The sequence below is a fragment of the Chrysemys picta genome, chromosome 1, assembly GCF_011386835.1.
Source record: "Chrysemys picta bellii isolate R12L10 chromosome 1, ASM1138683v2, whole genome shotgun sequence".
NCBI classification, from domain to species: domain Eukaryota; kingdom Metazoa; phylum Chordata; order Testudines; family Emydidae; genus Chrysemys; species Chrysemys picta.
Window position 1 is genome coordinate 182,705,142 of NC_088791.1, and position 288,358 is coordinate 182,993,499.

General features: G+C 41.2%; 1 long non-coding RNA gene across 2 annotated transcripts; it reads right to left on the reverse strand.

Moving 5' to 3' along the window:
- Positions 1-87,892: 87,892 nt before the first annotated feature.
- On the reverse strand, positions 87,893-207,784 carry LOC135983910 (uncharacterized). 2 transcript variants are annotated; one of them, XR_010601738.1, is made up of 4 exons: positions 207,715-207,778; positions 172,839-173,014; positions 172,605-172,680; positions 169,740-170,169 (listed from the first exon to the last, which is right to left on the reverse strand). It is a non-coding gene; the product is annotated as an uncharacterized LOC135983910 (long non-coding RNA). The 2 variants fall into 2 exon arrangements; XR_010601739.1 differs by lacking the exons at positions 169,740-170,169; positions 172,605-172,680; positions 172,839-173,014 and adding exons at positions 87,893-88,504; positions 100,552-100,795 and having other exon boundaries at positions 207,715-207,784.
- Between the last annotated feature and the right edge of the window lie 80,574 nt (positions 207,785-288,358).

Genomic DNA, 288,358 nt, shown 5'->3' on the forward strand with positions numbered 1-288,358 from the left:
CACCACACTTCTATTTCTTTTCATTATTTTATCTAAACCCAATAGAGAAGCGGAGAAATTAAAAGACCTGCCTGGCCTAATTCAACCCTTGCAGGGCCAGTATGGGGAATACACCCCATCACAGGCTTGTACATCCCATCACACACCTTCCCTGTCAGGCTAGAACCCAGGAGTAGGTCTTCTTCCTGCTGTCCTCCTCCATCTCAAGGAAAAAAGTTAACAGATGTGTGCACCATTCCTGGGCAATGGAGCACCTAGAATTCATAGTGTTTCAGGGAAAGGTATCACCTCACAATTCAGGCATTAGTGTCTTTTACAGAGTTTAGCCAGTGGAGAAGCCTGTAGTCCATAATAAGCAGGAAGGAGTATCCTAACAGATAATAACGTAGGGTCTCTATGGCCATGTCACAGGTCACACTACTCACTACTGGTCTGTTGCCTTCTCCTGGTCACTCTGGGGATTAGTTTGCATACCGTTGATCTGTCTCTGCCTCTGGTCTGACGTCCCTCTCTCAGCTCAGTAACAGCAGCATATTCTTTCTGACTCAGCCCTCTGGCTAGGTCAGTCAGTGTTTCCCCCTTCCAGGGTAGCAAAGTCCCTTCTCCCTAGCAGTCCTTGTCAGTCTTCCCTCTCACTGCCCTATGGTGCCACTCCCACAGTGGCACACAGCTAAGCCTGCTTTCCGTTAGTTCCCTGGTCCATCCTCCAGGTGCAGCCTGTGGAGTTAATTGGCCTGCCTGGCCATCTTAACCCCTTAAAATCCTGTGTAGGGTGGACAGAGGAATAGCTTCCAGCTCAAATACAGTATTGGGTGTTCCTCACCTTCTACACTGCCCTGAGACCCACTTCTGAGGCATCTGTCTGCAGGATAAATTATTTTGAAAAAGTGGGGTGAAAGAGAACAGGCCCCTGAGTTAGCCAGTCCTTCAAAGTCAAGAAGGCTTTTTCACATGCCTCATCCATTGCACCTTCTTGAGTCAGGTCCTTTTTACAAGGTCCATAAGGGGAGCAGGGAGCTACAGCAGCGAAGCCAGGCACAAAATGCCAATAATAGCTAGCCAGACTGAAGAAATGCCACACCTGCATCTTGGTTGCAGGGACTGGGCAATCAGTCAGCATCTGGACTTTATCCACCAGTGGGGGTGCAGTCAGCCCCACCCAACAGTGTACCCAAAGTATGTCACTTCTCTGTGTTCCAGGAGGCACTTGTCCAGGTTTGTGGAAAACCTTACCTTCTTGTGGACTTGAACAACTGTGGTGATGTGATGTAGGTGGGCCTCCCAGCTGCTACTATAGATAAATGTGTCATCAGTCTAGGTGGCCGTGTACTGGTCGTGGGGTGGCAGAACCTTGTCCATTAGCTGCTGAAAGGCTACAGCCTCTCCTTGTAGGCCAAAGACAATCGTCACAAGTTGATAGAGGCCAAAGGGCATTGGGAAGGCCCTCTTCTCCCGGAACGCCTCATCAGGGGGATTTGTCAGTAACCTTTTCTTAAGTCCAGCATGGAGATATACTCAGCACTCCTCAGTATCTCTTATAGTTCATCCACCCAGGGCATTGGGTATCATCAAAACATGATATCACACTGATCTTACTGAAGTCTATACTGAACCAGGTCGAGAAGTCAGTGTTTGTAACTAGTATAATAGGACTCCTCCACTAACTTTGGGACTCACTTTGGGTCAGCATAGCTTAGAGTTCCTCCCAGACCATTGCCCATATCATCTTTGGCAGAGGCTAATACTTCTTGCATACCTTCTGTCCAGGGGTTGTCGCAATGTGGTGCTGGGTTAGGTGTATCCTCCCCAGAAGTGCAGAGAACACCACAGGGAAGACCTGATCCCACTGGCACAGGTATTAATTCCTGTGATAGCACAGCTTGAGGCCCCAGCATGGGTTATGGGGATTATGCGGTAATCAGGAGGCCTTACTGAGTCTTAAAGGCCATCAGGAGGTTGACATGGTAAATCTGCCTTTCCTTCAATCTCATGGGTTGACAGATCTTATAGTTGATCAATCCTATCTTCCTGACCATTTTGAATGGGCCCTGCCACCAAGCCAATAGTTTAGACTTGGAGGTCGGAAGTACCAACAACTCCCTGTCTCCTGGCTCAAAAGTTTACAACCTGGTCCTACTGGGATCCAGGAAGTGGGCGGACGGAAGCCTGCCCACTGCTAAAGGACCTCCCCCCAGCCTAAGGGGAGGATCCACAGGACCTGGAAGCCAAATGATTCCGGGGGACAACTAATGAGATAACGGGGACAGGAGTGAGGTCAAAGGGTCAAATGAAGGGAACCTGATTGGGACACCACGCAGAGAACCCCGGACAGCGCCCACTGCTCCTCAAAGGCGTCAAGGGAGTTGTTCAAAGGAACTCTGCCCGGACAGAAGATCGGAAATATGTCCCACAGTCACAGGAGACCCCATTGGCCAACCTCCTCTCCCTGGTTTTATAGATGGCCATTTTAGCTAGGGCAAAGAGGAGGTTGACCAGGAGGTCCCATGACTTTGTGGGGCCACGGATAGGGAGTGCATAGATAAGAAGGTGAGGGGAAAAGTGCAACCAAAAACGTAAGAGGATGTTTAAGAGGAGCCCGAAGAGGGGTTGCACTCCAGGTAAACATGTGTCAGGGTCTCCCTAACGCCGCAGAAGTGGCAGGTGTCTGGGACGGGGGTGAATCACGCCCATGCTCACAGCTCTGCGAAGGAGCTGACAACTGATATCTCCGGCGGGCCTCGGGACCAAGGTGGAATATAGGCTGGCCCACCGGGGTTCCTCACCCTCCAGAGGTGGCAGAAGGTCCCGCCACTTTGTGTCAGGGTGGGACATGAGAGTGAGGAAGTGAAGGGTGTGGAGCACGAGCATGTATAGATGTTTTCTCGGCGCGGTCTGGAAATGAACTGGCTGCAAATCATGCAGCCGGCTCACGGTGAAGGGGTGGGTGTCGGATCCACGGGGCAGAGGCCTGATGAAAAAGTCCAGAGGGCCTGGGGGGGGGAGGACATGCCCTCTCACAGGACCCAGTCGAGGTAGGCTCGAGCAGCGGGCGGTAAAGCGGCCCTCACCTCCTGAAGTACATGCCGGGGAGTACGAGTTCTGGAGAGCCCCATGAGCTGAGCAAGTGTCAGGGAATCCAGCCAGTCTCCCCAGTCGTAGTCCAAGAGGTCTCCGACTCTGGTAACTTCTGCCAGGACCAACCTCTGGCGCACTGAGGGGGACTCCACCACCTGCACACGGAGCTGGGAGTTGTGTAGCAGGGGCTCCGCAAGGAGATCTGCCCCCTCGGTGGCCGCCATGGACCTGGTTGCTGAGAACAGTTTCCGGGTCCAGAAGAGGTCCTGGTAGAAGACCGGCAGCCTGGAGAGGTCTCGTGGAAGACCTCTCGGACGGAAATAAAGGAGCTGCCGGTCATATCGGAGCCCTTGGAAGCGGCGCAGGAAGGCGTGCACCAGTACTCTCCAGGCCCCCTGGTTGTAGGCATGATCCTGTGTTTGCTGGGCTTTCAATGTTTTTTTTCTGGGTGAAGCCCCCTAGCATTTTCTATCTCTCACATAATTGGAGTACATATGGCATTGAGTCCACAACCCAGAACTCCTGTTCTTCCCAGGCTTCTTGAAGGAGATCCCAAATCCCCACTAGACTGTATCCCATATAGATGCTCAAAGGGCAAGAATCCAGTGGAGGCTTAGGGGACCTCCTGTATTGCCAACAGTAACAATGGTAATAGATGGTCCCAGTGCTGGGGAGTGAACAAACTTTATCAACATGGCCTTCTGGGTCCCATTGAATGGTAGACAGAGATCTTGATGGTCTTAATCCTTGGCAATTTCTACAGCTCCTGCATCAGTTTAGATGAGAGGTTGGACGCCCCATTCCACCAATATTTCTTTTGGTATTCTGACCCTCACAAATAACAACATGAGTTCATTCGCTATGATAGGTGCATAGAGGTACTAATATGTGACCGTCCCTCGGCACATTCTTCTCAAGGGGACCCACTAGGTCCATCCTATTTGTCCCACCTATGGGAACAGAATCAGGGGGGCTTCTGGCATCTTTGTGAGCCCTGCTGGCTGGCATTCAGGGCATGTGGCACAGAAGTTGTGGACCTCTTTGTGTATGCCTGGCCAGAAAAACTTGCGGGCCATTCTCTCCAACATCTTTTCCCTCCCCAAGTGCCATGCACTGACTGGGTGAGGTTGAGAAGCCTCTGGTGGGACTTTCTGGGCACCAGTACCAGTTGCCATACCTCTCAAATTTGGAGGTCTTTTGTCACCCAGTAGAGCCGCTCATTCTGGAGCTTCAAGTAGAGCCACTGTTCTGACTATTGGGGTTTGCCCTCCTCCATAACTGGAGTCCTCTCTAGTCAAGCTCTGTAGGATCTTCCTCTCTCACTGTTGTTGACCCCTGTGGCTGAAATGCCTGCCCAGTAATGAGGTCTTGTCCCAGCTACATGGGGCCTCAGCAACTTATCCGTGGGAGCCTGCAATATATAGCTGCTCTCCTGCTCTGTCCACCCAGACTGGACTGAGCTGCTCCCTTTTGAGGTCAACCTTCACTGTGAGCATGCCCAACGGTGGGGATGGCTGGGAGTGGCTTTTGAGCCCAAAGATGCTCCTTAACCCTTACCTCACCAGTGTACACCCCATTAGAAGCTTATACAAGTAAAACAGTACAACCATTAATCTTGTAGCCCAGAAATATCTTTCTAAAACACATCCTAGTCTTATAATTCAGTTGAGTCGACCCAGTTCAGACCTTTTTTTCTGCAGGATGACTGTCTCTAAGCATTGCCAAGGAGATGGCAAGTTCTACAACCAAATATTTCAGTGGCTGAGACCATATAGAAAATGCAAGTTCTGAATCAAAAAATATGGAACCCATTTATTATTTGTATAATGTTTTCCTTATGCATAGCACTTCAAAGAAAGCAAGGAAATAATGCGTTTTAGTTTGGGTTTAACCTACAGAGCCCAGAAACAGAAGATATGTAACAGGTAGGTTTTTTTCTAAGTGGAGTTTGGCTTGGGAATTCTTTTTTAAGCCACCTGAGGTAACAATATAATGGGAAAGAGGCTTGAAGTTTCATTGGGCTTCTCGGGGAAGGAGGGGAGATATTTCAAACATTTCAAAATAATTCCTCAAGGGAGGTATTTTGCATCTCTATCGTTTCCACCAGCTACTGCATATATTGAGCTTTTAAAAAATGTTTTGGTTACAGATACCAATAAGAGAAGTCAGGTCTTATCCTCATGCACATGTACTTGTATATGACTTAACCTTATGAGGCCCCAAATCCTGGCTGAGGCCTCTGGGTACTGCAGATAATAAATAATAATAATAACACACAAATCAAAAACTTTAAATTAAACCTACAGGCCTTGATCACACTAGCTGGCATAGGGCAGTGCAAGCTGTACTTCCTAGTGCCAGTGGGGACAGCTGCATCCCACAAAGGATACACTGCAGGCTGATTCTAGGCAGTGTTTGAGCTGCCACCTTCCCCCACAGGTTCTGCTGTTTGAAGACAGCTTTAAATGGTGGCTGGGGCTCCATAGGATACGTATTCCTAGGTATCTTGAATATACACCCTCCCCAGCAAGCATTGCCCTCTGTTAGGGCTGTCGTGGCCAGCCATAGTCTCCATGGGAGGGTTAGATTTGCAGGTGTCTTGTTGCACTGACAGAATTTTGTCTCTTGCCCATCTGAACAATGCTCCCCACCCTACAGCATCTGCTATATCTCACCATTAGCTTGTATCTCCTCTGTCTGTGCCCTTTGGGGTGGAAGTGCCCTCTGGCTCCCTCCCTCTTCCTGTCCCCTGCTGTGGGATTCCTTAGGGCTGTTTGAAGAAAGGAGGTATCCAACACAGTCGTTGCATTCCCTGAGGGCTCCTATGCTAGGTGAGCAGCTGGGAAGCAGGAGAAACGGCCTTCTGAGCAGACACAAAAGTGACAGGCACCAGCTGGGGAACTGCAGAGCATCTGCATCTAGGTGAGTGCAGGTGAAATCCTAGCTCCAATGAATTCAATGGCAAAATTGTCTTCATTGTGGCAACGATTTCACCCTAAAGCTCCACTTCTACCAGTTGCCGCTGGTTCCAGGAATCTTTTATGACACATGTATTTGGTACTCCTGCCATGTACACCCACATCCCAGCCATCTCATGCTGTAACCTTAGCTGTAGTATTTCCTGGAATCTGAGTGCTAATTATGAAAGCTTAATGTTCACTTCATGTCATTTTGTGTATGGGGTTATTAGGAACATTTCACTGAGCTTATGGAGATTTACTAATAGTATTTTACAGATCAGGAATCCTGAGGCTACAAACATTTAAATCACGTTGATTTCTTGAAAAAAAAGTATGGATGCTGTGTCCTGTGATGACATTATGCTTAACAATATTAGATTCCAATTCTGCAAATACTTATGCAGATTCTTAACTTGAAGACTGTCAGTAGCCCCCACTGAACTCACATGCATAAGTGTTTGTAGGTCAGGGACCTGAGGCCCTGATCAAAAGCACATTGAAGTCAATGGAAAGACTTCCAATCACTTCAGTGTCCTTTGAATCAAATCCTTAATGATCATTTAGCAGTCCTTTATTGTACTGTATAGTCTTTGTTCTCGCTTAATGTATGTGACTTTTTAGTTTGAATCTGTGGTTTATCCATGGCAGACTAGATTCACAAAGAAATTAGGAGTGGTGACAAAGCCTTTGGGAGACCAGAAAATGATTTTGATTCACAAAGCATGAGTTTCAGTGCCCAGGCTCTCTATACAATGGATGGGGAGAGATAGGTGCCTCAGAATGGGATTCATGCAAGCCAGCACACTAGGCAGCTTTCCACCTAAGTTAGCCAAGGACAGGAGCGTATCCTAAGACCCACCCCTCTCATAAAATAGGCACCCAAGGCCAGACTGCAGGAAGGTGCCTTCCTCTCCTTGGGATTCCAACTGCAAATCCTTTTTTGGGGTTAGGCACCTGCACTGTTTTTGCAGGAAGCCAGAGGGGAGTGGGGAGGAGCAGGACCTCTCTCATAATTTTTAGCCCAGTGGTTAGGGTTGTTACCTGGAGGACACCTGGTTCAAGTCTCCCCTCCACTTGAGGGAGAGTAGGTATTTGAAGAGAGATCTGCCACCTCTCAGGTGAGTGATCAATCTACTGGGCGATGGGATAGTGTGATGTTGGGTGCCCTCAGTCTCTCCTGTTGAAGCTGTGGCTAAATAATTTTAAAAAGTCATTGGAGCAGGGGGACTGAGTCCTGTGTCTTCCACCTCCCAGGTGAATCCTCTAACCACCAGGCTACAAAGTCATTCCCATGTTCACTCTCTCTCTCCTGCTTGTGCGTGCCCAATGACTTTTTCATTATTTAATCACAGTGGAACAGCTTCAACAGGAGAGATTAGGGCAAGTGACTGAGAAGTGGCTGAGTCCTGTTCAAATTCCTTCTCCACCTCAGGCAGAGAGGGGACTTGAGCTGGAGTATCCCACATTCCAGGTAAGTACCCTAACCACTGGACTAAAAGTTATGAGGGATGCCCTGTTCCTCACCTATAGGGACCTGACCTGGTAGGTGAGCTCTAAGAATACTTACCAGATGGGGCCCCAGAGGTGAGTTAGGCAGATGAATACATTTCTTTCCCCAGTTCATTCATCTGGGGGAAAGAAATGGGGGGAGGGATAGCTCAGTGGTTTGAGCATTGACCTGCTAAACCCAGGGTTGTGAGTTCAATCCTTGAGGGGGCCACTTAGGGATCTGGGGCAAAATCAGTACTTGGTCCTGCTAGTGAAGGCAGGGGGCTGGACTTGATGACCTTTCAAGGTCCCTTCCAGTTCTAGGAGATGGGATATCTCCATTAATTTAATTTAATTTTAATTTAATTTAATCACCCTGGGGCTTAGGAATCTGGATACCTGGTATGAGATTGCAGTGCACAGGTGGAAACATAGGCACCTAGGGAACTTTTATTGCAAAATATTAGGTGCAGAGTGAGTACCGGCACCTAGCGTGTTTAGTGTCAGCTGAGCTGAAGTTTTGTGAATCCCGAGCAGAGTCTGATTCTGGGATTTAGGCACTTCAAGTGGCAGTTAAGTGCCCAAGCACTTTTGTGAATCTAGCTCAACATGATTTGATTTAGGTAATGTATATTTGCTTTTTTCTGCATATTGCTCGAATATATTACCATTTACTATGTTGTTTTTATTTGAACAAGAATACACCTTAATTTTGTGTAGTAACAAACTAGTTATATTGTAAGCTGTGAATTTAGTTTTCTTACTTACCGTATCAATTCTACCTAAAAGCAACATATTTAAAAATATATCAACCAATAACAATGCTATTACATGTATATTGCAGTAGTGCTCCATCACTAGATTGGCCCCACTGTGCTAAGTGCTGTACAAACATACGATAAATTGAAGTCTCTGTCCCAAAGAGCTTACCAGCTAAAGAAACATTCAAATAATTTTCTAATTAAAAAAATGAAAGCACTGAATCATTATGACTCTTTCATGAAACTATAATTAATTTACATCAGTGTTGATCTGACTTGAGAACAACATTTTTGCCAAAATTTTTCAGTCCTTTTATTTTGACTCAGGCCCTGATCATTCAAACACTTATTCACAAGTTATTATTGTGCTTAACTTTATGCATGCCAGGAGTCTCAAGAGCTGGTGAACATAAAGTCAAGCACAGCCTGAACATAACAGCAATAACAAAAACAAACTTTGAGGTTATCAAATTCAACAGCCAAAGAAAGAAAGATAAATTAGCATGTCCAAATCTTAACTTGACAAAATGTATATTTCAAAGACTGTTTCCCTCATTCCTTTCCCTACACTAGAAGTCTTTAAAAAATATGCTGACCGCCAGGAGTGCATCTGTATTGCCTGAATGCTGTTCTAGGAGTTTTTACAGCATCATTAAAGTGCTTTTAAAGAATAATGTCTGGGGTAAATGACTCAGTTTTCTGAGTGCTTCTTTAATACCTCCTCATGTGCATAGAGAACATCTTGGAATACATTCTGAACAGAAAATGTTTGTGGGTGTGATACAGCAGCTGACTTGTTTTTCCTCAGGAGTTTCACACTGCTTAGATAAGGGGAAAGAGTCTAGTAGCTGAGAGCATCAAGCAAAGGAAGGGACAGTCAAACAGATAGAACTAGCTGGGGATCAGAGAAAGAGTTCCCCACAAATGTAATAGATACATTTTAAACGATCAGCTCCTCAATGCCCAATGGCTTATAGGTGCTTTAACAGAAAAATAACTAACCTAAAACAAACAGACCTATGATATGGTACAGAGATTGAGCCTGAATCTGAATAAGCAGGTAGCTCACTGCTGGCTATGATCACCTACCTGGGTACGGGGAGAGGTATGAAGCAGGCCTGGGAACTGATGGCTCATTCATGCAGAGAGAGGAAAGTCTCTGTAATAGATGTTCTTTGATGGATATTGAAAGAGTATATTACTATTCTCTCTCTCTCTTTCTCATACAAATACACACACGTAATATATCAATTTATCTTAAAGTTTTCTATACCAACTAGTTAGTTTAAACTGTAATTTATACATTCATTTTTCCTAAACTCAGAGTAAATCCTACATTAAAGTGGAATATTAAAAGATATAAATTACGATAACACATAAGGATTCATTATTAATTAACAATAAACAATAACAATTAATAAATTACGTAAGTGCTATGACCAAAAGCTCCAGAAATGTAAAAGCTCCCTACTCCCTTTATTGAAAAGGGAAAAATGTTGGCATGGAGATCTTCATTTCCATAGCCTACCTACACACAATTCCACTAGTGACACTTTTGGGGTCTCCATATCTACACATGAAATTGGATTTTGGGGAATAATGGGCTCTCAGGGATGCTCAAAGGTTGGGGAGAGCTCTTACCTTGTGACAAAGAACTTATTTCCAAGTACCTGGTACTCTGCTCAAGGCTCTCCTCCCATGGGGACTTTGCTGTAAGATAGAACACAGACTGAGGACTTTGTTGCAAGAGACAGTGCAGAGGACAGAAGCAGAGCTGTTGAGTGGGCTCTGGTGAGGTCCCACCTACTAAACACATCAATAAAACTGAGTCACTAAAGTGGGTTAGGTGATGGCACCTCCAGAAAACCAGGCAAGTAACTCTCTAATGACTGGAGACAAATCTATAAAGAGACATTTGGACTACTGCTACTTCCTGAACTAAATTCTGAGTAGGGTTTGGTGGATGGCTGAGGGGTGCAGTTAGAGGACTGTTACCTGTAGGATATTCTCAGTGGTGGATAGGAAGGGAGTTACACACACTACTGACAGAGATACTGAAAGGCAGTTGAGGGTTGTATTCCACTCTGCATATGCATTCTGTTACTGTGTTTCCTCAAGTTTATGACTCTGTTCCCATTCCCCTAATAAAAAATTATCTGTTTGTACACAGTCTTGGAGTGCTTGTGAGTGGGGAAGTTCTGCCTGGTAAGGGTACCCAAGTGTGTTCAGTTTTTCTTAGGTTTCTGGGTGAGAGATAGAGGCAGTTTAGTGATTTGTCAAAAAAGACCATAGATACTTTGAACACAGCATTTTTTGCTGTCACTCGCCATCTGTCAAAAAGGTTGTAATAATAAATAAATAAACAAACAAACAACAACAAAGATTGATATCATGATAGACCTAACAACCACAGTCAGATTGGGCCCATTATGCTAAATGCTGTACAAACATACAATAAATAACTGATCCTACCCTGAAGAATTTACAGTCTATTTTTAATTTACTGCTCTATAGGAACAAGTACCTTGTAGTCAGATTTAAGTAGCCAGCCAGCTGCTGGAGGACTACCTTGAAATAGTCTGTTTACATGAACATTTTTGTTTTTCCTTTGGTTTGTTCCATCCTGTGAACTGAGACCTTCAAAGAAAAGCTTTTATTTCATTTTTTTGAGCAAAGTGCCCCCCTCCACTGGCATGGGACCCTCTCACCCACAGCCCCCCCAAAAAGCAAAGGAGCAAACACAGAAGCAACTTAAAAAAAAACATGACTCAGAATAACAAAAAATGTATCTTACAGTTTTTAAATAATAAGCAGCCAGTGCTGAGCACAGAGGGCAGGTCTCACCCTCCTGGACATAGGCCCTTGAGAAGCAATTTTAATACATTGTGGAATGTGAATGCTTCTCAAGGTTAGTTTATACAGTAATCTCAAGGTCATAAAGTCCTGGAGGACTGCTATGGAGTCTGCATCTGAAAGAAAAAGCAGCACATCCAATCATTTTCAAGAACAGCATCTGACTTCCCCATAAACATTATCCTCCAGCTTCAGCTCCCATTATTATCTTTATTACTTGAGTATAGTAACACCTAACATGTGATAGATGCTTTCCAGACATTTGAGAAGGACCGGTCCCTGCCTAGGGGAGCTCATAATATAAGGAGCACCAAAAAAATTAAATAAATGTCTTCTTGATTGTGTATATAACCAATGCAACTACGGGAAAACTCCATCAACAGAGAGAGTAACCAAGGAGAAACCATGATATGCTAAGATCTTTCCCTGTCCAACCTCCATCTTATAGAAATTGAGCCTCAAACAATTTGTATCCAGTCCACAATTTCAATCCAGACAGTAAAATAACATAACTATGAAACAGAATGATCACTGGTTAACTTTAGTTAAATTATGAGAATCAGTAGCATAGTGGCCACTGATGATTGCATCAAATGGCACTAAAAACAACTGGTGAATAGAACTGGCCGAATAGCTGATGAATAACTATCACTAGTGCCTTGAACTTGTCTGAAAGGAGTAAATGGAACCATTCCAGCACATACTCTTTCACACCAACTAGTCCATGCAGTCTGTTCAGCAAAACGGTAAGTTCAATACAAGATGGAAAGCATTCATTTACTGAAGATGATCCATCTCACATATGCATTATTTCCAATCTATCTGTGCATTGCTATTGTACCAATACACAATTAAGAATAGCATCCTTTCTGTCCCAAAAGAAGACAAGATTTTCCACCCATCTTGCACTTTAGGTGGCTTTTCTTCAATGGGATTATTTTTGGTGATGTTGACAGGCTATTCTGCAATCACTCTTATTTATTTATTTAGTCTTCTGTACATAGCCATTAAAAAGGAAAGTCTTGCACAGAGGAAAGTTTTGTATTTCCTTGCACTGAATCCAGAAAGTAAAAGACAAGACTCTCCTTATTCCAGGTGGTAGGGAATACCACAGCAGACAGGTTTCCACCACAAACTGCTGGCCCCCACCACCAGTCTCCAATAGTTCCACCTGAGAGCCACAATGCTTTTTGTCGACCAATTGAAAAACAGTAAGAAAGAGACTGGTGGCTTCTGAGATGAGTAAATCCTACCCATTTCGGACTTCTGATATTAGAACCAGGATTTTAGAATGGATCCAGCATTGGATATGAATCTGGTACCAAGTACAGTGTTTTGGCATGGTGTGCTTTCATCTATATCAGAGATTTTAGAGACACCATGGCATCCATCGCCACAGAACATGAACACCAACCAAAAGGTAAAAATCCTCTCACCTTTCAATGCACCTAACGTTGCTCAGAAATTAATTTCTTGATCACATTGTCCAAAAAACAACAGTTTGATATTTGGATATGAAAATGTTCTTAAGATCAATTTCTCAAGCTGAGGCACATTTCAATTGAGTTGCTAGTCTACCTTCCCCCTGTGAGACTTCAATGATAATTTCCCTCCAATGGGAACATGCCTCATGAAGAGCTTTGTCAAGAACCCATAGGTCTTATGCACAAGCTGAAGACTTAACTTCCCCTCTCTACCCTTCTTGTATATACTGTCAAATTCTGCAAGGACATACCAGAGGATGTTTGGGCCTCTCACACTGCCTATAAAGATGAGAGACTGGTTCTAATACCATTAATTTCTCAACAAAAAGGAATCAAAAAAACTTTTGAGCCCAATTTGGGATATATATAGAGATGATAAACTGACAGTTCATTAAACTGAATAGGTCCATTGGGAAGTTCTTTGTCATGCCTATAGTAGAAACAAATGTTTCTTCCATATCTCTGCAAGATATGCTCAGCACCTGAAATTTGATTGTCTTTAGAAAACTGTTGTCTTTAAAACCGGGTCCTTCTGCACCTGTGATCCAGTCTCCTTTCTTGCTGCTTGGCTTCTTTGATTTAAGGCCTAAATATTGGTGAACTCTGAGAACACCTAGAATGGACAAGTTTGTCTATGCATGAAGTATACATTCAGAAACTATAATGATGAAGGTAGTAAAAGGTCAAGATTTTCTAAAGTGACTAGTGGTTTTGGGTGCCTAAATCTTGTGAGCCTAAGTTGAGACATCTTAAAAGGGACTTCTTGTCTGAAAGTGTGAGTAGCCATTCGCTGAAAAAAGATCATGTTGTGTTAAGATGTCTCAAGTTTGGGGACCCATAAATTGAGGTACGTGAAATCATTAGTCACTTTGAAAATATTAGATTTATGCTTAGAGAGTGTTTGTGCTGAGAAGACCATCTACTGTAGCTTTCTTCCTGACCATCCACCTTCCTATCTTTCCATATACTTAATAGATTTTAAGGCTAGAAGGGACCATTATCATCATGTAGTTGACCTCCTTCATACACAGGCCACAGAATTTCACTCCATAATTTCTGCATCAAACTCTTGACTTCTGGATGAGCTAGAGTATGTATTTGAGAAACACATGTAATCCTGATTTGAGTACTTCAGGTGACAGAGAATCCACCATAACACTAGATAAATTAGTCCAAAGTTTAATTACTCTCACTGTTAAAAATGAGTGCTTTATTTCTAGTATTTCTAGGCTCAGTCTCCGGTCACTAGACCTTGTTATGGCTTTGCAAGTTAGATTAAAGTGCACTCCACTATCAGAATTCATCTCTCCATCTATTTACCGACCATAAACATGTCACCTCTGAACCTTCTTTTGGATAAGGAAAATCGATTGAATTTCTTTAGTTTATAAAATAATAAATATTGAAAATACATTGTATTTGTGGTATATAGTGCATTCCATCTGAAAATTAGAAATTATTTTACAAAAATAGATAGTTCATTCAATCACAGTATCTCCTGGAGTTCTTCTGCCTGCAAGAGCCTTTCAAAGTCAAACCAACTTGAAACTTAGATCTCACCTGATGTCTAAATGCACCTGGCGATGATCTGACCACAGCACTAGCATAATCCTAAAGCTTCCCAAATTCAAAGTGATACAACATCAAGTCATCTATAAAGTGATTTGTATAAACTCTTTGTTTTGTCTGAACTGAAGATTGTAATTCTTAGGTGTGCCCTATCTTGTTCCTGATGGTATTGATCCTGATGCTTTGTGACAGTCTCTCAGAGGACAGTCTTGTCTTGTTTTGTGTTTCCTGTGAGAGTAATTCAGCTTGTATGCTGAAGTACAGTGCGGCAGTATTATGGAGTGTTAAATAATGAAGAAATTGAGACTGAGTTTTATGGTAACCTTAACAGAAGCAATAGCTTGCCTTTTGTGTACTCACTGTAATTAATTTGACAAATTAACAGATGCTCTGTTATCCATAACATGTCTGAGAAACAAACAGGATTTGTCATCTATATAACAGGTGAAATCCTGCAGAAGCCACAATCTCAGAGGTTTCAAGTGCAGAGGTGAAAACCACTTAACCACATGGGTGAGATGAAGATCATGCTGTAATGAAAATATCTAGAGAACCTTAGAGCAAGATATAGGTAAAATAAGTCATGAGAATCTAGGTGCTGAAAGATAATGGTATTTTAATAAAGAACATTTCAGACACAGAACATCCCCATGTTGTCAAAATCTGAAAAATACAGCTAAATGTAGGTGCTGAGTGCATGAAATGTAAGTGCTTATATTTCAGCTTGTCACAGAAAGTAAAATCCTCTGTTTAATTAGAAAAAAATGTCATTGCATTTCAAGCAGTTTCCCTTATGTATCTAGAATAATTTTTTAATTTAAAACTCTTCCTATTTTCTTATCCCTAGTTTGTTTGTTTTTTGGGGGGGGGAGGTTGAGAAAGTGACATTTATTAATTATTAATTATTATTATATTTTACTACAAAGAAGAGGCTAATGTTTAATCCTTCTAATTGGAAGCAGCTAGCTGGTCTGTGTTGGACTGTACTGGGAAGCTTTGTCACTTGGGACTGCATTTATGAATCATTCATTTTACCAGGTCTATTAATTTCATTACAGCAGCAACACATCCCAGGGGATTGAGACTCAATCCTCCTTCTGTCTCTTTGCATCATAAGAAAATCTAAAGAAGCAGCTGAAAATGGCCCTTCTCTTTATCACATACTGGCACATTTCAGAAGAGCAGATTAGTTATACATGGAGATTAAAAATGCATTTTTTATCACACACAGGGATAAAAAGATTAATACAACTGCAAATAAACAAAACAAAAAAAGAGTCTACCAAGAAGGCAACCAATCTGGAGTTGTGAAATCACAACTGACTCTTGAGTTTTGCAAAACAATTATTCACTGCTTCTCCATCAGAAAGCCATTTCAAGATGAAAAATATGATAATGAATTAGGCTAATATAGCAGCAAAAAGAGCTATAAAAAGGACTCAAGAAATACAACCACAAAGGCGTTGCTATGACTAACAGTGGCAATGGTATTTACATTGCTTTTATGTTTTAAGACTCAAGTTCATTTAAAAAAAAATCTATGTACATGTCTTTCATCTGTGTGCCCACAAATATATATTATGATACTACAGCAGCACCTGCAATGTGCCTATTTGACTAAACTCTAACAGAGGTCACCAAAAAGATCATTAGTTCTTCTTGGTTAAAAAAATAGCAACAGTTGACAAAAATATTAATTTTCTCCATAAGGTGGCCTGCAATTTAGAGGAACAACGGTCATTCAGTTCTATTCATTAGGTTTGATTAGGTCCACCTCTGATAGAAAAGGATGCTATTTCTGAGATATCTAAAGACAGGAAAAAGGCAGTTCTGGTCAATGCTGTTATTTGAGTGTCCAGGAGCACCAACAAGTCCAGAAAGACCTGATAGAATTTACACTGTTTAACAATGGAAAGATAAATGTCTTCAATGGGAGGTGAGGCCAAAGCTCCAGTTAGGTTCTCTATTGAATACTTTCTTCTTCTCATCAACATCTGGACTGAGCTCAGACCAGCTGGACATCTGACTGTATTGGGGGAAGTGGTCATCATATTGTTGGCACTGAAACCTTAGCATTTCACATTGGCCCTAAAAATCTAACATAAACCAAAAGGAAAAGTGGTTTTGCCTTAAGTAATTAACTAGGAAAAAGGCAAAATGAGGTACAAAAGAGCTCCCATTAACCTAAACAAATATGTTGAGAACTTAAGAGAGCAGTACTATGTGCTGTATTTCTATAGTTAAAGCTGATACAATATACATTCCCCTCTACATGGCTCTATTAGGTTGTCTCTGACAAGTTATGAGAGAAAGATGTACTTATGTCTCGTCATTATGGGATTTGCCTCATACTAAAACCTCAAAACTGTGACAATAACTGGCATTTCTTTAACAATTTGCTAATACTTAATGTTGTCCTGGCTCTGGCAAGATGGTTTCTGCATGAATATCTTTGATTGAGAGCTTCCCAATGGGAAACACATGGAATGGGTCAGGCAGGAAGGAAGAGATGGCTCAAGATGGCACCTAACAGCTTCCACTTAAGGGTTAATGCCAGAGCTATTAGTGCTGACAACTCAGAGAGGAAAGGAAGGAAGATGCAGTGGATAGGGCACTTTCCTGGGACTTAAGAAACGTGAGTTCAATTTTATGCTCTGCCACAGACTTCTTGTGTGACTGTGGGTAAATCAGTTAATCTCTCTTTGCCTCAATTTCTCACCCATAAAATGGAGATAATATAAACTCTGTACCTCACAAGGATGTTCTGTGGATAAATACATTAAAGAATGTGAGGTGTTCATATACTATGCTGATGGGAGCCATAAGACTACTTCAGGTAGATAGATTCTGGCTTGGTCCCCACTAGGAAGCCTACAGAACTGGTTTGACCAGGAGGGGCCAATGCCAGTCAACACTTGGAGAAGCTACCTGGAAAACAAAGACCATTGGCAGAGTTTCACGGGATACCTCTTGGAGTGCAGGAAGGATCCAGATTTACCACACTCCGACACAAGAAACCCTGGGGGTATTTGAAGAAGCTAAGCCTGTCTGGGTTAACATTACAGGATGATAAAACCTTTGCTAAGATAGACATGTCTACATTTTATTTTGTTTTTTAAATCCCTTTTCTCTAATACTTTATTTCAAGAAGTCTATTGGTCACTACTATTAATGGTCACAAGTTCCCAAAGGGAACAAATGACGCGCCCCAAATCCAGTCAGACCTGCAGGGTGATAAGCAATTGTTACATATGGAGGTATCTGGATCTCTGTCTAAGAGTGGACAAATTGCTAGATTCCACCCTTAGACAGTTAAAGGAAGGAGGCTCAGTCCTTAGGTTGGTGCACTGACCCGAAAGTGGGCGGTGGCACAGCTAGTCCCATAACTATGACAGCCATAGCTAAAATAATAAAATCTGAATGTCTTAAATTTAAACACCTAAAATTATATCTAATCATCTATTAAATGAGCTTTGGTTTTAAGAAATATTTAGCAACCACAGCTCCTGTTGACATCCGTGAGAGTTGAGAGTGCTCAGCCTTTCTGGAAATCAAACATTTTTTTATTTAAATGCCTAAACATGGATATGAATGCCCACGTCTGAAATTTACATTTGATCTTAGTCCTGTTCTCTTACTCCTCACGTCAGCAGGAAACATACTCAGCCTGTGTGGACATAGGTGTGCATCACATCTTGTGATCTCTTTAGTTTCTTAAAGGGACATTACCAGCTTAAAATTATGGACCTAATTCTCTACTGCCTTGCATGTGGTATAGTCATTGACGCTTGTGTAGATGGAATGCAAAGTAAATGCAAGAACCACCAAATCAGACTGGTAATCAGTGGAGAATCAGGCCACATACATTTTTGCAAACGTACTTTCTTAACTTTCTTACTAACACCACTTATGTCTTTATTCTTCACTAATTATACTGTTTATTTTTTTGCAATTCACTTATTTCGGCCCATGAAAATTCCTAACCAGTTTGAGCCCTTATGCAGTGACATGGTGCTGTCATGTTGCCAACATGGGGTTACAAAATGGGTTGCAAACACTGTAAGGGAATGTTTATTTCACTTTTTTACTTTTACTGGGTTTTGTTTTTAATTGCAGATTGTTTATTTGTTAGTTTTTGTTATATACCTGAGTCTAATTTTGGGCTAAATTGAATCTGACATTGTCCTTTTAAGGAACAGGGGCAAGCGTCAGAGACAGTGCAGAAAGATATAAAGCATATTTCCTTTCCCCAACCAAGCCCTCTTTATTTCAGAAGAGGTTCATTATTCTGTAGGGTAGATAGTGTTTCTACTGCTGCCTCCATCAAGGATCCATGGTGAGAGAAAAGAGCTTTACTGATGGGAGCCTTTCTTGGGAGCCTGCTGAATTAGCACATTATCCACCTGTCCTGGCTATTCCCCATTTTCAGCCAATAGCTCCCACTACTGGCTCTGTGCTGTCTACTTACAACCCCTCCTACTATAAGTGAGAGTATAATCACTCTCCACAACCTCAGCAGGATGCTGGTCAGCATAAGCAAATGTATATTAGATGTCAGAAATGGATCTTTGGCCTCAGTACAGTTGGGATCCTGAAGTTTTGTCTCTTTCTATTATCTGAATAAATGGTGGTAGGAAGATAAAGAAATGGGCGGGAGAGGGGAAACAAGGGCTCCTTTGGCTACAGTTGAGATGGGAAAAACTCTAGTGCCCCTGGAAAATCTCTGCTGCCTCTTATATCTTCATGCACTTCTGTCCTCAGCTAGATGATCTGTATAATTTAAAAATATAGACGTACACACTGGATCTTGAAACCGTTGAGAATTATTTTATATGTGTAAAGAGCACAGAACTATAGTCATAAAAATCCAAGTAAAATGAAGCGTTCTCCAAGTCTAGTACCTTGTCTAAATATATTTCATTCAATATAGTTCATCAGACTTACCGGTATGAAACTTGTTCACATTACAAAGGTCAAATACAAGAATGGCATCAAACTCTAGTGCTCCTCAGTTTTTGTCTACCAATACCATTTACTCAGGGTGTCAGAAATAAACAACACACCTCATTTCCTTGATAGTATGTGGAAGCTTTGGAAAAGAAACAAATAATAAGTGACAAACCATGAAAGAGAAAGACCTGGAATAAGGGCAAGAAATCACACCGTGAGAAAAAAGATTCACACATACACTTAACACAAGCACTCTCTCTAGGTTATCATGGTTGCGTTGTTTTATTAGTGTTATTAAAGAGAGAAGTAATGTGTCTAGATAAAGCAAAGCACTGGGGTATACTTTCATCACACTACATGGGGATGAGTTTCAGTGGCTTGAACTCTGGAGTTTTGTTTTTATGTTCTTTTTATATAATATATTTCACACATCAGACAGCTTAGCAGCTTAGCATGGAATACATTTACAGAAAGGGCAAAGATCAGACATTTTAGGGTTGCTCAGGGCTGATCCCCATATTTTTAATGGCAATTTGATGCAATGATTGAAAGACCATTTATTTTTAATTATATTATTGGATTCTGAAATTATGCTCTGCAGATTGGATGATCTTGCAGAGATTTTCAAACATGATATTGCAAATTGTGCAGTAAGGCATGCTATTTAATTCCCTCATTAGGGTGCAACAACTCTTTTCAGATAAATTAAGAACTGTCTCAAACTTACTTCCAACTAAAACACAGGCCAACCTAAACTTGTTTTCAAGGTTCAACAGAATTTGGTTAGAGGCCACTTGCATCAATAATATATAAAATTCAAGCAGTTTTAGCTTAATGTGCTGGATGCCCAAAACAAACCAAGGGAAAAGACACATTCAGCACATTAGGGCCCTGACCTTGCAGACACATCTGCACATGCTTAATTTAAAGCCCCTGAATAGTCCCATTGACTACAATGGGATTACTTATATCAGGGATCGGCAACCTTCAGTCCGCGGCCCGCCAGGGTAGGCCCCCTGGCAGGCCAGGACGGTTTGTTTACCTGCCACTTACCCTGGCAGGCCGCAGGCCAAAGGTTGCCGATCCCTGACTTATATACTTAAAATTGTGCATGTGCAGAAGTGCTGGCAGAATTGGGGGCTAAGAGTTCATTATTATCATTGACAAGGCACACAAGGAGAAAAGAATGGTGCAGGAGAGTTTCCCTGCAACCTGAGCTTATGGTAGTATCCTGTTATGGGGCATAAGAGCAGACTGTCTGCTATGCCTATGTAATGCTCTAGGACATACGCTATTTCCTGTGGGGTGTAGTTTGTTGTAAAAGAGATATAACTAGGTACAAGCTGCCAAGCACACATACCAGCAAGCATGGATCCCAGAGATCAGCGTGTTTATTGTTATTCTTCCCCCAAGTAAGAGCAAATGTACAGTATACAATGGCAGTATGCTGAGGGTTATTTTGTCTTATGAGTGCAGATTGTCTTATGTTGCCTGTATGGCCAGCTACCCCTCTCTATATGCAAGTGAGAAAACATCTGTTGTTCAAAGAATCTTAGTCTAAGAATATATCCTTACTTTGTTGTTGTTCTTGTTTCCTTTACATACCCCTTCCTTCTCCCACCAAAGATGTGGATAACCGCCTCCTGCTCTGAATCACATTACAGCATTAATGATGTTGTTACATCAAACATTGTTATATCAATCACAGAACTCCTTCAGGAGGACCAAGACCATTTACAAGGCTCAGAGGAAAGCATTTTTTGGTTTGTTAAAGTAGGTTAAAAGCCATCACTGTGCCATTTGGTGTATGATTATTTTAATCTCTTGGCAAAACCCACACACAATAGTAAAAGGAAATATAAATAATGGTTTCATTTTCGAAAACATATTAGCTAGTTTAAAGCAACATTTACAAAGGGATCATGGCATGACCAATGCATTATATGAGATTGATCCTAACGGGGTGATGAGCACCTACCACTGAAGCTAAGCAAGTTGTACATGCTCAGCACCTCTGAGGATCAGGCCATGTAACAGCTGTCTTTGGCTACATCAAATGCTAATTGTTCAGATATATTGGGTCAAATTCCCCCTGGTGCTACAGCCCATAAAAATGGTTCTTAAGCCAGTGGACCGGGCCAGCTAAGGATTCCTCAATGTGAGGAAATCCCTAGGTAGGATAGGGCCACCACAGCAGCACCACCAACCCCCAGCAAACTGATGAACTATGGAGATTCTTGACTACCTGAAAACCCTCTTAGGGATAGAAAATCTGTTGAGCCAAACATACCTCAATGACTGCTAGGAATTTAGGTCATCCACTATACAAAACATGTTTCAGCTGAGCTGGGATTCCATACATTCTCATGCCCACAGGAACTGATGGAATCCACATGCTCACTTAATTCAACATCATTATTATAGACGTGACAATTCTGATACTTTTTTGCATAAGAGATAAAGGACATTACCTCACCCACCTTGTATCTATTAAATGAGAAAATTTGTCTCACTTAGCCAGGCATTTTTTTAATTCTGGGTAGGAGGATGGGTCCATATGCTTGTAGTGATGGGTTTTTCGGTTGCCATGTTATAGTAGGAAAAGCCAGATGTTTTCATTGGCTGCGCTGGCTTTCCAGATAACACCTCCCACTAGGATGACCAGATAGCAAGTGTGAAAAACTGGGACGGGGGTGGGGGCTAATAGGTGCCTATATAAGAAAAAGCCCCAAAAATCAGGACTGTCCCTATAAAATCGGGACATCTAGTCACTCTACCTCCCACTGAAGAGGCCCTCCAGAGTTGCTTCCAAAGCTGATAACTGTTGTAGCTGAATAAAACACTCTTTCACATACTAACAATAACAGAAAATCTGCCCAACAGCTAAGAAATAAACTGTCCAAATTCACAAAAAATACAAACTGGGATAATCCTGAGGTCACATATTAAATGTAAGGACATAGCTATCCATCAGGTCTATCTAAAAAAGGTGGAAAACAATACCAGAGCCTTGAACAATCATGTCATGGAAGAAGCAGATGAAAAGTACAGTGTCGGATGAATTTATGGACCCAGCCACCTACCCAGAATTAAAATTTCCATGTAAGGAAGACAAATTTTCTCACTAGGGGTTGGGTCCATAAATTCAGTAGTGATGGGATTTTTTTTGCAGTAGTAGTAGTACTCCCCCATCACTATCAATTGTTAGTAGGCTAAAGGTGAGCTACAGCTTGCAAGAACCCTCCTGCCAAAGTCAGCTTCATCTGACTGAAGACTATCAACCTGATAGAATTTAGTGAACGTATGCAAGGATGCCCAAGATTGTTGCCCTGCAAAACTGTTCATATAGTACAAAAAGAGGGAAGCAAAATGTCCTGGGATTGGTGGAAGAAGGAAATTAGTTTAGGGAATAAATGGTCTGTTCAGAGTATCATCCTTTCATTATAGGAGGGAAAGAGGGAGAACTGACACAATTTTGAGGGAGGACAGAAAGGACGCCCAACTCTGATACCTCCATGCTGGTGTTAAGGCCATTCGAAAAGAGACCTTAATTGTCGGGAAAAGCTAACTGTAAATACAGTAGGACAATGGAACAGACTGCCTAAGGAGATTGTGAAAGCTCCTTCACCGGAGGTTTTCAAAAGGAGTCTGGATAGCCATATGTTTTGGATGGTGTAGACACAATTCCTGCATCTTGACAGGGGGCTAGACTAGATGACCCTTGCTGCCCCTTCTAACCGTATAGTTCTATGATTCTACAAAATATAGTTGCACTTCAGAGATGGGTTCACAAGTGGGACAGGAGTGCATTTAATATTAGGAAAGGCCCCATGGAATTACCTCGTGAATTAGAGGAAGTCTAATTAGGTCAGTAGCTTTGAGGATTTTTGAGCGTCAGAGACATGTGGTTGATGGGGTCATGTGGGTTGACCCTCGGGTGCCAGAACTGAGAATATAACTGGTGCCTGAGATCTGAATTAGTTGCACTGTAGCCTCAGAGACAGGCCTGCTTGTGAGAATTCTAGGAACAATTTAACCAATGCTGATCCTGCTGTATATCCTCTTGGTGTACATCAGAAAGCAAATCTTCTCTATATTATTGTATACAAAGAATTGGTGGAAAGCTTTTTGGATTTCAGTAGGATTGAGAACATGTCATTGGTATATCTTAGTGTTTTTATTATTATTATTTGTTAAATGTGACCTTTCAGGAACAAGGCAATCAGGTTCATAGCTGCAGAGTTGTGATGGACCAGATGGCCCTATGATAGAAGATGCAGAGTCATAATGTCACTGACATCTCCATGAGGTCTGAAATTCAGGGATGTCTGGGCCAAAACAGTGTGATCAGAATCACTGCAGGTTGTGATCTCCATATCATAGAACCATAGGGATAGAAGGGAACACAAGGGCCGTCTAATCTAACCCCCTGCCAAGATGCAAAATGTGTTGTGTATAAACCATCCCATCCCCATCCCCCAGGGGAATGTTGGAGGTAGACTGCTTACACTTAGCGGCATTCCTGGAAAATGAGTCACATCTGGCCTTAATGGATTTTCTCCCATCTATTCTTAGAGTATCTACTGTCTCCCCTACCATATCTATATGAAAATCTGTAGCCACAAAAGGGAGGCCTAAAGAGAAAAAGCTCAGTAGGAAAAAAAAAAGATTTTGAACAGCAGAAAGAGATTTTTTCTTTTTATCTTGGGCTTTGGATGCAGCTTTTTCTTTTGGTTCCCCTCAAATAATGCTCTCCGAGTACTGGTTTGTTACAAAAAACCTGCCTTACTGAAAGATCTACCTTCCATGCCCATAGCCATACCTGCTGTCTTGCCATCATGTTGGATGCCATCAATCTAGTGGAGGACCTGAACACATCAAGTGAGGTGTCTGAAACTAAAGCAGATATTAGAGACATTCCCTTTAACAAGGATTCTAGCCCCTGGTCATTATTCATTTTATGGGGAGTGTCAGTGAACAGAGACTGAGTATAAGCAAGCACTGCTCTGATGAAAAAAGTAGCCTCAGTTGAGGCTTTAAGAGCTGCTGAGACTGTTCATAGTGTCTACAGAGAACTGATTCCACCCCTCTGTCAGTGAAAACTTTGGTTATGACTTTTTAAACATTTTTTTAGTCAAACACTTTGTCTTCACTGGGTTTACCATTCCACCTTTTCAGCCTTAAGCAGGGTGACCAAGTTGAGAATAGTATCAGAGGGGTAGCCGTGTTAGTCTGAATCTGTAAAAGCAACAGAGGGTCCTGTGGCACCTTTGAGACTAACAGAAGTACTGGGAGCATAAGCTTTCGTGGGTAAGAACCTCACTTCTTCAGATGTCTTGCATCTGAAGAAGTGAGGTTCTTACCCACAAAAGCTTATGCTCCCAGTACTTCTGTTAGTCTCAAAGGTGCCACAGGACCCTCTGTTGCTTTCAAGTTGAGAATGTAAGGGTCAATTTTAAAGCCCCTTCAAAAATATTTTCAGGTATTTTCTGTCTCTTTGACCTCCTCCTCATCCCCTTTTTAATCATTGTTGTCTGAATGCTCAGGGGACATACCCAAGAACGGCAAAAGTGTTACTGAAAATAGACTAAAAAAACTGTGCATAGAGCAATAGTTCCTGGGGATTCTCCAGGATTTCTTTGTTTTATGTCTGTGTTTGTGACTCTTACTTTGTTTAGAGGGAAGACAAGCAGAAGAGAGAGCTGAGGATTCTGAGTCATGAGAGTCAGACATGGACAGCCTGTGCTTTTAAACTGAGGGGATGCTAAAACAGCTGCCAAGAAGTGTAGGAATAGCTCAGTGGTATGAACATTGGCCTGCTAAACCCAGGGTTGTGAGTTCACGCCTTCCGGGGGCCACCTAGGGATCTGGGGCAAAATCAGTACTTGGTCCTGCTAGTGAAAGCAGGGGACTGGACTCGATGACCTTCAAGGTCCCTTTCATTTCTAGGAGATAGGATATCTCTATTAATTTAGAAGGCAGACCCAGAGCCTGTTCTAAAATGTCTGCCTGTGGTGAGTGATATTTTTACTCCAAAATGGCTGCCACAACCCTATTATGATGGGAAGAGAGGGCAAGAGGCAGGTCTGATACATATGGCAATTTCCTGCATTATCCTTGGGAGACCATATTGAATTAAGTTTAAATATATTTGTTGTCCTACGTATCAAACAATTAGTTTATGTATTATTGTGGACAGAATTTTATGTAACCTCTGTAAGGGGAAAATGTTAGGTGATCCCTGGGAACTGTTATGAACGTCAAATAACTGTATTGAACAATGTGCTAGAGAAGAATGGACTTTTAGAACAAAAGTTGTTAAATGGTTTTCCTGGGAAATATCTAAGGGCAGGTGCATGCAAAAACCCAGCCTTTTGAAGCTACTTCCTGAAGAGTGAGCCAGTGTCTTCTGATAACCTGTTACATGAGGCCAAGATCAAAGGCCCAAGCTGTATAAAGGAAAGATGGACATTCATGGTTGTTCTTATTCTGCATTTAAGACAGTTATGAACTTGTAAACATGGGGAAAACCCAGTTCTGTGTTTTGAAGGACTAACACCTATCAGAGCCTTAGATTGGAGTTGGGGTGACTTCTGGTAAGCTTTTTTAGCATGCCTGTAGGTTCTTGTTTTAATATATTTTTTTCTATAATGTTTGCACCTTAAGAATAAATGTGTTTGCTTAGAAAGAATTGTGTAGTGTCTTATAACTGCAGGCTATTATGCGGCTCATAGCCTCTGGAAAGAAAGTAAAGCTACAGATACTAGCCTGTTTTGGCAGTCTGACTTGCTGTGAATATCACAGTGTAGGCAGGGAACTGTGAAGCCTGGAAAAAACCTGGCCAGGAGGGAGAGAGTGGTGGGTCTGCACTCAAAAGAAATGACAGCTCAGTGCTGGGATTTTAGAACTGGTGCTAGAGTTGCCAACTTTCTGATTGCAGAAAACCGAACACCCTTGCCCTGCCCCCCTGTCCTGCCCCTTCCAGTCGGCCTCACCCCTGCTACACCCTTTCTCTGAGGCTCTCACCCTGCTCACTCCACGCCCACTCTCTTCGTCACTTGCTCTCCCTCACCCTTGCTCACTTCCTCATTTTCACTGGTCAGGGGCAGGGGTTTGGGGTGCATAAGGGGGCTATAGGTTGGGGCTAAGGGGTTTGGAGTGCGAGAAGGGGCTCCAGGCTGGGGTCGGGGGGTTGGAGTGTGGGAGGGGGTGAAGGCTCCAGCTGGAGCTGCGGGCTCTGGGTTGGGGCTGGGGATGCGGGATTTGGGGTGCATGAGGGGGTTCAGGGCTGGGGCAGGGGGTTGGAATGCAGCCAGGGTTGAAGTCTTTGAGAGGGAATTTGGGTGCAGGAGGTGGTTCAGGGCTGGGGCAGAGGTTTGGGTTGCAGGACGTGGACTCCAGGAGGGAGTTTGGGCATGGGAGGGAGCTCAGAGCTGGGGCAGGGGATTGGGGTGTGAAAGGATTGCAGGGTTTGGGCTCTGGGCAGCGCTTACCTCAGGTGGCTCCCGGAAGCAATAGCATGTCCCCTCTCTGGCTCCTAGGTGGAGACATGGCCAGGTGGCTCCACGCAATGCCCTGTCCTCAGGCACCGCGGTTCCTGGGCAATGGGAGCTGGGCAGCTGGCACTCAGGCTGCCCCTGAGCCTAGGAGCCAGAGGGGGGATGGCCCCCACTTCCAGGAGCTGCATGGAGCCAGAGAAGGCTGAAAGCCTGCCTTAGCCTTAGCCAACCAGACTTTTAGCAGCCTGATCAGCAGTGCTGACCAGAGCCACCATGACCCCAGTTTGACCGGGTGTTCCAATCAACAAAACCGGATGCCTGACAACCCTAGTTGGTGCCCTTCAGGGACCACAGAAGGGGAATACAGGTGCAGTTTGCCCTGAACTGTACCATCAGGAAACTGATTAATCTGTGCCACAGGCAGTTCTCTGGACCCCTGAAGGGCAGAGAGGGTGTCCTGACTGCAACATGCCCACTGGCAGGGAGACAGGTGTCTTATATATACACAACCCCCCATTATGATGCCTAAGCTGGTAAAAGGGGGGAGGGAAGTTGACTAGGCCCTGGGGTTTTACTCTGCACTGGTTCCACTGACTGGAGCTCCTAGGACATTTGTGGTTTACCCAGCCAGGAGGCCTGGTCTGTGAAGTGGCTTCAGATTGAGGCCTGTGTCCTGGGCCCTTTACTCAGTGCCTTGTCCTACAAGGCCCCTTGTTTGCTTGTTACCGCTGCCGTACTGTGCTGAGGGGCAGGCAGCAGCCTGCTTTCTAACCACTGCAACATCAGGGCTGAAGGACCAAAAGGATCGCTATTGTCCTTTGATATACTCAACCAAGTGTGCTGAGCACATGATACAGACCCTTCTCTTACCCTTTTTAATGCTTTTTCCAGCCATTGTCAGGGCTATCTGAGGGGAGAGCTTGGTAAAAGTCCCCACAATTGCCCAGAGCTCCATGACCCTTTTAATGACCCTCAATAAGCCAGTAACACTGAGCCCTAAAACAGTAGAGATCTGAGGAAAAAAGAACCCAGAAAAGGGGAAAGTAGAAAAAAATAATCAGATTAGGGACAGTCTGCAGAGGACCTGACTCTCAACCTGCAGCACCTTTGGAGGCAGGGACAATTTTGGAGGGGCACTTGAGTGGAAGAAATGATCTGGAGACTCATCCCAGCTAGTCAAAAGTTCTGCCTCTGCATCCTACAGTTTGGAGACTGAAGAATCCCTCATTACTGAATTTATGGACCCATCCCCCAAAGGGAGAATTACAAAATAGGGCAGGGATTACACAAGATATGCATATGTGATTGTACTTATATTATGTATTAGTCTTTTTCTATCACTTAGCTTTAAAGCCCTTCTGATTAACAAACTCTCATTTTATGGTCAATTTTATTATGCAAATTGTCTGCAGAGAACAGTTTTTCAACATTTTTTTTCAGACTACAGCGACACAGTCTATGGTTGAAAATGTGCTTTGTTAGAGGTTACTTGAGTAAGAGGAAGTGGCTTAATAGTACAGAAAAAGGAAAGAGTGCTTAGATGGGACTTAGGCTATGTCTACAGTGCACACCACTGGCAGCAGCATGTAGGATATGTGTAGCTACATCCCACAGTGAAAAGTAGGCTGTCCACATTATGGTGTGCAGCTACACATGTCAGTGAAAGGCTTTGACAGTGGGGAGGCAGCAGGACACTACACTGCTAAAAATAGCAGTATAGACAGGGGAATACTGCTTGAGGATGAAGAAAGGCATGGTGTGTCTTTACTCTACTCGCCTAAGCAGTGCCTCACCATCTACGCTATTTATATCCGTGCTAGGAGGATGTGTAGTATATGTTCTTTATATGACACCATAAGGACTATGAGTGCAGACATACTGCATTCCATCTTTTCAAGTGTGTTCCGTGTTGACAATGCCAGAGCAGACCCAAAACTGAGTGTATATCTCAATGGACATCACTTGAAACACGAACCCCATCCAGTCTACCTCAGAGTATCCCTAGATAGATCTCTCACATATTTTAACCACCAGAGTAAAACTGTGGCAAAGATGAGGAAGCATACTAAACTTTTAAGCATAATTGGCTGGCATGAAAGAAGAAGTGGGACCGCTAAACACTGAGGATAGAGTGGAGGTTAAGGATAATCTAGACATGGCCCAATATCTAAACAAATACTTTGCCTCAGTCTTTAATGAGGCTAATGAGGAGCTTAGGGATAATGGTAGGATGACAAATGGGAATGAGGATATGGAGGTAGATATTACCACATCCGAGGTAGAAGCCAAACTCGAACAGTTTAATGGGACTAAATCAGGGGGCCCAGATAATCTTCATCCAAAAATATTAAAGGAACTTGCACATGAAATTGCAAGCCCATTAGCAAGAATTTTTAATGAATCTGTCAACTCAGGGTTTGTACTGTATAACTGGAGAATTGCTAACATAGTTCCTATTTTTAAGAAAGGGGGAAAAAAATGTGATCCGGATAACTACAGGCCTGTTAGTTTGACATCTATAGTATGCAAGGTCTTGGGGGGAAAATTGAAGGAGAAAGTAGTTAAGGACATTGAGACCAATGGTAATTGGGACAAAATACAACATGGTTTTACAAAAGGTAGATCGTGCCAAACCAACCTGATCTCCTTCTTTGAGAAGGTAACAGATTTTTTAGACAAAGGAAACGCAGTGGATCTAATTTACCTCTTGTTCAGTAAGGCATTTGATATGGTTCCACATGGGGAATTATTAGCTAAATTGGAAAAGATGGGGATCAATGTGAAAATTAAAAGGTGGATAAGGAACTGGTTAAAGGGGAGACTACAATGGGTCATACTGAAAGGTGAACTGTAAGGCTGGAGAGAGTTTACTAATGGAGTTCCACAGGGATTGGTTTTGGGACCAATTTTATTTAATCTTTTTATTACTGACCTTGGCACAAAAAGTGGGAATGTGCTAATAAAGTTTGTGCATGACACAAAGCTGGGAGGTATTGCCAATTAAGAGAAGGACCGGGATATCATACAGGAAGATCTGGATGAACTTGTAAGCTGGAGTAATAGTAACAGGATGAAATTTAATAGTGAAAAGTGCAAGATCATGCATTTAGGGATTAATAACAAGAATTTTTGTTATAAGCTGGGGACGCATCAGTTGAAAGTAACAGAGGAGAAGGACCTCGGAGTATTGGTTGATCACAGGATGACTATGAGCCGCCAATGTGATTTGGCCATGAAAAAAGCTAATGCAGTCTTGGGATGCATCAGGCGAGGTATTTCCAGTAGAGATAAGGAGTTGTTAGTATTATACAAGGCACTGGTGAGACCTCATCTGGAATATTGTGTGAAGTTTTGGTCTCCCATGTTTAAGAAGGATGAATTCAAACTGGAATAGGTACAGAGAAGGACTACTAGGATGATCTGAGGAATGGAAAACCTGTCTTATGAAAGGAGACTCAAAGAGCTTTGCTTGTTTAGCCTAACCAAAAGAAGGCTGAGGGGAGATATGATTGCTCTTTATAAATATATCAGAGGGATAAATACCAGGGAGGGAGAGGAATTATTTAAGTCCAGTACCAATGTGGACACAAGAACAAATGGATATAAACTGGCCATCAGGAAGTTTAGACTTGAAATTAGACAAAGGTTTCTAACCATCAGAGGAGTGAAGTTCTGGAACAGCCTTCCAAGGGGAGCAGTGGGGGCAAAAGACATATCTGGCTTCAAGACAGAGCTTGAGAAGTTCATGGAGGGGATGGTATGATAGGATAGCCTAATTTTGGCAATTAATTGATCTTTGACTATTAGCGGTAAATATGCCCAATGGCCTGTGATGGGATGTTAGATGGTGTGGGATTTGAGTTACTACAGAGAATTCTTTCCTTGGTGTCTGGCTAGTGAGTCTTGCCCACATGCTCAGGGTTTAGCTGATCACCATATTTGGGGTCGGGAAGGAATTTTCCTCCAGGGCAGATTGACAGAGGCCCTGGGGGGGTTTCGCCTTCCTCTGCAGCGTGGGCACCGGTCACTTGCTGGAGGAGTCTCTGTATCTTGAAGTCTTTAAACCACGATTTGAGGACTTCAATAGCTCAGATATAGGTTAGGGGTTTGATACAGGAGTGGGTGGGTGAGATTCTGTGGCCTGCGCTGTGCAGGAGGTCAGACTAGATGATCATAGTGCTCCCTACTGACCTTAAAGTCTATGATATGATTCTATTATATGATTCATGTGGAGCTAACACGTAAGTCTCCGATCATCTGGTTTAGCCCACCGCAGCAGAATACTGTGCTCCATTCTGGTTCCATTCATCTCACGTCAAATTGGTTGACAAAGAACTACACTCAACTATGTGCATTATAATTGGGACAATTAGACCCACACCAGTACAGTGGTTCCCTGTGTTAAGCAGCATCACTCCTCCACACATCTGTTGTGAGGATGCTACAGCCAGAATAGTTGAGAAGATCAGGGCAAACCTGAGCCTACCACTATTCACAGACCTCTTCGACTAACTAAGAACGTGTTTGTCATTGAAGTACCTGTTGTGGACCCACTTGCCCTATCCTGATTTCTCTGAAATGTCAATGTGGCATGAAGAATGGTCTTCAGCTGATGCCAGAAACCAGTCTCCTATAACTGACCTGACAATGTGCGAACCTTACTTTGATGTGCCACGCTGCTCATGGGCTCTTCTGAACTGATTTCAAACGGGCTAGGGTTAATGTGCAGCCAGGATACACTCTTTGGTCCGAGAGGTTCCCACGTGCAGCCGTGGCCAAAGACAGACAATATCACACATTACTGATAGCTGCCTTCTGACAAGATTTCATGGAGTTTTGAAGGCTCTGCACTTTGCTGATGAGGCTGCCGCAGATTGGCTTGGCAAGCTCCACATGTGATAAGAAGAAGTGCAGACATACCCTTACAATACTCAGAGGGGTAGCTGTGTTAGTCTGTATCCGCAAAAACAACGAGGCATCCTTGTGGCACCTTAGAGACTAACAAACATATTTGGGCATAAGCTTTCCTGGGCTATACTTCATGCACCTGATGAAGTGAGTAACAAACCATGAAAGCTTATGCACAAATACATTTGTTAGTCTCTAAGGTGCCACAAGGACTCCTCATTGTTTTTCCTTACAGTACTGTTATAACTTCAGGAGGGATCATGGGAGATTAGAAGGAAAAAGAGTGAGGAAACAGAACAGACAATGAGGAAGGAAGAAGGTGGAGACAGGGGAATGGTAAAGTAGAATTTTGAGATGGGGATGGGAAATACACAACAAAATAGGAGAGGGCCTCTATGGAAAAGTGGTATTATATATAATAAATTGATTTGAGGTACGACAGAGTAACGTGGGCAGAGAGAAAGAAATACATTAAATAGAGATCAGCACATAGGAGAAACCTGACAGGAGAAAATGTCAATGTGATCCATTTCCTACTTTGGAAATATAGTCACCATAGTGATTTGCGTGCCCAAACCATCTCAAAGTCAGGCACACTGCCTGCCTTCTGTCAACATTCCTGAACATGCTTTCTTTGAAGGCTGTACTTTTGAAAATGACATAGCATGTAGCTATGGTATTTTGCTGACACCCAGATGTCACTCCCAGAAATAACACCTTTATGAGGTGGCAATTCAGGGTGTGATGTACTGACATGGCACTCCTCCTGACTTTTACATACTTATGGGTTAATAAAATATGTATTGCCTACCTGGAGACATCAAATGTACTGACTTGTAATTAAGTGCAATACTGGTAGCATTATTGGTCACAAATAAATCTTTTACAAATATACTTTCAATTCAAAGTTCAAAAATTAAGTGAAAGGGGTTTGGTAACTTCAATCCAGTTCCCACTGGCCAACTGTGCACATAAATAAAACCACCACCTCAACTGAGACTAATTAGCACACTGGCAAACAGTGTCAACAGAGTTGCCTGGGACTGAATGGGTAAGAAGACTGAACTACTCTATCACCCCATAGAAGTGGTTCTTCTATGTCAGATTTGGGGCACATTAGTGAGGTGTTGGCGCGTTTACTTTGTTACTCCTCATGATGAACTTAATTTTGAATAAAACAGAGGATTTCAGTCTTCAAGGCTATGAATCCAGCACCTTTCAGGAGAAGTAAACTCACACATATGATTAAACATATTTGTAAGAGATTCCAATTGCAAGCAGAGCAATTGTGACAGTAAATAAAGAGTGAATACATTATGACTACTAAATTACTATCACACATTCTTTAGTAAAGGCCTGCAATTTGATATATGTATTTGCATTTTGTTTCTCTTAATACATTCATAATTATTCTTTTCTATCTTTTCATGTTGTATACAACTTATCCAAAGAATATCTAAATGCAAATACCAGCTTGATTGTCAACATTAAAGTTTTACCTATTTGTAATTCTTTGACAATGCCAGAGAAACAGATTTTCACAGTAAAATGTCCACAATTGTCATTTAACAGTAAATCCTGACAAGCAAAGTGTGACTGTTTTCACACTATCTTGATAGCAATTTTCTTAACAGCTACAATAGCAAACCATTTCCTGGTGCTATTGCATATTATGGGCGCATCTGTTAAAGATGTAGAATGGATGAATACCCAGAGGCCAATTAAGAGGTTAAAATTGCTTTATTTTAAGGAAAACTATCCTTCATACAAGTATGTGAAAACTGACATGACAGACTGAAATGCTTTCAAAGAAGCTATTACATCTGTCAAGTACTGGTAAATACTGTACATATTTATAGACATTTTTGAATTGCAGTTTGTATAAATAGGACGTAGAAACTTTTTAAAATGCAGATTATTGGAGCCATTATGGTTTATCTAGTAAGCACGGTACCTATTTAGGGAGTTTTAAAAACATGAATAATTGACCCTATAGATTATAATGAGGCCTTTATAGTCATTACAATCAACCCTGGAAGTCCATCAAATTTAGCAGATCATTAACATGATAGACTGTGTGGGAGATTGTGGGGACTATTCACATGAATTAATCCTTATGAAGTCTTGTTGAGAAAATGTTCTAATCTATTCCATATTATTAACATGAAAAATGTCTGTTTATTAAAAAGTCATTTTTAGTTAAATGAGCATATAGGAGATTCTCAGCCAAAACCATTAGCTTCCATGTTTTCACTCCTATATCTAGAAATGATCTTTTAAAGTTATTTTGTCAATATCATACCCTCATAGTATTGTATTTCATATGCATCCATATATATACTACGGTGCGATCAACTCCCAGTATGGCCATTTATTGCCCTTATTTAAGGCCCCAGTCTGGAAAAGCCTGAGACACATGCTTTACTCTAACCACATATGCAGTCCCATTGAATCTAAAAGTAATTATATTCTCGTCACTGCCACCTTATAATCTTTTAAATGTATTTATCTCTCTTGTGAGGGAAGCACTATTATCGTCATCAGAGAGAGGAAGAACAGATTCACAGAAACTAAGTGACATGACGGCAGTCACACAGGGAGTCTATGATGGAGCAGGAAATTAAATTCAACGTCTCCTGAATCCCAGTCAAGTGACCTAACTACTGGACCATCTTTCCTACCATTGAGAAAGTTTGTGGAGGAGCAGGGCCTGATCAGCATTTCCAGGATATTGTTGTTACTAGGCTTCCATTATAAACCCAGTACTAATCATTCTCTCAGATGAACTCATTAAACTCTCATTGACTTCAATGGGAGCTAACTATACACATCTGAGCACATACATCAGAACCTACAGAGTTTACTTAGAACTGTATAGGGTCCCCTAAATATATAGCTTTAAGCACTATTAAATCTCATTGGTGATCTCTTAGTCATCGTTATTATTCCATTGTGAAAGCACTCAGTAAAGATGCCGATTCAGGACAACACTTAAGCACATGCTTTAAGCATGTAGTAAAGTAATCTCCTGAATAGATTTGCTTTCAGGAATCAGGACCCACATTGAATAAATTGGAATAAATAAAAGATGGCATGTAGCTTTGCTTAGGAAAACAAAACCAATATTTTGACCAGAAATAATTCAGTACTCTAATATAAATGTTGATCATGTATCACTGGCAGTTTCACAAAGGAGAGCTGCAGGTTTTTGACCAGTACCACTGGGATCTGCATGAATGACTGGGACCTGCATGTTTACTGCTTTTAATTTGTTAGCTAGGATCCAAGAAGGTTTCATGAATTGTGTATATGTGCACATGTGTGTACAAGTTATTTCCTATAAAATAATTTTAAAAGGACAGGTATGTGTGCATATTTGTTCTGCAGTTTCTCTGTGTCTAGGGGTTTATAAATAAATAGGATGACTTTTCACAAGGTATCAAAAACTCCCTCCCATTCTAGTTGTGAGTTTGTATGCAATTAGTACTTCTTGCTCTTTGTCAGATGTTGGCTTTTAAGGAATTTTAATGATTCACTAAACTTTTATAAGAGGAAATATTTTTTATTGTAAAATTTTCTGCTTGCGTTGCTTGTAATTATTTTTATTGATGGTCATTTTTCTTTGTCAAGCCAGATGTGCTGAAAGACCCTAACCCAAATCCTATTAAGTTAATGGAAAGACTCCAATTGCACTAATAGGGTTTCAATCAGTTCTTAAATTTGTGACATTAGACATGTTTTATTTTGTCATTTTAAAAATCAGATATAGAATGAGTAGCATAACCATGTGCTTCCCTGGCCTACAATCTTTAATCTTTGCCACCTTCTGGAGGGACAGAATAAAATGATTATGAATTATGTTTGCTTTCTAGCAAAAATGTAAGTAATAATGATATAGATATGTGTTTATATATATTCAATACAGGAAGCGTCACCATTCATTAATGTGAGGGATGTTAAAAATAATTAACAGATAAGCGTATATGTTTGTAACCTTACAAGCATTTTTTGGTTCACTTGTTGCTATAAAATCAGCTATAGCAGAGTTACTTTAAATCAGGGATTGGCAACCTTTAGCACACGGACTGCCAGGGTAAGCCCCCTGGCGTGCCGGGCTAGTTTGTTTACCTGCCGCATCCGCAGGTTTAGCCAATCGCGGCTCCCACTGGCCGCGGTTCGCCGCTCCAGCCCCATGGGGGCTGGGGGAAGCGGCGCGGGCCAAAGGTTGCCAATCTTTGCTTTAAATGCATGATTCCCCCAACACTTGGTCCCACTAATCTTTGTCCCTTTCTGGAGGTATTATTAAATATCATAATTTTAAATTACATTTGCTTTCTGGACAAATTTCTATCACATTTTAACACACATAAGGGTCTAACAAAAATACTTATTTTTAAAATGTATAGTTATTCATGAGGGAAAAATCTTTGTGGGTTTTAATTAAAGTTTGGATGGATTCTAGACTTTTTAATGTATTTATTTATTTTTCTTGCAAACATTCATTTTTCTTTAACAGTCCCTTTGGTAATGAATATTTTTGGCTTTTCTTGTGATTCTTACCAATGGTTCTTTAGTGTTTCCACATACATTTCTATCTATCAGCCAGTGTACATACATCCAATCCTATTAGCTTTTCTCAGAGGCAGAGAGAGCCCCGTGGTCCATTGCAATGAGTGAAGGCAAGGGCCTGAAAGGTTGTGGCCAAGGGAACAATGGCACAGACTCCCCCCCGCCCCTGCATGCACTATATAACCACCTGCCCTCCTCCCCAAGTTCCATATCCTCCTCACCCAGACACCCAAGAACGCGGGGGTGGAGGCTCTGGGCACCCAGACACTCCACTCCAGAGGATGGTCCAAGCAAGAGAAGGCTGTCATTCAAACAGTTTTTATTTGTAGTGTGGCTACAATAAGCAATGTGGCCTTGTCCTTCCCTCCTCTCCCACCCCACCCCACCGCACCCAGGCTACCTTGTCAGTTATCTCACTTTTTTTTTAATTAATAAAGAAAGAATGAATAGTTTCAAAACAATAGATACTTTATTTCCTTTGCCAGCTGTGATCGAAGGGAGGAGGGTGGTTGGCTTACAGGGAATTAAAATCAACAAAGAGGGCGGGTTTGCATCAAGGACAAATACACATAACTGTCACACCGTAGCCTGGCCAGTCATGAAACTGGTTTTCAAAGCCTCTCTGATGCGCAGGATGGCAACCTGTGCTCTTCTAATCGTCCTGGTGTCTGGCTGCTCAAAATTGGCCGCCAGACAATTTGCCTCAACCTCCCACCCCACCATAAACATCTCCCCCATACTCTCAAAGATATTATGGAGCACACAGCAAGCAGCAATAACAATGGGAATGTTGGTTGGGCTGAGGTCTAACTAGTCACCAAACAGCCCCAGCGAACTTTTAAACGTCCAAAGGCACATTCTACCACCATTCTGCACTTGCTCAGCCTATAGTTGAACTGCTCCTTACTACTGTCCAGGCTGCCTGTGTATGGTTTCATGAGCCATGGGAGGAAGGGGTAGGCTGGGTCCCCAAGAATAACTATTGGCATTTCAACATCCCCAATGGTAATTTTCTGGTCAGGGAAGTAAGTCCCTTCTTGCAGCTGCTTGAACAGCCCAGAGTTCCTAAAGATGCGAGCATCATGCACCTTTCCCGGCCATCCCATGTTGATGTTGGTGAAATGTCCCTTGTGATCCACCAGTGCTTGCAGCACCATTGAGAAATACCCCTTGCAGTTTACATACTGGTTGGCAAGGTGGTCCAGTGCCAAGATAGGGATATGCGTTCCATCTATCGCCCCACCACAGTTAGGGAACCCCATTGCAGCAAAGCCATCCACTATGACCTGCACATTTCCCAGAGTCACTACCCTTGATAACAGAATGTCAGTGATTGCATTGGCTACATGGATCACAGCAGTCCCCACAGTAGATTTGCCCACTCCAAATTGATTCCTGACTGACCGGTAGCAGTCAGGCATTGCAAGCTTCCACAGGGCTAACGCCACTCACTTCTCAACTGTCAGGGCAGCTCTCATCTTGGTATTCCTGTGCTTCAGGGCAGGGGAAAGAAACTCACAAAGTTCAAGGAAAGTGGCCTTTCACATGCGAAAGTTTTGCAGCCACTGTGAATCATCCAATACCTGCAACACTATGCGGTCCCACCAGTCTGTGCTTGTTTGCCTAGCCCAGAATCGGCGTTCCACTGTATCAACCAGCTCCAGTACTGCCATGATGTCCTAATTGCCACAGCCCATGCTTTCAGGAACATCTGTGTCTCATAGACTCATAGACTCTAAGGTCAGAAGGGACCATTATGATCATCTAGTCTGACCTCCTGCATGATGCGGGCCACAAAACCTGACCCACCCACTCCTGGAAGAATTCTCTCCCTTGACTTAGCTTTTGAACTCCCCATATCATTATTTAAAGACTTCTAGTCGCTCAGAATCCTCCAGCAAGCGACCCCTGCCCCATGCTGCAGAGGAAGGCGAAAAACCTCCAGGGCCTCTGCCAATCTACCCTGGAGGAAAATTCCTTCCCGACCCCAAATATGGCAATCAGCTGAACCCCGAGCATGCGGGCAAGATTCTCTAGCCAGACCTTCTGGAAAAGTTCTCTGTAGTAACTTTTAGTATCCCATCATTGACCATTGTTATCGACCTATTGACTAAAATCACTGTATCCCATCAAACCATCCCCTCCATAAACTTATCAAGCTTGATCTTAAAGCCAGAGAGGTCTTTCGCCCCCACTGTTTCCCTCGGAAGGCTGTTCCAAAGCATGTCCCCCACACAATCATCCTTGTGCTAGCGTCTCTTAGCCAGGTTCTGCACATACTGCAGGATAATGTGTGAGGTGTTTACAATGCTCACAACAGCAGCTGTGAGCTGAGCGGGCTCCATGCTTGCCGTGCTATGGCGTCTGCACGGGTAACCCAGGAAACAAGATGCGAAACGATTGTCTGCTGTTGCTTTCACAGAGGGAGGGAACAAGGGAGGGGAGACTGATGACATGTACCCAAAACCACTCGCAACAATGTTTTTGCCCCATCAGGCATTGGGAGCTTAACCCAGAATTCCAATGAGCAGCGGAGACTGCGGGAGCTGTGGGATAGCTACCCACAGTGCACCGCTACGTGAGTCGATGCTAGAGACGGTATTGAGGATGCACTCTGCCGACTTATTGCACTTAGTGGGGACGTACACCATTGACTGAATAAAATCAGTTTCTAAAGTTTGACTTCTATAAAATCAACCTAATTTTGTAGTGTAGACATACCTTGAGTAACCTTGCAATATTACTGCTGGTTAGAGATAGGTGGTAAAATATTTTCCTGTCCTGCAAGAGCTTTCAAGATTTTGAAATCTTTTCCCATTCCAATTGAAAAGTGGAAATCATAAATTTTTATGAACCAATAATCTGGAAAAAAAAATTGGATTGGGTCAATCAAAGCATTTTCTTTCCATAATTTTGAAACATTTGATTTTGATATTAATCTTTCTATTTATTTATATATTTATATTATAAATTAACTAACATTTTGAAGCATAAAAGGCATTTCAAATTCAAAAAACATAATTTTTTGTATAGAAAATGTCAAATCAGGATGTTTTGACAATTTTTAAAACTTTTTCTTCCCCATCAAATCTTTTTTTTTTATTTGGGAGATTCATCAAAACCAGCCCTTTCCTGCAAACAGTTTTGATTTCAATAAATTGACATTTTCTGATGAAAAAAAATTTGGTCGAAAATTTCCCAACAGATCTACTGCTGTTACCCTCTGCCTTCCTTTCAAAACATCTTCATGGTTTGTTACCTCTTGCCCCATTTCTGTGACATAGTATCTCGAATTAGGCTCCAATATTGTAAGGAACTCCATGTGGACAGACACTCCTCAGAGACCCATTGCTTTCAATGAGACTCCATGTCATACAGGGCATCCAGGGCATTGTGAGGTTGGGACCTTAGATTCTAAGCTTTTTGTGGAAGTGAATGTCACCTTACCTGTATTGTGATGCACCCAGCACAACTTTTGGTAATCAAAATGATAACTTTAGATACAATAACAATGTAAACAATCCTAACTTTGAATCTGATTCCTTCCTCTCTCTTGACCATTTCTGAATTGTTTTTTTAAGTTAGTTTTCTTTATAAATTATATATGTGTCCCTCTCTTGGAGAACAGTATGGTAATTTAGAGAAGGCCTCTCTTTGCTCTGAGTTATAGCACTGCATCATACAGTTATGGCTGCATAATTCTGATTTGATTGCTTTTTGCTTTGAAGAGATCAGGGCTTTACTATAGCAATGGCAGCTATCTGTCCCAAATATCAAAATATCATGCCAATTTATAATCTAAACTCTGCAAGGCAAAACATGATACAGTCAAATTTATACAGTCACTTACCATGAGAAATCCCTAGCATCAATGAAAACAAAGACCGATTAAGTCAGTGACACTGCACAAATTCACTCTAGAGAAAGGATACTTTAAAAATTAGGTAAACACAGCAAAATACTGGGAAACCATTCAGGGATGTCAAAATTAAGAACAATGGCTGAGAGCAATTCAGACTCCTGACACTGCTGTGCAATCCGCACACATTGCCTTTATGATTGTGATTCAGATCTATACAAATAAAGAAACGTAGGGTGACATTACCTACGATACTATCTGGACTGCTGAATAGCTTTGTCTCCTTAGTTCTGAAACCTTGGATGCCCTTTATACTGCTTTACTGGTGAACAACCACTCCTGGCCCGTTAACATACAGTCTCCAGCATGTAACTTGCTCCCAGCTATATGGTATTGAGTGCTAGCAACTCACGAATTACACTGCAAAATAACACCAGCAGATACTCTAGTCCCAGACTTTCCCCCAGAAATGTGTGTCTTGGACTGCCCAGCACCTTGCTGAACAATGCAAGCTCATATAAAGTCTGTCATATCATCAATGGAAAATGATATGCACCAGCTTTCTTATCCCAATGGAATTTCCCACACACTTTAATCCAAACACACTGATTGGATAAAACAGTGAAACAAATGTATTAACTACAAAAAGAAAAGAAAGATTTTAAGTGACTTCAAGTACTGAGGCATAAAGGTCAGGATTGGATACAAAGAAAATAAAAAGATAAATTAGGCATTTAGCTTGTATTTTAACAATTTAAGCAAAAAGGAAATTATCTCACCATAAGCTTACAGCAGTCTGTACTAGCTTGCTTCAGCCAGGACTCCCCTACCCCAAGTTTAGTTCTTTAAGAGTTGTTGATGTCATGAGCAGAGATGGAGAGTGAGGTCAAGCATTTTTCTCCACTTTTTATAATTCAATTCCTTGTACTAGAAACATCCTTGCTAAGTCCTGGGGACAAACAGTCTCTTGTGGATGTGAGGTTTGAACTGTCCTTGTGATGAAATGCAAATTACTTGTTCATGCCTTCCCCCACCAGAGAATGGCCACTTAAGCAGATGATAGTTTATTAACACATGGCTGGGGTGCCAGGGTGTTTTTGTCTCTGAAAACTGGTTTGGACCCACTTTTCTATCTTAGAATATGTTACAGCAATGTTACACAGTATAATCTTATAACTTTACATATAATGCTGGTACACTCACTTTACCAGGACAAGAATGTTTAGCAGATTATGAGTTTTCAAATGATACTGTGACGGGTTGGATCACAGAAACCCCCTTGGGAGCTGCCACCAGATGTGCAAAGACTACCCCTGCTTCTGTTTTCCCTCAGGACTCCAGCGCCCTGTCTTGCTGAGCCAGACACTCCTGTTTGGCTCCAGACACAGATCCAGGGTCTGAATCACTTGTCCCAAAGCTGCAAGTTTACCCGAAAACAGCTCACAGTAGTGTGCTTGTCTTTAGCACTCAGATGCCCAACTCCCAATGGGGTCTAAACCCAGATAAATCCGTTTTACCCTGCATAAAGCTTATGCAGGGCAAACTCATAAATTGTTCGCCCTCTATAACACTGATAGAGAGATATGCACAGTTGTTTGATCCCCCAGGTATTAATACATACTCTGAGTAAATTACTAAATAAAAAGTGATTTTATTAAATACAGACAGTAGGATTTAAGTGGTTCAAAGTAGTAACAGACAGAACAAAGTAAGTCACCAAGCAAAATAAAATAAAATGCGCAGATCTATGCCTAATCAAACTGAATACGGATAATTTCCTCACCAGTTCCAGAGTGCTCCCTTTTACAGGCTAAGCTCCTTTTAGCCTGGGTCCAGCAATCACTCACACCCCCTGTAGTTACTGTCCTTTGTTTCAGTCTCCTTCAAGTATCCTGGGGGGGGTGGAGAGGCTCCTTCTTTAGCCAGCTGAAGACAAAATGGAGGGGTCTCCCACAGGTTTAAGTAGACTCTCTCTTGTGGGTGGAGACCTCCCTCCTCTGCAAAGCCCAGCTCCAAGATGGAGTTTTGGAGTCACCTGGGCAAGTCACATGCCCCTGCATGACTCAGTCTTTGCATTGTCCACATGGCATCTTGCATGTCTCCAGGAAGACTTCTCATGTGGATTGGAGCATTCCAAGATGCATTGTTCCCTAAGTGTCTCCTGATCAGGTACTTAACCTGGCAAATTCCTTCCTAAAGAAGCTGACCAAATGCCTCACAAAGCTTACTTAGAAATCAGGCAAGCATACAGCCCATATTCTTAAGCTCGAGTAGAAAATGATATATACGTACAAATAGGATGAATAGATATAGTAGATCACAACCCTTACGGAGATATGTTACATGGCACAGGCAGCATAAAACATATTCCAGTTATGTCATACATACATTTATAAGCACCCCCTCCCCATAAAGCCTTATGGGGTACACTGTCACAGATACCTCAACAAGGCATATTTTGTACACAATTTGTCATAATTCTGTAAAAGTGGTGAACATAATGGTGTAGACCAGGGGTCGGCAACCTCTGGCACACGGCTCGCCAGGGTAAGCACCCCGGTGGGCTGGGCCAGTTCATTTACCTGCTGTGTTGGCATGTTTGGACGATCGCGGCTCCCACTGGCCGTGGTTCGCCGCTCCAGGTCAATGGGGGCAGCAGGAAGCTGCAGCCTGCACATCCCTCATCCTGTGCCACTTCCCGCTGCAGATGGAGCTTTCATCTTGTATGTCTATTTTCCAATGATGCACATATATAATTATCTTGTTAATAGTAATCATCATACCTTTATAGCAAGAAACTAATATACTACTCTGGGCTCAGTACTGTCCTCCTTATTGGGCAAAATTCATCCATGCAGTAACCTCATGGAATTTGGCCTATGCCAATGGAAGTCTTTTTTGCATTTAAGGATCAGTCCCTTTGAAGTTAACAGAAATGGAGTCGGACAGGCATAGTCAGATGCCTACTATTTGGGTATTTTGGTTTTGGTTTTTTTCTTTTTCAGTAACTATTAGTAACAATTTTCCGAGCTGTGAGAGTAAGAAGTTCAAGTTCAACCCAGAGTTCATGAAAACCTATATTTTCACAAATTATTCATAAAAATTAAGGATGACAACGAGCATCTTTTCACTCTTTTTTCTCATTTAATGATATTTTGGGGTACAGTTACTATTGTCATCGTTTGTTAAAATAGCACGGATTATCAGAATCATAATAGGGACTGGGGACTTCAACACTGATTATCTTTTCAGTTGTCAGAAAATTCAGGCTCTTGGACTCATTTTGCTACTTCAAAAATTTATAGACAATAACTCTGGGACCAAAAGGGAAGAACCCCCCAAAACTGTCGCTATCAATTATTTACAGTATTTCTACTCCATTTCCATTAAAAAATCAAGCTAGATACAATGCATTTAGGGGAAAAAAAGGTCTAGAAGATATGAAATAATGAGGCTATAGAAAGTAGAATTTTTTTCTGCGAAAGAACATCACTTTCTAATTAGCATTATGGAAAATATGATTTTTACAGAGTGGATGGAAAATTCATATGCTCCTATTTAATAAAATATATATATATAATTTACATCCTAATTCTGCAAGCACTTATGGAGATGCACAACTTCTGACATTTAAATACTCTCATTTAAGGTTAAGGGGAATAGTTGTGTGCTTCAATTTAAGCATGTGCCCAAGTCTTTGGGGTCATAGTGTCAAACTAAAGATAGCATCAGTAAACTACACTGACCAGATCTCGTGTGTGTGTGTGTGTGTGTATTTAAATACCTACACACATCTAAATTAAGAGAACATTAAAGTTGCATGAATAAGCAGCTGCAGGCTGGAAATTACATACAACTCTAAGTGTGCCCCTGTGTGAATTATATGCTTTAGTACAATTGTTAATTACATGCTTGTATACTTTGTTCAGATAATACAATATGGTCTTGTCTACATGCAAAAATTCTTTCTCTTTGGTTATACGGACATAGTTAAAGTTTTATAACCACTATAGTGTGACACAACTATACTGGTATAATTATGCTTATACTAATGTAGCTTATTGCTATATAGAAGAGAAATAAGCTATCTTGGTACATGGCACTTTTATAGTGGTATAACTGCATTAGCACTAGCACTAGGGGTTGTATAACTATTTCATTTTAAAAAGTCACACTCCTGATCAATATAAGTAAACTATTACAAAAACTGTGTACACCAGATTTATAACATCATACAATTTGTTTATAACCTTAGGCCTCGTCTACACTAAAGAGGTAATTCAATCTAAGTTATGCTTGTTAATTTATGTAGCTTAGATTGATTTACAGTGGTGTCTACACCGTACTACATCATGCTGTGCTCGCCCATCAACATAGCTTCCGCCTCTTGGGGAGGTGGAGTACTGAAGTCGACAGGAGAGTGCTCTCCAATTGACTTATTACATATTCACTAGACCCGCTAAATCGATGCACATTGCATCAATTGAAGCAGCGCCAATTTAGCCAGTAGTGAAGACAAACCCTTAGATACACATGTATTAGCAGGTTTCAGAGTAGCAGCCGTGTTAGTCTGTATCAGCAAAAAGAACAGGAGTACTTGTGGCACCTTAGAGACTAACACATTTATTAGAGCATAAGCTTTCGTGCGCTACTGCCCACTTCTTCGGATGCATATAGAGTGGAACATATATTGAGGAGATATATATACACACATACAGAGAGCATGAACAGGTGGGAGATGTCTTACCAACTCTGAGAGGCCAATTAAGTAAGAGAAAAATTTTTTTTGAAGTGATAATCAAGCTAGCCCAGTACAGACAGTTTGATAAGAAGTGTGAGAGTACTTACAAAGGGAGATAGATTCAATGTTTGTAATGGTTCAGCCATTCCCAGTCCTTATTCAATCCTGAGTTGATTGTATCTATATGCAAACATTTTCATAAATGTATAATTTGCATTCTGGCCCCGCCCTGTCCCAGTTATAAAATCCTAGATCTGTTTTAAAACACCAGAAGTCTAAGGCAAAAAATGAACAAACAACCCTTTATATATTCTAACGTTTATCTTTTATAAAAATAGCACCACGGGCAATTTAGATAACTAAACCTCTGTTGCAATTTCTGACACATTTTTAGTAACTTGAGACACACTGTATGGCTATGTATATGAAATAAACATTTTTCTCCTTTCTTTTGAAAAAAAAAAACAACAACCGTGACTTCAAATGAGTTTAAGTGCGTTTAAAATTTGAGGCTTATTTGTTTTCTGGAATAGGATGTATGAGACTTTTGCAATCAATATAGAACACTACTGGTACATCACAAGAAAACATCAGCCCCATAATAATTAACATGTTGTAGTAGTGTGGTTTTAAGATGCAAAACAGAGAGATTCTACACCTCACCAAAAGGAAATCCATAAGCTCTTTATCTAATCAATGCTTCATTTGAAATATTAATTAATGTAATTTATCATTTGGGAAGTGCAGAGCAATATTACAGGGGAATTACTGAATTAATCTCATGAGAATACTGTTTGTTTTCTTGATCTGATTTATAATAATTAAACCACCTAAAATGTAGATTGAAGCAATGTAAAATATCTAATTTAAACGCACAAAAGCAGAGGAACTTAGAAGATGGAAACTCAGTCCTTTCCCTGTACAGTTTGCTGACGCAGAGAACTGCAACAGCTATGGTTTTGGTTACAGCTGAGTAGTAAACAGCTTTCCTGTCCCACAATTTTTTCTGAGAGATCTAAAAATGTGCCTGTCCCAAATTGTGATGAAAAATCAAAATCTTGAACATTTTCATGAACCAAAAATCTTGGGGGAAAAAAGCCCATTTAGGTTAATTGAAACATTTAATTTCAATAATTTTGAAATGTTTCATTTCAATTTCAACCATTTTCATTTTTTTTATTTTTTTTTCTATCATTATCTTTAATTTTAAAATGAAAAATCATTTCAAAATGAAAACCTGGAATGTTTCATTCTGAAAATGTCAAAGTGAAACATTTCCAAAATTTAAAAACTTTTTTCAAAATTTGTCTAGAATTTTTTTTTTTTAAATTGGCCATTTCATGTGAAAGGTTAAGTTTTGATGAATCAGTATTTTCCAATGAAAACATGTTAGAAAAATTCACTACTAACTCTAATTTCGATCTTTTGTGGTACTGAACACCTGGGCGATTCTGAGCACCTTCAACTCCTGTTGAATTCACTGGGAGTTAAGAGTATGAAGCCTCACCCAAGTGCTCAGAAAATTTAAGGCAATTCAGTAGCATATCCTGGTGGTTTAATAGCACAGTGTTTGGATAGCCAATACATAGGCACAACAGGCCAGCCTTTTTTAAACTCACTGCATGTGACTGTCTATACCAGGGGTCGGCAACCTCTGGCACGCGGCTCGCCAGGGTAAGCACCCTGACTGGCTGGGCCAGTTTGTTTACCTGCCGCATCAGCAGGTTCGGCCGATCGCCAAATATATATATTGCATATGCATATATTGGTTATGCTTGAGAATACCCTTTGAAAATAGTAGCCTTCAGTAATAGGCTAAGGAGGTAAAAGTTCCGTAAAACAGATTTTAATAATTTTACATCTCATGGCTTATGATCATATGTTTTGACACTGCAGAGATACAGTGAGAAAAGTTAGAGCATCAGAGCGCTTCCTCTCCCTGGCTATGAGAATATAAGTCCACTCTAGGTAATCATACCGACCTTCCTTACCCAAAGTTTCCACTTGAACATCTAAAAACTTATTCCCCAAAAAACCCATAGCAGTAATAAAATAATAACAGCAGCTAATAAAAATAATACTGAGCACAATGAGAGAGGATATGGAACATCACAGACCGTGCTAGGCATCACCGCCTCCTGAACTCATTTGACTCGTCCTTATTAAGAGTCCTGTCTGCTTGCTTTAACATAGCACCTCTGAAGATAGCCATAATTTAAAGGGCAGCTTGGTTTCAGTCCCATTGAACAAAAAAGGGACATAATACATCTTAACTAGGAGCAGAAGACTGCAGGAAAATAGTGGCCACCTTGAATGAGGGTCCCTTGGTTGGTATAAATCTGGAGTACTACGTTGATTTCACTAGAATTACTTTAAATTTATACCAATATAACTGAACTGAATTTGATAAAAACAGACATTTTCCTTTACATTGTTGCAAGAACTCGTAAAACCCAAATTGGTTTGCAGGTCATCAGATTACAAGTTTCTCATGCGTTTTTGGTGTTGTCATGAAAAAAAGATTGGTCTTCCTGTGAATTTTCATCAGTCAGCATTAGAACTTCCTCCACCCAGATATCACTCTTCTCTTGATTAACATCTGTCATTGGTGCTCTGCATCCATCACAAGTTTGGGGGATAAGGGTACAAATACATAAAATGTCTTAGGCAGCAGCACTGTGAAAAAATATTTGCACTCCAGATGTGCAATGACATAAATCATCTAATCAGCTCAATCTTAATTAAATAAATCACACAGCAGTCGAAGTAGAAATAAGATTTCATTTGTTTTGTTTTACTCATGAGTTTCTTATTTAGCAAAAGTAGGAACTAGAACAACCACATTAGTTTTTGCTTGTTCCTGAGTTGAGATGTACTGAATTATACCATAATAATACATATATTTAGGTATAACCGTTCAGGAGCAATGTAGAAACCTTATTTCTGCCTCCTTTGTTTTATTTGGTTTATGTTGCTTAACAATTCTAGTCATGTTATTTTTCATTATTTATATATATGAATCAGAAGGCAACATGTTATAGTCTATGTGATCTGTCTTTCATGTGGAACAACATATATGTGGTCAGTCAGAAAAAAAATCAGATCAAGTATATTCACAAATTTACAAACTGTAACAAAATTGGACTGCTTCTTTTCATTCCTGTCTCCCACTTCTATTTTTTGCTGAAGGATCGATTCATGTCATTCCATTTTCTTTTCTTATTCATCATTTTCAGTAGAATGTGATGTATCAAAATGGGAATATCAAGCTAGTGAGTTCTATAAAAGATAAGAGAGCCTGCACTACATATTTTCAATATGCTGTAATATATCGGTCAGCCTATCATGGCTAATCCTACTATGATCCTAAGCAAAAGAAGTAGAATGACCAGCCAAGCAATAGAATGCTGGAAATGTTAAAGATAACAGAGTGATTGTTATATGATTACTTATCTATGGTGTTTCGTCAACAAAATTTATATGGCTTCTAGTGCCAAAAAGCCCCAAACAGAACAGGATGTTTTGTTAAAATTTAATCGAACCGCTTATGTACCTAGAATTCGGGGGGAATTTCAGATTTGCTTGTAAAAATGGTTTCAAAAAGGCACTGAGATAAACCTTTGTAATGCGTGATACTCTCAGAAGATCCAAGTCGAACAACATTTTTAATTAATACAGAAGTTCCTTGAGTGTGACATATCTGAGTATAGTCAGAGACAGAAATGATGGGATTCTTCCGTACATGCTTTCTCACACTAATATAATATCCAAAGTATAGGAGACATTCAATTCTTAATAGTGATGGGAGATCCTCAAACCCCACAGTCAATTCAAAGATTTCAAGACTTTCTGAGGCCCCCTTCCCTGGGTTACAGGTTGGGAAAGAGAGGAGTTTCATGGGAAGGAGAGAGGAGGCCAGGGAGGGAAGGAAACGTGAGCTTGATTCAGTTATAATGTTAGGGAAAGCAGAGGTGATTATATTGGGAGTCAGATTAGGGATATTTATCCAAACTGATCTGAACTAGTACAGGATTTAGGTTCAGTTTGGAGAACAGGTAAAACTTCCAGACAGTTCTTGCATTTTCCAAACTGGTTTGCCTACCCCACATCTTACAAATAATTGTGATGACAAAATTTGTTATGAGAACAGAAAATGCCAGAGTAGTACTACATTATTGCAATTTTGAATTGTGCAATAGTATTAACCTGCTCTTAATACAATCCTAATGTTATCTTCAGGCTCCATATTTTGTATAGAGATAGAAAAGAGACTGTACTTTTTACAGAGAGAGAGAGAGATTATCTAGCCCATGCCATTACTAGACTCTATATAATATGACAGATTGTTCTGTACAATGTTTTCTAGTGCTTTATCATGAAAGTTCAAACCTTTCCTTGTGAGACAAATTGATTCTAATTTCTGTGAATGTATTTGTTATAAATAAGTATATGCCAGAAACTTTGGACAAACTGATCAGCCTATTGCTTCTTTTGTGAACTGTTCACTTTGACACATTTACTATTTATGGTGTGTGATTTGTTGTCAAAGTTACAATGGTATTGTTCCTATTTCTTGATTGGGGGGCTGAAACTTTTGAAACAGGAGAACAATAAATGATGAGTATTGAATGTTGCATGTGAATGGCCTTTTCTGCATGCAAAACTGAGTATTTGTATAGAGAACAGTCATTTCCTAAGTATTTGTATGAAAAAATACCTCTTTGCATGAACATTCATTAGCAGTGAATATTAAGGAACATGAACATGCTCTAAATAAACAGCTGTTCAGAATTGAACCAAATGTTCACTAACTGTATTTTTTGTAGGACTGGTCTTTATGCACGCTTTACCCTTTAGTTATCACTTAGCCAAGCTACACTCACAAAGCTCTTTTAATCCTTCCTCATATTTGTGCTTGCAACTGCCACAAATCAAAATTTTTTTTCCTCCTACAATTCAGTAGGGAATTGGCATAGCTGTATTCCCAAACTGTTTGCCTGTAATTAGCTGAAGCAGTGCAGATCCAAACCACTTCATTCCTCCATCCCCTATGTTAAGAAAAAAGTTCCCAAATGCAACATGACTGACTTACATTACCTGAACTTACTGTCATCTTTTGAAAGTTTGAATTCTCAGTGGGAAATCAAACTCTTGATACCAAAAAGCTGAGGATTAATGTTGTCAAGCTGGTTGCATTACTACATTAATCCACCATGCAGGCTAATATAGCTACATTTAATCTGTTTGAGTGACTTCAGTAATTTAATATAGACAATGACCTTACAAAAGTGAAACCAGCAGGTGAATAACAGGATCGTCCATATAGTAAATTGTGAAAAAGTGACAAAGGAATAGGTAATCAAAATGATAATGGTCCTTTTTTATTGGTGAAATATTTGGTGGTCACAAACAAAGCCAATAAAAATCCGTAAAAGCTTTTTTATGATCTGTGGAGTTCTGTAAGGAGATTAAGTGTCCAAATATTTTGTAAAACTATCTAAAATACTTTAATGCTTCTACCCTAGCAATATATACTAACTGTCCAATATACACAGAGTTGCACATATGTGAGCATCTGCTGTCATCTGATCTCACCAAGCAGAAAAATGATGCAAGGACAGTGTACAGAAATCAATAGCATAAAATTTCAGATAGGACAGGCACGATGGGTTTCCATAAGGTGAATGCCAAAATCTATGTTTATACATGCAGCAATCACTTTCTCATATCCTGGTCAGATATGAGATACAATAGTAGGTGCTTGTAGAAAGCAAGGTCACAGAAATAGTAGATAAACACTTTTAGTAGGTTAGAAAATAGTAATGTCTTGAATTACATACTCTTTAATCTCTAGCTGTCTAATTTAAATTCAACTCATGTTGATAATGACTGTCATTGCCCACAGACACTTGCTTATGGTTTATGTGAAATTTGTTGGTCATATCTTAAGTGGTCAAGTGTCCATCACACCATCAACCAACACCGACACAATCATCAATCAAAGTCATTGGCAATCTCAGCAGAAGAGCCGTGAATAGAATGGACATGTAGACTGATATATATCAGTGCAGTCTGAGCTCCAGAGGTAGTCCTTCCAGAACACAACTATAGCACATTGTAGTGGGGCACATGGGGGCAACACTGACCCTGCTGTATTTCTGCTAAAGATGAACTGAGGCCTTCAGTTTCCAAAGATGCAATCTGGCAACTGTCCCTAAGTACTGATAAATAAATAAATTGCAAAAAGAGGGCTTAATTTATTATTTTCACTTTAATAGATGCAGTTTAGAGTTACCAGGTGTACATCTTGTGTAAAGACCACTGTATACTCTCTGTAATAATGATCAAGGCCTAATAAAGAGCCTGATAAAAGTAAACCATTTTAAAATAAAACAAAACAAAAACCCTATAATATACTTATACTGACAATGCATTGCATAGATTACACAAGAATGACTGACATGTTGCCATCATTGAAATAATTAAAAGAAAAACAATTAGAAGAGTATCTTTGTACAAATCTTGCACTGCTTAAAAATCTGAAAAGTAACTGAAAATGCATCACTTACAATTTGTTTTGCAGGTCTAGTTCAAATTTGTAAAGTTATATGATGGAAACATTTCAACGAGTGCTTCCTTTGATAAAAATATTTATTTAATTAACTTGCTGTGCTTGGTCAATTTTATTGAGAGCAGACAGCTTACTTTCACCTTGTAAATCTAAGTTTGTATATATTGGAATCTCATTTGTTTCAGATAAAAGATAGTAAAGAATAAAACATGTTTAAAAAGCTGGAAATCTTTAGAAAAGTATCAAAAAACAGAGAAATCATGTATTTCTCCTGCTTTAATATTTTTACCTTTTGTGAATAAATGTTTACACACTGAAAATATTTTGTCTTTACTTTATTAAAATACAAGAGGGTGATTTATTACAATTGCTTTTCGATCAGATTTCAGTTCTAGCATTTCAGAATGCCAACTGTCCATAAAACTAATAATTCTTTCTTTCATATATTTACTTGCAGCAGCTTCTGCTAGAATTATTTTAGCCCTTTCCCATAATAAGGAACATTTTCATTTTACCCTTTAAATATCTCTGCAAATTTGCTGCACTTTATCAAAATATTTTTTCATGCCTCTAGATGAATAATCCAGATTTTCATAGAATTATTTTGAATGTCTGTAGTTGCAAAACCCATAAAAAAAAAAGTCTCTTTCAGTCAGCAAAATTCAAGAGGACTTCTTATGTTGTCAGTACAAAATTCAAGTTAGGACTAAGATATAAGTGTTCAGGGCTATGTCAGACTTTTTTTTTTTTTTAATGATTTAGAACATTCTAATTTTCCCTTGTGTTATAAACATTCTCATTCCATAATCTTACACTTTTCTACAAATATTTTGACATTAACAATATATGTTATAAAATGATTGATTCATCAATTCCCTCCTGATGCTATCAAGAAATACTGTTTACTGTCAGTATACTGTAAACATATCATTTCATAAATTCATTATATGTTAACATAATATACTCTTAACAAGTGGACTGTTGTCAGTTCTGTTATGAGTAAATAAAACCTGGGCAAAGCTTTCTCATTAAAAAAAAAGCCCTTGACATTCTGTTAGTATCAGTATAACATTCTTTACAGAAAATGTTTCAAAGTTTTTTGCAAAGCAGATATGCAAAGGTGCACCCTAAAGATAAGTCAATAGTTTTTATTTAACTAAAACTCTTTAGTTCTCAGCACAATCTAGCATTATTAGATTACTGAAATGCTAGGCTTTGATCTTGCAAATTCCCTGCAGTACCTGATCCAATCTGCACTTTCCTTTAACTATAAACAGCCTCATTAAAATACTGACAGTTAAAGAATTCATAAAAATGATTGAGAGGAAAGAAAACCAACTCAACAGATAAGGTGTGGAACTCATTTTAAAGGTACTGTGTATTTGTTGTGATGCTCCTGTGTTCTTTTGTAATTCACTGTGAAAAGTCAACCATCTAAAATGTGAAAATCAGTTTTTTTTCATTAGTTATGGTATGTTTGTATTAAATTATTTTGAACACAGAATAAAAGGATACCTAGTACGGAACTATAGCTCTAAAAACAAGAAGAACAGGAGGACTTGTGGCACCTTAGAGACTAACAAATTTATTAGAGCATAAGCTTTCGTGGACTACAGCCCACTTCTTCGGATGCATATAGAATGGAACATATATTGAGGAGATATATATACACACATACAGAGAGCATAAACAGGTGGGAGTTGTCTTACCACCTCTGAGAGGCCAATTAATTAAGAGAAAAAAAACTTTTGAAGTGATAATCAAGCTAGCCGAGTACAGACAGACAGTTAGATAACAAGTGTGAGAGATTCAATGTTTGTAATGGCTCAACCATTCCCAGTCCTTATTCAAACCGGAGTTGATTGTGTCTAGTTTGCATATCACTGAAAAAATTCCAAAGCTCAGCCTATTTAATCGTGATTACAAGATGCAAAATCCTTTCCATGGTACAAAATGAATGATTATTTACAAACAAACTTTGGCATGTAATTTCATCCTGTACTCCACCCACATTCTAACATTTCAGGCCCAATCCTACTTCCAGTGAAATCAATGGGTCTTTTCCCATTGACAGCAACTGGAGCAATATCAGTCCTCTGCCTGGAAGGTTTTGGTTACCATAATTTGGTTCATTTCAATTCAAAGAGGATCACAAACAAACTGGGACTATTTTTGCCCTCATTTCTGCCTATGCATCTTCATCGATGCCTGGGTACAACTCAGGGCAGATTTGGGGCCATTATTTAAGTCAGTCCCTGAATATAAAGGTTTTCAGATTGAAAGAAAACAAGAAGCAAACAAACTGTAAAAAACACTTTTTATTTAACCTAACAGAGGGCCCAGTCCTACAGCCATTCCACAGAAACCCAGTGGGAGGTCCACATGCGTAGCTGCTGCAGGACTGCTCCCACCCTATGAACAATGCCACTGACATGGCAAGATATGAAGGGATAAAATATGCCTTTGCTCAACTGGGTGGGGTGGGGTATAGTATAGTTATGCTGCTCTAGGAGGAGCTTGAGGAAGGAATTGCATTTTAGGCTTGTCTCCATAGTGTGCAGTTAGCTAATGTACTGTGGATTTACACCTTGGCTTGCCATGCACTAACTCACTGTGAAGACAATCTTTTAAAGATCCCCCTTACTCCTCCATCTGTGCACAGTTCCTTCCTTGCTCCCCACCTTGTTCCTGGGAAGAAATATCTTACTGCAGCTTTTAAATGGAAGCAAGTTATTTCCAGGAGCGCCGCCAGCTTTTCTGCCACCCTAGGCTGCGGAAGGTCCCGCCCCGAAATGCCACCCCCCACAGAAGCGGCGGAAGGTCCTGCCACCGAAATACTGCCATGGTAGCCGCCCCCCAAATTGTAGCGCCCTAGGCGACCGCCTAGATCGCCTAATGGGTTGCACTGGCCCTGGTTATTTCCCTTTTTGCACCAGATCATCTGTAGTGGGTGATGCAGTGGAGGCACCTTTGTCTAGCCCCCCTTTTTTTTTTAGGAGGAGGAAGATTCACCTGCTGCTCTCCATCCTGCATTCCAGCCATGATGCACGGAACATTGACACAACTGCTCAGGGGTGTGTAGGTTTTACTCCTCCTGGTTCCCCTATGTACCTGTCTTAAACTGGACCATGATCTGACATGAAATAAGGTACCTTTCCAGGAAATCTGAAAAGGGATTTAAAAGAAATTCCAATTAAAGAGTCTAGAACTTTTCAGGGAAGGAAAAATGGTAATACGTTCATTTAAGTTCTCTAATTTGCAATCGGTCCTATTCTGCACATAACTTAGGCAAAATGCTATTGAGATCTATATTTAGTACATGCTAAATTACATCTATAATTAATATACATAGAAATTATGAGTAAGATTAAAACGGTCAGTGTTGGTTTGAAGTAGCTAATTTTAACAAACATTTAAAATTACATACTTATTCTGCTTTATTATAAAATTGTTTGCTTTAATACAACGTATCTTGAGGCTCTATTTAGGCAAATCCAATTTTTCCACTTTTTTGTTTTAGAGTTTGTATAGCTTGACAGCCAGAAACCCAAGTCTGATTCAAGAGCAAACTTTTTTTCCTGCATTGCTCCAAAAGAACTTAGATTTTGCAACAACCCGCAGAGCCAGCCCCTCATCGCTGATTTATACAAGTAAGGTGGACCATATGGCCTACTTTACTGACCATACTTCAAGAGAATATCACCCACTATGGACTGGAATGAGAAGCATCAAATTCATTTTCTCATGTGCTATAAGCAGGGCTGGCCCTAGACCAAATGGCACCCCAGGCAAGGAGCATCTTTATCGCTCCCCCCCCCATTTGTTATTTAATATCTTATTTTTTATTGCATTTGTAGCCCATTTCATGATTTGCATGCATGATTTATCCCTATGATATAAGACAATACATTTGCAGGCTAGGATCTATAGATCTGTAGTTATTCAAGCCATATATAAGCAAATTAAAAAAAACTGTTTCCTCTAATCTTATGGAAACCTTTTAATTTTAAGAATAACTGAAATGTACTAATATCAAGAAATCAATCTGTGTGCCAACATTGGGTGGACCAGTATTAAACAGTGTTACAGTAGGTGACAGTCTGAGCTCTGGTCTACACTGGGGGGAGGGGGAAGAGGAAATCGATCTAAGTTACGCAACTTCAGCTACGTGAATAATGTAGTTGAAGTCAACGTACTTAGATCGACTTGCTGTGGTGTCTTCACCATGGTGAGTCGACTGCTGCTGCTCCCCCGTCAACTCTGCTTGCGCCTCTCATGACGCTGGAGTACAGGAGTCGATGGGAGAGGGCTTGGGGGTAAATTTATCGCATCTATACTAGATGCGATAAATCAATCCCCGCTGGATCGATCGCTGCCCGCCGATCCGGCGGGTAGTGTAGACATACCCTCAGAATATTAACTCTAATCCTTTAGTTCAAAAGGTTGCTTTTCTCGCCTTTGCCCTCGTGAACTGAAGCACAGTTTCAGAGAGATCCAAACACTGACCAATGGCATTTTCAAATGATAAAATAGCAAGCAATGTTAGTCTCTCATCGGACATCGTCACTCAAAGATACGTTTTAATGAGCCTGAACTTCAAAATGCTGTTCTCGCCACTCGTTTCTGTGACCGGCAGCATAAGCAGAATCCTCAAAGCTATTCACACATTAGGAAAAGTGTCCTTCAGCTCTGCATCATGAATGAATTGGAGGACTTGGAATGGAGAGTGCTTCCCATGTGGCAAAATGTGATGGATTTTGTCCAGTTTGACATACAGGTCTTTATCATTGACATTTGAACATTCCCCGGGTGTCAGCATCCAGTGAAGGTCTATACAATTGTTCAAAATTGTTTTTCTGTCTGTCAGCTGTTTACTAAGGTCATACAAAACCCCTCAAGTCTTTTCATAGTGCTTCATTTGTTAGAACCTTACTTCAATGGACACTCAAGCAGTGTTAATAAGCAAGCAAAAAACCTCCTCTTGAATTTTTCTTCCAAGCTTCCCATCACTTCATCTCTGCCTTGGTAAACAAACTGTTTCGTCTTCCGATGAATACAAGTTTCCTTGAAGACAGGCTCACCTCCTAAGTTTTCCACCATTTCTTTGGCAATAGTGATGGCATACTCGAATCCATTCTCATCAATGTAGTAGTGGTCGCGAAATCCATCTACTGAGTTTGTAATGCTTTGCTTACAGCATTTACTTGGAATAGGATATCATGCCAAACCACAATTGAGACCAGAAATTTCAAGTCAGTGATCTGGTTTACCAGATTTTTTACCTCATGTCAAATTCTGGCCTCGGCTTTACTCCACTGTGCCAATTCTATCAGACTGTCATTAACTTCAGTCATTTGGTATCTCACCTGCCTTACGCTGTCAGTGTGGCTCTCTCAGCTAATGTCAGCAGCTTCGAAGTCAGATTTGTAACATTGTCTGTGAGGAATTTACACTTGATAATTGATGCTGGAAACAGGACATATATCCTTTGCAGTACTCTGAAGAGAGATACTGAATCTAAAGAAGATGATGCTACATCTGACGCAACCAGGTTGCGGGGATGGCTGCCACAAGGCATGAAGAACTCTCTTGTATTCAGTGCAAGAATCCTTGCCTGGATGCTCCCGTTTCTTCTCTTCATGTTTGTGCCATTATCGTAGCCTTGGCTGCGGCAGTCCTGAAGCTTTATTTTATTTTCATTCAAAACATTCATAAACGGTTCCACTAGACCTTTTCCAATTGAGTTGTCCACAGACTGGAAACAGATAAAGTGTTTCTTTATTTGGATACAGCCATCCTCAGCATCAACAAATCTTACTGTAAATGACATCTTTTCACTGTGACTAATGTCAGTGCACTCCATTATTATGGTGTAGTACTTCACTTTGCTGAGTCACATCAATATGTTATCATGCACTTCCTTGCCATAAGGTCAAACAATTCTTTTTTAATTGTTTTGCTGCAGCAATGGTCCATAGCTTCTTTACAGACTATGCGACATAGTTGCTCATGCATTCTATCTCTGTATTTCCCAAGGAGCTCTACCAAACCAAGGAAATTATCATTATGTTCAGTAAACAACTTACCCAATGAACTGTGTAATTGCGATCAGATACTCGAACACATACCTCCAGTGCTCAGTTTCTACATTAATAATGTGCTGGGTTTCTGCGTCTATGCATTTATTCAACTTGAGCCTGGACTCGATCTCCATCCATTTGGAGGAGGCCATAAAATGGCCGGGTGACTTATGTTGCTTCAGAGAATCAGTTAAGTTATGCCAGTAATTGTACCTGGAAAGCGCAAGCAATAATTAGGCATTCTTGTCAAATATTTTGCAACAAAACTAGAACAATTTGTCAGTTGTAGCCAACGCTGATTCAGCTTCTCACTATTCTTGAACACTCTTTCACAATGTGACTTTGAGAAGTGTTGCTTCTGCTCATTTACTGGAACTGTCTGGCCTATTCAAAATTGTACAATCAATATCAGCAGAGTTTAGGATCACTTGCCATAAAGCAAGATCTGATGTGTCAAATTTGTGCTGTGCAATTTTTCCCACTGCTGTTTCTGTCATCATGCGAGGCTGATTCTTCTTTATTTTTTCTCTCCTTTTCATGTAAACCAGATTTTTCTTTGTCATTACTCTCCTTTTCATGTGAGCCACATTCTTCTTTATCAGCACTCTCCTTTATGCCCCAGGAAAACTGGAAATTCTCCATCACTTTCCTCAAATTTCCATTCTTTATCTTCAGGTAAATCTGCTAATTCCTTAGTACTAGGACTTCCCATCATTTAAATTTTGTGCCTCAATTTTTTCTGCACTGGGACAATCGCTACTGCCTAAAGCCCAGTCTATGTTGTTCTGTTTCAGATATTTTCCCATCACATTTGCCCCTTCCTGCAAATTAGATTGCAATTGAACTTTTTGCTTCCTATCTTGAGTTCCTGAAGGCTTCTTCAAGGCATCTTTTATTTTCTACGGGGAAAAAACAGACAGTATTAGGGAGAGCAAAAGTCTATGTTCCGTTGTCTTAGAAAGTCATCAAACATTACGTGTTAAGCATGGAGAAAGAAGCAACAGTATTTCTTTTATATTGTTGCATAGATAGGGGTTTGATAGATATCTCTGGCATCTCATTGAATATGTCCTTTATTAGTTGCTACTTACACTTTTCACATCTTAAAACACAAGTACAATTTTAGAATTACACAATAAAACAATGTTCACAATATCACAGCTGGGATCTCATTTCACTTTACTTTGTTCTTATATCTCACTGATAGACTGGTGATGCCTAGCCCCTTATATACCCATGAAGGCATGATTGACAAAATTCTAGGAGGTTCAAGGAAAATGTTATCAGAAAGTCTGGAAGGTTCCACGAGATTGTATAAAGGTCCAGAACATTCTAGGAAGTTAGTGAAAAATGAATCCACATACAGAATACCTGAAACATTTTACCTCAAACATTTTATTTCCCTTTTGTTGCTAACAACAAAAACAACACCCCTGAGCCCAGCGCCCGCAGCGGTCACCTGGGTTGCCTGCTTCTAAATCCAACCCTGGCTATAAATAGGCTTTGAAGCCAGGTTTTTAGAGGTGTGAGTGAGAGCGCACTAATCCGCTGCTTCTTCTGATTCCCCAGTTTGGATATTTTTTTCTACCTGACTTACTTGCTTTGTTCACCACCAACATCCTAAATTATTTATAATATTATGTATTATACAGTCCTAGAAAAGGAATGTCACAAAATGATATATAGCAAAATCCCCATCTCACAAAGAGCCAGATTATGATAATCTCTATCAGGTTCAGTAGTATTTTACTACAGATGTAGTCCCATTTACTTCATTCAAGTAGTCTGTGTTGAGTAAGGAACTATTTCAGTGTGAGTAAGCATATTACAGTCTGGTCCAAAATAAACAAACTTAAAAATAAGATGCAAATGATTTGCTTCTATATTTCCATCCTAGCAGCCAGTGTACTAGTGGCAATAGTAGGTGATTTTATTTTCAGACGGATATGTGATTTTTAAATTGAGTTTTCAGAATTGCACTGGATCTTTGCTGCACAATTAGCTTGCACCAATTCATTACAACTCAGCATTATATAAGAGTACAAATGTGAAATAATGTGCTAAACACAAAATACTTCACACTTGTATAAACCCAACTTGCCACTGTTGTATCTGACTTCACGTTGAATCCTAGGTCCCAATTCATCACTTCTCATGGGGAAACTTGTAGGAGGGGGATTTCTGGGAGGAAGTTTCTTCCTTGAGATCCTTCTCTATTGTTCATGAGGAGGGATGTAGTTTGTCTCTTCATTGGCCCATCTCCAAATGTGGCAAAAGCACCAGGATTTGTGGTTCACAAATGTGTTCAGAAAGCCACCTGCATAGAAGCCCTTTGATCCCACACTGGCTCTGATCCCGGCAATCCCTCAGCACCCTGGAAAGGCAGCTCAAATAGGCTTATAATAGCAGGGACTTATCATGACATGGCTCTCCAGGAAATCACCACAGGCCTTGAATGGGGATAGTACATGTTCCCCTCTCTACCCAACTTGCTCACCCACTCCTGTTCTCAGTCTTCCCAGCCTCTGCCGACCTGCCTGAGTGCATTCCCCAAACTGACACAGTTCCCTTGGTAGAGCAATGCTACAGAAGTGGCTGACACAGTCTTCTGAATGAGAGGCGGGCAATCCATGAATGGATGAATCCTCTGTCCTTAATCCCAACATAACCTCCTATAAATACCTGCCAAGCTCCAGCCACACTCAACCAGTCAGAAGGTGTTTCTGCAGTCTCAGGAAAAATGAGGAACATGCTGCATTTGCTTTGCTTCCCTTCCCAAAGTTTCAGACTCCCTTCTACCCCTTTCTAAGTTGTTCAACTCTCCTATATATGTCACAACAGAAGGGATACTAAGTAAGGGCTGCAGGATGCAGTATATCCTATAGACCTTATAGTGTGCACATAAGCTGCATGCTATGAATTTCAGTTTAATATTTGCAGTGATTAGGTATGACCATACAAGGGTTAAAATCAATGGGATTTATTATTATTGATGGTTTGGCTTTGCAAAATTGTAACAAGGGTGTAAGTTCAGAACTAGTTTCCATTTCATCCAAAATTTAGGGGTTCAATAAAAGGATCTAAGTTTGGTTCCATCTTTCATTCTAACATTGTGAACTATTCTTCAAAAGGCTATACTGTAGGCTTTAAGAGTGTATGCTTCCCTCTAAGACTACAGAGCAAAAGTTTGATTTTTAAAAGTGCTGTATTCCAAAGAGAAGACAAATTCTGCAAGATGACTGAACTGACAATCAGACAGAGGACAAAACTCTCAAGTTCAACTCTACAGGATTAGCAGGAAATAATCTCTTCCTTCTCTTGCCTGAGCTATTACTGGGCTTTTTAATTTTTAAGCACATTCAAAGGCATTTAAAACAAACACAGTGTGATACAATTTTATTAACAGCCTTAAGCTTTTGGTTTGTAGCATAAGTTTTGAAATCAAATAATTTCTCATGATGGTGCACTCCAAAACCCTGTGAAGTCAATGGAAAGACTCCCACTGACTTTAATGGGGAGGTGGATCCGGTTCCTAAATATGAGATGGGCATAGGCAGTGCATAATGTGGTTAGAGAAGGCTAAGCCTCCCCAAAACCTCGTGCCATCACAGAGGGTAGGGGGGCAGTGGTGGATTACAGCATGGACCCACAAGGCCCATGCCCCGAGGCCCTTGCCAATTTGGGGCGCCCAGAAAAATCTTCCCCTGCCATGGCGCCAGGGTTGGAGGAGCTCTCCTCCTCTGACGACACCATGGCAGGGGCTGAGAGCTTTTCTGGTTTCAGGGCCACAGGAGTAGGGGGAAGCCAGAAAGAAGCAAGCGGGACACAGCTTCAGAGGGAAGAGGCAGAGTGTGGACTGAATGGAGGTGGGGCCGGGGGGGACATGGCAGAATGGGGGTGGGGCCATCGGTGCAATGGTGGCAGGGCCACGGGGGAAGGGACAGAATGGGGTGGTGCCTCAGTCCCAGCTGAGGGTGAGAGCTGGATCCCAGCCAGTGCTGAGATCTCAGGCCCCCTCTGTGGCTCCGACTGAGCTCTCAGCCCCTTCTCTCCCCAACTGGGGACACGGGGTGGGGGTGGGGGTGAGAGTAATGAGAAGGGTGTGGCCTTGGCTGGAAGAGGTGGGGCAGAGGGCTAGCCTCCTCAAGGGGAAGCTTCACCTGCCACCCATGGAAATGGGATTTGTCTATTGATAAACTTAAATTTTCTATCTACACCATTTTGGAAGTCCCCTTTTCAGTCATAATTACATAAATAAGGTATAACAAAAGAAGCACATTCTTCCAGTTCTGCTGGTAATACACTGCTCCCACTTAAGTATTTAGAAATTTTATTCACTGCAGGTAACATTTTGATATCTAATTAATTTGTTCTTAAGAGCAGGAACATCATAAAGCCTGGCTTCAAAAGACCATGAACCCTATTAGTTAAGCACTTGCTCTTTAAAAAGTGCATATTTTATGACATGAGACTTTTTTAAATTGTTTGCACAAATGCATTTCTCATATGAATTTGGCAAACTGCTCAAAACTGCTGTAGAGAAAGTAGCTCATACACTATACTAACCAGGTTTTCAAAATGTATAATTTCAGAACAAATATCTATTATCCCAATGTAATGTTTGTGATCAAATAGTCTTTGCTATCTAATGATTCATGATATATTGCTCTCATTACATTCTAGTTTTATATTTATTTAATTTTATAAGAATTCTATTAAGTTCATATAAATAATCTTTTAAATCCAGCAGAATGTTGATTTTCAGTTTATTCAACCAGGAGACCACAGGCCACAGAAAATCTTTACCCACTAGAAAACTGCCATGGGAGAAAAGACTATTCAGTTCAAAGATGCCTGAGAAGTGAAGCAATGAGAGGTAGGTTAAAATGTTGTTCCTAATTCACTGGTTTTCCATGTGTATGTGTGGATTTTGTTAAATATCCAATCCAGATAAAGTGAGGTTTTTGTTGTTGCTGCTGTTAATCAGGCAAAAAAGGTAAAGAAACCATCAACTTCAGTACTTCAACAGCAGTTTTGAAGTCCCAGGATTATCAGCAAAAACAACGAGGAGTACTTGTGGCACCTTAGAGACTAACACATTTATTTGGGCATAAGCTTTGGTGGACTAAAACCCACTTCATCAGGTGCATGGAGTGGAAAATAGAGTAGGAAGATATATATACACAATACATGAAAAGATGGGAGTTGCCTTACCAAGTCAAGGTCAGTTCTAATGAGACAATTCAATTCAAACCGTATAAGAACCCAGGTAGTAAAACAGAGGCAACAGAGATGGGAACATACCTGTTTGCTAGATCCAAAGAGTACTGAAGTTTGGGGAACATTCAGATTATTGATCCCAAGCCAAATGTGGCTTGAGCCCATCTCAAGAAGCAAGAAATGACCTTTGAAGGCAGCTAGGTTCCCTAACCTTAGCTCCCACAGAGAAGTTCCTGAACGGAGTGCAGAACTCCAACTGGTGGCACAATCTCTTCCCAACCTACATTATTTTACTTCATTTATCTCTCTCTTTTTTTCTCTCCTTCCATTTCCTACCCATTCTATCCACCACCTTATTTTTGGCACTAGTTGGATTTTTTTTGGGGGGGTGAAAAAATATCTTAATTCAAAATTAAAATGTATTTTTGAAATATTCCTCTCCCAGCTCTGCCCCAAAATCTTGGGGTTTTTTAGGTTTTAAAACTAATAATAAAATAATAAATAATAATAACAATATTGTTGTTGTTATGTACAGTTCTGTTTTCTTAACATAAAATAATAAATAAACAATAAATAATATCATTATTTATTATTATAATTATTATTTACAGTCTGTTTTCTTTTTCCAATGGCAAAATTAAAACAAGGCAAAGAAAGAGGGAGGATTTTTTTAAAAAATGGAATGGGGTTGTTTGCCAAAAAAAAATCAAGAAAATCGTATTTTACTAAATATAGTTAATATTTTTGACTTGCTCCATCACTTTCTGTTTTTATATTATTTCTGTCTACCTTCCAATCTTTTTATGCTCTTTATAGTAACAGAGAAGAAAAATGAAATACAGCATCACCTTTCATATCACCCAACATCCTTTGTTGCTCACTCTTCATTTTACACTGACTTTTCCTCTTGCCTTCCCTCTGTTCCTCTTCCTTCCTAGGTTCTCATTTCTCTGTGTGCTGCTTGTTCTCCTCCATATTCCAGAGTCTGTGTCCCCAGTCTACAATTTTATCTCACTATCTTATATTATAAACTTGATAAAAAATGCTTGTTAAAAAGTAAAGGTTGAAAGTGGAATCCACCTAAAATTGCTCCTCCAACATGACTTTCTTTGCAACATGTTATGAAAAATCCCAAACACTGACTGTCTAGAAATGACTAGTTAAAGGATCTAGCATTTTCTCCACTGCCCTACCACCTTCAATCACTCACTCTCACTGCACCCAATTTAGTCTGCCCACCCAAATTCACCCTTTGCATAATAAAATTTGCAAATATACACAAAGGTCAAAAGAGCATAATATATAGCCTATTAAAGGGATCCATTTCCATTAATGTTGTAGTAATCTGATATTTTCACCTCAGAGTGAGAGTGTGTGTGTGTGAGAGAGAGAATATGATTGATTTTGGTACTTCCTGTATGCAGTTGAGCTAGAAGTACTGTGAAAAGAGCAAATATTTCTTGTTAAGTACTAACCAAGTGTTTGCTACTGTACCAACACAAAATACAGATAGAAAATTCTTTGGGGGAAAGAACTGTTTAAATAAGACAAAGTAAGCAGGAAATCCAGAAGAGGGATTGATAAAGATTGTTTTAAAATGATTATTGGTTTGCTTCCTGTGGACATCATGGGAGAACTAATGGCCAGATCCTGAGCTAATGCAAATCACTGCCAATTGAGTTTGCCCATTAAATTAATCAGTTGGAACTATGCCAGTTTAGAACAACTGAGCATCTGGCCCTGTTTTTTGAGAAGGGATTGGAATGAGGAGTGGTGGACCAGAACAGAGAGAAGAAATATAGAGGGGTAGTATATTAAAAGGTTTGGAGGTGATGTGGGGAGAAATAAACTAATAGAACCAGGGCTGGCTCCAGCATTTCTGCCGCCCCAAGCAAAAAAAAAAAAAAAGCTGAGATTGGCGGCGGCAGTTCAGCGGCAGGTCCTTCGCTCCTAGAAGGAGTGAGGGACCTGCCGCCCCCGAATTGCCGCAGCTGCCGCCCCTCTCCCTTGGCCACCCCAAGCACCTGCTTGTTAAGCTGGTGCCTGGAGCCGGCCCTGAACAGAACATCAAAACTGGTGTGATTCGTTAAGCAGGAAGGAGGGGAATCCGTTCTGACATTTTTTGTTACTGGACAGAACTTGGAAGTTCAGAATCATGCCAATAGAGGAAATAATATTAAAAGTTAGCCACACTTTTGAAAACTTTTACAGTTCTCTTTGAATACTGGAGAAATGTACAGGGAAAAATTGGGGTGAAGAGAGCAATTGATCCAACTGATCCGGTTTGTGCATTGGAATTTAAGTGTGACCAGACAGAAGGTCCTATCTCCCTTCTGAACAGAGTACCAGAAGATGGTCTCACTGGTGGTCATTGCTTCTTCGCACAGTGGACTGTACTCTAAAGAACATTCAATGTCACTTTTAGAAATACACCTCTACCCCAATATAACGCAATCCGTTATAACACGAATTCTGATATAACACAGTAAAGCAGTGCTCCGGGGAGGAGGGGGGGGGGGGTCAGTGACCACCTCTGAAGAGAGATCATCTATGATGAGTGACTACCATAAGTAGTAAGGGTGGTATAGTATGGTATTACCACTTTTACTTCTCCACAGCTGCAGGTGGCGGAGCTGCATTCAGAGCTGGGTACCCAGCCAGCAGCCACCACTCTCCGGCAATACAACTCTGAAGGCAGTGCAGAAGTAAGGATAGTGATACCGTGGCCCCCCCCACAACAGCTTGCAGCCCCCTTTTGAGTTGGGATTCCCAGTTTAAGAAACACTGTGTACTTTTGTATACTGTACTACTGTATTAATAAATCCATCAAGAGATTTTAAATACAGTACACTATTATATTATATCCTCTATGTAATGTTCATTTAAAAAGATGATTAAAATTAAACAGGAAACGTCAGTAACACTAGTAGCCTTTCTATACATCATAAAAGTGCCCATTTGAGGTTATTCAATTAGGGCAGACTACAAAGAATGGGGCAGACAATGGCCAAAGCTGGTGGATAGTCCAATACTTAAATTTAACAAGCCACTACAAAACAGCTTCCACAATATCTTACTGGTTGCACATTAGCCAAAACACAGTTCTCTTATAGCAGGGGTGGGCAAAGTTTTTGGCCCAAGGGCCACATCTGGATATGGAAATTGTATGGTGGGACATGAATGCTCATGAAATTGGGATTGGGGTGTAGGAGGGGATGAGGGGTGAGGAGTCCAGGGTGTAAGAGGGGGCTCTGGGCTGGGGCAGGAGTTTGTGGTGTGTGTGGGGGGGAGGGGGGGAGGGCTCCAGCTGGAGGGGAAGGCTCTGGGGTGGGGCTGGGGATGAGGGGTTTGGGGTGCAGGAAGATGCTCTGGGTTAGGACCGAGAGGTTTGGCGAGTGGGAGGCGATCAGGGCTGGGGCAGGGGGTTGGGGCACAGGAGGGGCTCAAGGGTGCATGTTCAAGGCGGCACTTACCTCAAGCAGCTCCCAGAAGCAGCAGCATGTCTCCACTCCGGCTTTTATGTGGCACTGCCCTGTCTGCAGGCGCCACCCCTGCAACTCCCATCGGTCGTAGTTCCTGTCCAGTGGGATCTGAGGGGGTGGCGTTTGGGGCGGGGGCAATGTGAGGAGCTTCCTGGCTGCCCCTATGCATAGGAGTCGGAAGGGGGACATGCCGCTGCTTCCGGGAGGCGCAAGGAGATTCGGCACGCACCCACAGAGCGGCCCCTGACCCTGCTCCCCAGCTGGAGTGCAGGAGCAAATCACTTATTACAAGTGACAACTTTTGCTAATTCCCATGAGTGGTCACTCAGTCAGCTCTGGGCACAACAGTCTCTGCCTTGGCTCCAGTGAAGCCCATCAACAGCCTCTCTCCAAAATGGAGCCCACCACATGCACGCCCTGCATCCCCTGGAAGAAGAAGTCTCTTTCTCTCTTTCTCTCTCTTCCGCAAGACATCATGGGAGGTGTGGTCTCCAAGGCTGACAGCAGCATTCAGGATCTTCCCAACTGGAACACTCCCAATTAAGTTCAGAGGCCCTTCTACTAAAGGATGCCTACATGTGAGTTAAGGATTAAGAGAGCACTAGGGTCTACATTTTAGGAATAGAAGATTTGGAAGTCCTGGAACTATTCTCTAGTCCAACAGTCACTTAAACATTTTTAAAAATTAAAATAAAATAGTGCTGTGGTAGGAAAGAAAAGTTTTTTTTCAGGACAATGTATTCCACTCAAGTGCAGTTGATGAACAAAGAACTCTACTAAATTGCAGTTTGCACCCTAAATTCATCAGTTGCAAATAAGCAGTGGCACTGTATGTTAGAGACATTTCAAACATTTGCTGTGCAGTTACAGCACAATCAGTTGTTCTTTGGAAAAAACTCTTTGGATGCCTACGTAAGAGGCCACGTCTTCAACTGATTATAAAGAGCCACAATAAGGACGAAAATTGGAGGGCACAATTTTTGTCTACAAAACTGGCAAAGTTCACACAGTATTTCTATCTTATTTGGATGTGTTGATATGGTATCTCGGAGCAGCAGCATATACTCATACCACCTGACCACTTGCATGCCCCCCTTTGCCTGAATTATACATATTCCCATGTAATCTGTGCAGATGGTTGAATAATAGGGACAGTGGGGAAAGCTCCTGGGCCAGTCAGAATATTGATGCGAAACAGTGGCTCTTTTGAGCCAGTTTGGAAGTGGTTAAACAACAATGAAAGATTCTTTAATTTGGTCCTATATGTTGGGCAAACAACCCTTGCTCTTCCCCTGCACCTAAACCTTCATATGGAGAGTGCTAATGTGTCTGCACAGGAGAGCGAGAGAGTGAAGAGAGTGGGGTGGAGGGAATTTATCTCCTCCTAAGCAGCTGTAATATGATGGGTCACAAATCTGGCCCATAACGATCAGATCTCACTCTACCAATCCTCACCTTAACTCAGCTTGAAGTTATTGAATGGATGCACAGTGTTACAGTTTAGAATCTAATTCTCAAGTATCACAACCATAAAGCACACTTTTATAAACTAATTAGCATTACATAATCAAGAGGGAACAGAATTGTACTGTACAGGATGTCTGAATGCTGTTCTAAAATAAGATTGACATTTATGTGACGAGAGGCAGTCTGAGTCTAAATGGCAGAGCTAAAAAACAGCAGTTTAATTTGGTTTTCACAAAGGTAAATAAAAGAAAGGTGTATAGTTTTAAAACTATCATCTCATCCACTTTTTCCATCTCTTTCCCATCCCTCCAGTTTTGTATTGCTGGTATCCTCTCTGCCCTCCTCCTCCTCCCCTCACTGCCCTCTGCTAGCCACATTTCTAATTCCCCTTCCATAACCTGCCCCACCTCTACATAGGTTGAGATTCCCATTTCAGGAATTACTTCAATTCACTAAATCACAAGTTGACATTTGTTATCGTGTACTTTTCCATGAATACTAGGGAGAAAACAAAATTAGAACCTTTTACTTGAATCACCTAAAGTGTGATTTATTTATTTTTTTCAGATCTAATGATCTGATACAAATCACCTCTTGGCTTAAGTCATTCAAAAAAAAATTGCTGAGCAGATTTTGCAAAACTAAATCCCAGTCTCCTTAGCCTGCCTCTACTCTACTCAAAACACACACACATATACACCCCTCTTTATTGACCTATCTAAAGTACTGTTGCCCCTTTTTGACCCAAGTGGCTAGTCGAAGTTTGGGGCTCTGGGGACGATCGAGATGGAAGTAGAAATTGATGGAATCTGTTATTTTCTTGATGTAATCTTGCTTATTTACAAGGAATGTACACAGTCCTGTGTCTCTGAATGCAAGAAGAACAAAGAACAAAAGAAGCAGCTTCATATCTTATAGCCCTGAAGCCAACACCAGACTCAGAAGCACTCTCTCTAGCTTTCTACGGGGTCACACTGTGTTTACAGGCTTCTGCTTGGCTTTCTTGCCTCTCCATCTCTCTCTGTACTTATCTGTTCTCAGGTTTTGTGGGATGTATCTTCCCATGTCATGCCCCCAAAACAATACTCAGCCAAAAGCTCCTGAAGAGGTGCCCCCACTCCTTTTACCTTAGGTGGGGGCTTATGCTTATAGTTATGTTAGTTGAAGGGTGAGTTCATACCTGTCAATCTCAACTGGTTTTTAACTGAATCCATAACAAGGTTTCAAAAAGCTCTTATCAGTACAAACATATACCAAAATAGATCATGTTTTATAATGGTTAGCAGATTATCTGCTACATAATCTTGCAATGTAGCAATGTAGCAATGCTTCCGGTATATAAAAATATCTACATTACAAAGTGTTTTGTTTGTTTACATAAGAACAATCATTACCTTCTCATAACCCTACATATCAGCACATAAGACTCACAATCATCCCTTCCCACTTTTTGGGAGAACACAAAGGAGTTCCATAGCAGAATCTGAACTAATTCAGGCTGTGGCAAAAACTGATAGATCCTCTATCTAGGTTTGCTAGTTCCTTTTATCTTACAGATTCATTATGTTGTAGTGAAGTTTACATGGTTGTCTCTGACTGTGGAATCTCCCAATAACACATTTGCAATTGTTCTAGGACTCTAAATAATACCATGCCAATGTCCAGTGACCATAACTGTATCTATTTCTATATAACCTATTTCTTTCTCTTATTATATACAACTCTACCCCAATATAATGCTGTCCTCGGGAGCCAAAAAATCTTACCGCGTTATAGGTGAAACCGCATGATATTGAACTTGCTTTGATCCACCGGAGTGCGCAGCCTCGCCCCCCTGGAGCGCTGCTTTACCACGTTATATCCGAATTCATGTTATTTTGGGTCACGTTATATCAGGGTAGAGGTGTATATATATACATATATTCTGTAGCCTATTCTATAGTCTATTTCTTTATCTTTTATTTTTTTACCTGACTATTTGAATTCAGATGACTATTTGACTATTTGAGTATACACACACACACACATACACAAATATTTGGTGACATATAAAAATTCAAACAATCTTATCTCTAATAGAACCCCCATGGGCTGGGCAAGAAGATGGGAAGGGAAATAGAAAGACAGATGCATTGTACACCAGATTTTTTCCAACATTAACCAAGATTATTACTATCATCATCTGAACTCAAATAATTCCATAAACAAGCATTTTTTACTCATACAGGAACATGTCATGGAAAGAAAACCAAATTTCATTGTAGTCTGTCCTTAGTGACATATATTATTGTATCATACAAATCAATATCTGCCATTTGTGGACTATTGTAGGCCCTTTTTAATACTGCTGTATTACAACATCAGTAAAGAATTATTATAAAATGGTAAACACTGCAAAAAACCGCTGCAAAATCCTACCTCAGCGCCTCATCGTGGTGCAGCGGTGACCCTGGCCATCTGACAACTATGGTAGCGGGGCATATGCCCTGGTAGGTCTAACCATGCTACAAAGGTGTCAAACTAATCCAATTCAAGGAGGGGGATTGCTCTCTCAGAAAAAAAGAGCATTTTTCCTTCTCCTTAGAGGTTGAAGGCTAGCTAAGCTTGAGGAGGTACGTATGCCTAGCCGCCTAGCCAGTGGGATGGCTTAAAGTTATCGGCTAAAACAACACGAGTAAATGGGTCTTAGTTCCCTGCATGTCATCAAACCATTCTTCGGTGGTGGAGTGAAAATTGAGTGACAAGAGGTTGCTAAAAATGTCAGGTGCTAGGCCAACATGGAAAAGGATAACACTCGCTGTGTGTACTTACAATTGTAGGTCGCTGGCGAGGGAGGAAATGTTAAACCATCTGATAGAGGAGAAAAAAAGGATAAGATGTGATATCCTCGGTATCTGCGAAACCCAACGAAAGAAGGAGTTGGAAGTCAACTGGAAGGATGGAAGCACTGTGAGGCTCGGAAAGGGAAATGGCGCTAGAAACGTTGGAGGAGTTGGATTTATCGTTAGTAAGGATTGGGTTTCAAAAGTCATATCATGCCAGCTAATATCATCACGTATTGGTGTGCTACATCTTCAGATGGAGTCAAAAGCTATCCTCAAGGTCATCCAGGCCTACGCTCCCACAAGTGCAAGTGAGGATGAAGAAGTGGAAGAATTCTACCAAGAGCTCGAAAGAGCCCTCACACAAAAATCCACGTACACTGTCACGATGGGAGATTTCAATGCTAAGGTCGGGGTGAGGGAAAGCTGGCAAAAAGTTCATAGGGAGATACAGCAGCAACAAAAGAAATGAAAGAGGAGAGAGGCTGGTAACAATGGCAGAAATGAAAGAACTGTACGTGGCAAACATCTGGTACAAAAAGAAGATTGCAAAAAGGTGGACGTGGATCACACCAAACGCGAAGAGTAAGAATGAAATCAACTATATTTTAATCAATAAAAAGCACATTGTTCAAGATGTCTCTGTGGTGCAGCCCTTAAACACCGGTAGTGACCATCGCCTGCTTAGAGCGAAGCTAATTTTCGACGAAGTAGTGGAAAAGAAAGTTTTACAGATGGCAAACAGGAAACAGCTCCCAAAGACATTCGATGAAGCAAAGCTGAAGAAAGCGATTTCTGGGTTTGACTGGAGCCAGACGGAAAAGTGTGATGAGGACTATAGTATCTTTGCCGACAAGCTAAGACGTTGCATAAAAGCAACTGAAATTGAAAAGATGAAGAAGGCAAGGGAAGAATCTCGAACGAAACAAAAAGCTTGTTAGAGAAGCGGAGAAATATGCAAAGGAGCTCGGATAACAACCTCGAGTACTCCACTCTGTGCAAGCTTATACGGCAAAAACTGAAGGATGACTTTGAGAACTTCCAGAATGAAAAGCTCCTTAAAACAGCTGAATCATGCAAGAGCCTCAGGACATGCAAGTAGGAATTGGTGCAGTATAGATTGAGCATAACAGCATTGAAGAACAAGGATGGAGAGACAGTAATTGACAGAGCAGGGATGGAGGAGGTCTGCAAGGACTTATATACAGAACTGTTCAAATCAAGAATCAACGTCCCTCTCCCAACGCTCCAAGAGTCAGAAGAGCGCGCTCCCCCCAATAATCGTCAGTGAAGTCTGAAGTGCACTACACCAGATGAAGAAGGGAAAAGCTCCCGGCAAAGATGGAATAACATCAGAAATGATTTCTGCAGGAGGCGAGGCGAAAACTTTGGAAGGCCCTCGCTTTAAGATTCAGTCGATATCTTGAAGAAGGAAAAATACCATCAAGCTGGAAGGAGTAGAATACCATCTTGTTGTACAAGAAGGGGGATCTAGAAAATCTTAAGAACTGTCGCCCTATATGCCTGGTCTCTCATATCTATAAACTCTTTTCAAAGGTGATAACAAACTGAGTCTCCCAGAGTCTGGATGAACAACAGCCGAGAGAGCAGGCAGGATTTCGAAGAAATTTCAGCACGATTGACCATATATTTACGCTTAGCCAGCTTCTAGAAAGAGCGAGGGAATACAAACTCTCGCTGTGCATTGCTTTCGTCAATATGAAAAGGCCTTCGATAGCGTCGAGTTCAACGCAATATTAAAGGCACTTGCAGAGCAGGGCATTAATATGCAGTACATCAGTTTGTTGAAGGAAGCGAATAATCGATGTACAACAGACATTACTGTCCTCGAAAGTACCCTCCGCATCCCAATCGAGAAAGGCGTAAAGCAAGGAGATATGATTTCATCAAAACTATTTACCGCCTGCCTTGAAATGGTTATGAACAAGATCAATTGGAGGAGTGGTGTTAATATAAATGGAGAACGATTACACTGGTCTACAATTTTTGATAAGTCGTCTGCTTCAGAGATAAAATGTGCTATTTATTATGTATTTTGATGTGCTGAATTCAAATATGATAATTAAAACAACTGATTGGCTACTGTTTCTAAGATATTTAAGTTTTTACATTTTATATCTATGTATATTGTGTAGATAGCAGAGTTTTAATCATAAACTGTAAACCTAGGTCTTTTCATGTGTGTTTGGTTGCTTTACATGATAATATTTCACCTGTCCTGTTTATATAACACTTTAAAAATCAGCAAAAGGGTTATATAAATAAAATTTATTATGAAACAAAAGGCAAAAAACTATTAATCGCTCGCCGTGCTCGTCGCTCACTGCTCCACAGTTCGGTGGAAAAAAATCTATATGAGAGTGCAAAAAATGTATCTTTAGGGACATGTTGCAACCAAGGCTTTTGTATGCCTTGAGGAGGTTTTCCACCAACAACCTGTAGTTGTCTGCCTTGTTGTTTCCGAGAAAATTTATTGCCACTAACTGGAAGGCTTTCCATGCTGTCTTTTCCTTGCCACGCAGTGCATGGTCAAATGCATCAGCTCGAAGAAGTTCATGAATCTGAGGACCAACAAAGACACCTTCCTTTATCTTAGCTTCACTTAACCTTGGAAATTTTCCACGGAGGTACTTGAAAGCTGCTTGTGTTTTGTCAATGGCCTTGACAAAGTTCTTCATCAGACCCAGCTTGATGTGTAAGGGTGGTAACAAAATCTTCCTTGATTCAACAAGTGGTGGATGCTGAACACTTTTCCTCCCAGGCTCCAATGACTGTCAGAGTGGCCAATCTATCTTGATGTAGTGGGAATCTCTTGCACGACTATCCCATTCGCAGAGAAAACAGCAGTACTTAGTGTATCCAGTCTGCAGACCAAGCAAGAGAGCAACAACCTTCAAATCGCCACAAAGCTGCCACTGATGTTGGTCATAGTTTATGCACCTCAAAAGTTGTTTCATGTTGTCATAGGTTTCCTTCATATGGACTGCATGACCAACTGGAATTGATGGCAAAACATTGCCATTATGCAGTAAAACAGCTTTAAGACTCGTCTTCGATGAATCAATGAACAGTCTCCACTCATCTGGATCATGAACGATGTTGAGGGCTGCCATCACACCATCGATGTTGTTGCAGGCTACAAGATCACCTTCCATGAAGAAGAATGGGACAAGATCCTTTTGACGGTCACGGAACATGGAAACCCTAACATCACCTGCCAGGAGATTCCACTGCTGTAGTCTGGAGCCCAACAGCTCTGCCTTACTCTTAGGTAGATCCAAATCCCTGACAAGGTCATTCAGTTCACCTTGTGTTATGAAGTGTGGTTCAGAGGAGGAGGATGGGAGAAAATGTGGGTCCTGTGACATTGATGGTTCAGGACCAGAAATTTCATCCTCTTCCTCATCTGACTCAAGTGAGAATGATTCTGGTGCATCAGGAACCGGCAGTCCTTCTCTGCGGGGTACTGGGCGTATAGCTGATGGAATGTTTGGATAATGCACAGTCCACTTTTTCTTCTTTGACACACCTTTCCCAACTGGAGGCACCATGCAGAAGTAACAATTGCTGGTATGATCTGTTGGATCTCTCCAAATCATTGGCACTGCAAAAGGCATAGATTTCCTTTTCCTGTTCAACCACTGGTGACGATTTATTGCACAAGTGTTGCAGCATATGTGTGGGGCCCACCTCTTGTCCTGATCTCCAATTTTGCAGCCAAAATAAAGGTGATAGGCTTTCTTAACCATAGTGGTTATACTGCGCTTTTGTGATGCAAAAGTCACTTCACCACAAACATAGCAGAAGTTATCTGCACTGTTCACACAAGTACGAGGCATCTCTGCTCACTTTGGCTAAACAGAAATGTGTCCCTTTGCAAAATCAAACACTGACAAATAAGAGAGCATGACATTGTCTGATTTCTAGAGCTGATATGGGGCAGTTTGTTCAGCAGAGTGATGTAAGCTTTGTTATGATTGCATCATCCATGACTTCTGGGAATAACATAATGCAATTCATATCATGTATGATGCAATACCAGCTTCAGATTGCATCATTCATTGTTTTGCCTAAAAAGCAAGTACTATCCAAACCTAGTCATAGCTTTATTCATAGATCCAGTCAAAGATGGATTTTAGTCATTTCTGGTTTAAATTGAGATCCCTTCCCTTTATAACTCACTTATCCTCCGCCATTCCCAAGTCAAGGTCGTATATACTGACCCAATAGCATATCTTGAAAACTAGAGCCAATCAACAATTTTAAGCATCATTTTCGTTCTCAGTGACCCAGAATTAGTAAAGTTTGACTACATTTATTTCAGAAGCATTTTGGCTGTAGAGCAGTGTTATCTCATCTCAGATTCGCAGACGACATCGTACTAATTGCCGAAAGCACCAATCAACGCAGAGCATGCTACGAACACTTGACAAGACAAGCAGTCAGGTCAGTCTGAAAATGAAAATACATGCGATCAGACATCTTAAGACAAGCCCGTATAACAGTAACAGGAGAAGAAATTGAAGAAATGGAACAGTACGTATATTTGGGCAAAGAAGTTATTATGCACCAAGACATGAACAGAGAACTCTCACGAAGTATTTGGGCAGGATGGTGTGCATTTAATTCCATCAAGGATGTCCTCAAAGGAAAAATCGACAAGACCACACGTACAAATATCTTCAATTCAACAGTGTTGCCAGCCATGCTGTATGGAAGTGAAACCTCGGCACAGACGAAGAGAGAAGAACAGCGGCTGTTGGTAGCTGAAAGGGCAATGGAACGAGCTATGTTGGGAATTTCCCTTCTGGATCGTATCCCAAATGAAATGATTAGACAACGCAGCAGTGTGAAAGCAGATATAATAAGATACGATGGGCAGGCCACATAGCACAGTTCACAGACAATAGGTGGACCGCAATCATTACTGAGTGGTACCCGCGAGAACAGAAACCCGCGACCACCTGGTCGGCCTCCAAGAAGATGGGAAGATGACATTGTTAAACATTTCAGACGAATATGGAGAAGAAAGGCAAGAATGCGAGAAGAATGGCACAGTCTTAACGACAGCTGAAGACCTATCGATCCAGGTAAACACCCCACATTACAGCTGCAAGTCAAACTGACACTATATGCAAATGTGATATTGGGCTGATACTTTACTACCTGATCATCAGTGATGAGCTGCAAGCAGCTGCCAGAAATAAGATTATATATGATTCCTTCTCTCCTAACATTTATTTCAGTTCCTGAAGCCATCATTTTTGGGTTTTCATCTTGTAAAACTTCACAAGTGAAACAAGAGTCTTCTCCGCTAGTGCCATCTTCAAAAGATCAAAAATCATGAGTCAGACCCCCCCCAAAATCATGAGACTTTTTAAAAAAACGTTTATATTGTACTTTTCACTCTGTCTCTCCATTTTTGAGCTGTCCTTGCCCTGAACTCCTCGTTGTCCATCCCCTGGTGTGTGTGTGTGTGTGTGTACATGCCCATGAGTGAGGGAGAGGGACACACTCACAATTAGTGTTGGCCACTCTTCCAAATTTATTGAATAAGATGATTTTGGGGGTTGGACTAGATGACCTCCTGAGGTCCCTTCCAACCCTGATATTCTATGATTTTGGCCCCCACTACAGTAGCTCTCACCCCCATATCTGCCTGTCCTTTGCCCAGAAATTAATCCTGTCCCGCTCCCAACCTCCAAATCATTCCTGTCCCTCAGCCTACCTTCAGTTCAGCCCACCTAGCCTCACCTCTGCTTTTCCTAGGGCTTTTCACTGCTCTCTGCCCCTTCCCAGGCTGGGTGCTGCAGGTAGAAGGAGCAGGTTCCATCTCCATTGGTCCTAGGAGGGGAGGAGAGAGCAGATCTGACCTGAGCTGCTGGGCTCTCTCTCTTTTCACTTCCCCTTCTCTGAGAATGGCTTCCGATTGCTGAAGGGAAAGAACTTTTCCTTTAGCAACCCTGATTAGTCATCCATCCCAAGAAGGCAGGCAAGTAGGACGGGTAGCCATTCTAAAGGAGTTTTCCCCCAGGCAGGGATAAAGTTTGCTAAAGGGCTTCACACACCATCACCAGACTGGCTCCAGTCCCAGCCAACATCCCATCACTTGCAAAATGTGAAAGTTGGCAACAATCCATCTCTTAAAAAAAAGTGTGATGCAGAATATGTCCAGTGGTCCGCAGCTGGCACTTTTCTGTAGATTAATGTCCCTGCTTGATGTGTAGGGGATGTCTGGTTGATGAAGGTCTTTAAATGAGACATTATGTGATGCCTGCCACCTTGGCTGATACACTAGGGACTGACTTGGGAAACTCCAGAGCTAAAAGCATAAACTGTGGCAGCTTGAGCTAAAAAGCCAGGGCTCCATAGCTTGGTGGAAGTAAAACTTATATACTCTGCAGATCAACACAGAAGGGAACTTGTAACACACACTCACTAGTATTTTACAACCTTTGTGGTCATTAAAAATCCCCTGGCACTTTTCACAATAGTAGCACATCAACCAAATTCCAACTGGGTAATTACATTCCTCTATATTCCTCTTCCTAGCCCTTTCCAGTTTCAACCAGTTAAGCCGTTTTTCACTCTCCCTTCTGAACTTTTGTAAATTATGGCATTTCATGGTTAAATGGCTACTCTGTCCCAATCCAGAGATGAATGTTTTATTGGTGGGTGAAGGATTTCTATGTTCATAGGGCCTAACCCTACTGTGTTTATCAGGCAAATCTCCTGTTAAAGTAAATGAATTTTGTCTGAATAAAAATGGCAGGATTAGAGTATTACAAAGTCAAGTGTTTTTCATTGAAAAGATGCTGACATCAATCACCGTGTATTTTAACCAGGGAACTGCAAATTGTATTCCGAGGATTCAGTGGTGCCTGATTCTGCTATACCAGGGGTTCCAAAACTTGGTTTGTGGCTTGTTCAGGGTAAGCCCCTGGCAGGCCACAAGATGCTTTGTTTACCTGAGCGTCCGCAGGTACAGCCGCTCGCAGCTTCCAGTGGCCGCGGTTCACCGTTCCTGGGCAATGGGAACTGTGGGAAATGGCGGGGACGGGGCCACCACTTCCCGCAGCTCCCAGTGAACAATGTAGCTGGAGTCGACATAGCTTAGGTTAACTTACTATGGTGTCCACACCACGCTGCATGGATGGAAGATGCTCTCCCGTCAACTTCCCTTTACTCTTCTCACTCCAGTGAAGTACGAGAGTTGACGGGGGAGCGATCTGCAGCCGATTTAGCGGGTCTTCACTAGACCTGCTAAATTGACTCCTGGTGCATCCATTGCCGCAGCATCAATCCCCGATAAGTGTAGAAATACCCTGAGACTATTCAGAGCAAGGTATTACTCAGTATGAGTATGGCAGGCAAAATGCGGCCCTAAGCAAGGTAGAATTATTTAGGGGATTATCGATCAAAATCAAACCCCCTTGAATTGCTCCTGTGCTGGAAATAATTTTTCCAATAAATGTAATGTTTACCATGACTCAGCTTCTACACAAGTATTCCTTTATTAGTCAAAAGCCATGTGGTGTTGATTACATTCAAAATATGAATACAAGTATATATACATTTATACGCTATATTCTAGCAACAATACAGTTATAAGCATTGGCCAAATACTCACAAGAGGATCGGGTTTGAGAGACATGTTGCCATCATGGTGTGACTACAGAGGAGGAAGGAACATCTCTGACAACGAAACTCCTAAAAACCTTGCCTTTCATATGCTATAATAAACAAGTGATGTCACTGCTCGTTATCAGACCTTAACTAACACCAGATGAGGCAGTTCACAGCTGTCCTCTAACCTGGTTAAGACAATATTAACAGCTGGGTCCCTCTCTTCAAGGTTTCCTTCTTATCTTATCCTAGCTACTAAACTAAGGATTTCTTTATAATAAATTAAACAAACCTACAATTATTTACTGCACCTGATACCAATTAACCTTTTTTTTTTATTACTTCAACCTAAACCTTACATGAAATAATGCAGGTATTTCAGTGGTCACTACAGATTTAACATAAACAACCCTTCTTTGTCATGATCTCAGTCTTTTTGGTCACACCGTTTGGGCCTGTCCTCTAATATCCAATGTAAGCCTATATTCCTACAACCTGAAAACACAATGGAAGACAGCAGAGAGCAGTAGTACCTACAAAAGAACAGGTGCAGTAGCAGAACATACACAACCTCCTAATGTTGGAGTGGTATCTTGCTGACAGGCAAGACCAGTTTCAAGATGTATCTTTTCTTAAGAATGGAAACTATGTACATGAATAGGAAACAAACCTTCCTATTCTTTTCTGCCTGTAGCCTGTAACTAAGCCAGTTTATTTCTCCATTCCAACATGCAGTGCTTCACTGGAAAAAAATAAAAACAGACTCCGTAACGAGTGTATAGGAAATGTGGCATCTCTGCAATTCCTGGAGGACTTACTATACAATACAGTACTAACCAAAGAAAGCCCCAGTTCAACACAGCCGTTTAATCACTTATTTAAATCTCAGGGGAGTTTAAGTGTGTGCTCGCAAGTGCTTTGCTGAATAAGGATGAAGGTAAGCACATGATTAAGGGTTTTGCTGAATCAGGGCCACATGATTAAGGGTTTTGCTGAATCAGTATTACAGACATAATAGCCTCATCAGAGTTGGCAGTAATCGTCTATTGTTATGAACATGCAGCAGAAGAAGCTGTAGTAGCAAGTATAACAAGAGCCATGCCCGCAGTTGTCACCAAGGATGACATTTTGTGCTCCAACATGTCTAGTTATTCATGGCTCCTCTAACGTGTCACAGAATGAGTCATCAGAGCAAACACATTAGAATAGAATAGAATAGAATAGAAGCAAGATTATTACAGTGGAAAGATATGGTGGGGAGAATGAAAGCTCTAGAAATCTGACATTGCCCATATTAGTATATACAGTAATATTACTTGGTTAATTGAAAAACTCAAGCATGTACTGATGCATATCTAGACTATGAGAACAGATGAGAAGCCACTGTACATTATTTTTTGCCCACCCATAAAGGTGTATATAATTACACAATGGGGTCCTGGCCCAAGACTCAGGCACTTTGATAATACAAATAATGAACGAATGAATAAAATAAATAAATATTGCCAGCGTGAACCCCTTACTCACACTGGTGAACAGTTACTCTCATGAGTAATCCTATTGTCTACAGTGGAACTACTCATATAAATAATTGCTTACCAGCATTAGGAAGAGGTTTGCATGCTAGGCCCCAACACATGAGCAAAAACTATCTAAGTTTTCTAAGCTACACAAATTTTAAACTAAAATCAGAAAGTAAAGGTTATTTTTAAAAGAATAACGACAGTGACAGTGTAATTATATTTAGTAGGGACATATAAACTGTTTTGCAAAACAATACAAGTGGATCTGAAACTTTGCCTGTCTCTTGAAGTAAACAGAACTGAACCCAACCCATCATCGTATTTATGTTTTAGCTTACGAAGAAGTGCTCCATTGCTGCTTCATTCTCTCTTCCTTGCTACACTATTGAATACAAGGTCAGATTTAGAGTGGTGCAAGAGGATCCATCTCCACTGCATTCACTGGGGTTGTATCTACTCACATTTGATTGGAATTGAGACTTTTATGTCAACAATATTAGAACTGATTTAAATGTAGATTGGTGAAAATCAAAAGCATAATTAGGTAAGGAGAGAACCTAAATTTTTTTTTAAAAGGAGGCTTTGTTACAAATCAGAAAAAAAATAGTATTTTAATCTACAGCTCCTGTCTGATCGACTATTAATGAAATTATCTCCTTAAAGGTCAAAATGCTAATTAGGACATTTTCTTTGGCGATAAATCAGAGATGTGTAACATGATTAGATCAGCTTTTTCTAGCATTCAATTATTTCTTTTCTTTCATTTTTAAAATACAAGAGAGGATTCAAAAATATAAACTGACGTTAGTAACATTTAATATTTTTCTTTCTTAGACTAGGTACAAAATTAGCTTAAGAGTTCAGGTTTACATGAATTTATTCAAAGATTAATTTCCATTTAAAATATAATTCGTCAATAAAACAGTAAATGCATAATCACACTAATTAACCAATATTATTTAAGTACTAAAAGGATGCTTACATTACACTTTAATTGACATATATTTCAAATGAATACAACATTTACTAATATCCAATATAAATTAAAATAAATTGTATCTTTCTAAAATACTATGGTCAATGCCTATTAATCTATATACTGTGTACTTGTATGTAATCCATATATAAGTGACAAAATACCTATAATGATACAAGTTTATTTTTAGTTAAATTTTGAACAAAGACACATATCCAGGCATGTAGGAAGTCCTACAAAAAAATACAATGACATAAATCCAGCTATTTACCCTCAAGAAAAATAACCAATCAATGATATCAAACCAAACCCCATCATACACAAATACCAGCTCTTATCTCACTCACCTCCACCACTTCCAACAAACTAAATTAGTGTATCCTCAAGATCAATACATTTGGGCTGTCTCAGAGCAAAGGAGGAGAGAATTCCAAAACTGAGGGCACTCACAGAGAATGCCCCCCTCGGTTGCTTAATTCCTTTTAAAGTGAGGCAGGTGATTTAGCTAGGAAAAAAAACATTCATTTGGGGTCAAACTGAAAATATATTATTTCAGAATTTTTGAAAAATAATTTTGAAAATAAATGTTTTGACTTTTTGGATCCCCCTCCACCACTCAACATGGACAATTCAGTAAAAGTGACATGAATTTGCAACACATTTTTGTGTCACCAAATCTTAGGGTGACCAGACAGCAAGTGTGAAAAATCTGGATGGGGTGGGAAAGTAATTGGCGCCTATTTAAGACACAACTCCAAATATCGGGACTGTCCCTATACAATCGGGACATATGGTCACCCTACAAAATCTGCATTTTTCACTTACAATTTTTGGCCAAATACATTTGTCCAGCAAAGCCATAGAAAACATTATGTGCAGTGCTACATACAACCATTGTTTTATGTGCATAACAGTATCAAACCTGTTAGGTTAGAAAAATATAGCCCAGACTCTACTTACCTTGATAAAAATAAATGGAAACCTTTTAGTGGAATCTCTGCAGCTTACAGTTATAAAATATTTATGGTGTAGTTCTTTGCAATACTTGTACCTAACACCTGGCAAACTTACAACACCAGCACATGCTTTATTGTTTGAGAGCAATTTATACAAACTGCACAATAAGTAGAAAATGGCCACAGTGTTCTGAAAGATGTTTACTGAGGAGATTTATGAATGTCAGAATAGAAATGGTGGTCCAAAAAATGATTGTGATACAAGCAACATACATGAGCCTATGCTGCAGCTGTTGGAGAGAGACCCACTAATCTTCCTTCTCCTTCACCACAGCTATGCATGGATTCTAAGCCTCCTAATCAACTTGGGTTGCTTTCGGTCACCTTCAGGGTCACCTTGATTGGTAGAACTTTTTCTGAATAGTGCACTCTTATATAACTTAATGAAGAAACCAAAGAGGTCAGTTGGTTCCACACACCTCTCTACTCATGAGAATTGGTTGACTTATGTTGCAATTGTCTTCAATGGGCCAGGCTATCGAGCCAGACTTCATGTCCCATAATGCATCGTGACTATGGGTCTCTGTGATGCACTGCATTTTCTCACCAACAGACACAGTGGTGAATTATAGAATATCAGGGTTGGAAGGGACCTCAGGAGGTCATCTAATCCAACCCCCTGCTCAAAGCAGGACCAATTCCCAACTAAATCATCCCAGCCAGGGCTTTGTCAAGCCTGACCTTAAAAACCTCTAAGGAAGGAGATTCCACCATTACCCTAGGTAACCCATTCCAGTGCTTCACCACCCTCCTAGTGAAAACGTTTTTTCCCTAATATCCAACCTAAACCTCCCCCACTGCAACTTGAGATCATTACTCCTTGTTCTGTCATCTGCTACCACTGAGAACAGTCTAGATTCATCCTCTTTGGAACCCCCCTTTCAGGTAGTTGAAAGCAGCTATCAAATCTCCCCTCATTCTTCTCTTCTGCAGACTAAACAATCTTAGTTCCCTCAGCCTCCCCTCATAAGTCATGTGCTCCAGACCCCTAATCATTTTTGTTGCCCTCCGCTGGACTCGTTCCAATTTTTCCACATCCTTCTTGTAGTGTGGGGCCCAAAACTGGACACGGTACTCCAGCAGAGCCCTCACCAATGTCGAATACAGGGGAATGATCACGTCCCTCGATCTGCTAGCAATGCTCCTACTTATAGAGCCCAAAATGCTCTTAGCCTTCTTGGCAACAAGGGCACACTGTCGACTCATATCCAGCTTCTTGTCCACTGTAACACCTAGGTCCTTTTCTGCAGAACTGCTGTCTAGCCACTCGGTCCCTAGTCTGTAGCAGTGCATGGGAGTCTTCCGTCCTAAGTGCAGGACTCTGCACTTGTCCTTGTTGAACCTCATCAGGTTTCTTTTGGCCCAATCCTCTAATCTGTCTAGGTCCCTCTGTATCCTATCCCTACCCTCCAGTGTATCTACCACTCCTCCCAGTTTAGTGTCATCTGCAAACTTGCTGAGAGTGCACTCCATGACATTCTCCAGATCATTAATGAAGGTATTGAACAAAACCGGCCCTAGGACCAGCCCTTGGGGCACTCCGCTTGATATAGGCTGCTAACTAGACACTAGATCACTACCCGTTGAGCCCGACGATCTAGCCAGCTTTCTATCCACCTTATAGTCCATTTATCCAGCCCATACTTCTTTAACATGCTGGCAAAAATACTGTGGGAGACCGTATCAAAAGTCAAGGAATAACACATCCACTGCTTTCCCCTCATCCACAGACCCAGTTATCTCATCATAAAAGGCAATTAGGTTAGTCAGGCATGACTTGCCCTTGGTGAATCCATGCTGACTGTTCCTGATCACTTTCCTCTCCTCTAAGTGCTTCAGAATTGATTCCTTGAGGACCTGCTCCATTATTTTTCCAGGGACTGAGGTGAGGCTGACTGGCCTGTAGTTCCCTGGATCCTCCTTCTTCCCTTTTTTAAAGATGGGCACTACATTAGCCTTTTTCCAGTCATCTGGGACCTCTCCCGATCACCATGAGTTTTCAAAGATAATGGCCAATGGCTCTTGCAATCACATCTGCCAACTCCTTTAGCACCCTCAGAAGCAGCGCATCCGGCCCCAGGGATTTGTGCTCATTCAGCTTTTCTAAATAGTCCCAAACCACTTCTTTCTCCTCAGAGGGCTGGTCACCTCCTCCCCATGCTGTGCTGCCCAGTGCAGTAGTCTGGGAGCTGACCTTGTTTGTGAAGACAGAGGCAAAAAAAGCATTGAGTACATTAGCTTTTTTCCACATCCTCTGTCACTAGGTTGCCTTCCTCATTCAATAAGAGGACCCACACTTTCTTTGACTTTCTTCTTGTTGCTAACATACCTGAAGAAACCCTTCTTGTTATTCTTAACATCTCTTGCTAGCTGCAACTACACGTGTGATTTGGTCTTCCTGATTTCACTCCTGCATGCCTGAGCAATATTTTTATACTCCTTCCTGATCATTTGTCCAATGTTCTACTTCTTGTAATCCAAGAGGTCAACATTTTCCGTGACTTCCGCCCCCCCCCCCACACACACACACACATTTTCTGATAAAGTGTTTTCCTAATGGCAACTTTGGCTGAAATCCACTCCTGTGCAAAGAGCATAAAACCTATGCACCACTTAAACCCACAAAATAGGGTTTAGGTGAGATTAAGTGAGGCATAGACTTTATGCTGGTTCTCTGCACAGGGGTAAATTTCACCCTTTGGGAGCAGAGACCAAGCCTCTTGCTCCTTATCCATGACTGGTAATAATGTTTGTGATGGATTGAATCACAGAAACCCACTTGGGACTGTCACCTGATGTTATGAGACTACCTCTGAGCCAGTTTTCGCTGCCAGTTTGGGCCTCCAGAACCCTCCCTTGTTGAGCCAGACATGCCAGTCTGCTCTAACACAGACCCAGGGTCTGAACCAAGCGCCCCAAAGCTGCAGACTTAACTGAAAACAGCTTAGCAAGTGCTCCTGTCTCTAGTACCCAGACACCCAGATCCAAATGGGATCCAAACCCCAAATAAATCTGTTTTACTCTGTATAAAGCTTATATAGGGTAAACTCATAAACTTTATAACACTGACAGAGAGATATGCACAGCTGTTTGCTCCTCCAGGTATTACTTACTTAATCTGGGTTAATTGATAAGCAAAAGTGATTTTATTAAATATAAAAAGTAGGATTTCAGTGGTTCCAAGTAATAACAGACAGAACAAAGTAAATTACCAAGCAAAATAAAACAAAGCATGCAAGTCTAAGCTTAATACATTCAGAAACTGATTACAGATGAAATCTCACCCCCAGACATGTTCCAATAAACTTATTTCACAGATTGGACTCCTTCCTAGTCTGGGTCCAGCAATCACTCACACTCCTGTAGTTACTGTCCTTTGTTCCAGTTTCTTTCAGGCATCTCTTGGGGGAGGAAAGGCCATCTCTTGAGCCAGCTAAAGACAAAATGGAGAGGCTTCCAGGGCCTTTTATATTCTCTCTCTCTCTCGTGCGCAGAAACCTCTTTGTTCTTCAGGGCAAAGTCATAGCAACAAAATGGAGTTTGTAGCCACCTGGGCAAGTCACATGTCCATGAATTATTCAGGTTTTTTCAGGCCAATGTCATTGTTTACGTGTTAGTTTGAATATTCCCAGGAAAGCTCAGATGTGGACTGGCGTCTCCCAAAGTCCATTGTCAGTTAAGTGTTTCTTGATTGGGCACTTACTGAGAATAGTCCTTTCTCAAGAAGCTGATCAAATGCTTCACTGAGGCTACTTAGAATCAAACACATTGAGATACAAGTACATAGCCAATATTCATAACTTCAAATACAAAAATGATACAAAGCTGGCAAAAAAGCAAGTTTTACTCCTTTTTATTTAGGTAAAAGTACAAACTCATTCTCAATGTTCCTTCTTTATTGGTCTCCCCACATCTTAGCTTTTCTCTCTTCTCCCTGCTGACAATGCCCGTCACAGAAGTAATTTCAAACCTGCTGTGCCAACCATACCACTCCAAATCTCTTCACTAGGTTTCCAGTCTCTCTGTAGCATATATAAGCTTCTTTCCCTCACTTTCAGAGCCCTGAATAACATCCTCATACTATAACAGCTATATACTCATTGCTTCCTATTTTGCCCTTTCACTCCATTTGCTTCTCCATCAAAACCTGAGTTATGAGTTGCATTTTGAAACAGTTAAGTAGTTGGTGATATCACTTTCCTCTAGTAAAGCAGTAATGTAGATCCTTGGTTTGCTCTGAGGCCAAGATTTTCAAAAGTGACTAGCTATTTGAGTGCCTCATCTTTGAATGCCCATCTTTTATGAATTTCAGAGGTGGAGAGCTCCACACTCTGAAAATCAGGTCCATTTCAAGAGTCTCAAGATGGGAAACCAAACATTCAGGCATACACTGTTACTAGTCACTTTTGAAAATTCTTGTCCTTGAAAGAGTGTAAGCATTTCAGGAGAAACACAGAACTTGGAAATCTGATCTAGGCAAGGGAAAAGCCTTTCAGATCACATTTAAGACAATGAGAAATAGGAACAGTAAAACCACAGAAAAGTTATCAATAGTAAGTGTTGGGTATAGTCTGCCACTAGTTGAGTCTTTAAGATCAAAATCTGCTTTAAAATTTTCAACACCCTCTATATTAAGCATTTGTAACAAACCATGTGATCCCATACCTGGCTGTGCCAGACCTCAAAGTGCAGTGGAAGCGCTAGGTTACCACTGTATGAGGGGCAAGGCAGCAGAAAGTCCATATGAAATAATTCTATGCTATATTGCTCAGGGGTCAGGCTGGAAAAAATAGCTGATGGAATTCTGAAACTCCACTCACAGTAGCAGCTAAATGTCATGGGCCAAGAGTAAAAGGTTCACTGGTAAGAGGCAAATTTTGAAGTCTTGCTTAACTGCAGACTGTGTTTCTTTGGCTAGCTAAGTTAAATGTTGCATTTAAAGAGGTCTCTTTTCATTCTACACTTTCTCTTGTGAGATTCTTCCTCTCCTCTCTCTTTTCTTCCTCCTCCTCTTGTTGCTCCCCCCATCTTGTCTCCCTATTCCCCACTCCAATGGGAAGAACTCTGGCAGGAACTCTTTTTATTGCTTTCTCATCACCACCACCACCATAATTTGACCAGTTAAGCAATGATCCCTCCGCTGGCAGCAGTGCATGGAATCACTGCCTGGGGCTTTTATGTCCAGGCTCAGGCAGCTGTAATTTTGAAGTTTCATGCTCCTAGCTCTGGTTGGCCAGTGTTGGTGACAAGGATGAGAAGGGGGTGGAGTAAGATGGTAAAAGTCTTACAGAAGTATGGGTACCGCACATGGGCAAGTACTGTTTCCGAGCCCTGTGTCACTGCTCACTACAGAGCTGAGATTTTGGACAACTTTTGCCGTGGAACTTGTTCTAGAAGACCTGGTCGGACATAGCCAGTGAGTCTGTACATAGTGTGGAGCCACTGGGTTACATTTCCTCACCGGAAAGTGAGACACAGTCATTATACCTTACCATCCACTGAGACAAGTTGCCACAGCTTGTCTGCACAGAACTTATATTTGGATTGGGGAAGGATTCCATGCTCCCCAAAACATTATTATTTCTTCACAAAATCGTTTCACTTGGGCATTCCTTGTGGGATCACAATTTGTCCCTTGATTTCTACAGACCATTTTCTGCCACCCTTACACTAAATAGCAATAATGTCGGTGGATTAACTCGTGGCATAAGGAGTCATAATTCCAGTGTTAACTGCACCTTTGCCCCCTCTATTGTCTTCCCTTTAAGGTCTCAGCCCTCCAACCGTCACCTCACCATATCCTGAGTTTGCAGTCCCCCTGCAATTCATTGTGTTTATCCTAACAGGTCTGATCTTAGTCCAACACCTGTGGTTTGCTTTACATCAAAGACAATGACAGGGTTACTGGTGACCAGCTATCTTTCACAAAGCATGATACATTTATTTTAAGACAAAAGTATTACAGAGAAAATATACAATAAACCAGCAAACAGTCTATCCACATGCTAAACTTACTAGGTGCCACCCATCTTCTATATGGAGATCCTAGCAGGTTCTAGCAGGTTCCAGACTTTCCAACAAGGGTTTACCCCAGGGGTCGGCAACGTTTGGCACGCGGCTAGCCAGGGTAAGCACCCTGGCGGGCCAGGCCAGTTTATTTACCTGCTGACGTGGCAGGTTCAGCCAATCGCGGCCCCCACTGGCCGTGGTTCGCCGTCCCGGGCCAATGGGGGTGGCGAGAAGCGGCGCGGGCGAGGGATGTGCTGGCCGCGGCTTCCCGCCGTCCCCATTGGCCCGGGACGGCGAACTGTGGCCAGTGGGGGCCATGATCAGCCGAACCTGCCGCCTCGGCAGGTAAATAAACTGGCCCAACCCACCAGGGTGCTTACCCTGGTGAGCCGCGTGCCAAACGTTGCGACCCCTGGTTTACCCTCTTGGTTACAACCTCATGTTAGTTCTTGGATCCAGATGGGGGGCATTCAACCAATTCAGGCTGATCTTTCTTTGGGGATTAGCCCTGCTTTGAGCTAGATGACCTCCTGAGGTCCCTTCCAACCCTGATTCTATGATTCTATGATTTGTCTAAGACCTCAGCCAGTCTATGCAATTCTCCCCAGGGCCTGGTACTTCTCTGGAGTTGTTTAACTGATCCAGGATTTGCAATAATTACCCCCCCACACACACTGATTTTAGTTGTTGGGGGAAGTTCAATAACTCTCTCCCAGGGGGCTAGAATACATTATCAGGTCACAAAGACAGAGATAACATTTAAAGATACAAAAGTTTCTGACTAATCCCTGGACCCACAGTGCCTGGCACTTCTCAACATAATAGTCTTTAGAAGTTTCCATGATTCCAAGATCTTGTCAGAAAATGGTCCTATTCCTTTCTGTTAATTTGAGTGGATGGTCCAAAGTAGCATCTCTCAAAATGTAAGTGGATTCCTTGGGGAAGACTCTCCTGGGGAAGAATCAAACAATTTACCTGAAAACGAAACAGAGATTATTCATTTTTTTTAAATTAATGGATATTTTTCATTTAGGATTAAACAGAAGCTGAGCTACCTTTTGTTGGATACTCAATTGATAGGTCTATTTTTATTGGGAATCAATGAACCAGCAACAAAGGAAGAATACCAGGCTGCTTCAGTATGCTACATATAAGCTTAACATATACCAAACTACATACATTTTATTTGCAAACACAATTCTGCTAGAATATTACCCTGAAAAAATCTGTAATAATTTCTCTCTTTAAAAGAGGGGTAGTGATATACAGGGCTAGTCTTATGGGTGGGCGACATGGGCGACTGCCTCGGGTCCCGTGGTTGGGGGGGGCACCATGGTCAAGAGACTGCAGAAGAGCCATGCTGAGACGGGTGGCAGGGAGAGGAAATAAAGGGGGCTGCAGGGCAGGAGCTCACACGTTTCTCCTCTCTACTTTCCCAACAGCATGGCACATGCAGTGCCACCACCACTCCACCTGCAGCTGCTCTGCCTGCTGTGCAGCCACCCCCTGCTTGTGGAGCAGTAATGAAAGGACACCAAAGAAAGATCAGCCAGGGTGCCATTTTCCCTAAGGCTGGCCCTGGTGGTATAGCAGTGAGAGACTGTGTGGTCGAGTGGACAGGGACTTTTGAGATATGGGTTCTAATCAAAACTAGAAGTCATTACAGCTGGGCAAACACTGTGCTAATAATTATCTGTTCGTGTGTATGAGACACAAGAAGAGAGGGAAGATAGCTGAGGTGATCAAAGTTACATGATAAATTATGGAACCATATGAGAAAGCTTATTTATCACATGGCTCTGCAGTTTATTACATGATATCACCATCATCTAGGTACTATACATATTATCTATCTAGGTACTATACATATTATCTATCTGTAAAAATATACAAACACATACATGGCACATCCTTTGCCACTGTAAAGTAAAAAGAGATATGTGCTTGTCCTTGCCCAAACTGGTGAAGGGTACAGTAAGCAAGATAATGTTTGTCTTTTGATAAAGTTTTCATAAGAGGTCGAACTCTCAGAAATGATGATTTTAGAAAAACAAATCTTCTGAAAGTCATAAAGGATTACACTATTTAAAAATGCTTTGCTTTGGCTTAGCCATTAAGATCAAGTCTGTTTGATGTAAACTTAGCATATTTGGGCTGGAACATCTATTCTTATGTTTCGTTTAAAAAAAAATGAATTTCTTTTTAAATTATGTGATGTGTGCTTTAAGATATTACTGTATCATTTTTCCAGCTCTAACTACCCAGTTCTGCAAACACTTACTCAGATAAGTAATCCTTACTGTGTGAGTAGTCCCATTGACTTTAAATTGTTTGCAGTATTGAGCCTACAGCATATGGTATATCATTATTTTGTCCTTTCTGAACTGTTTTTGGCACATAGTGTATCTTTCTCTGGCACATATCAATACATTTCAATGAAGGAAAAGTTATTTGGAGAAACTTTTTGGAGAGCCATCTCATATAATAAAAATTACATGGATAGTTCATGAACAACAAAATACCCAAGCAAAATAAATGTATATGCAAAAAATAACTGACCAGCTCTTAGTAGTGCACTTATTATCAGAATACTATATTATGAAATTAGATATAAAATTATCTAGTCTTCTCCAAATTTTAAATATCTATGGCTGCAGCCTTAAAACCCTTAAAAAGAACTTGGATAAAGAACTTAAGAACTGAATATGGGCTAGGCTCCAACATCAAGTGTTAGTTAGTGACACCCCTTTGACTCTGCGCTGAACCCACATCTGAGGTAAAGGTGGCTGTAGTTTCAACAAAGTGCTGAATGACAACGTTTGTTTGTAATGGGGAGAGAGGTGGTAAGCTAACAGTAGTCTTCATATGTGGATGGGTGTCTCCTATTGTGGTTAGACTGGAAACCTGGCCTTGGACAATTTTTTCTACTGGTTAGTTGTCGAAAGTGGGGTGGGGGGGAATTAAATCCTTTCAGGTTTCAATTCAATGAGGTTGCAACTTCCACTTGAACCAAATTTATTGTATAGGGTCTTCATTCCTGCTATATCTGAGTCAACTAGACCTATAATGAAAATGTAGCTGCAAATTACTTGTTTTTTTGGAGTTTGCTTGGCTCCCTCGACTCAGTTCTGGCAGAGTTCTGAAACCAAACAGTGGCTTTATAAACCTGCCAAATCTGACACACCTTTTATTGACCTCACATACTATGCTAGAATTAATAGCACAACTGTACCACTCATCAGCATGCGGAGAGCCAGTGCAAAGCAAAAGCACAGCTTAAGTTCCATTTACATTGTTATTCTGAAGGTTTAAGTGGTACTTACTGCAGGTGATGGTAAGACTGTGGGCTGACCAGGAACAATCGGTCATTCGGAGCTAATGGAGATAAGCCCTGTCAATAATTTCAGATGTATGACAAATTGTTCATATATGGTACACTGTAGACCAGTGGTTCTCAAAGTCGGTCTGCCGTTTGTTCAGGGAAAGCCCCTGCCGGGCCGGGCTGATTTGTTTACCTGGCATGTCCGCAGATTCGGCCGATTGCGGCTTCCACTGGCCACAGTTCACAACTCCAGGCCACTGGGGGCTGCGGGAAGCTGCGGCCAGCACATCCCTTGGGCCGTGCTGCTTCCCGCAGCCCCCAGTGGCCTGGAGCGGCAAACTGCGGCCAGTGGGAGCCGCAATCGGCCGAATCTGCGGACGCGCCAGGTAAACAAACCAGCCCGGCCTGTCAGACGCTTTCCCTGAATAAGTGGCGGACCAGCTTTGAGAACCACTGCTGTAGACCATGTTTCATTATATAATGCCTGCATCTGTAATTTTCACTCCATGCATCTGAAAAAGTGAGGGTTTTTTACCCACAAAAGCTTATGCCCAAATAAATCTGTTAGTCTTTAAGGTGCCACCAGACTCCTTGTTGTTTTTTGTGGATACAGACTAACACGGCAACCCCCAATACTGTAGTCACTGTGGAGTGTGGCTCAGGTAGTGGCTGGGGGTGCAGTACCAACTGCTGCCATCAGGGCTCTGTTAGAGCTGAAGTTGCTGAAACTCTTGGAGGCTACACCCAGATGGCACTGGGTCTCCTGGCCTTGCAACACAGTTTGAAGCCAGCAGAGGGACGAGGCATGTAGCAGGAATGCTACTTCTCATTCTTATTAGCTTCACAGAAGTAAATTCTAGGGTTCTTTGCACTTGTTCTGTCCAGTTTCCAGCCCCTGGGGACTGGGATCACATGGCTTCCAAGCAGCTTAGAGAAGAGGCATAGGATAGGGAATAATCGTTCCCGTGGACTATTTTCCATTAGTCATGCAGAGGCAGCTTATAGAGCTTTCTCCACATGCTCGCTGCAGCCACAGTCCTTCCTTGCTGTCTCTGTTCCATCTGTCAATAAGTATGGGTATTTGTGAGCTGGGAAAGATGGTGACAGTTGGGGAGTGAAGTATCAGAGGGGTAGCTATGTTAGTCTGGATCTGTAAAAAGCGACAAAGAGTCCTGTGGCACCTTATAGACTAACAGACATATTAGAGCATAAGCTTTCGTGGGTCAATATTCACTTTGTTAGATGCATGTAGTGGAAATGTCCAGAGGCAGGTATAAATATGCAGGCAAGAATCAGTCTAGAGATAACGAGGTTAGTTCAATCAGGGAGGATGAGGCCCTCTTCTAGCAGTTGAGGTATGAACACCAAGGGAGGAGAAACTGCTTTTGTAGTTGGCTAGCCATTCACAGTCTTTGTTTAATCCTGAGCTGATGGTGTCAAATTTGCAAATGAACTGAAGCTCAGCAGTTTCTCTTTGAAGTCTACTTCTGAAGTGTTTTTTTTTTTTTTTTGCTGCGGGATGGCTACCTTTAAATCTGCTATTGTGTGTCCAGGGAGATTGAAGTGTTCTCCTACAGGTTTTTGTATATTACCATTCCTAATATCTGACTTGTGTCCATTTATCCTTTTATGTAGGGACTGTCCAGTTTGGCCGATGTACATAGCAGAGGGGCATTTCTGGCACATGATGGCGTATATTACATTGGTGGGCGTGCCGGTAATGAATTGGTGATGTTGTGGCTGATCTGGTTAGGTCCTGTGATGGTGTCGCTGGTGTAGATATGTGGGCAGAGTTGGCATCGAGGTTTGTTGCATAACCAACCTTCCACACAAATGGACTTTACTAAAATAAGACAAGAGATCTGCATTACACACTTCACCTCTCTACAAAGGAAAAAGGACCAGGAGCTGTCTAAAATCCTACCTGCCACATGGGGCCACAACAATGGTACCCCTAACTCACCCAACAATATCGTCAATTTGTCCAGCTACACAGTCAACCTGGCAGAAGAGTCTGTCCTATCTCGGGGACTCTCTTTTTTCCCCACCACCCCCACAAATATGATACAGTTCTGCAGTGATCTGAAAACCTACTTTCGCCATCTCCAACTCAAAGAATACTTTCCAGATAACAATGAACAGTGCACTGATATACAGATACCCTCCCACCAACATCACAAGAAGAAGAACTCCACATGTTCTCCTCCTCGGGGCTGAAATGACAGTCTGGAACTATACATAGAATGCTTCCGCTGACGTGCACAGGCAGAAATTGTGGAAAAACAACATCTCTTGCCTCATAACCTAAGTCGTGCAGAATGCAATGCCATCCACAGCCTCAGAAACAACCCTGATATTATAATCAAAGAGGCTGATAAAGGAGGTGCTGTTGTCATCATGAACAGGTCTGACTACCAAAAAGAGGCTGCCAAACAACTCTCCAATACCAAATTCTACAGGCCACTCTCCTCAGATCCCACTGAGGAATACACTAAGAAACTGCACCATCTGCTCAGGGCACTCCTTACACTAACACAGGAACAAATCAGCATACCCTTAGAGCCCCGATTGGGATTATTCTATCTACTACCCAAGTTCCACAAACCTGGAAATCCTGGATTCCCCATCATCGCTGGAATTGGCACTCTCACTGAAGAACTGTCCGGATATATGGACTCTCTACTCAGACCCTACGCCACCAGCATTCCCAGCTATCACCGTGACACCACTGATTTCCTGAGAAAACTACAATGCATTGGTGATCTTCCAGAAAATACCATCCTAGCCACTGTGGATGTGGAGGCTCTCTACACAAACATCCCACACACAGGTGGAACACATGCTGTCAGGAACAGTATCCCTGATGATGCCACAGCACAACTGGTTGCTGAGCTCTGTGACTTTATCCTCACACACAATTATTTCAAATGTGGTGACAATATATACCTCCAGACCACTGGCACCACTATGGGCACCTGCATGGCCCCACAATATGCCAACATTTTTGTGGCTGACCTGGAACAACGCTTCCTCAGCTCCCATCCACTCACGCCCCTTCTCTACCTCCACTACATTGATGACATCTTCATCATCTGGACCCATGGGAAGGAGACTCTGGAAGAATTCCACCACAATTTCAACAGCTTCCACCCCACCATCAACCTCAGCCTGGACCAATCTACACGGGAGGTCCACTTCCTAGACACCAAGGTAGAAATAAGTGACGGTCATGTTACCACCAGCCTATAGTGAAAACCAACCGACCGCTATGCCTATCTTCATGCCTCCAGCTTCCATCCCGGACACACCACACAATCCATCGTCTACAGCCAAGCACTGAGGTACAACCGCATTTGCTCCAACCCCTCAGACAGAGACCAACACCTACAAGATCTTCACCAAGCATTCTCAAAACTACGATACCCGCACGAGGAAATAAAGAAACAAATCAACAGAGCCAGACGTGTACCCAGAAGCCTCCTGCTGTAAGACAAGCCCAAGAAAGAAACCAACAGAACTCCACTGGTCATCACCTACAGTCCTCAGCTAAAACTTCTCCAACACATCATCAGTGATCTACAGCCCATCCTGGACAACAATACCTCGCTTTCACAGGCCTTGGGAGGCAGGCCAGTCCTTGCCCACAGACAACTGACAACCTTAAGCATATTCTCACCAGCAACCACACACTGCACCATAGTAACTAACTCAGGAACCAATCCATGCAACATTAGTCATTGTTGTGGCCCCATGTGGCAGGTAGGATTTTAGACAGCTCATGGTCCTTTTTCCTTTGTAGAGAGGTGAAGTGTGTAATGTAGATCTCTTGTCTTATTTTAGTAAAGTTCGTTTGTGTGGATGGTTGGTTATGCAACAAACCTCGATGCCAACTCTGCCCACATATCTACACCAGCGACACCATCACAGGACCTAACCAGATCAGCCACAACATCACCGGTTCATTCACCTGCACGTTCACCAATGTAATATATGCCATCATGTGCCAGAAATGTCCCTCTGCTATGTACATCGGCCAAACTGGACAGTCCCTACATAAAAGGATAAATGGACACAAGTCAGATATTAGGAATGGCAATATAAAAAACCTGTAGGAGAACACTTCAACCTCCCTGGCCACACAATAGCAGATTTAAAGGTAGCCATCCCGCAGCAAAAAAAAAAAAAAAAAAAAAAAAAAAAAAAACACTTCAGAAGTAGACTTCAAAGAGAAACTGCTGAGCTTCAGTTCATTTGCAAATTTGACACCATCAGCTCAGGATTAAACAAAGACTGTGAATGGCTAGCCAACTACAAAAGCAGTTTCTCCTCCCTTGGTATTCATACCTCAACTGCTAGAAGAGGGCCTCATCCTCCCTGATTGAACTAACCTCATTATCTCTAGACTGATTCTTGCCTGCATATTTATACCTGCCTCTGGAAATTTCCACTACATGCATCTGATGAAGTGAGTATTCACCCACGAAAACTTATGTGCCAATATGTCTGTTAGTCTATAAAGTGCCACAGGACTCTTTGTTGCTTTTTGGGGAGTGAAGGGATTTCTGAACCTGAATTGGGGGGAAGTTGAGCCTCCAGGTATTGGGAGGAAGAAGTTTCAGAGCTGAGTAGAGGGATTGTTCTGAGCTATGGAGGGATTAGGTAAGGAATGGAGGAGTTTTTCTGACTAAAGGCATAGTGTGTGTGTGTGTGTGTGTGTGTGTGTGTGTGTGTGTGTGTGTGTGTGTGTGTGTGTGTGTGTGTGTGTGTGTATACACGTGCACAGCAGTTGGAGTGAAGCAGGGCATGGAGCCAGTTGGGAATGAGTGTGTGGAGAAATTATTGGTGTATGTGAAGAATGAGGGAAGGACATTGAAACAGTATGGGGATTATAGGCTAAGGGATCTATTGGAGGGGAAGATGTCAGGACTAGGAGAGAACAGTAAGGAGGTGAAAGAGGGATAAATATTATTTTATTGTGCCCTGTCCTATAAGATGTTTCAGTTTACATTCTGAAAGGTGAAGAGGGCGTGTGAGACAGGAGAATACTCTTTTTTGTATTCCCTTTTTCCACAAAAACATTCCTTATCTCTCCTCCTCCCCCCCCCCAAAAAAAAAACAAAAAACCTATTCTGTGACACTTCCCCTCACATTGATGGTTTTTCAGTTCCACAATATAAGCAACATGGAGAAGAAGAGAGGTGATGTGTGGGTGGGGAGGAGCTTGCTATTTGAAACCTAATCAATTATTTGGAGGCACCAGCCACCTCTAGCAGTCGTGTTCTCTACCCGGATGAATTTTATCCCATATTTCACAAAGAAGAAAAGGATGATTTTTTTAATCCTGTCATCGGTAAATGTGGTTGGTTATTTCAACTTGATTCAACTCCAAATATCAACTCTGACAGCTTCTGCAAACTGGTTTGTTTTTCCTAAAGAATTGCAGAGGCACAGTATCATTTCTTTGTATAGTGGAAAGTCTATTGTAACCTTAATTATGGATGGGTACCACTTGTCTTATTTTGAAGACATAGGAACAGATCTTCAGCTCTCATGAACTGCCAATGTCCATTGACTTAGATGGAGCTATGCCAGTTCACAATAGCTAAGGATGTGGCCCATGCTGTATAGAAAGATAATTGTGATATAATAACAGAACATTATTCAAACAACTGTATTACATTAATCATATCATATATTAGAGTAGCTAATGTATTACAATATCTATGAAAAATGCACTGCCATACATTAAATATGGATTCCCTAGGTTTCCTTTTAATCTTTTACTATTAAGTAAAGTTAATACTAGTGGTATTTCCCTTTTTAACTATAGAGAATGTGTGCTCATACCGGTAATATCTGTTGTGATTACTGAACCTAAAATATTATCCTAAGCTCAGTTGTGAAAAGTATGGGAAAGTTCATAAGTTGTTACAATAACTATGAAAAATAGGTCAAGTTGTTTACAACGATGAACGTTATGGATAGGTGCAGGAAAACCATACAGAGAAACTGTATTAGTTCAAGCAAAACAGGCTACTGACATAAGTCAAGGACTGTGGAGAAATCATATTTTGTAAACAAGAAAATGTGAGAACAAGGTTACCTATGACAAATTTGGCCTTACAGAAAGGAATTTAATTGGTGGACAGAATAATGATGGTAAGATATGACACTGACTTTCACTCATTTGGGAGTCTTTAAAAACAAAACAAAACATTAAAAAAATAAAAAGAATCATTTTCCCCCAGCTCATCCCCCAGTTTGCCAGCACTGCAACTCCTCTCAACTCATCTAAGGGACTTCCTTCGTAAGATGAAGGCCAGCTGGCCTTACTCTTGTTTAAAGAACTTTGTTTTCACCGGTGAGTGCTGAAAGTCATCCCATTATCATGGCATCCAGTCCTCAAGCTCACTAGTTGAGGATATCTAATTACCAGCACTGTAAAATCATGTACGATCCTGTTTTGTATTCCCTTCCATTGCTGTGTTATTTTCTGTTTCACACTCTGTCCTCCTATCTCATCTCACTCTCTTGGTTTTCCATCAAATCTTGAAGTCAACAATACTGCATTCATCCAAATCTGCCTTATCCAAGGAGAAAGGATCCAACCAGATAATGGCTCTGAACAGATAGTAACTAACCATGTTCCAAGCAGCAGGAGTCATGGTCAATTTGCAAGCCAAAGCATCCACTTGTAACTAACCAGCATTCCAGTATTCCAAAGGCATCAACAAAAGCCATATTTCACACACCTTTTCTATCCTGTCTCTCCTCCACCTTTCATCTGTCTCTTAAGGACAGGATAAGTGAATGTTCCTCACATCAGGACTGAGAGTAAAATTAACCTTTTTCCTTTCCATCAAAGAAAGTTTGTTCTAAAAATAAGAGACTCTGATACTTTGACTACAAAAGGAGAGAGACTTTGATACGATCTGAAGTTTGTTTTGCATAATCACTCAACCACAGTTTCAATATAAATGCTTGATTTAATATCTTGTTCTTTTTTGTGTTTAATCAATAAAATTTCAACTTGAATGAATGCTATTGGGTGTTTGCCAAATAACCTAGTAAAACCAAGGCCTCTGATTAAAACTAACCCCAAATCTATCTATCACTGTTTAATGTTGGACAGTGAAAGTTTATAAACACATTTAACTCTTTAGATCCTTGAAATGAATACATCATTTGACCTAATGGTCAAAGGTCTCTTTTTAATGGCACCTACTGTACAATAATCAGGACATTTCCCTAACGGTATAATAATTGGGATTGGGGGGTCAGAAATTCCTGAAATAACTATGCTGTCAATATTGACATGAGGCAACAAGTTTTTACATTGGGAATGCTCCTAAAGATCAGAAGAGGTTTCGCTCTACCATGGCAGTCCCTCTTGCATGCTATTGTGATTTCTGTTTGTCTTTTGGTTTGTAAGACTGGTATGTAAAAATCTCTTATCATAATTGTCCATTCTGGTAACCTACTCAGATTCTTTTGACTGCTGCCAATATTTTTTTCCATTACTTTAGCTGCAAATTCATATGCTCGGTATACAAACGTTCACACAAGTGACAAATATGGTGGTTCCCTTTTATGATTATTAGTTGTGTATCTGGATCTGTCATTATCATTGGGTCTTTCTGGATAGCAGAGCCTACCCAACAAAAGCAAGATGGAGGAGACCCTTTCTAATAGTCACCTAACAACTTATACTTAAAGGGTCATTAAGAGACAATGCCAGAGCTCTAGCCCACTCTCCTGGGCAGCCCCCAAACCAATCTGAACTGTAGGACAGTAGTCAGGACTGGAGGAAAAAAGGAGGGGGGGTGTTTGATGTAAGGACACAGACTATCAAAGAGAGAGAATGAGAGATACACTCAGACACAGGAACCCATGAGAGTATCTGAAGAAGCTAAGCCTTCCTGGCTTGCCATTATGGGACGGTAATACCATGCAGGTTGGCGTTTAAAAATTAAAATCCTTTTTTCTGTAATGTTTTATTCCAGCTGTTAAATAAAATACTTTGTTTTGAGAAGGCTGCTGGTCATTCTATCACTGGTCTCTGGTTCCTGAAGAGAGGAAACAGAGGTGCCCAAAAAAGCCAAACATGCAGGGTGATAAGCAGTTAGCATACATGGGGCAATGAGCGTTTAAGGGTGGAAAAAATTGTAAACTTCACCCAAGACTGGAAAGGGCAAGCGGTCGAACACATAAGGGAGTCTATGTGTGCACTCAGATGGACCTGAAAGGTGGCAGAGATGCATATAGCCCTGAAACCATGACAACAAGAATAAAGGAATTAAAAGAAATGTAAAAACTACAGATTGATTTCACTGGTGCTATGACAATTTACACCAGCTTAGGATCTTCCCTTTACTGCTTCTGCTAGTTTGACAACTGAAATATGGAGCAAGTGCAATGAACTGGTGAAAGAAATCATTGCTGTACCTTGTAGAATGACTGTATGTATACATTAACCCATTACATACATGACTTCATCTCTACACCGTGCTTTTTCTTTTAAATATCAGATGCCCTAGCTTTTAGGGCTTGATGCTACAAGAGGCAAAGTATCATCAACTCCTACTGATTTCAATGAAGCTTGAGGTGCTCAGTTTATTTAAGGAATTAACTAATATAGACAATAATTCTGTTTACCTTTAATAAAAACAAACAAAAAAAATATTTAACTGAGAGCAAACACCGTTTTTTTATAACCCTCTCCCCCCCACCACACAAAGAGTAGATCAAACACTAGGTCTTTTTCATTGTTCTTGATTAAGCAGTAATTTGACAGAATTCATAGTGGGTTTCCCCCATAAATGTGAATTAGTACAGTTCAGTTGTACATGTTTTTCCTGAATGGCTAAAGAAAGTTTTAGGTGTTAGATATTTTCAGCTGTTGCCTTCCTTTAAAGCGATTTCATGTCAAAACTTTTTCTCAATAGATACCATACAAAAAATTATTTGAGTATAGAAAGATATATGAATACTAAGGTGTACAGTAGAGCATAAGACTCTTTCAGGTGAGAAGATGGAATTGAGTGGTGCAAAGATTCCACATCAATTGTTGAGCGAAATAGGCTTAATTCATAGATGCAGAGTAAATTTATGTTCCCTTGCATTTTAAAATAAATTGTCATTTTAAGCAATGCTGCCAACCATCAAAATACCTTTTAGTCAGGCTGACAGACTCATTGCTATAGGAATTGGGGGGGTGGGGGGTGGGAAATAAAAAAATCTATAAACCCCTGGAAACAGATGAATGAACAGCTTGAGACTTGTTTGAAGGTTCAAGCCCTCACTTAAGTTTTTGGAAAGCTGATATTCAAATAAAATATAATGAATGGGAGAAAATGTCAGTTCATATATTGTCAAGCATTCCCTAATTCAAAACTGCATCATATTTTTCTGACAAGCCATGTGGGGCCCTTATACTTATTATAGGCCTGCAAACGAGTGGACACACTCAGTTCATTCGTGTCCCTTGTGTCATATGAGAAAACAGAGGAAGGCAAAAATAGCTTTTTCTTCAGTTTTTGCAATGGCTGTCTTGCAGAAGCTCTGAGAACACTTCATCTGGAACTGTGATATTATAACCAGTTTAGAGCCTCCTGCATTGTGAGAGGTGGTCAGCCTAGAGGAAAAAACAAAATGACAAACAAATCCTTGAAAATATGAACTAGCTTGGATCCAAACAAACCTGTATGTGGAAAGAAGCCAGATGATGTATTCATATCACATGAGGATGTTTATATATTTTTCAGTCCAACCCAAGAGTCCTAAAAGAGTTGGCTGAGATCATCTTTGGCTCACCAATGTTGTTTTATTTTCAATACATCTTGGAACACCAAGGGAATGGAACAGCATTTGTGTTGTGCCAATATTTTAAAAAGGGCAAAAGGAATGACTTGAATACCCATAGGCTGGTTAGCCTAGCATCAACCCTGGGGAAAATAATAGAAAAGAAGAAAAGGATAGGAATATAGTTAATGCCAGTCAACATGGTATTATTGAATATAGGTCCGGTCAGACAAACATGGCATCATTCTTTAATGAAATTACAAATTTGGTTGATAAAAGTAACTGCATAGATGTAATGTACTTTTTTATAAGACATTTGGCTTAGTACCACACACCATTTTGATTAAAAAATAGCAGTGTACAATATCAATAAAACATATGTTAAATGGATTAAGAACTAACTAAGTGAGAGATCTCAAAAAGTAGTTGTCAATGGACAATCTTCATTGAATAGCCATGTTTCTACTGGGATTCCATGGGGATCAGTACTAGACCCAATGCTATTCAACATTTCCTTCAAATATTTGAAGAAAATATAAAATCATTACTCATAAAATTTGCAGATGACACAGATAAGTGGGGTGGTAAATAATGATGAGGACAGGACAGTCATATAGAGTGATCTGAATCACTTGGTAAGATGAGCCCATTAAAAAAAAGGGCTTTTATACTGCCAAGTGCAAAGTAATACATCTAGGAACAAGGAATGCAGGCCATATCTACGGAATGAGGAATTGTATGCAATGACTGAAAAGCAATGACTCTGCAAAGGATTTTTGGGTTATAATGGACAAACAAATCCACATGAGCTCTCAGTGCAATGCGGTAGCCAATATAGCTAATGTGATCATTGAATGTATAAACAGGGGACTAGTGAGTAGGAATAGGGAGGGGATTTTTACCTCTGTATACAGCATTGGTGAGATACACTGCATACAGTGCTGGTTTCCATATTTTAAAGAGGATGATGAAAAAATGGAGAGGGTGAAGAAAAAAACCATGTCACATATTGATACTGGCCCTTTAAGAAAGAACAGGGCCAGTGCACCTGTGCCAGGTCAGCTGACCCTAACTATGCTATAAAGATAAATTATTTGGGGCCTTCTGGGGGAGGCTGGGTGAAGCAATCTGGAAAGTCCATCAGGAAAGGGGCAGAAAGTAGATATGTAGGTCCACTTCAAAAAAGAACTACATTAATGCAAAGTAGCTAACTTTCAGTTTGTACCCACAACATCCACATGGGAGAGTTACAGCACAGCACTTTGGTGCGCACTTCTGTTCACACCCCTGTAGTCTGAACTGAGGGACAGTGTAGGCAAGCCCTTAAATTATATTAATCTAAGACCTGAAGATCAGTTTGAATTTGAACAGGACACCAATTCATAAGTACAAGGAATAGAATATCACACAAAGTCAAGTTTTGACCCTCTAGAGTAAGTATTTTTTTCAATTATATTGACCATACCATATTTATTTTGAAAAGTGCTTGTGTCACTTTCAGAAAGGCATGATGGTTTCTGATGAAAATCTTAAATTGAAGAAGGATTACCTGAGCTGAGCCAGATGATCTAAGTGGTCTGAGTCAGTGGTCATAACACCACAAGTCTTGCTGGTAGATTGATGATTTACTCTTTTTGGAATGTAGAGGTAGAAAAGGAAAACTATCAGAAGTGATTGAAGCAACTGATACATAGGACAAAAGGGCAAAAAATAACCTACTAGGACTGCTTTTCACTCAAACATGTTTCTACAATATCTAGTACTATTTGAAGCAGATGGAAAGAACAGGTTAAGGTTAAAGAAACACAGCTTGAAGCTCAAGGGAGATTAAGGAAGTAAGAGAGAATTCCAAGCCTTGCTTAAGAAGAGGTGGGGAAATGCTACACTGATTTTCACCTTTGAAATCATGGCACTGAACCTGGTTCCTAGAGACTATCATATTGTCTAGAAATGGGCGACAAGGGATGGATCACTTGATAATTACCTGTTCTGTTCATTCCCTCTGGGGCACATGGCATTGGCCACTGTCGGAAGACAGGATACTGGCTAAATGGACCTTTGGTCTGACCCAGAATGGCTGTTCTTATGGTTTTTTTTTTTTTAATGGAGATATCCTATCTCCTAGAACTGGAAGGGACCTTGAAAGGTCATTGAGTCCAGCCCCCTGCCTTCACTAGCAGGACCAAGTACTGATTTTGCCCCAGTTTCCCAAGTGGCCCCCTCAAGGATTGAACTCACAACCCTGGGTTTAGCAGGCCAATGCTCAAACCACTGAGCTATCCCTCCCCCCCCCATGTTCTTAAATGTGAAACCATTAAAATATCTGCATTTACTTCTACTTATTATAGTGGTATTCTTCAGATATTTGTCTAGGTCTAGGTTTGATAAGATTACCTACCATTAAAATATCTGCGTTTACTTCTACTTATTATAGTGTAGGTAATCTTATCAAACCTAGACCTAGACAAATATCTAAAGAATATCAGTCAAGCAGTAGCTAAATAACTAACAACTATTCTGTCACTTATTACTGCTGTGCAACCCCCTTGAAGTCGATGAGATATGACTTCCTGGGATTGCATGGGTGTAACTAATGATAGAATTGGAAAGATTATCATTACATTGTATAATTTCCAAATATCTTAGGCTAGGTCTACACTACGGGGGGGTCAATCTAAGATACGCAACTTCAGCTATGTGACTAGCGTAGCTGAAGTTGCATATTTTAGGTCGACTTACCTGGCTGTGAGGACGGCGGCGAGTCGACCGCTGCAACTCCGCCGTCGACTCCGCTTCTGCCTCTTGCCACGGTGGATTTCCGGAGTCGACGGCAAAGCAATCAGGGATCGATTTTATCGCATCTTCACTAGACGTGATAAGTCGATCCCCAATAGATTGATTGCTACCCGCCGATCCGGCGGGTAGTGAAGATGTGCCCTTAGTGTGTCAGCAAAGCACTATGAAAGAGACATTAATGGGCTTGGCTTATGCTACGGGGTTACTGCAGCATAGCTATGGCACCACAGCTATGCTACTGTAACCCCATAGCGTAGATGTACACTACAGCAATGGAAGAGATTATTTTGTCACTGTAGCCATTTCACCCCTCTGAGCAACGGTCAGTAAGTCAATGGAAGAATGCTTCCATCACCTTCACCACACCTACACCAGATGCTTAGCTTGGCATAGCTGCAGCACTCAAGGTTATGGATTTTTCACACCCTGAACACCATAGGTAGGTTTAATGTACAGACCAGGCCTAAGATTGTTAGCTGTAAACTAGAGAGGGACCTGAGCTGCAAAATTTGGTTCTGGATTCTGAACCACCCAAAACTCTGAATTTTTAATCAGGGTTTATTATTATTACTATCTGTGCTCCAACGACACCCATCTGAGATGGGGTGACCACTGTGTTAGATACTGTCATAAGGCATAAGAAGAAACAGTCCCTGCCCCAAAGAGCTTTCAATATAGTCAGTAGATAAGACAGACAAAATGTACGAGAAATATTACCTCCATTTTACAGAAGAGGAACTAAGGTACAGACAGACTGAATTTGAGAAGTGATGTCTGAACTAAAAGAAAGAAGGCTGGTCTTGTGGTCAAGGCACTGGTATGGAACTCTAAAGGTCTGCATTCAATCTCAGGCTGTGCAACAGACTTCATATTTAATTGTCACAGGGGTTGGCTCTCTCAGCCTACCTGTGGCAAACTCTTGTAAAGGAGAATGAACCAACTCAGACACTCCCCCCTCCTGGTAGTAATAAAATCCCTAGGTGGCTGGTTGGCAGCAAATGAGCCCCGATAAAGGATTAACAGGACTCAGTTGAAGTGGTGGCTCCTAGAGACAGGAAGCTCCCGGGGAGAGGAGTTCTCAGGAGAGCTCACCAGAGCAAGGGAGGTGATAGAAAGAACAGCCTGTCAGGAACTACATACTGCCCCAGAGAAGATTTGCAGTTGACAGATGTCTGCAGACCCATGACTAGGGTTGCCAGTTTTGGTTGGATGTATACCCTGAGGTTTCATCATTCACATGACATAAACTTTAATTAAAGACTAATCTTTAATTTTTTCTGGAGACTCCAGGACAATCCTTGAGGGTTGGCAATCCTATGACTCTGGGAAAGGATTCTCACCAGCTAGTGGAAAGAGGCCTGACACCAACCTGTTGGAGGGATTGGTGGACCATGGTGGGATGAATTTGGCATTGGCACCCTGACAGCAGGATTATCTGGCTATGTAGACTCTCTCCTCAGGCCCTATGCTACCAGCACTCCCAGCTACCTTCGAGACACCACTGATTTCCTGAGGAAACTACAATCCTTTGATGATCTTCCAGAAAACACCATCCTAGCCACTATGGATGTAGAAGCCCTCTACTCCAACATTCCACACAAAGATGGACTACAAGCCATCAGGAATAGCATCCCCGATACCATCATGGCAAACCTGGTGGCTGAATTTTGTGACTTTATCCTCACCCAGAACTATTTCAGATTTGGGGACAATTTATACCTTCAAGTCAGAAGGACTGCTATGTGTACCCTCATGGCCCCTCAATATGCCAACATTTTTATGGCTGACTTAGAACAACGCTTCCTCAGCTTTCCTCCCCTTATGCCCCCACTCTTCTTGCGCTACATTGATGACATCTTCATCATCTGGACCCATGGGAAGGAGGTCCTTGAGGAATTCCACCAAGATTTCAACAATTTCCACCCTACCATCAACCTCAGTCTGCACCAGTCCACACAAGAGGTCCACTTCCTAGACACTACAGTGCTAATAAGTGATGGTGACATAAACACCACCCTATACCGGAAACCTACTGACCGCTTGTCATAGGTTTCACTCCCACTCTGAACTTTAAGGATGGTTAGAAGAGCTGAGAGGCGGTGGGGTGATCCCGTACTGCCACCCAAGCTTTCTGAAGGCTGTCATCTGCTTCCTGCTCAGCCTGGAACTGTTCCCTTGATGCTGGAGACATCAGTTCCTCTTTGGGCTGTGGACTTGGGCTTGGTCCCTCTGGAAGCGATGCAGGTGCTGGGGTTGTTTCCATTGACTGTGAACTGCTCTCCGCTGGTGCACTATGTGGTATGTCAGGCTCTGGCTGAGTCTCTTGGGTAGGATTACCTTCTGCTTTTGCCAGTTCAGGCTCGCTGTCGTCCTCTGGCGTTGGAATCATTGTAAGCGCTGTACTCAGTGCTGGCAATGGTTCTTGTGCTGGTTGCTTTGCCAGGTCCGGTTCTGGGACTGGATTCACTACAGCTATAGCATTCGTGGGTAGAAGATCCAGTTCCATCACCTCTGTCTGGGTCTCTGATAACACAGACGGAGCCCTGGTGGAAGGTTCAGGAATAGGGATAGGTGTGAATGCTTACTTAGCCTGGCTGCGGGTGACCATTCCCACCCTCTTGGCTAGCTTCACATGGTTGGCCAAATCTTCCCCCAGTAGCATGGGGATAGGGTAATTGTCATAGACTGCAAAAGTCCACATTCCTGACCAGCCCTTGTACAGGACAGGCAACTTGGCTGTAGGCAAGGTTAAAGAGTGTGACATGAAGGGTTGAATTGTCACTGGAGCCTCTGGATTGATGAGTTTGGGGTCCACTAGGGATTGATGAATAGTTGACACTTGTGCTTCAGTGTCCCTCCACGCGATAACCTTCTTTCCGCACACTCTCAAGGTTTCCCTTCGCTCCGAGGGTATTTGAGAGGCATCTGGGCCTGGGGATCTTGGGTGTGCTTGTGGTGTAATGAACTGTACTCGGTTGGGGTTCTTGGGACAGTGGGCCTTTATATGTCCCAGTTCATTACATTTAAAACATCGCCCTGCTGAGGTATCACCGGGGCGAGGTGGGTTGCTGAAGACTAGTGTGATGGGACGATAAGGGGTTTGGGTTTTACCTTGGGATGTAGGTGGGGCCTTGGGCTGCCCCCGGTGGTAGGGTGTGGTTTGAGGGTTCCCCTTGTGATCTTCGCTCATACTGCAACCTGGGTTGTTCCTCTCTGCTCCCTCCACCCGTTTTGTGTCGATTTTCCCCACCTCGCTGGCAGCCTGGGACTGCTCGTATTTATCAGTGTAAGAAGCAAGACTTCGAACTGAGTCCATGTTCTTATCCCATAACCACTGTTTAATATGATCCTTGGTCATATTCATGAATTGTTCCTGAGTCATCAAATCAATCATTCCTTCAAAGATAGTTACACTCTGCCGTCGACTCATTTCTTTAACAGATCCTTTATCTGGTATGCATAAGCCATATTACTTAGTCCAAGCCCTCTTTGAAGGGTTCCAAATTTGACTCTGTACGTGTCAGGTGTAACTTGAAATTGCGTTAAAACCAAATCCTTAAATTTACCATAGTCATAAACCTCCCCAATAGGTATTTGGTTGTATACATCCAGAGCTCTTCCAGTCAATTTTGCTACCAATGTGATCATCTTTTGTTCTTCAGGAATGGTATGGAGAGTGCATAGTCTCTCAAAGGTGAGGAAATATTCAGCAATATCACGGGATTCATCATATTGTGGACATAGTCGCTCCCATCCGTGGATTTTTGAAGGAGGATTGTTAGGATTATTTGGTATATTCTGCTGCATCCTTGATAACTCCAGTGCATGCTTCTGGGACTCCCTTTGGATCTCCATAGCCCTGTGGTGGTCAGCCTCTTCCTTGGCCCTTTCTGATTCGATCCTTGCCTTTTCAATTTCGAAAACTCTTTCATGGGCAGTTGCCTCTGCCTCCCTTTTTGCTTTTTCTTCAGCCTCAAATCTGGCCATCTGTCGGTCATGTTCCTTTTTGTTCTCCTCAGCCTGGAATTTGGCTAATTCTAGGTCCTGTTGCATAGTTTTTTCCCCCTTGCCTGACATTTTCCCCCTGGCCTACCTTAGTTATCTTTGTTTGAGAAGGGAAAAAAACAGCTTGTAATTCTTTTGTGAATGTAACTTGAATCTCAGTAAGAAGTAACAAGTAAAACCAGTTTTGTAACTTGTTTGGCAATAGGTTAATTATATTCCAGCTATGCCCAGCTGGATGCCAATTCTCACAGAGCCCTATTAGAAAAACTTTATCTGTTTGCCTTCAGGGTATTTCTCCTTCACTGCTTCCCCAGCATCTCAAAGGAGGGGGGGAAAATCTGGCTTTTTGGTTCCTTTAAAATCTCCCACCACTGCTCACCATGTCATAGGTTTCATCTCCACTCTGAACTTTAGAGTACAGATATGGGGACCTGCATGTGAAGCCCTAAGCTCAATTACCAACTTAGATCTGGTCTTGCTGCCACCACTCCCAAGTTCTAACTCCTTTCCCTGGGTAGTCTTGAGAGACTTCTTCACCAATTTCCTGGTGAACACCGATCCAAACCCTTGGATTTTAACACAAGGAGAATTTAACAATCCCCCCTCCTTTCCCCCACCAATTCCTGGTGAGTCCAGACCCAATCCCCTTGGATCTTAAAAACAGGGAAAAATCAATCAGGTTCTTAAAAAGAAGGCTTTTAATTAAAGAAAAGAAAGGTGAAAGACAAACCTCTGGAAGAGATTAGCATACCAGCTACTCTCACAGACAACAGATTCCAAACACAGAGGATGTTCCCCTGGGCAAAACTTAATTACACAAAGAATAACCAATTTGATTATTCCCCTAATGCACAAGACAAGTTACAAAAAGAAAATAAACAAAACCTATTTATTCCTTTTCTAATACTCACTACTCTGATAAGAGCTGATTCCTTGATCTTTTCCACTCCGGCCAAAATTGAAACTGACCCAGACAAAGGGAACTTCCCTCCTTCCTTTTGAAACATTTTGTCCCCCCATTGGTTCCTCTGGTCAGGTGTCAGCTAGGCTAGGTGAACTTCTTAACCTGTTTATGACATCGCTATACTTATCTACATGCCTCCAGCTTTCATCCAGACCACATCACATGATCCATTGCTGAAAGCCAAGCTCTAAGATACAACTGCATTTGCTCTGAACCCTCAGACAGAAACAAACATCTACAGAATCTCTATCAAGCGTTCTTAAAACTGCAATACCCACCTGCTGAAGTGAAGAAACAGATTGACACAGCCTAAAGAAGTCACCTACTACAAGACAGGCCCAACAAAGAAAGTAACAGAACGCCACTAGGCGTCACCTACAGCCCCCAACTAAAACCTCTCCAGCGCATCATCAAGGATCTACAACCTATCCCAAAGGATGATCCCTCACTCTCACAGACCTTGGGAGACAGGCCACTCCTCACTTACAGACAGCCCCCCAACCTGAAGCAAATACTCATCAGCAACCACACACCACACAACAAAAACACCAACCCAGGAACCAAACCCTGCTACAAACTCCAGAGCCAACTCTGTCCACATATCTATTCAAGGGACATCATCATAGGAGCTAACCACATCAGCCACACCATCCAGCTCATTTACCTTCACATCTACCAATGTGATATATGCCATCATGTGCCAGCAATGCCCCTCTGCCATGTACATTGGCCAAACCGGACAATCTCTATGCAAAAGAATAAATGGACACTAATCTGACATCAGTAATCATAACATTCAAAAACCAGTAGGAGAACACTTCAATCTCTCTGGTCACTCAATAACAGACCTTAAAGTGGCAATTCTTCAACAAAAAAACTTCAAAAACAGACTCCAACGTGAAGCTGCGGAACTGGAATTAATTTGCAAACTAGATACCATCAGATTAGGCCTGAATAAAAACTGGGAGTGGTTGGGTCACTACAAAACCTAACTTAATTTCCCCAATACTAATTTCTCCCTACTGTTACTCACACCTTTTTGTCAACTGTCTGTAATGGGCCACTCTCTTACCACTTTAAAAGTTATTTTTCCTCCTTGGTATCCTGCTGTTAATTGTTTTATCTCGTTAGACTGACCTAACACTTGGTAAAGCAACCCCCATCCTTTCATGTATTTAGACCTGCTCCTGTATCTTTTACTTCATACATTTTTTACTTCATATATCTAGCCCATGAAAGCTTATGCCCAAATAAATCTGTTAGTCTCTAAGGTGCCACAAGAACTCCTCACTTTTTTCCCCCACTCAGTTTCCCAAGAACTGAGTTTGGCTCCAGACTTTGTTACTCGGGTATTTTTATTTGTCATATAGCAACACTATGGTGAGTTGATCAGACTCAAACATAGGGGAGTATGGATGCAGTGTACATCACAGCTCCAAAGTTACACGGAAACCCTTTCCATTTATACACATTAATCTCATTGTATTTATAATACATTGCATTACACATTTTTGGATTTGATTGGTTACTTGCAAGTAGAGCCGGCTCCAGGAACCAGCCGAGCAAGCTGGTGCTTGGGGCGGCAGCTAGTAGGAGGCGGCATTCTGCCCAATCCTAGGGCAGCACGGCCATTTTTTTTGTTGTTGTTCCGTTCCGGCCGCCCTGTAGGGGGCAGCCCACGTCCTTCACTCCCAGCCGACTGGAGCGGTGCGGAGCACTCCCTGCAGGGGCAATGGCGGGAGGGTCCGCATGGCAGCGCCCCGCTGAAGCCCTGGCTGCCCCCCTTTTCTCTCTCCCCCCGCTCCCTCCCCCTTTCCCCGCTAGCCGGGGCATATCTACAGGGCAGGGAGTCCCCCTGCATCCTGGCTCTGGCCACGCCGCACGGTTTTTTGGTTTTGTTTTTTTTTGCTTTGCTGTTCTGGCTGCCGCTTTTTTTTTTTTAATTGCTTGGGGCGGCCAGAAAGCCAGAGCCAGCCCTGTTTGCAGGAACCAATCCCTCTGCAGCATGCTCTGTCCATGCATTGTCCATGCTCTACCTACTATTTATCTCATCTCTACATTCCTAATTTATTTTATCCATGTTTGTCTCATTTGTAGTAAATGGTTCCCTGAGTGTTCTCCCTCCTATCTTTACTGGCTCAGACATTGCCATTTTAGGCTACGGCCATATTTACTCATCTTACTTAGCACAAATGTTCTGTTTTCAGCCTGACAGTTCATGTACCTCCCTAATCCCATCTCCCAAGAATGAGGCCTTACTCATGCCCCCAGTGTTTAATTATTCATCTCAAGCATTGCCTTTGTTGTTCTTTTTTCTATTAGCATTAATTTCATGTACACTATACCTACCTACACAACTATGAAACATTTGGCCAGTAGGGAGTGCTATAGGGCAGGTACACTCTGTGACAGTGACCTTAGACAGGTCACAGTCTCTCAATACTTCAGTTCCTCATCTTAGAGATACTTCCTTTGTCTGCTTACATGGTAAACTCTCTGGGATACATACTGTATATGTGTACAGCACCTAGCACAATGGGGTCCTGGTCTTGGTTGGAGTCTGTAGACACTACTTCAATGCAAATAGCTAATATTAACACAGGTGGACATATGTACAATGGATAAAGACATACTATAAACCAATTGCTGACTGAATTCTAAAATACTGTTATTAAACAGGAAAGCATGAAATATTTATTGCAGTTATATAGCTACAGTGACACACACATTACTTTACACACAATTCTGATACAGGTTCTCTCTATACCTCTGTCTAGTCCAGATGAGACCAAAAGGGTCATACACATCTACACATTTAGTATGAGCACACTATTTTTTCCTGCTACTTTAGGTTCTTCTCCTCTGAAGGCTATGTTTAAAATTATCTTCCTCTTGGTAGAGTGGCAGCTGAACATTAGACTTCTGTGATCTCACAGATCTTGCATGAAATGCTCTTGTACCAAGACACTTCTAGAGTTCCGATCCTCACTCCAAAGATGGATATGTTACTTATGTGATGCCTACACTCAGCCAAACTGGGGAGCAAATGACCCAGTGCTATTGCTAACATAGGATTCATTGGCTCTAGCACAAAAGGGTTATCTCCAGAAGGACTGTCGCAGTCAATTGCCCTTTTAATCTATTAGGATTCTCCCAATACTAGTGAAAACCTAATACTAATTTTTAATGGCCTCTGGAGGCCAAGTTAATTTAAAAATTCATGTTTGCTACTGAACACTTAAACATCATGAGTCTTTTTAGAAAACTTCATATGTTCACAGGGCATTTATTGCAATAATACCCACAATTCCATGTAAAAGATCCAGATGCTAATTCAATTTTCACAGTCAATTACTTACCACTAATTAACTTTTGTATTGACCTCTACTTTCTTAATCTCAGCTAAATTAGTTATATTATATAAAAGCCAATGTGGGGCATTATATAGATAGGGAAAAGATATGGCTAGGACAACAAAATGCCTGAATTTCTTTAAACTATTCCAACAAAATGTTGGCAATGCAACATCCAGACTTGACCAAGAATAACTCCCCTACAAACTTCCATTCATGTAATAGGCATTTGATTTTCATGCTCCATGGAAATACCCTTGAATGTAACTACAGAGACAGAAGGAAACAGCAGGATTTGAACAGTGTACTAATCAATATTCATTGTTTGTTTCTCTTACACATTTGTAAATCCATCTCATAATCTGTAACTTTTTTACTTTTATCCCTTGTTACTTTCAAGGCATTGTTTCCCCTAATAATACAAACACTTTAATAAAAAGCACTGGAGACCTTAAAATGTAAGCTTGTAAAAATACTAGGACCCCTATTGCATTTACTGGCATGAAAAACAAGAAATGGTAAGCCAGCACTTTCTAATTGTTTCTCTTGCTGCTAACTCAGGGACATGGCTCCCACTGTTTAGTCACAGCGGTTCTTTTACATATGTTTGGTGCAAGCAAAGCCAAGAACAAGCAAAATAATCCCAAATATTAGCCCTGGCTATTTTATTATTGAAGAAAGAAAAATAAAACATTTAAATAAAACAGCATAAATGACTGAACACAAATGATAAACTCATTATTTCTATTACTCTCTCTTCTGCATGTTTCTTGGTGGAGAGCTTCTAACCGAGCTGATACCTCTGAGAGCGACTAACCCCCGGGGACACTTTCTTCTTTGCAAATTCAGACCAAAATTGATTTGCCCAAATTGAGAATTCAGTTTTAGTATCACATCGATATTTAAAGTGGTTTATGCATGGGAAAAATACATTTGTTTAGGTTAAGTGAAACCTGTCTAGTTATTAATAATCTAAACAGTTTATAATTGATTAAAATAAGCATTCTTAACTAAATCCTATGAAACTGAAAATATTTAAATTAATTACTTAGAAGAAGCCATTTAGAGACCTCTCTTAATGCAGGCCAATACCAAATATTAAAAATCGTAAATCCAATTAAATCCCACGATTTCTCTGTTTACCTATGGTTAGTCCCTGTCCCCTCTCTAGGAATACATGGTCTAACTGTCTGGTGATTAACAGGGGAAACAGCTAATCATTTAAGTTACAACAGCATTTTCATATCTCAATAAAATCATTACAAGAGTTTAAATCTAATCTCTCGGCAGCATCTTAGTTAACTTTCTCTCACCAATCCATTTTTAAGTTTTGAGAAGGTTGGTGATTTCTTGGGCCTTCTCTGTCTATCTCTGGCTGTTTTCATGTAGAGAGGGACAGGGTGAGTTGTGGTGTGCTTGCTGTCTAAGCAAAGGAGCAGGGTGCGTGGTTGAGGGTGGATGTGCTCACTTAAAAGTCTTTTATACCTTTCTTCCTATTTTCATGAAATTATAGGAAAATACACCTCCTTTAGGCTTGTTTATATTCAAGTTGGTTGCTGTCATTCTTTCACTGGCTCCGTGCCTTGGTGGTCATCTGTAGAAGCATCTTTATCTTATGAAAAATTTCTTTAATTGTTTTTGTTCTTCTAGCAGGAAAGGATCAGAACTTTCAAAACTAGTTTTAACTTTCTTTTTATTCAGCCTATTCTCAGAGATATTCTTTCAATTTTGATAGCATGACAGGAAATGAAATTCAGTTTTCAAGAAGTCCAAACACTAATGTTGTTCTTATACATTTTTTTAGTTCTCAAAAGTTTTTTAAGCTAAAGATTTTTGTAGCCCATAGAGAGCTAGCTTTAGCATTTATTTTATTCAGCAGTAATGCAAAGAACCTACAGGCCTGTATCCTGTAAGACATCGGCTTCAGCAGTCAGGATAAGGCTTGAGGCCTATGAACTTTGGCATAGATAAATGGCCTAAACAGTCACATCTAAGTTTTGGGGAACTGGGAATAGAGTATTTAAGGGGGAAGTCTGTCCATAATACACCAACCAACCACAGGAACATGAGCTAACACCAGATTTTGGATATTTTATGATGGGAACATCTGCAGATGTCTGACCACAAGAGAGCCATAGCAATGAATTGACGTATATGATAATACATTGAGATCATTAATATACCAACCTATAGAAGAAAGACACCTGAACAGTAGTATGAGAAGAAAATACAAATAAGGAAGAGGGGAGAAACCCCTAATGAATATGCATTAAACCTAGTGGCATCAGCATAATATATTATAAAAATTGTATATTGATATAGGGGGAGGAGAGAGAGAGATGTAACCCTTTGGAGGTGCCAGAATGATGAGTGTGACACTCTGCATCCCATATTCATAATAATGGTATGATTATCATGTAATTATGACATAATCATGATGCACCTTGTACAGAATGTGTCATGTGAGGTGTCATTGGAAAAGTTCTGATTTGCTGAATACAGTTATCCAATTTGTATGTCTGTATCATTTTTGTATATGGAGTTATGAATATTGACTATGTATCTGTATTTCTAATACAGGTAGAACCTGGTGACAACCACTAGGCAAGATGCTTCCAGTCTAGACAGCTGATTGTGAAGGGGGCTATTCAAGGTAATGGGCCATTAAGGAAAACAATAGGCCTTAGGAGAAGCTTATCCCACACCTGGGAATGCTTCAGACAGCATATGAATAATGGCTGCTCTGACTCAGCAAGGCATGCAAGGGCATGTGACCAGATCATATGATAGTGAACTCCATTTTGGTACCTGTATTTTTCCACAAACTGGGATGGAAACCTGGCTTGAAACAAAGGGGTTCTCACCAGCTGGAGAGACTATAAAAGATGGAGAGTGACATCATCTCTTAGCATCACTCCCCACACAAGAGAACACCTGAAAACACCTGAGGAACAAAGACTGAACTGGGGGAAGTGCTGGTCCCAGGCTAAAGGGTTTTCTAGCCTGTGTATGGAAACTTGGTGGACTGCTTGAATCATCAGTCAGGGTGATGTATTGCTGATTCAAATCCTATCTAGTATATTAGGCTTAGTTTGCATTTTTGTTTAATTTCCTAGGTGATCTGTTTGCTATCACTTATAATCATTTAAAATTTATCTTTCTGTAGTTAATAAACTTGTTTTATCTTAATCGGTGGATTTTTGAATGAAGTGTCTGGGAAAATCTCAGATCAGTTAACAAGGGCTGGTGTGCATTGTCCTTTCCACATCGAGGGAAGGGAGAACTGGGTAATGAATTCATTCTGGTCAGGTTTTTGGCCAGGGCAGGATGGTACAGCTCTGGGGTCCTAAACTGGGGATATTTTGGCTCTAGATTCTCTATTGTTGGTTCATGCAGTGACCGGCTGCCTGTGTGAATGCTGGTGGGATTGTAGAACCAGGAGCGGTCTGCAGCTTGTCAAAGCAGCACAGTGTGAGGGGGAAGCCAGATTGGTAAATCAGAGAGCTCAGTGGTACCCCAGTTCCAGATTGCACCCCAGCGGGGATTCATCACATTGAGGAAGGTGATGATGATGAGGAAGAAAATGGCTAACATTTCAGGTTGTTCAGCAAGGGATGGTGTGAATATATGATGTTCAAATGTACATTCTGTATTATCTCCATCTACCTTCTGAGTTAGAGTGTCTGTGACTTTGCTAAATGTAGTACTGTAATAAATTATTACAAATACACGAGGATTTGTAAAGTGAGAGTGTTGCAATTGTGCACATTGGAGTTCCCTTCTAAGCAGTAATTTTAATAATACTGAGTCTGATCTTGGCACAAGAACCTGTCAAACTTCAGAGTGATAACTGGGAATTCTTAAGTAATCAGTATAATTAATACACTATTCATAGATTGATCTACACGTTTAGAAAGTTATTTAATTTTAAGTTGTTGATTCTACATGAAAATCTTTGGAAAGCTGATTTTTGTTTTCTTCCTGAGTTGGGTGAGAGTTTGCTTGTGCACTGGCAGTAATAAATTCCCCCTTAATATAAATATTCTATTCTTAAATGGATTCTTACACTAGTTTAGAAAGATGATTAGAGTTCTCATTGGTACTCAAAACATTTTAACATTTACATAGCAATGATATAAGGAGACTTGCATTTAGATAAAATTTGCTAGTATGCATTTCACGCGGCTTTTGTCATTTTAAAATTTAAGACAAAATTTAACACACTTCCAACTACATGTTCTCCTTTAAAGTTTAAGAGCACAAGCAGGTTTTCTTGCAAGAGTGTATGGGTTGGGAAAGCCCACTTTACCAAGATTTATTGCTCTGATAACACACTGTAGAGTCACAATCGTGTAGCTATGGCCCAGCATGCCATGTGTAATTAAAGGGAGACCTCATTTCTTGGAGGATAGCATTAGGGAGGTAAACAGATTAGGCTGAAAACAAAACATTTGTGCTAAATAAGATAAGTAAATAGGTCAGTAGGCTAAAAGACAATGTCTGAGCCACTTAAATAAGAAGGAGAACACTCTGGGAAGCACTTACGAACAATAGCTAAGGTAAGTTGGGAATGTAAAGATGAAGTGAAGAGTAGGTCCAGCATGGACAATGCATGGACAGAGCATGATGCCCAGGGATTGATTCCTGCAAAGTAACCAAACCATTCCAATAATGTGTGATGCAATGTATAGTAAATACAATGTAATGTGTAAATACATATAAAGGAACAAAGTTTCCTGTGTAACTTTGGATGTGTGGTACTCCCTACAACCACCCCCTATATTTGAGTCTGATCCATTCAGCGTCATTTTGATGTATGTCAAATAAAGGAACCTGAGAGACAAAATCTAGAGTTGAACCGAGGTTTTTTGGATCCCAAAGAACTGGACAAGGTGTTCTGGATAAGCAAAGTGGAAAAAGGTCTTGGACGGAGACCCAACAAATCAGACCTCTCCTAAAACATGAATGTTTTACATGGTCTGTCTTCTTGATGCTTGCTTGTCATTGGGAGATGGACGCCGAAACCTTCTGGAATTTCTTTGTTTAACTTTAGTTAGTTATGTTACAAAATGTTAAACATATATATTGTTATATTGCCAAGCATCCTGGCTGCAACATACTTGTAGATACATCTTAACATTCAGTAAAGGTGTAAGCTTTTTGCCAGAAGCTGGGAATGGGAGACAAGGGGTGGATCACTTGATAATTACACTGCTCTACAGCCAAAATGCTTCTGAAATAAATGTAGTCAAACTTTACTAATTCTGGATCTCTGAGAACGAAAATGATGCTTAAAATTGTAGATTGGCTCTAGTTTTCAAGATATGCTATTGGGTCAGTATATACGACCCTTGACTTGGGAATGGCGGAGGATAAGTGAGTTATAAAGGGAAGGGATCTCAATTTAAACCAGAAATGACTAAAATACATCTTTGACTGGATCTATGAATAAATCTATGACTGGGTTTGGACAGTACTTGCTTTTTAGGCAAAACAATGAATGATGCAATCTGAAGCTGGTATTGCGTCATACATAATATGAATTGCATCATGTTATTCCTAGAAGTCATGGATGATGCAATCATAACGAAGCTTACATCACTCTGCTGGTTAAATTGCCCTATATCAGCTCTAGAAATCATACAGTGTTGTGATCTCTTATTTGTCAGTGTTTGATTTTGCAAAGGGACACATTTCTGTTTAGCCAAAGTGAGCAGAGATGCCTTGTACTTGTGTGAACAGTGCAGATAACTTCTGCTATGTTTGTGGTGAAGTGACTTTTGCATCACAAAAGCGCAGTATAACCACTATGGTTAAGAAAGCCTATCACCTTTATTTTGGCTGCAAAATTGGAGTTCAGGACCAGAGGTGGGCCCCCACACATATGCTGCAACACTTGTGCAACAAATCTTTGCCAGTGGTTGAACAGGAAAAGGAAATCTATGCCTTTTGCAGTGCCAATGATTTGGAGAGAGCCAACAGATCATACTAGCAATTGTTACTTCTGCATGGTGCCTCCAGTTGGGAAAGGTGTGTCAAAGAAGAAAAAGTGGACTGTGCATTATCCAAACATTCCATCAGCTATTCGCCCAGTACCCCACGGAGAAGGACTGCCGGTTCCTGATGCACCAGAATCATTCTCACTTGAGTCAGATGAGGAAGAGGAAGAGAATGAAACTTCTGGTCCTGAACCATCAATGTCACAGGACCCACATTTTCTCCCATCCTCCTCCTCTGAACCACACCTCATAACACAAGGTGAACTGAATGACCTTGTCAGGGATTTGGAACTCCCCAAGAGTAAGGCAGAGCTGTTGGGCTCCAGACTACAGCAGGGGAATCTCCTGGCAGGTGATGTTAGGGTTTCCATGTTCCATGACCATCAAAGGGATCTTGTCCCATTCTTCTTCATGGAAGGTGATCTTGTAGCCTGCAACAACATCGATGGTGTGATGGCAGCCCTCAACATTGTTCACGAGCCAGATGAGTGGAGACTGTTCATTGATTCATCGAAGACGAGTCTTAAAGCTGTTTTACTGCATAATGGCAATGTTTTGCCATCAATTCCAGTTGGTCATGCAGTCCATATGAAGGAAACCTATGACAACATGAAACAACTTTTGAGGTGCATAAACTATGACCAACATCAGTGGCAGCTTTGTGGCGATTTGAAGGTTGTTGCTCTCTTGCTTGGTCTGCAGACTGGATACACAAAGTACTGCTGTTTTCTCTGCGAATGGGATAGTCGTGCAAGAGATTCCCACTACATCAAGAAAGATTGGCCACTCCGACAGTCATTGGAGCCTGGGAGGAAAAGTGTTCAGCATCCACCACTTGTTGAATCAAGGAAGATTTTGTTACCACCCTTACATATCAAGCTGGGTCTGATGAAGAACTTTGTCAAGGCCATTGACAAAACACAAGCAGCTTTCAAGTACCTCCGTGGAAAATTTCCAAGGTTAAGTGAAGCTAAGATAAAGGAAGGTGTCTTTGTTGGTCCTCAGATTCATGAACTTCTTCGAGATGATGCATTCGACCATGCACTGCGTGGCAAGGAAAAGACAGCACGGAAAGCCTTCCAGTTAGTGGCAATAAATTTTCTCAGAAACAACAAGGCAGACAACTACAGGTTGTTGGTGGAAAACCTGCTCAAGGCATACAAAAGCCTTGGTTGCAACATGTCACTAAAGATACATTTTTTGCACTCTCATCTAGATTTTTTTCCACCGAACTGCGGAGCAGTGAGCGACGAGCACGGCGAGCGATTTCACCAGGACATTGCAACAATGGAGAAACACTATCAGGGCAAATGGAGCCCATCAGTGCTTGCAGACTATTGCTGGACAGTGACAAGAGATGCTCCATTTAATGAATACAAGAGACAAACCAAGAAGTGCCGAGTAGACGCTGAATAGGACTAAACTATGTACATAATAGTTTTTTGGCTTTTGTTTCATAATACATTTTATTTATATAACCCTTTTGCTGATTTTTAAAGTGTTACATAAACAGGACAGGTGAAATATTATCATGTAAAGCAACCAAACACACATGAAAAGACCTAGGTTTACAATTTATGACTAAAACACTACTATCTACACAATATACATAGACATAAAGTGTAAAAACTTAAATATCTTAGAAACAGTAGCCAATCAGTTGTTTTAATTGTCATATTTGAATTCAGCACATCAAAATACATAATAAATAGCACATCTTATCTCTGAAGCAGACGACTTCTCAAAAACTGTAGACCCGTATTACCTTTTCTGTTCATTCCCTCTGGGCACCTGGCATTGGCCACTGTCGGAACACTGGATAATGGGATAGATGGACCTTTGTTCTGATCCAGTATGGCCGTTCTTATGCAAACAAGTTTGCAATCTCCCCTATAGTGGGGCCACAGATCTAAAATATTTTCTCTGTAAAGTGGTACCTGAGCACTTTCAAAGTTAAAATTAAATAAAGTGTAATATCAGACAAGTAGTAGGGTTTCCTTTCCCTTCTTTACTCAAAAGGAGACAGTGATATTTCTTGCTTTTGTTTTTAAAATGAGTAAGACTAAAATATTAGGAGAAAGCAAGTTTGAAGTGCATTTTGTCTTTGTATGGAAGGTAGTGATGTTATTGGTCTTTCATAGCCCTAGTGGGAAGAAACCGATTCCATAATTTTGTCCCAGCCCCAAAGAAAGTACTGTCTTCTGCATTTATGGCATCAGAATCAGTGCTTTGCTTTGTGGAGTGCATTGGATGGGGAGGAAAGAAGGTTTTAGGCCATCCTATCACCATCTTGATTCCAGGCTATTGCAGGGACTGAAAAGGACTCCAGTGTAAAAATTAAACAACCCAAGATGCTGCTCTATGATATGGCAGCCTCCTATTTGCCACCTGTGGCTTGCAGCACACATCAGGATGGTCACAGCAGCAGGTAGTGAACCTGATCCCTCCCATCCCCTCCACGTTCTCCATGGCACAGCTTGTGGAGCAGTTTATGGCTGCCCAATACAGTGCCTGATCTGGGCAGGACCAGTGCTACCATTAAGGCAAACTAGGCGGTTGCCTATGGCGCCAAGATTTGGGGGCACAAAAAAGCGGTGCCCCCCATTTTTTTTTTACAGTGTTCCTATGCCCCCTCCCTGCGCGCGGTCGCCACTCCACTTCTCCCGCCTCCCAGGGTTGCAGCGCCAATCCGCTGTTTGGCACCGCAAGCCTGGGAGGGGAGGAGAATTAGAGCGGGGGTGGTGTGCTCGGGGAGGAGGCAGAGCAGAGGTGAGCTGGGGTGGGGACCTGCCGCACGGCTCTCCAGGCTGGGGGGATGGGGAGCTGCCGCGGGGGGTGCCTCAGGGCGGGGAGGGGGGGCAGGGAGCTGCCGCAGGGCTCAGGGGCGGGGGGAGCGCAAAACTTCCTTGCACCGGCCCTGGATCTGGGGATATTTCCCCCAAAGCCCTTTGTGGGCAGTGTACAGCCCCTCTATGACATCAGAATGGGGGATATAGGGACTGGAGCACGTGCATAATATCCTTCCCATGATTTTATCCTTGCAATAGTCAATTTCTTTGTTCCTGAGGAGCAGAGTTTGTGGGGAGTAGTTCAAGGTAAGCAGCTCATTGAAGTTGATAAATTTTCTTATACTGTATTTTATGGTTACAGTGAGACTAGTAATATCTGTAGGGATGTGAAATGCTGGGGACCTGTCAAAGATCCATAATTTTGGGTCAGGTGACAACCCCCCTACATTTGACATCTTTCTCAAGGTAGGACAGGTCAGCAATACTTTGCAAAGTTAGTTAAGGAATCTCTGATTATATTTTAAAGTATTAATTTCCCTGGTAAAATCCTTTATTCATTTAAAAATTCTATTTTTAGCTTTGGTTTCACTCTTATAACACAGCTGGATCCAGTAATATAACTTTCAAAAAGTTCAAGACTTAATTGAATATAAAACATTTCACAAATCAATAACAAAGTGATTGGGAACAAAAATTAATGCAACCATTTAATTAAAAGTTATGATGCTTTCAGTGCTTACTATGCTTTCATGTTTATTGATGTTTTGCCAGATCTTTTACACATCTATAATCATCAAGTTAGAAGAATAAGTAAAGAGAGCTCCCCCCCTGCCATTATTCCACTTAAAAAAAAAATCTAGGCTCTATCAACACTAAGCAAAAAGGTGTAGTAACAAGTTGATGGGTTGTGATGCCTTGAACTTGTCTGACACTTCAGGGTTTAAGCCAATCTCTGACTATTACAGATTATGAGGAAACGTCCGAGGGGGTGGGGACAGGGAGGAGAAGGAGGATGGGATTATCCCACATCTGGCTATTGATGAGTATCTTTCACCTTCCTCTGAAATATCTGGTTCTGGCCTCTGTCAGAGACCAGATACTGAGTTAGGTTCAGGTCTGTGGTCCATCTAAGTACCTAAAATAGAATCATAGATCCAGCATAACAATTCCTATTCAAACACTGCTTTTTAAATATTATTTATTAAATGAACAAGCAGTATTAAAATCAATTAAAAATGACATCTACATCCTTTGGTAAATTTCACCACTAGCCTAAAGGGCCTAAGTAGCAGACAGCTAACTGGTGTAGTGAACCCTCCACTGCTGGAAGGAAGGTCAGATATAATAATGGATACAAGGACAGAGGAATTTCTAGTAAGACTTTCTTAATGACAAGATTTGCATATAGATGTCGTATGACATGATCATGGGTTGGATTCTAATATCCATACTTGTGAGAGTCTGTGAAAACACTTGAGGAGTAGATTCATAGGATTTAAAGCTAAAAGGGACCATTATGATCTTCTAGTCTGACCTCCAGCCTTCATCAATCCTGGAGCTTCTGGTTGAGCTATAGCAGAGATTTTGTGGGGGAAAAAATTCAATCTTAATTTAAAGACTTCAAATGATTGAGAAACCATCACATCCCTAGATAGTAAAGTGCTACTCAGTGAGAATAAGAGTATCAGAGCCTGGCCCAATATTAAAGAGGAAGGATACAGAACCTTGCTATTTGTAAGATTATAATTCAAGCTGCACATAAAGGGGTTTCATTGATTATGGACTATGATAAATACAGAGGTGAGATTCCTCAAAGAATAATCAGAATTATTACTAGAAATTAAATATGGATTCCACTTTTAATCATTAGAAAGCTTATAAAAAACATACTCGGGACTGTCACAGGGCGATGACTCATTGGCGCAGCACCTCCTGCTAGTCGTCCAGGGAATTAGTTCACCAGCCTCCAGAGCAACCTCTGAAGGCCAGTGTCTCACCTTGCTGCTGGCCCCGGTGTCCCTCCTGGACCCTGATGCCCCTTCTCTTGGGTTTCTGCCCCCTGCAATACCCCGCAGTCTCGCTGGGACTCCCCTCCCCAGGGAACCCCCAACCTCCTATCCCCACCTTGCCTCAGTCTTTGGCTACTGCCAGTCACCGTCTAGCCCCCATTCACTGGGGCGGACTGCAGTATAATTGCCACTCATCATTGGCAAGGAGGGTTTGTACCTGCTGTCTCTGCCTACCCTGGGGCTGCCCCTCTGCAACCGCAGTACCTTTCTGGCCTTTATCAAGGCCTGCAGCCTGGGGAGTTTCCAGGCTGGAGCTCCCCAGCTCCTCTAGCCTTTCCCCAGCCCTGCTCCATTCAGGTACCCTGTTCAGCTCCCAAGCAGTCAGGCCGCAGCCAGCACATCCATTGCCCACGTTGCTTCTCGCCACCCCCATTGGCCCGGGACGACGAACTGCGGCCAGTGGGGGCCGCGATTGGCTGAACCTGCCACGTCAGCAGGTAAATAAAACTGGCCCGGCCCGCCAGGGTGCTTACCCTGGTGACCCGCATGCCAAATGTTGCCGACCCCTGCTCTACAGCTAGAGAGAGACTCTATCTGAGCTTCAGGCCCACAGCCTTTTATAGGGCCAGCTATGGCCTGATTGGGGCGTGGCCCCAGTTGAGCCTGTTTCCTCAATCAGCCTAGGTTTTTTTCTCTCAGCCCCACCCCTCTCCCAGGGCTGGCTGTAATCCTTTTAAAGCCGGAGCGGGTGACTACCCTGCTATAGGGATATTATCAAGTGGTTGGGGGTCAATGAGAACTTTTTTTAATGCGGGAATTTCTGAGACAATCCATTGTATATATATTACCTAAAATACACAAAATCATTGACTACCCCACCAGGGAGCCCTGTAGTAGACACTCATTCTTCCATACATGTTTTTAGAAAATAACCAATAATCCGGTTATTTTCTAACCAACTGGTTATTTTTAAGACAACTGGGGTATCATTTACCATAGCTTCTCAGTGGACTGTAGTATTACTGATATTCTTGATTAATGTTATTTGTTTACTTTGGGTGTAAGGAGTCTTTATGCCTAACTACTTCATGCTGATGGCATTAATGTGATTAATCTTTTTTAAAAAAATATAATAAGTACTGTGCTACTCCATATCTTGAATACCTAACTTAGTTCATCCAAATGATGCTGAATATAATGATTTCTGGTGTTTATCTTCAGAAAGAGGTACTGCTATGAGCTCCAGCATAGCACTTTCATGTTCTAATCTATTTAGGGATTATTTATAATAGAATTGTTTATCCTATATAATTATGTTTAAAACCTGTGTTTAAATAGTTCCATTATACAGAGGATTGTTTTAATATGGAAATCAGAATTTGATTTTGTGCATGTTGTAGCTGCACTGACTAGTATTATCTCTATAATAGTAGCAAGATAGCATGCGAGTTGGATTATGTGATTCACATGTTGAAATGTCCACATCCTTTATTACATGTGGAAGAGTTCACCAGCCTTTGACTCTAGACATTACTGAACAAACTGTGATTAGGAAGGATGTATAAAATCACCAGTTGTGAGGCATTTTATAGATTCTATTAAAAAAGAAACACCATTGATGGAGAGCTAATATTTTTAGATCAAATAGATGAGATAGAATTAACAGACTTAATCAAAGAGAGGCTTTCTGAATTTTTTATTTGAAAACTTTGTCACCTCCTAGATTGAAAGGTTTTAATTAGAAGGAAAATATTAAATTTATATGATGCCATAGTACTCATTTTATAGCAATAGTCCAATGCAAAATATATTTAACTAGATTCTTGACCTTTCTCAAATCCCCCTTGTGCTGCTCCAGAGACACAAAGCATATTTAAAGTTGTCTGTGAGGCAATGCATCAGTGCAATGACACCCCCTCTGGCCAAGTGTGGCACAACCCCTAGGGCTCACATAGCCTAGTGGGACTGTCAGTCTCTTCCTGGTGCCCGGGATTCTGAAAACCCTTTCTTCACTCCCATGTCCGTCAGGGGCTTAGTAGGGGAACCCAGGCCACTGGATTCCAGCTCCACTGGATTCCAGCTCAGGGCCCTCGAGCTCAATAAACAGGATCAGAATTCTACAACTCTGACAATGCCCTGAGATTCCCCTGGACCGCCGCAGGCTCTAAAGCCTATCGGTCAGTTTGTCACCTCCTGGGCTGTTGTCTTTGGGCAGCTCCTTAGTAGCTTGCTGGCAGGAGCTCTTTTCTCCAGCCTGCTCACTCCTCTGGTAGCCACCCCACCCTCTGCCTCTCAACTCTTTTATCCTCCCAGCTGCTGTTAAGCTTCCAATCAGCAGTGGCTGGCAGTGCCTGTATTAGCCTGTTGGTCACTGGGCCAACATGGGGTACATATACCCCATGACATTGCCTAAAAGCGGAAGCTGAGGATTCTTCTAACATGCTGAGTCATGTAATTGGCGGCAGAACACAAGTTAAATATTAGTGTTATACAAATCCTCATCTATTTAGGATGTTCTTTCAATTAAATATAGGCCAGGATTACATATGCCTCTCTTCATACTGAGATGACTATGCTAGTGAAGCATCATTGATATTACAGTGCAGTGAAAAATAGATAGAGTTCTTAAAACTCGCTGGGAATTAATTTAGTTTAACTTGGTAAAATAAACTCCTTTAATGTGATTTCATCATTCTGCAGCAAATTCAAGAACTCTACTGTGGGTCCTACTCACTGTCACAATCTGTCATTAAAAAAATACTGCCGTTTCAAAATCTTCCCATCTGATCCAACTTACCAAAAATGCTTTAGATTCTGTAACAATTAAGCCCCACTACACATAGAAAACGCAAAGTAAGTCACTCATCACCAAATCAATCTTTAGATTTGTTTTTGAAGAAAAATTATAAGAAACTTGCAAGGATTGTAGAAACATAAATCTGTGGGGAGTTAAATGTAGAAGAGGTTCTTGCCTGAGAAAATTCCTGCTCATAAAACACAAGTGATGTCGACAGCCGCAAGCACATGTTATTAGCTAAATCCAGTAGGTGGATTTGCACATGTAGGGAAAAGCTGTACATTGGTTTACAAGCAGTATTGAAAGAGATGTGAGTGATCAAATGGCCTCCTGCTTTGGTGCAAGAACTGCCCAGGCAAGCTATGTTGTCCTAAAACATAGCAAAGGAGTGTGTGGCTTTCTGGAAAGAGAGAAATGGCTGACCCAAATTCCAGTGTGCAGCTTCTGCTTTGATGGCAGCAAAAGCTGCACTTACCCTATAAGCTCCTTGGGATGGGGATCATCTTTTTGTTACTAGGGTATATAGTGTCTTGCAGTGTGGGGCCGTGATCCCTGATGGGGGCTCCTAGACCAGTACCACACTACAAATAAATAGGTCTCCGGCTCCAAATATCAATCACACTCTGTACTATTACCTCAACTGTACACAGACTTTTGCCAACAGGTCATGATATAGCAGTGTCTATGATAGTGAAGCATCATTGATATTTTGCACTCATTTTGCATGCACAATGCTGCCAACAAAGATTAACACATTTTTATACTGCAATAATATGCATAGCTCTCTAGAGATTTGGTTTGGAGTGTGGCTCTACCTTCCTTTTTGTTACTACATCAGTCTTGCTTAGGACTAAAAAGGCATCACGTATTGATAATGAAATCAAGAGGGATATCTGAAAACTACTATGGACAGTCCACCACTTATCATATATTTATTGGATTGACAGCTATATATATTATCCAGTTCCACTGAAGATAAAGTAAAGGTGACTTTTTATAATTGAAGAACTATATATATATATATATATATATATATATATATATATATATATATATATATATATATAAAGGCAGAAATACTATATTGAGAAAGAGTGGCAAAGGCAAAATGAAAGTAAAAAGTATTGCTGTATAATGTACTGTAAGTGAACCAGACAAAGTAATTTTCTGAGTGAAACAATTACAGTTGCTGAAACTTAAACATATATAATTAAGTGGATAATCAAAAATATTTTCCCCCTTTGTAACACTGTTTCACATGTGACCAATTTTAATGTTAGCATTTATCAATTGCAAAACAATGTTTTTTTTTTTTTAATTTTTGTTTGATCTTGGAAAAAGAGCTTTAGCAAAATTATCCAAAAAGTTGTGACAAAATATGTAAGGTACCAATCTCGCAACTGATGGCATACAGGCAGACTGCAGCAACTCATTGTCAATACATGGTGGCTCATTGAAATTAGTGAGGCTTCCACGCAGTGTCATCACTTCAACCAAGCACAGTCACTCATCATCAAGGAAGGGGAGCTGTCTGAAACTCAGCCTGGGAAAGATCCAAGTGATGAAGTTGTTTTCAGACAACTAGTTCTATGAAGTTCTTGCAGCTACTAGAAGCACAAGTAGATAGTGGCAGCCAGTAGAAATTTTTTGCTGGCTAGGATGCTGCAACCAGTGCTGACCATTATAGACCTGGCTGCTGTGATCCATGCTTTCATAGTCTCTCATATTGCTCCAGCTAGTCCAGAATGCAACCACCAGCATGATAAGTAACACTCACAGGCAGAAACATGTATTTTGGTACTTACTCTGGCTCTTTGTTGAACATCAAGTCCTGTACAAGACCACGGTGCCAATCTTCAAACCCTTCACCAATCAAGACATGAGCTACTTTAGGGACTGCCTTTTCATGACCTTGACAACTGCCATCCTCAGGAGCAGTGGAGCTAACCAAATCTAAAAACTCAGACTCATGGAAGCTGGCAACAAAGGTCTTTCAAAAATAGTCACCAGGCTATGTAACTCTCTTCAAGAGATCAGCATGACCTCAAATCTTGCCACCTGCAGATGAAAGTGCAAGTCCCATCTCTTCATCTTAGCTTTCCCAGAACAGTAGGTAAACATACACAAAAACCTTCATAGCTAAACAGAGCACCTTACCTGCCACAGGGTAGAAAGGAGTGACTGCCAACAAATTACCTGTTTTGGGTTTTTGTAAGGTTCTATGATACCATAGTCCATGAAGGATAGAAACAATAAGACAGAGGGAGGGATAGAAATGATAAGACAGATCTGGCCTCTTGTTTTCAGTTTCTGAATGTACACTAGGACTATTAACAGTTATGTTCTCTGTAAAGGGCAAACAGCACACATCTAGACTTCACAATGAGTGATTTGGACAGTTACCTATTATCAAGCTACCCCACAGACAACCAAGGCATCCTATGTTCTATCTTTAGTCAGACATGATCTCAGATGAAATTAAGAATAGCGGTCATGCACCTGTGATAAGACACATTCCTATTACAAGACTGGGATAATGAGTTCTCATCATCTATGAAAAGCACCATTATCTGGTGACTAAACAGCACATTACCAGTGATATAAAAAATTACCCAAATGAACTCATGCTAATTTAGCCTGAAAAGGTTATTGTCAAGTGTATTTCAGATGGGAAGGCCTTTTAAAGGCTTTTAAAAGGAAACAAATTATATTTGTGAATTCTTACAAAGACCTGCTGCAATAATCTCTAACTAAGCTCTGGATAAAATGAGGCAGATTCTCCATCCTGCCCAAAATCTGCTCATGTGCAGCAGAGAGCTGAAGGCTGCAGGGTGTCACATACCCCACCTTGTCATCAGTTAAAGCTGCAGGGCAATACAATAGTTCCAACTTACATCACCACATTCCTCCAGGATATCATGATACACTCCTGGCACATTTCAGAGTACAACCCAGATCAGTGAGGGGTTATGTTGTCACCACCTGTCCTGCAACCTGGGGTGCCTCACAATTCTTTGCTGTTGTAGCTCCCAACCTGGACCATTCATAAACAGCAAGCAGTTCACACCTTCAGTGTCTGAATATATTTGTAGTCCTGGTCCAGCAACTCTGACCCAAGCAGCCTGTCAGCAACACACAGCCTTGGTTACTAATTGCAGGGTGACCCCAGGGCACTCCTAGTCCCAAATTTTCCCCTCAAAAGTGTGTCCTGCCCTGCCCAGTCCTCCCCTGGATAGTTCAGATATTACATGTCTGTTGCCCCTTTGAGGGCTCAATATCCAACAGCATGCTACTTTAAATGGAGTACCAAACAGCTCAGTTTAAAAAACACAACACTGGATTAGATTAGATTAAAAAATAAAACATGTTTATTTAACTAGATTAATAGATTTTATAGATTTTAAGTCAGTTCAAATACACAGAAATGGCTACAAGAGAAAAAGATACAACTTTTTCTAGTAGCTAAAACTTAAAGTAGACTTGGTTCAAAGTAAAATCCTTACCACATGTTCCCAGCAACATGGCTAACCAAATTTGTATGTCAGGATCCCTACAAAAGTCAAAAGGCTTGTTCCTTTTTCTTCTCCAGGTGAAAGAGATAGGTACCTTGGAGTGTTTTGATCCTCACCTGTATAGTCCAGTCACCCTGCCAAGTGGATTCTTCTGAGGATTACCCCTCAAAGCAAAGTTTATTCAATCAGTAAATAAGACAACATGAAGTCTGGTGGTGAAGGTGGCGCCACATACTTTCTTCTCCCATTTGTATGCTGAAAAGCAGGTTTGCCTTATCTCCAGCTCCTTCCCCCTCTTGCTGACCCAAGTGCCCTGTTTACTACTTATATGTAAACATACATTCCTTTGTTTAGGACAGATCTGTTTCACAACTTTTGCCCAGAAAAGGCTGTGTGGGTTTGAACATGTGCTAACATATTAAAGAATGAATTCATAACTTTACATATAATGTTGCTACATACATTTCTGCAGGATATATTTGATCAGCAAATTATTGGTTTTCAAAAGATACCTCACAAGACACATTTTGTACAATGATTATTAAAATGATGTGTAGGGTGCGAATATAGGGATGCTTTCTCTCACAACTCCCCATAAAGTGGTCACCAAGGGGTTGTCTGAGTTACTCAGGGTATTCTGCGTTGCAGCCATGCTCCACCCCTCCCTTACTTTCTGTTTTAGTAACCATGTGTGTCCCCCCCACACATCCATTTGTATAAAATTGAATAAAGCACCACAGTCACAGCCTGCAGTACTCTAAGTAAAGTGTTAAAGAGACCACTCAGTGCACAAGAAACACAAACTCCCTCTTTCTCCTTACAGCAGAGATGTGAGGGCAGCTGGCCCAGGAGGCAATAATGCATCCTCTGCCAGCTTTCTACCAGTGAAGAATTTCCCTCTGCAAGGGGAATTATCCACTGGCATCTCCACCCACTCTAAAGCCACTTTGTTCTGCATACGAACAGAGTAAAATGGCCTTAGTGGACCTGAGAATCTAGGCTGAGAACTTTAACTTTCCATTATTTGTGATTCTCATAGGACCATATAAGAGTTTTGTTGTTTCAATTTATATTTATTCACCACCAATAAAACCCCCAGTATAGTCACAGGGTCAAATTCTGCCCTTATGTACATGCTTGCAAATCCCATTGTAGCACAACTAGGTTACTGTTTATCAAGCCCTGCACATCCTCCAATGTTTCTTACTGGAAAATATTTCTTTTAAATTAATTTTCCAACTGCTCTATGCATTTTTTTCAACATTTTTTTCCCAATAAAACACCACTTATCACAAGGAAGAAGCTAAGGAGTTGTGTCAGACAAGCTCTGCTCAGCAGCTCCAAACAATTCAGGCAATTAGCAGAGTTCCCCATTATTCTGTGGGCCTGGGGCATGCACTTTAGCATAGCCGCCAGCTTTTGAAATGGGAAACTTGTACTGGTAGTATGCAGATGGCAGAAAGATGAGCTAAGTCTCACTCTGGCTAAGCCAGGGGCTGCTGTGCTGTAGTTTTCTCAATTAGAAGTTGCTGTTACACTACACAGTAGTACTTCTACCTGTCCCAGGTATTTACAAAAATTAAGGAAGATTGGTATGAGGTGCATTGCTGAAAACACACACACACACTACATACCCACAGTGTATAATGAAAGTCCTGTGTCTCAAATGATGCCAATTCTGGTCATTACTAAAATAGGATTGAAAATGAAACTTATTCAGTAAGACAAAACTGTCACAATTCATAATTATTTCTTAGGTGCCAAGAGAGCACTTGATATGTATTGTCCTGTACCAAAAGACATTGTGATGGTCCCAAGGAAGATAAAGGAATACAGAACCCGGACTTCAGAAAAGCAGACTGACTCCCTCAGGGAATTGATGGGCAGGATCCCCTGGGAGAATAACATGATGGGGAAAGGAGTCCAGGAGAGCTGACTGTATTTTAAAGAATCCTTATTGAGGTTGCAGGAACAAACCATCCCGATGTGTAGAAAGAATAGTAAATATGGCAGGCGACCAGCTTGGCTTAACAGTGAAATCCTTGCTGATCGTAAACACAAAAAAGAAGATTACAAGAAGGGAAGATTGGACAAATGACCAGGGAGGAGTATAAAAATATTGCTCAGGCATGCAGGAGTGAAATCAGGAAGGCCAAATCATACTTTGCTAGCAAGAGATGTTTAGAATAACAAGAAGGGTTTCTTCAGGTATGTTAGCAACAAGAAGAAAGTCAAGGAAAGTGTGGGCTCCTTACTGAATGAGGAAGGCAACCTAGTGACAGAGGATGTGGAAAAAAGCTAATGTACTCAATGCTTTTTTTGCCTCTCTCTTCACAAACAAGGTCAGCTCCCAGACTACTGCACTGGGCAGCACAGCATGGGGAGGAGGTGAACAGCCCTCTCTGAAGAAAGAAGTGGTTCAGGACTATTTAGAAAAGTTGGACGAGCACAAGTCCATGGGGCCGGATACGCTGCATCCGAGGGTGCTAAAGGAGTTGGCGGATGTGATTGCAGAGCCATTGACCATTATCTTTGAAAACTCATGGTGATCAGGGGAGGTCCTGGATGACTGGAAAAAGGCTAATATAGTGCCCATCTTTAAAAAAGGGAAGAAGGAAAATCCGGGGAACTACAGGCCATTCAGCCTCACCTCAGTACCTGGAAAAATCATGGAGCAGGCCCTCAAGGAATCAATTCTGAAGCACTTAGAGGAGAGGAAAGTGATCAGGAACAGTCAACATGGATTCACCAAGGGCAAGTCATGCCTGACTAACCTAATTGCCTTCTATGATGAGATAACTGGCTCTGTGGATAAGGGGAAAGCAGTGGAAGTGTTATTCCTTGACTTTAGCAAAGCTTTTGATACGGTCTCCCACAGTATTCTTGACGACATTTTAAAGAAGTATGGGCTGGATGAATGGACTATAAGGTGGATAGAAAGCTGGCTAGATCGTCGGGCTCAATGGATAGTGATCAATGGCTCCATGTCTAGTTAGCAGCTAGTATCAAGCGGAATGCCCCAAGGGTCGGTCCTGGGGCCGGTTTTGTTCAATATCTTCATTAATGATCTGGAGGATGGTGTGGACTGCACCCTCCATAAGTTTGAGGATGACACTAAACTGGGAGGAGTGGTAGATACGCTGGAGGGTAGGGATAGGATACAGAGGGACCTAGACATATTAGATGACTGGGCCAAAAGAAACCCAATGAGGTTCAACAAGGACAAGTGCAGAGTCCTGCACTTAGGACGGAAGAATCCCATGCACTGCTGCAAACTAGGGACTGAATGGCTAGACAGCAGTTCTGCAGAAAAGGACCTAGGTGTTACAGTGGACGAGAAGCTGGATATGAGTTGACAGTGTGCCTTTGTTCCCAAGAATGTTGATGGCATTTTGGGCTGTATAAGTAGAGGCATTACCAGCAGATCGAGGGACGTAATCATTCCCCTCTATTCGACATTGGTGAGGCCTCATCTGGAGTACTGTGTCCAGTTTTGCATCCCACACTACAATAAGGATGTGGAAAAATTGGAAAGAGTCCAGTGGAGGGCAACAAAAATGATTAGAGGGCTGGAGCACATGACTTATGAGGAGAAGCTGAGGGAACTGGGATTGTTTAGTCTGCAGAAAGAAGAATGAGGGGGGATTAAAAAAAAATTAATGGAGATATCCTATCTCCTAGAACTGGAAGGGATCTTGAAAGGTCATTGAGTCCAGCTCCCTGCCTTTACTAGCAGGAGCAAGTACTGATTTTTGCCCCAGATCCCTAAGTGGCCCCCTCAAGGATTGAACTCATAGCCCTGGCTTTAGCAGGCCAATACTCAAACCACTGAGCTCTCCCTGACCCCAAATCCCCCCAGATTTGATAGCTGCTTTCAACTACCTGAAAGGGGGTTCCAAAGAGGATGGATCTAGACTGTTCTCAGTGGTACCAGATGACAGAACAAGGGAGGTTTAGGTTGGATATTAGGAAAAACTTTTTCACTAGGAGGGTGATGAAGCACTGGAATGGATTGCCTGAGGAGGTGGTTGAATCTCCTTCCTTAGAGGTTTTTAAGGTCAGGCTTGACAAAGCCCTGGCTGGGATGATTTAGTTGGGGATTGGTCCTGCTTTGAGCAGGGGTTTGGATTAGATGACCTCCTGAGGTCCCTTACAATCCTGATATTCTATGATTCCATGAAAGGCCCTCTCCCTAAACGGGAAGAAAAAGCAAAAGGAAAAAAAAAAGCCACTTGTCCTTTTTAGGCATCAATTCCATTGACTCTCTAGGTATGAAGAACAGCTGAATTACAAAGAGCAATTCAACACTACTTCCACTGCACAAATTCTCTAACAGTTTGTTTTCATTTTGGCAGGAAGTGTGTACACAGTGTCTGATATAAAGGGGGGCGGGGCCTGGGATTTATTAAGGAATGTTACAAGACTTCACTACACTGAAAGCTTGTTATATTCCATTGAATATCCTTTGAAAGAAAACATACCAAATTCAGATTTGGCCTAATTTCTGTGTTGTTACAACTAGGGTAAATTTTGTCCAATGTTTCCTCCTTGTGGAATCTAGTTCACACATTGTTCACATATCCCCAGTTAGTGAAGTGCTCTGAGTTTGTCCAGTTGCTGTAGGTGCATTTTTGATATATAACTTAATGGCAGCGTAGGTGGAAAGCCATATATTTTGCCACAGAAATTATAAATACAGGATCAAGTCCTGCTCTCTTTACTTCCAGAAGTGAGCTTTTCGTTATCAAAGAAATTACTTTCATGAGTAAGGCAAGAGGATTTGACTGGCATTTAGAGTAGACCCTGCATTCTTTACACATTAGATTTTCCATAATTTTATCTGAGTAAGGACAGAAGGATCAAACCTTTATTAAGATGATTCTGGTTTTCATTTAGCTGCTTTTGCTGTTCAGATGTTTTATGATACCCCCTAAAAATGTCTTTTGCTGTTCACAGCTAAATAATTTAGGGGCACAAGAATTTGTGGTTTCAGAAGAATGTATTCTTTGCAAATATCTGGGAACATCTAATGATCAGATCCCAATTCGCCAAAGACAAATGAAGTGTGTTAGTCACATCTTCAGATACTGCTAAAAATAATTCTGCCAGACTAGAACAAAATGTGCTATCCATTTTCATGAATTATACTAAAACTCATTGATTTTTAAACAAATAATGTATTTTATATTAAAATTGGCAGTTCTGATAGGGGTTGTTTTTATTTGAGAAAACATATTCTGTGCAAGGTTCATAAGACTCACATTTTAGTGATGTACATCCTGTACTTGGCAAAAGCTTTTTCAGTTTCATCATTCCATAGACATCTACCATTCTTCTGTTACCATAAGTAAAATCCTGCCAAAAGTCAATCTTCTGAATTGCTTTTAAATTCACTGTAATGTAAATTTGGACATAACACTTTCTTCTCCCCACCACTACCATCAAAATAGTCGGTCTATATGGAATCTGATTGGCTTCACCTGAAGTCTGGCAGAATTTGAACAGGAAATAAATTGGAAGTGAGATGGATAGGATTTTATCCAGTTACATGATTTTGTGCTCATCAATTGTCCACAAATTGTTTATTTGCTGCTGGAAATTACAGTAGCTGGGCTTGAAGCAGAGTCAGAGTCACAAGTGTCTGATGTCACTTTTTATGTCCAGATAAATAAAGTTATTATACAGAAGAAAAATTATCAAGTGCTTTTGTACTGAAATTACTACTAGCTTACCTTAGGTAACTGACAATCAGAACACTGTCAGAACAGCAACAGATCCAAAATCATGGGCCCCTTTTTCTTAAAAATTCAGAAAAATGGCATTTGCGCTGGTGAATAGGGTAATCATAAGGTTATGAAAAGGCTTATGCCAAATCTTTTTTTATATATTTCCACATTTTAGAATACTAGCTGTTCTAGCAGATGCCTGAGTTCATTGCGATAATAGCCTGGCTTTGCAATTGGATACAGACCCACAGGAAGTTTGAGAGAAGCCATTTTCTCTTTATCTCCTGCATAAAGAAATCTCCCTAAATCCAAACATCCTTTAAACACCAAGGACCAAATTCTTACAATGTTAACTTCATTAAGAGTCCAACTCAAAATCCTTCTGAAATCAATGGAAAGAAACGCATTAACATCTCAAAAATAAGTATGTTTTTACTTCGGGATTTTTGTGAAGTAAGATGCTAAACAAGTTTTAATAAGAGATTTGCCCTGATTTAACAGTGTAGTTATCACCTTGCTCTGTTTCTTCTAGTGCCTTAACAAGTAACATGCCAATGGATAGTCACTAGCATGATGTCTAGAAGAGTTTTAGCAGTTAAAAACGAAGAAAAAAGTGATGGTTAACCAGGAAATATCTTTATTATTATATATCAATATTGTTCATGTCTCTATGTGTTCACGGTTGACTATTTGCTAAGATGTTATTAGCTCAAAAGGGGAACCAAGTAGGAGGAACCAATGGAACAAAATAGGAGAAGCAACACAATTGACTAGATAAGGAGAATTCCAAAAAACTCATCACAAGTCAATAGACATATGATACTAGTCAGCTCTGTGTTCTTGGGGAACCAGGGCACACTATGCAGCCTGTCCGACTCATGAAGGAAACACCCCCTCCCCCCAGCCTCTGATTGAACCAAAACCAATCAGAAGAAAGACTTACAGAAAGCAATGAAAAGGTAGTGGGAGACACCTAGACCCCTCTGGACAAGGGTGACAGGATTAAGGCAACTCCCCTAGCCTCATGTGCATCAAAGGTGGGACAGGGAGGCATCTCCATTAGCATACAGAATGGAGAACAGAGATTCCAAGGCAAGAACCACATTGGACTCTGGAACTAGAAAAGCAGGGAAGCACTGCATGACAGGATCTCTGCTCCAGATGTTAATGAAACTACGCCTGCACACACCCAGCTCAGCAGTTATCAGACCAATCCTAGTAACGAATCCTTAATTGGTATGCAAAATACTGAAGCTGCCTAATTCCATTGTGAGCTCCCTTGAAGGAACTATTGAATGATCAGTTCCTATTGTCTAGCCTAAAGAAAACCCTTGAATCATCAAAAACAACAAGGAGTCTGGTGGCACCTTAAAGACTAACAGATTTATTTGGGCATAAGCTTTCGTGGGTAAAAACCTGAAAAAGTGAGGTTTTTACCCACGAAAGCTTATGCCCAAATAAATCTGTTAGTCTTTAAGGTGCCACCAGCCTCCTTGTTGTTTTTGTAGATACAGACTAACATGGCTACCCCCGATCCTTGAATCATCAGTTTACCCATAAAAAAATCTAGTGTTCTCCCTTGAACCATCGTTGTTTCCCTACCAAAAAAACCTCTACCCAAGCACAAGTAAGTGTTCTGATGCATGGATCTAAACTCTGCATCAGTTCCACTGGGACTCCATCTTCTCCTGACTGATCATGCTGGGAGGTCTGCAGCACTCAGGACCCTGAGCTACCACCATCACCTGGGAATCCCAACCAGTTCAAGCTTCATGGAGTGGTGAGACCCCAGCTCTCTCTCTCTCTCTCTCTCTGTTTTCTGTTCTACCTCAGGTATAACTTTCTAACCCTGACTTGTTTGATAAGGTATAGTTTTCTACATATGACTTTTGTAACCTTTAATAATGTAACTTATGTTGGTTTAGGCTCTCCTTGTGTGGTTATCACTATTATTCAATAAATAACTTTTATGGTTAAGCTGGTTGCTTCCCTCCCTCCCTTTCTGAACTTTACTTTTTTGTGTTTTTGGTTTCCCCATTTACTCTGCAGCAACACTCCTCTTACCTAAGCTAAAGATCCCTGTAACGACCAAACTACTGTGGGGTTTTCTCATCAAGTGGGTTACTACAAACAACTGTAGCGTGAAAGTGGGAATAGGGATGTGCTGAACCTATGACATACGAAGGTGGCAGCTTGGTAGTGCTGCTTGACCCAGTCTGCTGAGTCCAGGGGCATATAAGGGTGGCAGCCCAGAGGTGCTGTTCGACCCAGCCTGCTCAGGCTTACTCAATTCCGGTGTGGTACCTGTGGCATACAAGTGTGGCAGCTTGGAAATACTGCTTGATGCAGCCCACTGAGCCCAGGGACATATAAGGGGTCAGCTTGAGAATGCTGATTGACCCGGTCCACTCAGACTTGCTGTGTGTGTGTGTGCGCGCGCGTGTGCACATCTGATTCTGGGTCTGGGGGAACCCAGCCCTGGGGAACCTAGGTCCTGCAGGATAGCTCCATTGGGAGGGGACTTGAAGAAGAGAGAAGAGCTCCATATGAACACACAAGTGACACAAGCAGTACATTGATCGAATTACAGAACCCTCCCCCACCCAGAAGAGTAACCCTAATAAATGAGCATACCCCAAAGTAACAGGCAAATCTGGTAACACATATTAATAGCTGTGATGAGGGAACTTCTCTGTTGGAACCCTGGTCACATAGCTGTTTTGTCAAGGCTGAGAATGTGAGATCAGAAAAAACGGATCAGTTAAAAGATCCTCCCTGTAGAAAGGGAAGGGGAAAGTTGTCAGCAGCTGCAGGTTAACAGAGAGGCATGGTCTGCAGAAAGCAGGCTACAATTTCCCCCCACCAAGAGAATGGAAGGCACCAAGGCTAAGTCATGTGTTCTGAATTAATTCCATCCCACAGAGAAGTGGAGGCATGGGCCTCTCATTTTAAAAAGGTGCACTGGAAGGACAGGAAAAGGGTGTCAGAAGGTGTAGCCTACTGCAGGACCATGACAACAGTTATCAGAATTTATCAAGAAAGTCCACAAATTATATAGAGAAAATAAATCCATTTAGTTGGAAGAATATTCCCAATTGATTAGTACAAATGGTACATTCTCTACATTAGTCATTTGAGAGCCTCTATTAAAAATATATAAACCTGAACAAATCGCCAAAGGAAATGCATGAAAGTACAGTGCACGATATGGGAACATTAATTTTCATATCTGAAAGCACAGATTTTCTATGCACTGCATTTTTATTAGACATGAACAATATGGTACATTGACTTTGGGAGTAATCTATGCTGCTTACTACAGTTCTTTCTGACCTGAAAGTTTACCCTAAAACATTAGGGCATTATTTATTTTACTTCTTCATGCCCACATGTGTGTGCACGCGCATTCCCCTTCCCTGCCTCACAAACTAATATTAAGAATATGGCTGTCCATATAGTTGGGGCCTTTCGGCACATCCTCTCTAGCTGCTGCACAGATAAATTTTGCAGATTTGAAATTTGTTTTCATTCAAAATCAGAAAGAAAAAAAATTGAAATTTCCCATGAAATTAAGTTTTCAAAAGATTTAATTTGAGGCCAATCAAAACATTTAATTAAAAAAAAAACCATTTAATTCTGAAAACATTTGAATTAAAAAAAAACACATTTAATTCAATTTTGACTTTTGATGTTTAATTCTGACAGTCATTTTGTTTTCTTTTTCTAAATTAAATTTTGTCAAAATGGAAATATTCCCATAGAACATTTCAATTTTGATAAATCACGATTTTCCAACAAAAAATTGTTCCATCAGAAAATTTTCCAAGCACTTTAGTGCCAGCTCTTAATAAACTCTGGTTAGGGCCTTATCACCAAATCTATCTAGATACATATTTGGTCCACCGACATCATCACAGCTTGTAAGCACCTATCAAATACTGAAAAAACACAAACAACAATGTCTCTTGTACTTTCTTCCCAGTTTCATAGAATCATAGAATAGAATCATAGAATATCAGGGTTGGAAGGGACCTCAGGAGATCATCTAGTCCAACCCCCTGCTCAAAGCAGGACCAATCACCAACTAAATCATCCCAGCCAGGGCTCTGTCAAGCCCGACCTTAAAAACCTTTAAGGAAGGAGATTCCACCACCTCCCTAGGAAACCCATTCCAGTGGTTCACCACCCTCCTAGTGAAAAAGTTTTTCCTAATATCCAACCTAAACCTCCCCCACTGCAACTTGAGACCATTACTCCTTGTTCTGTCATCAGGTACCACTGAGAACAGTCTAGATCCATCCTCTTTGGAACCCCCTTTCAGGTAGTTGAAAGCACCTATCAAATCCCCCCTCATTCTTCTCTCCTACAGACTAAACCATCCCAGTTTCCTCAGCCTCTCCTCATAAGTCATGTGCTCCAGCCCCCTAATCATTTTTGTTGCCCTCCGCTGGACTCTTTCCATTTTTTCCATATCCTCCTTGTAGTGTGGGACCGAAAACTGGACAGTACTCCAGATGAGGCCTCACCAATGCCAAATAGGGGGGAATGATCATGTCCCTCGATCTGCTGGCAGTGCTCCTACTTATACAGCCCAAAATGCCGTTAGCCTTCTTGGCAACAAGGGCACACTGTTGACTCATATCCAGCTTCTCGTCCACTGTCACCCCTAGGTCCTTTTCTGCAGAACTGCTGCCTAGTCATTCGGTCCCTAGTCTGTAGCAGTGCATGGGATTCTTCCACCCTAAGTGCAGGACTCTGCACTTGTCCTTGTTGAACCTAATCAGATTTCTTTTGGACCAATCCTCTAATTAGTCTAGGTCCCTCTGTATCCTATCCCTACCCTCCAGCCTATCAACCACTCCTCCCAGTTTAGTGTCATCTGCAAACTTGCTGAGGGTACAGTCCACGCCATCCTCCAGATCATTAATGAAGACACTGAACAAAACCGGCCCCAGGACCGACCCTTGGGGCACTCCGCTTGATACCGGCTGCCAACTAGGCATGGAGCCATTGATCACTACTCGTTGAGCCCAACGATCTAGCCAGCTTTCTATCCACCTTATACTCCATTCATCCAGCCCATACTTCTTTAACTTGCCGGCAAGAATACTGTGGGAGACCGTATCAAAAGCTTTGCTAGAGTCAAGGAATAACACATCCACTGCTTTCACTTCATCCACAGACCCAGTTATCTCATCATAGAAGGCAATTAGGTTAGTCAGCCATGACTTGTCCTTGGTGAATCCATGCTGACTGTTCCTGGTCACTTTCCTCTCCTCTAAGTGCTTCAGAATTGATTCCTTGAGGACCTTCTCCATGATTTTTCCAGGGACTGAGGTGAAGCTGACTGGCCTGTAATTCCCCGGATCCTCCTTATTACCTTTTTTTAAAGATTGGCACTACATTAAACTTTTTCCAGTCATCTGGGGCCTCCCCCGATTGCCATGAGTTTTCAAAGATAATGGCCATTGGCTCTGCAATCACATCCGCCAACTCCTTTAGCACCCTGGGATGCAGCGCATCCGACCCCATGGACTTGTGCTCGTCCAGCTTTTCTAAATAGTCCTGAACCACTTCTTTCTCCACAGAGAGCTGGTTACCTCCTCCCCATGCTGTGCTGCCCAGTGCAGTAGTCTGGGAGCTGACCTTGTTCGTGAAGACAGAAGCAAAAAAAGGATTGATTACATTAGCTTTTTCCACATCCTCTGTCACTAGGTTGCCTCCCTCACAGTAAGGGGCCCACACTTTCCTTGACCTTCTTCTTGTTGATAATATACCTGAAGAAACCATTCTTGTTACTCTTAATATCTCTTGCTAGCTGCAACTCCAAGTGTGATTTGGCCTTCCATGGACCCACTGTGACTGGTGGTGTTTTTTCTGTGGGTGCTTGAGCCCTGGAGCACTCACAGAGTTGGTGCCTATGAATGCACGTGTCATTTGCTTTTGAAGTGTACCTCACACTATGCTGTGTTTTCACATGGGAAGAGGAAATCCAGGTGGGAAACTGAAACAGAGAACATGAGGGTGGACAAAAAACACAGGCCCTGAAGCAAAGGGGGGAGAGAGGCAGAAATTGCTGGGAAAGACTGAACCAGTCGGGCTTACTGAGTAATCACGGTGGGTACAGGTGGGATCTATAACTCAGGGACCCAATCTGGGAGTGGGAGAATCACAAGATTCCACCTCAGGGCAGGTGAAATCAAGAGGCTTGTCACTTGGAGAGATTAGCGAGGGGTCAAGATCCAGCTAACACTGAATGGAGGCAGTATTTATCCTCACAAACCCCCATGAGGAAGGGCAGTGCTATTATCCTCATTGTGCAGAAAGGGAACTGAGGCATAGAGACTAAGTGATATGCCCAGGATCCCACAGGAAGTCTGTGACAAAATAGGAAATTGAAGCCAAGGCTCCAGAGTCCTACACCAGTGCCCTAACCACTGGGTTATCCTTCCTCTCTAAAAAGAGCTGCATTGCTTAGCACAGAGGATTATGAGGAGGAAATGTCAGGAAAAACAATGTGGTTATGAATCTCTGCTAGATTATCTCCCTCCCTTTGAAGGTACCATGGTAATCAATTCACATCTGATTCTTCATGTTGATAGTCTAAACAGATCAAGCTCTTTGAGTCTCTCACAGTAAGGCATTTCTTCAAGTCCTTCAATCATTTGTGGCTTTTCTCTGCACCCTCTTCACTTTTTCCAACATTATTTTTAAAACATGGACCAAAACAGGTTTTGCTGACAATCCTCACTGATGTTGACTGGGGACTTTCTCAGATGGAAGAGCTAGGGGGTACAAAATCCTCTCCCCGAATTGCTTTTTAGGCATTTGAAGAAATTTTGTCGAAAGACTAACTTGGATTGGTTTATATTTTTTGTATGTTTCTTTTGTATGCGAGCACACAACTTATTGAGAGAAAGTCAAGTCAAGGAAGTGGTGTTTTGAAATTAATTCAGAAACTAGTTAGTTCCATGGTCATTCTTATCTCTTGCAAGACTGAGATCCATAGCTCAGATCTAGTTCCTGTGACAGTTTCTCTCATATTGGTTGAGATTCATTTTTTCAGTGAAATACAGTTGTTGTGAGAAGTCCTGGTAGAAGAGGAAAAGATGATTCTCAGGTAGCTACAGAAATTTCCATGGAAGGCTTTGAATACATTGCCAGAGATTTCAGTGAGCCAGTGCAGAGAGTGGGGCACTAGTGCTCTGCCTGCCTCTCTCCACACGAAAAAGAGGAGGGAAAAAATCACTAAATCCATTTAATTAATTAATGGTTAGATTATGCATTATTTTTTTTTTGCATCCCTGAGTAAGGGATTGTGCATAACTTCACTACCTCAGGAGCAGCTCTGGGAGTCACTGTGCCTCAGAGTGAATGACATGGTTGTGATGGTTTCTCCCAAGGTGTCACCAGGAACTGGGATACCACTGAGCCCTCTAACTCGCCAGCCTGGGCTCCCTCTCACACTGCGCCGGTGTGACAAGCTGCAGACCCGCTCCCAGTCCTACACTTCCACCAGCATTCACACAGGTAGGAACACGGCCAGCGGCAGGCTCTACATGCAGGCTCTCTGACCAGCCATTGCATGAACCAACAATAGAGAGGTTACAGCCAAGATAAACCCCAGCTCAACAGGCACGCACTCCAGAACTGTACCCCCGCCTCTCTCTATGCAAAGTCCAGTTCTAAGATGGAGTTTTGGAGTCACATGGGCAAGTCACATTTCCATGCATGACTCAGAACTTACAGGGTAGCAGCCATGGTTCACATGCTTCCTTGAACGTCCTCATGTGGATTGGAGCATTCCAAGATTCATTGTTCCTTAAGTGCTTCTTGATTGGGCACTTAACTTTGCAAATTCCTTTCTAAAGAAGCTGACCAAATGCCTTGCAAAGCTTACTTAGAAATCAAACAAGTATACAGCCAATATTCATAACTTCAAGTACAAAAATGATACATGCATGCAAATAGGAGGAAAGTATTCAGTAGATCATAACCTTTACAGAGATATGTTACATGGCATATGTAGCATAAAACAGATTCCAGTTATGTCATATATACATTCATAAGCATATTTCCATAAAGCCTTGGGGGGGGCACTGTCACAGCTCCTCACTCCTCTGCGTACCAGTCAGGCTTCCCCCCCCCACAACCTTTACTACCTGGGCTCCAAGAGGGGGAGTACTGGGAACATTGGAGAGAGTCTTTGTATTCTCAGATCTTTCCCACAGCAGCCCCTGGCAGCCAGGAGCAGCAATTGCAGAGGAAGTCCTGCTCAGTCCCAGGATGGAGTATGCACAGTTGCTCTGTGGGGATGGTACATATGCAGTCTGGCTGGCACTTAGGTGCTGTGAAGAGATGGAGTATCCTCAATGCAGATGGAACAGTCTGGCAAGGTTTTATTGTGCATATGTAAACTGAGATTTTTCAGAGGCTCTTGACTTGGCTACATTTGATCAGATTTTCACAGGAATGGCGCATCCTTGACAGGACCACTCCTCTGACAAATTTCAAGTTCCTGGTTCAAAGTATAGAGATGCCAGCGTTTCTCAATAAGATGGCTGTACATTTTTTTTAAACAACAAACAAAACAATGTATTTTTCCCTAATCTCATTCTGAGAACTGTCTGAACCATTTTTGCTGAAATTTTAAAAAGAAAAATCATCCTGAGGAACATACCCACTGTGAAAAATTTCAGCCCAAACTATTAAGCGGGGATCGGCAACTTTCGGCCCGCGGCCCGCCAGGGTAAGCCCCCTGCCATGTTTACCTGCCATGTCCACAGGTTCGGCCAATTGCGGCTCCCATTGGCCACGGTTCGCCGCTCCTGGCCAATGGGGGCTGTGGGAAGCGGCGCGGGCCGAGGGATGTGCTGGCCGCCACTTCCCATATGCCCCATTGGCATACAGCGGCGAACCGCAGTCAGTGGGAGCTGCGATCAGCCGAACCTGTGGATGCAGCAGGTAAACAAACTGGTCCAGCCCACCAGGAGGCTTACCGTGGCGGGCCGCGGGCCAAAGGTTGCCGATCCCTGTGTTAGAGTTTGACAATGTTCTAGACAACCAAAAGTAGGGTCTGATAATAGAAAGTGGTGGGCAACCTTTGTTGAATAATAATTTGGAATTACATAAAAGGATTTATTAATTAGTGGCAAATTCCATTTCCAGCATGTATTGTACTGTAATGCTTCACATCCAATTCTGGACTGCTCCCAGCTTTAACAAGTTCACTTTGGTCTTTGTTTCTTTTAAATGAATGTGTTTAAGTAGGGCATGTTTAGAAATCTGTCAGATTTCTAATTATTTATCTGAAAACTCTACTTTTTGAATATACATATGTTTTTAAAATATTGTGAATATCAATATGAAAAAAATCTATGAGCAGTTGGTAGGAAGTGTTAAATTTAAGATCTAAATGGAAAAAAAAATGTTTGCTAGGAAGAGAGAACAGGCTCATCATTAATTCCACACTTATTTCCCTTAACTTCAACTCTAAATATCAATTTTACAAAATGTTTTTGCCTTTTTAATTTTTCAGAACATCATTACATATTAAGAGCTAGGAAATGAGTATTCAAAGACAACCATCATAACAATAATAAATTATCAAATGCTTGGGTTTCTGAAGAACAGCTTTTAAAACGAATGATTATAAGTAGTAGCTCAGCTTTTTCCAAGCCTTGATAATGACATCTGTTTAATGTATCTCCTAAACTTATCTTTTCCTTATGAATGCAAAGTCTGTATTAAAAAAAGAGCAGGAAAAGGCTGCAAATCTTTATGGGCCTGATTCTGCTCTCTGACAAGTGTGTAAATGAGGAGTCACTCCACTGAAATCAACTCTTTACACTAGAGTAAAACTGATGTAAATAAAATTAGATTGAAGTTCTAAGGGCTTTTTAAGTGACTCAGTTAAAGTACATTGCATCTTCTGATTTACAGTATTCATCTATAGGAGAAAAACAGAAATATGTCACCAAGAGATTTCCCAAATCTTTATTGTGTGTGCCAAAATGCAGATTTGTTTTTTGGTTTTTTTTTTAAATGGGGAGGAGAGTCATTTCTTCAGCACAAAATTGCCCTGCTATATGATTACACCTTTCTGCCAATTGCACTCAGCTAGAGTGACACTTCTCAGAAAGCTACATCTTTTTTTTATTTTTAGTACATCACACCAGATCTCATCAATTGCTATCACATGATAAAACAGTAATAGCAGAATTTCCTGATAAATTTCCAATCTCACACTGGATTCAGGAATGACTATTTTGAGTATTCATGTGTTATTGTCAGGTGATTTTTTTGTGTATCAGAAATGTGTTACATCATCACACCTGGATTTCATCTGGTTCTAATATCCTTCAGACATTTCATTTTCACTGTGAGGAATCATCATCATAATTCAGCAAGATGATCACCTACAGCTCGGATGGCCCTATACATCACCAAAAGGAGCCAAGAGAAGGCCCAGAAATACAATGACCTACATTCATAAATTCAATCCAATCATAGGAACATACCAATTGCTATACTGGATCAAGCCCAAGGTACAGTTAGTCCAGTATCCCATCTCTAACGGTAGCCAGAACAAGATGCTTCAGAGGAAGGTGTAAAATCTCTACAGTTAGCAGATGTGGGATAATCTCCCCACCCTCCAATCTCTAATAGTTAGAGATTGGTTTTAACCCTGCAGCACAAGGTTCAATCCCACAAGAATTCATGGAAGAATTGACTGCAATCATGTCCATTGTCTATGATTTTTCCTCCTGCCATTTCATGGTTGTAAAAGAGCAAAGGATGTCTAGGACCCCAATTAACACAGATTGTCAGATCTACTTTCTTGAGGGACACCTTACACCCATCTGAAAGAACTCAATCTGAGCAACACTAAAAAATTGACCACTTAATGCTACAATTGGCATAAACTAACAACCACAGTTTAACTTCCTTTTTCTAAGCAAGCTAATCACGAAATTAACCACACACACACACACACACACACACACACACAAAAGGATGTCACTACTGGTCAGCTGCCACATCATGGATTCTGCTCACTCAGGCTTCAAGCCAAAGCATGATACCAAGACAGCACTTGTTATTCTGGTAAACAACCTCCCTCTGCCCACTGAAAAACTCACATTGGAAGAAAACTCAGCCAACTGTGTGTTTAGCAACACAGGTCAGAATGGATCCAGCACTGTGGCGGCCCTACTCCGACAGTGCACTGAATATAGAGTTTAGCTCAGAGTCTCTATCCCGATAATCAAAATCCTCAACATGGGATTCACTGTAGCTACATTCATGAAAACATTCCATGTTTTCCAAGTTCTATATGCAATGGCAATCCTCCTTTTTTGAGTGCGAAACTTGAGATATTTTAAAGGGACTTGATTTTCTAAAAGAGTGGAGTGCCCTCCCTCTACAGCTTGGGCCCATTTTAAGGAGTCTTGAGTTGGGCTCCCAAAATCAGTAGCCACTTTTGAAAATGTTGGCCGAAAGTTGAATTTATCCTTGGGAAAAACATAGCACACACAAAAGTTGGAGAGTTTCTTTTCCTCTAAGTTGATGGAACTATGTGTACATATTGTACTGTTGCCCTTTTGTGAACTGAGCAGCTAGTGAAAGTGTGAGACTCCAGGAATATTCCAGTCTGGTATTTTCTTTGATGCAGTCTTGAGTATTTACAAGGAATAGCCACTTCCTGCTTCTCTGAATGTATCAAGAGCCAGGAACAAAAGGAAGCAGTTTCTTGGGTCACAGCCACAAGACTCCTTAGCCAGCAAATCCGAAGGTGCGCTCGCAAACTTTTTCCAGGGACACACTGTGCTCACTGGCTTTCTTGGTATTTTGCCTCTGCTTCCCTCTCTGTTCTTGTCTGTTCTCACCTTCTGTCTGTCCTTTCTTCCCTCAAACGCTTTATCTAAAATAATACTCAGAAAAAAGACCCTTCCTCCACACAGTGCAAAACTCCTGGGCAGCCTCTATTAGGCCTTACTTTAGGTATGGCCACTTAATGGTCTCACAACTATCTTAAGTGAAGGGCACATTCACACACACCAATTTCAATGAAGTTTTAACTCAGCCCATAAAAAGGTTCAACCAACACAACTATGTATACCAGCTTTTTGCCCAGCGAGATCTTAATGCCAAAGTGTACAGAGAAAATAATATAATTTAAAGGTAAAATAAAAAAGGAGTTAAACATTTATTTGCAGTATGAAACTATGGTATTAAACAAGTAGTTTTCACAAAAACAACAAGGAGTCTGGTGGCACCTTAAAGACTAACAGATTTATTTGGGCATACGTTTTCGTGGGTAAAAACCTCACTTCTTCGGATGCATAGAGTGAAAGTTACAGATGCAGGCATTATATACTGACACATGGAGAGCAGGGAGTTACTTCGCAAATGGAGAACCAGTGTTGACAGGGCCAATTCAATCAGGGTGGATGTAGTCCACTCCCAATAATGGATGAGGAGGTGTCAATTCCAGGAGAGGAAAAGCTGCTTCTTTAATGAGCCAGCCATTCCCAGTTCCTATTCAAGCCCAGATTAATGGTGTTAAATTTGCAAATGAATTTTAGTTCCGCTGTTTCTCTTTGAAGTCTGTTTCTGAAGTTTTTTTGTTCAATGATTGTGACTTTTAAATCTGTAATAGAATGTCCAGGGAGATTGAAGTGTTCACTTACTGGCTTATGTATGTTACCATTCCTGATGTCCGATTTGTGTCCATTTATTCTTTTGCAGAGGGACTGTCCGGTTTGGCCAATGTACATGGCAGAGGGGCATTGCTGGCACATGATGGCATATATAACATTAGTGGATGTGCAGGTGAATGAGCCCTTGATGGTGTGGCTGATGTGGTTGGGTCCTCTGATGGTGTCGCCAGAGTAGATATGGGGACAGAGTAGGCAACGAGGTTTGCTACAGGGATTGGTTCACGTGTTCTAAATAGTAATCCAAAAGTGTCTGACGTTTCTTCAAACTTTACCTTTTAATAGTACTTTAACAATATAAATATTAAACTTCCTACGCTTGAAGGTGGAGCTTAAGTGGTTCTAACAATGTGTGGAAGAAATAATCCATTATGGGTTTAACTATCAACCTTAGATTTTAAATCTCTTTACTGGGTGAGTTACCTGATTTATGAAAACTATGGAGTAGCATTAGTAAAAATGATAATGTTCTTATTGGTGATTATCTGAGTCAGGTACATCAATCATTAAGACAGTCTGGAGAGAGAGCGCACGCACATGTGCACTCTTAAGAGCAGGTATAATCATGGTCAGAGTGTTTCATGCTATATCATATCTCTCTCCCTCCCTCCATATATGTTATCCTTTTAAGAAAATTGACTCTCACTCAACACAAGCTTTTCTGCTCCCCCTCAGTCCTTAATGTAAAGTAAATGAATACATTAGCTTGGGGAAAAGATAAACTATGGGCTCTTTTCTGAACAATCCACATTGGACTATTAGTCAGTATATTAACAAGGTGGGCCTCTTTTAATAGAATCTTTCTTTTGTTTTCATCATATTATTAAAAGGCAGCCAAAACTAGAACTGGGTAATTTTTCTCATGCATTTTCACCCTCTTCCTGACAATGACTTCTCTGTCAATGGATTGTGAAAGATATTTAGATTATTTTCCAGATCCGCATGGAAGTTTACATACACTATCATTTTTAAACAATGTAGACATGTGTGCACAATGCCCTTTACCATGCACACCTCTGACAATGACCACTAGGTCTAAAGCGGGCAGGTGCAGGAGGCGAGAATGCATGATTGGTCTTATTGTGATGCAGGTGGATTTTTTGTTTGTTTTCCCTTTCCCTTGCAGGCACCTTGGTTTACAGTGTAGGTTACTCCATCTCAGAGTCTGAAGCAATTTTTCTGCACCCTCTGACCTGCTACACAGACAATGAAGCTTCTACAGAATAAGGAACAGCAGTCGCAGAGCAAGGGCATGCACTTTTTACCTCAGAACATCGCTTTGTTTCCTGGGCATGGATAAACTTTGGGAATTGTGCAAATGGTGCATGTGGTTCTCTGCATGCTTGCATAGAATGGATTTAGACTCACTCCATGGAGTGCAGCAAAAGCTAAATGGAAGTATTTTGACACTGACCAGCATCTGTGCATCAGCAGCTGAACAATTGTCTATAAAAGTAGCCCCTAAGTCACTTTTCTTGCAGTTTCCGGCACCAAATGTGCATCTGCATGGTTCTGTAACTAGCAAAGAAAATTATGTTGAAACAGTCTCTGTGATGTCAAACAGCAGCTCAGATTTCAGTGTTGATATCTGAACTCTTTACCAGTGTGTCAGTTAAAACATCAATCATAGGATGAGAAATCTAAGTTGCTATTTTCCAAAGAAGAATTATAGCCATTTAACCCCAAGCACAAAGGGTAGTTAGGAACCCAGTTCCCATTTGTAGTGTTCAGCAATCACTTAGTAATTAAGGTTCTTGCCAGAGACGTGGTTTATTCTGAATCTTGTTCCAATTTGATACATCTGAAAATCCCCCCAAGTGACTGACATGAGTTTCTAGCAGTGCTGGCATTCTTGTATTCCATGGAACACATCATCAGCAGCTGACAACCCATGCTTCACTATTGCCATTCTGTAATTTAACAGTGCTAAATACAGATCAGAGTCTGACTCTACAGACTTTCAGTAGGCGCTTATTAGTCTGACACAATCTTTCACTAACCCATTGGATTGGGGATAACGGAGACTAGAGGTTACATGTCTAAACCTATTCTTCACTGTAAACTACTGAAACTGTGACCTATTGTCAAACATTACTATGCCAGGTATACCTCGTCTAGAAAACATAGATTTACCAGGGATTGGCAACCTTTGGCCGGCGGCCTGCCAGGGTAAGCCCCCTGGTGGGCCGGGCCAGTTTGTTTACCTGCTGCATCCGCAGGTTCACCCGATTGCGGCTCCCACTGGCTGCGGTTCACCGCTCCAGGCCAATGGGGGCTGCGGGAAGCGGTGGCCAGCACATCCCTCGGCTTGCACCGCTTCCTGCAGCCCCCATTGGCCTGAAACGGTGAACCGCGGCCAGTGGGAGCCACAATTGGCCAAACCTGTGGACGTGGCAGGTAAACGAACCAGCCCGGCCCGCCAGGGTGCTTACCCTAGTGGGCCGCGGGCCAAAGGTTGCCGATCCCTGGATTTACTATGCACAATCATCTGCTTAGCTGTATCATCTTCTAGGAAGGGTCTCAGGGAAGTGAAAAGTCCTTGGAGGCATCTGTGGACAACTTAGTTTTGTGCTTACTGTCATAGTACTTCAGGACAATGGTCTCTTAATCAGGGGCGTCGGAACAGGGAGGGCCACTTTTTACCGGCCATAAGGACGAGTGACAGAGAGAGTGGGAGGGAAGAGTCAGTGTGGGAGCGGGGCCTTGGGGGAAGGGATGGTACAGGGGCAGGGCCATGGTGGCTCCCTCACTGTTGAATGCTTCCACCACCCCTGCTCTTAATTAACTATTTCAGTTTCCCAAATTCTTCACTAAAATTTACAACATGTCCATTGGACATCCTTTAACTGTAATGGTGCTGGTTCAGACAGCTAGATTAGGCACAGATTTCTCTACATAATTCACCATTTCAAGGAATTTTTGAATCTCTTCCTTGTCTGTTGAGGCAGGTACACTGGTGATGGTTTCACCCTTCCTGTGATCTATCTATATACCTTTCTGTGTTAAACTTATCTCTCAGATATGTTATTTCCATTGCACATAAGTTTCATTTAGCTTTAACCCAGCAGCTTTGGTTCTTTCCAAAACTCCTTGGAGCCCCTGGTTACGCTCGTCTTGAGCTGGTCGGGGGGAGGGGGGAGTAGAAGTCAAATCTAAACCTTAGTACCCTCTAGACCATCAAACATTTGTTGCATTTTCCAGTGAAACATTTCAGGATCTGAACACAACTCAAATGGCAGTCTACAAATCAAGTGTCTCCCAAAAGAGGTTGTTGAATGTGCACGGTGGTGTGGTCTGTTTTTGTAAGGGCGCCTGCCAGAACTCTACTGATGCTTCAAAAATAGAAAAATATTTGCCATCAGCCATGTCCCAAAAAATGTCTCCCCTATAGGTAGTAGAAAGTGTTCCCTTTTTATAGATTTGATTTTATGGGTCTATACATAAGCAAAGGTTTCCATCTTTTTTTCCTACACTGTCCAAGTTTATCCACTTTGTCAGTTTTTCTACTCACTCACTATGATTCCTAGAGCAATGGGTCTATCTAGCTCCAATTTTAGTCTCTGCCTCAGGGCAAGTTTCCTAGAGAGGTGAATTGTAGGATAGTTGGGCTCTCTCAGTTCTATTCTGCACTGTGATTTTCCCTATCTCCTGAAAGTCATCCTCAAACTCTCTCAGTTGCTTTGGTTCCCTATCCCTCCAGTGAGTGCATCTTCCTGATGGGATGAAGGACTTGACACACTTTTTTAAACACAATAATGGGCACTCTTTCTTTTACAAAATTATTTCTTTTCCAATATTTTTACCCCCTACATTTAGTTCACATGCTTCCTTAGTAGGGATTAACTCACCACTGTAAGCCCTGAGTTTTACCTATTTATTTGCTACCTGTGGCTTTTCTTTTAGTGTTACTAACAGTGTTTCTGGCAACATGTGTACTTGTGCACCTGTGTCCCATTTAAAGGAACAGATGTTCCATTGGCTTTCAGATTGATACTCCATTCACCTTGTGCTGAAATAATATCCATTGCACTAATGAAAAAGTAATCTGAGCTTGTGGTGCTGTCGTCTTCCTCTTTGTCCACACTCTGCTAGTGGTTGCATAGTCTTGCAAAAGGCAGTTCTTATATCTTTTCTCACATACTGGGCATTGTCTTAGCTTGTGCTGGCTGCCACAGCAAGTGCAGCTCCAGGTGCTGTTTTTGCTGGACTCTGACTTTGAGCTCAATAGGCCTTTCTGCCTCAGGTCTCTTCTTGTACTATTTTGGCTTCTCTATCATGTCTCCAGTATGAAAGCACTGTCTATCCTTCTTAGGGTTGCCAATTTTAGGTGGGCGTATTCCTGGAGGTTTCATCACATGACAATCTTTAATTAAAGATTAATCTTAATTCCTGGAGATTCCAGGGCATTCTTGGGGGGTTGGCAACCCTAACCCTCCATAAGCTTCATTCTGGACTGGGTGACTTCCATTACTTGTTCCATAGTGATCTGGGTCATCATCAGGAACTTGCTCCCAAAATTGCAAGACTGGCTGTTCAGCCTCACCTCTGGCTCTGTTACAATCTCTTTTACCATTTCATATTCCTTTTGTACCCGACAATTAAAACAAACATTTTTCAGGAGTCTAATTTTTACATGGAGCGCTGTACTCCTCAAAATTTCTGTAATAGTTTCATAGTTAGCCTCCTCCGCATGAATTAACTTAAAACTATTAAACACATCAAGTGCTTCAAAACCAGCCACTATCCAAAAAAGGCCACCTTACTCTTACTGGCACACATTGCATGAAGTTTCAGAATAAAGCACTGTTTGAACTTCCTCCAGTTATCTTCTACATTTCCAGAGAGTTGCAGCTCTTGGAGCTCTTAACTTCTCTATTCTTCTGCTCGGGGTATTTTTCTCCAGTTCTTCTTGTTCCTGGTGCCATGCAGTGTTCTGTGACCACTCAGTGACTAAGGCGCTTGCAAGAGATCTACTTTATTTAGTATCTGGTTCCACATAGCTGTGCCTAATAACAAGAGCTTCACCTTCCCACCGATATTTTCTTGCTGGAAAGCTCAGCTCTTAAAGGCACAGCCCCCAACACCACAACATTGACTCTCAAAGTGAATTAGGTAATCAAATTCTATTTGTGCCTTTGAAAATGCTTCCCCCATACACTTTTTGTGACTCTACTCCTTAGACTGATGAATCTGACAGTGCCAGACTAGTCTGAGGGAAGAAAAACAATGAGAATGGGGTGAGCAGCATGCTACTATTCCCTACTGCAAATGTACTCCTGCGCAGGGGTGCTGGTCGCTGGAACAATTTGTATAGTGGGGTTGCTAAGAGCTATTGAACCAGTGTTGTGTGAACCCTATATATAGTGGAAACCACTTTAAGCCAGGTGGTGCAGCAGCACCCCCAACACCCATGCTCCTGTGAGCAGCTTGTAGAAATCCAGCAGTCTCTCTTGCGGTCACTAGTACAGCTGACCATAGGAGAAGCCATGCATATCAGGGCTACAGGCTGCAACTCTAACCAGTTTTGAGTATCTGCTCTCACAACATGCATCTTGGGAGCATATAGGCAGTTGAGCATATAAAAAGGTTTTATAGCAAGACTAATGGGGTGGCAGCATTAAAGTACATGGAGGGGAATATAAGAGTCACCCTAGGCTTGGAAGCAAGTCTCTTGCCCCCCAACACACACACATACTGTAATGACTGCCTGTATATGGCTCCAATAAGGACATAGTGAAGAGGGAATCTCTCTTAGGCCCAGAGGAAATTAAGGAGCTTCAGAGGAGACCCTGTAGGTTAACTCAGAGCAGCTAAACTCAGAGAAAGTGTTTAGGTTCAAGTTTTTGAGTTATCGATAAAGCCACACCCTATAAAGGGGGTGATTCTGCAGCTAACTCGACGTCTGAAAGTTCTCATGGACCTGGCATAGGGACTCAGACTGTTTACAAAGATCACCCATTTGGTTTTGTAATTGATATGTCCATTGTGTGGTTCTCTGAAAATGAAAATCATACCCTTTTAGAGACATGGGCAGATTCACTGTTTATATGCCAATGCAGACTCACGGGAGTAGAAACTCCAGCTGGGAAAGCTTGAGGCACGGCAAAGCAGTTGCAGCGTCAGTTGCACTTGGCTGTGAGGAACATTCTAGAGAAGACAGGTACATGTCCAAAAGTTGGTAATGCAGGACACACAGAGGGCAGAACCAGTGGGGGATATAGTAGTTCATAGTAGTGCATTCCCTCTGTAGCCTTTACTGTGGCATTGCTGTGGGTCCCCACTGTAAGTGAAATCTTCTGCTCCACCTGCCCCCCAAAACAAAATTCTATAGAGGATGGTAACAAAACTTTTCTTGCAGAAAATCCCCTATGGGGCACAGAGGGCCTCCATGATGTAGGGATGTATAGCTTTCACCAACCTACAAGCCCTAGGGAAACTAGTCCATCATGTGCAAGAAATGGCTCTGCAGATTGAAAAAGTTCTAAAACTTCCTCTCTGCTATATTCTAATGTAGGTCACCTGAGTAAATCTGGCGACAAGACAAACAGAAAAGCTGGCAACGTGTGAAAAATCCTGTTATACCCTTGCAGGGGTATAAACACCTCAGTTATACCCCAGCAAAGTGGTACGAAACACAGACATTTATACTTGACATTTCTCCCTCCCTTTGCACAGGCATATTTGCAAGGTGCAAGGCAGTGGATAATCAGGCCCCACAGTGTTTGCGAAGTAAGTTCACTATAGCAGATCATTAGACTGACTGAAATGAGTATCTTCTTAATCACTGAATGCAGTATGTTCTTCATTGTGTTGGCTCCTTAATTACATTATACCAAATAACCTCAAAAAGTAACACATGCTATCAGTACCCTGCTAATATACAAATAGGAGCAAGGAATTATTTCCACATAATTTTCAAGTGTTTTGTCCTCTGTTTGTGTGATGCACAAAAAAATATCCCTCTCATCCTCCATTCCCACTTATTGATGGTGCCACACTCTCCCTTCATGAAGACAAAAATCCATCAGCACAGTTAGTAAGAACACTAGAGCACATAGGAGGTGCCAGGAATCTGGAAACTGGTAAGTGAGTATAAAAAGTCCTCTTTGTCGTGCCTCACAGCTGCCAAGATAGGTACTGGTAGGAGAATGGCTATGGAAATGGGATATAATTAATATGGCAGTGACTATATCTTAGGTAAGCATCTGAGTATGCCCAGTGTGAATCACATGGTTCCAGAAGCATGACCCAAACAGTTATGCAGTTGAAATTACCACACCTTCTCTCCTGACAAACCTGACTCCTGAGTATGGACTTTAGTCCAATTTCTCTAAATGTTCCCTAAATCAATTTTTTTTTAAAACAACCCCTAACCCATGGGGTTGGTAATCACAGACCAGCACCATATGTTGTTAGAAGGCAACATTTGCATAGAATTTCTTCCAGTGATCATATAAATGTGTGATTTGAAATGTCACCCTCAAGGTGTAACTATGTACAACCACTGCAAGGCAACAAAGTTCTGAAAATATCTCTCTCACTCACACCCTTCCCTCCACCAGATGCTCGGGGTGGGGGGGAAGACACCATTAGTAATGAAAATAATCACCACAGAGTAAGGAATAAAAAACAAACTCAAGATCAAGAAACAATATGCAAATCTAAATAAACCATCCAAACAAAAACAAATCTCCTGATAGAGATGTCACTATTCTAGCTCAGTTCATTTCATTACAACTATAAACAGGGAGAAAAACTGCACACACAAAGAGAGAGAGATTGAGATTAAAAGAAATACATATTAAAAGCAAGCAACCAAACCTACATCAAAGAAGAAAATTGCCATGCATTGCAGAGAATCTGAAAACTTGTACAACTTAAATAAAGTTGGGGGTGAAGGGAAAAGCAATTCTTCCATTTGGCATTCCATCACAGATGCCAATTTTACTTTTTTTAAAAAAATAATGAAATGAGATGTTCCTAGTGGAAACAGCATATTAAATATCCAAAGACCTCAATAAAAAGCCAACATATTAAAAAACTCCAAATATTTTGAAATATGTTTACTATCTCTTTAAATTGTTAATAAAAATGTACCACTTTTGTTATGTGTGTTTTATTTAAAGCTTGTGTGTGCCAGCCAATTTTGTGGGTACTACTTTACTCTCAATAGCCCTATTTAGTTCAGTGAGACTACTCACAGAGGAAGTTGAGGTTTTCTAAAGTGTAGTGTGTGCTCTTGATAAAAAAAGGGAATTTTCCAGCTGTTATGGTTGTTAATATATATCTTGAAAGCGTGACCCTAGTGTGTAACTGATGAAGTGATTTTTGCCTGAGTTTTCAGAGAGCCTAAAACAATAGCTATGAAACATGTGAACTGCCTCATTTACTTCAATGGGTGGTGAATCAGTTGCCAATTATGATATATTAAAAGTCAACATTGTTAACCATTTCACTGTTCAAAGCAGGTAAAACAGAAGGGTAAGTATTTTGTGAAGATCACACATATACATTAGGAACATAAGTATTACCATATTGGTTAAGGACTGTGGTCTAATCAGTCCAGGAACCTCTCTCAAATGGAAATCTTCTCTTACCCCCTAATAATTAGAGACCAATGCAAGTCTTGATGGAGGAGGTTTTATATTTGCTAGACATTGGAAAATTTAGGACAGAGTCCAGGAACTTAAACTCATAACTCTGCTAGACACTAAAAATCATGGACTGAACAGAGACACTGGATTCATGGCTTATTACAACAATCTGTAACCCACTAACCCCTGGTTCTTGTCCTATGTCTGCAGAACATCCTATGTGCCAGCAATGCCCCTCTGCCATGTACATTGGCCAAACCGGACAGTCTCTCTGCAAAAGAATTAATGGACACAAATCTGACATCAAGAATCATAATACTCAAAAACCAGTGGGAGAACACTTTAACCTGTCTGGTCATTCTATGACAGACCTGTGGGTGGCTATTTTACAACAGAAAAACTTCAAAAACAGACTCCAAGGAGAGACTGCTGAGCTGGAATTGATATGCAAACTAAGGAATAAGGACTGGGAATGGCTGAGCCATTACAAACATTGAATCTACCTCCCCTTGTAAGTATTCCCACACTTCTTATCAACCTGTCTGTACTGGGCTAACTTGATTATCACTTCAAAAGTTTTTTTTCTCTTACTTAATTGGCCTCTCAGAGTTGGTAAGACAACTCCCACCTGTTCATGCTCTCTGTATGTGTGTATATATATCTCCTCAATATATGTTTCACTCTATATGCATCCGAAGAAGTGGGCTGTAGTCCACGAAAGCTTATGCTCTAATAAATTGGTTAGTCTCTAAGGTGCCACAAGTACTCCTGTTCTTTTTATGTCTGCAGAGGCATTAATGGGCCACTCTACCTTGTTCCACCTTACCTTTATCTGTGATGCTCCACATACCTTTCTCAGACCTGACAAAGAGCTTGCTGTGGCTCCAATGCTGGTCTCTCTCACCAACAGAAGTTGGTCCAATAAAAGATATTACCTTGCCCACCCTTTCTAATATCCGGGGACTGACACAAATTCAACTACACTGTGTAAAGGGAACATAGAACACACATGGGAAATAAAAAAGGGTAAGCACCTACAAGACGACAGGCAGTAAGTGATAGACTGATGGCCACATAAATGTTTGCATTCAATATAATATTCTACATACTGCATGGTCTCCACCCAATCATGGAGAAAATGTCAGTGGAAAATGTGAAGAGAGATTTCTGCACAGTGATGTTGGAGGACAAGCCACCAAGTAGGAAATTATTTTCATATTCTTGGGCTGTCATAGTTTCAGCTGGATGGAATTTCTGGATGAAAATTAAAGTGAAAATGACTGAAATGCATCAGTTACACATTTCTGCATCCACATGACAGTAGGAAAGTATCTTGACAGACTGAAGGAAATAGAAATGTCTAAAATAATGACAACTGCCACAAACAAGTCTGCTGTGTATTTTTATGTTTGGAAATGTTGTGCCCAGTCCTACAACCATTAAATCATACTAGGCTCATGTGATAGTCCCATTTACTGGCCAAGTTAAGTGAGGTCTTCCGTAACTAAATGACATTTCTGTTTCTCCATTAGTCAAGCTGAAAGGAGGAAATGGGGGTGGCAGGGCCATTCTTAGGCATACACAGCTGCGTAGGGCACCCGGAAATTTGGGGCACCCTTGGGTCTTAATGTCCATGATCCTGTCTCTTCCTATCCCTGCTCTGACCCTTCCTGCAGGCTCCCACCACAGCTGGCTGCTGCAGTCTGGGCAGTCTTCCTTGGGGGGGTGGGGAGGGGGAGAAATCTAGTACTTAAAAGTGAAAAAGCCTTCCAGACCTATTAGCACAACATTGCAACTGTTAAAGAGCCATTCAAGTGGTAACAAAGCCATTTAAACAGGAATTTGTCAACCCCCAGGTATATACTGTTAGTTTCTGAATTTACCGACAAAAACAGTTGTGCATTACTGTAATATTTACTCAGAACATGTTAGTCTACATGTTAACAACTTCCAACATAATAATACCCCTCATTTTAGCTCTGCCCATCCTCCTAAAACAGTTAAAAATGTTAACACCCTGAGTGACTTGTCCTCCAGAAAGAAGGAAGGGGGGAAGAAGGGGGAAGATAGAACATGTGCACAAAAAGCCCCAGACATGGGGTAGAGAATGGGGACCTTGGTAGAGAAGGAAGGGAGAGAGCAGAGCATAAGCACTGAATTTTGTTTTGCCAGTGAGTTCTTTTGAAGAGGTGTGTGTGTTTGGGGGCAAGGGGACTCCGCCAGTTTTTTTGGGGGGGAACGCTATTTTCAGCATATTTATACACTTCTTTCATATTCTAGTTATTGAATGTGTGTCTATCATTGGTATCTTTACTATTTTAATAATGATTAAATTGTTATGAACTACAGAAATACATTATCATGAATTACAATATATTAAAATCATTGCAATCACCGATGTCTTCACTAACGGTACAGTTTAAAGACATTACGTCTCACTGTAGCTTTTTGGATAACTGTCAGCAATCTTATTTACATCTAGTTCCCTGGTATGGTGTTGATGCATTAAGGTTAAGGACAGCTACATTATTCAGTTGTGTCTGTCCCATTGATGACTGGAGATAATTTTTAAGTCTTCTGAACCTGGAGAAAGAGTTACTCCTGAGGGCATTCTGCACCAAAACATTAAAAAATTCTGCAAATATTTATTTGTCAAATAGATGTGGTGGCTCCAGCATGGCACTGAGGAGCATAAGCCACTGGGGGCTCAGAGGTGGGAGATCACTGTGCAGCTCCCCCTCCCCTTTCCGGGACATGGACTTAGCAGTGAGGCTGCACCCAACCCTGACACAGTGCAAGGAGTGGACCTGCCCCAGAAATACCCCAGGGCCCAGCCCCTCTGTGCCAGGTGCACCAGGTGTGGGCAGGTAGTCTCAGCCATGCAGGATCCAAATGTGGAGGGTCTTAGTGTGGGGGGATACAGATGTGGGTTGAGAGGGTTCTGTTGGGGGCAATCTGGGTGTGGGTGGCTCAGTGGGGAAATCTGGATGCACAGAGGCTTGTTGGGGGGTTCTGGGTGCAATGTTAATGGCACAAAGTAGAAGCCACCAACTGGGTCTTCCCCAGTCCCCCCCCCACCCCTGCCCCACAGTGATTTCGCTTTCTGTTGGCTGCCCTGGGCACACAAAACATACTGCCAGGCAGTGATTTCCCTACACCCCCCCCTGAATTTTCCCAACACCCCCCCAGTTTTGTGAACTAGTTACATGCTAATTTTAGTGACTGTTTGGAAATTTGAATTGAAATTGAAACATTAATACACACTTTAAAAGCATATACAGTGTATGATAAAATACATGTATCTGAAAAAGTATAATAGATTTGAAAAGTATGAACAGACTCAACAGTTGAAAAAGTGAAGAACTCTCTCACCACATTAAAAAAATTTGCATACGTGGCTGATGAATGCACCGATGCAAATGGGCATCAAGTATTAAGTCATTGTGTATGTTATCTTGATGTCAGGGGTAGGCCAGTAGATGCATTTCTAGATGTTCAAGTTATAGAAGACACATTGGCTGCATCTGTGACAACCTACATCTTAGAAGAGTTAAATGCTTGTCAATTGGACCCCAAACAGATGGCTGCTTGTGCATTTGATGGAGCTGCAAACTTCTCTCGAAGACCTGGTAGAGTACAAGCTTTGCTCAGAGAAAAGTGTAACCCTAATCTCTCCTATACACACTGCAGAGGCCATCTACTCCAACTAGCACTAGTACGAGCTGCAGAATCTTCAAAAGACATTAAAAAAGCTATATATTTAATGTCTTCATTATATTCTTTTTTCAGCAAGAGTCCAAAAAGACTGAATATCTTGGAAAATATAGAAGATACACTGGGACTGAAGTTCATATTAGTCCAACAACTGAAAACCCACTGGCTTTCTCATGAGCGATCCTTGGCTGTTGTCTTAAAATTACTCCAGCCGTTATTACTGGCTTTGGAAAGTATCTACCAAGATGGGATGGATCTAAGTAGTGAGACTGGTGGATTACTTTTGCTACTACGTTCAGAGAAGACTATTGCCATTCTCTTTCTTGTAAGTCTACTGTTGAAACCACTTGGGTCACTAAACAATGCCATCCAGGCATCTGCTACAACAGTAGTAGATCTTTGTCCAACAATAGAAGCTACTTTTGGATCAATCAGAGATCTATCAATTGAAAAAGTACTGGAAGAAGCAAAGACTTCAGTCCAGAAGTTGACTAATGAAGGCATTTATATTGAATCCTTAAGTGAAGGAGTGTTTGTTAAGATAACTGAAAAAGTACACAGACTTGATTCTTTAAAATCTACAACAGCGACTTCTAGATTTTACTCAACCTCTCCATAGGTTTTACAGATGACTGTCCTATAAAACACCAACAGTTGAGTGGAGTGAGACACTACCAGCACTGGGGCTGCCATGTGATTAGGACAGAATGGAGAATTTGACTATCATACGACGAATGAATTAAGATTTGCCTTCAACTTCTTTTTTATCATCACTAGTGGCTCAACCCAATCTTTGTGTTCTGTTTCCTGGGATGAAAGAAGTAGGAATTCATCTCTTGCTACTCCCAGTCACAACAGCTACAGTTGAGCGTTCTTTTTCATCATTGAATAGAATTTTGTGTTCTGTAAGAAGTTACCTTCTGTCTGATCATGTGAATGAACTAATGAGCATATCAACTGAAAGAATGGAAATACCGGACACATGAGAAGCCACCAAAGATGAACACTTTGCATTCAAGAAGTTCATTAACAGAGTTGTGCAAAATTATAACAAGAAACCAAGAAGGATGTAGACGTAGTGCTTCATAGAAGGCTTGAGTAGCCAACTTTAATTTGTGTGATGATTTTAAAACGTGAGTTAAATCTAATAAAATGCTCATGAAACATTTTCCAGCTTTTACTATGGTGCCATACAGCCCACTTTCACCCTCACAGTCTCACTCCTCATCGGCCCTGACACCCCCCCAATTTCAATTCCTGGGGAAGCCACTGCTGCCGGGGAGGGTCACATGACCACTCTTGTGGCTTCCCTTTGCTTCCCCATCAGAAAGTATTTTTTCTTCAGGGACGCAAAGAAATCTGCGTGGGACATAAACTCTGTGCATGTGTAGTGGCAGAGAATTCCTCCAGAAGTAATGAGTAAGGCTACATTTTAGTCATGGGTATTTTTTGTAAGAGTCATGGACAGGTCATGGGCAGTAAACAAAAAATTATGGCCCGTGACCTGTCCGTAACTTTTACAATATACCCCTGACTAAAACTTGGGGGGGGGGGGGAGAGGAACACAGCCCTGGGGGTGCCATGGGTACTGGGGGTGGGGAAGCCCGGGGAGGTGCTGAGATGTTGTTTGTGAGGGATGGGGTGGCGGGGCTGGGGCAGGGTCCCTACTGGCTCCTGGGACGTGGCGACCTCCAGCTCCTCACTCCACCTACTGCCTCCACTCTGCCCCAAGCCCCAGTTCTACAGCTCCCATTGGCTGGGAACCAAGGCCAATGGGAGCTGCGGGGGCGGCACCTGCAGGTGGAGGCGGCACATGGAGTTAGGAGCGGAGGGAGGGGAGCCTCTGTCGCCCTTCTAGGGAGCCCCCCCCCCAGGTAAGCATCGCCCCACAACCCAATCCCCAGCCCTAAGCCCCACACACACACACAAACTCCTGCTGGGGGGGGGTAGGAGGGCCTGAGACTGCCCCAGCAGCAGCCAGTGCGACCGGCCCAGGGGCTGCCTGAGCTGCTCCCGGGCCAGACGCACGGGCTGCTACAGAAGTCACAGAGGTCACAGAATCCGTGACTTCTGTGAGAAAACACAGAGCCTTAGTAATGAGGGTTCCATAGTTCAGGATTCTACAGGCACAGTGAGAAGGCTTCTTATAAATTTGCAGTACTCTGGAACACTGCAAATGACTCCAAGTTCTCTTTCTTGATGGGTAACAACGAATTTAGACCCCATCATTTTGTATGTATAGTTGGGATTGTATTTTGCTATGTGCATTATTTTGCATTGAACATTGAATTTCATCTCACACTTTGTTGTCAAGTCACCCAGTTTTAGGAGATCCCTTTGTCACATTGTGCAGTCAGCTTTGGACTTAACTATCTTAAACAATTTTGTATCATCTGTAAATTTTGACACCTCACTCTTTACCCCTTTTTCAAAAACATTTATGAATGTTGAACTGCACTGGTCCCAGTACGGGCCCCTAAGGGACACTACTATTTACTTATCTCCATTCTGAAAATGGACCAGTTATTCCTACCCTTTGTTTCCTATCTTTCACCTGGAGTGCCTGGCAATACTTTCAGGATCACCTAACCATCCTTAATTTAATTTAATGACAAGACTTCTGCTAGCTTAATCACGCTGCCTCTGTTTATAAACAAACTCCCTACCCCAAAGGCAGAAGCTGTTAGCCACACAGAATTTATCACATTCCACACTCAAGCTCTGCCTGGGACTAGGCCAATTTGGGATGGGGGCCAGGAATCACTATGGCTCATGGGTGCTGAGCACCCCTATTTTTTTTCTGTGAGTCCTTGAGCCCTAGAGCACCCATGGAGTTGGCGCCTATGGAGCAGAGCCATTGGAATGAGGGAAGAATGGTATGGGGGACAAAGAACTCACATGATGGAGAAGGAAAGAATGGTAGAGATGAGAGGAAGTGAGGAATGAGAGGGAGCAACCCTTGGAAGTGGGGCATATGGGGGACCATGGAATGTGGTGGAAGGGGGAGCCTGGGTGGGCTGATGGGGCACACAGAGCCCTGCAATTGGGGAGAAATAGGGCATCCCAGGAGGTGTGCGGGATTGCAGGGATATTTTGCATCCCCTGAAATAGGGGGAAATGGGAGGGTGGCATGCAGGGAGAGTGTTTGGAAGGGCAGATGGAATGGAGGAATGCAAGGAGCTCCTGACTGATTCAATTCACTCAATCTGCAGCAGCAGCAGCAACAAAAGCGTGACCATCTTTCAACTGGACAGTCACGTGAGTTAGGACTAATCACATGAGAAAGGGTTGCAGTATCCAGCTATAGTTTGTAAAAATGAAAATAGTGAAACATACGGAATAACAATGTGTTGCAATAACTAATTTTTTTTGAGAGAGGGAGCTGTAACAGTATTGGCAGTGTACTGAAAAAAGAGAGCATTGGATGGACGAAAAGGATCATTCCATGAATATATGTATTCTTATCTCAATACCAGACATGTTATTTCCCATTCACAGTATGAGTCATTTGCACTCTATATACTGGAAACATGGCCAGTTGACCGCTCGCAGAAAAGAAAAAATGTTGGCTACCAATGACTGTTTATTACCTACAACAAAAATGCAGTAACAAAAATGTATTTGTTCACTGTTTAGAAGTTTGTATAAGCACACATTGTCTAATTATTATTTACATAGCATTAATTATGGCTCTTTACTGACAAATAAAGTCCCTGCCCTAATAGTAATACACTAAAGTAAACATTATAACAAATGTGTTTCAGTGTGGATCGACAAAAACAACAACGTTTAAACATGAAACAATTGTACTTAGAACCAAATTCCATCATGGTATGTGGGGGGGGAGCTACCATGGAAGCTGGGTTCAGGCTTCTGAGCACATTACTTCGGCACAGATCCCCAGCATAGTTTTATCCAATGGTGCTACACCTGTTTACACCAGCTACTACTCTAGCTCTTTATTCCTTAAATTCTGCATCTAGATTTAAAAAAAAAAAAAGTATTAAACCAAAGCCTACTTTGAACTACAGAGCTCTGTTAATGTGACACTCATCCCTTTTGCAGGTGCTATAGAAATAATAAATAGTTATAACAGGTTCTATAAGCCTCTCTGAAGAAAGGATGACTAGTTATTCTATTTAGGAAATCAGAATTCCTTGCTTCCCACTGCACTACTACATAACTATTAAGAAGGTTAAACCACTGTCAAAATGTTAGTGACATTAAAAAAATAAAAAGCCTCTTGAGACAGCAAGACCTATTTATAAAAATTCCATATGGTTGCTTGTGCTACATAACTGCACCCTAGTGGCTAGGTTTTGGCAGATTAGCTGAGTTACAGGGTAATCGCTTAGTGAGTCTGAAAGCAAAGTGAGGCTTGCACAGATTACTGTAAACAATGAAATACAGTATGCTTTCCTCTAGGTGTCCACTGTATGTATAACTCCATTAGCATTTACTCGGGTCAAGTATCTGATTAAGAATTATAATGAGATAATTTGCCTATTGCAAATATTGCTTGTTTTGTCTGACATCCATATTATATTTAAAATACAGTACTCTGTTTTACTGCACTGATTTGATTGTTCATGTTTATTGAAAAACTAAAAAGCAACTATTATGACGTAACCCACTTGTCAGTGTGTATTACCTAACTGGCACAGAGATTGACCCAAAGAGGATGGCAGTCTGTTACAGCTCTCACCTTGTAAGCTTAATTCTAACTCAAACTGTACTAACTTCTGCTCTTATTTCTGCAATTCAAAGTGTCAGTCAAGGTGGTGGCCATCACATAAGAAAGTGAATTACCAACTAATATTCAAAGTGGAAAAAGTTTCTTACTTCAATAGCATGGTCCAAATCAAATTCCCTCAGATTAGTATTAAAACCATATTTGACATGATACATTTTCCCATACATATATACCATCAGTTAGAATAATTTCTTTTTGTTCTTTAATCTAAAAGAATGCATAAAAGTCTCCATGAGAGAGAGAGAGAGAGAGAGAGAGAGAGAAAACACACATCTGTTTTCTGGCAGTCTGTATTGGCGTTCAACAAAATGGCTGCTGAATTTTACTCACAGAAAGAGTGCAAGAAGTCTAGATTTGCAGCACAGCAAACACAAAAGGAATCCAGGTTCACAACTACATACTTGACTCTCCCTGCATTGTAAATGCAGGATGAAACTGTTAATACCTAATTTTATCAGCAATTTTAGATCCCTTGCCCGCCTCCTCCCCACACCATGCACACACATGTTGTTTGATTGTTTGCTTTATGGCATTGCTGTGTTTATTAACAGCCATTTGAAAGAGTGAGACCAACATTTTCAGAGGGGAGTGCCTAAAGTTAGGCATCTAAACCCATCATTAGGCATAAATAGATTACCTTAATTCCAGAGGTGCTGAGCTGTGTGTGCTCTGCGCCTCTGGAAATTAAGCCACCTATTTAGTGATTAAATATGGATTTAGGTTTCTAAATGTAGTTATGTTAATAAAATTAAACCTGAAATCATTACCAATTAGGGCACAAATCCCTCTGAGAGCCAGACAGCAGTTTCAAATTTGTGAAGAATCACTCAATCAACAATAAAATATGTCAGTGTTTTATAAAACACATAGATTTCATCAGAATGATTATGGTCATTTGTACTGCAGAAGGGCACAGATCTTGGCTACAAACCCACGTAACCTATTTATTCCCAAAAGCAGTAAGGCTGCTCAAACTCTTAGATGTGAAGTTCTAACACAGAAAGCTGAATGCAGGTGAAGATTTTGAGTAAATGGGTCTACCCACCCCAGTCACTTCTCCATCTAATTAATGAGACTGAAATAGCCTGGATTCCCTTCTGTGCCAGCCTCCAACTGGCAGCTGAATGCAGATAACCAGCTGGTAGAGTTTGTAAGTATGTGATTCTTTTCTATTAGAAAAGTCATTTGTAAAAATGTCTCTTTAAGAGGCTCAAGACATAGAGGTCAGAATTAAAAGCAACAAATTTCCCCTCCCTCATCTTAGTACTGTTAAATTCCAATCCAGTGATCCAATCACAAAATCTTCTGCCACATCTGCATCTGGCAGAGCTACACTAATTTACACCAGAAGAGGATGTGACAGAAATTTTTGTGATTGGAACTTAACAGTACTGAGGCAGGGGACGGGAAAACTGCTGTCTTAATTCTGACTTCTACTCTTAGTTCTGGACCTTTCTGAAGATAGTACTAAGAGAGGAAAGCAGGAAGGGGAAGCTACATCTTTAATTCTGATCTCTACTCTTGTTAGTGAAACAACTGAAATCAAGGTAGTTACTCTGAGGATCTGGCACCCCAGTACTATAATCTCCAATATCAAAACCTCGTTTTAATTAGAATCCCAGTGGGGTAAGCATCCAGCAAAATAGTTTTCACAAAATGGCAAACAGAAAACCTTTAAAAGAACAGGAGTACTTGTGGCAGCTTAGAGACTAACAAATTTATTAGAGCATAAGTTTTCGTGGGCTACAACCCACTTCTTCGGATGCATATAGAGTGAAACATATATTGAGGAGATATATATACACACATACAGAGAGCATGAACAGGTGGGAGTTGTCTTACCAACTCTGAGAGGCCAATTAAGTAGGAGAAAAAAAACTTTTGAAGTGATAATCAAGATAGCTCAGTACAGACAGTCTGAAAAAAGTTTTTTTTCTCCTACTTAATTGGCCTCTCAGAGTTGGTAAGACAACTCCCACCTGTTCATGCTCTCTGTATGTGTGTATATATATCTCCTCAATATATGTTTCACTCTATATGCATCCGAAGAAGTGGGTTGTAGCCCATGAAAGCTTATGCTCTAATAAATTTGTTAGTCCCTAAGGTGCCACAAGTACTGCTGTTCTTTTTGAGGATACAGACTAATACGGCTGCTACTCAGAAAACCTTTACTTGCCTACTTCTAGAGTGGAAATTAATAGGCAGTAGGTTTAAAACTAACAAACAAAAGGAAGAACATCTTTACACAACACATAGTCAACTTGTGAAGGCCAAAACTATAGCTGGGTTAAAAAAAAAAATTAGATAAGTACTTGGAGGTTAGGTCCATCAATGGCTATTAGCCAAGATGCTCAGGGATGCAACCCTATGCTGTTTCCCAAAGCCTCTGACTTGTCAGAAGCCAGGAATAGATGCCAGGGGATAGATCACTTGATAATTGCCTTATTCTGTTCATTCCCTCTGAAGCATCTGGTATTGGCCACTGTCAGAAAACAAGATACTGGGCTAGACAAACTATGGTCTGACCAGTATGGCTGTGTTACGTAAGCCTGGGGCCTAAAAACAGGCTGCAGCTGTATATCAGGCACAGGGGTATTTTCAACTATATTTGTGGCCTTGGTCCACCCCTCAATATTATTTTTTTGGGGGGGAGGGGGAATTTGACAAATGTCAGGTATACAACATAAAAGGCAACACAGGGTCCTGGATCCTGTTGGATCACTCGAAATCAGGAGGCAACGAACAACAATGATTATACTTTACACTTCTAAAGTGCCTTTGCCAAGGATCTCAAAGTGTTTTGCCACACAATATTGCCCCCTCCTACAAGAAAGAATCAGAGCAGGAGGAGAGCTTCTGGGGTTCCACCTACATATGGACTTCGTTACACACTCTTCCATTCATGGTAGGATGTCTCCCATTGAAAAAAAAAAACAGAGAATCAGGCTCTGGAACCTAATGATCTCAGGGAATCCTCCAGAGACAAGACTATGCCATCTGTGTGGTGGCCATGCTCCTACATGCTGCCATTTGACTCCCACCCGGTGCTCCCTCAGTAACTAGCCAATGGAGACTGAAACAGGACGGGGAGCACTCACTGCACAGGCCAAGCAGAAAGGGGACCTGTGGGAGAGTACTGCTTAGCCCAGAGAGATAGAGGGAACTCTTGCTCTACTTTTGGCAGAGAGGGGGAGCTAAGTTTTCTCCCATCCTTGTCATCAGTTCCCTATCAGTATGGCTCTGGAGCTATATTGGTAAGTAGAGCTGGGCTGACAAATGGGTGGGGGTGGGAAGAATAGATGGTGAAAAGGCAACACCTCAAGATATTTTGAAGTTCTTCTCAATCTACGCATTTCAAAAATGAATGTTTTTTTATTCATTCAAAAACTTACATAAATTTTATCAAACATTTTAGATTTTGAACATTTTTGCTAATCCAGTTCTCCCCACACGCTTGCCCCTAGATTCCACACATCCTTCTTTTGCTAGTGAAAAAAAGAAGCCAGGAGAAGGGGGGCGGGGGAAATCAATTAACTTAAACACAGTCTAAATTTTTGGTTTCTCCTTAACATGGAGAGAGGGGGGGGTGGGAGAGGGAGAGAGAGAAAGAAGGGAAAAAACCCCCCGCACATTTGGAAAGAAACAAGACTTTTGTGAAAAATTCTGATTTTGGGGGACCCCCCCCCTCTATTTTTTAAACACTAAAAAGAGTGTTCAAAAATTTCAGCCAGCTCTACTAATAAGGTCTCTCTATATGTCCTGAAATCTTCCATAAGAGGTGTGGAGAGTAAGGGATACTATTCATTATTTGTTTGACTATAGTGCCCAGGATGCCCACTTATAGACCAAGAAACCATTATGCTAGATACAAACACACAACTTAAAGCAGCCCCTTCCCCAAAGTGTGTAAAACAACATGGACAAATGATACTCAGAATTCAATAGAGCCTCACAATGTATCAACTACTGAGCAGATTTCCCAGGGGTTAGGGTGATGATGCTTATTGACCTAAAGCACCTCAACCTGTCTCCTCCTCCTGAATGTCTCCTGAGCTCTTTTGGGTGATGTGGAGAAGGGCGGACAGTACTACGGTGGTGGCACTACCCCTTCTGTGCAGGGTGTAAAAGATCCCAACATGGAGGGTTCTGAGACAAATAACTATGTAAAGGGATCACTTCAGTCACCATTGAAATGCAGACTCCACTAGGAAGAGCTGTAACTCAGCAGCTGTTCACAGAAACAGAAGGTAGCAATTTAGAGGAAGTGAAAAAACACTTTATCCAGCTGAACTGGCACAGGGTATTTAGGGAGACAAAAATGGAGTAACCAATTATCCCTAATTGAATTTGGCCAAGCTACCAAGGGTTAACTAACATCTATACTCTTAGGAGAGGGCCATGAGAGCTTAAATGACTATGTGAGGCATATTTTCCATTTTGTGTGTCATTCAACTGGTGGCATCACCAAGTCCACAGTGCTCCTTAGCACAAGACTGGGGCAATGGTTCAGCAATGATTCAGAGAAGAGTGCCACCTACTGAATCACCAACACCACTTTCTACAGTACTCAGATGTTCCTTGGAATTAGTACTAGTAAGTCCTTTATCCTCACTGAAGACAGCCTCTAAAGGGGACATGAGTACACACAAATCAGCACATTCATTAAACAAATAGCCCCGTTGAGCACACGTCATGGACTCAACATGGCTCCATTATAGTAACATGAGTAGGGCCCTATCAAATTCATGGTTGTGGAAAAAAAATGTGTAATGGATTGTGAAATCGGTTATTGGAGAGGGGGGCAGAGTTGGGGGCTCCCCAGCCTGAGGCTCCTTCCATGTACTGGGCTCCAGCTGCTAATCTCACCCCAGGCTGGAAAGGGATGGAATTTCCTCTTCCCCTGCAAGGGCCACTCCCAGAGCCAGGTCAGATCCACCACTGGGAACCTCCCCCGGCTGCAGGTAGCTCTGCAGCAGCTGGTTGGGAGGCCAGCTCTGAAGGCAGCCACCCTCACATCTGCACTGTTAGCCCCTGACCAGCATGGAGAGGCTGCGGCCCCAACTGTCAGCCCCTGACCCGGGCAGGAGGCTGCTGGGAAAACCCAGTCATATGGTAACCCCTCCCCCCATGCCCTGTGACTCTCACTTTTGCGCTGCTGCTGGCAGTGGCACTGGCTTTAGAGCTCTGCACCCGGCCAGCAGCTGTTGGTTTCCAGCTGCCCAGCTCTGAAGGCAGTGCCCCATATAGCAGCAGTGCAGAAGTAAGGGTGGCAACCCCACAACACCCCTACAATAGTCTTGCAACTCCCCCACCCCCACATCACCCCGTTTGGGATCAGGATCCAATAGGTTACAACAGCATGGAATTTCAGATGTGAACATCTGAAACAGTGAAATTGACCATTTAAAAAATCTTATGACCGTGAAATTGACCAAAATGGTCAGTGAATTTGGTAGGGCCTTAAATATGACTCATGGATCTGAAAATGTGGGTTTATCTTCAGCACAAGTAGTCAGTGTGAAATATTTGACAAAGAAGTCTCAGTTCTGCAGGGACAGAAAGAGAACATTCAAAAGACCTAAATAACATTCCCAGACTCTGAAGTGATTGTATGGAACACTGGAGGTTTTGGTACATTTTATTTTCTGTCACCCCCTGGAGTCGCCTTGTCCTTTACCTTTTTGCTCCGTATTGTGATTTCATTTCACTTATTCTTCTCTTTCCAAAATTCCCACATCACCTTTTCTTCCAAGAGGGGAGAACGGAGGGGGGCGGAGTGGCACTTGCCTATAAATAAAAACTACTCAAGAACTGATAGGTAATTTTCACCTAATTTAAGCAAAATTAATTTACAGAGACTACAGTAGGCCTTTACAGCAGGGCAATGATCAAGATTAAATTAAACAGCCAAAAATATATATATGTCAAGTATGCCTTGAATTCAAACTCTCTGCTGAACAGGAAATATTTTAATATTTTCCCTTCTTTAAAAATTAATGTCAATTTGATTGAAGTGAGACTGGTTGTAGCCAGGTTCCACAAGTGTTATCCAAACCACTCATTCTGTCATTTCCCCTAAATTCTGACCTGTATGACCTCTATTCCCTTCGTAGGCCTCTCACAAGCAGAGAATGTTTTATGAATTGAATTATTTTCCCCAAGGAGAGCTTGTTTGAGAGACCCGCCTGCTCAGGAAGCAAACTGCAATCTGTTACCTTGCCTACTGGAGGATATTCCATTTATCAGTAGGCACAGCTAAGATCAACCAAAGTTGCACACAGCATTGAATTCATTGTCTGTTTGCAATCTGTAGGAAGTGTGACATCCATATCTTCAGCTTGTTATATACCACAGATGAGTAGCTTATCCCTGTGCTTTGAACAGTTGTCTGACTGGCTATCTATCTATATAATGCCAAGGAATAAACAATGACTATTTCCTTCAAAAAAAGCTGGCTCCAGCTGAACAGCTACAAGGACATTCATAGTAGAAAGATCTGACAGAAAAGTTCTCTACTTTAAACTGTAAGCGTCTGATGCCCAGGAAGAATATCGAACAGCTACACAGTGTGTGGAATTTAGTTCTTTTATATCTATGTTATCTACAAACACAAAATTCACTACATATGGAAGCCTCTATTTTGGGGTCTGACTGCGCTGCACTTGAGACAGGACCTAAGTGGTAAGGGCCAAAGGTGGCATTACACCATCTATGCATTCCTCTGATCCTGGGTGTTTCTCTAAATTGTGATCAGTTGAGCATTGGGATACCCTTACTTGTCCTCTGCATTTGGGATTGCCATGTAAAGAGGTGGCATAGGATATAACCAGGGCCGCTCCAGGGTTTTGGCCGCCCCAAGCAGCCAAAACAAAACAACCCCCCCCCCCCCCCAAAAAAACAAAAAAAACAAAAAGCCGCAATCGCAATCTGCGGCGGCAATTCGGCGGGAGGTCCTTCGCTCCCAGGCGGAGTGAGGGACCATCCGCTGAATTGCCGCTGAATACCTGGACGTGCCTCCCCTCTCCGGAGTGGCCGCCCCAAGCACCTGCTTGAGAAGCTGGTGCCTGGAGCCGGCCCTGGATATAACTAGCTATCACAACTCTATCTGAGGATACCCCTAATCCTTAGATAATCAGTTAAATTGGCTTTATAACTCCTTAGCATCAACTGAGTGGTTCAAATGGGCCACTGCATGGCCAAGGACTTGATCACAGTTTTAAAATGAAAAGAGAAATGTAATTTTAATTTTTGTTGGATTTTTCAACTTTTTTTAATTCATTCTTTGAATATGTTAATTTCCCTATTACTTTTTTAATTTGAAACTGGAAAAAGCTGAAGTGTATTTAATACATAGACATACATACATACAGTGGGTAACTGAAAAAGTTCACTCAGTTTTTAAATGTTACTGGTTTCAGCAATATTCCCGATACTTAATGAGGAATATCACTAGACCGAATAATCTCTAGAACTGGAGAAAACTGTTTAAGGGTGCTGATGCTGTAGATACAATAAATATACATAGTATGCATACATTCTGAAAACAAACAAAAAAAATTTAACTGCTAGGTACAGATTCTGAGGTGCATTGATTGCATTGTTAAAGAGTTACAAACGCCCACTCTATGCACACCATTAAATAAGGCAAGAATCTTGTGGGGGGAAAAATAGTATGTGATCATGAAATTAAGGATTGTATCATAATGCATACAAACCAGGGACCACTCTGTTGGCCTAGTAAGTAATATATCTTCGCTTGCATTGCGCTATGATTATCTTTTGCCCTCATCTCAATATAGCAGCCCCTAAATATCTTTTCCTTCTGTGTTAATCTGACCATAAACCTTTATGTTCAGATGACCTCTGATAGGTGAAGCAAGAAGGGAGGAAGCTAGAGTTCCGGTGGCAGAAGTTATGACCAAGCTGATTGTGAACATAGCATAAAGTTTTTTGAAATCGTGTGTTATGTGCAGTATTGGGGACTGTGCCTTGAAGAGCTGAGCTTTTCAGAGGCAGTGTGTGTGTGTGTGTACAGAATAAAGCAAATCTGTTGCAAGAACCTTAAGCACCGAGTGATCACCCTCCACATGGCCATGATAGTTTTCTCATATGGTGGGAACAGTGAAGAACTAAACTGATCTGCATATTCGATAGCTTAGTGAGTCTGGGCTACCTCTGCTCAGATGCAAAGTTGAGTGTTTTCCAATGAGATTGGCACATACCTCAGACAAAACTGAGTCCATTTGGGTCAAATACACCATCATCTCTTTATTGTGGCCAATTCCACTCACTCAGGTGCTGGAGAAAATGGAAAAATGTCAGACTATGATTCACAATTTAGACCAAAATCTTTCATGTTTGGGGAGACCCACCCAGTTTTAGTGGAAATGGTTCATGCTTCACTGAAGGAGAATAGGATGTCAGCAGATCTTAAACAAGTTGTGGTAGGAACTTACTCAGGAAGTCCTCTCCTAGTGCTGCTAATTTTGCCATATAGTGCTTTGAGGTAGCTTGTGCAGCCTTCACTATGTAGATGATATTCTTTAGGTCTCTTTCATCATATCTGCCTGAGTAATCTCTCAGTTTTTGTTGTGTCGATCTGAGGTTCAATCCAAGTGAGACACAGGTGATGCTATAATATAGAGATGGAGATGGGGAGAGGGTATTACCTGCCTTTTTTCATTAAGTTTCACAACATCAAGGTTCTACTGCATTCATGGCTAATATCAGCAATGGTCAAGATTCCCACCCCTCATTTACATTACGCCAGTGTAGGAGATTGTGATGACCCTATCCTTTCCAATATAGATCACATCACAGTGAATGATACCTTTGTCATCACTTCCAGAGTATATAGGGGTATTCATTTGGAAAAACACTAGAAAGGTTCATCTAGCAAAGTTTGTAGCTGCCTGGTTATTTAAGGCTTCTCTACATGGGGCTATCTGGGAAAATTAAATAAAGGAGATTATGACATCTGTTCGCAATAGTCTACAATGGCTTCCAATTCATTTCTGAATGCAATTCAGGGCATTGAACTCAGCCTATAACGCACTCTATGGTTTGGATTCTAGTTACCATAGAGACAAATTCTCTTTCTGTGATGCTATGGAATGTGAAATAGGCTTCAGCATTCATACTAACAGCAACCAGGTTTTAACAGAGAGGGAGCTAACTGAGAATTTTCATTAATTGAGTTCTTGATTCTGGAATTCTCTCCCCACTGGTTTGATAGAGTTTGAATCTGCTGACCTTCACGGTATTGACAAAGGTTTGTGTCTGAAGTAGACTGGTAGGAAAGTTTAAGTTCACTTTGTGAGAGGTTTGACAGAACCCAGAATTACAGCTAGTTGAAAGTCACAATTTCCCTTCTGCTGCAAGTTCTAAACTTGGGGGGAGGTGGAAGAGGGGGCAAGAAGAGGGAGATTCCATTTTGGAATGAAAAAAAGAAATTCTGAAATTGCTCATGGAAGGGAAATTCCAAAAATATTTTCAAAAATTTCAAAGTGAAATTCCCCCTTGGGGCTCCAAGGCTCCTGGCTCCACTGCAGCCCCCAGGGCTTCCAGGCTCCCAACTCCATGGCAGGCTCCCTGTGGCAGACCTGGAAACCTGGACCCAGAAAGATTTCAGGCTCCTGAAACCCTGGGTCCCCAATCCTGAGAAAGTCTTCTGACAGGCTGCCCTGGAAACAGGGACACTGGAATCACTGTGTTCCCAACTTGAATCAAGCTGCTGAGGAGCTGGGTGGGTAAGCTGACAAGAAACCAAGCAGGTTTCTTATGAAGATCTGCTTGGCAGGTAAGTTTTGAAACCTGTCTATGCTCCGTTGGAATATTAATCAAAATCAGCATGCTCCTGCAAAAATGTTTTGATTTCAATTACAGTAATTGGTATTTTCTGACAGAAATGTTCAGTCAGAAAGTTTCTGACCAGCTCTACCCAGAATTTACTGTCATTAGAATTGACCCCAATTAGAGGTTGATAGTGGATCTTCCACCAACTGTTTATACATAACCCTGATAATTAGCAGAGAGATTAAAAATAAAACTAGGAAATCAGCATTAAAGCCTAGCTTGCAAAAAGGAAAGACTTGATTAAATATAGAGAGGTAACAGATTTATAATGAATAGAAGGATATGCTTCTTTATACAACATATAATTATCCTGCAGAACTCACACTATTAATACAAACAAACAAGGGTACAACACATTAATGTATGTGAATAAAAATAGAGTTTTATACTGCCTAGGATAAAGCTAAAAGTTATCAAAGCTCACACTTAAATCAGGAGCTACTTATGAGCAATTTATTACTACAAAAAGGAGATACAATGCCAATCCTGGGGGGGGGGAAGGGAAACAGGAATAATTTTGCTCATGTGAGTAGCCCAATTGACTTAAATGGACCTACTTACATGAGCAGTCCTTGCAGAATTGGGTCCTATTAATAAATAAAATAATAAAAAAATCATTTCTAGCTCAGTCGTAGAATTCAATAGTATTTAATATGATCTATATCAGGAACTCCATCGTATTCCAAACAATCTCAACACAATAAGCCTATTCTTTGTAGATATACTACAAAAAACCTCAAAACCTTAGCCATACTTATCCTTCATTAGAAATCAGCTTCCCATAATATTGGTTATACAGCCACCTCACAAAAATGATTTACTTATATATGTAAAATATATTTTACTAGTATATTAAAATATAGTAATGTAAAAGTTTTCTATTTTCATGTTTAAAACATTGACAGACCTTAAATATATTAACATGTATTGTGCAATGTCATCATTTAATATGAAAAAGCTCCAAGTTGAAAAAGAACAACTTTATACATTATAAATTAGGTGTGCAATAGTTTATATTAAATCTATAATCCTGGGTGAATTCGTTAGTTGATTCCTCCTTCCCTGTTGCACTTTTGGAAGACAGTCTCCTCTGTCCCAACAACAACAAAAAACTTTTGCTTTTTATATAGTTCACCTATATATTTTGCTAAAAGAGTTCTAGCTTTTGCTGGAAGTTTCAATAAAATTCACAAAATAGCATCAAGACTTTTCAAACTGTTGCTCTGAGTTTGCACATCTGTATGAGTATGTAACTTTAAGAGGTGGTGCACATAAAGGTACACTGGTTTAAGTAAAGGTGTGCTTTTCAACCAATTTAGTAATCCCATTATAGTCCACTGTGTGGCTACTCAACCAGTATTGAGGTGTGATTTCTAAAACTAAACTAACATGTATCAAATTAATTGGTCCATTAAGACCCTGCTGGTGCACAGTCTAGGTTCCCTGATATACTTTAACATATAGCACACTAGGGAACCTTTAGTGCACATCAGCAGGGTCTTCGTGGACCAATTAATGTGCAACACCTTAGTGAGCTTTAGAAATCATATCCCCAGAGCATGCACTATCACATCATGTAGGCAAGCCCTATAAGCAGTCTTAAACCATTATAAGTGTGATCACACAGGGATTTGCATCAGTTTCACTAAATCTGTTTTTAAATTAACTTTAGTTAAACTGGAGCAACCTCTGTGTGTAGAAGAGCCCTATGATGATTTAGTGAAAAGTGTTACATTGTTAGATGGAGTTTCATGGCAAAGACAAGGGGAGAAATTTGCACTATACCTGGCTCTAGTCCATAGTATTCATAACTCAATTTCATAAGCATTAAGAATTGGTTGGAAAACAAAACAAAAAATTGACCAGGAGATCCTGAATAGCCCTCTCCTCCTCCTCCCAAGTTTATTCTAAACATGGGAAGGCATGGAGGAGTGCCCTCCTAGACCATATTAGGGCTCCTTAGAGAAACCAATGGCACAGCCAGACACAAAGCTGGATTATGATTGATCAGAAAGTTCAAATCTGCTGCAAAACCTACCTTGACACCTTAATGTGGTGCAGGAGTGACCCTGGCTGTTCGACAGCGATGGTAGCGGAGTGTATTCTCCGGCAGGTCTAACCATGCTATTAAGGTGTCGGACTGTCAGCCCAGCAAGAAGGTTGCTTCCTCCGTGGAGGGGCATATAATCCCTCTTTCTGAGGCTGTAAGCTAGCTAAGTTGAGGAGGTAAACGCGCCACTGACAGCCCAGACAGCGGGTGGCTTAAAATAATGGCTAAAACAACACAGAAAACCAAGTCTCAGTTCTCTGCACGTCCCTTGATCCCCACTCCAGAGGCAGTGATGCATTCGATCGACGAGAGGCTAAAAAGAATCTCAGGTGCCAGGTTGCCAAAAGGAAACCGGACAACTCTCTCAGTGTGCACTTATAACTGCAGAACACTGAGGAGGGAGGAATCGATAAACCATCTCATGGAGGAAAAGGCAAAGACAGCCTGCGATGTGCTGGGTGTTTGCCAAACATGACGAAAAATGGAGATGGAGGTCAGTTGGAGGGATGGAAGCACGGTCATTCTAGGGAAAGGACAAGGCACAAGGACAGTTGGAGTCATCATAAACAAGGAATGGTCTCTGAAAATCATCTCATGCCATTTGAAGTCATCACGTATCGGGGTGCTTTACCTCCGATTTAACCGAAACAGCACCCTCAAAATCATCCAGAGCTACGCTCCCACAAGTGCATGTGAAGGTGATGATGTGGAATAATTCTATCAGGCGCTGGAGGAAACCCTCACTCAGAGTTCCACATATACGATTGCAATGGGAGATTTTAACGCCAAGGTTGGGAGAGGGAGAGAAGGCGAAAAGTTCATAGGAAGGTACGGTATCGGAGAACGAAACACGCGAGAACGACTAGCTATATTGGCAGAGACAAGGAGAATGTTCATTGGTAACACCTGGTTCCAAAAGAAGGCCAACAGAAGATGGACTTGGATCGCACCGAACATGAAGACAAAGAATGAAATCGATTACTTTCTGATCAATAGACGACGCATTGTGCAGGATATTTCAGTAGTACCATCATTTAACATCAGTAGTGATCATTGCCTACTGAGAGCCAGACTCACGTTCACTGTGAAGGTGGAGAAAAAGGTGCTGTGTATGGCGAACAGAAGGCACCAACCAGTAGCTTTCAACGAGGAAATCCTGAAGGAAAACATTTCCAGGGAAGACTGGAGCCTCCTGGATGACTGCGATGACGATTATGAGAACTTCAGCAAGAGACTGGAATGGTGCGTGCAATCAGCTGAGTGTGAAAGACCAAAAAGAGCTAGTGGAAGAATCTCAGAGAATACAAAGACCTTATTGGAGAAGAGGAGGAAAATGAAAAGAAATGGCAGTGATAGGCTTGAGTACTCCCTTTTCTGCAAGCTCATATGAATGAGGCTGAAGGAAGACTTCGAGAATTTTCAAACCGAAAAGCTCCGAAAGGCTGCTGAAGATTGTAAAAGTCTCAAAAAATGCAAACAGGAACTGGCGTTGTACAGGTCATCATTATCGGCTTTGAAGAACAAGGATGGAGAATCAGTAACCTATCGAACAGAGATGGAGGCAATCTGCAGGGATTTCTATACCCAGTTTTTTTGCATTCTGTATAGACATCCCAATGCCATCACTGCAACAAATCGATGAACACATACTCCCGGTTCTCATCAGCGAAGTCCGTCACGCAGTCCATCAAATGAAAGAGGGAAAGGCTCCAGGCAAGGATGGTCTGACAGCAGAAGTGCTTAAGGCGGGAGGTCAGGAATTCTGGAAAGCTCTTGCCCAAAGGTTCAGCCGTTACCTGGAAATCCAGAAGATACCGTCCAGTTGGAAAGAGTCCAATATCATCTTGCTGCATAAGAAAGACGATCGAGAAAATCTAAAGAACTATCGCCCGATCTGCCTGCTTTCGCATGTCTATAAGTTGTTCACCAAAATAACAACAAATTGACTGTCACGAAACCTGGATGAACAGCAACCTAGAGAGTAGGCCGATTTTCAAAGAAATTACAGCACGATAGACCACATCTTCACTCTAAACCAACTACTAGAGCTTTCAAGGGAACAAGTTGCCTTTATGCATTGCCTTTGTGGACTACGAGAAGGCGTTTGATAGCATGGAGACTAACGCTGTTCTTGAAGTTCTTTCAGAACAGGGCATCAGCGCAAAATATATCACATTGTTAAAGGAAGCAAACTCTGGCTGCAGCACGGATATATCGCTGTTCGATACTCCTCTCCGAATCCCCATCGAGAAAGGTGTGAAACAAGGAGATACAGTTTCACCATAATTATTCACAGCATGTCTTGAATAGGTCTTTCGACGAGCAGACCTGAAAGGCAGGATTAATATCAACGGCGAGCGACTAAACTATCTCAGATTTGCAGATGATGTAGTGCTGATAGTTGAAAATACAGTCCAGCTTGAGAGAATGCTTAAAGAACTGAACGCAAAAAGTAGTCAAGTCGGATTAAAAATGAACCAGTCAAAAACGAAATATGAGATTGGACGTTCTGCCAAGAACCCAAATAACTCTTGGAGGAGAGCAGATCCAAGAGGTCGACAAATACGTTTATTTGGGCCAGTAAGTCAACATGCGCCACGATCAAAAAGGCGAACTGTTATGCAGAAAAAAAGTTGGATGGTGCGCATTCAACAACATCAGGGACATCCTCCAAGGATGGATCAGCAAAACAGCTCGTGCAAATCTTTTTAACTCGACCGGGCTTCCAGCGATGCTATATAGCAGCGAAACATGGTCGCTGACGAAGACTGAAGAACATCAACTGTCTGTCACACAGAGGGCAATGGAAAGAACATTTCTGGGCATTTCTCTCTGTGATCACCTCCCCAATGAAATAATTAGGCAGCAGTCTGGAGTCCGAGATGTTGTTGTTGAAAGCAGGCTCAGCAAAATGCAGTGGACGGGACATGTGGCCCGACTCAGTGACAACAGATGGACTGCAGCTATATCTGAGTGTTATCCGTGAGAACTGAAACGGCCACGTGGTCGGCCTCCAAAGAGATGAGATGATTTCTTAACAACGAGATATGGACAAACATGGCGAAGGATGGCCAGAGCGAGAGAAGATTGGAAGACGTGTTGTGATCGGCTCAGTCTTAACTGATGAAGGACCAACAGTCTCCACAGTCTACGCAGAAAGTTCAAAGAGGCCCTGGAACACAGCCAGGGAAATTCCTAGCAAACTCATTCAAAAGGCCACTTGTGACAATATGTATGTGACCACATTCGGTTACCTTGAGATGCTTTAAAAACACAAAGGCTGTCCAACAGCGTTATTCACTAAAATAAGATATCATACCGTGCATCCCAAGGAGTCTTCTTATTTCTTTCACTTCAGTTCGAATACTCTTTCTTTATTCCCCTTCAAGCTAACTTCCCCAGCTGATGAGAAAGTCACTCTACTCACCACTGCTTACACACACACTACTTGCCTCATAGAATAGAAATCATTGTTTACTTACAAAGCTGAAATAGCAAAACCTCTGCACCAGTAAGATAGCTCAACAGCTGACTAAATGCTCACATTTTTTATCTTGATTTTTTGCTTAATGAAAAAAAAAAGATTAAAAAAAACAAAAACAATCAGTGTCTGGCTGGTGATCGGCTTTTCTTCAAATGAGCTATAGGGAAAGAGAAAGCCACCTCTGTTGAGCTGAAGATACTCTGCCCATACTCAAGAGACGTCCGTGTAGGTGTCTGGACTAGATGATCTCTTTGAGGTCCCTTCCAGAAATACATTTCTATGAATAAGAGTTATTTATTGGGGAAAAAATGTATTTTCCCCCTATTTTTATGCCATCAAGTATCCTGAGTATCAGTCAGTGAACTGTTGCTGAGCATTAATACATACAGTTCAGTTCTGCTCTCCCCTTTTACTGTTTCACTGTTGATGAGTTGATGGTTCATTCTACTTCAGATGCTGTAAGGTTTATAATATAGGACTTGCAACATGGGATGGAATCTACAAATTTAAATTATTCCAGTGTTTTAGGATTGTGTATTTAATATAAAAAAATATTTAAAATCTATCAGCCACAAAACCAAGGACTCTCTTTGCACAACTAAAAACTAATGAAGTGTCATAAGAGAAAAAAAATAGTGAACATACTTTCCCTTCAATCAAGTGCTGAGATATACTAATGAAGAGACCCAGGAAAAAGACACACAAGTCTGTCTATCTTCTACTGGAGAGAGTTCAAACAATGAACATCTACCCTTTATAATTAAAATAGTCTAATTTCTTAGAAATTATATATACACACACTATATATAAATCAATCAATCAATCACCAGACATGAAAGCTAAGGCCTGAGAAATGGTTGCAATTCCTCATAAATGTAGTACTTCAGGTACCGTATGATACCTATAGGGATAATTATTAAAATAACTAAAGATTTCTTAACCAAACTTAAGTTAACAATATATTTGCTCTATGATTTGTGGCTAGTAAATAAAGGGTCCCAATCAGCAAGTAAAAGAAGGCCACGAGAATAAGTAGTATTACCTATGGTGTGGGAAGGATGTATGGTTCAAAAAGTAACTAATAAAGTAAAGAGCTACAGTAACAAGACAAAGAAAAATAGTCTTAAAAGAAACGAAGCACAAACCTTCCCACTTTTCTTCTGGGGGAGGAGATAGGGAGGAAAGGCCTTTGGGAAGAAAGGAGGTTGTGAATCTCGCCTGGATTAAGACTGGAAATAAGAGTGAATCGTCTCAAATTGTCTTTTTTAGCTGAAGACAGTAATTGTCAAAGACATAACTTGATTGTTAAAGGGTATAAAAAGCAAACTCTTAAAGATTCCTTGCTAATACCTGCCTGATCATGTTTGAGGCAACCAGTATGCATCTAAGCACCCCCTGGGTTTACCTGGTTTGTAAGTATCATCACTAAATACCCAGTACCTATAAATGTTTTATTACTGTTTGGATATAGTAAATTGCTTATTATTTCAGCTTTATAGGCATGTTTAGAGCAATTGTTTAAATACTATTTGGCTTTTGGATTTAATAAAAAATAATTATGATTAAATGAGTGTCTGGTGGTTTCCCATGTTAATAATTTGAAATATTAATAATTCCAACAGTAGACAATACCAGTTAAGCTTTACCTTTCAAAACTGCAGCGTGCATCTGGAGATTAAAATGGGTAAATTATAAAATTAGTAACACAATCTAACAATTTTATATCAAAACCCCACTTCAGGGACATATGTGCAATATTGGGGAATGCATAATTGGGCCTTAATATATTATGTACAAGAAAATACAGTAAAGTTATATTAAGATTGCAAAGTCAAGCACTAAAAAGTTAGGAAATGCCAGAATTAAGATTCCCTGTACATCCTATTCTGTGCACAGAGGGAAGTCTTTCCTGTTGATTTCAAAGGGCTTGGGATCAGAACATGAATGAGGCAGGGTTTCTGTGGAACAAATGTATGTGGTCCTGTAATTAAAGACAGTATCACATAACACAAGCACAAGGGGCTCAATTACCAGGCTGGGTGCTCAACACTTTCTGAACATACTTTAAACCAAGCCAAACTGGTCATCCAAAGTTAGAGGCACCAAAAATTAAAGCACACTTTTGAATATGTTGGCTAAATCACATTGGATCTATATCAGTATGAATGTGTCGATGCAGTATACAATTTATAATTTCAGCTGGTAAAACGTGAACTTATGACTAATACGGTTTTAGAACTCTGAATAAATTATATATTGAAACTGTTCCTACAGTCTTCATATATATGCAAGTCCAAATGAAGTTCATGTGAGTTTTAAAGATCAGCAGAATAAGATTTGATGGATAGCTAAAACCTGAAATTTCATTTGACATATGTGCCATTGCTTGTATGGGTTACTTTATCTTCAGAGTCAGTGCTTATATTGATTGTAGAGTGTATAAAGCATATATAGGTTCAGAGAAGTAATTGACATTTAATAGCTAGATATTAAATACATAAAGCAAAGGAGAGAATTATATCCGTACCCTGGATAGGCATAATGTAATTCCCAGACTGGATTTTAAAGATTACTTGACCTATAGAAGTCAAATGAAAGAATGTATTTTTTCCTGCAGAAACTGATATTTATACATTTAGAGAGAATAAAACATAATAAACTTAAAGGTTCATTGCATAACCTCCCAAAAGAATCTTTGTCCCTCAAAAATGCAGTGCAACTTGCAAACTGCTATTAACTGCAACTACATCAGTTTTAGGAGACACTTTGTTGCCCAGTGAACTTACCTCTATTATATTCACTGTTTTGCATTATATTCTGCTTTATTATATTCAGCAGTAACGTATGGAACTTACAGGCCTGTATCCTGTAAGACATTGGCTTCAGCAGTTAGCATGAAGCTTTGCCATAAATAAATTTAGGTAACCCATAAGTTTTGGGAAACTGGAATTAGAACGTAAGTGTAAATTTCGTCCATAAAGTGATCAGTCAAACACAGAAATACGAACACCAGATTCTTGAAGGTTTTGGACAGAACATCCAACCGCAAGAGTGCCATGGCAATGAACTGACATATGATAATGGGGTGAAATCAAATATATAACCTATAGAAAAAGGACATCTTAAAATTGGTAAGGGGAGGAAATACAAATAAAGAGGGCATGATAATTTTAGCATTATATATTATAAAAGTGGCATCCCAGGGTGGGGGAAGAGAGAGAGAGATGTAGCCCTTGTGAGGGGACAGAATGATGGCCCACTGGTGAAGATGAGGAAGATAATGGCTAACATTTCAGGTTGTTCTGCAAGGGATGGTGTCAGTATGGATGTTCAGACGTACTTTCTGTATTATCTCTATCTACCTTACTGAGTTAGAGTGTGTGTGACTTTGCTAAATGTATTAGCAAATTATTTATTTGTAAATATAAGAGTTCCTATAGTGTGAGTATTGCACCTGTGTGCATCGGGGTTCCCAACTATATAATAGTTTTAATACTGGACCTCATCTTGGGACAAGAACCTTGTGATGGGTTCCCCCCCAGGGTCCCACCTGGAGCAGGGGTAACACTGATCACCCTGATCCACCAGCCTGGGCTCCCTCTCACATTATTGCTGTGACAAGCTGCAAAGCCCTCCAGCTTACACTTTCACCAGCATGAATACAGTTTGGAAAACACCCAGATGCAGTTACATGCAGGTTCTCTGACTAGCCCCTGCATAGGAAGGCTACAGCTAAGGCAACTCCCAAATTCTCAGGCACACATCCCGTCTGGAGTATAAACCAAAAATTATGCTATCTTGTGCTGCACAGGGAACTGCACAGCATAAGCTCATAAAATTCGCCCCCTCCCTCAATGTGGAGAGGAATATGCAACAGTCTTTGCCCCTGAGTCGTGATTCCCACACACTTCACTTCACTCCAGCTCACTGGTTTAGATAAAGCAAAAACAAGTTTATTAACTAAGCTCAATATACCAAATAGGGTGAGAATCTGCTATTCATATCCAGCCTAAGAGATGATACAAGCATTCTTAAGGGGCAAGCTGCACTTGCTTTAGGCTTGGAATCCCCAGCTATTTCATTCACAGGCTGGAAATCCCCTTTGGCCTGGGTCCAGCACTTCCTCCGGTTCAGTCTTGTTCCTCAGGTGTTTCCAGGAGTCTTCTTGGGTGGGGAGTGAAGAACACCAGATGTCACTCCCTGCCTTATATAGCTTTTGCATATGGCGGGAATCCTTTGTTCTCAAAGCTTGGGCCCCAGACCAGTCTGTGGAAAAATACTGACATCCCAAGATCGAGTCCAGAGACGTGTGGTCTCATCACATGTCCTTGTAGAATCATAGCAGCCATTACTTGGAGGCTGTCTGTAGCATTTTCAGGAAGTCTCCTCATGTGGGAGATAAGCTTTTCCCAACACCTACTGTTTTTTCTCCTAATGGCCCATTGCCCTGAATAGGCGCTTCCCCACCCACTATCTAGACTGAAAGCATCTTGTCTAGTGGACATTACCCAGACGTAACTACATTTGAAATACAGATACATAGTCAATATTCATAACTTCAGATACAAAAATGATATATGCCTACAAATAGGATAATCATATTCAGCAAATCATAACTTTTCCAATGACACCTCACATGACTTATCTTGCATAAAATACATTATAATTATGATATAATTATATCATAATATCACTGGGAAGAATATGGGGTGCAGTGTCAAAAACCTGTCTACCCCTAAAGTGATAAGTGGGAATTCTTATTCATAAGCTATAGATCAGGTTACAACTTTTTAATGCAGTTCCAATGATGATAAGATTACATAAAGAGGGTGACCTTGGAAAGTCAGATTAATGCGTTTAGGGCAGAGATCCTGTCTTCTTTTGTATTCTTCCTCTCTACAGCACCCAATGCATTAATTAGAAACAAGCAAGTAAATATTAATTCTATAATGTTTTTCTTTAATCTAATAGCCAATGTTGCAGTTATATGGTAATGAAAGATATTAACCAAAGGAAAAAATATTGGGATGTGTCAAATCTCACGTCAGAGGGGGAAAAGAAAGTTAGCCTCTCCTCAGGAAACAGACTGAAATGGTACTGAAAAGTATTTTCTTTAGAGAATGCATGCCAGATAGAATATATAGGAATTTGGGTTAGTACATTCAACATAAGTATTTTCAGTGAGTGTTATGGTTTGTGTGCCTGCATGAGTTTGATGATTTTGAGAATTTATTAGTTTATTATGTATGCATGCCTGTCCTATATTTTGTTTTTATCTCATCATGAGAGCTGGAGTCTATAATGTTTCACAGTGACTGGCTGATATCTTAAAAGCAATTGGAGAAAAGAAGCTTATTGTCACTCATGTTAGAGCCAAACACATAGCCAGCAGGCACAGCGAGACTAAAGCGATCAAGAATGACTTAAGAGACATGTTCTTTTATTCACTTCCTGGCACAAGTATGTGATCTTTCTGGAAAGTCTACCTCTGAGTTCCAAAAGAATAAGTGAGAATAATAACTCAACAAGGTAAGATTCCTGGGTACAGTTGTTCAAAGTTTTTTTTGGACATAGCTTATTCACCCAATAAAAATCCAGTTTCAGTCAACCCAGAATTATTCATGAATTCACCATGTGCGTAAGTGTAACCCACACACCTCCTGGGTGTAGTGTTCTGTCCCATCTAGTGGCTGGCTGGCTGGCGGGCGGGGAAAGAGACAGATAGACACACCTTTTAGCTCATGTGGTAGCGGCTCATGTACTAAGCGCCAGAGGTTCCAGGTTCAATCCCCCCTGCCCATCAACAACTGGGGTCTGTCGGCATTACAAGTTGGGGTGCGTACAGGATTTCAACTGGGAAGTCTCTGAAGCTCAGGATGCACTTCCTTAGCTAGAGGAAGTGTGTAACCCACACACCTCCTGGGTGTGGTGTTCTGTCCCATCTAGTGGCACTGAGACCACTGAGAGAGAGAGAGAGAGAGAGAGAGAGAGAGAGTTAAATGAGTCTGCTCGACAGCCCTAGCTAAGAGCCAGTTGGCTTTTAGATCAAACTGTAGAGGCTCATGCACTAAACTCCAGAGGGCCCTAGTTTGATCCTGCCCGTTGACGACTGGGGTCTGGTGGTGTTACACATGTACACACACAAAACACCCTTAGATTCACAAAGGGATTACATACTTTCACAAAATAGCAAAAGAAGCAACTACTGGTAGTGCCCTCCCCCCCTCCTTATAATCTCAAGGCACTCATCTGGGATGTAGGAGATCGACATTTTGGAACAGGGTTTTGAATTTAGCTTTTTAGCTGTGTGCTCTAATCACTGGAATAAATGTTATAAGGAGCCCCTACAACCACAACTCCCTCCTTCATTTTAAGATTCTAGTCTTTAAAATGTTTTGTTTCCAAGCACGTTTAGTTTAAGAAAAAACATTTTAATTGACCCAAAATGGACTTTCTGAAAAAATTCAGATTTGATTAGAGACAAGCTGAACATTTTGTTTTGATTTTTTTGGAACTGCCACCTAACTGAGAATGCAGCATAATTGTATCCATTTCGGTCCCAGGATATTAGAGACACAAGGATGGGGAGGTAATGTTTTTTATTGGATCAACTTCTGTTGGTGAGACAGACAAGCTCTATATGGCTTGAAAGCTTGTCTCTAACCAACAGAAGTTGTTCCAATAAAAGATATTACCTCACCCACCGTATGTCTACCAAACTGAGAAGTCAGTTATTCACCCAGCTCTATTTTTGGCTGAAGAGCGGAATATGGATCTGATTGGTTTCAAGGGGTCCTCTTCTCTTTGTGATCCAGGTCTCAATCCTACAACAGATCACATGGAACTCCTTTGAATTCAATAGGACAATATAAGGGTTCCCGGCTATAATATACTGTAGCATAAGCTCTCTTGCTTTAACCACTAACTGACGATGTTATGAAGAAGCTTCCTGTAAAAAGGATCACCATCACTTCCTCAGTGCCCCCTTGAAGCTCAGTGTGGCTCTGCTGTGGCTGCCTCAGTTTCCCCCCTCAATGAGGTAACAATGAGGGCTCTGAAACATACATCCAAGGAGAAGCCAAAACCCTGCACTTTGCCATAGAGTATCTCCACTGATTAAAGCCTTCTGAAATGATCACTTGTACAATGGTTTAAAGGTCCTTACCTTACGGCCCAGATAAAACTTAAAAGTCCCCAAACAAAAAAAGTCTAAGGTTTCAGCAGCCGCTCCTTCTGTTGTAAAGTCTCAGGCTTCTTCACTGCCTAGGAGCTCTGTAGTCTTTTTCTTGCTTGTTCAGGGTCTCTCCCAAGCCAACTGGCCTGCCTCCCAGTCTTTTGTCTAGCTCAGACTCCCCAAGACTTCCCTTTCTCTTCAGGAGTCCTTCTCCAACTGCGGTCCTCAGACTTTTATCATGTCCAGGTGCTTCCTTGCCTAATTAACTGCCTCCATGTTACTCAATGAGCTAACTACTCCAGCTGAACCTGAGTTGCCTTTTCCCTCTTGTGGCACCTGTCAGAGGTAGGCTGTCTTGGCCCCTTCCTTCAGTGGGCCAGCTACCCCCTGACACTTCCCATATTGACAGACTACTACATAATTATCCCCCCCTGAAGCACTCATCACTGTCAGACATTAGATGGGCCACGTCTGATCCAGTCTTGCAATTACAATGTTCTATGACTTTGTAAACCAAACATTAATACATAATTTCATGTATTGAACAAGTACAGTCTTAGTGCACTGTGAGAAATATTTAAAAGAAAATATTAGCAATTCTTTACAAAAAATGTAAAGGCATAACAGTTACAGGGGGGATTTATGTGATGTTTTGACAATAATTTGAGCTCTGGATATAGAGCAAGTTAGAGTTGCCCAGGGTTTTACATCACTCATGCAGTACACCTGATTTTTGTTTGACAGCTCCTTTTAAGAGCATATAGTTAGCTGCTCATGTTGTTCAATTCAGCTAATTTGGGATGGATTCCTACCTATTTTCTACACTGTGAACATCCCCCCATTTCCTATAGCTGTCAAGTTGCATATGTAAGCAGAGGACTGGTCCCACTATTGTGGGGAACTTTCCTGGCTTACACACTACCCCGGTGAAGTGGGCTAGCGAAAGCATCTGAGTCCTTGCTTCCACTTCCTTTACCCAGAGACCTGCCTGACCTCAAGGGCTCCCCTTCCACTCTCTTGTGTGTCAAAGTCCTCGTAACCCCAACAAGGCTGGGCCCAGGATTCCTGGGGGGGGGGAGGAGGGCTTGACCCCCCCCCAACTTTGTTGTTGTCACTTAGGGCAGGGGCTAGGGTGTCCCCACTCCGGGGTGTTCTCTCTGCACTGGTTGCTTTCCTGCCCCAATGATCATTACATACAATTCAAAGCAAGTACAATTTATTAAACAGTAATGAATTTAAAAAAACATGGAAAAATGTGAAGTTAAAGGAAAACACATAACCCCGCTCTGTGGCATGGGGACGTCACAAACAACATCTCTGGGATGTAAGGGTAGTTCAGTCTGTTCCTCACAAGTCCCAGGCCCTGGCTGTGCTGCCGGGATGCTGCGGGTTGGAGAGGTGCTCTGGCGGTGGCCACACGCTCTCAGGTTCTAGGTGGCAGGACCCTTCTTCCCAGCGTCGCCCCTGCCCAGGTTACGTGCCCCCCCTCCCCAGTCTGGCCTGCAGAGCCTCTTGGCTGGGGGCATCTCCTTGTGCTGCGCCTGCCACCCAGGACCTCCCTCACTCTCCCCAGCTGCTCACCACACCAGGCTCCAGCTCCCCCACTCTGCCTCAGCATGGCTGCTGCTGCTGCTCTGCCTCCAGCTCCCTGGGCTGCTTCTCTGGCTCTGGTTGCTACAGCTCTGCTCCCAGCACAGGTCTGCTCTGTGGGCTGCTTCTGTGACTCTGCTCCCAGCTCTGACCTGCTTCCTGGGCTGCTTTTCTGGCCCATCTGGCTGGCATAGCTCTGTTCCCCAGCTCAGTTTTGGCCCCTGCTCTCTCCTTAGCTCAGCCCCACTCTGTCCGATCCAGTCAATTCCAGCTTACATGGAGGATGGGACCCCCGCCCCTGACCTCCTGACTCCCTGATTAGCCTGCCCGCCCTGTCAATCAGGCTGACCTGGAGCATTGACCTGTCCCCATTGTTCCTGGGGACTGTCACTCTCAGGATCCTGATTTCCCATCGACCATTCCCCTTATTTTTGGTATTGGGAGCTAGCCAACACCCCCACTGACTTTTAGTTAAGTGCCTGTTAGGAGTGGGTAATCTGTTTTATCTAAACAGTAAGTCCTATGCCAACTTTCACCTCATCTTTTGGTGGCAGAAACTCAACCTGCTGCCACTGCCAGCTGTAGTTTACCTTCCAAGAACGCCTGGGGGCCCTGGCCCTTCTGATAAGCTCCTAATATCACACTATCTGGGGTTGCCTAGGCCTGGACACTTCTGAGCAGAAACTTTAGATGTGCAGAATTCAAATGGGGCCGCAAAGTAGTACTAACTCACTTTAGTACTGGTTGCTGATAAAAGCAGTGTGGAGGAAATTAGGGTAGTAGAGCCTGCTACTCAACTGTGTTGCATCTGTGTGTATTGAGGGCAGATAGGATGGTGCAAAACTTTCACCTCAAGTACTAAATGAGTCCTCTGGACAAGAATTATGGAACCTTCCACCCAGAACAGGACGGATGAGGGAAGTGAAGGACTGTGGTGACTCCCCTAAAGACCAAGTACCAAAAAGAACTGTTACACCTCCCTTGAATCCAGTTGGAGGACCAACACCTTGAACAACAGTGGCAGAGAGGGAAAAAGTAGGGGGGGCACTAATAAAAATGTTCTGGTACTTCTCTGAGCCAAACCAAACCTGAAAGGCAAAGTTTGTTCCTGTGACAGTTTGGTAAAGGACTAAAACCCATATGACATATGATACAGTATGTCATAACAGAAGTCGACTGACTTAAAATAGTCCAAATCCAGCTGTGTCTGACATGTATACAAATCCCTTGATCTCCATGGAGCTGCATTAGTGTAAAAGAGCTGAATTTGGCACATTCTACGAACATAAAGCCATTTATCATTCCAGGCATGGCAAAATACTATTCCATCTGTAGCTATGCGGTGCTGAAACAAAACTCCATTCTTTTAAATGAGTTCACTTCTCTGAAGAAGCATCATGGAGGGCACCTTGAACTTAATGGCAGTTTGGTTGTGCTTGGAAAGTGTGAAGAAAGTGTGAGTCTCTGAGCTAATATAGCTCAAAGATTAATTTCTAGCACTAATGATTTTGTGAACCAGCCTTTAGAAATCATATCAATTAGTTGTGAAGTCATCCCAACCATGCTCTCCCCTCCCCCTTTTGAGACTGTGTGAGGACTTATTTTTATTAATGTACATTCTAGTAAGTGGATCAATAAATTCTTTGTTAATAGTATATTTGTGTCAATTTCTCTACATTGCATCATTTTCAAGAGACTTAATCTTAACAGTAATACAGTGGTTAAGGACTTGTTCCATCTTTCAAAAAAATTGCTGAACCATTCAAACCTACACTCTTCCCTGCTTTTTGTTCGCTGGTGGGAAGGGAGCAGAGAACATTTTGATGGACTATATTTCATACAATATTGTTTACTGTACTTTTTATTTAGAATTACACTAGGGTTGGCCCTGCCTCAGCGCAGGGGATGGAGTGGGTTACCTATCACGGTCCTTTCAGCTTTACATTTTTGTGATTCTGAAGTGTTTTTCATTTTGTTTCTCATCTTAAACGTTTCCATAATGTAAATCTGTCCAGCTATGTAATGATACTTACATATGTGTTTGTGTACATCTATGCAGAGTATATGCAACCTGAACATAATTCAGAAGTCACTCACATGAGCACTAGGAGGCAGCGCTCATTGCCATGTACTAATAAAAATGGTTGAAGTATATATTTCACTCTCCTTAGGTTACAGTTAGCCAAGGATGTAATGTGGGCAGCATTTGGATGGTCAATACACTTTAGAAATCACAGGGTTATTGTGTGGTTCTACCCATTTGGGAAACACCAGTAGTCACATTATCACTGAACCTTTTTTCCCCATATACAGTGGAATAGGTTTCAAGGGCTATTCTGGATTGGGTTCCTGCAGAAGTGGCCACTTTGCACCATTTCCTGGCTCATGAATGCCTTGATTAAGCTGGTGATGGATATTCATGGTTTCAGAAAATTAGGTATAGAACCCACAGGTCCAATAATAGCTAATCATCTTGAGACTGACTCAGTCATTCTGGCATTTTAAATGGAAAGTCCATGGGCCAACATATCCTGCTGATGACAAACCACTTGCTCCTGTATGCTCTTATTCCATTTCTTTGGCATCTTGATTTATGGATCTCTAGACTAAAGGACAGGTTAATTTACTCCCCCTATAAGATGGGCAAGAGACTAACCCATAGTTGTGTCTGGTAAAAGTACATACTCAAATGCAGAGCTGAACAGAACTTACCCTCATGTAGTGCAACCTAAAAATATGTTATGGACTAATTCTCTCTGAGAAAGAAAAAGATGGAACAGCTGACCTCCAGGTAAATGCACAAATTCATGGGGAAACTAGACCAGGCAAGTTAGGGGTGCTGACCCAGTAAACGCAAAGGCTTGTGCCTTGTAACATTAATAGTAAAAATAATAGCCACTTACAGTGAACTCAGGCTTACACTAGTGAAATACGTTTTCTGCTGAAGTGTAAAGGAAATCCTCAAATATTGCAATATGCAATCACACAGTTATTGTGAATGTCTGCTTATAAAAAAATGTTCTGTGAAGAAAATCACTATTATGAATCGTACTTTCCAAATGAGAATATCTACAGCAGGAAAGAGGGTGGATACAGATGCTGCTGCTTATATATCACTTATCTAGTAACATCCCTCCGACCTCCCCTCCCCCCTTTTTGGAATTTGAAAATAAAATGAAAGACAGTGTTGTACTACCCTTTTGGGAGAAAAAAAATAAAGTGCAGGGTGGATTGGGATTTTGGGCTTGGAGTATGAAACAACAAGAAAACATAAGAAAAAACAGGCCAAAGAGAAGGATTAAAAAGTGAATCACAGAAATGCAATGAATTTACCCAGTTTCAGATGCTGATGAATGGGATCTGTAATGAATGAGGCAGTTTTTCATACAGCTAATTTTCGCAAACACTCAAAAATGTTTAGGATTGGAGTAAATGGAGTTACATCAACTTACTCTAGCTGAAGCTCTGGTCCTACATTTTAGTTTTGCTATTACTAAAGGCCACTTGGATGACCATAAGCAATGGGGGACCTGGTTTTCTGGTCCACTAATGCCATTTTGCTCAAAGTAAGCAGCACAAAGTGGTCTTAAACTGGCCAGAGATAGCCACTGGAGATTTATCCCTGTGCAGAGCAACTGATCACTGGCTTTGCCACCTCCTGCATCTGATGTCCACTGCCTACCTTGCCATAAGGGGAGTACTGGGGGCAAGTGTGGGTGGAACAGAGAAAAGAAGAGAGCACAACTATACCTGAACCTAAACTCACATAAATTAAGGATGCTCCTATGAAATTGGTACCCTGTAGCCCCCCTCCATTTGGAAAGATATGGTGGCCATTAATGCAGTTTGAATGCAGAGAGGTTAGGGGTTCAAATTTACAGTGGATCAAGGCTTGTATTTTCACATGCACTTTTACACCTGACGCCTTTGCATTACCACAGTCACATGCACAACATTAGATTTCTAAATACCATTTATATGGGCATTTGCAGAAACTGCATGTAGAATGAAAACATATAAAAGCATATAGCTCTAGACTTTAAAAATTCCACCTCTCCATTGATGGTGAGTTTTTTGTTCACCCCCTTCCTGTATTTTAAGGCTTCAGGACTGTGTGCAAATGTAGCATTTTTTTGTACGCTGAACTCAGACCTCCTTCAAACATATTTTCCCCCCAGTCATTCTGTACTTGTATTTAGTTTTCTATTCAGAGAATTACTTTTTAACTACATTCTCTTTTTCCACAATGAACAAAAAAGACTTTTGTCCCAAATCATTAGCAGTAATGGCATGGTTAAACCCCACAGATCTCTAAGTTCTGACAGAGTCACATCCTCTGCTCTGATCTTTCTGCAACAGCTTGTTGACCTGGTATAAAATGTGATTTTTTTTTTTTTTTTAATTTCCATAGACTGATGGGAAACAGAAATCAATAATTTAATACTATAAATTATTCTGTAATAAGTGAATATATTTCAATACATTTCAGCTGAATGCATTTCAAAGGAAAGAAGATTCCCTCTTTTTATTTAAGTTTGAAAGGGGAATAATGTGAAGAATTTGTGAGATACAGAAATTGGAAATGATGACCAAAAAAATCCAGAATAGGCAAATATTTATAAACTTAGGGTAGGTCTACACTACCTGGTAGTTCGGCAGCAAGCAAATCGAACTTCTGGGTTCGACTTATCGCGTCTTGTCTGGACGAGATAAGTCGAACCCGGAAGTGCTCGCCGTTGACTGTGGTACTCCAGCTCGGCGAGAGGAGTACCGCAAAGTCGACGGGGGAGCCTGCCTGCCGCGTCTGGACCGGGGTAAGTTCAAACTAAGGTACTTCGAACTTCAGCTACGTTATTCACATAGCTGAAGTTGCGTACCTTAGTTCGAATTGGGGGGTTAGTGTAGACCAGGCCTTAGATAGCTTAGAAAATGTGCCAATTTTTTGCCATGAGTACTCTGTTGTTTCAGTACAGGCTTCCCCTGAGCAGACTATCAAATGATTTGTTTGTTAGGAGATGTGTACTAATGCCTAAAAAAGGCCTGATGAAATTACCAAAATGCACTTACATAGGCAGATGTGAATGCAAGTTTCTGAGCAAGGAGAGTGTAGGGACAGTGTGGCATCTAGCTTCCTTACTGAATTTCCATAAGCCACATTTGTATTTATTTATATAATCACTACTTTAATTCAAAACAAAGAAAAAAGGAAATACTATCATATGGTCTACCCTATTAGATACTGTTCCTGGTATATTCAAGCAAAACAGTTCCACTTGGCTAGACAAATGGAGGAAAAAAAGATTAAGTTGATGTGAAGATTTTAAGCCTCAGGGGGTGTCTTGTCCTGCTGATTGTGTATCACAGCAGTAAAGTAAAACTCTAGGCTTCAGAGTATATAGTCGTAAAATAGCTTTGAGAAAACTGAATAAGGAATAATGAGTGAAGACATACACCTACTGTAAAAATAATAGACTAGATTCATTCATTGTCTGTCCATTGAGCTGAGCTACAATATCGATATGAATAAATACAAGCTGGAAATCATGACCTTCAACTCCATACAATGATGGCAAGTTAGATAAATAAAGATAAATTAGGGCTCTGCAGTGATTCAAGTTACTACCCATTCACCTCTGAAGGCCTGAATCAAGTTTCACTCAGTTTACAAATTGAATAAATCATGTGGACTCAATTCCAGTCTGTTTCCATAAAAGACATTTTCCCATTTCATAAGAATGTGTGCGTGTGAAAAGTTGGTACCCTCCATTTCCGATTAAATATCACTTTTCATACTCCTCACACCCTCCAATTCTATGTGCTGCCTCTGGCAAACATAGCTCTCATTCCTTGCTATTTATCTCCCTCTACTTCGTCCATTCTGTTTCTTCCATTCCAGCCCACTTCCCTCTCCCCACTTTGTTGCATTTTTATGTACTTATTATGAAGTGAAACTTCCAGATCCCCTATATTGAGGTGCCAGGGAGTAGCATTCAGAGATCAGGAAATTTGGCCATTTCATTTGGTTATCAAGAGTATTTCCACTTAGTTTAACTGCAGTGTTCCAACTTAGTGCTGAAAAACTATTAACTAATTAACATTAAAATATTCCCCATATTAAAACAAAAGGCCAGATATGACAATGGGCATAACATATCACAAGAAATATTTTTTTTAAAAGATAAGTTGGACAGAAGTTTCTCCAAATGAATAGTTACTAGAGATGAACAAGCTTGGAAATGTTAATGTTTCCAAACTTTTGGGTCAACATGAAGCTCAATTAAAAAAATCAAACATCTCTTTAAAATTTAGGATTGGGATTTTAGCATCCAGAGCTCTTTTAAGCCAGCAGCAAATGTGATGTTTGGGAGAAGCTTCTAGTAAACATCTGCAAACCTAACTCATTATCCTCCCTCAAAACCCTCCTTAAAACTTTCCTTTGCCAGGAAGCCTACAAAAAAACTTGACCTTGGATAGGGTGTTAGAGTGCTGAGACCACTGCCTATCATGCTGACCAGTATTGTCTCATTGTTTCCTTTTACTCCTTATGTGTCTCTACTCCTCTGTTGCCTTATACTTAGATTGTAACTCCTTGTGTCAGGGTCTATCTTGCTCTGTGTTTGCATAGCACCTAGCACAATGGGAGTGCTGGTCCATGATTGGGGCTCGGAGGTGCACGATAATTCAAATTAATAATAATGACTTCATTAGTATGAAAGAGGAAGTCACAATACAATGCTCTGATTACTGTTGATTGAACATTTTCCATTGTCAGACTCACCATCCTGGAGCATTTCCTTGTAAAAAGACGGTGTTACAGCCCCTGTGCTTCACTTTCTTCCCCCAGACTTCTAGGTAACAATGTCCAAACTCAAAGGAACAAAAACTCTCATCTTTCCCAGGCTTAATACTCCACTGATTATTTGCCTCTTTCCTGAGCTCTTCAGAGTTCTTCCTCATCCTGTTACAGAGTGTGGCCTCTCAAGGCTTTCTCCCTAGAGGCCCAGCTCCACCCAAGCTGCTAACCCTCAGAGTTTGTTCCCAGGAGTCTCTCTTCTCCCAGGTCTGCCTTAAGAGTCTCCTTCTAAGCATGGCCCTCTCCCTCCAGGGGCAGTTCCAGGGTACAAGCTCCTTCCTACAGGCTTCTCTCCTCTGTGGCTCCTTTCCTACAGTGTGAAAACTCTCAGCTGACTCTCTCCTGTATTTCTTCCCACTATTGCCCTGCAGTCCTTTCTTGATAGGAATCATCCAGTCTTGTTCTCCCCAGCTGAATCAAAGCCTTAATTACCTCTCCCCCCTCCAGGTACCACAGAATGGGTTAATTGGGCTCACTGGCTCCCCTTTACCCTATCACTGCTACCATGGAGTGTAGTACACCCCATAACATCCATCTAAATGGGTTATTGACAAAAAAATGTTTTAAACTTTTTGGGGGGCGAGGTGCAAATAGTGCCTGGACTCCCCAGAAAATTTCATGTATTTTCTCAAAAAAAACCTGATCACCCTTTTGCTGAAAATTTTCAACAAAAAAGAAATCTGTTTTTGATTTTTCATTGAAAAGTCAATATGGATGACCCCCACACACACCCACCCTCACACACAAATATTCTGACCACGTATACCTCTGACATCACAGAGCTAATTGCATACTCATAAAATAAGGGAAGGTTTAGTGGACTAAAATGAGATTAGTCCCCCATCCCTCACAGAGCTAAGATTTTGGCAATATTTGACCCCCCCCAAACACCAAGTGAGCAGAATCCTCCACAGAATTTCCCCCAATGGGAATAGCCCTTGAACAAAGATCCAGTAACCAGGATGGAGAGACTCAGCAACAGAGGCTGCCAGACGCACTCAGGGTCATTTTAAAAAAAAGTATTTAACTGCACTAGCTGGATTTTCAAGAGTACCTAGGCACCTAATTCATATTGTATTTAAGTACCTACATGCTTCTGAAAACCCCAGTAGGTGCCTATATGTATCTTAAGGTGCCTATATACTTAAAAAAAAAAATCTGTCCTTCAGACACTTGGTGATGAACAGCAGTATAAAATCCTCAGATAAAATAGATAGGGACATCAAGGGCTAGTTAACACATTCCCTCTGCCAAATCCTCCCAGGAATACCATGTGACCTGTAGCCCGCCACAGAAATTCCCAGGGCAAGTGATGCTTTAAAATTTCTCTTATCCCAACATCCACCAGACAGCAGAGACTCAGCTCTCTGGGATTTTAATGCATGAGACCCCAAAACAGAACCATCAGACAATGTCATTTAAAAATATTATTGTACTAATTTCTATGGTGCCTTTTGCTGTAGCAGCAAGGTTTAATTGCAGAGATTAAAACAGAAAGGAATAACACTGGAAATACTACTTACAGTTTGAGCTAATAGAGGAAGTGTAGGAACTAACATAACATTATGTACATTATTTACCTAAAATAGTGGGCTGGATTTTAAAGATAATCTGAAAGTTACAGAATTTACAGGGGATTCTTAAGCTTTGAACAACTACACTAGTTTTATTTTTCTGAGTTATATAAACGATCATAGCAACTATATCTGAGAAAATGTAATTTTAAAATTACATAATAGTCAATCATTGTAAACTAAAAATAATAGACTCCATCCAGAGATTTAAAAAAAGATAAAGGGAGTGAGCATGAGCCAAGAAATTCATTTCAGATAAAGTTTCACAGATTTTAAGACATTTCCCTCAGCCCCACCATTTTATCTGATTTCACCTGCCTGACTTTCAGGTATGTCCAAATTTTGAATGTATCAAAATTGCATATATTTAATGAAAAGCTAGATATGGTTTTAAAAGATAGAGGCACACAAGATAATTTGATGTTTGTTTCAAATTAGCAAATGCTTACCCAAAATAAGAAGAGTCCAAATATCATCCCAATCCCAACTGGTTATCCAAAATGCAGCTCAGCGCCACAGAATTTTGCTGTACCGTATCACCATCGCTCCGGGTAAAAGCTTGACAAACAGATCATTTTACTTAGTGCTCTGAAGGTAAATTGATTTGGATTTTGTTGGACCAATTGGTGAAATTAATTCCAGAATAGAGGGCTCTATAGAAAATGCCAGAAAACAAGGGATAGGCAAATCGTATTAATGACATGGACAGACATCAACCCCACCACATTCTCTGACTGCTTCCCTGAACAACTGACACCATTATTGTCTTTCATGGATTGATCCTCAACTAGCTTGCTTATAAAAGTTCCTCTTTCTGCTAGGCACTTGGAAATAGATCACCACCACAGAGACAAGCACATTCTCTGTACACTATCCAGGTTTGAAGCCTAACTGAAAGGTGCCAAGGAATCCAAGGATTTTTGATAATGACTCAGTTACCTGACCGTTGCTTTTTTCAAGTTGGCAGGATAGCGACAGAGCTATTGTTAGCAAAATCAAAGTCGAGAGATTATTTCATCAGCAGTAGCTTAAAAGCAGTTACTGAATGAAACTAACATCTTTTTTTTCCCCCATAGGAAATCATTAATTACCTCCACCAACAATGGATTCAACATGAACATGGACCTGTCTTGCAGCTGTGAACTCAAAGCTCTCTCAGTCACTCTAGCACTTCAGTAAGTGAAACTGGCTAACACTCACTCAGTGACAGTAAAGTCATTTCTCCCCTCCAGATACAGATTTGCCCCTCCAGAAACAGCCAATTAATTTAGAATCAGAATCACGTTATACATTAAATCTGACCAAAAGGAGCCCTCAGCAGGAAATACAAGATCTCTATACAAAGATAACCCGAGAGAAGATTATATGAGAGAACATTTGGGACTGTAATGATGGTCAAAGACAGTAAAAAAATCAAAATGGTCCCTTTGGTGCAGTGGCCCACTAGTAGTACAGTGCTATGAAACTGCCTTTGGATCTATCAGTATCCTCAGGTAGACAGGTGAAACAAATACTCCATTTCAATAAGCACAATTATCTTATCACTCCTCTGCTATACCTGCTGCTAGTTTTTTTTCATTCAAAGTGGATAGGTTTTAACACTTAATAATGCTCAGGCTGCTCCAAACCCTAGACTTATGTTTGCACAATGGGAACCATAGATGATATTTTGTTCATAAAATATTTGCCGTAAGGAAACTTCAAACCTACAGCTGTGATTTCTTAAAACACAATTCATTTCATGATGAAATTTAATTAGTTTGGAAGGAAGAAGATGACGTTTATAAAAGGTTACATCAGCCAATCAGGGAACAAAGACAACAGCATGTGACTTAGGTGACCAATCACAAAGCTTGCCTAGTGAATTCTGATGCCTCTGGCTCTTGGTAGTTCTGAAATGCAGGTAAACCAAGTGGAGAAGCTTTCAAAAGTACAAAAGGCAGTCAGGGACCTATTTCCCACTGAAAGTTAGTGGCAATTGTGCATCCAACTCCCATTTGTGCCTGTGGAAATCTTCCCTGACCTCCATGTGTTTGCAAAAATCAGGGCTTTAGAATTTTAAACTGCAAGTGCTAATTGTTTAGTAATTAAAATGTTGGATGATTAGAACTTTAATTGCTAAGTGGCTGCTGGAGATCTAGTCCATAACAAGACGGATTATATATCTGTCAATTACAATTTCTAAGAAACTAAGAAATTAGTTTATACGTAAGTGTATGTGTATACTTGAGTGCAAATGTTTGTGAAATTTGGAGCATTTGATATTCTGAGAACATATGGACCTATAGCTCATGAGAAGCAACATATAATTTTCAAACAAGGTAATTTCTGATTACTTACCATCTGAAAGTCTTTAATTGGAAATTTTAGAAAATCTGTTGTAAAATTATACCCTAATCTATTTTAAACACACAAATTTGGAAAGAAATCACTAGCTCCAAGCAATAGTTAGATAGCATTAAAAACAAGGCTTATAATGAAAGTCTAAATTCAGCTTCATCTAGTATCTCCATAGTTGGCATAACCCTGGATAATCCTTCCATCTTAATCCATACATTCACTGGCTACAGTGTGAAAAGCCAGCAAAATAAACATGATCTATTCACTCTGAAAACTGACCAAAAATACATCCTGTTTTATCCAATTGAAAGAGAAAAGTGAGGTCTTATTCCTACAAACTGTAAGTCTTAGATTCTGTCCTCAAAGTCAGAAATGAAAACATAAAAAAATGAATTATAATAAATACCTCTCACATAAAACAGCACTTTTGAGCTTCAAAGCACTGTACAAAGATTAAATTTCAGACTCAAGGGTTCAATGAAAGGCCACAAAGCTGCATGAGAAAATGGTGGCAAAGGCAAAGATAGTCAATAATTTAGTAAAGAGTTTAAACACTCTCTGGCAGGAGAACTAATTATTTGGAGAAATAGTTCTACTCCAAGATAAAAGAATTGTTTCAACTGAGTCTAAAATTTAAAGAGAAGCAAACGAGAAATGCTGATGTATCTTCATTAGATTATTTTGATAGTTTAACCCTTTTATGAATTGGTGCCAGTTGGAGAAAAATATGTGGAAACATTTAAATCAGAAAAAAAATACTTTTAGCATGCACATGCACTTTTAGCATGCACTGCTGATATGCCCACTATTTTTAAATAAGACTGGTATAGTTCATTTTAGTCATCTGAACTCATTTTAGATTGAAACAGATACACATCAGGGTATTTTTAATTAATATTAATTAGAACTTGTATAGTTGTTGTGCCCAAATTCCCCAGTCAGGGATCAGAGGTGATGGGGAGGGCATTGTGCTAGGCACTATAGACACATGATTTAAAAGATGGTTCTTGCTCTCTAATCTAAATAGTCATTCTTTAAAAATGTGTTTTAAAAGCTATGAAGTCCATAGGGCTAGCTGGTCTTTACTATATTCACTGCCTTGCCTTCATAATATTTAGCTGCTTTCATTATATTCAGATGTAAGTCAAGAAACCTACAGTATGCTATATCCTGTAAGATATTAGATGAAGAGTAAGCTAGCATAAATGTGGTTAGGTAGGCTGTAACTCTTGGCATAGGTCAGGGCTCCCCAAACTTGGTTCATGGCTTGTTCAGGGTAAGCCCCTGGTGGACCATGAGACACTTCATTTACCTGAGTGTCTGCAGGTATGGCTGCTTGCAGCTTCCAGTGGCCACAGTTCACCATTCCCAGTAACCGAATCTGTCCTTAGACCCTGAAGCTCAGACTGCTCACTTAAATAATTAGCATAGAGACATTCCTCTCTTAACAACCTTGTTTTCCCAACAAGCTGGTCAAGCACAGCCACTTGGTTATAGGGCTGTTCAACTTTCTTAACAGCTTTTACTCCATCTGAGACCTTCTCAAAGCAGTCCACACTAGATCTTCAAAAGGAAAGTCAGTGGATCCATTCACCACAGAAAATTTCTGGCTGTTAGGAACTGAAACTTTCTTGATTAAATCACTTCCACACCCTTCAGTTGCAGCAAACTTGATTTGCATCCAGGACATCAGAATTCAATTCCTATCTCAGCTATAGGTTTCCTCTATGACCCTGGGCAAGTTATTTAGTTGGCCCTGTTCCTCAGTTCCCTACCTGCCAAATCGGAATGAGATTTCTCTACCTCAGAGGGATGTTGTGAGAATTAAACGTATTAGTGATTGTGAGGCATTAACATACTATGGTGATGAGGGTCATCTAAGCACCTAGACAGAAGAGTTGGGGCATAGCTAATAGAGCCAATGATATGTGTCCCCCCAGCCATTGCCCCACCAAAGAGCTGGGGTGCAGAAGTAGCAAGGGCTATTACAAGGCTGTAGTAGCAGCCAATGGCTAAACCGTTGTTGCGCTCTTGGAGGGAGTGTACTTCATTCTGCTCCTGGAAAATTCACAGCCTCTCTACCAGGTACACATTTGGCTCTCCTTCCCTTTGCTATGTGTTTTGTTTGTTTTTTGAACACTGGACATTGACATAACTGGGGTATTTTATGACCTTTGTTAAGGTCAGCAAAGGACTCCAAACATACAGCAGAGGATTCTTTCTGTGGTTCTGAAGACTGTCATCCACAGCTTTTATAGGATGCAGCAGCTGTATTTTTTTCACTCTGGACAGAGGTAGAAACAGAACATGCAGACTACTGTTTGTGTGACTGAAGACTCATGGGCTGGAGTAAGTGAAGTCACTATACATTTATATTGTATTGCTGTATATCTTTTTCAGATTTGGTTACCTAAAATTCGACATTAAATCTATATTTAGACACCTAACTTAAATGGCCTGATTTTCAGAGTTGCTCAGCACTCACTGCACTGCTCCAGTTGACTGGATTGGAGACACAGCTTCTTTTATGTGTACCAGTGTAGCAGAGCTCCACCTGCTTCATAGCTCCTCTGTTTCCAACTCCTTCCTTTCAAATGAGCCAAGGAAGAAAGCCCAAGTTTCTCCACAGCTGCTTCTCCCCTTTCCCAGCGTGAATATAAACTGGTGGAACAGAAGGCAGTTGAGTAATGTGTTCAGCTCCCAGGAGGCAGAAAGGGAGAGGAAGCAGAGTTTAGAACAAGTTGGAATTCCATCATTCAAGGAGGGAGGTAAAACCAAAGAGCAGCTTGGACTCTGCTCCCCAGTTCATGTTGTAACTAGCTAAGAGTGAAAGAAGCAACTTGGACATCACTTTTCCCAGTTATGCTGAAGGTGCTGCCCAGCTCCTTTCACATTGGCCAGCTGGACAACAAAGCTCAGCCCACTCCCCAGCTTCTGTCCCCTACACCAGAGAGCAGAGCAACTCCTTGGCTTCTTTCAGCTCCATGGGTAGCGATTCCTCAGTGTCCTGCCCGACTCTAGACATCATCAACAAGGCGCAAGCCAAGGAGCTGTTCTTCCTCACCTCAATACAGAAATAGAAAGGTGGGGGAGGAGAGAAAAAAAAGTGCTGAAAGGTATTGAGAAGGGAAGAACAAAGGGAAGAGGATGATCAGAAGAGATTGAGTCAAACAAAAATTCACGGTTTAGTAGTTCCACTAAGGTGAGGAGGAGGCAGATTATTAAGCAATCCAATATGACAATTTTGACACCAGTTTCAGTATTTGGATACTGCACCCAAAGATGCACTGACCAGAAAACTAGACAAACATACATACTTTAAAAAGAAGTCAGCTTTAATATAGAGAAAAAAGAGAAGAAGAAGATGGATAATATTGACATACCATCCTCTATAGAAATCTTTATTCAGGATGGGTGGTGGGGGAGAAAATTCTTTCAGAGACACCAACTAACAAAAATGATCATCAACATGACAGAAACTTCATCAAAATATACATTTTAGTCAGAAAATGGAATTGATGTCTTCCTGAGAAAAAATGAAAAAGCTAAAACAAAACAGAAATCCACTAAGTGGGATAAGATGTTTCTCTGAGTACCTTACAACAAATTTCAAGAAAAATAAATATAGAAAATAACCGCTTCAACAGAACTAGCATATAGCAGAAGCATATAGCTATCTCATTTCTTTATAATTAGAAAAAAAACATGTAAGCCTCTGACACGCCAATCATATTAAAAGATACTTTAAATTTAAAGACATAACCTCAATCTCTTCAGCAAGTAATGCTTTCAATCTAACCGGAGAAACAGTGAAAGTTAGTCAAAAGGAATTAAAAAGAGGGGAAGAATGATTCTGATGAACACACAGAAAATACCAAAAAAAAATCTTAAACAGCATGCTACAGAAAAAGAATTATCTTGTTGTTGACAAACAGGCCAAGAAAACAAGAGATTTAACTTTGAGTCTTGGGTCTATCACTTAAGGTTTTTGGGTGGATTTGGGCAAGTCACTTAATTTCTCTGGGCCTCAGTTTCCCATCTGTAACATGAGGATAAGAAATAACACCTACATCTCAGGGAACTGCAAGATATAAATGACAGATGTATTTAAAATGATTTGCGATCATCAGCTGGGGCCATGTTTCCTACAGAAGTGCAAAGTGATTTTATTACTAATAATATAGTATAGTGAGCCATCCCATCAGAACAGAATGTGACAAACATTTATAATTTCTTTTTGGAATAAATGTAAGATGAATAAAGATGACAAAAATGCTAAGATGTTCAGACTGAACAAGAGGATTTCTAGAACACTGCTATGACTCACAAAATGCACGCCAGGAGTCAATACAATAAAGTTGCAACATGAAAGAAATGAGAACCCCACAAGATGTCTTGAAATCATAGAATATAGTAAATTGAGATGAGAAATCATGATACTACCAGACTTGCCCTTCTCCATGGCAACAAACTACAAAAGAAAAAGTGAATACCAATAATGCAGATATAAGACATAACCCTTTAGGACTGAACACACATTCCAAAAATTGTGATGCTTACTTAAATCTCTCTATATAAACTAAAATAAGGGTGGTGGGAGGGCGAGGTGCACATACTACAACTCTAAGGGCACGTCTTCACTACCCGCCGGATCGGCGGGTAGTGATCGATCTATCGGGGATCGATTTATCGTGTCTAGTGTAGATGCGATAAAATCGATCCCCGATCGCTCTGCCGTGGACTGCGGAACTCCACTGCAGCGAGAGGCGGAAGCAGAGTTGGCGGGGGAGCGGCAGCGGTTGACTCGCCACCGTCCTCACAGCCAGCTATTCGCGTAGCTGAAGTTGAGTATCTTAGGTTGACACCCCCCCCCCCTTAGTGTAGACCTAGCCATCGATAGGACAGACAGAGTCAAATCTTCCTCTATATACTGGTAGCTTTGTGCCACTCTCGTGGTATAGAACTGCTACAGTGGTTATGTCCCAAACTCTCCCCAGGCTTTTATGCTAGGGGCATTCCCCAGGGTGTAGCTGGAGTGTCCCTACATCCCTATGATCCCCAGCTTAGGTACCCCAAACATATGGCAAAAGGCAAAACAGCTTTCAGACCCAGTATTGAGTGGTCCCAGAGCTAGCAGAGCAAAGATTGATTAAAGCTAAATTTGCACCAAACTCTGCCAGAGCTGTGCCAGCCAAACAAAGGCCAGACTTTAGGATCTGACCCATGATTTTCTTAGAGATCCCTCATTAGCACACAACAGCTCCTGGGGGCACGTCAAGACAGACAAGGGAATAATAAAGGTCTGTCCTGGAGCACTCCATCTGAGATGTAGGCCAATACTTCCTGTCCCCAGGAAGAGCTGCATATTGCTGGCTAAGGTCAGTACAAAAGGAAAGACTGAAGACCACTAAGGGGTTGGAGAAATTAAAAGCCAAAAGTTGCACTCTCCCAGTGGTCTGCACTTTTTTGGAACATTAGTATATTGCACATATTAGTACAGTTATGGTTTAATACTCAGCACCAACTCTGGCCAGATTTTCAAATGGGTTTATCTGGCCATAGATGCAACATGGGAGCTGAGCTCTTTTGAAAATCTGTTTTGGTTGTTGGTGTTCAGTAATTGCAAATATAGCCTGAAGCTGCTGTTAGTGAGAAAGGCATCACTGGTGTCCACTTATCCTCATTTACACTTTCAAACAAATTCCGATCTATTGTAAGTACAGCTCCATTGACTACAAACAGAACGGTGCCCACTTCCATTACATCTGAGCTTGGCTAATTGCTTGTATAATTTTTATTGCTCAAAGATAAGTGTACTTAAAAAGTTGAAAATATTTTTTTTTAAATGTGAGCAAAGACCTTTGAGTAATTTGAATGAGAAAAATCAAACAGGACAATACAAGATATCGCAAATTTTCAATAGCGCATTACTGTATGTTATTTCCTGCTATTATCTGAAAAGATTCATAATGAAATAATCATCATGAAAAATTGTAGGTCTATTCGTTTATCAGTTTGGAGAAATGTAACAAAAAAGTCTCTGGAGTTTTGCTTATAGTGAAAAGCCATCTTTTATCTGTGTACAATTGATCTTTGCTTAGGAAAAAATGACTGTGTGTGTCGTGGCAGAGGGTGAGCTAAAAGGGCAGAGTATAAATTTCACTTTCTGTTTTGGCAATTTGAACCAACGTCTTTGTAATCAGCTCCACTCAGATTCTCAAACAGAGGCTATTGGGGAGGTGGGCCTTTGTAGACAAATCTGGCAAATGAAATCAGGGTATAAAGATACCATCTCTGGAAAAAGACATTGTTTTCTGTGGATAAGCTGTTTTCCCCAGAGGTTTTTTGTTTGTTTGTTTTGTTTTTCCATTTTGAAATTAGAAGTGAACTAAGATTCTCTTGCACTAGATCTTTCCTGTTAGGAGAGTCAAATGAGAAAGGTGAGACTAGGGAACTGACAGCAATACCATGCAAAAGTGTAAAAAGCAGAGCAGTAGTCCAACAAAGGAAGGGAGGGATCACAAGTACTTCTAACAGCATTTAACAAGTCTCATGAGATTTTATGTTGAAGAAGTAGGAGCAATTGCAGTGGTAGTAGTAGAGGTGAGTCAGCTGATGTAGTGGCGGCAGAAGTAGAGCAGACACACAGAATTAGATCTTGCCCAATTTTCCGTTCCTTTTTAATCAACTAATTTGAGTTTGTGCCAGGTGTCCTGTCAAGATAATAGGCTGTATTCTTACTAAACAGAAAGTTTGGCTCCTGGTCTGGAGTTTTGTTAACTGTGAATACAACCTGTTTGGGAAGTTAATTAGATGCTCCATTCTTCTGCTAGAGAAAGGGAGACTGAGGACACAAGTATGTAGTTTTTTCACAATTTAATTAAAGTTCTCCTTAATTCAAACAATTTACCACAGCTGCAATAACTAACTCTGGAGAAAAACAAAAGAAAGGAGACAAGAGAAAAACAATTGGCAGGAGAAGGGGGAAAGGAAGCAAAACAAGAAGTAATTTGAATCTTATCTGGTTCTCTTCTGACCCTTTTCCCATCTCCCTTCCCCCCGCCCCGGGTTGTGGAATAGCCAAAAAGGTGTTAGGTCCTGAAAGGCATATAAGACATACTAAAAGAAATTCAGCATGTCCTTGTGTCTTAGACTAACATCTTATAAGAATGAGTTGTTACAAGAAATATTATAACTCATCTTATTAAATAGATACCCATTTTGTCTGAGTCACACTGTGCTGAGAGAGCTTCATCCTCCCATCCCTTCCCCACCAACCCCTAGCTTGAATTTCTAAACTATTTTTCTAGTTCTGATTCTTTCTTCTTCTGGGAGTATCCATTTTTTCCCCCTAATTGAAGGTTAAAACATTCTTTTAAACACTCTTTAACACCAATCAATTGGCTACCTGCTCTGCAAAGAGCCAGACTTCTGGGAATCAAGGAGTCTTTTCTCTGGAAGACAGGTCACTGCATTACCTGTAGACTTCTATTCCAAAGCAGTTCTTACTAACACTTTATAGTGTTTTGATGAAGATAGCCCATTCGCTCTTAAATCAAGAAAAGATTCCAGGAACTGGTTATTCCTATTTCTATATAGGGAAGTGGCTTCTTATGACAAATAACACACCCTTTTTTATAATTGATATAGATAACAGACATAGGTACATATGCACACACAAATCCCTGTTGACACAAGGTCTAAGAAAACATCCAAAATGTTTTAATAAAGAAGAGCTCCACACAGTGAAGCTTCTAAAATTCTGTGGAGTGCTTATAGAGGCCAAGTAAATTAATCAGTACTAGCAAGTCCCAGTGCAGTTCGGCACAACACTGACGCTAACCCCTTCCTGCTGAAGAGCCATCACAACCCCCTCCCTCTTTGGCAGTTTCACTTGGGCATGACTGCGCAACCCATTGTTCAGTGTGTGTTACACATTCATTGAAAGTAAGAGTATTATAGTTCCCAGTTACAAGATCTAGTTAGTTAGTTCAAGCAGTAGATGCTAGTGTTTTCAGCTTTGGAGGTTCACAGTTCAATCCCAGTTACAACCAAGATGGCTGTCTTCAAAAAGCACATTAAAACTGATATTTCAGCTTTTCTCTCAACCTACCTACTATTAATGGGTTACTTGTCTTGCCATTTACTGAATCTGGATTCCCAAATACAGACCATTGTAATTCTAGCGAGGTTTGGAACGTGGCTCTTTTACAAACGTATTTAGCCCTATTAACAAAATCCTCTTCTTTCAGTCAGTGCAAGCACTATCAGCAGAAGCTCATTCTGATTTCAGCCTAATACAATGACTTTCAGGTTATGACTAAGCCAAAAATCTTCCAATAAATTTAGCTCATATTTAATTCTGAGAATCAACTCATATGCGTCCCTTACGTGCACCAATCCAGCACATACCTGTCCTATGGCATTTCCCAGTGCTAATTACCACCTGCCTCTCCATTTTTGTGTTGTATGGTAGTTTATTGAATTGCTTTCTACTGCTAGAACTTCAGCCTTTGGACTATGAACTATCAAGAGCAGAGAATCTGTTACATGTTTTGCATGGATTGCCCCAGAGCTCAAACAGTGCTAGGATCAATGTTCATGCTGCAACAGCTCTTTTGGCCAGTATAACAAAGCAGTCAATACTGGCACTATGTGCCTTGCTTTAATGCATTTGGGACTGTTCCTGTTTTAATGCCAACACAAACCTAAAGCAAATCTCAGGGATGGCCTTAAGGGAATTACAGGAAGGAGAGCACTGTGCAGCACAAAGTTAATCTCACTGCTCTCTATGCCTTCCACCTTTCTGCTCCAGGTAGGGACAATAACACAGGCTGGTGCTGGAAGAACATTATTAATCCACTCTATCATTAGTCCATGTGAAGCAGCAAAAGGTCAAATACTCAGCCTCTATCCACTGCTCAGTATGGTCAAGAAGAGGAGAAATCAAATTGAATAAGTACCCCTCCCCGCCAGGACACTAGTGGCCGGATAAGCCAAATGTGAAAATGTTATCAATAGAATAATAAGATACTTGCCAAAAACAAAAGCAAATCAGACTGATAGTCCAGCTGTTGTTGGAGGTGTAAAATAATTGGGCACAAGCATTTTTCTTTCTCTGATGCAAACTCTGACAGCAATCCATACTGATAGGAAGTGACAAAATAATGCAGAATGAATACTGGGATGAAAAGGAATATTACCGCAAATTTTTTGAATTAATTTTATTTGTCTGCCACCTTGTGGTGGACTTTCTTCCCAAAAAAACATCTGAGTGAAACAGAATATCAAGCTTATACTGTTTAATAATGGAGTACAGGTTTGCCCAGACAGTAAATTTAAAACTGATATGAAGAAAAGGCTTGAAAAAAACCAACAACCCACAATTAGCCTGTGGAATTCATTGCCACAAGACGTCATTGAGGACAAGAGTTTATTAGAATTTTTAAAAAAATTGAATCATTAGAATGTCCACACTTATCAGAATCATAGAAATGTAGGGCTGAAAGGGAACTCAAGGGCTCATCTAGTCAGATCCTTGTACTAGGGTATGGCCAATATACCTAGGCCATGCTTATTCTTAAAAATTTCCACAGACAGAGATTCCACAACCTCCCTCGGAAGCCTATTCCAATGCTTGACTATCTTTATAGTTAGAATGTTGTTCCTAGTATTTAACTTAAATCTCCCTTGCTGCAGATTAAGCCCATTATTACTTCTCCACCGTCAATGGACATGGAGAACAATTGATTATTGTCCTCTTGCTAACAGTCTTCAAATCTGTCAAGAGGTGTTACAAGATCCTCCCTTAGTCTTCTTTTCTCAAGATTAAGACCAGTTTTTTTAACCTTTTGTCATGTGTCAGGTTTTCTAAACTTTTTCTCAGATTTGTAGCTCTCCTCTAGTCCCTCTTCAATTTGTTGACATCTTTTTTGAAGCATGGAGCCCACAACTGGACCCAGTACTCCAGTTCAGGCCTCACCAGCACTGAGCGGGACAATTACCTGCCATGTCTTACATATAGCATTATAACCCCAGATCCTGTTCAACACTACTGCCTAGCCCAGGGGTCGGCAACATTTGGCACGCGGCTCGCCAGGGTAAGCACCCTGGCAGGCCGGGCCAGTTTATTTACCTGCTGACATGGCGGGTTCGGCTGATCGCGGCCCCCACTGGCCGCGGTTCACCGTCCCAGGCCAATGGGGGCTGCGAGAAGTGGCGTGGGGGAGGGATGTGCTGGCCACGGCTTCCCGCCACCCCCATTGGCCTGGGACGGCGAACCGCAGCCAGTGGGGACCACGATTGGCCGAACCCACCGTGTCAGCAGGTAAGTAAACTGGCCTGGCCTGCCAGGGTGCTTACCCTGGTGAGCCGCATGCCAAACGTTGCCGACCCCTGGCCTAGCCAGTCATTCCCCATTTTGTAGCTGTGCATTTGATTTTTACTTTGTAAGTGTAGTACTTTGCACTTGTCTTCACTGAATTCCATCTTGTTGATTTCAGACCAATTCTCCAATTAGTTAAGGTCACTTTGAATCCTTATCCTGTCCTCCAAAATTCTAGCAACCACAACCAGGTTGGTGTCATCCTCTAAGCATACTCTCCACTCCATTTTCAAGTCATTAATGAAAATATTGAATAGTACCAGAACCAGGACAGATCCCTGTAGAATCCACTATATATGTCCTCCCTGTTTCACAGTGAACCATTGATATTACTGCAAGTTTGATCTTTTAGTATGCACTCAACTTGTAATAATTTCATCTAGACCACATTTCTCTAGTTTTCTTATGAGAATGTCATGTGGGACTAGGTCAAAAGCCTTCTTAAAGGTATTATGTCTATAACTTCCCCCGATCCACTAGGCCAGTAATCCAGGCAAAGAAGGAAATTAGGTTTTTGACAAATCCATCCTGGCTATTTCTTATAATCTATTACAAGTACTTACAAATTGATTGTTTAATACTTTGTTCCAATATCTTTCCCCATATCAAAGTTAAGATGACTGCTCTATAATTCCCAGCCTCCTCTTTGTTCTCAGTTTTAAAGATGGGTATTATGTTTGCCCTTCCCCAGTTCTCCAGGTCCTTACCCATCGAGTTCAAAGATAATCACTAACAGTTTTGAAATTCTTTCAGTTAGTTCCTTAAGTACCTAGGGTGAATTTCATCAGGCCATGTCAACTTCTAACTTATCTAAATATTCTTTAAACTGTTTTTTCCTCTATTCTGACTTTTTATTCCTTATGCCTCATCATTACTATTGTGTTGAGTACCTGGTTGGTATTACACTTTTCAGTGAAGACAAAAGCAAAATAGGCATTAAACACCTCTGTCTTCTGGTGTTGTCAGTTATTATCTCTCTTTCCCTACTACATAGAGGATCTACACTTTCCTTAGTCTATTTTTGTTCTTAAAATATTTATAGAACTTCTTATTGCCTTTTATTTCCCTTGCTAGGTGTAACTTATTTTGTGCCTTAGCCTTTCTGATTTTGTCCCTACATACTTTTGCTAATCTTTTGTACTCATCCTTAGCAATTTCTCAATGTTTCCATATTTATAGAATCCTTTTTTTGATCTTCAGGTCATTAAAGAGCTACTGATGGAGCCATCTTAGACTCTTATTTTTCTTCCTATCTTTCCTTCAGATCAGTATAGTTTGCTGTTGCAACTTTAATATTGTCTCCTTGACAAACTGCCAGTTCTTCTGAAATCCTTTATCCCTTTCATTTTCTTCCCACAGGCTCTTACCTACCAGTTTTCTCTGACTTTGTTAAAAATCTGCTTTTTTGAAGGTCTTTCTCCTTATTCTGCTGCTCTCACCCCTTGTGTTCCTTACAGCCGTGTAATCTATCATTTCATTATCACTTTTAACCAAACTGACTTCCACCTTCAGATTCACAACCAATTCCTCCTTTAGTCAATCTCAAATCTAAAATTTTTGTCACTTGATTATATCCTCCACCTTCTGAAACAAGAAATTGTCTCCAATACATTCCAAATACATATTGGACATTTTGCATTGTGCTGTATTACTTTTTGAACAAATGTCTGGGTAGTTAAAGTTCCCCATTATTACCTCTTGTGTTTTAGAAATTTCTGTTATTTGTTCCAGAAATGCTTCATCTTCCTGATTAGGTAGTCTATAGGAGACTGCTACCATTACATCACCCCTGTTCTTTTCCCCATGTATCTGTCAACTATCTGCCTCACACCTCCTTCTGGATCTCACAATAAGTGTATTTATTCTTGATGTATAATGCAACGCTGCCTCCCTTTCCCCCCCCCCACCTGTCTTTTCTGAACAAGGTTCTTGCATCTTTCTCTCAGGCATCTGGTATTGGCCACTATTGTAGACAGGATATCTGACTAAATGGATACTGATGTAGTCTAGCATGGCAATTTTTACATTCTCCTGTAGAAGCCCTCTCTCTCTAGGCCCAAGGCAGTCCAGTCAAACTAGTAGAGAGTAGTGTTGTGTTCTCTGGGGGGACTAATATTTAGCTTTGTAGGCTTATACTTTGATAGGAAACTGTGTCAAAGCTACTATCTATTTTAATGCTACCCTCTCCCCCACATCCTCTTTTCTGCATAATGGATATTATGTCAAAAAGGGAGACATTCACTTACTAATTGGGTTCAGATTATATAAACCCTCACCACTTTTCTGTGATTTAGAGTATACTATTAAATCTCTTTGGAGAGGGTAAGATCGGGACAAAAAGTGGAGAGTGTTATTCTCATTTTTCCTGTGAATCTTAATTTAGTCTTTGGAATAAACTCTGGTTTTAACCACAGAGCTATGATCTTGGTTTATAGGACAAGATGGCTTTTCAGTCAATAGTGACTGTAACTCTCATTCTTTGGACCATGTAATGGCAACTAAGAATGCCACATTTTGAGAAAGAAAGAAAAAAAGACTAATGCTCCTTTCAGTGGTTCAGTTGGTTTGTAAGCGAGGAGCTATTGGGCCATACTCTGACTCCAATTAGAATACTGTATCTTCAGTTGCCTTCACAAAAAATTCTTAGATGCCATTATGTTAACTAAGGGAATGAGATAGAGGCACTCTGTATTCGATAAAAGCCATACTGAACCATATATACAGCTAATAGTTCTATGTAGATAATCAAAATTTATTCCAAAATCTATGGGACCTTGGGCAAGTCATTTAGGCCTAGTCTATACACAGTTAAATCTGGGCAAATCCCAATGTAGGGGCTATTAAATCTATTTAAACCTAGCTTTATATCAATTTGTCTTAAGTCAATTCCTTACCAACTTAAGTTAAATTGATGCAAGGCACTCAACAGTATACACACATGGGGGTTGCACCAATTTAACTACATTAGTTTATAAATCAATTAAGTTGGTATATCCAAAAAGGCTGAAGGATGTGTCTACATTATGGATACTTCACAAGCATAGCAAGGAAGTATAGAGTCAAATATAGTAAAAATCTTAAATGAATGAAATTGTACCGTACAATTTCTATGGTTAAAAAATCCATGTATGAATAAGAAGAAATTAGTAGCAAAATTATTACAGACCACCCACCCCAGGCCCTGACCCCACTCCAACCCTTCCCCCAAGCCCTCACCCCTACCCTGCCTCCGCCCCCTGCCTCTTCCTGCCCCTGCTCATCCCCCTCTCTCCCCCCAGTGCCTCCTGCGTACTGCTGAACAGCTGATCGTAGCAAGCAGGAAGCACTAGGAGGAAGGAGGAGCACCTGGTTGGGGGGGTCGCCAGCAGGCGGGAGGGTGGGCTTGAGGGGAGGAGCTGATCCACGGGGCTGCAGGAGGGTGCTGAGCACCCACTATTTTTTTTCCATTAGTGCTCCAGCCCCAGAGTACCAATGGAGTTGGTGCCTGTGGTGGTGGTGATTGTGAAATGCCCAGGGAGATTAGAGAGGCTATAAAAATAGAAAATTCAATAACAGAGAATTTCAACTATTGCCATATTGACTAGGTACATGTCACCTCAAGACAGGATGCAGAGATAACATTTCTAGATACCATAAATGACTGCTTCTTGGAGCAGCTAGTCCTGGAACCCACAAGGGGACAGGCAATTCTTGATTTAGTCCTAAGAGGAGCACAGAATTTGGTTCAAGAGGTGAATATAGCTGAACCACTCAGTAATAGCAACAATAATATAATTAAATTTGACATCCTGGGGGCAGGGGGTGGGGGAGGAGAGAAACACCAAAGAAGCCCACCAGAGTAATATTTAACTTCCAAAAAGAGAACTACAAAAAAATGAGGAATCTAGTTAAATGGAAATTAAATGGTAGTCACAAAAGTGAAATGCCTGCAAGCTGTATGGGAACTTGTTTTTAAAAACACCATAATAGAGGCTCAAATCAAATGTTTACCCCAAATTAAAAAATGTAGTAAGAGGAACAAAGTGCCACTATGGCTAAACAACAAAAGTAAAAGTGGTTAGAAGCCAAAAGACATACTTTAAAAAGTGGACATCAAATCCTACTGAGAAAAATAGAAAGGAGCATAGATTTTGGCTAGTGATGTGTAAAAGTATAAGTAGACAGGTCAGAAAAGTATTTAAAGAGCAACTAGCAAAATACTCAAAAAAACTAACAAAACCTTTTTTAAGTACAACAGAAGCAGGAAGCCTGCAAACAATCAGTAGGGCCACTGAACAATCAAAATGCTAAAGGAGCACTCAAGGAAGTTAAAGCCATTGCAGAGATCCAAGTGAACTCTTTGCCTTGGTGTTCACTGCAAAGGATGTGAGGGAGATTCCCACACCTGAGCCATTCTTTATAGGAGACATATCTGAGGAACTGTGCCAGATTGAAGTGTTAATATAGGAGGTTTTGGAACAAATTGATATATTAAACAGTAATAAGTCACCAGGACCAGATGGTCTTCACCCAAGAGTTCTGAAATATGAAACTCAAATATGAAATTGCAGAACTACTAACTTTGGTATATAACCTATCACTTAAATCAGCCTTGGTACCGGATGACTGGAGGATAGCTAATGTGATGCCATTTTTTAAAAAAGGCCCCAGAGGTGATCCTGGCAATTACAGGCCAGTAAGCCTATCTTCAATACCAGCCAATTTGGTTGAAACTGTAGTAAAGAACATAATTATCAGACACATAGATGAACACGATTCATTGAGGAAGAGTCAACACAGCTTTTGTAAAGAGAAATCATGTCTTACCAATCTTTGAGGGTGTCAACAAACATGTGGACAAGTGTGATCCAGTGGATATAGTGTACGTGGACTTTCAGAAAGCCTTTGACAAGTTCCCTCACCAAAGGCTCTTAAGCAGTCATGGAATAAGAGGGAAGGTCCTCTCATGGACCAGTAACAGGTTAATAGGAAGGGAAAAAAGGATAAGAATAAATTATCAGTTTTCAGATTGGAGAGGTAAATAGTGGTGTCCTCCAAGGATATGTACTGGGACTAATTCTGTTCAACATGTTCATGAATGATCTGGAAAAAATGGGTAAACAGTGAGGTGGAATATTTCAAGACAATACAAAATTACTCAAGATAGTTAAGTCCAAAGCAGACTATGAAGAGTTATAACTCCATAGTGTAGATGTAGTCTACACTGAAGGAAGTGGTTTTTCTACTTTGTTGGAACACCGCCCCCGAACAAAATTAGCTATAGTGATAGAAGAAGTGTTCCATAGACACAGTTGGGTCTACACTGGGGATTTGCTCTGCAACGCTATGTTGGTCAGGATGTGTTTATTTCAGACATCTGACCTATATCTACCTACACGGTATATGCAGATCAAGACATAGTAACTACTACAACTCAAGAAGAGTTCCAATACTCTTTTGCACATCTCCAAATGACTTATTACTAGAGGATGGCATCAAAATTTATATTTAGTTTTCCAAAAATATGTTTACAACACATTTTCATGGGTTTATGAAACACATCTTCCCAGGATGGTGTTCTTTAAAGGTAGCTGAGTGTGAATGGTAAAGTAGAAAAGTTTATGCACTATATCGGACTTTCCGCCTAAAGTTTGGGTGTTTTAAATGTTAATGTAAAATGGCAGAGTATCAGATAGGAGATAATGAAGAAAAAAAGCAACATTTTAACTGTTTCCCCACCAACTAACCTAATGGGCATATACATGTTCTCTATTTCTTTTTGTGGATGGAATTAATTAACTGCATTATTAGGAATGGATGTATGATTAGTGACATAGAAAAGTTCTGACTGGCCAGTCACAATGTAGCTTTGTTCTAGAGCTGCACAAATAACCTGCAACAAATAAAGTATTCAACATCAGTCTCTTCTACTCACAGGATGTCTGAGAAAAAAATCACAATATCTTTACATTTCTTAATATGTATACTTATTCAAGGAATATGTTTGATTGTTTTACTCTTGTGATTTATCATGAATATTCAAAATTTAGTTTGTGTTGCATAATTGTGGCTAGTCAAATAGTCACATAGTATTTATATTTCCAACTGAGAAATGTGCAGTGCAAATACTTGTACACAAATTTAAAATTTCCAGGTATACTCACTACTTTAATATTAGGTTTTCACACACATTTTAAAATAATCTGATCACACAAATGTTCATGGAAAGCAAGCTTAAGTAGGATAGTAACATGGGTGAAGCAATTTAGTGTAATATTTTTGTATTTTTCATCCAACACTACTTTGGGTAATCACCTTCCCCTTATATATACCACCATTAGGATTTCAATAGACCCTCAAAACATCAAAAAAATCCACCAAAACAAAATCTGGGATAATATCCAAATTAGCCATTAATTCTCCTCTAGTATGATGCTTACTTTTGGTTGTACAACTGTGTTCTGGGCATAAATTGCTCAACTCTGCCTCTTAGTAACATCCTACAGATTCTGTTGAGATTCAAATTCTGTAGTGAGTGATATGAATATATTTAAATGGCAAATCTTGGAATGTTGAATAAATGCAATTGCTGATTTAACACCTGGTGCCTGCATTCCAGATGATGACTAGGACAATTTAAGAACTAAGTTTTATTGAACAGAAATGTTCACATCATACATTAATTTCCTTCCATAAACAGTAACAGTGTCAGAAATACAAGGTAAGAAAATACAGCAGAGTCAACACAGGTCAGGATACAGGAGATAATAAACACACACATAGGGTGAAATCTTGACACTACTCAGGTCAATGGGAGTTTTCCCACTGATTTCAATGCAACCAAGATTTCACCTACTATTCTTACAAAAGTTATATCAATGATTTGTTTTTAAATCAATTCATTCCACTTGCTCAATGTGTTTTCCAAGAATTCAGCTATTTACCTGATGGAGGGTGCAAGTCTCGTTACTTCTAAATGCTGACAGAGATTGGCAAGGAGAGAGGCACCAACTCTTGGTGATCTCAAGGCAAAGGGTTTAATCACAGGAAATACTATGTGATAATTTGCATATACAGATGTTAATGTGGCTGGTTCTTTTACAGTTCTCTCAATTCGTACTTCTAAAATGTTTCCATTTCAATAGCCTGTGCATACATCAGTGTCTTTGGAGGGCATGCTATTACGATAACTGGTTCATTGAGGTTTTTAAGTGAATCATTAAAAAAGATCTGTAATTGCATAAGAATTTCAAAATTGAAACACAATGATGCTTACAAGCCCCTGGCCAAAGCACTGCCATCATATCCCTTCCTATCTTCCTTTCCTATCTTTGCATTCTATCTTATTTGCATTCATTTGCCTGTCCTGATTTGTGTTCATGTCTTCCTACTCTTTGTACCCCGGAAACCTTGTTGGTCACTGCTACATTAAGCAAGTGTATACCTTACAAAAGTAATATATGTGGGGCACATTAAGGCCAAAGTAATTTCTCCTGCTGTATCTGTGTATTAAAAGCAAGTATAAAAAAAGTGAACTGTACAATGATTTGATCTCATATGTGGGGGCAGTCATTGGTTACTGCAAGGTTTTGCCACATGATGTGAATTAACTTCGCTGTAGTGTACTTAATGATTCATTCCAAACCCATCCTACTGGATCCTTAGCAGTACTCTCAGAGACAAATGTTTGCTTAATCATGCCTGCTATCTTTCCTAAGGTTTAACAGTTTTTAATGGTTTCTTTAACATGACGAATAATTCTTATTTTTCCCCGCAGGCTTTCCATTTTTATGCCTTTTCTCTTGGAGAAGATTTAAAGTTCGGTAAAAATCATTTGCATTAATTACTTAGTTTATCTATTACCTTATCTCTCCTAGCTCCAAGACGTTGTTTTGCAAGTATCAACTTTCAGTGTTAGCTTCAACTATAGCATGATTCTTTAGCATCAATTCAGATGTAGAAAAAGGTTATTAAAAATAAGATGATATGTAAATATGTTTGTGACCTTAGACATTTATATTTTCTAGTATTGTTTGTGCTCAATCCAAGTCCATGATACTCAGAGTAAAATATTGGTGATTTAGAGGCAAGGTCACTGGAACCATCAATAAGAGCAAAGCTACAGTAACAAAGAAAATGTATCAGATTATCTTAGCATAAGGATAAAATGAAAAAAGAAGAGCCGATGCTCTTATTGGAACTATACAGTTAAAATATTCCTTCTTTTGAAAGTTTCTAATAACTCAAACTATTTATATACTGTGGCAGAGCTCCGACCTTGTCCTTGTGGGTCCCCCGCTTCCAGGCGGCTTATGCTAGCCTCAGATGCTCAATGTAGCCCTTCTCTCTTTAGGGCCAGGGTTTCAGTCTACTGAGCCCTTTTCATCATAAGCCAGCAAGGAGGCTGGTGAGAGAACTCCCACAGTCTCTGTTGTCCCTACGGGCTTATTCAAGAACAGTTTAGCCTCCTGTCCTGACAGGAGCCTGACTTCCCCTCCCAGGATGTGTTTCTGTAGTGGCGGGTTGGGGGAAACCAGGGCCCGCTCTCTACTCCAGGTTCCAGCCCAGGGACCCTAGTGGCAGCAGCTGTTGGTAGCCAACCTTTCACCGCCAGAACTGCTACACTTCCCTGGGCCACTTCCCCACAGCTCTCCCACTTCTCTCTCTTAACGTCTTCTTCACCCTTACCTTAGGGCTCCCTTTCCAGTGGCTTGAGGGTGTCTTCAATACTCTGCCCTTCAGCTGCACTTCCTCTCCTCTGGCTCCCTGGCTCTCCCTGACCTGACCAGAGTGAGCCCTTTTACAGTATCAGAGGTGTCTTACTTAGAGTCAGTTGTTCACATTAGCTTAACGGCCTCACCTGACTCTTTGCATGCTAATTGGAGTCATGTGTCCACCCTAGCCTGGAGCAGCCCCTGCTCTGGTCAGTCAGGGAACAGAAAACTGCTTATCCATTGGCCAGTATATCTGCCTTCTACTACTCTGCTGTACCCAACTGGCCTGGGTCTATCACAATACATACTTAAAACAGAGATTCAGCTTCTATTTTGTATGAAGTGAAAATGCAACCTAACCTCAACTGTGGAGTCACAACCAGACACACACACAGAGATATCTAGGATGGGATTTCCTGAAGCACTCAGCATCGGTCTAACTCTGCCCCCACTGAAGCCAATGCGAGTTTTACAGTTATCTTCTAAGAGGAGAGATTAAGGCCTGTAACAGGAACTGGGAGTATTATTAGAACTAAGGAGAAGAGGTAATAAATGAACAGTCACCTCCCATTCTTAAAGCACAGCTAATTCTTGCAGCTTCCCTAACATTCAACAGGGAAAAACAGACATGTCCAAGTCTGTTGTGGCTGGATAGTTCAGCAACTCCATACTATGTGTAGAGATAGTGTGTTTGTGGGTTTTGGATTTTCCCAATGGGCAGTTTTTTTATCCTGGACAGATTAACTAGTTGAATTGCTAGTAGAGCTGTCTATTAATCAGTTAACTCACACAATTAACTCGAAAAAATTAATCACAATTTAAAAGATAATCATGATTAATCACATTGTTAAACAATAGAATACCAATAGAAATTTATTAAATATTTTGGATATTTTTCTATGTTTTTATATATATTGTATTTTGTGTTTTAATTGAAATCAACATGTATATTATTCTTGATTACAAATATTTGCACTGTGAAAGATAAACAAAAGAAATAGTATTTTTCAATTCACCTCATACACGTACTGTAGTGCAATTTCTGTCATGATAGTGCAACTTACAAATATAGACTTTTTTTGTTACACAGTTGCACTCAAAAACAAAACAATGTAAAACTTCAGAGCCTACAAGTCCACTCAGTCCTACTTCTTGTTCAGCCAATCGCTAAGACAAACAAGTTTGTTTATATTTATAGGAGATAATGCTGCCCTCTTCTTATTTCCTGTGTCAACAGAAAGTGAGAACAGGCATTTGCATGGCACTTTTGTATCCAGCATTGCAAGGTATTTATGTGCCAGATATGCTAAACATTCGTAGCCCCTTCATGCTTTGGCCACCATTCCAGAGGACATGCTTCCATGCTGATGACCCTCATTAAAAGAATATTGTGTTAATTAAATTTGTGACTGAAATCCTTGGGGGAGAATTTTATGTCTCCCGCTCTGTTTTACCTGCATTCTGCCATATATTTCATGTTATAGCAGTCTCGGATGATGACCCAGCACATGTTGTTCATGTTAAGAACACTTTCTCTGCAGATTTGACAAAAAAGGTACCAATGTGAGATTTCAAAAGATAGCTACAGCACTCAACCCAAGGTTTAAGAATCTGAAGTGCCTTCCAAAATCTAAGAGAGACGAGGTGTGGCGCATGCTTTCAAAAGTCTTAAAAGAGCAACACTCCGATGGGGAAACTATAGAACCTGAACCACCAATAAAGAAAATCAACCTTCTTCTGGTGGCATGTGATTCAGATAATGAAAATGAACATGTGTTGGTCCACTCTGCTTTGGATTGTTATCGATCAGAACCAGTCATCAGCATGGATGTATGTCCCCTGGAATGGTGCTTGAAACATGACAGGACATATGAATCTTTAGCGTATGTGGCACATAACTATTTTGTGACACCAGCTGCAACAGTGCCATGATAATGCCTGTTCTCATTTTCAGGTGACATTGTAAACAAGAAGAGGGCAGCATTATTTCCTGCAAATGTAAACAAACTTGTTTTGTCTGAGTGATTGGCTGAACAAGAAGTAAGACTGAGTGGACTTGCAGGCTCTAAAGTTTTACATTGTTTTATTTTTGAATGCAGTTATTTTCTGTACATAATTCTATATAAAGAGATTGCACTACAGTACTTGTATTAGGTAAATTGAAAAATACTATTTCTTTTGTTTTTTTACAGTCCAAATACTTGTAATAAAAAATAAATAGAAAGTGAGTATTGTACACTTTGCATTCTGTGTTGTAATTGAAATCAATATATTTGAAAATGTAGAAAACATCCAAAATATTTATTATTGTTTAACAGTGTGATTAATCGTGATGCATTTTTGTAATCACTTGACAGCCCTAATTGCTAGCATCCATGGAATAGACAGTCACAAAATATTTCAGCTGGATAAACCTCTAAACAGAAAAGTAATTGCATCTGGAAGTTTCACATATAATTGTCCCTGCTGTAATATTAATCCAAATTTCAAATACAAAAGAGGTTGATGTTTTACATGTTAAAGGCAAAACCGTAACCTGAGTAAACATGTCTTTAAAAACAGTTTTATTTGTACAATGCTTACAGTGTGAAACTTTTAAAACTATATCAACCTTACTTGCAGTATAAGAAACATATTACTATCCCCAACACACATAGTTGGCTGTATGCTCAAGGAAAGAGTAAGGAAGGTCCAGTGGTTAGGGTGCCACTCAGACTCAGGAGACACAGCTACAATTCCATGTTCCACCTGGCTATGCTTACACAGCTGCTGGGAACAAGTCTCACCTTCTGGATCAGTAGACCTCAGACTCAGACTTTAAGGCCAGAAGGGACAGTCATGATTATCTAGTCTGATCTCCTGCACATTGCAGATCACAGAACCTCACCCACCCACTCCTGCAGTAGGCCCATGATCTCTAGGCGAGTTACTGATGTCCTCAAATCTTGATTTAAAAGACTTCAAGTTACAGAGAATTTACCATTTATTCTAGCTCAAACCAGCAAGTGACTCATACCCCACACTGCAGAGGAAGTCAAAAAGAACCCAGGGTTTCTGCCCATCTGACCTGGGGGGAAATTCTTTCCCTGGGATATCAGGGCTCACGCCAGCATGCTAAACATAGTAATGTGGATGTTCCAGCTTCAGAGCCTGAGCTCCAGCCCAAGCCAAACATGCATGTTGCTATTTTTAGTGCGCTAGCCTGAGCGCCAGTAGCATGAACCTGCCAAGCCAAGCTGCAGCACTCACTCCCAGCAGCTGTGTAGATGTATCCACAAAGACTTCCTGGGTTACCTTGATCTCTCTGTGCCTCAGTTCCCCATCTGTAAAATAGGGATAATAACACTTCCCTACCACAGAGGGGGTATTCTGAGAAATAAGATTGTAAGGCATGTGGCTACAACAGTAGTGGGGTAACCGGAGATAGCTAGCTATGCACAGAGATTTATCTTGGCTTTTTATTATTTTATTAAGGAACCTACTCTTGATAATAAGGGACTATTAGCACTGAGCTCACTCAGGCATATAGAAGCACTAGGCATATTTTACAATGTACCTCTGTCTGGACCATTAACAATTCTAGTGTTGAAGCTCTAGGTGTCTCCTGAGCAGAGGTTAATTACCAACTAAATAGTGCCAAAGTTTGGGGGTTTTGTGACATGAAGAAATAAAGCCGAGAGAGAGAGAGAGAGAACAAGTGAAAATGATTTTGATTATCTGCAGTGCTGAAAGCTCCCCCCACACTCACTGCATTGCCTACTCAGTCTGTCTTAGGAGGGTTTCGAAGTCTCAGTTAAGATAAGATACAAAGTCAAAGCTTATTATGCAATGTATGCAAAAATCTCTGCATGTCACAGTATGGAAAGACTAAACACTTTTATGTTCAGTTTTCTTTACTGAGCACTTGTATTACAGTCATATGAGTGGGTTAGTGATCAATAGATATTTAAAAAGTATTTTTTCAGCATTTTTGAATATATAGTACAAGATCTAGTATCACTTCATCAGATAAACAACATCTAAGCAAAGAGCTAACAATTATTCAAGGAAACCTAAACTCCAAAGAATGTGTGGCATATGTGAGATCAAACACTGTTCATATTCTTTAAGTATTAAGTTCATGTAGGCATCCTGAAGTGTCTTTGGAGTGAAATTGTGCTGGAATTTCCTTGCATAGATATATGCACACCGATGGATGCATATAATAGGTGTGTATTTGACTGTGATAGAGTATGGAATGTATTTTTACTTAGACTGGAGATGTAACTTAATAGATTGGATTTATATAGTTCAAGAAGAGGTCCCAGATTTCCCTGAATTTCTCTACTATGTCTTGTAGATGGTGATGAAACATCACTGATTTTTTTGTATATATTGTTGGATAACATTAATGTGCAATAGGCTTAATAGGATGAAATTTAGAAATGTAACAATAGGTAAAGATTTACACTGCACACAACTTCAAACCATGGATATACCTCAGCAAGCTGGCATAATGAAAGATACATTGGATGATATATTTTAAGATGTTCTATCCACCAGAAATTATAATATGTATTTCCATTTATCTTGCAGTAGAGGGATGCCTTGAGTAGCAACTCTGAAGTCCCTTGGCTAATATGTAAGTTTATCATGACTGAAGAAATTTCTTTTCATAGGATTTAGAAGCAGTAGGAAATAAAAGAAAAAAGGAGGGAGTTTTGACTAAAGGCAAATAATTAGTGCAGTTGTATTTTCCAGCTCTACCTGTGAGGGAAAGGCTAGTGATTGTAATGCCGAGGAGATTGTTGTGAAAGTAAATAATAGAAGTGCTGGTAAAGATCAGGATTATAATGACTGTATATACAAAAGAATAAATCACCTTTAATAGTTACTTGTTGTAAGGTAACTATACATAATAAAAAGTAAAGTGGGCCAGAGAGGTACCTAAGCCTGCCAGCATTTCAACGGGATGTGCTTGGTCATCCAGTTAGAGTTTTGTACATTTAGCATAATTTAAGTCTCATTTTTTGCATTTATAAATCCAAATATTTTCATTACAAATAAAACATGCTTCATCAAAAAGTATAGCAGAATATGGAATTTAGAGAAAGATAATTAGTTTTCCAAGCACTTAAATTAACTCGCTAATCCTAACAGCCCTGAGGGGTAGATAAGCATCACAATCTCCTATTATATGGATGAGGTAACTAAGACTCAAGCGAAGTAAAGTAAAGTAACTTCCTGCAGAGGGAGCCTGAGTCAGAGCTGGAATTAGAACTGGAGCTCAGTGAACGCAGAAATAAGTATTTACATATTGTTGTGAATAAAATCAGCCAATTGACTTAGTCCGTTTTGGCAATCACTGCACATTTGGGAGTGTGATGTCTATTTGCAAGGATTTTTTCCCCTTTTTTTGGAAAGCAAAAGCTTCACAAACATTAGCACAAAATATATTTGCCTCAGAAGTGCTCCTACAACCATTTGGAAAGCTCTTTGTGGGCAAGGAGCTGGAATATAGGGAGTGATTGAGATTACTGAAGAGAAGGAAAATATTTTTGAGTTAAATAAATTAGCAACAGTACCAAGGAGGTGGTAGGAAACAGGATGGTGGGTAGTTTGCAATCATCACCACCACCACCAGGAGAGGAGGCAGCATTTTGATGGGTTATGCATGTGTGTCTGGAAGACATCTAAACAAGGAAAAGGGATAATGATCTCCCTAGGACCTACAGCCTCTAAAACATCTGGGAAGAGGTCAATGGGAAGAGGTTTGTGATGTACTGCACGCTGATGGGCCAGCATTGTCACCAACCTGAGCACAGAGGGCTGCTTGTGCCTCCAAATGACTATCATGGTGATGGTGAATGGAAAGCAGCAAAGTCAGTGGAGGGAAAGGCAGGAACAGCCAGGGCAGATCTACACTACTAAGGGCTGGTCCACACTAAGCCCCCAGTTCGAACTAAGATACGCAACTTCAGCTACGTGAATAACGTAGCTGAAGTCGAAGCATCTTAGTTTGAACTTAAAGGTACTTACCATGGGTCCACACGCGGCAGGCAGGCTCCCCCATCAACTCCGCCTACTCCTCTCGCAGAGCAGGATTACCGGCGTCGACAGCGAGCACTTCCGGGATCGATTTATCGTGTCTAGACAAGACGCGATAAATCGATCCCAGAAGATCAATTGCTTGCCGCCGAACCAGTGGGTAAGTATAGACGTACCCTAATTTACAACGGCACAGTTACACTGATGCAGCTGTGCCACTGTAGCATGTCTGGTGAAGATGCTCTAAGCTAACGGGAGCTCTCTCATCAGCTTAACACCACCACCTCTGCGAGAGGTGGTAGCTATGTCAGTGGGAGAAGCTCTCCTGCAAACATAGCGCTGTCCACACTGGGGGTTAGGTCGATATAACTATGTCAGTCAGGGGTATGGATTTTTCACACCCCTGAGCAACATAGTTATACAGAAGTAATGATATAGTGTGGACCAAGCCCAAGAAGAAGAATGGGGAGAAGTGCAGCAGCAAGAAATTAGAAGTTAGTCTAATAAAAGATAATACCTCATCTCATGGGGGGATGGGAGGGGTGTCCACTGAGATTGCTCAATCAGGGCAAACTACAAAGAATGGGGCAGATAATTCCCAAAACGGGTGGTTATTCAATAACTAGATTCACCAAAGCGGCAGCAAAATAGCTTCTATAATACCTTATTTGTTATCCAGAAGCCCAAAACACAGGTCCCTTAAAGCAAATCAACCTTGAGCCTCCACCCAGACAGCCAAGTCAAATACAAAGACGATTACCAAAACATCTACCAATCCCAAAAGATCAGACACATTACCCACCAGGTCAATTAATATTTCAAATCTTACCCAAGTGTACACATACAGCCAATTATTATTAACTAAACAAAAATGTGTTAAAAAGAAAAGAGCATTGTGGTTAAAAGATCACTATTCATACAGATATGAACAAAGTTCTTAGGTCAGTTTCATAGTAGAGATGGTCAGCTGCTGAGTTGCAAAAATCAATTCTGTAGGTGACAGCCCAAATAGGCAGTTCATATATAGAGTTTGTTTTCATTCTTCCATGAGAATTAGAAGGCTCAACCAGGCTGGAGCGGGAGACCTAAGTCTTGTGACTCAAGCTTCCTCTGACCAAGTTTGAAGCAGATCTGAGATAACAAGATCAGGTCCTAGAGTTCTTTAATAGAACTTGTGCAGACTATCAGTGGCCTCTTGATATCATGTATTCCTTGGGTGAAGAATGGGTAATATACAGTGTGGCTTTGAAGTAAACCTATTTCCTACTTATATGCAGGTAATTAGTTGCATTCATCAGCATAAGGTAATTATCCATTAAGTAGTTCATAGAAAGTGTAGTAAAAACTTCAAAGAGAAATTTAGACAATGATATTACACCCAAGTTTAGTCTAAAATGTTAATATTCCCTTTTGATCTCTGAATCAATCGAATATAGTAACAGACAGGAACCATCTGGTTACATTGTTACCCTCTAACAAGATATCAGTAAACACAGACAAATACAATCAGTATCTTCTTCTAATTCTCTAACAGTACAAGTTTACATTTCAAAGCTCTAGTCTATGTAACATGCCTTTGTTAGCTATTTAAAAGGAATGGCCCTAATTACCATGTATATACTTTTCTAATAGGTCTTTAAAGGTTGAATTTGAGTCATTTAGCCTGCTAGTTGCTTAAACCTTTCTGGCTCAGTGTCACAGCTTGTAGATTGATGCATACATTAAATCTCACTTATAACATCTGTATCCCATGTATTACAGTAATATTTAAGTGTTTGCTCTGTAACTGTAAAATCCCATCGTCAGGAGAGAAGTATTACCAAGTGCAAAATGCTAGTTTGCCACAAGAGGTGTTATCTCTTGCCCAACACAAGACCCATAGACACCAGACAAACCATTGTGGAATATCAGAGGGCAAAAGACTTTGTTGATTGATTCCACACACACCTACTAAGAGAAGACATGCATGTGGACTTGTTCCATCAGCTTGAACTCTGGGGAAGGGGAATAAAAATCCCTAATGAGAAGAGACTATCTTTACGCTGCTTAGACGCTGATCAGCAAAACATCCTCTGTGCTTGGCCTAGGTTAGCCCTGAAGGACATAGAGCTTGCTTATTATAGAAACGTCTATTACCTTCTGAAATCTAACTCATTTATGTGTGTATATTTACTTGCTTTAACCTTGTAAACAACTCGTTTCTTTTTCTTAGTTAACAAATCTTTAGTTACTATATTATAGGATTGGCTACAAGTGTTGTCTGTGGTATAGGAGCTAAAATGCAATTGACCTGAAGTGAGACTGGTCCTTTGGGATTAGGACTAGTCTGAATATTGTTGTGATTTTTGGTGTAAGGGACCATATTTGACAAAGGCAAGCTTGCTTAGGTGGCAAGATAGACTGGAGTATCCAAAGGGACTGTCTGTGACTCCATGGTTATGCTGGTCTAGTGCCCCAGGAGTTTACACTAGATACTTGGATGGTGGAATCTAAGTACAGCATTTACAACCAATTTGGGGGTTGTGCCCTGTTCTCTACAGTCTGCCCTGAGGTTGGTACTCATACTCTTGAGCCACTCCAGACAGATTGACAAATCATACTGAGACACTACAACTCCATATTCTTCATAGAGACATTGTTAAGATATGATTATGGCATAACTATGATGTATTTTATACAAGATGGGTCATGTGACATACCATTGAAAAAATATGATTTACTGAATATGATTATCCTATTGTATGCATGTATCAATTTTGTATCTGAAGTTAGGAATATTGTCTATGCATCTATTACAAATGTGTTTACACCTGGGAAAAGCCCACTAGGCAAAATGCAATCAGTCTAGATGACTGGCTGGGCAGGGCCATTAGGGAGAACAATAGGTCTTGGAAGATGCTAATCTCCCACCAGGGAGCCTTCCTGGGGACCCTCAAACAGCCTCTGAGTCATGGCTGCGGTGGCCCTACAGGGAGATATGACCAAGTCACCTGATACTGGACTCCATCACAATGCTAGTGTTTTTCCACTGACCAGGCCTGGGAATCAAACTGGGAGACAAAGGGTTCCTGCTAAAACTATTTAAGGCAGGGGAGTGACATCATCATGGTAGGTTCTTCACTGACTCCCCACCAAAGAAAGAAGACTTCTGGAAACACCGGAAAAACAAAGAAAGACTGAACTGAGGCTAGAGGGTTGTCTAGCCTGTGAAAGGAATAACTGGAGTTTTAAGCAACAAGCAAGTACAGCTTGCCTTCAAGAATCTCTGCAATCTGCCTAAAACAACATTTAGGGTGAGAATTTGCTACACATATCCAATTTTTTTAGTATATTAAGCTTAGATTGCATGTTTGTTTTATTTGCTAGGTAATGAGCTTTATTCTGTTTACTATCCCTTATAATCACTTGAAATCTTATGTAGTTAATAAACTTGTTTTTGTTTTGTCTAAAATCAGTGTGTGTGGAAATCATAACTTGGGGGCAGAAAACTGTATATATTCCTCTCCACATTGAGGGAGGGGAAGAATTCCACGAGCTTAACTGTACAGTGCCAGCCATTATAATTTTGTGTTTACCCTCCAGGGGGGGGTATGAACTTGAGTACTGGGCAGTTCCTTAGCTGAATTTCTGCAGCCGGGTGGGTCCCTACCTGTATGTGTGCTGGTAAAGTGCAGTCTGAAGCCTGAAGGAGGGTCTTTGCAGGCTGCACAGTATTAAGGGAACCGAGGCTGGTGAGTCAGGTGGGCTCAATGGCACTTCAGGGGGAACCCATCACACATACCCTTTGCAAATGGGCAGAGATTGTGGTGAAAGTGATAGATATTGAACAATGATAAATTCAATAAATACAAGAAATACACATGAAACATGTTTGTATATCAGGCAGACCACTTAAGATAGCAGTAAGAAACTATTCCAAAAGCCAAGGCAAGAGATCTGGCACTAACAGAGAGTGAACACAAGTGGGGATACAATATGTCAGCACATCTTTTGCATATAGCAGTGTGCCTGCACCAATGAACCATTATTGTGGTGACTTACAGTGACTTGAGATGTAGACTAATGGGTCCAATCTACACACTTGACAAATACATGAAGTAATATGTAGTGCTGCACGTGGTTTGGGGAAAATGTACAACAGGTCCCTAAATCTCTTGGTCAGAGCCCTGCCATACAAGCAATTAAATGAGGAAGAAAAGTATCTGGCTGAAACCTTCACAATTAATATCACTTTTACTTACACACTCAATAGAATGTGACAAGAGAAGCGTGAACATATAGTCTGCTGGACAGACAATTAATTTACATTATACAGGCACTTTTAGGGGATAACTCAATATTATTAAATTTGGGATCTATGTACAGTACATGCCCAGAAGCCTCTTTGTGTAATAGAGGACAAGGCAAAGATTTAAAATGCTAGTCCTCTTAATCTTCCCATAATGTTCCCAGAGCTCTCTCCCCCCACTTCACCTTCTCCCTGAAGGAATCAGAGCCACAATGGTTTTCTCAAGGACCCCTTCTTATTTATCAGTTTACCTATTGCACTCATGAATTAGAAACAGTACCATGTGACTATACAGTACAAACACAATGTTCACAAATGTGGACATTTCTCAAAGAATCTTTAAGCTTTTTTTTTTATTTTTTTTATAATACAAACAAGGGATTCACCAAATAGTTGTAAAGAAAGAACAAATTCATGAATATCATGAGTAGTTGGCAGCTAATTCATAAAACAGAAAAAGGCACAAAAATTGCCAAACAAATAATTTGTTGCCAGTTGTTCACTCAGCACTAATTAGAACTCAAGTTCTTGGCTTCTGGTCCTGTGCTCAGACTTCTGCTCTCTCTTTACCACCCACAGGGGTCTATTATTCCCTTTAATGAATACCCATAAATCTCATCAGATTTAATGGGTTTTATACAGTACTGCATATGCATCAAGTGGAGGATAAATGTCTCTAGTTGCACTCTCTGATAACCATAATTGTTTAGTATCTTAATGAGCTAATGTTACTAAAAAGGCAAAAATCATTGGGTGTTTTTCCATGTCCTTCAGTGGGATTTTTCACTTGAAATGATAGATTTCAAATGTCATTTGTACACGATTGCTGGTAAATATTAAGGGCCAAATTCTGCCTATGTGCAGTAGGATTGGAGATGGCAACAAACTCACCTCCCCCACATTAACTGTGGAAGGGCCACACAGAACTGCAGTCCCTGCCTTCAGGCAAAAGCATGAACTGATCCACCTCATTCCTCCACCCACATCCACACCAGAGCACACAGGCAGGGTGAGGGATGAAGATGAGCAAAGGTTATGCTTGGACTGGGGCACAGAGGGCAGGGGGAGAAGACTGAATTTAAGAAAAGGATTGAGATGCTGGCAGACCAGGTGCCAGCCCAAGCCAAGGCCTGGGCCTCACTGAATGTTGATAAATGCATAGTTGGACATCAATCTGGTTCACCTTAAAATAGATAGTGTTATAACAATGTGTTTAGACTATGGAATGCTTGTAAGTTGCTGCATGCATTAATTTCACTTATAACCTCTATATCCCCTGCGATAAGGTAACGTAAGTGTTTGCTCTAACACTATAATGTTTGTTCTGAAACTATGTAACTCACCAACTGGGGATGGGGGTGGGGGCAACCTAATGCAAAGTGCTGGATTCCTACAAATGGTGTTCTCCTGCCCATGAGGAAGAGTTATTGAATCCAAATGGGCCATTGTGGAACAAAGCTTTTGTTAATTTCTTCCCCCACACCCAGGGGCGCCTCTATATTTTTTGCCGCCCCAAGCACGCTGGTCATTTTCTGCGGGTGATCTGCCGGTACCCGCCACCGAATTGTTGCCGAAACCGCGGGACCTCCCGCAGGCATGCAGCCAAAGGCGGCCTGACTGCCGCCCTCATGGTGACCTGCATGCCGCCCCCCGCGGCTTGCCGCCCCAGGCATGCGCTTGCTGTGCTGGTGCCTGGAGCCGCCCAGCCCACAGCCCTGAAGAGGGTATGTGCCCAAGCTCTTGTCTCATTACAGTTTGAATGCTGGGGAAGGGAATAAAAATGCCTGTTAAGGAGAAATTATTCCTTTTGTGGTTGAACTCTGAGGGTTGAGAATTTGTAAGCATATGCAAGGACTTCCCAAGTGTTTTGCCTAGGTTAGCCTTAAAGGATCTATAGAGTCTCCTTGCTACAGAAGTTATTACCTTTGGAAACCTGACTGTACGTGTATGCTTACCTTAACCTTGTAAACAACTCATTTGTTTTTCCTAGTTAATAAATCCTAAATTTACTATAGGATTGGCTACAAACATTGGTTTCAGATCTGCATTTGACCTGGGATAAGTGACTGGTCCTTTGGGACCATCTGCCCTAAGGTTGGCACTCAGTTGTGAGCCACTCCAGGAAACATGGCAAGGATGAAGTAGCAAGCACCTCCCTGCACGCTGGGGAGTTTAGGGAAGCAGATGTCTCCCTACATTCCCGCTGGGTCAGTACTGCTCCATGCTACCTGCACATTTCACAGTCTAGCCCTAGGAAAGAACATGAGTTGCCAGACATTATGCTTGGCTAAATCTTACATTTTGTAAAGTTTGCCTGAGTACAGCAATTGTTTACTGAGGGTGCAGATTCACTGTTAATAGGCAAGATATGAAAGCTTGGCTAACAGATGTTTTCTATTTCCATTTCAGTGGCCTTTTGGGCTTAAGGTGCACTATTCAGCACTTAAGCAAAAACTTTTCACAGTAAAAGAGCAGAACAAGTAGGCAACTCCACTATCTCAATGTAATTTTAAACTCTTTCTGTCTGGAATGCCACTCTTTCCCCCAAGCTCATTGGATGTGTTTGTTTTAACTATTAGGTGAAGATTTTCAGAAATTGGGTGCCTAGTGGTAGGCTCTCAAGCCCATATTTAGGTACCTAAGTAAAACTCCAGTGATTTTCACAGGTGCTGAGCATCCACTAAATTAATGAGGAGTCTGGTGGCACCTTAAGGATTAACAGGTTATTTGGGCATAAGCTTTTGTGGGGGAAAAAAACACTTCTTCAGATCCCGTATCTGTAATTTTCACTACATGCATCTGAAGAAGTGGGTTTTTTACCCGCAAAAGCTTATGCCCAAATAAATCTGTTAGTCTTTAAGGTGCCACCAGACTCCTCTTTGTTTTTGTGGATACAGACTAACACGGCTACCCCTTTGATACTTGGCACTAAATTAATGTAAATGTAAAATTGTGTCTGCTCAGTACATTGGGACAATTATTATGCCTAAAATGGATTTAAAAGCATAGTTTTAGGCCTACAGTTTAAAACAAATATTGACCTTAACCTCATCTAAATCCTCATCAGTTGTAAATGGAAAGTTCATTCTGCCTCTGAAGAAGTGAATGTCTAATGCTGGCCATTATAAAGATGCATACAACTGATTTCTGGGATTCTCGTCAATACAGTGGAATTATTGTAGATTGGCTCCTAGGAGGAAGGCACTTAACCTTCATTAAGTACAATCCAGTAATCACATGTGATATTTTCAAAACTGTCTAGGAGATTTAGATATATGATTTCCATTAGAACTAGTAGCAGCTACTAAATGTCCTAGAACAGCTTTGAAATCTCATATCTCAGACACTCATCTAAATGGATGGTAGAGATGAGACAAACAGGATTATTTATATTATAACAGATAACCACTATTTGGTAATCTAGGTTCTTCTACTGCGCCCATCACTGCGCTAACTGGCTATTTTTACAATATTCACATTCACTAATTAACAAGGAAAGAGAAAATAATGCAGAATGATTTTTATTTTAGAATTGTAGTTAAGTCAGAATCATAGGAAATTGTTAATTCACAGCAAACAATAGTTGCCAGTAAAATATCAAAACACTTACCAAATAGTTACTATAAATCAGAGCAACAGACTTTGCACCATATCCTGTTGAGTATACCAGATACTACTGTGTGGTAACTGTTGGCAGTAGTTGACTTTTAATAGGGACTACTATCGTTATATACATAAATCTTTTAAATGTACAAAATTAGAAGTGTAGGCAACAATTTGTCATTTAAAGAGGTTAATAGCGGCTGACAAAAATAAACATTTGATGAGATGTTAGATTTGGCTATATAAATTATTGATTCTTGGCTGAGTGAAATGAAGTCCTACACTCAACTCTATGTCAATTCTGTTTGTCTGTACATAATGCAATAACTGTTGAAAGCTGCATCCGATCACCTCCAAAAGTTCAGGAAATGTTCTAAATCTAAGTCCTATTCATTTTTGTGAAAAATTGAAAATGGGAAAACCCTGATTTCCACTGAAGTCATTCAAGAGGCACATGTGAAGTAGTGACTTCAGGGTTAAAGTGAGATGTTTCAGTTAGGGTGAGGGTTAGTGGGACCCTCACTCCACCCCAGCTAGCTTCTCCCTTTAACTAGGCCCCCCTCCTCCTTTCCCCACCCTTTGGTCATAACCTTATTGATTTTGGTGAAAGATATCAGAAAAGTCTTATTTTAAAGCATGTCAAGCTTTTCCGGGTTTTCACTACAGCCAAAGTTCAGATCAGAGTGGTGGTGTGGCTGCTGAGTGTTAAGCTTGGCCTACATAAGCAATGAAGTGTGTGACCATCTATCATAAATAATGCTTCCTATGCATCAAAAACAATGCTTCTGATGAGGTGATAGCTTTGGCTATGCAAATATTGGTTGTGTATTAAAAAAGATAAATCAATAATGAGCTTGATTCTGTAGCCCTTGTGGATCAGATTCTGTGGACACAGAGTTGGGAGTAGTGTACAAGGAACCTTCTGTCCCCACACTCTGAATAGCCTGCCTAAGGGCCAGAGGGATTGTATGCTTCCTTCCATACACCAGTTCCATTCCTGGACTAGTGTGGAAGAGGATGGATCTTGTCCCTACACACCAGGGGCACACAGCACCCCACAGAAAAGAGGAGAGTGAGTACAAGATAAAGCCATGGCCACCACTGGCCCATGGAGTGAGACCAGTGAACAGAAAGGAGCCCGTTGCACATGCAGGATGGAAGGTGAAGCAGCTGTCACGTTCCCCTTAGATGCTGACCAGGTCAGGGAGACACACTGCCTCTGAGACAGAATGCCTCCAGATGCTCTCTCCTGTGACTCTGCGCTGCCCATCACTCTGGGCGGTGACTAATACTGCCTACCTTTGAGTAACTGGGAGATTTGCCTGACTGGGACTACAGGATCTGGCCCAATTTCATTGAAATAGGAACATGTGCTATTTTAATATATTCATTTATTTTACTACATTTCTCTGAGTAAACGCTCATCTACATTTATAAGCAAACAGTGCAGTAGTATACAGTGGCTGTCATTAAACTGTTGACATTTAACATTTGAAAGTCCCGAGCTTTACCATAATATTAAAAGGTATTCCTTAAGCGTTAAATGTCAGCTGTGTATTGTGATTGCTTAAAAATGCCTAAATACCATGAAAAACACTGATTGATTATTTCAAAATTACAACTGAATGTAAAACAATGCAAAAGTTAATTGACTTTGCATTTTCAACAAGTACTTTGCCAAGTAATTATTATTTATCTAACAACGGTTTCAATGCAAATTGATCGTGAATATTTGCTATTAATTTGAAGTCATTGCAAAATCCAAACAACAATTACTTTGCACAATTACTACAGAAGATGCAAGGAAAATCATTTCAGTTTTGGTTTACACATTCAATTTGTGACAACACAAACATTGCTACTTGTAGTCTATCACTGGCAAATTGCCACGTAAAAAAAAAAGTTAGTATATGCACATTCTCACAAAACAGGCTGCATCAATAATCTGTATATATGCTCTCACATGGAACACTGCTCTGTGGAGCTCCCAGGAATTACCTTGTGAAAGCAGCCTGAACTGGGAGACCCAGGTGTGCTTCCCCCATTCAATAGGGCCACCCGACCATGGAGTACAAGTAGATTATGAGAAAATAAATCCTACTCAGAGATGAAGTACAAATAAAATATTCATCGTGTCCCTCTAGGGGAATGTATCCACTCAGTAATCTCTTATGCAGAGTCTCAGTGCATCTGTAATATGCTGTTTTTTAGACTAGCAGGCTTATGCCATTAGTTATTTTCCTCTATTTATAAATAAGAAATCAAACTCCCACTATATAAAAATATAGTTTCCTTCATTTTTTTTTTAAATAAAGTCTGATTTCTCTATTTTTAGAGAAAAAAACTGCAATTGAAGAATTTTAGGGAACATTAGACTATGTTTACTGAGAGACTGATTCAAAATAAAGGCATACTCTTCAGCAAAAATAGAGCAGTTTACAAGTGTGGTAGTTAATGGTTATAATCTTACATTTATTGTATTTACCAGTTTTTATCTCCAAGGATCTCTGAGTCATTCACAAAACTTAAATATATGAGAATCACTTCATCCACCGTTAAAGAGGAAAATCTATTGTGTGAAATGCAGCAACTAACACGGCACAGCTATACCAAATAGTAATTTACAGCAGGAAGTGAAAAATGCCTTATGCACTTGAAACTGCAGAGCATTTAGATGCACAGAACATAGTTACCCGGGTTGGCAATTGACTAGGATACCAGGGCTAAGACCCTTACTCTTACAGGAAGTGCCACCTGGTTAGGACCTTTTCTCACCATGCTGTGATATCATTCCCTACAGTTCCTAAGTATTACTAGACTAGTTTCCTATCCCGCTGTCCCACTCTGACCCTGCTTAGCTTGAGGGAGCTGGCAGGATGAAAGTACATACCATAACTGCAATTTTCACATTAACTTCTTTAATGCCTCTGTTTACATCCTACCCACACTACAGTTAAGTCAATTTGAAAAAAAAGAAAAACCTCATAGGCGCATGTTTTCTAACACCAACTTCCACATTCAACAGCAGTGAAGAGTTAGTTTTTTGTATATTGTATTCTAGCCATCACCTAAACTCCCCAAAGAAAGAAGAGAGTTAACCCCTTGTCTCCTGAATCACAAGAAAAGACAACCTTCTTGACACCTTTAGCGTTCTTCCAGTTCTGGACAATGCCTTTTGGTTTACAGGAACAGCTGCAGTGTTCAGTGACCAAGTGCTCAAGCCACACATACAATGGCATACTGCCAATGTAGTGTTATATTGCAACCAACATGTGCCATCCTCCAGTCCCTGGCTGAGGTGGGCCTCATGACCAATCCAGCCAGATGCAAGTTAACCAAACAAGAAGTTACTTACATGGAAGGAGGCCAACTTAGGCTGCTAATTAGTGAAGTGCAGGCATTAGAGACATGTCCAGTCTCTCAAATGAAGAATCAAGTAAGATGCTTTCTTGGACTACCTGACTATTACAAGCTGTTTTGCCACCATCACAGGCTCTCCAATGGACCTGAGAAACAGTGGTAGTCCAAAGAAGGTGCACTGGAATGATAAGAAGGCCAGTCCTCTTCCATTCAGATTTTTCAAAGTAGTTTACATTATAAACATCTGAGATGTAGTCCTGAGTGCTATACTGCTAGAAGAGGTGAATGGTAAGGAGCACCCAGATATGTACCTTGGTGGGAGCTATTCCCCTGGAAGAAGGCCCATTATGTGATTGAAAAGGAACCAATAGCAGTCAAATGGGCCATAGAATCATTAAGATACTATTTGGTATGTAATGCCATTTCCCTCACTACAGACCATGTTCCCCTGAATGGCTAAACACAATGATAGAGACTCTAATGCCTTATGCTCCAACCCTATAATTTTATGTTACAACAAGGGACAGAGCAAAAGTAAAGGAGTTGGGATAGGGTGGGGAGATCCAAGCTCCATCTTAAGAGGCAGGATATGTGGTGGAGGAGATCCCACCCCAGTCAGTGAGGGTTTAAAGAGCTCCTCTGGGCAAAATCTGCCCCAGCCTGGTGCACCTGTGAGGCCTGCCAAGCCTGAAGATGGGCAGGCACTTAAAAGGGAGGATCCCTGCTCAATGCAGGGCAGCATACTGAAGGAGCAGGAATGCAACTCAGAGTTTACTTGTCCCTGGAAGCAGGAGTTGCTGACTGGCTTAAAGGCCTTGGCTGCACAAGTCCGCTCAGAAATAAGAAGGTCTGGTACTTCCCCCTCCCATCTTGACTTCCTGAAGGCCTAGGAATCTACTTTTTATGGTCTGCACAAGCATATTTAATCTTTGGTTTGGATTGCTATGACTCCCATCCTCTCCCCCCTGCAAAGGGGCAGATGCCCTGAATGGCACAGATGTAAGGCTGTGCCTCTGACTACAAGACAGAAGTAGTGCCCACCATCTCCCCAAGGGGACACTAGAGACTTATCACCCACTACATGGCCAATGATCCCTACTGATTGGAGGTTACAGTAGGAGATACCAGAGCTTCAGGGATTCAGTAACACTTATGAAATAGTTCTGCAACCTGAAAAAGGAAGAGTGAGAGGAGAATTCCCCCAACTCTCACATAATACCTCTTAACTGACCTTGGCTACTCAGGCTTGGTTAGGTGTGGGGCTGGGAAGTTTTGGCCCATAGAATTCTGCTTTAATAATGTATGAACAAGGTCCTGTTTCTCAGCTGATTTAATGCTGTTGATTACTTGGAAATTTTCTGAGATGTCTTGCTTTGTTATTCTTTAGCCAAGCTCACTATGTCAAAAATATCTTTTTGAATGAGTTGCCTTTTTTCTTGCTGCTGTAATTCAAATGTGTTGAACTAACCAGAAGTGTTTGACAGCCTGTCCCCCAACTATTAGTAAATACAGTACTCATTTGGATGCAAGTTACTTTTTAATACAAAAACAAGGAGGAGTTTGGTGACACCTTAAAGACTAACAAATTTAAGGTGCCATTGGACTCCTCCTTGTTTTTGTGGATACAGACTAATATGGCTACCCCTCTAATACTTTTTAATACTGTATTAAAAGCAGGGGTCGGCAACGTTCGGCACGCGGCTCACCAGGGTAAGCACCCTAGCAGGCCGGGCCAGTTTATTTACCTGCTGACGCAGCAGGTTCGGCCAATCGCGGCCCCCACTCGCCACAGTTCGCCGTCCCGGGCCAATGGGGGCGGCGGGAAGCCATGGCCAGAACATCCCTCAGCCTGCGCCGCTTCCTGCTGCCCCCATTGGCCCGGGACAGCGAACCGCGGCCAGTGGGGGCTGCGATCGGCTGAACCTGCGGCGTCAGCAGGTAAATAAACTGGCCCGGCCCGCCAGGGTGCTTACCCTGGCGAGCCGCGTGCCAAACGTTGCCGACCCCTGTGCTAAAGTCTCTTGCACACTGCAGCATATTAGGTTCTGTAGGTAATCTGAATCACATCATATCAGAGCAGCACTACCCTGCCCTTTTATAAGGACTAAGGGATGGGTAAATTCTCATTCTGACCTGAAACAAGCAAAACATTGGACAATGTCACATTAAAGTAATTTTTAAAGAGGGACAGTATCATATTAAGTAAAAGATCCGACATTGCCTGAATCTCCTTGTAGCTTGCAAAAAAAGAAAGAAAGAAAGAAAGAAATCAGTTAATGCACTTACTGTATTGTGATCTGACTCACTCCATGCCATAATGAGAACTGACTTTTAATCATAATAGAAGGGGTGAAAGGCTGCATGCATATTTTATCAGATAGAGATTTAGTTCATTGGCAGCATTATGGGAAAAGATTTGACTTGGGGGTTGAATTCCTTCTGGTTGCCGCGAGTGAGGCCTAGCAGACCAAGGAGAAAAGAAAGAAGCTTGTCAAGCTGAATCCATGTCTATATTCTAGTCAGATCACTCACACTGTTTCTCTGAACCCTACATAAACAGTGTGCCAGTGTGGCTGTTCTTGTAAAATCTGAAGAGTACTAAAACCTGGAAGTCAAGCTAGACATGCTGTAAATAATGGATAGTAAAACATCTACTATTTTTTTAAAGCAGATATCCTAATAAAATGGAGATTTGATTTAAGTTAATCATGCCTACTTGAGTAGACAAATAGGCTCAAGGGCTTGTGATCATATTGACTTATTTTTCGATCTCTAACTTGTAACCTCTGACTATGTCTCAGGCACACACAAATTATTTATATTGTTGTAATACACAAAGGCTCCAATCAGATATTGAGGCCTCTAGTGATAAATGGGCCACACATACTCTAAACTGTGAGCACAATTTTAAGAAATATGTGAAAGTTCATAATCTATTGCAATAACCTATAGCAAGTATTGATGGAAAGCAGGTCAAGCTGTTTTCAATAATAATGTTATAAACAGGTGCAAGAGAACCAGACAGAGACCAAATTAGTCCAAATAAAAAAAGGCCATACTGATATAATTCAAGGACTATATTGAAATCATGCTTGGTATAAACAGAAGATGTGGAACTGGAAACTGATGAACCAAAACTGGTGTCGGATGACAGGCCTAATGGTGGACAAAATAATGAGGGCATGGGCTATTTCATCCATCGCTCCCTTCGCGGGTCTTATACAAAAGAATGGATGAAGGCTACGGGAGCAAACTTCATCATCATGGCTGCCACTCTCACCATTTCCTGGGATCCAGAGCCTTTGTCATTCTGCTCCTGAGAGATGTCTTACCAGACCAGGCCACAGAAAGGGACTCTGATAGCAATGCCACTTCTACCAGCTCCAGTTGAATTCTAAATGCCACCTGGCTGTGATGTTGTGCAGTCTATATGGTTTTATAAAAATATGATAATAAGTGAATATAATGTAACTGGAATATGCTTCATGCAAAAGGTCTGTTGTAAGGTATCATTACAAAGTTTATAATCTACTGAGTGTGATCATCCTATTTGTATAAATGTACCACTCTTGTATCTGGAACTAGAAATATGAAATATAACTCTGAGGGCCTATTGCAATTATGCAAAGTGTGGGCCATTAATGGTTTAGAATCTTGATGACTCCCATTAACCAGGACCATTGTCTGCAGATGGCTGGGTTTTACCTGTGACTCTTCCTGTATAAGTGTGTGCTGGCAAGTGGGTAATGAAGTCTTGCAGTGACATGTGATCATGTCACCTGAACTGGAATCCATCTTTAACCTGGTGCTTTTCTGATGAGGGGGGTGGGTGGAAACCCAGAGGGACAAAGGGTTCCTGCCTTATGCAAAAGATATATAAAGGGGTGGAACAGAACAAAGGTTGAAAGCCATCATGAAGAATCCCCTAGCTACCACCTGAGCTGGAACAAGAGCTGTACCACGGGAAGGAATTGTGCCCAAACCTAAAAGGTGTCCAGTCTGAGGAAAAAACTTACTGAAGCATCTCAGAGGGTGAGATTATCTGTATTCAGTTTGATTAGACATAGATTTGTTCATTTCATTTTATTTTGCTTGGTGACTTACTGTGTTCTGTCTTTTACTACTTGGAACAACTTAAATCCTACTTTCTGTTTTTAATAAAATCACTTTTTACTTATTAATTAACTCAGAGTATGTATTAATACCTGGGGGAGCAAACAACTGTGCATATCTCTCTATCAATGTTATAGAGGGCGAACTATTTATGAGTTTACCCTCCATAAGCTTTATAAGGGTAAAACGGATTTATTTGGGTTTAGACCCCATTGGGAGTTGGGCATCTGAGGGCTAAAGACAAGCACACTTCTGTGAGCTGTTTTCAGGTAAACCTGCAGCTTTGGGGCAAGTAATTCAGACCCTGGGTCTTTGTTGGAGCAGACGGGGGTGTCTGGCTCAGCAAGACAGGATGCTGGAGTCCTGAGCTGGCAGGGAAAACAGGGATAGAAGTGGTCTTGGCACATCAGGTGGCAGCTCCCAAGGGGGTTTCTGTGATCCAACCTGTCACACTGGCATGAAATGAAATTGGACTTTAACAGCATCAGTAGTAAAAGCTCCAGCCCATCTCAACTAATATCCAAAAAGACAGTTATTACCATGCTTGTTACCATCTAAGAGACTGTCAAACAAGGGTCCGGGGTGGGGGATCTTCATCTAAAACTCTCTCCAGCTAAAGGGAAAGGGAACAAGAAATGTTGTTAAAACAAAGGCTTTATTTAATGCTTTAACTGTTTTCCCTTCTTTTCTGTATCTTTAATAAAAGGTTAATAAGATTTTTAAATTATGTTTATGCCATGGTTCTAATCAGGCTGAGGTCTCTGTATACCAAACCTTGTTTAACATTTGACAGTGTCTGGGATATGTTAACACCTTTTGTCCCTTTATTTCATCTAAATTAACACAACATGCCTCAGTGTGCACATACATGGTCCCTGCTCCTTTCCCGTTTCATAAGCAAAAACAATGGGTGGGAAAGGACATACACTAGAATAAAGGGTTCCCTTCCTGTCATCCTTGCCTCAGAGAAATGAAGGAGGAAAGAGATGGATGCAGAACTGTGCTCTGAAGAACAAACAAGCTCTTTTGGACCCGTCAGAGGAGTGATTTTAGGAAACTAGAGCCTTAAGATCATCCAGCTTCCAGCTCAGACAATTAAATCTAAGTTGCCAGCTTGAGCCCCTTAGCTGACCTTAACTGTCATGCTAGTACATGATGGGTTTCAATGTAATAAACATGTGCCTGGGAGGCAATTAGATTTTCTCTCTATTGAAATCAAGCTCAAGATTAAACCTGCTTTACAGGCACTGATTTCCTGCTGTAGTCCATCAATCCAAATAAAGTATGCTAGCTCCATCTGTTTTTATGAGCACAGAGAAAGTGTTCTGTACTTAAGAAGAGGGCATTCTGTTTACCAGAAAATAGTCTGACAAAGCAGGTATCTTGACAACCTACACATCTCCAGCTGTTAGAGCATTTCATGGGGATTTGAATTATGACACCACCATTGATACCCCTTTTGACTTTCCTGTGAATCTGCGTCATGTCAAACGCTGTATCTGAACTGATTCTAATTCAAGCTGTCACACCACTGCTTAAGTTAATTCCAGGCATTGTACACTACCCATCACAGGAATGCTCTCAGCAACCAGGAATCAAAACAGAAAACAACATTCACCTGGTTTGTTATATTTCATAACCAAATCTACACAGCGCCTCCTCCGGAGAGGTACCAGGAGGATGTTCAACCTTTAATCTTGTTTTATTCTACTTGGTTCCTCAGGTTTTTCCTATAAATTGAGTGATATATGAAAGTACATGAAATCGGACAGAAGACACACTTAAGTGGTGTGCAAGTTTCATTTCTTAATGGGGATTGTGCTCTTCTGTGAATCTGACAAATGAGAGTCAGTCAGTCTCTCTCTCTCACACACACATCCCGTCCCTCCCAGTTTCATTTCCTCTAAGAAGGCTTGAAGTCTTGGGAAACAGTTTCTACCATTCACTGTTGATATCACTAGAACACAGCAGGTCCAAAGGAAGCACCTGAGTATTTTAGTGGCTTTTACCAGAAGTGATGTGTCAAAGAACAAATGTACCAAAAACATTTATTAAAGTAACTGTCCAATTTCTACAACAGAAAGTTTAACATCCTTTTACCATACACCACCTGGGAATATCTTCTTATTCTCTCTCTCTCTCTCTCTCTCTCTGGATTCATATGTATAGGGAAGACATAATGACTTAGGTTTGACATGATATTTATCTTCACAAGTGATGAGACTAATTAATCACCAGTGACATTGCAAAAAGTGAATTCTAAGGTCTCTTCACAAGTGAAGATAAATGATATATCTGACCTAAACCAGTATATTTTACATAAAATACCTAATAAGTCTCACTCTCAACATAGCTAGATTTGAGGGCAATGACCAAGCCTACGTTACATTTGAAATCCACCAGCCTGGGGGGAAAAAAGTTAGATTCACCAGCCAAATAAGGTTATCACTCACCATTGAAATAACCTTAGCATGTTGTCACACCATGTAACCACGTGTCCTTATGAAACATGAGAGCAACAGAGTGAGTGAAATGGGAATGGTTTGTGGTGCTCTAAGAAATAGAACATTATTTATAAAGCCTCATCTCTGTTTTACTCTGTTGTGGTCCATACCTATCAAATACACACAGAGGGCTGTCATAGTTTTGGGGTCATTGACCCTCTGACCCCTTCAAGGCCTCCTCATGAGTACTCCCCGCCCCCAGGTCTAAGGCATCCAGCCACCCCTGTCTGAGGTGTTCCTCTCCCTCCAAACCAGAGAGGGCATGAGGGATTGCAACCTCCTTACACTGTGATCACCTTAGCAAGCCTGAGGATACTTCAGCACTTGCAGTCCTGTTATTTCCCAGGGGCATGGCAGGGTTAACCAGTGTTCAGTCAGCCTTCATCAAGCAAAGTATTTATTTAAAACAAAGCATTACACAGGAAGAGCCACATATTTTGTCATATAAATCAATTATCAATACAAAAAAAATCAATAAATCAAAGTTTCTCACTTCACCATCCTGCCTTTCACATAGGACCTACAGGCAGATGCAGGGGAGCATTTGTTGCAACCTGTGCTCTCCCTTATCTACCTCTTATTCTATTTTGTTAGTTACTTTCCTGAAACTTTAAAAAAACTATCACAGATTTTGGAAAGTATATGTAATATCAGTTTAACGTTATAATCCACATTATGGAATCAGATTAGTGTCTGTATAACTCAGGGAGTGGCAAACCGCGGCCAGTGGGAGCCATGATCGGCTGATCTTGTGGACGTGGCAAGTAAACAAACTGTCCCTGCCCGCCAGGGGGCTTGCCAAAGGTTCCCGATCCTTGGTATAACTAAAACCCAAAGTTCAATTCCAGTCCTAGCCTCATTTTGACACTTCCTCCAACTTTCTCAAGAGGGGTAGTAGGACTTCAGTTGAGTCTGAAATTTGTCACATTTAACATCTGCCCTCAGGAAAATTAATTTTAGAAAATTTGAGGCCAATTGTGTTAAAAACGTCACGAAATGTCAATGTTATGTGAATGGGCAATCCTAACTTCAGCCCCATATATGTGTGTGATCAGGGCCGGCTCCAGCATTTCTGCCGCCCCAAGCAAAAAAAAAAAAAAATTCCAATTGCGATCGCGATCAGCGGTGGCAATTGGGAAAAAAAAAAAAAGCCATGATCAGCGGCGGCAGTTCAGTGGCAGGTCCTTCGCTCCTAGAAGGAGTGAGGGACCTGCCGCCCCCGAATTGCCGCAGGTGCCGCCCCTCTCCCTGGCCACCCCAAGCACCTGCTTGTTAAGCTGGTACATGGAGCCGGCCCTGTGTGTGATATTACTATCTTTAAGTACAAGATCCCAGATTATTTCTCAGAAAAGATTAAACCAGGCAATATTTGCATGATAGTGAGTCCTCAATGCTTTATGAACATGCTGCCTCAATGTTCTATGAACAATATCTTCTATGGAATTACACAGTATTTAGTATTAACTTACCACATTACTTCTACAGAGAAATCTGCAAACAATAACTAATTCTTTATGATATCCCTTCAGTCTAAGTACTATCTTCATTACATAGATGAGAAACTGAAGCAGTGAGTGAGGGTAAGCAATTTGGCCAAGGTCAGAGAAGAACCATGGTTTTATTACCTGGATTAAACTAGGAATGCTTGGCTTCCAGGCAAATGCTTCACTCACTAGAGCACATTGCCTCTCTTACAATTAAAAATCAGACTTTGTACATCATGAACTCAACAGGGTGTATTTAAGTGGCCTCTATGACTCTGTCAATAGTCCAGAATTTAAATTTTGTTCAAGTAAGCTTTTATAAGATTTAGGATCAATACAAATATGTGTCTTTAAGAAACATAAAAATCAAAAACAAAATATTGGCCCACAGTATTTCCAAAAGACATGGCAGTACTGTCTTAGGGCAACAGAGGCAGAAAATGAAACCAACTTTAAACTGACTGTAAACAACAATAAAAATTACTAGTTCATATTCCTTACCAAAGCTAAGAGAAATGAAAATAGTACAAAAATGAGAAAGAAAGCAGACTTTAAAACATATATATTTCAGTTCTATTCACAGGGTACTGTTAACTTTCTTAATAAAAAAAAATATATAGTGGTCCTCCTAAGGGTCGCCCATTAAGTGCAGTCCTCCAGCTCATCGAGGGAAGGTGGTGGAAGAATTGCGAGGATGGAGTTAAAATTGACATTGGAAATTCCATATTGCCACCCCCAGGTGTTCAAAACTCCTGTAATAGGCCCCTCAAAAATCATAGAATTCGTTAAAATAATTTGTCTTCTGTTTTTTGTGACTATTAGGATATGTTCTGGTCATGTTTTCACCCACAAGGGTAGAAACTCAATCATCTGATTATAGGAGCTAGGGTCATATTAAAAACACCAAAATATCACAAGACTCTTAATAAAACAACAAGAGGTGGCAACACTGGGCATTTATCTATGAATTTTGTAGATTTCTTTTGTTTAGGTTTCTTTCTAATTATCATAGGTCCCATCCTGCAGCAGCAACTCCTAACATGCACCTTGGTCTTCTGCAGAATCAAGGAGATTCTGCACATGTGCCAGGGTCTATACTAGCAGATCCCATTGCACATCTATGTCTTTAATCTATATTGATTTTTATATTCTCTACTTTCACAAGGGAATCTCCTCTTTAGTCATGGCGTTATTTCTAACTAATGTTTTATTTTATCCTTTTTATTTTATGCTAGGGGAACAAAACCTATCATGTTAACCCACCTCCTCTGGATAAGTAATACTTTGGAAGTATTTGAGGAGATTTTCAAGCTCGGAGCACTTATCTTGGATTCAGTTACTGGGAGAGCAAGGACCTAACTGATATATCTGACATTGTCAGGTAATTGATTTTCCTGGCTACCATACACTTCCCCAGTCTCTCACTGAAAACAAACATCTGAGAGCTTCAAGAACACCAGTAAGGACCTTCTAGCCTACTTCTTATTTTGAAGTGAAGTTAACACTCCTGAGACATACCAGATTTTCAGTACTAGAAAATGAAGCCTTTTTTTAATCCTCCAAATTGTTACATTATGAATATTCTCCATGTCCCACCAATATATTAAATACTGGAAGTTAGTTGTGTCTATGTTTCATTCCATGGACAGCTCTGAAGACTAAAGTTCTCTCTCTCTCTCCAAAGAGAAGGTAGAACATATGCCTCAACCCTGATCTTTAGGTACTACTTCTAGAGAGTAGTTAAGTCTTCACACTGATTCATTTTCTGACCTCTGACACTGCCAGTAATTATGCTATTTAGTAACAATTATGATTGTTTTTATGATCTGAGCACTTGTAGGAATTAGACTGAGACTACTTATATACAGTAACTCCTCACTTAACGTTGTAGTTATGTTCCTGGAAAATGCAACTTTAAGTGAAATGATGTCAAAGGAATCCAATTTTCCCATAAGATTTAATGTAAATGCGGGGGGGTTAGGTTCCAAGGAATTTTTGGGAGGGCAGACAAAAGGCATTATATACTGTACAGTACTGTACTGTGGTGGGGAGGTGCCCCTGACTTACCCCTGGGGCTCAGGGCAGGGGGTGCAGGGTCTGGGAGGGAGTTATGGTGTGGGAGGGTGCTCAGGGTGGAGGTGCAGGGTCTGGGAGGGAGTTAGGGTGCGGGAGGGCACTGCTTCTTTCCAGCCGCTGGCTGTGCGGCTGCCCCTGCTCCTCCTGAGTCCTCCAGCCTGTGCTCACAGGGCCACATTCTGAAAGGAGCTTTAGAGCTGCAGGCCAGGGCCCCAGGGCCCCCTTAGCCCAGGGCCCTGCAGCCCCTAAAGCCCCTGTGTTCCAGGCAGGGCCGGTGCAACCTATTAGGCGACCTAGGCGGTCACCTAGGATGCTAGCATTTGGGAGGCGGCATTTTCTTCAGCGGCGACCACGGCAGCCGGAGCTTCGGCCACCCCGGTCATCGGCGGCATTTAGGCGGAGGGAGCTGGGCAGGGGGGCACAGAGAGGGCCGCCTGTAGCAAGTGGGGGGGGCGGCACACAGGGGAACTCCCCACCCCAGCTCACCTCTGCTCCGCCTCCTCCCCTGAGCACGCCACCCTGCTCTGCTTCTCTCCCTCCCACACTTGCGGCGCCAAACAGCTGATTGGCGCCACAAGCCTGGGAGGCGGAAGAAGTGGAGCAGCGATGGCGTGCTTGGGGAGGGGGCGGAGCAGAGGTGAGCTGGGGTGGGGAGCTGCCGCATGGCTCCCCGGGCGAGGGGGGAGCTGCCAAGGGGAGAGGCGCCTCAGGGCGGGGGGGGGGGGGGGAGCTACTGCAGGGGCGGTGCCTCAGGGCAGAGAAGGGGTGGGGAGCTGCCACAGGGCTCGGGGAGGGGGTGGAGCAGAGGTGAGCTGGGGTGGGGAGCTGCCACATGGCTCCCCAGGCCGGGGGGGGCGCCTCAGGGTGGAGGGGGGTGGGGAGCTGCCGCAGGGGGGGGGGCGCCTCAGGGTGGGAGGGGAGCTGCCGCAGGGCTCGGGGAGCAGGGAGGGCTCAAAGTGGAAGTTTCACCTAGAGCGCGAAACATCCTTGCACCAGCCCTGGTAGCCGTGCCTGCCGGGGGCAGGGGGAGCTTCCCCACTTGCTCGCTCCCTCCCTCCCAGGAAGTCCTAAGCACCGCCAAAACAGCTGTTTGGTGATAGGGGAAGTGCTGGGAGGGAGGGAAGACGGGAGGGAGAGGAGGCAGAGAAGAGGAACTTGTGCAATGCTCCCTTGTAAAGTCAGCCAAACGACATTATAAGGGAACATTGAACAACTTTAAATGAGCAGTGATGTAACTTCGAAACAATGTTAAGCAGGAGGACGTTAAGTGAGGAGTTACTGTACGTCATATGGGCCACAAAACCTATAACTGTTTCATTAAATCTATCTTTGACCTTCTCTCTCCCCCGCCACCCCAAATCACCTATTACAGTTTATCTTATGGGGTTCTTTTGTGACACTACTTTTTAATAAGTACTTTTGTTTGGGGGCAAACTTCACTTAATTACTTGCCTGAATAAATAGATTAAAAGAACAGTGGCAAAATATCTACTCTATTTTTTTAAATTCTCATTATTTAAACTAATTCCTTAGAAAACTGAATCTAAAGTATATTTCTTTATATAGTCCTTTGTTTGCCCACTCATCATTGTATGCATACATTTGCTTTGCTACTGAAGGGGTGCTGATGAATGTGAGATTGCTGCTATGGATTAGAGTTTTCAGGGGGTCTTTTTAAGAGCTGAAGTACTTGGTGCATTTTACTGCTGTTAATTAACAATAATTTCAGTTGCAAATCTAGTGAGTCATTTAGTCCAGCCCCAGCACAGCAGTATGATTGATTTCATTGTTTCCACACAACCCTAATATGTGGGTGTTTAGTCTAGCCTTGAACAATTTTATTGTTGACAATTCCATAACCTTCCTTGGCAGCTTGTTCAATTGCCATACTTAGTCAAAGCTTTTTCCCTAATACTTAACCTAAAATTTCCCTGCTGAAGAGGAATTACATAGAATTTATAAACACTTAAAACAATCTATGTAAGTCATATCGTGACTCTAACAACCTTACCAGTAAGTAATTCTTTACTAGACATTTTTTGACTTGGAGTGATTTTTTCCTCCTACTGCTCCATAATAAAATAATTATGTAATTAGTAATATGTGTCATTTTTGTACTTATAAAATGCTTGTATCTGTACTTACAAAAGACATTTAATTAGCTTTTAGCTAAATAGTTTTGACCCATATGGTCTCATGATTAGATGCCTCAATTCTTGTCAGCCACTTACACTTACAGTAGATTGTTTCAGTCTAACTCATTTCCAAAGTTTCTTATTGCTTGACTACATTTAAAGAATAATTTTTATAGGTGAGATATTACTGCAGTACATGTTACATCATATATTATTGGGCATCACGAGATGGCATTATATGGGGTCTTACAAGTTTTATTTATCTTAATATATACAGTTATTTCTTGATGAAATGCTCATGTGATGAACTTCTTTTTAGCTACTGAAGATGTCAGCAATAGTTTATTATATCTAAATTTCTCTGTGACCAAACTTATTTCACAAGTGCACCTGCTGCAGACAGATCATACCAACAGACATTGATTAAAACATCACTCGCTACTGAAACATTACCCAGGGTCACAAATCCTGAAAAGGTAAAAAGAAGCAAATGACAGTGTAACATTACCCAGGTTACAATCAGGACAGTTGAATATCTGTGTCCCCTCAGTTCTCCAACCTGGGGTGCCTTATATACAGCTTTGCTGTAAGAGCTACCAATCCTGGTCTGTTTACACACAGCCTCCAGCATGCAATTTACTCCCAGTTATGTGAGTGCTATAACCAGCCACTCATGTATTATATTGCAGAGTAACACCAGCAAGTTCCCAGTCCCAGACTTTCATCCAGAAATATACATCTTGTACTGCCCAGCTGCTTCTTCGTCAAGATGTAGCTTTTCACCCACATCTTCTTTCCTGACAAAGAATGGCCTTTTTAACCAGACGATAGTCCATTTGATTGTGCTGACACCTGGCTGAGGCGTTGACTAGACTTTTGTCTGTAGGGAATTGTTTTTTGGCTGTCTCCCTTCCTCCCCCAACTTGGAACGTGTCTTTAACATCATATAACTTTATCTGCAATGTTGCCTCACATTTTACCAGGATAATAATGATCAGCAAGTTATAAGTTTTCATAATGATATCTCACAAGGCATACTTTAAATAAAATTTATCATAGTCCTATAAAAGGGGTGAACATAGGGGTACAGACTGTCTCAGATAGGAACTGGACAAGATCCCGGAACAAACTGGAAACTGAAGCTCCCTAAGAAGTGGAAGTTCAAGGAGCAAAGAGAGATCATTCAGCTCCCCTGAAATCCAGTGGTTAGCAGATAAAAGCAACTTTCTTGCTCTCATCATTCTTTTGTCATGCGCAAATATCTGTGTAACTCATTGGCAAAGTATCCCATCCCCCTGTAGAGCTGGTCTCCACATAGGATGACAACCTGTTACTACTATCAGCTACTGAGCTCAAGTGGTAGAGGTCTGTGCAGTGGATCTAAAGATTCCAACCCTTCTGAAGACCCAGGGAGGTGTCAATATGGCATACGGTGAAATTTGTTTATTTATTTCAGTTTTCTTTTTAAAACACCTAGGGAAACAGGTTTTTGAAAATGTTAAAAACATTAAGGTTGCAAAGTCAAGCACTCCAAACTAAGAAAATGCCAGAATTAAGATTAAGTGTGCTGCCTTAATTCATCCCCCTGGTGCCTACGCATTGTGATACAGACTTTAATTACATCCTCATAGATTATTTCTCCTGCAGGACCCCTGGCTCAGTCAAGGGGATAATCAGGACTGTGTAGTGAAGGGTTGAGTGAATGATGTAAGGGTTGAGTTGGTTGGAAAATGGAATTTCCATCCTGTGGGCAATTCTGATAATTCAGAGTTTGTTTTTGTCCTAAATCAGAAGGAAAAGTAAAAACCTGAAATAATTTGATTCAGATTCAGACATTACTGAAATGAAACATTTCAATGTCAAAACATTATTAAATATATTTATATTATTCCATTATAAAAGTCTAAATGAAATTATACTCCATTACAGTTTTAAATTGTTAAGAAACTTTCTCATCAAAAATATTTTCAAAATAGACATGATCCCACAAAACATTTGGATTTCAGTGAAGCAGCATTTTCCAACAAAAAACTTTTCAGTTGGGAAAAAAAACATTGATTTTGTAGCTCTAGACAGGAGATTGCAGGGGAAAAAAGGATGGCCTCATGCTTAAGGCAACTGAATGCTGGCCTGGATAAATGGATTCTATCCCAGCTTCTGCCACAGAGTTCCTTTGTGATGCTGGGCAAGTCACTTAAATAAAACTTGTCATAGGTGACCAGCAACTGAGTGTTGCTCATTTTCTAGGTGACTGACTTGAGACTTTGCAGAAGTTTTGAACACTCACAACTGCAACAGAAATCAATGGGAGCTGTGCTTTGAACAATAAATAACTTTATAATGCTAGTTACTCTGAAAAAATAGGTCTAGGCATCAAATTGGGCACTCAACATTTCTTGATACTTTTGACCTTAATTTATCTGTGCTTTGTTCTGCATGGGGATAATACCCACCCATCTCACAAGGGTGTCGTCAAAATAAAACATTTATATTTGTGAAGCACACAGACACTATAGTGATGAGCACCATTGAAAAGCCAATGAGGATACTAATAATTCTGTCTTCAGACCAGGGTTTGAATAGTGTGCAGTACATAAGGCCTGGGGCCAGACATTGAGCTAACAGAAAGCAAAGTATTGAACAGCTGCTCATTTAGTGAGCACCATCCATCCTGTTCACTAAATGAATGATGCTGGGGTCCTGTGGAAAAAAAATTGTTTGTGATCATGTAATTATAGACTGTATCATAATGCATACACACAACGGGAGATAATTAAGTTTTCTCTGACAACCTAAATTCAGACATTTAACTTTCTGAGTGCTTGACTTTGCAACGTTAATATACTGTTACATAATTTTTTGTGTATAATATGTTTTATGTGGAGAAGTATGATTTAATAAATTCACTAAGTTAAGTTTTGTGTCAATTTTTTCCTCCTTCATTTTCTTCTCTCATTTCTTTAACTCTTCTTCTTCTTCAGTGTCCAGCCCAGTCTAGCCATCTTGATATTTCTCTCCTATTTCTTCTCATTTCTGTCTGTTTATGGTCACTCCCTCTCCTGCATCACCTTATCTCATTCTCTTTCACACTAATTAGCCCCACTGCAGTGTGGAATACCAGTCCCCTGGGTGTTTGGTAGGGTGAACAGATTTTGTAGGGACAACATCTCCTTTGCTCTCTGAAGTCTCAGCTATGTCTCCCAATATTGCCCACCGCAATCACAAATCAGCCATCAAAAATTCATGAGATTGGCCTACAAATCATGACTTGTTCAAAAAGCTTTGGTTTCTCTATTTATTTGCCTTGCTATTTTTGAGTCTGTAGGTCATACTCTGGGGACAATTTCAAGTTTTTTTCCACAACTGTGAGAACTAGAAGATTACTTGACAAAAGAAGAGGAGGTAGGAATCTTACTTAATCACTTAAATCATGGAACTACGGCTTTAAGAAGATATCAAACACAACAAGACTTGAGATAAGACCGTGAGAGCTGGCAACATTGATCTTTTTCCTCCTTCCTGTATTCCAGTTTTCTCTACATAGTCTCCCCATTTCTTTTGTTTATTTTGCTCAAACTCTGATATTTAGCACTTATGCAACACCTAACAAACATTATCTAAGTAGCGAGTAAGTGTTATTAGATTCGCTTTACAGATGGGAAGAACTGCGAAAAAAAGTTAACTGATTTACCAAGACCACATCTGTAATCAGTGTCAGTGCAAGATTAGAATGTAGGAATTACTATCTTTCACTCCCTGTTTAGCCCTATACTGCTCATCAGTATTAGGTTTCTCTTCCTTGTGGCTAGAGGCTATATTAACTGTTCAGCAGAGGATCTGGCTCAGTTGTAGAAAATTGGCTTGCAGCCAGAAGGGAGCAAGTATGTGGTGGCTCTAGTTTTATATTCAGCATGCCATAGGGAACTGGATTCTACAAATTAATCAGGGGACTCACAGACATGAGTTCCACCCCGAGCCCTAAAGGCCAGCCTTGAACAGCTGTATGTGTGGAAAAGGAGGGTGGAGGAGACAAGCAGGACAAGAATAACCTATGATTTTTAAGGAGGGGGTGGAAAATATCACTGACAAGTTTCAATCCTAGAGACTGGTTTATATTTTCAAGTGACTGGTTGACATTAAGCATCAAGGCTCTCTTTGCAATACAAAAGGTCTAGAAACATATTTCAAAAATAGAATCTGAGATTAAACATAATATTTTATGAGCTCCTGAAATCTGGAGGTTCCATGGCCATAGTTTATAGGCCACAGAGGCTGCTGCTTACTTGTATGTGCAATTGCAGTTTTTACATGGACAGATGAGTTTGCACACACATAAAACTGAGTCCAGCTGACAGTTTGGCCCTAAAAGATGCCATTTGACCATCAAATGATTGAAGAGTAAGAATAACCTCCAACAGATTAAATACAAACCAAAATGTTACTTACTAGCATTCTGGCCTTGGACTAAAGAATATCTGAGACATTCAAAGGTAAGAATGGTGACATATTTAGATTATTAATATCATTAATATTTTGGATATTTGCTTAAGAGAGTGCATATAGGAGAAAAGGTAATAATGGGGGTGGGCATACAGTACCAGGATAATTACACTGGGACCAACGTGAATGGGAGTAAAATAAACATGAAGTATCAAGCAGGAATAGGGTTTGTACAACACTCAACAATAAACTGAATAACAGAGGCAGAGTGGGAAGTTATAAGTAATTCTTCCAAGGTTTTTGTCACACAGTGGGACAAATAGTAAAATCTTATATTCTTCCGCAGATTAGTCATAGGCCTAGATTTGTTCTAAGATTGTATGCATCAGTATTTTATAACTCTGATTTCCTGTATACAGTTATTTTGCCTCCTCATTATTATTTCAGGTGCCTAAGGAACCCAATAAGATCTTCATTTTGCCAGTCATACAAACAAATAAAACAGAGATAGTCTGTGAGGTGGTGTAATCCGCACTGGTAGTGAAAGAGTTAACTGGAGCCAAAGAGCAATTTGTGTGCACCTGGACGGTGGTCTTCACTCAATTTAGGATTATCTAAAGAGGGGCTGGGTGGCTGAATTATGGATGAGTAGGGCTATAGGAAGGAGACAGGAGAGTGAAGGGAAGAGAGTAGGCCTTAGTATCAGTATCCTTTTCTGAGCAGAAAGCTCTGCTAGAGGGTTAGGAGAGATATAGGGAGATCATAGGGGCAGAGCAAACTCCTTTGGTTAGCCTTGGTAAAAGGGTAAGATCCTATGGAGGCAGACTGGGGATTGGGTTTCTGGAAGAGAGAGATACATGCAGAGAGAACTTAGGGTGAAGTAAGCAGGAACTGTGTCTCTAGGAAGAAAGCGTTGCTCAGTACAGGAGCTCGAAATAACTCTGACCAAGCTGGGAAGGGGTGAAGAGTCTGTGGTGGAATGAGTACCTCGGGAAAAGGGCCTAGAGGTAGGCTGATGTAGGTAGTGGCCTAAGAAGGCTGAAGGGGTAGATCTTATCTGCTTGCTATGTGATTGCTGGGTTGGAACCTAGAGTAGAAGGAGGAAATGGGTTTCTCTACTGGCTTATTGAGGGAGATAGCATGAAAACATCCTGATAATGAGTCCAGGATTGGCTGAATGACCTGATGTTGGGTCATTGAACTGTTTTGTGGGACTTTATTATAGTATTGCCAATTTGAAGAGATAAAAAATCATGATTTTTTTATATTGTTTTTTAAGTTTGTCTCTTGATTTTTGAACTCCCTCTGCCCATCCCCAGGGTGTGTGCATGTGACAATTAGCGTTGCCCACTGTCTCATATATTCTGGAAAAGGTGATTTTGGCCCCTGCTGCAGGAGCATTCACCCCCACGTCTGCCCACCTCCTGCCCAGCAATTAATCTTGTCCTCTAGTCCCCCATCAGTTCTGTTCCCACCCAACTCTCCTCAATTCATCCCCCTGTCAATTCAGTCCTACAGCTCCATCAGTTCAGGTCCCCTAACCCATCACCCCCAATGCCCTCAGTTCACCCTCCCAGCAGTCAGCCCATCTGCTCAGCACCCACCATCAATACACTCTCCCACCCCATCATCCCCCACTCTCCTCACTTCAGTCCTCCTGCAGCCCCCAGACCATAGTTCAGCTCTCCCAGCCTCACCTCTACTTCTCTTAGGGTTTTTTACCCTCTCCAGGCCTGGGGGGTAATGCAGTGGGGTCCCCTCTCGCACTTCCCAGGCTGGCAGGGGAGCAGCCATCCAGGGCTGAAAGCCAGATCCCCAATGTGCCCGGGGCTGACAGCCAAGCCCATGAAGAGGGGCTTCTGCTGTCAGTCCCAGGCAGCCAGGCTTGCACTGTCAGCCCCGTAAGGAGACGGAGGAGGCTGACAGCAATTTCTAAGTAAAATTAAACCTCACTCATAATAGAGCTCTCAAATGGCAGAGTTTGAGTTTTTTTTCAGCCCCTAATAGGCCAGGGGTTAATGCATTCATCTGGGGTGTGGGAGACCCAGGTTTGAATTCTCATTCTGCCTGATTTGGAGAAGTGACTTGAACCTGACTCTTCCACATCCTAGCTGAGTGGCCGGACAACCAGGTTACTGAGTCAAGCCCTGGCATGTTCTCTCTCTCCCAGTGAATATTTAGTTACTTATGCAAACTGAAACAGTTTCAACAGGAGCAATTGAGGAACACCCACCCAAGAATACCCAATACCCAGGTGGTTAGGGGCACTTACCTGCAATGTCGGAGACCTGGGTTAAAGTCCCTGCTTCAAATCAGACAGAGCAGGCACTTGAAAACAGATCTACCACACTTCAGGTGAAAACCCTAGCCACTGGGCTAATGGCCATAATGAGATGTGGGGGGTGTGTGTCATTTCTCTCTCTGGCTTCCAAGCCACCTTCACCCCATGAGATAGGGTTTCGTTGCCTAACTCCATGAGAGGATTCATGAATGAATCCTGAGTGAAGAGAAGTACCTCATTCCAGTCTCAGTCAGGTGCCTAGAGGCCCAGATCAATGAGAGCTAGATGCCGAAATATCTTTGTGGATCTGGGCCCTGAGACCCACTCCTTTCTTCTGCATTTCACTCTTGGTTAGCTTAGATGGCTCCCTGGTCAGCATACTAGCTTTTGAAAATCCCCACCTAACTTTCCACCATACAATGCACAGGGTCCCTGGACATTTAACCTGCGGCTGTGAATTTCACTGGGCAGCGGAGTCCCTAGAAGTTAGGTTTTTCAACAGTTAATATTGACACGATTAAATCCTTTTGTGGTGTTAGTCCTGCATTGCAACGTCTTAATATCCTTTGTGAATCTATCCCTGAGTGCGTCCCAAGATTACTACCAGAAAAGAAGGTTAGTTATGCATGTAGTAGGTAATGCATGCTAATGTGTGTGAGAGAGTGGTTATATCTATCAGTTCATAGTCACTTATTCACATATCTAAACAGCCCTGTACCTTTGAGAGTTTTTGAGTTTAGGAAGAGGAATTTGATTTTTCTGGGCAAGAATTAATCAGCAAAGTTGACTATCTCATTCAACCCAGAGAGAATTGGTATATAGAGTTCTGTTTAAGGATGATTTGCTGTTTGTCACATAAAGAAACAATATAGCTTACAATGTGCCCAGTGAGAGCTAGGAAGGATTGTGGGGAAAAAATCAATAATCAAACAAGTAACTAAAGAGACATGTACCAAACATCCCCCTGATAATCATCTTGTATGGGCTATATACCTTTCCTCTACATGTTGTACATTTAGATCATAAACTTATTAGAGCATGGTCTGTATCTTCCTGAGTGCTTAGAAAGCTTCTAGCACACTTTATTTCTACTGATTTTATCTATCTATCTATCTATCTATCTATCTATCTATCTATCTATCTATCTATCTATCTCACTACATCAAGAGAACATTAAGGCTATAAAAGTCAAGCACACAGAAGTTAGGAAATGCCAGAACTAAAGTTGCCTGTACAGCCTTAATTTGCTTCCTTGTGCATATTCATTATAACTAGGATATGTGAATAAATGAATATTTTGTTTGGATTCATGCCCCAAAACATTTTTTTTTCAATTTGTGGTCAACCTGAAACAAAAATGTTTCAGAAAACAGAAATGTCACATTTTTGTTTTGATATCAAGGTTTTAAAAAACATTTATAGATGGTTTCTTAAACAAAATTAAGGGAAACTCCATAATCAAAGGTCAAAATGGCTTGGTTCAGCATTTCTAATTTTGTTTTTTGTACCAAAACAATTTGCTGAAATTGATCTGTATTCATGAATTGTTTTGGTCAATCCAACCTGCATTTTGGCCCCCCAAAAAACTATCATGGATTTCACTCAGCTCTAATTATGATACTCTTTAATTACATGATCATAGTATCTTTTCCCACAGGACCCCTGTCTCATTGAGTGCTTGGGATGTTTGGTGCTCATTTAATGGGTAGATGTTTAATATTTCCTTTTAATGTGCTGCATCACCCATAAGATCTCTTGTCTTGAACAAGTGAACAAAGGGACTGCTTGGTAGAGAAGCAACTAGAATTAGGGGAAGGTGTTTTGTAGGCAGAGAGAATTGATCTTGAAAGAAGAAGGCAATTAAAGGATTATAGGCAGAAGCAAAAAAGAATAGCGTCAGGAAGACAGATTAAAGATTAAGTGACAAAGTAGAAAAGAGACCACAGATTCAGAAAAAAACAGCAAAGGAGGAACTGAGGAGGGTTGTATGCATTGGCATGTCAGAACCATCATGCTGCCAAAATGAACTCCTAGTGGAGATAAACCTTGTTTGCATATCCAAAGCAGTCTTTACACCAGGGAACATCTGAGAAAAATAAATCCTTTAAAACAAAACAAACAAAAAACAGAAGGTAGTGGGTATTGAGAAATGGAGGGGCTTGCTTAGAGTGTATATCCACCCCCCTCTAGCGGCAAACTAAGATGTTCAAAGTACAGGTATAGGATCTGGTTGCAGATGATAGGACTATTTATCATCCACAAGATGCTATCACAATTGCAGTCTACCAGTACTTTGGAGGCTTGGAAAAGAAAAGATTCCACTCCCCCACTGTCACCGTGCCTCAGTGGGTCACAGCTGAGAATACCAGATTCGGGACAAACTGCTGAGAAATAGGGAAGACACACCCCAAAACTGGTGGTTATTCTTCATTAGTTATACTAAGCCAGTAACAAACATAAACTTATGTCTCACCACACTGGTTAACAAGAAGTCAAAAATGAAGTCTCAGGCATTCCAGTACTCATTTCACCACCCAGACTCTAGAATTTATGATGAGTTGTTATTTTAAAATCAATGTAATCAAACAAAGAGTTCTTCTGATCTCAAGAGATCAGCTGCATAGGTGGCTCAATATATAACTCAGATCTTACCCAATAATAACAGTACTGTCACTCTTCCAGTATCTAATATCTAAAGGTTTATTTATAGGGTTAAAGAAATCATACACCTACAATCATTCCAAAGTTCTTGTATCAGGTTTGTAGCCATAATGGAATAAACAGTTAGCTTGTAAAGTCTCTGGTAACTTCCAAAAGATTGGAAAGTCCTCAGTCCATTGTTTGGAATGCTCCGTTTAATGTAAGTCCATAGTCCAGAGATCAGAGCAGGAAAGAGGCTAAATGGAGATGTTTCCAGAGTCTTTTATACCTTTTCCCATCTGGAGGGGATGTCTCAGTCTTAGTTTGTGGAAAATTACAGGCACAAGATGGAGCCCAGTGTCACATGAGCAAGTCACATACACTTACATGCTTTGATGATTCAGAGGAGCAGCCATGTGAAGGCTAATTCCCCACTCTGGCACTTCAAGTGCAGAAGGTGGGGGCCCGCAAGGATTCTAAAAATTAATACTGGCAACTCCATAGAATCATAGAATATCAGGGTTGGAAGGGACCTCAGGAGGTCCTCTAGTCCAACCGCTTGCTCAAAGCAGGACCAATCCCCAACTAAATCATCCCAGCCAGGGCTTTGTCAAGCATGACCTTAAAAACCTCTAAGGAAGGCGATTCCACCATCTCTTTAGGTAACCCATTCCAGTGTTCACTACCCTCCCAGTGAAAAAGTTTTTCTTAATATCCAACCTAAACCTCCCCCACTGCAAATTAAGACCATTACTCCTTGTTCTGTCATCTGCTACCACTGAGAACAGCCTAGATCCATCCTTTTTGGAACCCCCTTTCAGGTAATTGAAAGCAGCTATCAAATCCCCCCAAATTCTTCTCTTCTGCAGACTTAATAATCCAAGTTCCCTCAGCCTCTCCTCATAAGTCTTGTTGCCTTCTGCTGGACTCTTTCCAATTTTTCCACATCCTTATTGTAGTGTGGGGACCAAAACTGAATACAGTACTCCAGATGAGGCCTCACCAATGTCGAATAGAGGGGAATGATCACATCCTTCGATCTGCTGGCAATGTCCCTACTTATACAGCCCAAAATGCCATTAGCCTTCTTCGCAACAAGGGCACACTGTCGACTCATATCCAGCTTCTTGTCCACTGTGACCCCTAGGTCCTTTTCTGCAGAACTGCTGCCTAGCCATTCAGTCCCTAGTCTGTAGCAGTGCATGGGATTCTTCCGTCCTAAGTGCAGGACTCTGCACTTGTCTTTGTTGAACCTCATCAGATTTCTTTTGGCCCAATCCTCTAATTTGTCTAGGTCCTTCTGTATGCTATCCCTACCCTCCGTGTATCTACCACTCCTCCCAGTTTAGTGTCATCTGCAAACTTGCTGAGGGTGCAGTCCACGCCATCCTCCAGATCATTAATGAAGATATTGAACAAAACCGGCCCCAGGACCAACCCTTGGGACATTCCGCTTGATACCAGCTGCCAACTAGACATGGAGCCATTGATCACTACCCGTTGAGCCCGATGATCTATCCAGCTTTTGATCCAGCTTATAGTCCATTCATCCAGCCCATACTTCTTTAACTTGCTGGCAAGAATACTGTGGGAGACTGTATCAAAAGCTTTGCTAAAGTCAAGGAATAACACATCCACCGCTTTCCCCTCATCCACAGAGTCAGTTATCTCCTCATAGAAGGCAATTAGGTTAGTCAGTCATGACATGCCCTTGGTAAATCCATGTTGACTGTCCTGATCACTTTCCTCTCCTCTAAGTGTTTCAGAATTGATTCCTTGAGGACCTGCTCCATGATTTTTCCAGGAACTGAGGTGAGGCTGACTGGCCGGTAGTTCCCCGGATCCTCCTTCTTCCCTCTTTTAAAAATGGGCAGTAAATTAGCCTTAACCCAGTCATCTGGGACCTCCTCCGATAGCCATGAGTTTTCAAAGATAATGGCCAATGGCTCTGCAATCACATCCGCCAACTCCTTTAGCAGCCTCGGATGCAGCACATCCGGCCCCATGGACTTGTGCTCGTCCAGCTTTTCTAAATAGTCCTGAACCACTTCTTTCTTCAGAGAGGGTTGCCTTCCTCATTCAGTAAGGGGCCCACACTTTCCTTAACTTTCTTCTTGTTGCTAACATACCTGAAGAAACCCTTCTTGTTACTCTTAACATCTCTTGCTAGCTGCAACTCCAAGTGTGATTTGGCCTTCATGATTTCACTCCTCTGAGCCTGAGCAATATTTTTATACTGCTCCCTGGTCATTTTCCAATCTTCCACTTCTTGTAAGCTTCTTTTTTGTGTTTATGATCAGCAAGGATTTCACTGTTAAGCCAAGCTGGTCGCCTGCCATATTTACTATTCTTTCTACACTTCGGGATGGTTTGTTCCTGCAACCTCAATAAGGATTCTTTAAAATACAGCCAGCTCTCCTGGATTCCTGGATTCCTTTCCCCCTCATTGCTAGATTTTAAAAGAGCAACTACATGGATTAAGCACCAAAAATAGCTTTCTTGATGTCCAGCGTAAAGGTTGCAAGCAAAGTAAAGCACCTGGGGTTAGCACAGAGGAATCCACAAGCCATAATGAAATAAAAGCGATAAACCTAATCGTGTCTTCCTAGACATTTCCTGATCTACTTACATATCTGGGGTTTTAAATTAGTAGTTTCTAGTTATGATACTGATGATTTTTTCATACCTGGCCCAAGCTTCTTATCGCATAGCTGCTGCCCTGTCTGCCTCTCCCCAGGAGAACAACAACAGACAAACAAAAGAGGAATCTTTTTTCAATTTTAAAATTTTTTTAAATTTCTAGCCTTCCCATTGGCTCTTTTGGCCAGGTGCCCACTCACTTTTTTTTACCTATGCATAGCAGTGAGACTTTTTAAACCTTTACAGGTAGAGCAATTAGAGAACAGCTACTAAGAGGGATTTTATAGCTATTGACTGGCTGGGTGTCCATTAAAGGGAGCTACCCCCCTCCCTTCATTTATCACAATCCATTACCAATATTTTAGCTAAAGTGTCCACAGGAAAGCTCATCAGATGGGGACAAACTTCTTCTATGACCCATTGTGAGAGCTAAGTATTCTTTGATGGGCCACCAACTTGAAAAGTTCATTCAGAATGTGCTGTCTGGCTTCAATGTAGATTGTACCTGGTGGGTGTTACTAAGGAATATAGCACATACGTAGGATGCCAGAACATAGTCAATATCTATAACTTCAGATACAAATATGACACATGCATATACACAGGATAATCATACTCAGGAAATAATAACTTTTCCATTGACACCTTACATGATGTACTTTATACAAGGTTTGTTGCAATTATCTAAAATGGCAATATTAATTATATAAATTTTCAATCCAATCATACAGCATCACACCCACCACCGTGCCCAATGACAAAAATGCTAGTTCTGAACAAAGCTGGGTGAAGTGCCATAGTTCCTTATTGCAGCTCCTGTCTCTTTGCTTCCTTGCTCCTGCTGTGCTGCCATAGTAAGCTCATATTTTAGAATGTGTAGGTGTGCTAACAAAGCCTTATGGATCAGAATGTGTCAGCAAGAGGAAACTCAGCAAAGGGGGCCTTTATTTAGAAACAAACATATCCAGACAGTGACCAGCTGGAACCCTGCCAGATTTTTTTTAATGAGTTATAACATTTTTCCTCTTCAAACTGGGAGGCTTTTGTTCCTACTTTATTACAAAGTGCTTTGACCCCATGATCCAATGCTGTTTAAGATCCAAAAGCAGTTTAGTGCTTAGTTTTCTCCAGAATTTATTGCAGAGTAGTTCCCTTGAAAGTACTTGCTACCAATATAGATGCAAGGTAAAAATGTTTAAGGTAACAACAGAGTCTTTCATCTGAAGAAGTGAGGTTCTTACCCACGAAAGCTTATGCTCCCAATACTTCTGTTAGTCTCAAAGGTGCCACAGGACCCTCTGTTGCTTTTTACAGAGTCTTTCAGAATATTTCCATTGAATTGAAAGCACTTGTAGAAAGGTGCACTTGAGGTAACCAATAAAGTGTAAAGTCCGCTGGGCTAGGAAGATCTGGAAAATGGCCAAAAAGGAAATCTCTGTAGTGAAAAGTGAAGACTCAGTTAATCCAGAGATTAATTCATATATTTTGCTTTGCTACAATAAACTGTTGGCTTTGGACAATTTAAAACCTTAGTGTCTGAAGAGAAGAAAGCCCTAGAACAGGGGTCGGCAACGTTTGGCACGCGGCTCGCCAGGGTAAGCATCCTGGTGGGCCGGGCCAGTTTTAATTACCTGCTGACGCAGCAGGTTCGGCCGATCGCGGCCCCCACTGGCCGCGGTTTGCCGTCCCGGGCCAATGGGTGCGGTGGGAAGCGGCGCGGGCGAGCAATGTGCTGGCCACGGCTTCTCGCCGCCCCCATTGGCCCAGGACGGCAAACCGTGGCCAGTGGGGACCGCGATCGGCCGAACCTGCCGCGTCGGCAGGTAAATAAAACTGGCCCGGCCCGCCAGGGTGCTTACCCTGGCGAGCCGCTTGCCGAACGTTGCCAACCCCTGCCCTAGAAGAAAGGAAGCCTTGTGCAAGACCTGCCTAATAAGCTTAAGAATTTTGCATAACACGTCTTCTAGTGTTAAAGCCTTGAAGTAGGAACCTCACTACACAATTCCCTTACATTTCAAGTTCCATTAATTGCCCCTCTCCCCTCTGGTTGTACCAATTTCTCATCCTCCCCCGTTTGCTAATTCTCTGACCACTACTTTTAGTCCCTTCCTCCTCCATTACTCCCTCAGCTCCCTTGTCTTGGTCCTTTAGTCCTTTTCTTCCTTTGTATCCGGGGCTGGCTGTATGGGTGGGGGATGTGAGTGCCATGGTCAGGGGGCACTGTGGTCAAGAGGCAAGGAGCAGGGTGGGCCTGGTGTGCGAGGCCACAAAAGGGAACTTTGGATGTCCAGGAAGACAGGGGGATCAGGGGCAATGGGTGGGGAGTCCAGAGAGGCAGTGGGTGCCAGGGAGTGTTGGTAGGGAGGCAGCACGGCCTAGGGGAGATGAGGGTGGTGGATGGGGAGGCAGCAGGGGCAATGGGGGGATGGATGAAGAGGGAGGGGGGGAAGGAACACCAAAATACAAGTTAGCCCAGGGTGCCATTTTCCCTAAGGTCAGCCCTGTTCATATTCCTTCACATCTTCCCACAGTATCTCATTTCTGCAGCTCCCATCTCTTGGACTTTGCCCCCAGTTGGCCAGCCAAGAAATACAGATGATCAACAGTGGAGAACAGATCCAAGAAGCAAGTTTACCTCTATGGCCTTCTCATAGTAGTAATATTCACTACTCTTGGCATAAAGCAGAGAAAAATGAAAGTTTAGACACAGTTTATGAGACCTTCAGTGCGCCCTGCATATGTAATAAGGAGATTCTAATCACTAAATCTAAATTACAAAGAACAGTCAATGTGTTAAAATAGCACTGAACTTCTTCTTTAATATAATAAAGAAGAATGAACGGTTAGGGAGCTGCCATTTTAACCTTCTGATGCAGAAAGTATCTCAGCAGAGGAAAGAATGGAAAATCAGACTGTACACATTTCACACTATTTTAGTTGGCTGTTAAATTAATCTTTTAAAAAATACACTGGAAACAGAGCTTTCAACGGCTTTGAAAACTTCTGTGTTCCTTCATAAGTCTATCTGCTGAGGAACAGTCCCAATCAAGCAGCTAATGCAAAGAGCTTTAGTTCAGAAGGTTAAATATTGCCGCACCTGGTATTGCACACGCTCATATCCGGCCTCCACAATAGAATGATGAAATCACTGCCTTTGCTGGAAGAAGTTGTTATTATCCTAAGCCATATCTCTGATGTTAGACATTTTAACACATCCCCCCCCTCCCCGTCCCCCCGCAGATAAGGTAGTCTTTCAAATAGAAAATTGTTCCGCTAACATAAATGTAATTGACTTGAATGGGACTGGGATTATTCAGGAATAGATACATTTTCCTTTAGGGTTGGAATGTACATTTAAAAAAATACAGATAGAGGTTTCTACCCTACTAAATGATAGCATGCAGAAATACTATATTTAATCACTTAATTTCTCACCACCTTTTCTAACCTGACTTCCTTATCAGAACTTTACTCCATCCACTTTGTAATTAATGAATTGCCTCCCAGACAAAGTTGACCTGCAAGCTCTATCTTTCAAAATAGTTAAAGTTTTACAGAGCAGGCAATGGTTGCTGAATATATTCTTGCTTCTATTTTCTGATAGCATAGCAACCTAAGAAGGCATGTTACTGAACTTAAAGATGGGCTGATGCACCAGTGTCTGAACCAAGATCCTGATGCTGGCAAAATTAGTATGCAGGTTCAGCTTTATATCAAAACCTGAGAGTACCATGGATCCAAATTCAAACCCAGCATCCTATTCAAAATGGCAGAAACCTTATGAAGAAATCAGTTCTCAAATGATTTCCACCAGTTCTTACTCTGAATCTTCTCTGCAGCTCATACACCCATCCCCCATCAATTTCTTCCCCTGTTACTCAGTCTCATTACTGCTGTCTTCTAGAAGGGGGCCCACATACCTGTCCTCCCATACCTGTCAACATCAAAGCAAAAAAGCAGTAGATAGGCAGGGGTACCCAGTTTATTGCCTTGAGTGCAGTGTTATTGATTACCTGCCTCGTAGGCAGGTCGCATATATGTGCATATGGTGCAAGCAATGCATGGCCCTCAGAGATAGAGTACAGGCTCTTGAGGCCAGAGTGGCTGAACTAGAGACGCAAAGAAAGCAGTATATAGAGTGGAGACTTTCAGGGCATAGCAGAGCAGTCCCAGCACTTGGCCAACAGATCCTGGGCAATTAAGGAGGTTGAAAGTCTCAGGGCAGGAGACCATCAAGCTGGAACAGTGGGAAATAATCCCATAGTTGGGACCCACATTCCAGATGATGTCATGATATCCTGTTGTACTAACTATATTCCTCCAGGATCTGGAACCTCAGTTATTAGGAAGAGAAAGACAATAATCGTGGGGGATTCAACTGTCAGCCACTGATAGTTGGGTTTGTGATGACCAAGATCTCCATGTTTAGTGTCACCTGCAAACTTGCTGAGGGTGCAGTTCATGCCATCCTCCAGATCATTAATGAAGATATTGAACAAAACCGGCCCCAGGACCTACCCTTTGGGCACTCCACTTAATACCGGCTGCCAACTAGACATGGAGCCATTGATCACTATCCATTGAGCCCAACGATCTAGCCAGCTTTCTATCCACCTTATAGTCCATTCATCCAGCCCATACTTCTTTAACTTGCTGGAAAGAATTTAGTTGGTGTTGGTCCTGCTTTGAGCAGGGGATTGGACTAGATGACCACCTGAGGTCTCTTCCAACCCTAATATTCTATGATTCTATATCCATTTTGTCTTCATTCCTGCTTCTTACCTCCAGAATAACTTTTCTACAAACTGAAGCACTGAACAAAGGACTGAATGACCATCCAAGCTGTGGATGTGTTCCAGCAGGACTTTCAAGCCAGCAAACTCACCAATACTGCTAAAAGCCTCATATATGGACTTTGAAGTCTTTGTATGTATGTGACTGCTTTGCTATTTAACAACTCTCTTCTTGTTCTTTCTTTTTTCTTTATGATAAACCTTTAGTTTTAGACTCTAAAGGATTGGCTGGCAGCGTGGTATTTTGGGTAAGATCCAACTAATATTGACCTGACAATGTGGCTGGCTCTTTGGGGTTCAGAAGAACATTTTGTATAGTAAGAAGAGTTTTTAAATAGCTCCTCACCTTAATGCAGCTGGGTACTGGTTGGGAGCCAGAGAACTGGAATGCAATAAAGGGAGTTGTGTGACTTTCTTGATAACCAGTGTGGGGGATCAGGAGCACAGTTTGTGACTGGCTGAAGAGTGTAACTTGAGTGTTACCCACCAGTTTTGGGAGTGTCAGCTGATCACAGAATATCAGGGTTGGAAGGGACCTGAGGAGGTCATCTAGTCCAACCCCCTGCTCAAAGTAGGACCAATCCCCAGATCCCTAAATGGTCCCCTGCAGGATTGAACTCACAACCTGGGGTTTAGCAAACCAATGCTCAAACCACTGAGCTATCCTCAGCCTGCCCTGACATTGGCATTTCCAGTGAGGGGTGCCCTAGGCACAGCAGGTCACAGAATGTAATTTGGGAGACAGGAAGGGCCCTGGGTGCAATTTGGGGTCAACCTGTTTTCACTCAAATTCTAGAGGTTCAGCATGTAGTACTCAGCATGCTCAGGGGCCTCTCTGAATGCTCAGTAAAGATTTTTCCTAATACTCTGCCTGCCTGCTGCATCACTTTCTGCTAACAAAAGAGGTGACTAACTTAACTCCAGTGGTGCCTCTTCTTTCCCCATCCCTTCCACATGCGGAGCTGAACCTCCATTAGGAACCTCTCAGTGTTATTCAGAAGTCTGGAGTTGCAGGAACAGAGAGGAAGTGGGTGGAACCAATGCCATTTTTCCACAGGAGGAAAAGCAGAAAGAGCCCCACAGGTTTAGGGTAGGATCTGCTCCTTCTTCTGTTCTCCCAACACTTATGTAAGCATACAGAAGTCCCCCATAAGTACCCCCCACAGTTTCTCCCCCTCCCCCCACACACACATCATGGGTCAATCAGTTTTTTTAAAGGGTTCTTTTCATTTACCTTCTGGTTACTTAGTTTGCACTTGCTGCATGGATTTTCAAGCTTTTCTCTTCAATCATGAGGGCTAGAAGCTCTTTTAAAAATAAATAAAAGTTGAGATTCTCATGCAGTCTCTTGATTCAGAAGCTGGGGCTTTAAGAAATCCAATAACAATCATGAGTTGGCAGCATGTGTGGCAATCTTTACCGAGGGTGTCTGCACCTTCAATCCCAGTGGGTAGCATCAGTCCTACTGAAAATTATGGGAAATGGTAGCTATTTTGAGCAAAAGAAATTCTTGAACATAATGGAAAAGATGGGGGGAGGAGGATGAATCAGTAATTACTTTGCTTAATTAGAACCTAACTTATTCAAAAGCACATTCATCACTGGCTTACAATGAGTTTTAACCATATGGGAAGTGTGCAGGATAATGAACTAGCTATTTGTTAGCAAAAGGAGGCTGAAAAAGGTGAGATTCTAGCGGAAACAAAATTAAAAGTAGTAATGCCATGCCCTAATGTTAAAAATCACAAGTCTGACTTAAAATTCATGAGATTTAAAAAAAATAATGATTTGGGCATTATTTGCCTTTTTTCTTTTACTTGCCTGGTATCTGAGCATTTCAGATGCATTTGGGTCACATTTTCCAGTATTTCTCTGCAGTCATTTGGGCTAGGATTTTTTTTTTTAAATGAAAGCTGAAATTCCTCTGTTTGAGAGCTGGGTCTTTAAATAAAAACTCTAATATCACAAGACTCTCGACAAAATCATGAGTTGGCCACACTATGGCTGTCACAATTTTTTTAATGGTTTAAACTCATGAACTAATTAACAGACAAGCTTGCAAATTACAGAAAATTATATCTTTCCCCACAGATTATGTACTGTGAATTCATGGAAGAAGTATTGCCAACTAGAGCTTATTGGGACTTCTTGGTGAATTGGTTTTTGTCAAAAAATGCTGATTTCTTGAAATCAAAACTGTTTGTGAAATAAGGTCTGGCTTTTCTAATTTCCCAGCTTGAACAAATTTCAGGAAAAAGTTGACATTTTCAAAATGAAATATTCTGGCTTTCCAGTTTGAAACAATTTTTCATTTAGAAACTTAAGCTAATTAGATTGAAAAAGGTCAAAATCAAAATAAAACATTTTGCTCCAAAATGGAAAAAAAAATCTGGTTTTGATGTGCAAATATTTTTGAAATAGTACTTTTCATTCTGATTCAAAATTTCAGGGTGGGTGGATGATTTTGAATTCATGAAAATAGTCACCAGATGAGAAAATTTTCCCTTCTAGCTGTATTGCTAAGGAATTCCTATGTCATGAGTCAGGCCCCCAAGGTCATGTGATTGCCTTAAATACTGAAAAACTAAAAAAATTGTACTCTTGGAGTTCTCTTTATTTGCTTTCTGGGGTTTGAACCTTTAGAGTTCATGTATTCAAGCTCTACTCTGCAACCAGGAGGGATGGAAACTTAGTTTATTTTTAAATGAGAGCTGAGATTCTAGTAAAAAGAAGAACAGGAGGACTTGTGGCACCTTAGAGACTAACAAATTTATTAGAGCATAAGCTTTCGTGGACTACAGCCCACTTCTTCGGATGCATATAGAATGGCCATTCTATATGCATCCGAAGAAGTGGGCTGTAGTCCACGAAAGCTTATGCTCTAATAAATTTGTTAGTCTCTAAGGTGCCACAAGTCCTCCTGTTCTTCTTTTTGCGGATACAGACTAACACGGCTGCTACTCTGAAACCTGAGATTCTAGTGGTTCACATGATGATAGTCTCTAAGGCTTTAAAAAAAATACCACTATCTCAAGACTCATGCTCACGATAAAATCATGAAAGTTGGTAACAGTGCAGAAAATATACTTTATTCTTCATACAAAACAAAGAGGATGAATTCTTGCTTTAAGTGGAAAAATTGAGCCTAGCTTTAAAAGAGAAGCACTATCATACCATTCTGGATTCCCTTAAATGTTGTCTGAATGAGTGCTTAAGGTTTTTTTTAGATAGATAGATAGATAGATAGATATTCTCTATTTTGTATATAAATATATATTGGATTGTTTGAAGGTTACAAAGTAGAGAAAACTAACAATACTAATCAGAACACTCTTGAACAGTAGCACCCTGTAACAAAAGAACAAACAGTATGTGCCACACTGCTAGCTGAACATGAAGACCCTCTTTGAACTACATGTCCTAATGCCTAGTAATCCTTACACTAATAACATTAATGACATTCTTCTCATTCTAAACATTACCATTGCTGTCTCCATTTTGCCTGCCACTAGTTCCTTGTACAAGTGACAGGTGCTGCCAGCAGCCTCTTACCATGGTATATTTGTTGGAAGCTATAACTAGTGTAGTTAAGTCTGCTAGGTATGCTGCTTTAGAGAAGACTTTGGAACAGAACGATGAAATAATTTTCTATTTAGCTTCCCTATTACAAATGGTAATGGAGACAACCAAATGTTTACTATATTATATACATAATGATCTGTCTCATTCATTAATGATTTGAATTTACCAAGAAATACTTGTGAATTTGCTGAGACACTAAGGCAATAAGAGTCTAATAACTACTTTGGTATATTGATAGATATTTAATGCATTTAAAATCAAAACAGCAAACTATTAAAATAACCGGTTTGCGACAGGCTTTTGAAGGGAACTGATACAATGGCACATGTTTTGAAGCATATAAAGAGTTACTGAGAGTTTTACAGCAGTACAAATAACATTTTTTATCATATTTGAGCTGCTTGGCCTTGGGTACTATTGCATTAGGTGGTGCAATGAGCAAAGAAAACAGGTCAGCCTTTTGTTCTATTATGGTACATGTACTGTTCTGCTTGGCCTTTCAGGGTCTGTTACCTGTCTCCAACGTCTTTGAAACAAGAGGCATTGCAAATCTGGAGAGTTCATTTGCAGGGCATGTTGCAGGGTTGGAGAAGTACATAAACTTGTCAGTCTCTGGTCTCTATATTATGAACATATCAATATTAAGCAGCTACAGTGCACATCCAAGTTAGTAACCATCTTGAACGAATAGAAAAAATGCACCTGTCTTCTCCCTGTGAGAGCACCAAATTGTCTGTACTTGCTTTCTAAAGCTATGTGGCCCCAATGATGCATTTTAAACAGAAAATAGGTTTGCAGTTACACAGTACCTTTTCCTATGTGGGGAATGTTGATCCCAGCAATAACCAGTGTTACATGGAGAGAGAAATGAAAACCAGTGCACTTCCTTGTTCACTGTGCAGACACCATAGTTCTGCTTTGTTCATAAGATGCTGTATGGATGCTAGGCAGTTGAGGATGCTTTCTTCTGCTGTACTGATACTATTCTAAGCTTTAGATCCTCACCTAGGAGTGTTTCTGACCTTAGGAACTGTCCATACAAGAGACATGCTATCTGAGCAACTCTGCGTCTGAGGATTTTCCCCTTGTGGAGTACAGCTGTCCTTGGTCCAACGCAAATTTTTTGTGCAATACTGAACTATTTGATGCTTGTTCCCAATGCCCCTAAAATGTGTTGTGTGTGTGTGTAACTTTATATTACTATAGCAGTGTCTCTCAAGCTGGGCGTGGGTAGCAGAGGCGAGGATCAGAGCCGGGGGAGAAAGCTGCAGGATTCACGCCTCAAACAGGTAAAATGGCAGGTGGCTCCTTGAAAGCCACATGCCTCTCCTCCCTGCTGCTGCTGTGGCATTTAATGTAGATGGCTACAGGAATAGTTCTCATCTATGGGGCTGCAGTCTCAGGCAGCAACCTGCTGGTCCCAGCTTCGGTTTTCAGCACTCAACTCAGCTGGAACTGTCATGGCTCCCCGTCAGTTTTTAGACTTCTAGTGGCTAATGGAACATGGAGGGGGACCCAGAGTTACCAGAGAGGGGATGAGGAGGAGTATGAAGAAGAAACTATAGAAACAAAAAGGAAAGGAGCAAATAGACCAAGAGAGAAGGGAAAAAAGACAAGAAGGTAAATCAAAAGAAGTGAGAAAATAGACAGGAAAAAAGGAGAGATCGTGACAACTGTCAGCACATAGCGCACACTGGTTTGGGAATGACCCATCTGCCACTCCATCCCAAGAGGGGATCCAGTAGAGTGAAAAATGTTGAGAACTACTACATTAGGGTAAACATTATAGGACCATTGTTATCATAGAATCTAGTACTGCAAACTTTTACTCATGAGTAGTTTTAACATAAAGGATTCCATTAAGGTAAGCAAGTACTATTCACATAAGTAAGGGTTGCGGCATAAGGTCTTGAAAGAAAAGCATCTCTGGGGGGAGAGCAGAGTGGTTCCCATTAAGAGAGAACCCATGATAGTGCTCACTTGCTTTTTTAAATAAGGTGCCAAGTTATTCCTGTTTCCATTGTCATCTCAGTCAGTGACTCCAAACCTTGACTTTCTGATCATTACAAGGGTACACTTCAAGGAAAAGGGCTCAAGACTAGTTTATTGTAGTCCATATCAATGCCTAAGCTCTCATTGGAAGCCTGTGAAAGAAGAAAGTGGTGGTAGGAGATCTTATCTTTAAATGTTCTATATTGGAGTGGTATGTTCGACTACAGTCCAATTTCACTCCTACATAAGTGACAAGCAGCTGGAGACAAAGTGTATCCTCAACACAAACTGTAAGGGGTCGATTGGCAAGGCAATTGTTCAGATGAACATTTGTGGCCACCATCTTAGACTCCTTTAATGTAAGTCTCCACTGACAAAGGTAAGTGGCCAGAGCATTCATCTCCTGGCTGATTGACCCTTTGATATAATGCAGATCATTACCCACATCAGCGAAACAGATGTCATCTACCTATACCTACTTATCAGCTTTAGTTGTTGAAAGGGAGAGGAGCTAGAACTGATCCTTGTGGGAGTCTGTTACAGAGACTTCTAAGCTAGAAGACTGTCTCCAGCTTGCAAGATGAAGCACCAATGTGTTACTATTTCCATAATGAATTGCACCATGGGTATACAGGAAATAGTTGGCAACAACTTGGCAGTCAGCTCCACATGCGAAGCAGTGTCATATACAGCTGACAGATCCAGCAGATGGGCGCCAACTTTCTTGCCATTCTCCAAGACATCTTCAATGTCTTCAGTTAGGCAAATGAGTTGATCTTAGGTACACCCATCCTTGTCTAAAACCAGCCTGAACAAAAGGCATTTGTGGTTTGATAACCTCATTGATGTATATCAGAATCAGTATCTCCATAAGCTTGGATGTGACACATTGGAAAAAGATGGGTTGATAGCTCTTGGGTACATGTAATGGTTTTCCTGGTATAGTAATGGCTACTACCTTAGCCCTGCATCAGATTTTTGGGGTGCAGTTGTCCTGGAAACATTGACTGAGGAAGTGAAACGGCCAGTTTTGGAGCCTGGGTGAAATAGGAACTCTATATGGATATAATCCAGGCCTGGAGCCTTTCCTGTTCTCTCAAATAAATAAAAACAATAGAACTCTGTAGAAGTAGAAGAAGGACATTGTGAAAGAATGACAACTTTGATACATTTCACATACTACATGTAGTTTATGCTAAAGGCACTACAGTAATAGAAGTACTCAGCATGTACTGTATCCTGCATGCTTATGTTCCTGTGATGTAGAAGTGACTTGGGAGTCATATTCATTGCTAGCATAAGCAGGTACAACCTAAGTGAAGTCAGCAGATCTGACTTCACACATTCTCGGCAGTAGTAAACGTGGCCTGTGTTTTGTTTTGGGGTTTTTTGGTTTTTGTTTTTTCCCAGTAGCCAAAAGACAATGAAGGTTAGAAAAATGTACACATTAGTAACCTGGAATCTGTAAAGATGGGAAGATAGAGTACATAAGTTGGTAGCATACACAGAATATTATCCCTCCTGTAGTTTATTCCCTTTCTTAGATGATAAGCATAATAAATTTATGCAAAGAAATGTTATACTTGTTCTTAACAAAATTGCTTTCTAATGGAAGGAGGAGCTTGCTTTTTCTTTCAGGTGCAATAAACTCCCTGACTGAGTCAATGCACCTATTCCTTCCTTCCACAGCCATGATTTTAGTTAGTAGGAACAGTGAAAATATGATTGCAATATTTTCAAATGTTTTTATTTTTCTAAAAACTAATCAAAATTAGAGATTGTGAAACACACGATTAGCTCCAAATTGACTCAAACTTTAGTCATAAACTGTAAACTGGTAAGAATTTGGTTTGAGTTTTTTGAGTCAAGTAGCTATGCTTACGAAAACAGAAATCTGGTCTTCATGAAGCCATTAGAAAATATCAAACTATGGCAGGTATTATGTAAGATAGACATCACAAAGACTCAGAAGAATTTTGAAATGCAAATAGCCAAGGATACAAAACCAAGAAATTCTTTAACAATACCAAGGCAGAAAGCCTGAGATAAATGCTGGGTCCAATACAGCGGTGTAGCCACAGGTGGGCCTGGGTGGGCTGCGGCCCACACCACTTAGCATCCAGGTCCACCAAAATCTGCGCAGGGGTGTAGTGCTGCCATGGTGGCCCAGAACATCACTCAGGCACCTGAAATCCAGGACAGAGCTATGTGCCCACCCTTCAGAAAGCTACACTCCAGCAGCTCTGCCTGGCCATTTTCTGAGCCACCCCATGCATGTGCCCCACTCGGCAGGTGAAGCCTTGTGTCTGGGGCAGCAGGGCTAGGAACAGAGCGTGGTGTCTGGGGAGAAGCTGAGCTAGCACAGTCTGTCATTGCCAGTCCACCCGAAAGTCGGGACCCACCCACATTTCCACTCGTAGCTACACTACTGCTCCGATGAACATCAGGGAGAAAAGAGTGCCGATAAACAGGAAAAGGATGTTGCAGAGAAGCCAAATGACTGCTTTGTATCAATGGTAGAGATACTACCTTAGACCTAATCATTTCAAGCAAAGATGACACAGAATGGTCAGAGATGCTGGAACAAATTGGTAAACTAAAGTGTAAAAAGTCACCAGTATTAGCTGGTATTCTGCCCACGGTTCCGAAAGAGTTTCACAATCAGCTGAGCTGTTAACAAAGTATTCAATTTCTCATTAAAATCAACTCTAATACTGGCAGACTGATACATAGCAAATGTTGTACCTATCTTCAAAAGAGATTCTAGGATAATCCAAGGAATTATCTACCAATAGATCTTATTTCAGTACCAGGAATACTGGCTGAAACAAAATTTACAGTCAAAAGATATTAATCAGTAGTCTAAAGGACCAGGCTCTGGACTGGGCCTCAGGACACCCTTGATCTATTCTCAGCTTTGCTACTGACTGATTGTATGATTTTGGGCAAGTCATTTTCTCTTGGTTTCTGTCTTGCTTATATAGAATGTAAATGCATCAGGGCAGGGACTGTCTCTTATGTATTGGAACTGTGCCTAGCACAATGGGGCCCCAATCTTGGTTGTGGCCTCTTGGTGCTTCTGTAATATAAATAATATCCCTTAGATTTGATACATCTTTATCCTTTATATAAGAGAACCATGAGTGAGAGTTCATAAAGAATAATGTTTGCTAAATGAACTTGATTGTTCTTCTTGACAGAATTACAAAATGTGTGTGTGGAAGGAATGAAATAGATATAATAGACCAGATTTTCTAAGCTAGACAGCTGCAACTACATGAATACAAATTTGAAGGCTAAGCAACTATATGTGTGCAAAATAGCAGATTTGCACGTGTATAAGTAGATACTTGTATGCATAAATTAGGCCCACACGAAACTACAAGTACAAATACAAGCACCTAGGTTTGAAAGTCTAGCCCAGCGTAATTGGAATTTTATAAAGCATTTGATTCTAGGTCTTCAGAAAAACTCACTTGAAAAAATATTACAAAATAGCTTAGGTAAGAGAAGCATTGTTTAGGAGAACTGGGTAAAAGCAAAAACAATGAGTGCCTATTTCAATATCAAAATGGAGTGAGGTGTCTGGTTTTAGGGATTGATTCTGCATCCTTTGAAGTGAATGCTAAAGCCTTCAGTCGTATAGGACTAGGCACTTCCAAATCTATTAACAAAGGTGCTATGTAAAAGAGAATAAACATAATACTAATGAAATTCACGGGTATTAACTGAGAAGAGTTGCATATACTAATTACTACAAAAAAGATCAGACTGAAAGAACAGAGACGTAAGCAGCAAATAACAAATACAAGCTAATACACCTGAGGAAAAATTAGCTAAGACACGCATTCAATGGGAAGGAGAGAATAGGAAGGAGTAGCCTAACACAGATCCAGAATGATAGTGGACAGTACAGCTGGCTGCATAATCAAAATACTAATGATCAATCATTCCATAAGAAAATGTCAACATTTGCATCTATTGTTGTTCTAAATTAATTATTCGACCAGCTCTAGTGAACAGCAATTTTCATATGAATTTGTTATAGCAGCAAAAATGACCAACAAGATTGGGGGCTGCATACATAGCCTGTGCATCACAGAGCAGAGACTCTCTGTAGAGCTGTGGTTTGACTACACCTGGAAATACTGCATGACATTCTGGGTATGTATTACTTGCAGACTAAAATTCAGAGAAAAATGTTATCATAGATTGGGGGGTTAATTTATGAGATGCGATTAGAGCTAAGGGCCTGATCCAGTGCCCATTGATGACAATAGAAAGGCTCTCTCTCTCTCTCTCTCTCTCTCTCTCTGTGTGTGTGTGTGTGTGAGAGAGAGAGAGAGAGAGAGATGCATAAAAATATAACTGCAAAAAATAAGCAAAATATTTTGAAATACAGAATAATTAAACTTCCATTTGATTTGTTGATGACAACCCAGAAAGGCAGAAACATGGAGTTAAAACCTTCCATCCATCTATAACCTGCCCTATTCTGCCTATTCATTTTAGAACATACCAGACAGCACATGACATCATGTCACACACTGAACACAGACAAGTGCAATAGTTAGGCAGAACAGAATAAGAGAGAACTCGATTTCTTTGCTTTCTGTGATTATAAATCTGCCCCTTACCTCTTCTTTCACAGTAACCTTTGTTTACGCATCTGTAGTGAAACTTGGAGTAACAGACGCTTGCTTCTTTTACAATGACATTCTCTTCACAAGCACAGCTCTGCATCACTGATACTTGAATGTGATTAACTGAATTAAACTGCCCAGGACTAAAACATGGTATAAAAGCATGCTTATGGAATTTTATTTTAAATATCAAAAGTCACGTAATATTAATAATTGTCTTGTGTGAGATATCACCATATGTTGAACAAATATGCTATGGACAAATGACAAATTAATAAGAAAAAGATTCTGTAAGAAACATATGTTGCTATTGTATTAATGTGTGGGATTTTTGTTGGAAAGTAATGTATATGAATTTCTAAAGTGAGTCAGATGCAGGCCCTCTCAGAGGTCCAGAGAGGCCAGGGCCACTTCCAGCTTTTGAGGCCCCTACCTATAATAAAAATAAAAAATGACGATACATGAAAACAAAATAAGGCACCAAAAAAAAGAGTGATACATAATTTGAATATTTTTTTATTTAACAAATGCTTTTCTAGCCTTTTTCTGTGCAAAAGCACTAATTATTGAGGAAAAATCTAGCTTTTGTGCAATGTCACAGTTAATATTAAGCATGGCAAGCCCATTCAAACGCTCTTGTGCCATGAGAACCAATATATTTGTATTAATATTTATGAACATTTTTAACTCTTGAATATGACAAAATCTATATCAGTTAACCAAAAAATTATGTCTTTTACCAAATCACATCTCTTTTTGCTTAAATTTAAGCTGAGAGTGTGTGTCACATTTTGGTCCGATGCGAATGCGCATAAAAACAAGTTGCAAAACTTATCAAATGCCAAAAAATTAACAAGTGTCTAAATTTGAGGCCCCCTTTGAGCTTGAGGCCCAGGTTGAATAGCTCTCCTGCCCCTGCCTCTGATTGACCCTGGTCACAGGGGGATGGACGTATTCTTTATATTAGAAAAATATTGAATATGTGGGGGGAGGGGCAAAGAAAGCAGTCCTTGGTTTACAGTAACTCCTCACCCACAAAAGTCACAAACATTATGCAGAACATTCATAGGCAACAACCAGTGAAAAAAACATTCCCCCTTGGTTATCACAGAATCTCTAATACAATACCCTGCCTCACTGTAACAACTATCTTTAACCCTTCAGGATGTATTAGGTACAGCATGTTCAGCAACACTGTCAGCCAGAGGCGCCAACTTTCCCACTTTCCCCTGGGTGCTCGACCCCCACTCTGCCCCCGGTACTGCCCCCACTCCACTCCTTCCCTGCAGCCCCGCCCATGCCCTGCCCCCATTGCAACCTCTTCCCCAAAGTCCCCGCCCCCTCCCTGGCCCTATTCCAACTCCTTCCCCAAATCCCCACCCCGGCCCCACGTCTTCCTCCCCTAAGCGCGCCATGTTCCCACTCCTCTCCCTCCCTCCCTCCCAGCACACTGCCAAACAGCTGTTTGGCGGCAGCCAGGCGGAAAACACTGGGAGGTAGGCAGAGGAGCGGGGACGTGGTGCACTCAGGGGGAAAGGGGAATGTAGCGTGGGGGGTGAGGGGAGCTTGGCTGCCAGTGGGTGCAGAGCACCCACTAATTTTTCCCCGTGGGTGCTCCAGCCCCAGAGCATATATGCCGACTCCTTGCCCCACCCCCCAGCTCGCCTCTGCCTCCTCCTCTGAGCGCGCCGTGTGCCCACTTTTCCCCCTTACCTCCCAGCGCTTGCTGCCACAGAACAGCTGGGAAGAGGCTGAGCCAGGGCAGGGATTTGGGGAAGGGGTCCAATATGGGCAAGGAGGGGGCAGAGTTTGGGCGGGGACTTTGGGGAAGGGGTAGGAATGGGGGTGGGGCAGGGGCAGGGCAGGGGTGGAGTTGGGATGGGGCCGGGGGCAGAGGGAGCATGAGCACCCACCTGTGCCAGGGAAAGTTGGCACCTATGCCCCGGAGCACCCACAGAGTCAGCGCCTATGCTGTCAGCCAAAAATATCCCATTGCTTTTGGCACATAGACTTTTAAATTCTTCCTACACTAGCTGATATGAAGATGTATACTGAATCCCTAAGCATCGTCCCCAAGTGTTTAATTGGTATGTACACCAATCAGTTATGGCAGGTAGGGCTACAAATCCTGTCTCAAGAAAAGCAATGACCATAGGCTGCTGTGAGGTACCTCAATCAGCAACCACTACCATGGGGGCTATTCCCATTTAGAATCAACAGCAGACCCTGGAAATAAGCCTGGGAAGTTTATGGATCTTTTGCAGGTCCGTTGCTGAAGAAGCACATTTAGAGCAGATAAAGTATTTAGAAGCTTTTCATGTCCTACCCCATTGCCTGAATTTTGCAGTCAGCAAGATTAATTCTACAGGCCATTAGTATACATGTGGATTATTGCCATTGGGTATGTTGGAAATAAAAAACACTGTTTCATTTACAAATGCCCTTTTCTGTGCAATTAAAATTTCATAAAGATATTTAGCACATCATTTTAGTAACTGAATCACCATAAAAGACCTTAATATTTCCTTTAGACTACTTACTTTCTGGGATTTACAATCTACAAAATGAAAAGAATTTAGACAATAGATGGAAGCTGTTATTGTCCATCTTGGTAAATGTACTTTTGTAATTAGTATGTTTACCAAATTCTGTGTACTCAATAGCCCGTTTAAATAATACATCTAACAAAATTCATATTTAACCAGCTAAACAGACTTTTATAAATGGCTCCACATATATTCAGCCATTCTGAATCATGTATTTATTTTTCAGACATTAAGACTAGAATAGCTGCTATTGAATAATGTCTGTTGTGTAACTGTGTGTGTGTAAGTTAATGTACTTTAATGTCAAGCAAAAGAGAGAAATACCATGCAAAACACTCAAACAAAACAAAACAATAACTGCAAGGTCATTAGACTTATATGTGAAGCTTGAGATCCTATAAATTTTGAATTTGCTGGTTTTTGTAGTATTCAACAAAGTTTTAATGCTATTGAAATGTAGGATTTTGTCTAGATTGGGTCAAGGTAAAATACTGTTTGACATTCATAGAGCATAAAAGCTATCGTTCAGGTATATCAGGCTAGATTATTTTACCTTTAGAAAAGTCACAAGCTTTTAGGGATCATGGTTCAATGTACAGGTCTTCTGCGAAGGACAGAAAAGTTCTACTTATTTGGCAATGATAGCTTGAAAAGTGTCTTTCTTAACAGCTAATTGTTTGATTTTTTTTCTCAACGGTTTAGTTCCTGTCTTTTAATATTCTGAAGAAAGTGTAATGTAGCTGATTTGCCACTTAGTTATCAAAGGTGTGCATACAAATATCACTGTGCAAACACATACCAGAACTAAAACCTTCCTCTGAAAGTGGACCTATCTATCCCTTGCTATTTCCCCTGAGATTTATCTTGTAAGTACGCTTGCCTCTTCTCTTGTAACATCCATTAATGTCATCAGGAATTACACACCTACACATATGGGGTAAAAGAACCTACTGCTACAGAACCATGGAAGCAAATCTCAATGCACGATCTTCCTTGTACACTGTATACTCAAAAGAGATAAAATCTAATTGAAAATATGATGAAAATCTTCAGTCTCGGTCCATTTTCCCCTTCAATGTCTTCTACCCTTGACCCTTCAAATTATAATCAACCCCTTATGTCTCCCATCCTCAAAAATTACCCTTGGTCCAACCTCTCCTCTTCTCCTTTCTTCCCTCCTCTTTTAAACTCACAGAACACACTATTAACAATTTTTGCCTCAAGCTCCTCTCCTCCATCTCCATTCTGGATCCCTTTCCTTCTAGCTTCTTCACTACAATGAAAGAGCTCCCCTAATAGTTTCTAATAACCTTTTCTGAAGGTCTGTATTCCACTTCAGTCCTCCTTAATCTCTCTGCTTTTGACATCGTGGATCAACTTCCTTCTTGAAATTTTGTACTCCCTTGACTCTGTAATTCTCACTTGGTTTTCCTCCAGCTTCTATGATCATTCTTTCATTGGGTCCTCCTCTTTCGTCCCTCTGGACTGTCCATGGAAGTCCTGCAGGGTTCTATCTTCAGGCCCCCTTTCTTCTCCCTTTATATCCTCTCTGGAAGATCTCATATGCTCACACAGTTTGAACTACCATCTCTTTTGCTGATAACTCAAGGATCTACTTTTTTTCTAACCAGTCTACCTCTACTTGATTCCATCTGTCTGCCTGTCTTTCTGCCATTCCTCCTGGTGTCAGCTTAAACCCATCGAGGCTAAAAGTGAACACCTTACATTTGAGTTCATTAGGAGTTGAAGGCACTTGGCACATCAAAGACATGTTCCTCCTGAAGTTGAAAACTTGGAGATGCACAAAACACAAGCTGGACTTAGCTACCATTTTGTGAGCTATACAAGAGAAATCTGATTCAGAGAGTGCTTGGAACCTCTCACAACTAGTATACAGTCACACTGAGAGCTGAGTAAATATTTTTTTTTTTGGTTCAGTGGCTGGTCCAAAAAATCTGTTTCAAAATTAAAATGAATTGCAAAACAAAAACAAATGTTTAGAATGTTAATTTGAAAGCAACATTTAAAAATGAAAATGTCAATTCAATTTGATGTTTTCAAAACCAATCACTGACATTTCTGAAATGTTTGGGTTGTTTTTTTTTCATGGCACTGAAACTACTTGTGAAATCTGACCTGAACCTGCAAAGTTTTGTACCTTGAAATATGCACTTTTCTGCAAATGTACTATACTCCAACAAAAGTTCACCTAGATCTACTCTCAAGTTATCTATTTTAAAATAAAGAGCAGAATTCAGCTTTTTGCTAAAGTCTCACAATTAAACACCATTGTTACAGAGTGGAAGAGTCTTCCTATTGCTCAAGCCAGTTACCAGAATCTGGAATCCTGTAGCGAGCTGAAGGTTAATTACTGCTGAGAAGCTGAAGTAGGTATAGTGACATCCTTAACTACAAGGGAGGTGACAGCAGTGGGCATGGAGGCCCTGTGGGAATGTTACTGGAAGATTTAGTTTAATAATCCTATAACAATGATGTTGCCTAAAATCACTACTTTTAATTTAAAACCTTTCCTTTGTAACTATCTAAACTGGTAACCAAATTGTTGACCTACCCTAAAGGAGTTGACCGGAAAAACTGCAGCTAGCTAGCTTTCCCTTGAAAGGACACAGATACAGCCCTCCAACCAAGAATAGACAAGTAACTTTCAGCTAGCTCCGTCCCTGACAGGCAGCTCCTCCCACTCCATAGACTTCTATGGGGCTACAATGTATCTCTATGTGACTTTGCTGAATCATACCCAGAACTGGAGCAATCCTACCTCCCGATTGCATCATCCCCATACATTCCTATGGGCTCCCATGTATTCCTATGGGGTTTCTCTTAACTGACCTGTGAATGACCCCTAGCTACTTCCTGTCTGGAAACCCCTATGTATCTCTATGGGCTCCAATGTATTTCTATGGAGTTTTGCTTACTCATTCTCCATAGTAAGGCAAATTACCTTCCCATAGGGCGCCATTACTGAATTTTCTAATTTAAGCTATTACTAATTTCTTTTTAATTAAGGCTTTATTCTTAAAACTAATCACTACTCTAAGCATGCCAAAGGGTTCTGATACCATCACCACTCTTTTATGTCCAATTAAGCAAGTTATAAATTTCACAAATTTAAACCCCTTCACGAGGTTTTTCTGCAGACCTTCAATTCAAAGTGTTATAAGACATTTCAGGCAACTGAGGCAAAATTTCTTGCCACCGGAAAGACCTTGAGGCAAGACTGGGAAGAAGGCTAAGATTGGGTTTTCCATAAGATTATTTTTAACTGCCCTTTCTGTTAATAAAAGTGTCTATTATAGGTGTGTAGATTTGGAAATAGGTGTGGATTCCACCTGCCTACACCTGCTTTCCGGAAACAACCTTCTTATCAGTCTTTAAAGTCCATTGAGGGCATTTGTCCAAGAGACATCTGAGATGGTAGTATGCAATTTTGTTTACATATCGTCTTACAATAACACTTGCATCGGGATGTGGTTCAAGTGTGCTGAGTCATATTTTGCAAAAAGTAACTGAGACAGCTTTGATACACTCTTTGCACTGGATGCCCATTAATGGCTTGGACCTCTTTAGAGGCGTGGAATAATTAAGGGAAGATTCTAGAATGTTATCTGATTCTAAATAGTTCTCAGTTTCAGCATCTCCTTAAATGCTATATTTGTTCCTCCTTTGCTGATTGTCAGTTTATTTGAAAATGTAAACAATGTTGGAGTGTTGGTATAAAAGTAGCTCATGTTTATACTTCACTTTTCTAATTCATATTATTTGTGGTCCCCCAGGATTATTTCAGGATAATCTTATAACATATGCAAAATAGTTATTTGTACTGGAAGAATTTTTTTAAAGGCTTTAAGTTTAAATCAGCAACAACATACACATGCTATTTTGAAGATTTTTAAAAAAAATATAGGCTTTTAATATTTATCAATCTTTCTTGTTTCAAAGGATGCTAATAAGTGGGAAAAGTTGTTGTATATGTGCTTGCTGTGGCATAAGGGCTGCATAATTTATATACCACATAAATCATTCATTATATATTACTATGCCTATTTTGTGAATAGATCAGGTTTCTTGCAAGTATAGGGCTCAATTTTGCCACCTTTTACTCCCACTCAGTAATGTCTTATTTTTCAGATAATCTCATTCATTCCCATGGGAATCTTACACAAAATTGGTAACTGCCACTAAACTATCTTGGTCAGGTGCTATCATTGGCTTTCATGGTGACTTACTTAAGATTGTTGGTGACCCACATCACTGGCATGTGAAGGAAAATGGAAGATTAAACCGTGTTCCATGACTAAGTTGGCCATCACTCCTTCAGAGGAAAATGTATCATCAGAAGACACTGTTCTGCCATCTCATCCCCAGATGACAATCAGGGGCCCTGTGTAGGACCCCTGAGAGGAGAGGGGAGTAACTAGTTATTTTGCTTTGTTCTCTGGACAGGCCTTTCAGTATCTATAAAAAGAGAGACACACACGGGCCAGTGACTTTTACCATATGGCCTTGGGACTCTAGAAAGGTTATTTTGGCCATTAAATGAATTCTTTGTCTTCTACAAATACAAAAAAGATCTTAGTGAGATTATTTGTGTCAGACAGGGTTGGTAGGATCAGACCCATGTTCGGTGTTGTGATGAAAATAATCACCACAAATTGGCTACAAAGGAATAGAGTACAAAAGTGTGTTCTTTATATCTGCTCTTAGCTAAAGATACAAATATCACTGGAAAATCAGACAAAGCTTTGCATTGTTTTCTATTTAAGTTCTTTAAGTATTTTCACTAACTCCCCGACAGGATTCTGTTGGAGACTATTTTGTATGTGTTGGGGCTAAGCAGGCATCACAAATGGCACAGCCATGGAAGGTTCTAGTACATTCATGCATGTTGTGGAATGTAAATGAGGACGGGCCAGGGATGGTGCCATGACTGCCAAATTTATGTTGATTAAGTAATCCCAACATATCAACCTAGATAAACATATCAATCTCAAAACCATTCCCAGAGAGCAGTTATCAGCATTCTAGAAGGGCATATCAAGTGGGGTCCCGCAAATATCAGTTATGATCTGGTTCTGTTCGATATTTTCATTAATGATTTAGATAATGGCATAGAGTAGGGGTCGGCAACGTTAGGCATGCGGCTCGCCAGGGTAAGCACCCTGGCGGGCCGGGCCAGTTTATTTACCTGCTGATGCCGCAGGTTCGGCCAATCGGGGCCCCCACTGGCTGTGGTTCGCCATCCCAGGCCAATGGGGGTGGCGAGAAGCCACGGCCAGCACATCGCTCGCCCGCGCTGCTTCCTGCCGCCCCCATTGGCCTGGGACGGCAAACCGTGGCCAGTGGGGGCTGCGATCGGCCGAACCTGCGGCGTCAGCAGGTAAATAAACTTGCACGGCCCGCCAGGGTGCTTACCCTGGCGAGCCGCGTGCCAGACGTTGCCGATCCCTGGCATAGAGAATACACATAAATTTTGCAGACAATACCAAGCTGGGAGGGGCTGCAAGTGCTTTCGAGGATATGATCAAAATTCAAAAAGCTCCAGATGAAGTGGAGAAATGGTCTGAAGTAAATAGGATGAAATTCAATAAGGACAAATGTAAAGTACTCCACTTAGGAAGAAACAATCAGTTACACACGTACAAAATGGGAAAAAACTGCCTAGGAAGGAGTACTGGGAAAGGGATCAGGGGGTCATAATGGGTCACAATCTAAATATGAATCAACAGTGTAACACTGTTGCAAAAAAAGCAAACATCATTCCTGGATGTATTAGCAGGAGTGTTGTAAGCAAGACACAAGAAGTAATTCTTCCACTCTACTCCATGCTCAAAAGGCCTCAAAAGTAGTACTGTGTCCAGTTCTGGGCACCACATTTCCGGAAAGATGTCTACAAGTTGGAGAAAGTCCAGAAAAGAGCAACAGAAATGATTAAAGGTCTAGAAAACATGACCTATGAGGGAAGATTGAAAAAATTGGGTTTGTTTAGTCTGGAGAAGAGAAGACTGAGGGGGTCATGATAAAAGTTTTTATGTAAACATAAAAGGTTATTACAAGGAGGAGGGAGAAAAATTGTTCCCTTTAACCTCTGAGGATAGGAGAAGAAGCAATGGGCTTAAACTGCAGCAAGAGCAGTTTAGACTGGACATTAGAAAAAATTTCCTACCTATCAGGGTGGTTAAGCATAGAAATAAATTTGCCTAGGGAGGCTTTGAAATCTCCATCATTGGAGATTTTTAAGAGCAGGTTAGACAAACACCTGTCAGTGATGGTCTAGATAATACTTGGTCCTGCCTTGAGGGCAGGGCACTGGACTAGAAGACCTCTTGAAGTCCCTTCCAGTCCTTTGAATCTATGATCATGGAAATGCCATGAACAGGCATGACTACTATGTTGGACTATATATTGGGCAGCAGCCCCTCACTGTGGATTGTGGGACTGGATTTTGACCTCCCTCAACCCACCCACACTCAGGGTCCATATGAGGTCAGATGAATTGAACCCACACATAAATGTTACCATCAAGTCTCATACTGGAATGGCATTGCTGCCTCTAATCTTTTTTCAGTCTCCAACATGATTTACTTTGGCAATAATTATTAACACCTTGTCTTAGTCGCACTTTGCTACCAGTTGAATCATTGTGACGTGAAGAACAATTTATGTCTCTGGTATATTTAATACTGTATTGGTCAATGACAAATCAGAGCATTACACAGAATTTTAAATTAATAATGGTTGGTGGGACATTTAAAAGTTGTAAAATGTTTTAATTCTCTAAAATTTAAAGAGTATAAGGATGTTAATCTGCAAACAATAGGCATGGTTTTGTTGGTTTTTATCATTACATAGGAAGTACCCACATACATACATATGTGCACACAGAAACAAACCATATACTTTGCTAGATAGGTTCACTTCCTTTCCTGGTCTATCTGTCCTCAGCTAACAGTGGTTAAGACTCTTGCAGAGATAAAGTGCACCACACCTGAAAAACAGTTTGCTTTGCTCAACAACAGTCCTGTCAAGATACACCATTGAGTCCAGTTAAGGGCTCCTTCACCTGAAGGACAATAATGGTAACACACTGTGTGGAAAGGTGGGTTCCAGATTAAGGAACAGACGATGTTGCTAAAATACAGAAAAAGGATTTCTTGGGACTTCTTGGGACTTGGGATTTCTTCAAGGGATCACTACAGAGACAGAACCAACTTCTTGTGGGGGAAATGTAGTACTTTAGAACTCCACATTTTGTGAGTTTCTACAGGTTGATCTATGTTATGCTTAACACTGTTCATTTTGTATTTTAATTTGCTTGCATTAGTCTGCCTCATTAAAGGCTTTCAGCTTAAATTTTCATGAAAAGTGACCATCAGAGCCAATTTAAAAAAAAAATAACCTGTATCAGCTATCCTTTGAGATTATTAGAGTGCACTTCCTCCAGAGGAGGAGGGATGTGTGTGTTCATGCATAACTCACTAAGAAGGAATTTGTTTTGCATGAAACATACAGCTAAAAACTCAAAATTTCTCCCATGAACAGCAAAGGAATTTTTAACTCTCTAAAGCCCTGTGGGGAAAAAGCCATATTCCTCCATCAGTTACACACATGCACCCCATGAATTTCAATGGGGATATGCAGGCTTAACTAAGGACAAAATGTGGCCCACTGTGTAGATTCTGACATGATGCTAGACTCATCCTAGGATCTATACTGCTGAAAGCTGGTATAAGCTCTGACAGAGGTCTGTGGTAGTGGAAATATCTGCTGGGGGAGTTTGTGGTGTCAAAAAAGCTATCACAACCACGCTTCAGAGACGTCACAGGGGAGCAAATGCCACCCAGAAAGTACACATCACTGGACAAGAAAGGGGTGTAGGTAGAGCAGCTAGGTGATGTGCTGATTTTAGCACTTCCTTCGGTAGCGTTCAATGGCTGTGCTCCTGTGAAGTCTGGCTGTAACTTCAATGTACATCCCCCATAGGTGAAACTCCAAGGGAGTGTGCTGACAGTACCATTATATTCCCTGTGTGAGGGGAAATTCCCCAAGGAGAGTTCAGGAAAAATCAGCTGTTACTAAATGTAAATTCCACCTCCTGACACCAATTTCAGAAGATCTGATTAGGAAAAAAAATCATTTTGTTTTTTTTTAAGGTTATGGAAGGAAAGCATTTTGTATTAAAATAAAGGAAGGAAAATGACTTCTCAGACTTACACTGAAACTGGAGGGAATGAAAAAATGATTCAACTATATTCAACATAATCTTGTTTATTTTTTTTCATTACACTTTTTCATCAACTGCATATGTGTTAGCACTTACATTGACATACCTGTCAGTCTTGGCAGCCCATTACTAACATTTCTTAGAATGAAACTCCCCAGTGCACCTAACAGGATATGCCACCCACATGTATCAAATGGTGGGGAAAATTGATCGGACCAGCACTGAAAGGGGGACAGTCCCAGTAGCAAGGGAGGGAGACGCTCACCAATGAACAAGAGACAGCTCCTCCCCCTGGGAATCTGTGGCACCCATTGGTCAGCTATGAGAGACAGAAGCTGATTGGCCACTGATCCCCTGCTCCCAGGATTTAGCACAGTGCAGGAGCCATGTGCAGTCTTTTTTGGCTCCCTTCAATCAGCCCAGACAGGCCCCCCCGCAACCTCAGAAAGGGAACCCATCCTGACAAATGCTGTAGGTCTGGCTGATTGCCTGTTTAAGGTGTCAGCAGGGATTTTTTTCTCCAATGGGCCAGCTGGCAGAGTACCAGGGAGTCTTTTGCTTTCCTCACAGCACCTTCAAGCCACAGTGGATTGAGTAGGAAGGTGCTTAGTGCCTAACTGAGGTACTGGGGTGGAGCTGTTTATTCGTCACGACTTGTGCCAGTTTCCAGTCTGCTTAAGAGAAGGGGCGGCTCCAGGCACTAGTGCAGCAAGCGCGTGCCTGGGGCAGCAAGCCGCGGGGGGGGAGAGGGGTGGCGTGCCGGTCGCCATGAAGGCAGCAGTCAGGCTGCCTTCGGCGGCATGCCTGCGGGAGATCCGCCCGTCCCGCGGTTTCGGCGGCAATTTGGCAGTGGGGACGCCAAAGGCGCGGGACCGGTGGACCTCCAACAGGCATGCCACCAAAGACTGCCTGACTGCCGTGCTTGGGGTGGCAAAATACATAGAGCCACCCCTGCTTAAGAGAATAAAATGAAGAGTTCCCAGAGGTCAAACACTTGGGATTTTGGTGTTGAGACCTGGGCTGATGTGATAGGGTGAGACCTAATGGCCCTTGTGGGCCAAGGCCCCCACCCTGCTGCTCCCTCTGTCCCCCTCATGGGATGGGGTGGGAGAGAGCTAGCACTCAGAGAGAGCTGAGTCCTGGGTGGGCAGGCTGAGCAGAGCCTACCCCATGTTATGGGTTATCTGGTAAGGAACCCTGTAACCCTGGCACTAGTTATGGGTTATATGGTTAAGAGCTCTGTAACCTCTTCCCTCCCCCATGACCAATTACATGCCTGGTTGAGGAGAGTATGGGTGATGGGAGAGCAGAGACCCTTCCCATGTTAAATTTTAATAAAAGTTGCAGCCTGCCATTTAATTCCATGCGTGCATCTGACCTCATTTTGCTGCTATGTCCACATTAATCAGACTTGCAGCTGCTTCTCTTAAAGTTCATTTTCAGAACTTACCAAATAGGGTTTCGTTCTGTGTTGTGATGTTCCAGAAACATACAGTAACAACACCCTTCATTACACTCGTCTTTATCTAGTTTGCTAGTCTGTTAGCCTGCTGAGCTGTCACAGAGGCCCCCACTACGAAGATTTTGAAATGATACTTTTTCTGACAATGAAAGAACATTTTTTCTCATTACATGGAGCCATAACTACATATTACTCATGTCAATGCTGTCATTTATTGACAGTGTTGAACTGCTAGCAGTATGGTTAACACAGTGAGGTACAGTAACTACAGTAGCTAGACAGGATGACATTTTCCCCATGGAGATTTTATTGCATTCAGATTTTTATGGACTGGATTGGAAATAAGGCACATACTGTTACTTGGGTTTTTACTGAATCCAAAGCTCTTGGTAACTTTACTCTTTGAGAGGTGGTGTCAGGAAATAAATCAATGGGGACACAGAATGTCTGTCTGATAGATTGGTGGCACAAGCAGCACAACACAAGAGTGCTTTCACGTACAACTTCCACTTTATTTAGTCTCAAGCAAATACACACATAAGTAACAGATTAGAGCCCCCCCAAATCAACAGTTACCCCAAAAGTCTGGAAGGGTCTTCGAGTGAGTCATCAACAGATTTTCAGTTACCGGCCTTCCGTCTGCTGCTGGGGATCTTGAGAGGTGTCTACGAAGAGTCCACCCAACTCAGACCTTGTCCCCTTTTTATTCTTGTAAGTGCCACATAGCTTGTCAATCAAAAATAACCGCAGAGCAAGCAGTTGGTTAAGCAAGAAGTTTCAAGGCATTATACAGAATTGTTTTTGCAGGATCTGCAGTCTCATGAATCCTGACAAATGGGACCAGAAGTTAAATATAGCTAGACTTCCTGGCTTTCAAAACCGCAAACTTCAGCAGTTTAAAAGAAAACTCAACAGGATGGTGCAGGATAATCCTCAATTCTCATGGTCATTCCCCCTCCTCTTCTGGCCTGCCTAGCTATGCTAAGGTTGGTTCCAAGGCCTTCTAGCTTAGCTGCTTGCGGCAATTAATAGTCTAGTTAATGGCAGTGGCCTAGGCACTTTACTAGGCTGTTAAAATATCCCCTTACAAAACTGGTTTCCTAAAACTTCAGAGGTCAGCTAGTTGCA